Source organism: Cydia splendana, chromosome 26, assembly GCF_910591565.1.
Source record: "Cydia splendana chromosome 26, ilCydSple1.2, whole genome shotgun sequence".
Classification (NCBI taxonomy): domain Eukaryota; kingdom Metazoa; phylum Arthropoda; class Insecta; order Lepidoptera; family Tortricidae; genus Cydia; species Cydia splendana.
This window is the reverse complement of record NC_085985.1, coordinates 3,412,456-3,700,813: the sequence shown is the minus strand read 5'-3', so window position 1 is coordinate 3,700,813 and position 288,358 is coordinate 3,412,456. Positions and strand designations below refer to the sequence as shown.

The 288,358-nt window shown below is 39.4% G+C and overlaps 13 protein-coding genes and 2 long non-coding RNA genes across 17 annotated transcripts in view; 7 read left to right on the top strand and 8 right to left on the bottom strand.

The window, feature by feature from the left end:
- Window positions 1-23,472, top strand: part of LOC134803448 (pantothenate kinase 3) — a 25,230-nt gene extending 1,758 nt beyond the window's left edge. The window contains exons 2-11 of the mRNA XM_063776266.1: window positions 13,124-13,209; window positions 13,638-13,750; window positions 13,857-14,035; window positions 14,421-14,594; window positions 18,253-18,396; window positions 19,575-19,726; window positions 20,003-20,179; window positions 20,967-21,102; window positions 21,844-21,959; window positions 23,243-23,472. Coding sequence (XP_063632336.1) covers window positions 13,124-13,209; window positions 13,638-13,750; window positions 13,857-14,035; window positions 14,421-14,594; window positions 18,253-18,396; window positions 19,575-19,726; window positions 20,003-20,179; window positions 20,967-21,102; window positions 21,844-21,959; window positions 23,243-23,333 — 1,368 coding nt within the window. The 3' untranslated portion in view covers window positions 23,334-23,472. The remainder of the gene's footprint in view (window positions 1-13,123; window positions 13,210-13,637; window positions 13,751-13,856; window positions 14,036-14,420; window positions 14,595-18,252; window positions 18,397-19,574; window positions 19,727-20,002; window positions 20,180-20,966; window positions 21,103-21,843; window positions 21,960-23,242) is intronic.
- A 10,966-nt stretch (window positions 23,473-34,438) lies between these two features.
- LOC134803531 (2Fe-2S ferredoxin) lies at window positions 34,439-40,605 on the bottom strand. Its single transcript, XM_063776331.1, has 4 exons — window positions 40,287-40,605; window positions 36,597-36,776; window positions 35,118-35,217; window positions 34,439-34,738 (listed from the first exon to the last, which is right to left on the bottom strand). The coding sequence occupies exons 1-4, from the start codon at window positions 40,421-40,423 to the stop codon at window positions 34,682-34,684; spliced, it is 474 nt and encodes a 157-aa protein (XP_063632401.1). The 5' UTR covers window positions 40,424-40,605; the 3' UTR covers window positions 34,439-34,681.
- Window positions 40,606-41,099: 494 nt separating this feature from the next.
- Window positions 41,100-45,747, top strand: LOC134803375 (tetratricopeptide repeat protein 1-like). Its single transcript, XM_063776188.1, has 4 exons — window positions 41,100-41,410; window positions 42,556-42,777; window positions 43,592-43,748; window positions 45,452-45,747. The coding sequence occupies exons 1-4, from the start codon at window positions 41,233-41,235 to the stop codon at window positions 45,729-45,731; spliced, it is 837 nt and encodes a 278-aa protein (XP_063632258.1). The 5' UTR covers window positions 41,100-41,232; the 3' UTR covers window positions 45,732-45,747.
- Window positions 45,748-47,935: 2,188 nt separating this feature from the next.
- On the top strand, window positions 47,936-56,146 carry LOC134803246 (syndetin). Its single transcript, XM_063775943.1, has 4 exons — window positions 47,936-48,070; window positions 49,954-50,034; window positions 52,025-52,165; window positions 53,041-56,146. Exons 2-4 carry the CDS (start codon window positions 49,963-49,965, stop codon window positions 55,492-55,494), a joined length of 2,667 nt encoding a protein of 888 aa, XP_063632013.1. The 5' UTR covers window positions 47,936-48,070; window positions 49,954-49,962; the 3' UTR covers window positions 55,495-56,146.
- Window positions 56,147-62,472: 6,326 nt separating this feature from the next.
- On the bottom strand, window positions 62,473-73,334 carry LOC134803296 (zinc finger imprinted 3-like). Its single transcript, XM_063776070.1, has 7 exons — window positions 73,061-73,334; window positions 72,688-72,805; window positions 71,236-71,754; window positions 69,434-69,657; window positions 68,364-68,556; window positions 64,411-64,621; window positions 62,473-62,739 (listed from the first exon to the last, which is right to left on the bottom strand). Exons 1-7 carry the CDS (start codon window positions 73,196-73,198, stop codon window positions 62,556-62,558), a joined length of 1,587 nt encoding a protein of 528 aa, XP_063632140.1. The 5' UTR covers window positions 73,199-73,334; the 3' UTR covers window positions 62,473-62,555.
- A 333-nt stretch (window positions 73,335-73,667) lies between these two features.
- Window positions 73,668-102,359, top strand: LOC134803133 (zinc finger protein 26-like). Its single transcript, XM_063775841.1, has 12 exons — window positions 73,668-73,878; window positions 74,048-74,159; window positions 74,439-74,555; window positions 75,278-75,363; window positions 78,633-78,748; window positions 83,592-83,701; window positions 84,257-84,384; window positions 88,552-88,687; window positions 89,628-89,761; window positions 90,580-90,712; window positions 96,841-97,064; window positions 102,215-102,359. Exons 1-12 carry the CDS (start codon window positions 73,750-73,752, stop codon window positions 102,278-102,280), a joined length of 1,491 nt encoding a protein of 496 aa, XP_063631911.1. The 5' UTR covers window positions 73,668-73,749; the 3' UTR covers window positions 102,281-102,359.
- Window positions 102,360-104,653: 2,294 nt separating this feature from the next.
- On the bottom strand, window positions 104,654-106,714 carry LOC134803524 (uncharacterized). The gene is made up of 2 exons (XR_010145999.1): window positions 105,982-106,714; window positions 104,654-105,941 (listed from the first exon to the last, which is right to left on the bottom strand). It is a non-coding gene; the product is annotated as an uncharacterized LOC134803524 (long non-coding RNA).
- A 151-nt stretch (window positions 106,715-106,865) lies between these two features.
- Window positions 106,866-123,540, bottom strand: LOC134803523 (E3 ubiquitin-protein ligase RLIM-like). Of its 2 annotated transcripts, XM_063776322.1 has the most exons (6): window positions 123,251-123,540; window positions 120,247-120,534; window positions 117,217-117,255; window positions 116,446-116,487; window positions 112,169-112,339; window positions 106,866-108,670 (listed from the first exon to the last, which is right to left on the bottom strand). In XM_063776322.1, exons 1-5 carry the CDS (start codon window positions 123,433-123,435, stop codon window positions 112,171-112,173), a joined length of 723 nt encoding a protein of 240 aa, XP_063632392.1. In that variant the 5' UTR covers window positions 123,436-123,540; the 3' UTR covers window positions 106,866-108,670; window positions 112,169-112,170. The 2 variants fall into 2 exon arrangements, with proteins under 2 accessions (XP_063632392.1, XP_063632391.1); XM_063776321.1 differs by lacking the exon at window positions 120,247-120,534 and having other exon boundaries at window positions 123,251-123,538.
- A 3,721-nt stretch (window positions 123,541-127,261) lies between these two features.
- LOC134803153 (uncharacterized) lies at window positions 127,262-129,754 on the top strand. Its single transcript, XR_010145947.1, has 4 exons — window positions 127,262-127,685; window positions 127,719-127,975; window positions 128,690-128,829; window positions 129,612-129,754. It is a non-coding gene; the product is annotated as an uncharacterized LOC134803153 (long non-coding RNA).
- A 5,726-nt stretch (window positions 129,755-135,480) lies between these two features.
- LOC134803447 (programmed cell death protein 4) lies at window positions 135,481-159,112 on the bottom strand. Its single transcript, XM_063776264.1, has 9 exons — window positions 158,621-159,112; window positions 153,985-154,145; window positions 144,377-144,596; window positions 143,196-143,355; window positions 142,377-142,466; window positions 141,927-142,059; window positions 141,541-141,651; window positions 137,886-138,025; window positions 135,481-135,695 (listed from the first exon to the last, which is right to left on the bottom strand). Exons 1-9 carry the CDS (start codon window positions 158,880-158,882, stop codon window positions 135,623-135,625), a joined length of 1,350 nt encoding a protein of 449 aa, XP_063632334.1. The 5' UTR covers window positions 158,883-159,112; the 3' UTR covers window positions 135,481-135,622.
- A 506-nt stretch (window positions 159,113-159,618) lies between these two features.
- LOC134803331 (uncharacterized) lies at window positions 159,619-161,021 on the top strand. Its single transcript, XM_063776125.1, has one exon. It carries the CDS (start codon window positions 159,682-159,684, stop codon window positions 160,945-160,947), a length of 1,266 nt encoding a protein of 421 aa, XP_063632195.1. The 5' UTR covers window positions 159,619-159,681; the 3' UTR covers window positions 160,948-161,021.
- A 527-nt stretch (window positions 161,022-161,548) lies between these two features.
- On the bottom strand, window positions 161,549-164,215 carry LOC134803529 (zinc finger protein 84-like). The gene is made up of 3 exons (XM_063776329.1): window positions 164,171-164,215; window positions 162,638-163,855; window positions 161,549-161,765 (listed from the first exon to the last, which is right to left on the bottom strand). The coding sequence occupies exons 2-3, from the start codon at window positions 163,840-163,842 to the stop codon at window positions 161,585-161,587; spliced, it is 1,386 nt and encodes a 461-aa protein (XP_063632399.1). The 5' UTR covers window positions 163,843-163,855; window positions 164,171-164,215; the 3' UTR covers window positions 161,549-161,584.
- Window positions 164,216-164,705: 490 nt separating this feature from the next.
- LOC134803400 (uncharacterized) lies at window positions 164,706-178,414 on the top strand. Its single transcript, XM_063776219.1, has 5 exons — window positions 164,706-164,898; window positions 168,341-168,411; window positions 174,185-174,361; window positions 175,275-175,389; window positions 176,167-178,414. Exons 2-5 carry the CDS (start codon window positions 168,348-168,350, stop codon window positions 176,288-176,290), a joined length of 480 nt encoding a protein of 159 aa, XP_063632289.1. The 5' UTR covers window positions 164,706-164,898; window positions 168,341-168,347; the 3' UTR covers window positions 176,291-178,414.
- A 3,976-nt stretch (window positions 178,415-182,390) lies between these two features.
- On the bottom strand, window positions 182,391-247,273 carry LOC134803429 (cilia- and flagella-associated protein 91-like). Its single transcript, XM_063776248.1, has 24 exons — window positions 247,146-247,273; window positions 246,143-246,219; window positions 245,461-245,524; window positions 231,107-231,239; window positions 225,735-225,848; window positions 224,955-225,055; window positions 222,986-223,052; window positions 221,169-221,289; window positions 219,877-220,045; window positions 217,790-217,984; window positions 217,457-217,630; window positions 214,494-214,681; window positions 213,794-213,940; window positions 211,549-211,678; window positions 211,103-211,194; window positions 209,803-209,951; window positions 209,015-209,184; window positions 206,383-206,502; window positions 204,496-204,585; window positions 203,929-204,045; window positions 200,280-200,399; window positions 186,852-186,971; window positions 184,952-185,077; window positions 182,391-183,462 (listed from the first exon to the last, which is right to left on the bottom strand). The coding sequence occupies exons 1-24, from the start codon at window positions 247,213-247,215 to the stop codon at window positions 183,395-183,397; spliced, it is 2,922 nt and encodes a 973-aa protein (XP_063632318.1). The 5' UTR covers window positions 247,216-247,273; the 3' UTR covers window positions 182,391-183,394.
- Window positions 247,274-256,886: 9,613 nt separating this feature from the next.
- On the bottom strand, window positions 256,887-278,690 carry LOC134803319 (nucleolar protein dao-5-like). Of its 2 annotated transcripts, XM_063776109.1 has the most exons (12): window positions 278,541-278,690; window positions 277,792-277,896; window positions 276,272-276,421; window positions 272,802-272,924; window positions 269,331-269,426; window positions 268,493-268,600; window positions 267,860-267,961; window positions 262,172-262,274; window positions 261,613-261,749; window positions 260,173-260,310; window positions 257,826-257,916; window positions 256,887-257,098 (listed from the first exon to the last, which is right to left on the bottom strand). In XM_063776109.1, exons 1-12 carry the CDS (start codon window positions 278,583-278,585, stop codon window positions 256,926-256,928), a joined length of 1,371 nt encoding a protein of 456 aa, XP_063632179.1. In that variant the 5' UTR covers window positions 278,586-278,690; the 3' UTR covers window positions 256,887-256,925. The 2 variants fall into 2 exon arrangements, with proteins under 2 accessions (XP_063632179.1, XP_063632180.1); XM_063776110.1 differs by lacking the exon at window positions 276,272-276,421.
- Window positions 278,691-288,358: the final 9,668 nt, after the last annotated feature.

Below are 288,358 nucleotides of genomic sequence, written 5' to 3'. Positions count from 1 at the left end.
CGATGTAAACGCCGGAGGCTCCGGCCCGGACACGGCCCGGTCTAACGTGAATCATTCTTAAGTTTAATACGTTAGTTTGAATTGTTAGTGGTATTTTATAAAATTGTTGATGTATTGTTATTATTTTTGCTTGTAATATGTAAATTCAATGTTGACGTGTAAAAGTGCCCTTGTGGCCTATTTGCTGAATAAATGTTGAAGTTTGAAGTTTTTTCGGGTGTTTATATTTATAACCGTCATTGTCAGCCCGCTGAAATGTAATTATAATAACATATGAAGTGTTCTGGTTCTCGTAAACTCGTAAGGGACAGTCAGTTGTGGTGATGCGATTTAGAGCTATACTTCATTAGGGTTCCGTACCCAAAGGGTAAAACGGGACCCTATTACTAAGACTTCGCTGTCCGTCCGTCCGTCCGTCCGTCCGTCCGTCCGTCCGTCCGTCTGTCACCAGGCTGTATCTCACGAACCGTGATAGCTAGACAGTTGAAATTTTCACAGATGATGTATTTCTGTTGCCGCTATAACAACAAATACTAAAAACAGAATAAAATAAAGATTTAAATGGGGCTCCCATACAACAAACGTGATTTTTGACCAAAGTTAAGCAACGTCGGGAGTGGTCAGTACTTGGATGGGTGACCGTTTTTTTTTGCTTTTTTTTTTGTTTTTTTTTTTTTTGCATTATGGTACGGAACCCTTCGTGCGCGAGTCCGACTCGCACTTGCCCGGTTTTTTTAGATAACATTTGACTCTAGAATATCACAGAATCCGAGATTCTAAACCTTTTCTGTGCAGCAAGCAACTTCGATTTCAATACAACGTGAACGATTACAACAGCAAATTGTAGACAGTGACAGTAACGACTCCTGACCTGACACCGAGCGATGTTGACCTCTGCCTCTTTACGTGTTTTATGCGGAAACCTTAGAAGGTTGACAGTAAATAAAGATATTTACCTACTGTCAACTATATTTAGAATATATGTAGTATAAAAAAACGGCCAAGTGCGCGTCGGACATAAAAATAAAGATCTCATGTAAGTCAGTAAAAGCACACCTATTAATGTTTTATTATTATTATTGAAATTGTGTTATTAATTATTTATATTTTATTAGTTTAGTTAGTTATTAAGCTGTAATACTGAATACTGACTCGCGCACGAAGGGTTCCGTACCATTACGCAAAAACGGCAAATAATCACGTTTGTTGTATGGGAGCCCCAATTAAATATTAATTTTATTCTGATTTTAGTATTTGTTGTTATAGCGGCAATAGAAATACATCATCAGTGAAAATTTCAACTGCCTAGCTATCACGGTTCATGAGATACAGCCTGGGGGCTGTCCATAAATTACGTCATCGATTTTTGACCCCCCGCCCCCTAAAATCACCCAAAAATCATGCTTCGAATGACCCCGTTTCCTCCTACGTCATGCTACCATCATCCGATGTCCAGACCCCCTCCCTAATTTGAAATGACGTAATTTATGAATAGCCCCCTGGTGATCTGTCTGCAGACGGACGGACAGACGGACAGCGGAGTCTTAGTAATAGGGTCCCGTTTTTCCCCTTTGGCTACGGAACCCTAAAAACCATTTTTCCTTCTGTCTATAAAATAGAATATAGATGATAAAAGAGGAAACAAAAGGACATTAATTCCAATTAATATAATGCTGTGATTTCAATAATTATACAGCAGAAGTGGCTAGGCGGGCGAGGTGTTCAAAATGATCTTGACGCGACTTTATTGTTAAGAGAATAAGAGCGTTGTCAAGGTGATTTTGAACACCTCGCACGCTTAGCAACTTCTGCTGCGGACTGTATGTATGTAGGTCTGTGGAAAATGATTGTTGGCATCGTAGGTATCAATTACTGAAGTATTGGTTTCCAAACCATAGGTCGTGGTTCAAAGTACGTATTTATGAGTTTCTCGAAACTTTTATACGATATATCATTTCGCTGGCCCAATATTACAGGGTTCTATGTTTCACTTTTATCGAACTGAAATTTGAACATTGTCATAGTGACATTAAGTCGGATTTCAACTATCTTGAAAATGTAACATATAACCCTGTAATATTGGGACAGCGATTTGTTAACTTATTTATTTAAATTACCAGTTGATTTCGGTGAAGGAAAAACCCGCATAGAAGATATTCCAATATAAGTGTGTGTACTTATTTAATCTTGGTTGTACCAGGCTTGCTGCCTAGAATCTTATGAGGCCCTTGCCCGGCAGTAATAGGACTTAACCTTTATAGGGTCAGTTTGTTGTCCGCTGGTGGCCTAGCGGTAAGAGCGTGCGACTTGCAATCCGGGGGTCGCTGGTTCGAACCCCGACTCATACCAATGAGTTTTTCGGAACTTATTTGCGAAATATCATTTGATATTTACCAGTCGCTTTTCGGTGAAGGAAAACATCGTGAGGAAACCGGACTAATCACAGTAACTCCTAGTTTCCCATCTGGGTTGCAAGGTCAGATGGCAGTCGCTTTCGTAAAAACTAGTGCCTACGTCAATTCTTGGGATTAGTTGTCAAGCGGACCCCAGGCTCCCATGAGCAGTGGCAAAATGCCGGGATAACGCGAGGAAGAAGAAGGGTCAGTTTGTTGTCCGTCCGTCTGTCTGTCGAGCCCGTTTATCTCGGGAAGGCGGGAATGCGTGGAGGTATCGAGTTGAAATTAAGACCATATACTCAGGTCTACGGTCCCTTGAAGCTGAGAAAAAATCAAACTTCTAAGTTAACGTAATAAAAAGTTACGGCTGGTTATGCCGTAAAAAACAACGGGTTGCACTCCGGGAGTGCCGGCAGAAGTGAAAACTCAATGACATTGTAACAGTTTTTCGATCAGGTCACGTGTCCGTCTTACGAATGTTACGGTCATGTGACCTGTCGCGAGTTTAACATTTTTCCCCATCACAAAAAGTGCACAGCGCCGCTAAAGAGTCTTACGACACTCTCAAGGGAATCAAAATTGATAGGGTACTTCCCGTTGACCTAGAACTATAAAATTTCGCAAGTAATATCGTCATATACATATACATATAAGTTGAATCATCGAGAGCGTGGAATTGCATATGTAGTAGTATTGTTTGTTTACAGGCATTCTATATTTGAATTTTCTATTTTCTTGTACTATCAGCATACAACCACTACAAATGCAATTCCATCTTCTCGATAATTCAACTTATACTGCAAGTACAGGGAAAATATGAAACTATAAATTTGTATAAAACAAAAAATAAAAAATATCGGCACATTATAAATTATTAGATTTTTTAAAACTATGAATGGCAACGACCGGAATATAAATGTCTTAATAGCAACGTCACTTGTCACTTTATTAAAAACACCGGTCAAGTGCGAGTCGGACTCGCGCACGAAGGGTTCCGTACCATTACGCAAAAAACGGCAAAAAAAATCGCGTTTGTTGTATGGGAGCCCCACTTAAATATTTATTTTATTTTGTTTTTAGTATTTGTTGTTATAGCGGCAACAGAAATACATCATCTGTGAAAATTTTAACTGTCTAACTATCACGGTTCATGAGATACAGCCTGGTGACAGACAAACGGACGGACAGCGGAGTTAAGACTCCGCTAAGGAGGAGTTAAGAGCGTAGTTACTAAGGTAATAGGGTCCCGTTTTTACCCTTTGGGTACGGAACCTTAAAAAAAACCGGGCAAGTGCGAGTCGGACTCGCGCACGAAGGGTTCCGTACCATAATGCAAAAAAAAAAACGAAAAAAATGCAAAAAAAAAACGGTCACCCATCCAAGTACTGACCACTCCCGACGTTGCTTAACTTTGGTCAAAAATCATGTTTGTTGTATGGGAGCCCCATTTAAATCTTTAATTTATTCTGTTTTTAGTATTTGTTGTTATAGCGGCAACATATCTATCACGGTTCGTGAGATACAGCCTGGTGACAGACAGACGGACGGACGGACGGACGGACGGACAGCGAAGTCTTAGTAATAGGGTCCCGTTTTACCATTTAGGTACAGAACCTTAAAAAACAATTATATGTATACTGTAGTCGCATTGTGCGCAATGCAAAAGAGGTCACCGGTTCAAACCCGGGTAACAATGTAATTTGTATATTTATCAACTTATGTACGTAACTGAGGGCAGAGTCCAAAGCCTCCTGTCTCTTTCTTTTACTGGTATCGTAGTTGAGGTGTGAATGGGAAGAATATATTGCATTGACGTTTGAAATGTTAGTTAACCTGGGAAATTGAGAGATATTTTAGGCCTCTTTCTTCCACAGTTCTAGAGTTGGAGTTTCAATTAATATCAGGACCATTTCGTACCTTGTCACAGTGACAATAGTATGAGGTCCCTAGCGACTTTCATATTGATTGTCACTGTGACAATTAAGAGCCCATCAACGTGCACACTAGCGCCACTGCTAAATAATCGTGATCATTTAAATTTAACGACAGGTATTTAATAAAGGAGGCCGCCTCGTACTGTATTTTGTATTTAAGTAATACCTTTTGAATACATCAAACTAGTTTTTATGTTGATGGATTCGTCAATCTATGAACTCAAAACAAAAACGGCCGTTTCAACTTTGGACGCATAGATTGACGAATCCATCAACATAAAACTAGTTTGATGTATTCAAAAGGTACTTAAATACACAATACAGTACGTAGCGGCCCCCTTTTTTCAATATCTTTCGTTAAATTTAAATGATCACGATTATTTAGCAGTGGCGCTAGTGTGCACGTTGATGGGCTCTTAAGTACGAAATGGTACTGAAATTAAATTCTTTGACTGGTACCTAGAGTTTTTAGAACACCTAACGATGGAGAATCTCGAGGAGAGAGTATTTTAGTCTTTACTTTCCGAACTCGACAAGGTTTTTTAAAGACTTTAGTAGAAGCTTGAATTTCAGTCTTAATAGAGACTTGAGTCTTCTATAGACTCGAGTCCTCTCTACACGGATGTTCCGATACAGATACAGATTGTGCGGTGTCGAAAGTTTCGAAAATTGAGAAATTTTCCACGTCCAGAATCTTTGAAACTTTTCATATTATCCCATGCAGAGCGAAATGTCCTATTTCCAAAATGTAAACTTCCTTCCTTTATGTCCTAATATAATTTCCATACATTTTCGATTAATTTTGCATCTTTTGGAATTTTTTCACAACTGTACAGAAAATGTAAAAAAAATTATGTTACATTTTACTAGAATTTAAATATATCTTTACAGACAATAATAGCAAAAATGACGGAATTTGTCACCTTGAGCTATTAATACAATACAATACCAATTTTATGGAAATGTAAATTAACACATTCCTATACATATACTTGAAGGTTATACATACGGATATACCAAGATAACATATAAATCATATAATATTACACTAGTTACAGGATGGCACAAAAATACGATTACAAATAATTTAAAGAATGTAATTCTCACTTGTGACACGTCTTTTACAAAATGTAATTAAAAAATAATACTAGGTGAAACCATTAAACTTAAAAAAGACGTAAATAATCTTCAAAATGTATCTTTTAGCTTTACACAAACGCAAACGTTTCCTAAACTAAAAATTTACTACAAAATGCCAAAGTAAAAAAATCGTCAACGTCTTTTTGAGCCATCATATACATACGGATATAATAAGATAACTTATAATGTACCTATAATATATCACTAGTTAATGTGATAACATTTACAACCCAGATATCACTTAATTATGTTATATTATATGTATAATATAATAATAAATTGAGCAGTGTCAACACTTTGGTAAACAAGTTTTAAGTAAGTGGAAATTGCAAATTGAAAGTTTGAAAAGGAATTAAATACTTGTTTTTGTACTTATGTAAACATAACATTATCGTTAAGTAGAGTCTATGCGGAACGAGAAGAGTCGTGAAATGTATGGGATCCAATACATTCTACGACTCTTCTCTTTCTAAACTTTCCGCACAGACTCTAAACATTGATATCGAAAACACTATAATAATATAAACCACAAAAAACACCGTGAAGATTTTACATACTTTTTTATACAGAGTGTTTACTATAATAATCTATTTTATATTTCTTTTTTCTTTTATTGACATTCCAAAAATGTGTCTATAATTGACTTATATTTGCATGTAATTTTTTAAGATCGGAATAACCTATTTGTTTCTATTGAAAGTAATTTGTGTGACCTACATTTTTTTCTATACAAAATAAAAAAATGTAATTGTAAAAGAAATTGTAATCCCACTGGGACAAATCAAGAAGGGTTAGAAACTGAATTCGCCTGTTGTTTGAGCTACATATTTTGAAGGCGTCTTGCCACGTCATGCCTTAAAAAAAGTAAAAAAACCGTCCAAGTGCGAGTCGGACTCGCGCACGATGGGTTCCGTACCATTACGCAAAAACGGCAAAAAAATCACGTTTTTTGTATGGGAGCCCCAAAATATTATATTATTAAATATTATTTTATTCTGTTTTTAGTATTTGTTGTTATCGCGGCAACATAAATACATCATCTGTGAAAATTTCAACTGCCTAGCTATCACGGTTCATGAGATACAGCCTGGTGGTGGTGGCCTGACAGACAGACGAACAGCGGAGTCTTAGTAATAGGGTCCCGTTTTTACCCTTTGGGTACGGAACCCTAAAAATGACCACAATATACCTACAATAATGTGTGTTTTCAAACAAAAGTACATAACACAATACAAACACACTGTCACAATTTCACAAACTAGCTCCGCAAAGCAAATAATCCGATATCTACGTTACATAACAATCGCAAATCGCACTTTTTGCAATAACTGCACTTATCCAACTAATCATCATATGCGCCAAAGCTCTACATTTAAAAATAGACTCTATCCCTGTGAATTAAAGCTCAAAATTCAATACAGGGAATGCATGACTTTGGCGAAGTCAATGAACTTTGATCTACTTTCCAAATGTTTACAGGCCAATTCGAGTGTTAGTTACTCGATCTGTTTGCGAAATTATACTGTCAAAATAGACATTTCTTCAAACAAAAACGTCACTCTAGACTCTGGCAGATCAGTATCAATCATATCGAATATAACTAAAACTCGAATTGGCCTATTAGTGTCGTGCGCGAAGGGTTATCGAGTCATACGTATATTTGATTGACGTGAACCTTATGTCGACGTGTTAAGATCGATTTTGCGGTGGCTAGGGAATCACGAAGTAGGTATAATGTTGATAAGTTCAAAATAAGTGCTTCTGGTAATCATGGGAGCCTAGTACCTAAATAGCAGGTATCTTTGACCTATATTTTGTACCTATTTGGATTAATTATTTTAATGTATATTTTATTTTATGAGATACTTAATAATAATAAAAATTCTCATAGCAAAGAGTCTAGACCAACACCTAGAGAGACTCTCGCTGGGTGGTTGGATCAAGGGTCAGATGCAGAAGGCGGTAATTTAGGACACGGCGCGTATAGTACGTCGGTTCCTCACTCTGCGACCCTGACCACCGGCAGCTTGGGCCAAGCCCCGCTGCCGGCGGCACCCTAGGTTAGGTTTTTTATAATGTGTTTATATGTATTTTTTATTGTTTTGTAAGTGTTTTTATATTTTACTTTTTATTCATATTATAACAAACCTAACATAAGACGAAAAATAAATAAATAGAATAAAAATGTAGCCAATAAGCCTGATATTGTGATAATAGATCGACCGCAACGCCGGGCCGTGCTCGTTGACATCACCATCCCCCATGATGAGAATCTCATGAAGGCCGAGAAGGACAAGTCCAGTAAGTACCTAGACTTGGCTCACGAGATAACCGCCATGTGGGATGTTGATTCGACGATCATTGTCCCAATAGTCGTTTCAGTGAACGGTCTAATAGCGAAGAGTCTCGACCAACATCTTGAGAGACTCTCGCTAAGTGGTTGGATCAAGGGTCAGATGCAGAAGGCGGTGATCTTGGACACGGCGCGGATAGTACGTCGGTTCCTCTCTCTGCGGCCCTGACCACCGGTAGCTTGGGCCTTGCCCCGCTGCTGGCGGCACCCTAGGTCAGGTTTTTTATAATGTGTTTATATGTATTTTTTACTGTTTTGTAAGTGTTTTTATATTTTACTTTTATATTCATATTATAAAAACCCTAGCCTAAGAAGGATGATGAATAAAGAAAAATAATACAAAAATACGCTCCAATTAACTCAAGAATAGTTACATGAAATCTGTGACGTTTCACGGCAAAAGGTACCTTATGGCGGCTGGCGCTTACGTCACATAGCGCCGCAATAATATTGGAGCGGCGTTGATACTAGCGTAAGCGCCAACCGCCATAAGGTACCTTTATCCGTGGGACGTCACAATTATTGCGACTAATGGTTATCGGATTATTAGCAATTTATCGGATTATTAAACGTACGTAACCTAAAAGATCATGGTCATGGCTACCCTATCGTTTTTGACACAAACAGTATGGAGTATGGAAGTGGCATAACATCCATCATTGTAGTAAAGAGTGACCAAATTGTATGAAATATTTATATTGCACAAATCTCTGTTTTGACATTTTGCTGGGACATCACTTGACATCAGTTACCCGCGACCACGACCAGTGAAACCTGTGTCGGAACGTAGGTAAATAAAGGTAATAAAATAAATTCGCGATAGACCCGTCTATAAATGTGAGTTAATATGTATTTATATTGACTTAACTAACTAATCGTCACCTAATCCGTCCTAATCCTACCTAATCGTCACCTAATCCTATACCTAATCGTCACCTAATACGTCCTATTCCTACCTAATCGTCACCTAATCCTACCTTACCGTTACCTAATCGTCATCGATTCTAATTACCTATTATTATTAGCATAATCACATTAATGTAGTAAGTATTAAAAATCATATATACAAATCTATATATACATCCGTTTAGGGTTTCCTCATTCTTATGTAATGATACATCTGCCAAAATTGCGTGACAGTTAGTGACAGTTCAACAATTGTATGAATGCCATGTATCTTGGCATAGTTAATTTGGCATGTAACACGGTAAAACTCTGTCAAATTAGTCATGCATGTCATGATACCCACATCTAATAATTATGTAACTGTGGAAATTCTGTTCACGTAAGGTGTTTTAGGAAGGTTTTAGGGATTGGTTTAATAAATAAATAAATAAATACTATATGACAATTTAATTTTACACATTTCGACCTCTTAGAGCATTTAGAAAGGAGATGTCATCGCTGTCATTTTCTTTACGAAACATTCTGCCGATTTTTGCGGGGGAGGGGACGTCAAATGTATTGTTATTTCTACATGATTTGTACGTAACGTACAAATAGCCATGTCAGTCCATACAAAAGTTTGCACAATTGTGCATGTTTTTTGGCAGAGGGGTAAGCTCTTAATGGCCACTCCAGTTATTAAATGCTCTAAGATCGACCTAGTCCCACAGTAAGCTCAAAAAGCCTGTGTTGGGCTATACGAATTAATATAAATAAATACATTAAATACTATACGTACATAGGACACATCCATAACTCAGGTCAGGAATGCATAGGCGCCCTTACCAGGATTCGAACCCGGGATCTCTTGCTTCGTACCCTTAAACTCGCAGCTTTGTAAACTGAGACCAAGTGAGGGCCTACCGCGAACATCGAAGCTCGCAAATTTCGAGTATGTTTCTCTTTTACTCTAATTAAGATTAAGATTTAGAGTGACAGAGATAGTTGCTCGACATTTACAAACTTCGACTTACGCGGTTATGTTATAGCTACCAATGGCACATTCACGAGTTGGATCTACCATGTTTAATTGCGACTAAGTATAAAAAATTAACCTTTTATTTGTCTTCAAGACTGATTTAATAATACATACAAAGTACTGTAGCCTTAGCGATTTTCTTGCCCAAGACTTATGCATAGGCATTCCATTTCTTTCATCACCGTTAGGCAAGAAGGAACGCATCCTTGGCTGTCAACTCAACCTCAACACTACATAATGTAGGTATTTTGTATTATAACTGGAGATTTCAATGAAAAAGGGTGTATAACTAATCATGCTAATAAGTTTGAAAAAACTAATTGGTTTTGGAAAAAAAATCATTCGGACTAACGAAATTTCGACATAACGATTCTATCGGAGAAAAATCGAGAATAAACTTATTAGATCTCTCGAGTGTAAATAACGAATATTTGTACAGTTATTACTGTAGTACCTTTCTATGTATGTGACGTTCCACGGAAAAAGGTACCTTATGGCGGCTGGCGCTTACGTCGCATAGCGCCGCAATAAGATTGGGGCGGCGTTAATAATAGCGTAAGGCGTAAGCGCCAACCGCCATAAGGAACCTTTACTCGTGGGCCGTCCGTCACATATGTATATATTATTTAAATAAAAAAAAATACATCATAAAAAAAATAAGGGTCAGATGCAGAAGGCGGTGATCTTGGACACGGCGCGGATAGTCCGCCGGTTCCTCTCTCTGCGGCCCTGACCACCGGTAGCTTGGGCCTTGCCCCGCTGCTGGCGGCACCCTAGGTTAGGTTTTTTATAAATTATAATGTGTTTATATTAATTTTTATTGTTTGGTAAGTGTTTTTATATTTTACTTTTATATTCATATTATAAAATAACCTAACTTAAGATGAGAAATAAACAAAGAGAATAATAATAACAATATTTTAATTAATACGGATATATTTGTTATTGCAAAATATAATCTCGGAGATAGTATGTTATCGCTTATCTTTGCCTTGGTTGCTATATCAGTCTTGAATCATATTCCGTTTCCAAAAGACGTGTATACCTAGCACGTGTATAAATATTAATAATTAATAATATTTGTTTGTTATCGATTTTATTTTTGTGTAATCACTTTTTTACTCGCAATAAATATAAAAACGAAACTGAAGTCTAATTTCAATTATAAAAAGATATTACTGAAAGTGAATTATTATTTTCTAAGTGTACCTATCCAGTTACTATTTTTCTTGAAGTATGACTTACAAACATATGACTATTGTAGTGTTAAAGTTGAGTGACAGGAGTTAGAAGTGTAAATTAAATGTATGTGTTAGTTTCAAGTGTTTTATAATTTGTATTATAATGAAAACGAAAAAGGAAGAACAACAAAAGGTAACTATGTACTTATTTAAATTTTCTTGCGCATTTATTCTAAAAAAAAAAAAAAATATTGTAGCCACTTTTGCTGTCGAGTGTATATTTATATTAGAATTATTGCCAAATAATCTGAATATTATTCTTATTATTTTTTACGAATTTACATTAGGTATAATTATAATTACACATTTTTTTCGTGTTTCATAAATCTTTACTAAATACGAGTAATTATTAATTAACCTTGAATTTAATCTTATTGAATATTCAAACAATTTACATACAGAGATTAACTCAAAATTCAAACAAATAAACTAAATCTTTTGTTTTTATTTTCTTTTTGATTTTTACGAATTGCTGAACCTCAAAAAATATTTACGAGTAGGTATGTACAACGTTTTACAGTACCTACATAATTATGGCCCTTTTATTCGACATATTATACGTAATGTGCTAATTTTTCGCACTAGTATATATAGTAGTGTACTATTATTGGTAATTATACTCTTTTACGTAACTCTACAAATTATGAATTAATACATATCTACTTGCTTGCTTGCTGCTTGTGAAGCTGTAGAACTAGAATGTAACTAATGTTTACATTCGCATATCAATAAACGCTGACATATGAGTCGCTTAACTTCAAACTCGGGTAAATCTATCTGATTATGCGATTTTGGTACCTATTAGGAAAAGGTAATAGGGTCGATATTTGCTGAGAGGGTCGAATATAAAATTATTTGATTTTTTAATTCAAGCCGTGACGTCAGAGTGGTGCGATGCCTACGTTATTTCTAATCAGGTTTTACCTTTTGCGTATTATTTGAGGTTATTTAAGCAGGCCAGCTGATCAAGGTCGCTGCCTCGACTTTGTACTGTGTTACGTCAAAACAAGTTTAGTTATCTTTGCGAAAAGAGTTAGACATTCATTGTCATGTTCATTTAGTGGCAGATCATTAAAAAAGGCACCTTAGGACAATTACGATTATTTTAAGGGCAAATAATTAATAATAACGCTAGAGCAAATAAATAATTATTCAGGGGTCTTTCTTATAGGCCAGTCAAATTAGATAAAAAAAAGCGTTTAGAGGAATTAATTCCCAGCTGGAAATCATTTTAATACCTTCATTTGGCCCTATAGTTCGTTTTTTTTAGCATTAGAAAGAACTTGAAAGAAGGTAAGCGATCTTGACATGTCTTTTAATTGAAAAACGCTTTTTAAAAATCAGTAACTATTACTTATGAAAGCAGAAGAATATCAATGATCGTATTAGTTTCATAATTGTTACATATTTGCCGTAACTTATTTTTAAACTGTGTTTTTCAATTGAAAGACACATCAAGATTGTTTACCTTATTTCTAATGCTAAAAAAAACGAACTATAAATGCGTATCCGAGTTTGCTCCATCCCAGGAAGTGTGGATAAATTTTGGGAGCCTTGAGAGATACATTTTACCTTGGATTGACAAAACCACATGATGTAGAAGGAACCCACCATCAATTACAATGTCCACTCCGCCACCGTCACATTTTTTGGGAACAAAAAAACAAGACAATAAAAAGAATTTTGATCCAAGTTGCGTACCTGAGCGTTTTCCAAAAAATAATTACATTTCATTCATGTCTTCAAAATATTGACTTCTTGGGCTCATTTTACTCAGAATCATTTGTACATTCACGCCTCATACATGAAAAAATGTGTCCCAAGATTTCCTTTCCAGATCGTCACATTTTTGTATGAATATTATTTAATTTGTATGAACGTGACGCACTGGAAAAAAAATTATTCATACAAAATTTTGGGACACATTTTTTTATGTATGAGGCGTGAATGTACAAATGATTCTGAGTAAAATGAGCCCAAGCAGTGAATATTTTGAAGACATGAATGAAATGTACACATTTTTTGGAAAACGATCACCTACCTATTCGAAGAGAGGGCTCTGCTTACCAAAGGATAATAAGTGGCTGAAATGATGATGTCAATGACGCTATGACTTATAAAGGTTTTTTTTTCAGATGCGCCTGCATCGCTGTGAGGGCTGCCTCGCGGCGTGCCCGCCGCGCCGGGCGCCACTCGCGGACTATCCCCGCTCTATCTTCAAGTAAGTCCTGACAGCCTGGTACCTACACTCTGTAAACAAAGATCCAAGTGGAGCTTCGCCTACCCCTCTCAACCCCCATTTCCACAAGTCGAAATTGGAAATTAGAGGGACCGTGCATTAACTGTAGGGGGCAGCACAGGAGCCCCCTATTTAATGGCGCGAAGTGTAAATGCCAACTTGTCGAGTTTATGCTACCAATGGAGCCCACAAGATGGCAGAATCTACAATACACAAGAAAACGTACGTCAACTGTAGAGGGCAACACTTGCTTTGGCGTGAATAGTTTATGTTTTCGATTCAGGCCACAAGATGGCAGACCAACGCGCACGGTCCCTATTGGGCACGCAATTTTAAAGGCGTTTAAAGATGCGCTCGAACCCTTAGTTTTTTTAATCTCTTTTTTAACGCCATCTCTCGTGTACCGACAGAACCACGTTGTGCAAGCGACGCCGCTCGCCCTACCCGATGAGCAACAGCAAATCGAACTGCACCAAAATGGCGGACCCCACGCCGCCCACGCCGCCTGACAATAATGCGCCTCGTAAGTATATACATTTACACGACCTTATTGTCAGTGTCTTAGGGTAGTAAGTCAGTGAATTTTTAAAGTTTTCCTTTGTTTTCAAACATAATCCATCATTTTTCAGCCATGCCTTGGTTCGGCATGGATATCGGCGGCACCCTGACCAAACTCGTCTACTTCGAGCCAAGAGAGACCAACCGGCGAGAGCTGGACAAAGAAACAGAGGTGCTCAAAAACATTAGGCGGTACCTTACGAGGAATTCTGCATATGGCAACACTGGCCGAAGGGACGTCCATTTACAGGTTATATTCTAATACTTTCTTCTTCTTCTTCTTCCTCGCGTTGTCCCGGCATTTTGCCACGGCTCATGGGACCTGGGGTCCGTTTGGCGTTTGGTCCGTTTTGTAATCCCAAGAATTGGAGTAGGCACTAGTTTTTACGAAAGCGACTGCCATCTAACCTTCAAACCCAGAGGGTAAACTAGGCCTTATTGGGATTAGTTCGGTTTCCTCACGATGTTTTCCTTCACCGAAAAGCGACTGGTAAATATCAAATGATATTTCGTACATAAGTTCCGTAAAACTCATTGGTACGAGCCGGGGTTTGAACCTGCGACCTCCGGATTGAAAGTCGCATGCTCTTATCGCTAGGCTACCTAAATCTAAAATCTAAGCTAAATCGTTTCAGATGGACAACGTGACGATCCGCGGCCGCCGCGGCACCCTCCACTTCATCCGTTTCCCCACCACAGAAGTGGGGGCGTTCCTGCAACTGGCCCGGTCTAAAGGCATGGCCGCGCTCGTCACCACTATATACGCCACGGGCGGCGGCGCCTACAAGTTCGAGGAGAACTTCATCAAGGTTAGTCACGAGACACAACCCATCCCGAGTACACACGCTCAACTGGCCCGGTCTAAAATCATGGCTGCGCTAATCAATTTAATAGACTAATACATTCAAAAACTCCCACGGGGTCATTCCACCGTTTCGGGTGTTACACTTGAACTCTTAAAATAAGGTTTTATTCGATATTGTAACAGGAACTAGGAGGTTATAACTATTGATTCATCTACTACTTTGATAATATTTTCTTTTCCTGTACACACATAATTAAAGTATAAGAGCAATAACGAGAGAATCACTAAAAAGTAGCTGTTTCGGGCGTTACGGGAATTGGCCTATACCTTCTGACCATCAGTACCAAAATGCATAATTTAGCGAATTTTGTCAAGTAACCTCCAGTTTTATTTATGTCAAGTAATAATAGTTAGTATAGTCTACTGAAACACTGAAGTAACACTTAGTATCACTTTTCAATTAATTTTAATAAAATAAATTACCTGTTTCGTGTGTTACTCATGGTTCGTTTCGGGTGTTACGAGTACGAAATTAAGACAGATTTATACGAAATTATGGCTCATTTTATTGAAATAATTGTCTTTTTAATAAATTCGATTAAAAACATAAGTAATAAATGCTGAATTATTATAAAATACATTAATCTTAACAATAAAAACTGTTTCTCGAAGATATCATAATTATTTTTCTTTCGATGCGAATATTACCGAAAATATTCACTTAATCAAAAAATGGTTGATGGTGACACCTATTCATTTTGAAAGATCTATCCAACGACACCCCACATCACAGGATTAAAGTCGCAAAAAAATTAAAAATATTTTGTACAGGAGCAAACCTAAAAAAAATTGTTTTTGTAGTTTTTGTGTTACTACTTTGTCGCCATGATTGATTTATGTATCCATGCCAAATTGCAGCTTTCTAGCACTAACCATCACGGAGAAAAGCCGGGGACTGACAGGCGGACGTACAACACGTTTCGGGTGTTACACAACTTCAAACTTTAAAACATACGACTAAAGCAGACGCTAAAACAACAACTATTACACATTTGCATAGGTTCACATCATAGCCTTTCTTTGGCAAAACATGTTTGGCTTATAGTTAATTACGGGAAAAGTTACACATACTTTTATCTCTTTTTCGTTTCGGGTGTTACTTTGAGACCACAGTCTAGAATACTCTTCTAAAAACCGATTAATCCATGCTTTTTAATATTTTTAAAGACAAATTATAAAATTACGATATTTTACCTGAAATAACTGCGGGAAATTTGTAACAGTTTACAGTTATTTTCTTTTTAATTAGTCTTGCCAATATCGCTGTATAAAATTAGTTTTACGCCTATCATTTAAACGTTGCGATCAAGTACATGAAAAACATGTAAAAATTGATTTTTTTCGGTTTTTTTTTCTGACATGATGGTTTGGTATGTTTTCTATGGAAATAGGTTAGTGTTGACTTCTTAAACTAATTTTCATTTTTGAACCCTTGGTAGCGTTTATTATGGAATGACCCCACGCTAGATGCCAACAAAATCCATTTTATGCCAAAAATTCCTAACATAATCATGGAAAAGAGCTGATACTCTTACAAACTGCTGAATCGATTTCGAAAACTAACTTTCACATAAAAAAACTGCATCGAAATCGGCCCATCCGTTTGAGAGCTACGATGCCACAGACAGGCATTGCTGGTGTCAACATATAACACCCCTCTTTTTGCAAATGTAAACCCCCATTTATCCCAGGAAAATGTAGGCTAACTCTGCCGGTTGATTGACTAAATATTTTTGTCCACTGACTACAAAAAGTGGTATGACGTCTTAATGTGGAATGGAATGATGTCACTATAATTCATGTGTAGTACGAATTTTCTCAAGTGATTTTTACTCCTAAGACAAACAACAATGCCGTTTAAAAAGCAACTGTATCGCTGTAGTACTAAAGTTCAAATACGAGCGCTGTGTATTCTCGCCTGTATTGGGGTGGTCGACCGTAGGTAGGTACTACATTCCCAAAACATGTTATCTCTAATTAGCTGTTACACAGATTTGAACTTGAATACTATCACGATACAGTTGATTTTTAAACGGCATTGTTGCTTTGCCTCGCGCCGAAGTTGGAAGCTTGGGCTCGTCATAAAAGAAACAATGGCTTTTGTTTGACAGATTAGAGTCTTAGGCGTAAAAATCGTTAGAGAAAATGCATACGGTTACATATCAGAATACCGAAAACTGATTTACCTAATGTTGAATCACCTATGCTTGATTCACCTATTTTTAAATTACCTATCGATCATTTTACCTAAACATTGACTGACCTAAGTTTATAATACTTAAGCTCAAATAACCTAATGGACGAAACACCTAATGCACGATATACCTAATGCACGTTTTACCTACTGCACGTTTCACCTAAAGCTATTATACCTAATGCACGAAACACCTATAGCTGATATACCTAATGGACGATACACCTAAAGCTGATATACCTAATGAACGATGTACCTAAACTTGATTTACCTAATGGACGAAATACCTAAAACTGTTAAACCTATCGCACGAAATACCTAAAGTTGATATACTTCCTGAACGAATTACCTAATGTCGATATGCCTAATGCACGGAATACCTAAAGTCTATATACCTAGTACAACGTTCATATAATTTTGCCGAATGATCAAGTGGCAACTTCACCCAACAAATCGTATAATTTCCCAACCTTACAGTAGATACTGTTTGTTTGGATAACAACTTAAAAATACACTTTTTGAAACGCTACTTTTTAGGTAGTAAAATGATTTCGTAAGTCTAATACCAAATTAGGTATCTTATCATATCTTATCAAAAACTTAATTTTTGTAAGTTAACATCATGACGATGAAATAAAAGTCGGTTTTGGCACTGTTTGGTCGCAGTTAACCTAACACGCTCCTCCTCGCTTTGCTCGTCGTCGCACCTATCTCGACTCTGGCAAATGACTAGACCTTATATTATAATAAAAAATAGTAAGCCAATTGAATGATTTGGCTAAAAAAAATATACCAAATGTTGTATGTCCTAATAGTTATAGTTTTGATTTTAGGTGTTTCGTTCATTAAATGCATCGACTTCAGGTATTTCGTGCATTAGGTGTATCGAATTTAGGTATTTCGTTCATTAGGTATGTTACCTTTAGGTAATTCGATCATTAGGTATACCGACTTTAGGTAATTCGTGCAGTAGGTATGTTAGCTTTAGGCAATTCGATCATTAGGTATACCGAGTTTAGGTATTTCCTGCATGAGGTATATCAACATTAGGTGTTTCGTGTATTATGTATATTAGCTTTAGGTATTTCGAGTATTAGGTGTTTCAACTTTAGGTAAATCGGGCATAGGTATTCTGAGCATAGGTAAACCAATTGTAGGTGAAACGTGCAATATGTAATTCGTTCATTAGGTGTCATGAGCTTAGGTTAATTGATCATTAGGTATTTAAAAAAATAGGTGAAACGAGCATAGGTGATTCAACATTAGGTAAATCGATTTTCGGTATTCTGATATGTAACCATGCATACTATATGTAGTTACTGTAGGTAGTATCAGTCTGTCACTCAGTTATACAAACACTAGGATTGCTAGGTTAAAAAAAGTGATAATTAAATTCATTCTGTTTCAGGAAGTGAACATGCACCTTCAAAAACTGGACGAGCTGGACGCGCTGATCGCCGGGCTGCTGTTCGTGGACGCGTGGCATTCGGCCGAGTGCTACTACTGGGCGCCGCCGGACTCGGAACTACTGCACCACAATACTAGTAACACGGTCAGTCATATTTGAACATGCACCTTCAGAAACTGAACGAGCTGGACGCGCTGATCGCCGGGCTGCTGTTCGTGGACGCGTGGCATTCGGCCGAGTGCTACTACTGGGCGCCGCCGGACTCGGAACTACTGAACCACAATACTAGTAACACGGTCAGTCATATTTGAACATGCGCCTTCAGAAACTGGACGAGCTGGACGCGCTGATCGCCGGGCTGCTGTTCGTGGAGGCGTGGCATTCGGCCGAGTGCTACTACTGGGCGCCGCCGGACTCGGAACTACTGAACCACAATACTAGTAACACGGTCAGTCATATTTGAACATGCGCCTTCAGAAACTGGACGAGCTGGACGCGCTGATCGCCGGGCTGCTGTTCGTGGACGCGTGGCATTCGGCCGAGTGCTACTACTGGGCGCCGCCGGACTCGGAACTACTGCACCACAATACTAGTAACACGGTCAGTCATATTTGAACATGCACCTTCGGTAGGTCCGGTCGGTTATTCATTTTAGTTCACTGAAGTGTAGTATAATGAACTCATTGCAGTTCACTAAAGTGTTGGTTTGATAAATTCATTATAGTTCACTTAAGTGTTTTATAACGAAACGTCAGCAAACAATACCACAATGCTTATAAATATCGCTATCATCGAGTGAAGTCTCGGAAGGTCAGTCGGCAGAGCGATGGGCTAGAGATCGAGGGTCACAAGTTCGAGTCTCGCCCGAGGCGATGAATTTTTCCACTTTGCATTCATTTCTAAGCTTTATTTTGTAACGTATTCATTATAGTCGAGTTGGGTGCTCTATAGGCGTCAAATTTTTAAATGTGTGTTTATGCTTCCGATGTAGCCCACAAGATGGCAGAACCTACTATGCACAAGGAAACGTACCGACGAGAACGGTAGATGGTAGCACTTGCTTTGGCAATGTACATGTGCACATATGTTTCTGATTCAGGCCACTAGATGACAGACCAACGCGCACGGTCCCTATAGAGAAAAGTATGCCGTAATGGCATATTTTAGTGTTGTTTAATAAAGTAATTATAGTTCACTAAAGTTTTTCATAATGTATTCATTATAATCGAGTCGAGAGCTCTATAAAGAAAGGTTTAATGCCATTATAGTTTTATTTACTAAATCTTAATTCAATAATTGAAGTCTACTGTTTTTTTTTTCAGCCGCCATACTTGGAGGCAGCCCTGAGTCTTTACGAGCGGCAGCCGTTCGACTTCTCCAATCCGTACCCGTTCCTACTTGTGAACATCGGGAGTGGCGTGTCCATACTCGTGGTGAACGGCCCTAACGACTTCTACCGAGTCAGCGGCACCAGGTATGTTAACTTGCGTTAACAGCGCCATCTAACTCACCCTTTTTATACTTTATCGAACCCTTAGCTTATCGATAATCGATATGTTACGCATCCAAAACGTACGTAGTTCCAGAGACATTCCATAGGTGGCGCTGTAATTAATACTAATTAATTTACCAGATTAGATATTGGACAGATGGAATACCACCCTTAGAAACACAGGTCGCATGGTGTTGAAAATAATACCACTTTGTTTTATTTATCGCACGATTCTTACAAAACTGTCCCATATTCCAGTCTTGGCGGCGGCACATTCCTCGGCCTCTGTTGCCTGCTAACCGGCTGCAGCAGTTACGAGGAGGCCATAACGCTGGCGGCCTCCGGTGACAACACTACGGTCGACAAGCTCATCAGAGACATTTACGGCGGGGATTACGCGCGGTTCGGCCTCTCCGGAGACCTTGTTGCTAGCAGGTGAGGCCTAAAGTAATTTTTACATGATTTCCCATATAAAGTAGTCCTATAAGGTCTCTATAGCCATCTACAAGGGACCTTGTTACTTAAGGGAAAGTTAAGGGAAAGGCCTATAGTTATTTCTAGGCCTCTGTTGCCTGATATCTCTTATGAAGAGACCACACTAGACGACGGGAACTATGAGCGTTTCGGCCTCGCCTGGGACCTTGTAGCTATCATGTTAGACCTACAGTAATTATTAGGCCTTTGTTGCATGATATAACAGTCATGAAGCGCCATTTTCTATGGAGTTACGAGGATGATTTATTTATGCTCGATGACTCTTAAAGTAAAAAGATAGAAGAAGATACTGTAGATTTATATTCACATTTATAGACGGGTCTATCGCGAATTTATTTTATCACCTTTATTAACATTTTGTAGTGGGTGGTTTGAAAATGTGATGTCTACCCCAAACTTTTTCGTACACTTTTCGTCAGGTAGTTACACAAATCTCTGTTTTGACATTTTGCTGGGACATCAGTTAGCCGCGACCACGACCAGTGAAACCTGTGTCGAAACGTCGGTAAATATAGGTAATAAAATAAATTCGCGATAGACCCGTCTATAAATGTGAGTTAATATGTGTTCAAAACGCGAAAGTTTTAAATATTGTATTTTAATTCGTTACTACAGTAGCACTCAGACCCTACCAGAGGGCCAGCGGTCATTCTCATAAAGATTTTAATTTTATTCATACGTCATATACAATTTGCTGATTATTAATATGGTAATGTTTGGTTTCCAGTTTCGGTCAGATGTGCACAGCGGACCGGAGAGCCAAGGTGTCTCGGGAGGACCTCGCGCGGGCCACGCTGGTCACCATCACCAACAACATCGGCTCCATCGCGAGGCTGTGTGCCAGCAATCAAAATGTTGAACGGGTAAGTCATTAAGAATCATCTCTGTTGACGGCCTCGCAGCAAAATCGGCCGCCAAGGATTACTCCTTACTACTTCAAAGACTGTAGAATCCTCCAACGACATCGGCTCCATCGCGAGGCTGTGTGCCCGCAATCAAAATGTTGAACGGGTAAGTCATGAGAACCATCTCTGTTGACGGCCTCGCAGCATGATCGGCCGCCAAGGATTACTCGTTATTACTTCAAAGACTGCAGACTCCAATCGTGTCCTTAAATGTACGACGTGTAGGTTCATAGTTCTAAGTATAAAATTTAAATATATAATGTTATTTTACATATATATACTGAGAGTGTTGCTGGTCTTCTCATATGTTGTGCAACTTGTAGAACTACCTACACTAAGATTTTTTTTTATTCAAACTGTAAACTATAAAAATAAAATGTTTGAGCTAAACCGACAAATTCATTAACATTCTATTTGTATGTAATGTTAGCGATTTGTAAATTTCAAATGTCAAATCTGGACTCACTTTTCTTAAGTAGTGAAGTATCCCCTCTCGTTTTTTAGAGCTCCGCACAAAACTGTCCGCGGAGGTCATATGGGATCACTTCGGTCTAGCGAATCGGTTAGGTAAATGAGTTCTTCTCAAAGACCGTTTGATGTAGGTACCTAAAATTTGGAACAGTTATAGCAAGTACCATCACTAACACTGTGAATAAGGCAAAACCGCTTATTTTTAGTAAAATTAACATTTGTTTACAGGTGGTATTCTGCGGCAATTTCCTACGAGTCAACCCTTTATCAATGAAGCTCCTATCATACGCCATGTCATACTGGTCCCGTGGAGCTCTTAAAGCGCTCTTCTTAGAGCATGAGGGGTAAGTTATACCACAGAATAAATAATAGTACTAGGTACAGAAGACTCACTCTCTAACAAAACGCGTCTGTTGCGATCAGGACAGATATGGCCGCTAGGTGGCGACAGCGCCACGCGCGGCTTATGGCTAGCCACCAAAATTGGTGTGGAACGGATGTTATTTCACTACCTGTAGCAAAGCGACGAAATCGCGGAGTGAGCCACGCCTGTTTATACCTTCATTATTTATTTATAGACTGACCGCCTTATTCATAAACGCGCTACAAAATCTAAGACAAGCTAATCGTTTGTCTTTATCTGTCATTTTGACTTATCTATCTGTAAGAAAGGGATATAACATAATTAAAGCTTTATGAATAAGGGGGTGATTTCTTATGAACAAGGGAGATGTATCATGAACCCTCGTGAGCGTCAGCTGCCGGTGGATTAAGGGACGGCACCTAAACACGAAGAAAAATTACGGAATACAACATTTTTAGGGTTCCGTACCCAAACGATAAAAACGGGACCCTATTACTAAGACTTCGCTGTCCGTCCGTCTGTCACCAGGCTATTTCTCATGAACCGTGATGGCTAAGCAGTTGAAAATTTCACTGATGATGTATTTCTGTTGCCGCTATAACAACAAATACTAAAAACGGAATAAAATAAATATTTAAGTGGGGCTCCTATACAACAAACGTGATTTTTTTGCGTAATGGTGCGGAACTCTACGTGCGCGAGTCCGACTCGCACTTGGCCGGTTGTTTTTATAACAAACCCTGCTTTTATTGTCGCTAACAACGGTGTTTGGGTGTTAAATAAATAAATATTATAGGACAACTTTACACAAATCGACCTAGTCCCACGGTAAGCTCAATAAGGCTTGTGTTGTGGGTGCTAGGCGACGATATATATAATATATAATTATATATAAATACTTAGAAAACATCCATTAGTCAGGAACAAACATTTGTGATAAACACACAAATAAATGCCCTTACCGGGATTCGAACCCGGGACCTCCTGCTTCGTAGGCAGGGTCACTAATACTGACTAGGCCAGGAGGCCGTTTGTTAGAATTGTTTTGATAAGTATTAGTTATCTTTCGAAAGAAAAGTAGTCAGTGGTATAAACTTGTATGAGAAATGAAATTTTTGACTTAACCTTCTCCGTCCCTATGTACAATTTTTTGTACATATTCCAAAATCTATTTTGAACTTTTATTGTGTAACTAAGGGTTCCAATTTCAAAAACAAAACAATTGCTTCTGGGTCTCAGGAGGATACTGGTTTTTTTTTCTAGATATTTCGGCGCCGTGGGCTGCCTCCTGCAGCTGGACGACCACTACCACCGCAAGGAGAAGCCCGCGCCGGCCCCGCACGCCGGCCGGTGATCGCGCCCCGCGAGGAGGCCGAGGAGGGCTCAGGAGGTGTAGTCTAGCCGGGGGGCACACAATTGATATTTATTAACTTGCCATTAACCTTTTGGACGCCAATGACCGATATATCCGCACCTCAGGTTCAACGCCAAAGACTGATTAATCGGTCGCAGACCACAGAGCAACATAGACCTACGTGCATATGCATAAAGTTCAATTTCAGTTATGACACTTCGGTGACGTGGCGTCCGCGTGACAGCTTTTGTGTTTGACACGGCGTCGAAACGGTTAAAAATGGTGCAACTAAAATGTGCTTTACGGTGTACAGTGTGGCCCTTGGTGTGACTTACATTCTTCACATCGGTTAACCTTTTGAACGCTAAACGGCGCATCCATTTGGGGGTAAAGTTTAGCTTTGTGAATAAATAATGCCAAGTGTGGTGTGTTTTTCAAAAGTGGGGTGTTTTTCAGTAGATTTTCATCAAAAAACGATCGACCTCAAATGCCGTCTTTGGCGTCGTTGTCACGATTTTGCGTTGACGTCAGTTGCCGTCTGTGGCGTTCAAAAGGTTAACTTTTGACTTTGAAATAAAATATATCAATTACAGAAAAAAAAAATAAGTATCGAGAAGACACTTATAAATAAATTACAGAATAATATGAGTTGAAAATGTCGAAATGTTAATGTTGCATTACTTGAAAATTAAATTCATTTCCTTTGACAAAATTATTATGAACAACTCAAAAAAAGGACATTTAACACTTTCGCAACCGGGCAAAAAACGGCGCACTACCCCAGAAACCGGTCGTCTATATCTGCGTACAAAACAACCCGCTGGGCGGGTTGTCCGGCATCTGAGCAAACATTACGAGTGCCTACCAGGCGGGTTCTCGGTAGTCAAAGTGTTAATAATTGGAACTTGACATTTATTCATTATATGAGTATTATATTATTTTTTACATGATTTGAAGAAATACTTGTATTTCATGAAGGTGTAAGTATAATCAGCTATTATAGCTGATTATACTTATAATACACATATTGACATTGCTAGGACATTTAGCCACAAAATAAATAATAGTACTAGGTACAGAAGATTCACTCTCTAACAAAACGCGTCTGTTACGATCAGGACAGATACGGCTGCTAGGTGGCGACAGCGCCACGCGCGGCCTATGGCTGGCCACCAAAATTGGTGTGGAACGGATGTACTTGTTGCGACGCGACGAAATCGCGGAGTGAACCACGCCTGATTTAACATATATATTTTTGTAGCTACTATACCCATGGTTGACATGTTTTATTCGAAAATCGTGAAACAATTAGAATTTCTTTGAGAAATATCAAATGTTGTAAATATAATGAATACAAAGATCATACAAAAAATTATAGTTGCATTAACTGTCATACTGGGTCAAACAGATCACTGTGTTATGTCTTTCCTGTAGACATACACAAGAGTTAAGGGCTATAAAGGTTAATTTTCTTATTTAACCCTTATCCACGTGAAAAGGTCCTCCTTTTATTTAAAGAACTATGATAAAATCATTACTTACATGCCCACAAGCTGTTAACTATTGCCCACAGGAGAGAAAAATGTGCTGTTCGCGATAACACGCTAGTTTTCTCTCCTGTGGGCAATAGTTAACAGCTTGTGGGCATCTAAGTAATGATTTTATCATAGTTCTTTAAATAAAAGGAGGACCTTTTCACGTGGATAAGGGTTAAATAAGAAAATTAACCTTTATAGCCCTTAACTCTTGTGTATGTCTACAGGAAAGACATAACACAGTGATCTGTTTGACCCTACTATGTGTTATGCTAAAATGCCTGTAAAATAATGAATTAATAGCATAATATTGTTACAAAAATACAGATGTAGTGCATAATCTTAATAATCTTTTTCCATCGTATTTTCACGGAAACGTACGAACGTGTCTTGCTATTCCAGTCAGTCTCAGTACAAAAAGTACTGACGTTGACTGAAGTAGCATGACAAATACGAACGTTTCCGAGAAAATACGATGGAAAACAATGATGCACTACTTACATCTGTAGCTAAATTAATGCGTCAACGAGTTTATATAATAAAATTGTAAATCAGTTTATAAAATATTTATATTTCATTGTCAGCAATAATAGATATTATAGGTAGGAAAGAATAGTACGCGCCGTCTCTTTCTCTCGCATTGGCCAGAAAGAGATGAGCTATGTATTGTCAGAAGCAAAAGTAGCTAAACGGGCCAAAACTCCAAAATTATCTGTACACATATTTGAGAATAAGAGAGTGTATAGCTAATTTTGAACGCTTGGCCCACTTACCTAAATCTCCTGCTGTCTATAATTCTATGAATGGGAATGTTTCAGACATATGTGACGTTTTCAGGTAAAAAGTACCACATAGTCGCTTACCATAAGAACTAAATTTGCTTGTATCTTTATATTACGAATAAGCTGTCAGCGCGTCCTTATGGCAAGCGACAATGTGGTACCTTTTGCTTCAAAACGACACATAAACTATTAAATTATGTGAAGAATCATTGTAAAAATCATATAAAAGAAGAACAGATGCGTCGTTATACGAATTTAATCCTTATGTCAACGCACGTAAGTCGCTATTGCATTGAACCCACTGACGGTAATATCCGTCGAGGGGGAACGGTTATATACGGGGATAGTCCTTATTCATGTTTTTATAGTAGTCATTCCTGAAGGCACAAATATGATTTCCATTTTTAGATGTATTTTTGATATTATTGTGATTTTTTTATGCGTTAAACGCACGAGAGTGGGCGAAAAAGTTATTGAAATCGATTTTAAAACTTATTTTATACCAAAATTCTTAGTTGCATGTTATAATAAATAATGTTAGGGTAATTCGCCAGTAACTGGCCACCGGCCAATAACTGGCCACCCTACACTAAAAATTAATTCTATTCACCTATAAACAGAATTCATTTTAGTGTAAGGTTTCAATAACTAGCCACATTATACTAAAATTAATTCTGTTTATAGGTGAATATAATTCATTTTTAGTTTAGTTACTTTAACGTTACATAATTACCATATGTGTGGTGTGACTTATTAATAACGACCAAATGAATGTATAAAAAAATCATAAATTGTATTCAAGTATTGAGCTGTTCGGTATAAAACATTTGAATTAGGTTACAGATGTATAGCATGATTATATTCCATCGTATTTTTTCGGAAACGTACGAACGTGTCTTGCTATTTCAGTCAGTCTCGGTACAAAAAATACTGAGGTTGGCTGAAGCAGCATGACAAATACGAACATTTCCGAGAAAATACGATGGAAAACAATTATGCCACTACATCTGTATATCTATTTTGATTATTATTTGCTTGGATATAGCCCACTCTCGACAATGTTTATTTCCAAAACTACACTAAGCTATGTAGTAAAATAATTTAGTTTATGATGGTGGGTAAGATTTTATACGTATTTTTAATTTATATTTTTATGGTTAAACTTGGATTATGTTGTGATACTAACAAGCGCAAAGCAGGGTGACAAACTTAACGTTTTATTTATTTTATTAAATGACGAAAACTGGTTAGACTGTTTTTTAAACTCTTATGCTTTATTTCTTTAAAGATTCTCTGTTTTTATATCTTAGATATTAATATGGCTATTTAATTGCCCTAAGTCTGGTACTTAAATAAAAGTAAACAAATAATTTGTACGTAGTTATAACATTTGGATGCTGATACGCAATAATGAGTCATCCCACATCCATTTTTCAATAAAATGTCAACTTTAAGCGTCAATTTTTTGAGTTGACATCTTATTGTAAAATTAATGTGGGTTGACACATTATTGCTTAACAGCATCCATTTATTGATTAACCAACCAAATATAAAACCACCTGGATCTGTCACTGAACGACCTGACTTTACGTCCTACATTATTTTAATCATGTAATGTTTTCATCTGCCCTCAACTGGCTTAAGAAGCCATTTGAGGGTAGATTTTGTTAAAATACCTAAAGATACAGACTATACTGAATACCTATAAATGTCAGTTGTATTGGTAAGAATGGGTAGTAGATTGGGCAATTGAAATATCATTTTAGTATCTAGATTCTAGCATATAAAAACAGTTGGTGCCTAGACTAGACGTTCGACCGGATCAGCTGTCAAACATGGATTTGTGTCGCTTAACTTCAAACTCGGGTAAATCCATTCGACCCTCACCGGTATTACTTTTTGTTAATACCAAAATCGCATAATCTGACAGATGGATTTACCCGAGTTTGAAAATAAGCGACTCGTTTGTGTACCTACGTATTTTAGTTCTTAGTGTATAGTTGACGAAATACAATTTGCATCGATTCGACATCAATACATATATATATTCGATTATATTTCGTCAACAATACCTTTCTGGTACTATTTGTGGTGTCAAAATCAAAACTTAAAATTGTGCCAGAATGACTCTCACAGGCACGATATATGAAAATTGCAAATAATATAGATGTATGGGCATTTTGTGTCCAAATGAAATACGAATTCTTAAATTCAAAAACAGTTATGGTACCAGGATCACATGTAGATGAAGTGGTACTTTATCATAGTTTAATCGTAAATTGAACTTTATGACAAGGTGCCTAAGTTGTTTTTCGCCTGCTTCTGGCGCTTATTGTTGAAAATGGACGAGGTGTGGGCGTTCGTGTGGAGCGATTTTAAATATTTTGTATGAATAGAAATAAAATAATCTATTACACGGTGTTGTTTTATTTAGGAACCTTACAATTAAAAAAAAAGTAGTTTAACTACGCGAAGGCTAGCGTGATACCGCTCTGGACCGAGCAAAGTGGCGTGCTCTTGTGTTGGAGGCCAAGACTCATTTTGGGGTCATCGCGCCAGCCAAGTAAGTAAATAAGTAAGTTTTAATTAGGAAACTCCCGTTAGATAGTCATAGTATATATTCTTCTTCCAAATTTTGGAAGGTGAATATATAAAGTCATACTGAGCAACTTTCATTAATGAGACCAACCCCAAAATCGCGAAAACAATTTGACTTCCATAAAAAAACATCTGCATAAAAACGCATACATATCCCTATAAGCTCTATACATGACAGCACTTGGCATTAAAACAGCGTGGTCCGAATCTATCAGCCAATATATTAAAACCACAGTAAAACTTGCTCAGTAGGGCGACCTATAGGTACATTCACCTTGCAAAGTATGGATAAGGCGGTGGTACTGGTGCTCGACGCGGTCCCAGTACGTCATCTTGAAACTTCGTCATTATCAATAGATGAATAGAGGTGACAGCAGGGTGTCATCTATTGGGCATTAGCATGTCAGGGCATTGGTAACGGTCACTCACGTAATTTAGGTCGAATTTCGCTCGACAAGTTTCGATCTACAAGGAAAGTCGATAATAGTAGCGTTTGCATCAAAAACTCTGCGGCGATGACTGCTCGCATTCGCTCTGTGTCTGCCTGGCTGACTGCCCGGCGCAGGCGGCGGGTTTCTGCAGTATCAGAGATTTTTGCATTATTTTAAAACTATACTCTGTATCTTTAGGTATTTAAATAAAAGTAACTGATTTGTTCTCTAGCGACGAGTAATACTTAATGTTATTTTTTTTTGCGAGAATTCTTAGTAGAAAATACACACGTTTTTTTCTCTTTTTAATATATTTACCAAAACACAATCAACTTATCTAATTAACCAATTCATTGAAGTCGTAAACCAATTTAGGCGGGAGTCCCCCTTGCCGTCTAAGCCCTCTCTTTAATCCTAAAGAAACCTCCATCACACCCCGGCCATCCTGATCGCTCGGCGCGTCCTCGTCCTCAACTAACTGCTCAACGATGTTCAACAAATTATGCTTCTTCTTTTTAACTTTCGTCAAATGTATAGCATCGTTTTTCCCAAATATCGACCTTATATTATTATAATTATCATCAATTTCATTATCATTCTCAAATAATGATCTTAATTTATCACCTTTAACTAGTTCGTTTTTCCCAAACGATCTAACATTATCCTGTAATCTTATGTTATTAATTATCCCATCTTCTTTAATATCTCGTTCGTTATCAAATGATTTTCTAGTGTTTAAATCTGGCTCTTCAAAGTGTACGATGGTGTCGAATCTTCTGGATTCCGGGATATTGAACGCCTCTTGTGATGTTTGTAGTATCTTGATGGGGTGCAGTCTGGGTTTGACCCATCTGGGGCGGTGGCGTAGTTTGGGGAGGGGGCCGGCTTGTATAGTAGCTGATACTAAAAGGAGAGATGAATTTAATACAAGTATGATGGTGATGAGGGGACATATGTAGTAGACAGGCGGCATTAATCTAGATTTTCCCAAAGAATCGAAATATAATATCCCAAATAGTAGTCACATTTAGCGAAAGTCCAATTTGAACCTTAAATCGGAACCCTTGAAATTCTACGACAAGTATACGAACGATAAATCGTACTATGCCTGAAAAAGGGATAATGTGCCCTGTCTGTACTTGTTCCTATCGTTAAGTACTTTCCCAGGTTTCCCAGTATAAATTGTAAGTTCCTCTATGAAAAAAAACGTAAAACTTACTTGCAAATAAGCAAAATATGGCGAAATGCATATCTATAGAAGTAGTGCCCCTATATGTGCATCATAAGTACGACTATTCAATCGTCGAGGAAAATAAAGTGCCTACTAAGCGTGACAATACTCGCAACTGTGAGGGTTCTGCGTTACATCTATTCCATTTACCTTGGACTAGCGACCCGCCCCGGCTTTGCACGGGTAGTTCAACCGATTAACACAAAACCTTAACAAATTATACACCTAAATCTTCCTCAAGAATCACTCTATTGATTGGTGAAATAGTATGAAAATCCGTTCAGCAGTTTTTGAGTTTATCGCGAACATACAGACAGACGCGGCGGGGGTCTGTTTTGTAATATGTATTGCATAGCCAACAACAACAACCAAGCGATCATCGTAATTAATCGCTAATCAATAACTTGATTATGAAAGTGTGTAAATGATTAAGATATAAATAATTTTATACAGTTTAGGTCACTCATTTTTATGAGTCCCTCGCGCGACCTGTTTGGACGCCGCAGCTATGGTGACTGCTACTCATTCAGTTATAGTATGTATCTTCAGGTATTTAAATAAACGTAAACAAACAATTTGTCCATTTTCGGGTAGTTCTAACATTTATTGGTACCAACCAAATACAAAACCGCCTGGATCTGTCACTGAACGGTCTGACTTTAACCTACACTATTTGATCATGTAATGTTTTCATCTACCCTCAAAACTGTCTTAAGGAGCCATTTAGGGTAGATTTTGTTTACTTTTATTTAAATACGTAAAGATACAGAGTATAGTGCATGAAAATGGAGACCTATAGGCTCTCCAAAACATTGCACGAGTTACTTTGCCACTTTTGTGGATACAATGAGAAATTCTCATCAGTCTTTACGAGCTGGTATGGTGAAAATAAATAAACCGTTTGATACAGTTTGAACGAACCCTAATTTAATAATTACTGTAGCGGTAAAATCAAAGCGTGAAATGATTGATTAAATTAGTAGCCGGTACCAAAGAGAATTTGAAATAGAGAGTAGTAAATTATGTATCTACAGTACATTTACTGCCAACTTTCGAGAGACGATTAAAACTGTTAGAACGCCATTTGACATTGATCATTATTCTTTCACTGATATGTGTTAACTTGTTAAATATTAATATTAACGCCATCTACTCGAGAGTAGGCTGAAGGTTATGGCGCCATCGCTCGAAAAGATTGCACCTTACCTTTGGCCTATAGTCGAGTAGATGGCGTTAATATTAATATGTATTTACTAAATTATCACATATCAGTGAAAGAATAAGGATCAAAGTCAAATATTTCTAACAGTTTTATGTTCTGTCGAAAGATGTCAGTAATATACAGTGCCTACATAATCTACTTTGACAATCCGTCTATACACTCTCTCTTTGCAGGTAACTACTTGCACACATCACGTAGTCAGTCACCTGCAATGCAGTTACTCTTCGAAGGCCGCAATAATACGTGACTCGCTCTTATGGCTCTACAAATAAGATTGGTCAGATATTTTTGCGGCCTTCGTTGTGTAACATATTATTGCAGGTGACTGTATACCGACAATTTGTATGCGAAAACAATATTAAAGTTTTGTTTGGTGATGAAATTATACCGATCTACGTATTCATTTAGATGATCTAATGAAACTTTCCACCATAATATCGTTTACAAGCACTCCTTATTCTGAAATGCCAAGAAATATAACATTAGACTAAGCCCCACTTGCACCATCCTTCTAACCCGGGGTTAAGCGGTTAAACCGTTAACGCAGTTTCAAATTGTACTGGTAAACATGGTAACTCCATGCTTAACCGGTTAACCCCGGGTTAGTGGAATGGTGCAAGTGGCCCTTAGAGAATTAAGAAATATTAAATAAACTTTCGTTCTAATTATAGGTACTCCACGTCTTTCTTTAGCCTTACCAGTCTCGATTTTTAAAGATTAACTTTAACTTACAATTATGATGAACAAAAAAAAATCTGCTGTAGATGAACAACTTTAATGTAAAATCAGTTTCAAAAATCTATAATAATTATGAACAAACATAATAAAACTGGAGCTTAAATATACATTAATTACAACTAATACACGTATAACATCGTATACCTATTTAAAATAACTTTTAAAATATGCCACAGTTAGTTTACTGATAGACATAACTATACATATAGGTATTTGATGGAAATGTTTTTTCATAAACAAAATTTGTTAATCGCGTTCTTGAAGTTTTGTGAATTTTATTAATATAAATTTAATAAAAATTTTGAGCAGTTCATTCAGCTGCCTGCCAGTCATACAAATAATACCGATATATATAATAAATATGCAAATTTTTCTAAGAGGAATGGAATCATTTTAGGTAATTAGGCACATTTTTAGTAACAGTTCCAAAAATATTATATCTATTATGGTTCCTATATACAGTATATTATGCAAAACAGTTTGTGTTCTCACAAGGTCTTTCAATTATTATTTCAATAAACTTTCAAATTTACCAATGTTTTAGAATACTATGTTCTGGCAATGAAATTTCAATTTCAGTGAATTTCAATAAGTTATGTGTAATAAATTCATTGGAATTAATTAAATGATAAGTTACTAAATTCGTATAAAATCTAACAACATAATTATATATGAAAGACGTATAAATCCTAATATACATATGAGGCATTATCTATGAAAAGGGACCTTGTTGTCGAATGCGATTACGCCGCACAGCGTCGCGCGGCATTGTATTTATATCGGAGCATCGTTAATAATGGCGTAAGCGCCATCGACAATAAGGTCCCTTTTCATACATAACGTCACATATATGAACATCAAAACAATATTTATGGTATGGGCGCTATTTATTTGGAACATGATGTAAAAACATGCTCATGTGATTCTATTATTATAAATAAAATTACCTATTACGAGTATAGTAACAATCAACCTGAATTATCCCAGTACTATACTCTGTATCTTTAGGTATTTAAATAAAAGTAAACAAATAATTTGTACGGTAGTTATAACATTTATTGGTTAACCAACCAAATACAAAACCGCCTGGATCTGTCACTGAACAACCTGACTTTAACCTATATTATTTGACCATGTAATATTCTCAATTTTTCATCTACCTTTAACTGGCTTAAGGAGTCATTTGAGGGTAGATTTTGTTTACCTTTATTTAAATGCCTAAAGTTACAGCCTATAGGGGTATCTCACTCCGCATTTTACAACGGGAGCAGTGGAAATGGGTGGATCAACTTTTTTGTGCTGTTATATTCTGCCCGTAATCCAAGGGACAAGTCTTTTAGAAGAAATGTATCACGTTCTACTAACATGTTTATAAGACATATTTAATTACACAAACGGGTCTACCGCGATATAATTTCATTATTTTTACTTTTAATTCCGACGTTTCAGCTGAGTTGCACCAGCTGTGGTCACGGAAAGACTGACGTCCCAACAAATGTCAACGGAGATATTAAAGGTAAAAATAATGAAATTATATCGCGGTAGACCCGTTTGTGTAATTAAATATGTGTACAAAACGCGAGAGTTTAAAGTGTTATATGTTTATAAGACCCATTTTGAAAATGGTCTAGGGGGACCTGTGGACACCATTGATATCTTGTTAAATAAAATCCTGAACACGACGAATTAATTGTAACCGATAAATCTGGTAGCAAGTAGGGTGTCGCCTCGCATCAAATTGTCGTTGGTGGCGCCCTCAAAAAATATACAATAGGGTATTTGACTATTTAAAATCATTTTTTACCATGCATGAAATAAAGCACCAGAAGATTAATACAGAAACGTAGACAGCTGTTATTTTTAGACACAATTTCTATTTTAAAACCCGTATAAAACTATAAAGAGTAGGTAATTTGATTGTGACGTCACATGCTAGTGTTTCATATAAATTACATAGTAGCAAAATCGTTTTGACAGTTCGAAAAAGAAACTGATTTGACTAGTAGTCAAATACCCTATTGTATGTACTACTCTTGAACACTTTCCACTATAAATACCACAAAGTTATATACGTTTGAAAAATTGAAATACTATAAAATCAGGATTTAAAAAGTTGTCCAGGGTAACGTTACCATGACGAGTTAAAGTAAAAAGTTGATTCACCCAGCTACTAGTTGTACAGTCAACGTCAAAGATATGTTTACACTTTTCGCCTTATTACAAAGAAGTAAGGTGCAAAAGTGTAAACATATCTTTGACGTCGAATGTACTAATATTGGGATAAATTCAGCCAAACGTCCTGTTGTCATTAATGTCATTACTATGAACCTTTACCATAGCTTGGACGCCATTTTATAAAATTACAGTTACAACTTTACTGGTTTACAATTTAGAATTCATCGTCATTATATCAGCCGAAAATCTCCACAACGACCGGTCGTGCGCTGCCATCATTCGTCAGCTTCCTTAACTAGATCGTAAAACCATCTCTTTTCCTGCTGCGTCTTCCGGTTCTTACGCACAGGATACCGATTGGTGCACCCTTTCCTTAGACGTACAGTGGGGTATTGGCCGGCCAAAGTATTTAGCAGATGGCGCCAGCATAGCTTGCCCTGTCAATCCCTAGAATTGTGTCAATTTTTTTAAATGTAATTTTATGCCCCGGATGCCATCCTTTTAAGCCAAATCTCATAGAAAAAGGGGCAAGCTATGATGGCGCCATCTATGCAAACCTTTGCCAGTTGCCGACTCCATTGTAACTGTATTTTTATAAAAGGCGTCCCTGGTATTAAGAGTAAACCCTCTGCCGCATCAGCTGCGCGCGTCATTGATGGTTTCTGGAACCTTCACCTCCAGCCCGTCCAGCTCCTTAAAAGAGAATAGATCTGTATTGTATAGGTATCTGCACCAGACTAGAGCTACACAAACATTTCAATGATAGAGGGATTTTGAAACATCACATTTACTTATTCGGGATATGTTTTTGGTGCCGCAGTAGAGAAGATTACTTACTACGGTGACGCCTCTCATGCCTCTCGGTCTTGCTATAGGTCTCGCCAGTTGCTATGGCATAGGTCGAGCAGGTCGTGAGCTACTACGTCTTTCCAGCGGTGGCAGCGGACGTCCAACCAGGTGGCTCCCATATGGTTGTCCCAAGTATGCTCTCTTCACAGCACGATCCTCTCCCATTCTCTCTAGGTGTCCGAACCACTGAAGTTAATTAATGTAAAATAATACTTTATCTAACCTTAGTCATGATGATTTGGCAGCCGAGCCGCGAGGTGTCCGTGAGGCCGTACGCCAAGTCCAGCATGTCACGCTCCTCATCGCAAGCTTCTTCTGGTAACCTGGGGACAATCGTTTTTATTAAAATAAAAACCATGAGAAATGGCGGGACGGCCTCGACGCATTTTTTAGTGTCTGTCAGGAACAAGCAAACAAACCGTAACGAGAGGCGGAAGAAAATGTAAGGTCTTTGCGCAGCAGTGGGATCCAATAGGCTATAGAAAAAAAGGTTGTTTACTAGGGGAAGTAATAGGGTGGTTCAAAAAACATTTTTATTTATTTTCCTACGGGGCACCCCCTTATTTTGTTACACTTATTATGTTGATAAAATACACCAAGTTTCGTAATTTTATCTCAACTACAAGGGGGTGCTCAACCACTTTAAAATTTTGTACGTTGTATGAAACCAAAAAAAAAAAAGTTATTATTATTCAGAATTTTATTTAAGTATCTGGTTCCACACTATTTGCACATGAGATTTATAAGTTTTGAAGTAGAAAAACATTTTTATTTCTATTTTTTATAATTTTTCAAAAGTAAGAGGTTATGAATTTCACCTAAAAAAATCATAAAAAATAGAAACAAACAACACAAACACTTTAAAATAATGTGAAAACGAATACTTACATAAAAATCTCAAAAATAATAACTTGATTTTTTTGGATTACATACAACTTTGAAAAATTTCAAAGTGTTTGAGCACCCCCTTGTAGTTGAGATAAGATTACAAAACTTGGCGTATTTTGTTAACATCACAAGTGTAACAAAATGAGGGGGTGCCGCTTCTTCTAGCTAGAGTTTGAATTTTTCCCATACAAACGTGAACCACCCTAGGAAGTAAGTGCAAAAATGTATGGAGACTTGGACCCCTGCACTTCTTTCTCAGGCGATCACGCTTGCGCACGCAATTAATTTCTCGTCTCAAAATCATACGAAAATGATATATAACTTGCCCTAGTTGCTAAGAGCAGACAGAAATTTAGCACAGATTGGACCTGGGGAAACAACCCTTTTCCCCCTTGGGGGGGTTTGCACGGTACGATCTCATGGCTACCGGGCCAAATTTTTTGACCTAAGGAACAATCGTGCCAAGCGGCATCGCCTGAGAAAGAAATGCATACTTTTTGCACTTACTTCCCCCAGTATGTTGTGTTGGGGATTTTTCAAATCATAATTTTATGTCCATTCTTGGCGGGTTACGGCATTATAGTAACATTAAATTACAAAAAATTTCATTGAAGCCCAAGGAATGGTTGTTGTACCAGCCGGCCTAGCCAAGGTTACAATCGCTATCGCTTCGACAATGAAAAGCATTAGTATGTCTCTCTTCCATATTAGCGCGACAGTGACAGTTGCGTTTCGATCGCTACGGAGCGTAAGCGATTGGCATCTTGGCTACGCGGCCTGGCCTACCAGGGTATCATAGAGTATTAGGAGTTACCTGTCATAGTCTTCCTGCTTGAGTATAACGTGACAAGTGGAGCATGTGAGTGTCCCCTCACATGCGCCGTAACCCTCAATGTTCAGGTCGTTGTTGACTATGACGTCGAGCAAGGAGTCTCCGACGTTCGCCTCGGCTTGCAGCCGCTTTCCGTCATGGAGCACGAATGTCACTTTCACCCTGGGGATGGATAAGGGTTACAGTGAAATATACAATGTAATAGGGTATTTGACAATTTTTAGGGTTCCGTACCCAAAGGGTAAAACGGGACCCTATTACTAAGACTTCGCTGTCCGTCCGTCCGTCCGTCCGTCCGTCCGTCCGTCTGTCACCAGGCTGTATCTCACGAACCGTGATAGCTAGACAGTTGAAATTTTCACAGATGATGTATTTCTGTTGCCGCTATAACAACAAATACTAAAAACAGAATAAAATAAAGATTTAAATGGGGCTCCCATACAACAAACGTGATTTTTGACCAAAGTTAAGCAACGTCGGGAGTGGTCAGTATTTGGATGGGTGACCGTTTTTTTTTTTGCTTTTTTTTTGTTTTTTTTTTTGCATTATGGTACGGAACCCTTCGTGCGCGAGTCCGACTCGCACTTGCCCGGTTTTTATTTATGAGTGGTATCAATCGATCAGGTTTGTTTTGAGGATCAAATGTCTGTGTGGGACCCATTGTCTTAAAGCAATACAAAAGTCACAAATGATGGTCAAAGTCTGGCACCCGCACTTTACTGACGAAACGCTTCTAACAAAATGGCAATACATCGTGACGTCACCATGTAACGTTAGAGTCGTTAGAGACCGTTTCGATGTATGGAAAACAAGGAAATTGCGATTTTGTCGGTGAAATATTGCGTTTATGTATATTGTTGGCGTACAATATTTTTTTTAATAAAATGTCAGGAATCGAATGGTACTATAATTTTTTTCCTATTTGGAAGTTAAAAAAAAATTTAAACTTTGAGGTCTTGTATTTTTTTATTATTCCTATACTTATATTTTTTAAGTTTCCAATTTATTGACATAGATAGCTCATTTTCTATCTATTTTATTAGATTTAGTTATACAATTCAACTCAACAACCCTATTATAGAGTAAGATAAGTAAGATTTCAGACGAAAGAAGTGCCCTCGTTGGGTGGACGACATTCGCAAGATTGCGGGTCACTTATGGATGTGATTGGCTCAGGACCGGGATAAGTGGCGTACCCGAAGAGAGGCCTATGCTCAGCAGTGGGCAATAAAAGGCTGATATGATGAAACTTAATATTGCGGGCGCGCAATTGTCCTATAGCTAGTAATAATCAGGGATGTTGCGGATGCAGATTTTTTTCATCCGCGGATGCGGATATTTAAAGGCTCACATCCGTGGATGCGGATGTCAAGATTAGGTACTTAAAAAACGTCAAACATTACATTTTTAGTATTTTTATTGAAAAAAAAAACGAAATGTTTAGTATTTGAGCAAGAATATTAGGTGCGTTATATTTAATAAACAGTACGAGTAACTTGGCCGACTTTTCTGGATCTAGACGATTTCGTTATAGGTAATGACGAAATTACCTAACACTTACGCCGCCGCTAAGACGTTCCTATACCAACTTGGTCGACATCCGCATCCGCATAAGCTCCGCATCGATTTTATGCGGATGCGGATGTTGAAAATAATGCGGAAGTTCCGAGGTTGCGGATGCGGATGCGAATATTCGCATCATCCCTGGTAATAATGCTGCCGAAATTAAAAAGATGGGAAGATCAAATTACAAATATGTCTGGCAGGATGAGGACTAGAGTGGCCACAGACAAGGAGGAGTTGAGAAGACTGGGGGAGAGAGCCTTAGCCATTAAAATGCTTGACATGCTGCAGCAACGTGGCTGTAAATTAGGATATTCGTAATAGTATTACAGTGTCAACTCTTTATAACGTTATTATTTATAATATAAGATAAACTCCCTATAACAGTAAAAGTGAGCACAATTTGGTTGGTTTACCTTGAAAAAATTGATAAACTCTTTACAGCGCAGCAGCCATTCTAGTAGACAATTGCCCTGCTCACCATCATATATCCAATATTCAAAACATACTGCTGCTACAACCAGCTTGCAGCCAATGGATCGAGTGATTAAAAGCCTAAATCTTCACTACAGAAGGATAATGTTGATGGATCTATTCGAAACTGACGGCAAGACCTCGATTAACATGTTACAAGCAGTGAACATCATAACTAAAGCCTAGAATGAAGTAATGGCAGGTACTATACAGCATTCTTTTCGCACGGGACTATGTAATAGTCAAACAGTAGAAACGGATCAGTTTGACCATAGAGAAAAAAGTACATAGAGTGCTCACTCCATACATCAGTTTTGGTACCAAAAATATTAGTATTTTTATAGTCGCCATCTAGCATCGAGTAGCGGAATTAGCAGAACCGCTACTCGATACTAGATGTCTCTCGAGTGGCAACCCACGAAAATTTTATTGAACAACAATTTACAACTAATATTAGAAGCAGAAGGAGTTGAAAATAGAGTTCCGGTCAATCCGTTTATAATATTAGCTGCAAATTGTTGAGCATTAGACTTTTCGGACGCCGCTACATCTATTGTCAAGTAGCAGTACTGATAATTCCGCTACTCGATGCTAGATGTCGACTATGAAAATACTAATATATGTATGGATTGAGCACTCTTGTCTTACTATATTTCTCTATGGTTTGACAATGAAGGCAATCTACCGCTCAGTGATTAGATGAAACAGTTCAATATACCAGAGAAATTTAACGGAGATCTGCAAACATATGAAAATATAGATGATATGACCACAACCGGTTTACTTACAGATGAACAAATTATTGATTCAGTGTCGAAAAGTAAGGAAAACCATGAAGATGAAGACAATCAAGTGGTAGATTCTGAACCACCACCAAAACTGTTCAGCAAGCACTCAATGCCGTAACTTAGCAGCATAGAATATTTTTTGTTCTTCAATGATGACGATTCCACCACATATCAAGAGATGTGCAAAATACATAAGATAATACAAAACAAGTACTGAAATAGTAAAAAACATTAGGCAAAAACAGACGATATATATTAAGAATAATGCTAATTACCTATTTTATCGAGTACATATTAACAAACCATTGAGAATTTGGTTGTTTTTCTTTCTTCACTCCATAATAACAATAAACCGGAATTTATTTACTCAACATTCTGTTGTTAGGTTAAACCAACAGTTCTGTCTTACACCTTAGACCACAAGTTTTTATTTTATTATTTTTAGATACATGAAAAGCCCACTGTTTTCCTATTCCTATTCAAACTTATTTTAAGTATAAATACCATATTTTGAGGAAATGTTGGTGGAAATCCTTTCTAGAATGGCAGTTCGACCATGCACCGGCACAATAAGCATGCTGTATGTTTATACCCTTCCTTGCTTATTGAAATAAGACATTCTAAAAGTAAAAATGATATAATTGAACTTTGTAACTACCTATATATAATTATATTATTTGATGCAAACAATCTCTACAGATAGGTTATCCTGTTTTGTTTTAACAGTTAAGTACCTAGTTGTTCAAGTGTAATCTTGAGTTTATCAATAATATATTGTGTAATCAATGTCAAATTGATTTAACTAGGAAATGAAAGAAATTGCTTTAAATACAAAATTACAACTTACTTTTCATCCTTTAACGCCTTTATAGATGTGGAGAGCGATGCAGGACTGCCGAAATTACTATATTTATTCCTAAAACAGTTATTTAGGCATCGTATTCGTGGATTGGTGAAAGTTCTTAAAATATGTCTGTAAAACATTCTGATGCTTGTACACGACGGAAACTGTTGAGTCACTACACGTAAGAATGCTCTCGCCGGATGCAAACGCCCTAGAGACAATCGTATGCTAATATTTAGACAAAATATTAGAAATTACAATTGACCCTGAATTGATTTACAAAATTTTAGGTTAAATTACGTTTCGTTATACAAAACAGAGGAGCCTTGTGTCAACTGTTTATACTGTATGACTTTAAGCTTTTAATCTAGAAGTAAACACATGTCCATCTAAGTTGTAAAAACTTTGAATAAATATTTTGTATAGATTTATTTACTTTTACTGAAATAACATTAAATGATATGAATGCGCGTAAAGATGAGTCGTTTTATGCAGCTCAAATATTTTACGTATGCAATAATTAAACGCAATAGCTCGATGAGTGTTGCCAAGTGTAGGTTTCTAACCATTTTAGAGGAAAGTTGAGCTTCTACTTTGATCATTTTTACATTCAACAGTGACGATTATTACTTTCAAATTCAAATAGAACTCAAGGCACTTGTTGAAGTTACTTGTTTTGTGTTACTTAATATAATAACTATCAATTTGGTGACACGCACTAAAAATATGATTTTTACTGATGTGGAAATATTTTATTTATAATTTGGCAACATAGGCTATGACATTGACAACTATGATTAGAACAAAACGATCTGTCATAAGCATACAGATACACCTCGAATCACTCGAAAGATCACTAAATGCGCTAAAAAATACTGTTTTGTCATTTATTGCCTGAATTCTTTACACATGAAATAGTTAGCCTTTCCCTATATTATTCGTGAACATCATGTCCGAGCGGCTAAAGAGCACACAGCAGGTATCCAACGAGGAAGTAATCGAAGATTTGACGAGAGACCTTAAATCTTCTTTAAGTACAGAAAGCAGTCCGGAAGAGTTCGTGATTGACCCTGCAACTAGTGCAGAGGACATACCGCCTCCCGCAGATGGCCCAGGACAGACGTCAGGTGGGTAAATGGCTAATATAAAGCAGTAATACAAGATCACCAACCGAATGTTGCAATGTCTACACGAAGACCGCACCCGAATATTTTTCTGGACTTGGCAAGCTTTACAGTAATTTATATTGTGTGTATATAAGTCAGTATGCTTTAACTCTATTGTAAGGTAATTTAGGAGAAATGATTGGTGGCTAAACTGAGAAAACAATAGGATATTAGAGGAGATCATGGAAACACGTTTTGAAAACCTTTGTTTAGCTATTTTGTTTTTATTCTATTCCTAGACATAAATAAAAGGGATGAACGTTGGTAACTCCACCAACGAGAGCTGAGTTCTTAAATGTATACTATAATTATGATGATGAGGATACTAGTTAGTGTTAGTGCTTCTGGGCATTTTCCGCAAATCGACAACCATTGTGCCTATTTTGCGTGAAACAAGGTAGCGCTACTCTAACCACCCCTGCTCCACCGTGAAGCCTAGCAATGTTTTCAGGTTGCTGAGTGCCTCTTTTAGCGTGCTCATAGTCCTTAGGTATTTGCTCCTGTATGCTTCTACTTGTTTGCAGTCTAGGAGTATGTGTTTTGTTATGATGAGAATACTTTTACAGGATATATTATATATATTTTATCTCTGACACTTAGAGAGAGATCTAAAGAATTTTTGTATTTGTCTGTTGTTTCTATATTTTTTATTACAACTATTTTTGTGTAATTCGACATTTAGAGACTGTATACATCTCTAATAAAGTATGTAATATTTTATTGGTTCCATATATGTAATTGTATTTTGTAATTTTTGGTTATTTTTATTGAATGTTTGATGTTTTACATAAATCAACTACATGTGAAATAGAAGAATCCCTTTGTTTGACATAATTATTGAAAGTCATAATGTAATGATTGTCAGATTATCATTACTCATAATTCTGAAACCATTAACTTTTCAGGATTTTTGTAAAGTTATCCTATAGATATGTTAGGTTTGGTTAGGTTTGTTTTATGGCAATTCTGAAAACTTACGCATTTCTGAGAAAAACCAAATTATGACTAACGAAAATGCGGACAAACAATACATTATAACTTAAAATTTTATGGGAAACAATAGAGACCCGTGAAATAGATCCTTATGACCAAACTTACCGTTTCAGATCCTTTAAACTATGTACACCTAGAGAAAGACCCAGACCAGAAGGATGAGCCAGACAGTGACTCCGACTCTATAGACGAGGAGTCCCTCAAGGACGCTGAGGTGGCCCTCACGGATGATGAGAAGGCGGAGAGGCAGCTCATTGCCGAGGAGTTGAAGACCGTTGGCAACGAGGCGTTTAAAGATGGGCAGTTTGAGAGGAGCATTGAGAAGTACACAGAAGGTAGGAAACTTACTATAGCTGGCAGTGGTGGCGCGTCCATAAAAGCCGATTCCCACCGGCTTGCCTGTTATTGGACGTTTGAGCAGAGTTGTAAAGGAAATATGTAAGCCAAATTAGCCCGGCTTGCCTATGGATATGTTTGACGCGCCGCCACTCGTACACAGCCGCCGAGTCTCGGCACCGGTCCAATAGCTGCTTTTTGTACAGTCAAACAAATCATACTCAAAAATATGTCCCATAGCTCTTATGGCAGCGAATTAAGAACATATTTTAGAGTAAGTTGTCCACACCCATATTTTTACACTTCACTGTACCAGACTACCTACTATTTTTTAGCAGTGACTTTTGAATTAGAGTTTGATTCATGTTTAACTTACTTAAAATTGGGGATATTTTTTATGAAAAAATACACAAAGTACTTAAACATTTTTCATAAGTGTGAGATTTGTTTAGTCTTCATTTATTCGATTCGATCCGTAAATTCATACCAAATGTATGAATTTACATATTGACCCTGCCTATGAAGCCGATGGTCCCGGGTTCTAATCCTGGTAAGGGCATTTATTTGTATGATGAAGATGATACAGATATTTGTTCCTGAGTCATGGTTGTTTTCTATGTATTTAAGTATTTATATATATCGTTGTCTGAGTACCCATAACACAAGCTTTCTTGAGCTTACCGTGGGGTAAGCCCCACGGTAAATTTGCGCAAAAATGTCCTATAATATTTATAGTACTCCCCAGTCAATTTGCGTTAAAATGTCCTATAATATTTATTTATTTTATTTATTTATTTTGCTTTCATATTCCAGGTTTAAAAATCTGCCCGCTGCAGTTTACCCAGCAGCGCTCAGTGCTGTACTGCAACCGTAGCGCCGCCAAGATGAAGCTCCTCAAGTACGAACAGGCTATCAAGGACTGCAGCAAGGCTATAGAGCTAGACGAGAAGTATCTTAAGGCTTACATCAGGTATGCACGTTCGTATACCACGTGTGTAGTTACAGATGTAATACTTGATTATGCTCAAGTATTTTCCATCGTATTTTCATAGGCGTTTTACATTCTCTTGTGAGCCACGAGCCGAGCCACGAGACGCGAGTGTAAGCGGTGGGCTTGTGGCTCGTCTCGCGGCTCGGCTCGCGCTCGCCTGGCTCGCGTGGAGGAGCGGTTTTTTTGGGCGCGAGTCAAAGGGTCTCGCGCGGGACGCGCGCTTGCGTTTACACTCGCGTTCGGCTTGTCATTCGGTTACAAACCTTATACCGTGCCGTTAGTGTTTAAAATCGATTAGCTCGAGGAGCTAACGAGCCACGAGGCGAGAGTGTAATCAATAATCATTAGCTCTACGTGCTTACGCGCTCGAGGCGAGCCACGAGACGAGCCGCGAATGTAAACCGCCTATCACGGAAACGTAGGAAGTTACGAACGTGTCTTGTTATTTCAGTCAGTCTCGGTACAAAAAGTACTGAGGTTGACTGAAGTGGCATGACAAATACGAACGTTTCTGAGAAAATACGATGCGATGCAAAACAATTATGCACTACATCTGTATTGGGAGATTTGGGAGTAGAGCCTCCTAATAACAAAGTAGTTAAAATTTCATCAAACAGGTGAAAACAAGTGAAGTCTGTATCATTAGGTAATTAAATATATGTAAACAAGCAATTTGTACTTTTTCGGGTAGTTATGAGTTTATAACATTTATTAGTTAACCAACCAAATACAAAACCGCCTGGATCAGTCACTGAACGACTTGACTTTAACCTACATTATTTGATCATGTAATGTTTCCATCTACTCTCAACTGGCTTAAGGAGTCATTTGAGGGTAGATTTTGTTTACTTTTATTTAAATACCTAGAGTTGTCATTATTCACTATGTCCAAACACTCACTTCACTTAAACAGTAGAAATTTTACACGGATATTCTACAAAAAAACCGGGCAAGTGCGAGTCAGACTCGCGCACGAAGGGTTCCGTACCATAATGCAAAAAAAAAAAAACAAAAAAAAAAGCAAAAAAAAAAAACGGTCACCCATCCAAATACTGACCACTCCCGACGTTGCTTAACTTTGGTCAAAAATCACGTTTGTTGTATGGGAGCCCCATTTAAATCTTTATTTTATTCTGTTTTTAGTATTTGTTGTTATAGCGGCAACAGAAATACATCATCTGTGAAAATTTCAACTGTCTAGCTATCACGGTTCGTGAGATACAGCCTGGTGACAGACGGACGGACGGACGGACGGACGGACGGACGGACGGACGGACGGACGGACGGACAGCGAAGTCTTAGTAATAGGGTCCCGTTTTACCCTTTGGGTACGGAACCCTAAAAATACAAAATGTGTTAAAGAACATGGGTGAAAATATTTTTTTTGTGCTCCATCCACATGCCACAGACACACGGTCGTCATACCAGTTGGGCCGCTCACCATACAACATTTATGCTGAGGAAGTTTTAATCTAATTGTAATGTTAATTGGATCGAATTTCGAATTTGTTCGCAAATTTTACGAGACAAGAAATGCTACTTTGTATTTGTTTGTATGTTTTAAGAAAGATTGAAATTCTTTTGAAACGATTGTACACTGTAATACACATTGGGCGGCATGAGGACTATGAGTTTTATCAGAATTAACAAATTAAATAAAAACTTCATTTTTATCTTTTCAGGCGAGCGCAATCCTACGAAGCCACAGAAAAGCTGGACGAATGTCTCGCAGACTACAAAAAGATACTAGAACTAGACCCCTCCCACAAAGAGGCTCAAAAAGCTACCATCCGGCTCCCGCCTCTCATAGAAGAAAAAAACGAAAAGCTAAAAGCGGAAATGCTCGGCAAACTGAAGGATTTGGGAAATATGATTTTGAAACCGTTCGGACTTTCCACAGACAACTTCAAATTGGAACAAGATGGCGAATCAAAGGGATATAAGATTAATTTTAAACAATAAATTTTTATAAAACTGTGTTGTTTTGGTTTTTTGTAATTTTATTCTAATTAGACTCCAACTTAATATACTTTGAAATAATTTATTTACAGTCAATATATAATATATACAGTGGTACTACTAAACGAAATTAATAACTAGCTTAAATCTAAAATAGGCCCTTGAGGCATTGTACCAAGGATGCTGGCGGCATTTCCTCGCTGTATCGCAATGCTGATACGTTGTGCGAGGTAGCCGCCAGCTCTTCGGTCACCAGTTACGTCAACCAGACGCTTCGCGATTTCTGCGAACAACTTATGCGCGCTGGGACCCCATGGACCTAGAGTTTCAACACCAAATGGTACAAAATGGTACTCTTTACCGAGGCTCTTATATTTGTTACGTTTTAGAATTTCGGCGCTTTCCGCCGCTCCGCCCGCTTTTACAGTAGTCCGTTGGAGGTGGGACGGTGCCAGTGTGTCTACGCAGGTAGCATCCCACACCAACATCCGTCCCAAGCTCCAAGGAACTAAGGACACTCCATCGGGCCTCTTGCCATCATCTCTGATAATGCCAGTCGGCTCAAGAAGAGCAGGCACATTGATGGTGGCAAGAGACCGACGGACTATGTCATTAAGCGACGCATGTCTCGAAAAACGGCCTGCACTTTTTTGACAAGATAATCCGTGGTGTCCCAGTCGGTCCACGTCCGTGCCAAAAGAGCATATGTGTGGCGTACACACCGAAACCCCGAGTCGCAAACCAGTCGCCAGTCTAACGGAGGCCGGATCCAAGAAAGTACCAGTATTGGGCGAAGGATGGGCATGTAGCCAGTAACCGGCTTCCCGGGCTCCGACCGCCAAAAGCCTCGCGCGGTCTGGACCTGTACAGTTGTTTAGGAGAGTATTGTAAGTTAAATCACAGTAAACATTATCCCAACTCCTTTGTGAATTTGGGTTGTCTGGAAATTGTTTGCCTGGGCAAGCAATTTTAAAAGCATTTTTGGCGTCCTCAAAGCCCGCAATATCACAGTTTGTGGGCAAAGCCCTTAAGATATTTCCTATGAGACCAGACGTGCTATGAGTGGACGCCAAAAAGGCTGGGGAAGCCACACTGGAAATTTTGCGAATTCCTAAACCTCCAAACCGAATTGGGAGGGACGCTTGAGACCAGGAAGGCTCACTCAGCTGAATGTTTAGAATCGTCTCTAAACTAATTTTGATCAAATCATCTATGGGCGACAATAAATTTTGATGTTTCCAGAAAGGACAACAGCGGAGCACATACGTAAATTTAGGGACAAAAAGGCAGAATTTAAGAATCACAAGAGCATAATGAGGGCTAATTTCGAGTAAGCGATCCGTGTGACTTTTGAATTTAGTTATGGAGTTAGAAATATAATCGGGAAAAGATTCTTCGAATATAGGAGAACCCAGGAGGCAAAGAGAATACTTGTCTACTGATTTGATATTGGGAGTCAGATCGTCAAATTTGGGTTGTAAGTTGGTCAAAGTACAAGAAGATTTTTGAATAAAGAGTTCGCATTTGCTGAAATTCAGTTCTAAACCAATATTTTCGAAACTACTCTTAATAAAAGACAAATCAGAGAGTACAGTATTCACGTCACCTCCTAGGGTTCCGTCATCTAAGTACCACACATTGAATTTTGATTTTAAATTTTTGATAATTGGATTTATAGCCAAACTAAAAATTGCTGGCCCGAGAGGGTCATCCTGCTGACAGCCAACCTCGGAAGATAATTCATGTGACTTGTACATTAATTTAGATGAGTTTGAATAGCAAAAGAAAAGGTAATTGTATAGTTCCGGAATTTTGTCCTTAACTTCTGTCAGCAAGGTGTCTCTACTAACCGAATTAAAAGCATTTTTAACGTCAATTTTGACAACAATTTCGCAATCATCGAGTGAAAGGTAGGTCCTTAGGGCATGGACGGCTGCCTCGCACCCACCTTTCGTGCCGAAACCTAGCTGTATTGGTTCAATATTAGACTCCTAATATTTCTAACATATAATATGTTAAGTATGTACTATACATACTTATTATACTCTTTGATTTCTAATTTAATGAACTTACGTGGACAGAACCGAGTAATTGTCTACTCTCTAATAGATGGCGTTGTAATTAAACTTTTTCAGTAAATTCTACTCGCTAATAGATGGCGCTGTAATTTAATTATCCGGTTGAACATTGTATGGCTGTCTATTAAGTTTGACGTAGACGAAAATACGCCCACACGAACTGTCAATATGACAGTTAGAATTGTGTTAAGTTTGGTTTGGTCGATGTGATTTATTTTACCACTCAGCACAAGTTTTGCATCACTTATGGCGTTAAATAATAAGGTAAACGAGTGCTTATAATATTATTTACATGGTAACTTGTCAGGTAGTGCAGGATAAGTATATTTGGTGATTTGAGTTGTGTTACTTTTGCCCTTTGCAAGTTTGTATATGTTATGCAAATATTTATATGTTAGTGTTTCTTCCCTATGACGTTGGCCATTCAGTACATTTCCCTATTGTTTTCAAAGATATTCTGAATATTTCCTTGTAAAACACTCTAGCTATTTAATTTTAGAAGTAGAAACAGTGTATGTTGTGGTTTTCACGTATTTTCATAAACATAAGTAAATACTGAATCTAATTGATGTCTCAGCCTATAGGCATTTGTAATCTAGTCAAACACTAATCTTTGAACCATGCATGAAACCATACTTGCTTATTTAAATTACATAATTAATATAATTACTATGGTTATCCTTATTTCCAAACAGGTTAAGTATTGTGGCTTCTTTTTCCTTATTCCTTAATTGTATCACTCATAACTCTCATAAGTATGTGTGATAAACTTTTATTTTGTATTTGTAACAGAATCTCATACCAATCTTTATTCTATGAATCTTATAGTATTTTCCAGTTGAAATTACATTATTTTATTTTTATTATTTTATTCATTTGGAGATCCAAGAGCTATGACATTAACATATAAATTATATAGTAGATACAGGAAGCCAATTATAGGAACTCACAGGTAGTGACATAATACTAAACTAACAGGTACTACTCATACTAAGGTTACACACTAGCGCAACATAATTTATAGAAGTTTTTGTGGTGACTGGAAAGCAAAATTTAATGAAAGGAAGTTTTTTTATGTGTACTTATAGCCTCCTGAGACCTTGCATAAAATTTTTGTACATATTCCACAAACAATTCATTAGCCGAGTCCACATAGCGAGCATACGCCCGAGGCAATTTCCTGGCACAGAAAAAGGCCAGTGTAGATGTGCATACTCAGGCGAAAAAAAAATTGTTTTTTTTTTAAAGTGAAAGCTATAAACCTAGAATATATTATGCTGAAGCGATCAACATCAAAATCAAAGTGATATGTTAAGATTTAGTTAGAGCAATCTGTTTTGTCCCGAAATGGAAATTAATTGTAATGTGTAATTGAAATTGTATGATGTATTGTAATGTATTTAATTGTAGATTGTATGCCTTTGCTGCCAATGTACAGATATAAAATACAACAATCTTTGTTTATGTACCTTAGGTTGATACTTAATCTAAACATCATGCCACTAGTTGATTCCATAGTCATGAAGAATTAACAGTATTATTTGCTAAGAAACTTATCACCATATGTGTTTATGCTTGCAATATAAAGAGCCAGTTGTACTGATATTTCCATGCCACAGTGCTGATCCATTACCTTTATCATACAGTATAGCTTGTAGAATTTTATCCAATAGGGATCAGTGAAATTAATTAATAAATAATAAAACAACACATAAAATAAACTAAAATTATAATCTACCAAAAAACACTACATTGTAAATTGTATAACATTTAGCTGAAATAAATAAAGCTGTAATAAAAAAATAATAGCTGGTAGAATAAAATACAAGACTTAATTATTGTAGATAAAGTTATTTCTCTACCAATAAAGCATCAGGCGAAATAGAGAACAGTTTTGGTCTTGCCTACTGGTTCTTTAATACCACTTGGAAAAACAATATTTTCGCCAAAGAACACCAGATATTTGGAACCTATGATAATTAATAAAGTCAACAGAGGGATGTCCTGTTCATACATAATTTCACAGACCACTTCAGGTGTTTCCAGAGATCATTAGTGGTTGCGGACCAACAGTTACGAACCACTGGTTGGTAACTGTAAAACTATTGTGAAAGTTGAGAGTACTCTTTAATTGCGACTGGTTGCAGATGTGAAGCATGGAGCGCCATGGACCGCCTGGCGTCAACTCGCGCGCGCTCAGCGCCGCGCACTCCGCTGCTGATCTTGAGGTAACTGCTAAGTATAAATGCTTTTCCAGGCATGGCACATATAACGGTAACATAACCATAGACCACAGGAGAGTTTTAATTAAGATCTTGGACACGGCGCGGATAGTCCGCCGGTTCCTCTCTGCAGCCCTGACCACCGGTAACTTGGGCCTTGTCCCGCTGCTGGCGGCACCCTAGGTTAGGTTTTTTATAATGTGTTTATATATATTTTTTATTGTTTTATAAGTGTTTTTATATTTTACTTTTATATTCATACTAGACGGGCCCGCAGCTCCGCTCGCGTAAATGAAATAAAGAGTTCGTCTAATGTTTAGTTAAATACCGACATTATTATGTATTCAACCCTGCCATGGTTTAAAACTGTGATAGGGATTTCTTATTTGTAGCCGTTATTTGGATAACTCAATTCGCAAATTTGTCAAAAAATGATGTGATTTGATAAAAGGCAAGATTGTATTTTTTCATCTACACGTATTTATTTAAAACTTGTTTCATGATAAAATTATTATTTGTTCTTATAAGCCTAGTTGCAAAAACGTTCATTAGATTAATTTTCGCCTTAAGACGAATATGGACGACCACCGCCCTTAAATCGCCTTTTCATACAAACATAGGTAGTCTAGTCCTCTCGGTCTTGCGATAGCTCTCGCCAGTCGCCATGGCCGAGGTTGAGCAGGTCTTGAGCAACTACGTCGTTTCAGCGGTACCTAGGACGTCCACTCGGGCGTCTCCCATTTTGTTGTCCCAAGTACCTGCGCTCTCTTCACGGCACGATCCTCTCCCATTCTCTCCAAGTGTCCGAGCCACCACTGAATTTAGCCGCTTTTGTCTCTCAATATTTCGCCACTATATCGGACCACATCCTCATTTCTATGGCAACAAAATTATATTACGATATTTGGCTGACTGCTGACTGTACATTTGCTTATTTTTATCAGGTCGCTCAATAATATCTGAACATGCACTTTAATCTACCTACATAACTTACTATCAACTTTGTATTTTAGGCCCATCTCAGCATTCTTAGCCCGTTCCCCGGACGAATGGCAATGTTTGCCGAAGCCGTGAAAGTCAATCTGAATAATATAACTCAAAAATAAATTTAAAACAACAAAATACAAATTGATAATAATAATATAGTAATTACTTTGATTGATAAGAATGATAAGTCATATATGACATAAATCACTTGTATGGGCTCGATAGACTAAGGTTGAGGTTGACGGCACTTTTTATTTTACTTCGTGTAAAAAAACGACGAAAGAATTGTATACCAACGTGACTAACATAATTTAGTTTACTTTAACTTACGGATTATTTGGTCTAATCTGTAGCACCGCCAAACGAAAGCAACCGAGAGTTGCTGAGAAATGGCCGATGTCGTAAAATGAAGATTGTTATGAAATTTTCTTTTCCTTATTGTAAATTAAATACGCATCGGAAGCGATAGTTTTTATGCCCTAGTTCTATTCCCATATGTAGATAATTGTTTTGAACAGGTTTTTCTTAGCATACGTGCGTCGTATTCGAGAAACGTGTCAAAAACTTTTTTAGAAATTTGTAAGGCGCCATCTCGCTCTTCCCTCGTTTTTTATCCCGTTCTGGTTTTTCAATTTTATATATATGATATATATGATGATGATTATAATTAACCTAACTTAAGACGAAAAATAAATAAAGAGGGACAAAATGTAGAAATGTAACCAAGACTTATTTATTGTTTAGTTTTACTATTTATTGAATTGACTCAATTTAATCAGCTTGTACATAAATCCCACAAAAAACAATCTGTATCAACCTCGTTAGACCCAATGTGCATTACAATTCCATTCTATTTCAATTTTTCAAACAAAATAAATTCATCCCAATTTGCTATACAACAAGGTTCAGATTAAAAATAGGGAAATTGATGTCAAATAAATATCAAATATAATATGTGAATTTTTGGTTTGCTATCAAACTGTATACAATACATCGTCTTTCCCAACAGGTGCTGAGAGAGATAGAAAACGTGTACTTCTCACCCCCGAGCGAGTTCGACGCGGCCCGACATGCTCTCGAGAGCGCGCCCGACCCGCCCACCTGCGATGCCATTGAGCAGATGTTCACCAAGCTCAAGAGGCAACAGCAGGTACGAGTAACTTTGCTTGTTCTGCGCTCCTTGTATGCGGGCTGTACACACTCGTCGAGAGACCCCGAGACAGGCCGAGAACGAGCACATACATACATGTGTACATGCTGCTCACTTCTTGTCTCGCTCTTCCTTGTCTCGTCTCGCGCTTCGTGCGTGCGTGCGTGCGTGCGTGCGTGCGTGCGTACGTGCGTGTGTGTGTGTGTGTGTGTGTGTGTGACTGCCAACCTTGATACAACTGTTAACATTGTTATACATAGGTGGCGCTTTTACTACCTATTTTTACTTGACCATGGGAAAGGTTATGATTTCAGCGGTCTAAAGTGTCATTCTATGGAACTTGCTAACTATGTAAACAAAAGTCACTAGTAAATTCATCATTCAGAGACAATTTCAATATGGCGGTTTGTTTACATAGTTAGCAAATTCCATAGAATGACACTTTATGTATGTATGTGGTTATGTTCGTGTCGTGTGTACCAACCTAAAATTGAAACTTTATTGTGATATTATGAGTTAAAATAATCTTAAAATTACATATGTTGGGGCAGAGTCGTCATAATCAACCGCGATGCGGAGTACAATCTATTTATTATTATGTCGCGTTTGACAACGGTGACATTTTTTTACGTAGACGAAAAAGTAGTGCGACCAAAAGTTTTTTAAACGTTTTTATTCTTGCATTTTAGGTCTATGCGTATGAAAACATTGAAAACTATCACCTCTGTTACTGATATTTATAATTTAGAATCGTATCGAATAGTAAAATTGGACTGTCCTACGTTAGGACTCCTAACTTTGTCATTACCTCCACCCAAACCAATCCAAGTTTTTCTTTAGAGTGGTTAGTAAAGACTCTTCTATTTATTTCCCAGGTGGTATCCGGCAAAGCGTTGCACCTCATATCCCAACAACGCGACAACTGCGATCGCGAATTCGCAGAAATCCAGACCATTCGCGAACAACTCTCCACCACCCTCCACACCTGTCAAACCGCCCGTAACAACCTGCGAACCGCGTCCAACCATCTAACCATATCCACCTTCGTAATCCTGGCTAATTTCAGGAAAAGGCAGATCATCAGGTCAGTCCTCAAGTCTTTAGAATTACTCAGAAGTTTGAGAAGTGTGGAGAAAGATGTTCAGGAGTTGCTGCTTAAGAAAGAGTATTGTGAGGCGATTGAGCTCATTTTGAAGAGTCGGAAGGCCGCTGCAAATCATAAGGAGTATACTTGCATAGCGGATTTAGCTACAAGGTTACAGGATACTTTAGACATGACTGAAGAGAAGTTGGATTCAGTTTTAGCTAGTATATGTTATAACTTCGATGGGGAAACTTTTAGTAAGTTGAGGAAAGCGCATGCGTTGCTTGGGAAAAGCCAAGCGGCTATGGAACAGTTACACATGCATTACTCATCTGCAGTCAATGAGACGTCTTTAAAATCGGTTAAAGATTGCATTGGGGAAGTCTCTATCGAAGTAAAGTTTCAAGAGATGTGTCAATCAGTACCTAAGGATAAAGCCGCTATTTGCTTTTTGAATCTATGCGAGAATTTGTTTCTAATCATGAGAAGTTACTATTTATTAGTGAAATGGCATTCGAAACATGAGAATGAGGATCTGCCAAGTTCAAGTGTGTTTGAAATAGAAAGGAATGTCAGTAGGGAGTATATAAAACAGAAACTGAAAGGTGGTTTAGTGAGGATCTGGCACGATGTACAAGCGAAGGTGTCGACGTTTTTAAAGAGTGCCTATATAGAGGATTTCGCTTTTGAGAAGTTTATTCAGATACTAGGTATTTTGAGGCGGCTAATGCAAGTAGCGGAAGTTTTTTGCGGTGATAAGTCAGATATTTTAGAGGATTTTATAAAGAGTCATAGTATGTCTTATATCAAGAATTATCATAGAGGTCGTATGGAAGAACTGAAACTGTTTCTTGAGAATGAAGGATGGGAGCAATGTCCCGTCAAATCAAGTTTCACGTTGCTAAATCTGCAAGAGTTTAAAAAGTTTAAAAAATACTTGAACCCGAACTTTGACACGTCTATATCCAAAGTCAGTACATTATCTGATGGAACGTCTTCAGTACATTCACAAGATGACAGTGTATATATAGCAAAATACTTCAACCAAAAGACTACTCATACTCCTTTCGAGATTTTCCGAAGCGACAATGTAACCAATGATGATATATTTGGTTTAGAACCTGAGATAGATGGCAGTGATACCTCCGATGACGAACCAGAGGAATTAAAGAGAGATTTCGTGGATGACGACGCTAAAAGTCCGTCGAAAGTGAAACATTCCGTCATAGTAACTAACACAACTTTATCAGTCTTAAGAAACTGCGGACAGTATTTGCAAATATGCAGGTATCTCCCGCAAATATCTTTAGAAGTCGTCATGCTTATGAACCAGCTGTTCGACTTCTATTTCTACACTGTACATCTATTCTTTACTTCCGATCTTGATGTAGCTTCAACTACTTTATATACATCAAAGTTAACAGCCGCTTTAAAAAGAATATCCAACTCTATCGATACTTCTAATTCAGGAGACTCGAAAACCTTCCTCTGTCCAGAAATACCTCAGCATTTAGACTTATCTTCTGAAGAGTATCTACACGGCTTAAGCGAGAGAATAGTAGCCGTGGAAAGCGTCATCTTCCTCGCAAAGCAATTTGAGTTCTTACAGCCGTATTTAGAGTCCATAGTCGCTCAGCATCAGAGACTTGTTTTAGAGCATTTTAGGGATAACACTCTAGCCAGCGCGGTGGATTTAAGGATGCCTGTGTATATGTGTTCTGCTTCCAAAGCTGTGGACGCTCGGACAACTTTATTAGCAATGTCTCAAGTGAGATGGGATGTTAAGAATGTCGAAGTAGAAAACAGTCCTTACGTAGACGTGATAACCAGAAAAATTCAAGTGTTTGCATTAAGATTGGAAAATATATCGAAGAAGGTTACTCTTAATTTGGAAGTAATAAACTCAGTTTGGGCGATGGTCTCTAAATTCATCGTACATTTGCTGGTTGAAGGCTTTTCTAATGCCACGAAATGTTCAAACGGAGGCCGGGGGCTTATGCAGCTCGATTACAGGCAATTATTTGTTAAAATTGAGAAAAATTCCGGTCTTAAACCTGTTCCGTACCAAGAGTATGTCGACAGGTATGTTAAAGCGTACTATTTGCCTCGAAACGAGTTGGAAGTATTCATCAGAGAGAGATTTGAGTACTCTAACAAACATTTGCTGGCTTTAGTAAGCTGCGCGTGCGAGAATAAGAGAGATAGACAAGAATTGACAGCTGTTATAGAGAGGAGAGATAATTAAGAGTATCAAAGACGCTTTAAAGTGATTTTTCCTGTCCCGGGATGTGTCACCTTTAACTTTTTGACCACTAAAGACGTCAACTGACGCGCGCGGCTACAACCCAATAGCAACCTTCGTGGATCCCGAAAAGGTTCACGATGACGCCACAGAATAAATAATAGTACTGCCGTACAGAAAGGAAACTTCCTACAAAACCGAAGTTTGACAGCGGTTCAGGGTCGAATCATGCTGTCCCTTTCTAATATAGCACTATCCGGTTATTTAGGGTTGTCAAAATTCAAGCCATTATCTGTGGTCGTGCACGCAAAGGGACGTCAAGTTGTGTCAACCTTAATAATTGCTCGGAGCAATGCTGAGCCGAACGGAGCCGAGTTTGGTCGGCCGATCGGAGCCGATGACGCGTCGCATAGACGTGGCGTTCAAAGGGTGACAGAATAGTGGAAAAAAATAAAACGATACGGCTATGTTACTTAAATGGAATATGAGACTAGATTTATATTACAAAAAATATATTATAAAGTCGACAGCAGATCTAGCTCAGCGGGCGGAGTGTCCAAAATGATCTGAACACAATGCTTAGAAACAAAGGAAAAGTGGAAAAACACTGTGTGAGACTTGAACTCGCGACTCTAGGACACCAGCCCGCCGCCTACCAACTTAGTTGCCGAGACCAAAGAGAATAGAGCGTATCGAGGCGGATTGTCAAAGTAAATTATGTAGCCACTGTAAATTTACTGCCATCTTTCGACAAAAGATTAAAATTGTTAGAACGCCATTTGACTTTGATCCTTATTCTTTCACTGAGTTAAATATTAATATTAACGCCATCTACTCGACTATAGGCCAAAGGTATGGTGCAATCTTTTCGAGCGATGGCGCCATAACCTTCAGCCTACTCTCGAGTAGATGGCGTTAATATTAATATTTAACACATATCCGTGAAACAATATGGATCAAAGTCAAATTGCGTTCTAACAGTTTTAATCGTCTGTCGAAAGATGGCAGTAAATGTGCTGTAGCTACATAATTTACCATGACAGTAACTCTCTATTTCAAATTCTCTTTGTTTCTACCATATCTTTTCCATAAGATGTGTAAAATTCTTACGGTAGATGTCGCTAGGCGCCTCCCTAAGGCGTATAATGGTATATTTCTAAGAATTGTGGTATCGCTGGCAGACGTTTCTGCTTAATACAAAATTTATCTGATGACTACTTTATTGTTAAGAGAATAAGAGCGTTTGTAGATCATTTTGAACATCTCGTCCGCTTAGCTACTTATACTCCTGACTATGCATCTATGATAGGTACCTAATGAAATTGGGATCAGCTGGTTCATATTCATATTTCATATAATGTGTTACGTAATGTACAAAGTAATAGCGAATTTAAACAATGCGGCTCAGGAATGTTTTTTTCATTTGCTGCATATAACTATATATATTATGTTTACACATATAATAGGTTAAAAAAAGTAAAGTCCCTTTCGTGTAGTATTGAAGTGTTTCGTATTTGAAATTTGTAATTTGACGAAGGTTTGCATATTCGTTATAGTCTGTCCAGTCATTTCCGTCAGTAAAAAAAAGGCAGCAAATTTAAAAAAATTAGGCACGAAGGGTAATCGTAGTCCCATAGAAAATTTGAATTTTGCCCTTTTTCTACTGACAAAGTTGTTTGATCGGCTATATTTACTTACCTACCTAAAACATATGAATAAATCTTGTTCACTTATATTTAATTACATGAAAATTCAACGGAAATTGTGATCAATGTTGAGTAATATGTATTAACCTTTTGGACGCAAATGACCGATATATCCGCACCGCAGGTTCAACGCCAAAGACCGATTAATCGGTCACAGACCACAGAGCAACATAGACCTACGTGCATAAGCATAAAGTTCAATTTCAGTTTTGACACTTCGGTGACGTGGCGTCCAAGTGACAGCTTTTGTGTCAAAAAGGTTAAATCTATTTTTGCAAACTGTATTACAACAACATGCAAGTGGGGCTTTACTTACATATTTTAACTATATATAATTATTATTTTGTTTATGCTTGTCATGACAGAATAAGGAATACTGCGTAGGGGGCGCTACTAGCACAAACTGTAAACAAACCGCCTTGATGCATCCATGTCATATAATTCGTAACAAATAATCCGTGAAAACTTGTCAAAAAACTGTTAAGTATACATATAAGTTACTCTATGGTTTACGGTTTGTGCGGCAGAACATTGCAGTGTTACTCCCTATTGTTATAAGAATGGCGGTAAAATTGTTCAAATGATTTCAAGTAGTTCTGTTTATGTAATGAGAGAACAATGAAATTAATAATTAAAATGATGACATTATCCCGCCCCGGCTTCGCACGGGTTAACAAATTATACACCTAAACCTTCCTCAAGAATCACTTTATCGATGGGTGAAAACCGCATGAAAATCCGTTCAGTAGTTTTTGAGTTTATCGCGAACAAACATAAAAACAGACAGACGCGGCGGGGGACTTTGTTTTATAAGATGTAGTGATACTGTATTTTGTATATTAATTTATCTTCTACGTTAATTTAAGAAAAACGTCAAAGACAGACATAATCACGCAATCTCAAGAAAAAAGACATTAATTATAGGCGACATATTTATATTGTTTTATTTGTATGCTGTAACTGTATTTTTTAAAGCTTGATAGTAAATAAATATTTGTTGGTCACATTTGTTAGTTTGATTTGATAATAAATACCCATCTCGGTCCACCCCTTGTATAATGTAAGTTTCATAAAGGACCTCTACGTGTTGACACCATCGTTCCGTGCACAGAATAAAACCAGACAGTGCGAGTAACCAATAAAATTCAATAAATATTATAAATAACCGAAAGTGTACAAATTATTTGTTTAGTTTTATTTAAGTACCTACCTAAAGATACAAACTATAGTTTGGTTCACGCTACGCCACTGCAGCCCGGTGACAGACAGACGTACAGTAGAGTCTTGGGCCTTAATTGCCTGATAATAAATGATATTTAATTTAATTTAATTTTTTACCTTTTGGGTACGGATACGGAACCGTAAAATACATCTAAACTTTGCTTAAATCCATAATATATGTGAGGGTAACAAAAAAACAACATTTTAATACGATTTTTTATTTAAGAAATGCACTGCAAATCTAATTATACCTAATTATTCACAATATGTATAGTAGAAGCCAGCGCTGCCTTGACATCATTCAGACAATTTCATTTACTTTGAACGCTATACATCATAGTCTAATAAAACATGGTCTTCTCTTCCCAAAGTGACACAAGCCTACGTCACAATAACATTGCCACTTTGTATAGCGCTATCGCATATTATCATATAGCGCTGTCGCATGATGACGTAGGCTTGTGTCAGTCAGGTGACCTAGAAAAGACGGGAAGAGAGTACCAGGCGGAGTATATTATTATACCATGAACTTAATTATCTATACCATGAATGAATAAAGATGGAACCATTGACGTTTTATATCTAAGGACTGGCCTTACGGACACTAAAATTGGTGCTAGTTCAGCGGTGTCACTCACGAATTCGAGCCAATCCTGCAGTCTAACGCAACTAGTTGCGACCAACCGCGCGCGTGATGTGAACTCATCAACCAATCGCGTAGCGGTGTCACACCGCTGTACTGGCCCCATTCATATTGCCCGTAAGGTAAGGTAATATATACGTCAATAGATGGAACTGAGACCTGACTGCATTAGTGGTGCCATCTGGCAATAATCTGAATATCGTCGTCCGTCTTTCTTGTCTTAAATTTGTCCATGTGCCATGAAACAGGGTAAATACAATAAATATTACATCATGGGACAAAAAACATACCTAAAAGGTGTAATAAATATAGGTACAGTCAACAGCAGAAGTTGTTAAGCGGGCGAGGTGTTCAAAATTAATTTGACACGCTCTTATTCTCTTAACAATAAAGTCGTGTCAAGATCATTTTGAACACCTCGCCCGCTTAGCAACTTCTGCTGCTGACTGTACTAAATGCTACGTTGAAGATGGTTGAAGGGAATTATTGGCATACAATTCTGATGGAAAAAAAGTAGTTTGCTTGACATTTAAACATATTTTTTTTATTTTATGTTACATATATTATTGTATTTGTCCGGTATTATCCTATTCGAGAATATCTAAATCGTGAATTAATAAGATCAACTAAGGTAAACGCCACTGGCGGCATATTCGCATATTTAAAAATTACCTACACTACATACATTATACAAGTTACAAATACAATTTAAACTATTCATACAAATTCTGACATACTTATAAATACTACTTAGCGTCACTTGTACCCTTAACCCGGGTTAACCGGTTAAATCTGAAGCTGCCATGGTTACCAGTACAATTTGACACTGGGTTAACGGGTTAACTGCTTAACCCCGGGTTAGTGGGATGGTGCAAATGGCTCTTAATATACTTATCTTAGAACTTCAACTTCTAAAACTGCCAAGGTTAAAGAACTACTCATCTGTTTTAGTTATTTTAGATTCTTTTACATTGACAGTCTATTCGATTTACTAGTCCCTTAAAATGACTTTCATCATAATAAAACTGAGATTCATTAAAAAAAAGGAACAAAAAGGAAATACACTTGAACTTTATCACAGAGGGTTCAAATCCAAATCACAACTTTGTAAGAATGAAGTTTTTTTTTCCACTCTAACATACAGCCGCGTCTCTTTCGTTCGACAATTTTACAAAATTTACAAGTGACAGAACATTACGTACAATAGTCACAACAAGGTTTAATGATAAAAAAAAGAATATACATACAAATGTACATGTTAAATGTTTGTTACATTCAAATTTTATTGCTAATATATTGCTTACCTTTTTATTAACACATTCATTGCCACTATGTGCTACGAGCGCTCGTAGCGCGTAGCCACGTCTTTGCCGTATGGTGCGCGTAGTCGCTACGAACAGTGTACCCGACTGTCGGGTTCTTGGCCCTTAATGTGTTAAGTTCCAATCATGTTGGCTTGAACAGTCGCCGTCAGATATATCGGACCGGCCGAGGCGTTCACAAATATCTGTACACGCCTCTATTGTCAAGGCGTTAGAGTGCGTGTTCAGATATTTTTGATCACCTCGGCCGCCCCGATATATCTGATGGCAACTGTACCAAGCGAAGCGAGAGAGATGCAGAGTTTTTAACTGATACATAAAAAAAAACAAAATGTCATTGATAGTAAAATAGTTATTTATTTTACAAGGGGGCAAAGTTGTTGTGTAAACAGAATTTGCCCCCGAGTGAAACACAAAATTTTTCACCACACCAAACCGAAGCAAATATTAAATAGAAAATATCAAACAAAATCAAATCCAAATAAATGTTATTAAATATTTATCATCCAAAATCATCATCTAAAAGTCAATTCTACCAGCAAACATATGAAAACAACTCAAAATTTGCATTTGATTACTTTGCCTCACATGTGAATAAAATGCAACTTTGCTATCAGTTTTTGAAGTGCAAAGTAAGCCTTTCCGAGCTGGTGTGGTGAAAATGTTATTGATAGTGTATAGTTTTTTTTTTAACACAAAAGGATGTATTGTATCTTAGGTTGGTATTCCACCTGTCCAATGAGGTTCGCCGGTCGAAGTATTTAGCAGATGGCTCGAGCGTAACTTGCTCTGTCAATCCCTAGAATTGTGTTTTTTTTTAAGGAATTGTATGCCCTGGATGCCAGCCCTATAAGCAAAATCTCATAGAAAAAGGGGCAAGCTATGATGGCGCCATCTATGCGAACCTTTGACAGTTGCCAACCCCATTTATTGACAAAGAAATCACCCTTAGTCCCTGTTGCTTTTATTTGCTTTCTATTCAGCTTCAGTTTTGCTTATCTTCTTCCTCGCGTTATCCCGGCATTTTGCCACGGCTCATGGGAGCCTGTGGTCCGCTTGACAACTAATCCCATGATTTGACGTAGGCACCAGTTTTTACGAAAGCGACTGCCATCTGACCTTCCAACCCAGAGGGTAAACTAGGCCTTATTGGGATTAGTCCGGTTTCCTCACGATGTTTTCCTTCACCGAAAAGCGACTGGTAAATATCAAATGATATTTCGTACATAAGTTCCGAAAAACTCATTGGTACGAGCCAGGGTTTGAACCCGCGACCTCCAGATTGCAAGTCGCACGCTCTTACCGCTAGGCCACCAGCGCTTCTTCAGTTTTGCTTATATTAATATGTATAGTTAGCAGCGATAGTTGCTAAGCGGGCGAGGTGTTCACAATGATCTTGCCGCGAATTGTTAAGAGAATAAGAGCGCGTCAAGGTAATTTTGAACACCTCGCCCGCTTAGCAACTATTGCTGCCGACTGTACTTACCTAACCTAATGTTTCCGTTCAAATCTTGAAGGTTATATTTATCGTATTCTACGTACATTAATAGGGGTGACAACTATGGCCAGTCCAGACGGTAACAATTTTTCGCCAATCTGATTAAATTGTCTGATCAAATCAGGTGGTGTGGACGTATACGCCAATTTGACCGCCGATTATGACCGATATTGCCGATAAAATGGAGGCGCGGACGCAAGATTACCAATTTGTGACGCTAGTATTCGCGGTTGGGCCATTTTATTTTAAATTTAGAGCGCTCATATATCACCATAAATCTAAAATTGGTGATTAAATTGGAGATTGGCGCCAATTTAATTTCTGATTAAATCGGTGGATTTGATCATGTCGTCTGGACTGACTTTTATTTAACGTCTAGAGATTTGTTTACTCGACCCAAAAGTTCACTGGTCATATGCTCTCTAGCCAGAGACACTGAATAGTTTATTTCTAAGACTAATTCGCATTAACAGGACTTTGGACTAATTAATTTCATATTTAAAAGTATTCTCAGAATCTACAACTCCGTTCCCTAGGATACAGAAGACCAGATGTATCCAGGATAGGCAAGGCGTCTAGACTGGTCTAGGGGTTCGTAGGTCTACAGGTGGACCTCCAGGTTTTGTCAACCCCTGGCCCAAGTACGTAACCATGGCAACGAATGTTACACCCATCTATAACTCGTTCCCCAGGACCCAGAAGGCCGAGTCCAGCGCATAGTCGGCGAAGTCGTTAAATTCTAACGTGTCCAGGATAGGCAGGGCGTCTAGAGACTGGTCTAATGGCTCGTGGGTCTTCAGGTGGGCATCCAGGTTCGCCTCGTTGGCGAACTTGGCGTCGCATTGGGTGCATGTGTGTCTGTGAAAAATTACAATATTCATTTGAAAATATATACAGGGTGTCCCAAACTTATGGGATATGAAGGGGAAGTACCTTAAATATCGTAGATAGTGTATTTTGCTCAAAGAAGACTTTATGTTATTTTTAAAAGTTAGTAATTCTTCATTCATAGATTTTCTAAAAATTACTTGCTTCGTCTGGGAATCGAACCGACTTAAATGTCAAAAAAAAAATCACCCTACTTTTATGATGCCAATCGAAAGAATAGCTAAAAACTAATAACTCTGCTTAAGTAACATTGTATTTTAAAAGAAAGGAACAACGTGAAATTAATCATTTTAATCAAATTAAAAACTTACATGAAACTGCCGTAGTCAATTAAGTGGGTATTTTTTTGTAAATTAATTAATTAATTGCTCAAAATGTGATCCCTCTTGTCTCACGCAAATCGCCAATCTTTTAATGAGTCCGGTGCCTGTTGATTTTCTTATCATATGGTGCAACTCAAAGAATAGTATAATCATTTTACGTTGTTCCTTTCTTTTAAAATACAATGTTACTTAAGCAGAGTTATTATTTTTTAGCTATTCTTTCGGTTGGCATCATAAAAGTAGGTTGATTTTTTTTTACATTTAAGTCGGTTCGATTCCCAGACGAAGCAAGTAATTTTTAGAAAATCTATGAATGCAGAATTACTAACTTTTAAAAATAACATTAAAGTCTTCTTTGAACAAAATACACTATCTACGATATTTAAGGTACTTCCCCTTCATGTCCCATAAGTTTGGGACACCCTGTATATCAATATATACTTTTTTTACGAGATGATTTTACTTATAATTTAAATATGGTCCCTAAAATAGTGTCTCTAATAGGTTGCAACCAGGCATGGTTTCTGGTCCTAATTTATTGAATTTATCAGGTAGAACTACTCATGTATAGTTCGTTTTTTTGGCATTAGAAAGAAGGTAAGCGATCTCATGTCTTTTAATTGAAAAACGCTTTTAAAAAATCAATAACTATTACTTATGAAAGCAAAATAATAAAAATGATCGTATTCAATTAGATTTATAATTGTTACATAATAAAATATTTGCCGTGACTTAAATTTAAAACTTGTTTTTCAATTAAAACACCCAACAAGATTGTTTACCTTTTTTCTAATGCGAAAAAAACGAACTATAAAGGGTACCTAAGTTTCTTTTTGTATAAGAAGATTTAACTTACTATATAAATATGCATCTTAAAATAAGGATTTATTAGTTGCAGCTCGAATAGTTCGAAGCGAGGGATGCCAAAAGTCTTGAACGGAACTAATTGAACCAATACCAAAATACAAAAGCATAAATATGAGAAACTCACCTGTTCTATACTCTGTATCTTTAGGTATTTAAATAAAAGTAAACAAACAATATGTACATTTTCGGGTAGTTATAACATTTATTGGTTAACCAACCAAATACAAAACCGCCTGGACGGTCACTGAACGACCTGACATAAACCTACATTATTTGATCGTGTAATGTCTTCACCTGTTACCCTCAACTGGCTTAAGGAGCCATTTGAGGGTAGATTTTGTTTACTTTCATTTAAATACCTAAAGATACAAACTATAGATTTAGAACGAACCTAAACAACAATATTTGCCGTAAATTAGATTGTAAGGCCACTTAACTACTAGAAACTCACCTATTATGTACATTGAGATGGAACTTGAGGGCCGTATTAAAGAAGAACTTCTTATTGCACACGGTGCACTGGTACTTCATCTCGCCGTCCCCGTGCTTGCTGGCGCGGTGCGCGTCCAGGTCGCGACGGCGCGCGAAGCTGTACGTGCAGTCCTGACACTTGTGCGGGCGGGACTCGAGGTGGATGGTGCGGATGTGCTTCGTTCTGTAGGCTGGAAAATAAAGATACATTAGGGGTTATCCATTTATTACGTCACACAAAATATCGATCCCCCCCCAGCCTTGTCATTTTTGATAGGAAAAATATACTGTTTATTGTATGGGACACGTGAATACGTTTGTTGTATGGACCCCCACTTAAATATTGATTTTTTTAATTCTGTTTTTAGTATCTGTTGGTATAGCGGCAACAGAAATACATCATCTGTGAAAATGTCAACTGTCTAGCTATCACGGATCATGAGATACAGCCTGGTGACAGACAGACGGACAGTCTTAATAAAAGGGTCCCGTTTTTACTCTTTGGGTACGAAGCCCCAAAAACTAAAGTTACTACTACCAATCTTCCCAATGAGTACCAGGATCACATAAATCAAAGGAGCTTACCAGCGAGCTTATAAGCGAATTTCTTGGCACAATACTGGCACTGGCACGGGTACTCCGTGACGGAGTCCCCGTGCGCGGCCTGCATGTGCCGCAGCCGTTTGAGGTAAGTTTTGAAACTCTACGGCTTCTAATATGACCAGGAAGGTATATATTAATCGGGAGCGAACTGTCACTTTTTTTGTCATACTAAATTGAACCTTATCACCGAGCCAGAAAGTTGTTCGTACCAGACTAGAGAAAACGGTCCACATGAGGTCCACACGGGAAAACCAGAGCCCCGTGTCTCACTCGCACATGTTGCCAATGTAAAAAAGATACCATTGTGGCAGTATTTATATCAATATACTACTGAAAGTAATTACCTTCATATACTATTTTAGTGCTATATTCCGATTACAGTTCTGATATCTTTTAAATAATTTGTTAATCATTATGATGTCAATATTATTAACTGATTAAACCAAGCATGTGCATAACAAAAAAAACATTAAATTGAATATGGTAGAAATTGTAGTAACTTCGGATATTAATTGGTATCCCCAACTTGATGACATATTTTTCGTGTACACACACACACACACGTGTACAATCAAGAAAATATTGTCAAACTCATTAGGGTGACTATAATATCGGTGCGATTTGGATCGGTCTTACAGAATTGTTATTACGTACTTAATGTAAAAATAAGTTTACCTAAATAGTATACTAATAAATAAATAAAGATATACTTATTCCGGCATGTTTAATTATTCGATTCATGTAATGAGAGCTATATAATTTCCAAAAATTAAATCCAAAGTCCTTAGACATTACAGACTCATATTTATACTTACTTACATAATATTTAATTACTGAAACGTTAATTCTAACTATTTATATATATGTAATCGATTCTACATAGGTTGGACACACATTTCCGTCAGTATACAAAGGCGGCAAATTTGAAAATTTTGTTGCAATCACAGATCTACGATGACGCTTACGCTTAAAGAATAGCTTAAGTATGCAAAAGGGAAGTCATCACGTATATGAACACACCATGAGTATGATATTGATAGTGATAGGTATTTTGTTAAGCATAAATAGTGTAAGATGCCGGTTTACACAGTTAAATGTAAGTTTTTATTTCGTTGTGTGCTAATATTTTATTATTTTAGTCAATACTTAAGATAATTTCGTGTATAAACATAAATTGTTATGCTACGCTAGGGCTTGACAAAATGACTGGTATCGATAACTAGTCGGTATAGTATTAATTGACCGAAGCGAAGCGAAGGTCTACGTTTTGACTCGGGCATTTTGCTTTCGTATGTCCGGATGTTCTCCTCTACAGGTCGCAATTCTTAACCGATTCTCGTGAAATTTTGTGACCGAATTTTATGACTAAATAAAATTTTTTTGTCAATCCGGTTTTTGGAATTTTTTAAAAATGGCGGAGTCGTGATACCTGGCGCCTAAACAAATAGTCGTATCGATATCATAAGACTTTTTTCTTTTTGAAACATGTTTACAGAGTTAATAGCAAAAAATGCAGAAAAAAATTATCGCTGGTTTAGGCGGTATTTAGATATTTAATTTTAACTAATTTTAATTTGAGAAGGAGTAGCTAAATTTCGTCAACCCATCTAAGAACTATTTGGCTCAGTTTGTAAACGTTCGCTTTTTCTGTTTGCACAGAGGGTCTGGGTTCGATCCCCAGTAATTGTATGCTGGGATATTATAACTTTTTGTATTTTTTTACACATAAATTTCGTATTGTTTTTCTTTAATTTACTATACACCGTGTTTTTATTGAATTCCGTTAACTTCGGGGTATAGTTAAGTACGTTTATAAGAACTAAATGGCATAGTAAATTTTCAAAAAAAAAAATTTTTTTTTGTTTTCTTTTTTGTTTTTTTTTTTTTGTTTAAAAAGTAATTAAATGTAGCATATAGCGTTGTTGTAACACGGGCATTACATTTAACTCAACCAAACAATTGAAATCTGTGACATATCAATGTCATTTCGTACATCAATCGACCGAGATTGTACTTAAGTTTAGTAGCAAATGTATGAACTCATTCTAAACACTAATCAATATGTAAGCCGGCCCTAAGGCAAGTGTACACGCTTGTAGAGGCCTTATAGTAAAAAAATAAATTATGGATTAAGTATCTCCGAAATGGACTTAATTAGAACATCGGTGTCTTTGAGAAAGTTACTTGATTTAAGCTCAGGAATGCACCCTTGAAATTAACGGAAATCAAAAAAAACACGGTGTATTTAAAGCTCTTAGCACCATGTTATTTCAAGCTCTGCTCGCGAGGTCTACAGCTCACAGAGCCACTAGTATTAAGTAATTTGCGATACAAGTGTTGAAAGTAGGAATCAAATTCGTAACGAGTGGTGATAAATTAAAATACTACCGAAGGTAGTGTTTTTAATCGACACGATTTGCGAATTACCTAGTTACGTAGTACAACGTTTTACCCCATCCTGGATATCTGTCTCGCTCTCTCTTATAGCTGTGTTTTTGATGTACGTACGGCGGACCACACCTTCCTCACAATCGACCATGATCGCGATTCAATACGCCCATCCCATCTGTAACAGCTTTTATAACGACTAGAAGCTGTTATAACGACTAAATTAAGTAAGGTTGTGTGAAGCGTTTTACAGGAGAGAAAAAAACTATATCCATCTCTTTTCTGGGACAATTATACTAGCATAGGGAAAATACAGTATGATTCTCTCTGATTATGTACGAATGAGAAAAGATCCTGGCCAAACTATACATTCCATCTTATGCTAATATCCCACATACATATGCCTTATGGTCACCCTAATTAGAAAGAGATGGAGGGCTCAGGTTTGATGTCTCATGTGGACACACTTTTTGGCCAGTGTACACTATCCCGTTTACTCTCTACGTCCGTGAATATGACCAATATGGCCATATATAACTTAAAAATATTGTATGAGAGCCTATAAGAACAACAACAAAACAAAACGGAAAATGGCCACAACGCAAAATGGCTTAAAAACTAAAGTTACTACTAACAATCTTTCCCATGAGTACCAGGATCACATAAATCAAAGAAGCTTACCGGCATAAGCGAACTTCTTGTCGTAATACTGGCACGGGTACTCCGTGACGGAGTTCCCGTGCGCGGCCTGCATGTGCCGCAGCCGTTTGAGGTACGTTTTGAAACGCTATGGCTTCAAATATGACCATACATAACTTCAAAATATTGTATGAAAGCCTATAAGAATGACTCCACAACGCACAATAGCTTAAAAAAAAACTAAAGTTACTACTACCAATCTTCCCAATGAGTACCAGGGTCACATAAATCAAAGGAGCTTACCGGCATAAGCGAACTTCTTGTCGCAATACTGGCAGGGGTACTCCGTGACGGAGTCCCCGTGCGCGGCCTGCATGTGCCGGAGCCGTTTGAGGTAAGTTTTGAAGCGCTCGCCGCACTGCGCGCACTTGTACGGGTCGACTTTGGTATGTACGCGCCACATGTGCGCGTTGCGGGTATTTACGTTGGTGAAAGTCTGAAAATTTAGAATTATGGTACTTACAAGTCGATTTAATAGTTAGGAGGGATTACGAGCCCCTATGCATATGTTTTCGTCTAGTCAGACCAGTTTTTGAGGTTCTCGTGTTTGTACAAAAATAATGTTTTAGTTTAAAAATCACTAATATTTAATGCTTATACTAATGTAGTTTAATTTTATGTGGTCATATTCTACAATAACTAAATCCAAATACAAGAAATACCGTATGTACTGATAGAAAAAATATAACGTTTTTTTTTTATTTGACAGGTAGGAATATAACAGATGTGAAAAGGGCTATTACTAGGGAAAGCAACAGGGCTCTGACAATGTACTGACAATTTTGTTTCGAGCCCATGCATGCAGCAGTGCTGTAGGAGAGGACAATATGATTTGGACAACGTTTTTTGAAAAGTACATTTTTTAAGCAATTAAAGTCTCATGCAATTTTATTATACGATCAAAATAAACTAGATTAAACATTACTATTATAGTTCCCATTACTGGGTCATTTTATAACACTTTAAACTCTCGCGTTTTGTACACATATTTATTCACACAAACGGGTGTACCGCGATATAATTTCATTGTATTTACCTTATATTCTGACGTTTCAGGTGAGTTGCACCAGTTGTGGTCACGGAAAGACAAAGACCATCGCTGGTGCAACTCAGCTGAAACGTCGGAATTTAAGGTAAATACAATGAAATTATATCGCGGTAGACCCGTTTGTGTAATGAAATATGGGTCATTTTATGTTCATGTGTAAAATTTATTAGAATAAACAAAATTTTTGTGTGGAATTAGACGAACTAATTTGCATCGGGGCTCGTATTATACATGGTGAACTGTCGTATAGTAGAGAAACACCAACCTTATCACAGTACTTGCAAGTGGGCGACTCCTCTTGGTTATGAGTCTGGTACACATGAGACCGCAGTCTCTGGTGACTGGCGAAGGCCATACCGCAGTCCCCACACTCGTGGTCTGGGTAGTGCGCATTCATGTGCACCCGTAGAGCCTTGTTCGTTTCAAACTGGGTGCTGCAGAGGGAGCACTTCGTTTGGCCTGGCTCGAGGGTGAATTTGGGCTTTTTGGCTGTAAGTATAATAAATAACTCTAAGGCATCAAGGGCTCTCAAGTCACAAGTCAATACAACAACAATAACTGGCCACTGTTTAGTAATTGGCCACCAAATGAATTCTATTCACCTATAAACAGAGTTCATTTTAGTATAAGGTTTCAATAACTGGCCAGCCTTCAATAACTAGCCGCCTTATACTAAAATGAATTCTGTTTATAGGTGAATAGAATTCATTTTTAGTTTAGGGTGGCCAATTACTGACAGTGGCCAGTTACTGGCGGATTACCCTAGTGCATAATCGTTTTCCATCGTATTCTCTCGGAAACGTTCGTATTTGTCACGCTACTTCAGTCAACCTCAGTACTTTTTGTGCCGAGACTGACTGAAATAGCAAGACACGTTCGTCCGTTTCCGTGAAAAAACGATGGAAAATAATGATTCACTACATCTGTACAGTAATATCCTTAGAGACTGGAGACGTCTTGTATGTCATTATCTGTACAAAACAGTCTGCCGATTTTTGCGGGGGAAGAGCACGGCAAATGGGTCAAATGTACGTAACGTATAAATAGCCATGTCAGATACACGTCAGTCCATACAAAAGTTTGCACAATTGTGCAAGTTCGGCAGAGGGGTAAGCTCTTAAAGGCGACTCCAGTTATTACAGGTAAATGCTCTAATGTAACATCAAATAGTGGTACGAATTAAAATATGTATAAACCCAGAAAAATGCCTTACTTCATTTTGAAAAAAAAAGCTGATTCGTTTCAAGCTGAATCGATTTTTATTAAACATAGCTAAGAACAATCGCAAGGAAATTCGCTTTCACGTAAAAAATATTTTTCCCTTTGACAACTTTTATCATGGCCACTAAAAAGCAAGCATGGCAAGAGACAAAAAGTTGATTCACCTTTATAACATAGCCAATTTCTTAATTTGGCAACACTACAGTTACTGTAGTACGGCAACACTGGGCAGCTACTGTAGCTGCCCAGTGTTGCCCTATTAGGAAATCGGTTCCCTACCCTTATTTTCTTGAATAAAAAATAGAATTGTCGGGTACTGGTTCCCTGTCGGTCGCTGATGCCACTACGTTATATTAGGGCTGATTTAGACGATGCAAGAACTCGCATGCGAGTTTCATACCATTGCGGATTTTGATCGGTCGGTTGAATTGGACGTAACCAACAGTCCGCAAAGTAACTAAAATCGCATGCGAGTTCGCGCGCCGTCTAAATCGGCCCAAGAACATGTTGAAATTCAACAATAGCATTTGCAAGCAGGGGCTAGTAGTACAGAGGTGCAAGTACCGGAGAGTCTCCAAAAGGTTGGGAAATTTCACGAAATGTAAAATTTTCCCAAAAGGAATTTCGTATTTTGGAAACTTTCTGACGGCACATCAGTAGTAATACTAAACGGTCGCAGTTGCAAGCAGAGGCTAGTACAGTCAGCAGCAGAAGTTGCTAAGCGGGCGAGGTGTTCAAAATTACCTTGACACGCTCTTATTTTCTTGACAATAAAGTCGCGTCAAGGTCATTTTGAGCACCTCGCCCGCTTAGCAACTTCTGCTACTGACTGTACATAAACCTTACCATTTTTAACTTTCTTTGGCTTTTTATTTTTCTCCTCTTGAACTTGATGAGTACCTGGTGCATTGATCACATTCCCTTCTATGGTTATTATTTTCTTGCAAGCCTTCTCTACATCTTTGACAATATTTTCTAAGTTATTAGGTTTCTCAGGATCATCTTTGACAATATTATCTAAGTTAGGTTTCTCAGCATCAGTTTCTACAGTTTCTTTCTTTTTCTTAGACTTACTTGGCTTCTTGCTTTCAATATTATTAGGTAAGTTTTCTTTAACGACTTCATTTTTCCGTTTAGTTTTTTTCACTTTCTTCTCCGCCACACTCTTAGTGATTATGACGTCATTCTCTAAATCAATCATATAAGTGTCCGGTTGGTTTGTTTCTTTATTCTCGTTGATTTTGTCTAAAGTGTAAGATATCTGGCCAGTTTCGGGGTTGAGAACTGACTTGATGTCGTAGTCATTTTCAAATGTATGTGCTAAATATTCAACCTTGGAATATTCCGGTTCTTCTGCAACAGCATCTAGAACAACATTTATAAAAAATGTAGAGTTGAAGTTAATGTTATAAAGTGTTACTATAGTTCGTTTTTTTATCATTAGAAAAAGACTACACGATCTTGACATCACTTTTAAAATTTTTGGCAAAAATTTCATTTTTGGTACAAACTTTTATCGCTGACTGTACTTTTTTTACGACAGACAACTAATACTCATCAAGACAATTCTAAAAACCCCTAACACAATTAGATTGCGTTGTTTCATCACAGAGTTCCTATGGCCACCTCCTGTCTCCATCATCAGATCAGCTCGATGCGATGGTACCATAATATTGCATTGTCATCCGATTTATACATGCATGCAAAATTTCAGCTCAATCGGGAACCAGGAAGTGGATCAAATTTAACTTGCAAGATTTGATTACAGACAGACAGACAACGGTCAGCTGAAACTAAATAAAAGCTTGTAATTAATTACGCTTTTTTTTAATCTAGAAAGTAACTAGTACTTATGAAAGCAAAAGAATGTAAATAATCATATATGATTCATAATTGATACATATTTGCCGTGACTTATTTTTCAAAAGTGTTTTTCAATAAAAAGACATGTCAAGATTGTTTACCTTTTTTCTAATGCTAAAAAAATGAACTATACTACTGGCACTATAGTTGTTCAAACAATATATAGTGCCATTTTTACTATCAATTAAAGGCATTGTCACACCTTACTTCATTCAGTTGTCCTAATAGGATACTTAATTTCTAAACATAATACACTAAGATCCACTTGCACCATTTACTAACCCGGGGTTAACTGGTTAAACCTGGGGTTACCATGGTTAACAGTTCAACCCCGGGTTAGTGGGATGGCGCTTAGTCATTTAGGATACAGAATTAAGTAGGGGGTATCAGGCCTTCAGCACAACTGAGAATTTATTGAAAAAAATATACACTCACGTTGTAAAACAACCAACTTGTTCACTGCTTGTATTATATCATTTTTGAATGTATATGCCCTTCTTAATTTAATGCTGCAATCAGTGCACATTGAATAGAGACCTGAGTCCTGCCCAATCTGAAAAAAAAAAATCATACCAATAAAACATGAGGTCATTGTCCATTCATTAAAAAAAACATGATAAACTTATGGTTTATGGAACAGGCAGACTCTGACTACAACTTACAATATAGTAAAAACATTTTTTTTAACCTAACAGCAGAAACATTTTGGGATATGGATATGAGTGTGAATTGCAAAAAGCTGACACACCTACAACCCTAACGCTGTAATAACAAAAGAGATACAATTTGTAGTGAAATTTTCAATTACCTCAACGCTGAAACAGTTTTTAATGACTTCAACGTACAATTCCTCTTTGTCATTGCAGATGTTATAAGTGGTGAAGATGTTCAAGTTGCCGCCGGTTTTTGAGCAAACAAAACAATTTTCTTCCGCTTCAGAAGACATTATTGCTATAAGAAATATATTACAAACACCTCCTTATTCGCCTCTCACTTATTGTACAAATAAGACTGTATTTTCCATTATTTTATATCGTACACCGCTTCAACCCTTTTTTTATTTATTGTATCGCGGATACGGATAGCGTTCCATCGGGAAGAAATGTCAATGTCACGGCTGTCAATTTTTTTTTTATAGCATAGACTATCTAAATGCTCTATAAAGTATGGTATACATAACATTTTTGCAGTAAAAAAGAAATTATAATGTTAAATGTTTTAAACTTATATTAATGCTGTTATAAACACTAGTTACATTAAAACACCATTACATAGTGTCCAAGCTATAGCTCATAATTTAATTCATGAGTTCAAGAGTTGTGCAGATAAAGCATTTATAATTTTGTGAATGTGTAATGAGCCTAAATTCTCAAAGAACTCGCATCCAGGCCATAGTTGCTACATTAAAAAAGAAAAACCGACCGTCTTTTGTCAAAACAAATTCAAATCAATTTTCAGACATGGCCTTTTTTGTTTGCTGATAAATTATTACAAAACATGGAGGAGCCCGACTTTGTAGGTTGCGTTAGTTGCATGAGCACTACCGATTTATACGACCTATTTGCTGCTTATTCCGATAATGTGGAAACTTATGCAAAAATGTTAGAAACCTGCTTCGACTTGAAGGTAACAATTTATTTTTAAATCTTTATTTCAAGTTTATTTTGATCTCAAGTCATACAACATGTATACATGTTGCTGTTTTAAACATAAACATAATATTTCACGATTAATACTATAGTCATTCCAGAATAGGACTTAAGTTTAAAGTTGTAAGATATCAATTTGTTTTTAGGTGTTGAATATATCTAAATATATTTGTGCAGTATGTTCTCAAAAGTTGGAAGAAGCAGTAGTTTTCAAAGAACAGACTTTAAAGAACATTTCCATGTTGCAGACTATAAAAGGTAAAAAAAAAATTAATATTTTAAATAAAAACTAGTAACTCTTTGCAAAGGTTTTGGTACTAAGTTCCAAGTTTTATAGTTTAAATATGACTGTATCAGCCACAAGTATAATGGTTGATCAACATAATTACTTGGATTAGGTATCAATTTTTAAAAGCCAAAAATACTTTAATTTTCACCAAGACTTTGCTTGTAATAGGTATTTTCGGTTTTAATAAAATATTAATAAAGTCCAGAACAAGTCTTAGAATACCATTAGCAAAATGTATATTTTCTCAGATGAGGAATACCTAGATGAGTCGATACTAGAAGAGGCAGACGCGCCCGAGGAGGCGGAGTCTCAGGAAACAGCCTCTGGGAAAAACTTGGAGGCCGGCGATGAAAATGAAATGGATGGTAAAATAATAGAGATAGACCAATAAAAGTCTGTCAACTATTTTGATAGCACACGCAGTGCAAGTGTTATTTTAAATGCCAATCTTCTATGAAGTTATGATGTATAAATAACACTTGCACTGCATGTGCTATCAAAATAGTTGCAGACTTTTATTGGTCTATCTCTATTCGTATTGACAATTATGTAAACTGAAAAGCAATTTAGTAAAATGTGTTTTTTATTTTATATTTTGTCTAATACAACTGAACAATCAAGTATTTTATTTTTGTGAAATTTGACTTTATCGAGTCCTGTGGAATATTAGTTCTTAGATAATTAAAAGTCGCCATTCACCTGAAAAACCCCTGTTAGTAACAGTACTCGTCAGTCAAAAACATACCAGGCATAGGTACAAGAAAAGGTCTCTGACAAGTTGGACTACAAATCGATCTGTTGGATTCGGCCAAACACACACATTGTCTGTATGACGAGTTATATAGATCTTTGGAGGAGCCTTAGTTCCAGCAGTGAGCGTCTTTTAACTGATAAGATATTAATGATAATTTTTCTTGAGAAATAATTTATCAACCACAGAAAATTTAAATTATGCTACCTATGAGTAATTGGAATTTCCCACTGGTGTGCATAAATAAGTATTTGTTAAATATATTTTTCTCTTATCCCTGCTCGTCCATTCCCACTCTACCCAGTCCTCCCCCCCTCACCCCCTTTTACCCCGCAGGAGAGCTAGACGAGCAATACGCCATCCAAGCCCTGGACGAGACCACGTGCATCTACTGCGATCTGACGCTGGCTGATGCTGCCGAGGTAACTGTTGCACCACTACCCAGTCCTTCCCCTAACCCCTCTACCCCCGCAGGAGAGCTAGACAAGCAGTACGTCATCCAAGCCCTGGACGAGACCACGTGCATCTACTGCGATCTGACGCTGTCTGATGCCGCCGAGGTAACTGTTGCACCACTCTACCCAGTCCTCCCCCTTCACCCCTTCGCCCCCCGCAAGAGAGCTAGACGAGCAATACGCCATCCAAGCCCTGGACGAGACCACGTGCATCTACTGCGATCTGACGCTGTCTGATGCTGCCGAGGTAACTGTTGTACCACTCTACCCAGTCCTCCCCCTCACCTACCTGCCCCCCCGCAGGAAAGCTAGACGAGCAATACGCCATCCAAGCCCTGGACGAGACCACGTGCATCTACTGCGATCTGACGCTGGCTGATGCTGCCGAGGTAACTGTTGCACCACTACCCAGTCCTCCCCCTCACCCCTCTACCCCCGCAGGAGAGCTAGACAAGCAGTACGCCATCCAAGCCCTGGACGAGACCACGTGCATCTACTGCGATCTGACGCTGTCTGATGCCGCCGAGGTAACTGTTGCACCACTCTACCCAGTCCTCCCCCTTCACCCCTTCGCCCCCCGCAAGAGAGCTAGACGAGCAATACGCCATCCAAGCCCTGGACGAGACCACGTGCATCTACTGCGATCTGACGCTGTCTGATGCTGCCGAGGTAACTGTTGTACCACTCTACCCAGTCCTCCCCCTCACCTACCTGCCCCCCCGCAGGAAAGCTAGACGAGCAATAATCCATCCAAGCCCTGGACGAGACCACGTGCATCTACTGCGATCTGACGCTGGCTGATGCTGCCGAGGTAACTGTTCCATCCTCACTCTACCTAGTCCTCCCCCCTTCCCCCCTCGCCCCCCGCAGGAGAGCTAGACGAGCAGGACGCCATCCAAGCCCTGGACGAGACCACGTGCATCTACTGCGACCTGACGCTGTCTGATGCTGCCGAGGTAACTGTTCCATCCCCACTCTACCCAGTCATCCCCCCTCACCACCCCGCCCCCCGCAGGAGAGCTAGACGAGCAGTACGCCATCCAAGCCCTGGACGAGACCACGTGCATCTACTGCGACCTGACGCTGTCTGATGCTGCCGAGGTAACTGTTCCATCCCCACTCTACCCAGTCATCCCCCCTCACCTCCCCGCCCCCCGCAGGAGAGCTAGACGAGCAGTACGCCATCCAAGCCCTGGACGAGACCACGTGCATCTACTGCGACCTGACGCTGTCTGATGCTGCCGAGGTAACTGTTCCATCCCCACTCTACCCAGTCATCCCCCCTCACCTCCCCGCCCCCCGCAGGAGAGCTAGACGAGCAGTACGCCATCCAAGCCCTGGACGAGACCACGTGCATCTACTGCGACCTGACGCTGTCTGATGCTGCCGAGGTAACTGTTCCATCCCCACTCTACCCAGTCATCCCCCCTCACCTCCCCGCCCCCCACAGGAGAGCTAGACGAGCAGTACGCCATCCAAGCCCTGGACGAGACCACGTGCATCTACTGCGACCTGACGCTGTCTGATGCTGCCGAGGTAACTGTTCCATCCCCACTCTACCCAGTCATCCCCCCTCACCTCCCCGCCCCCCACAGGAGAGCTAGACGAGCAGTACGCCATCCAAGCCCTGGACGAGACCACGTGCATCTACTGCGACCTGACGCTGTCTGATGCTGCCGAGGTAACTGTTCCATCCCCACTCTACCCAGTCATCCCCCCTCACCTCCCCGCCCCCCGCAGCTAGACGAGCAGTACGCCATCCAAGCCCTGGACGAGACCACGTGCATCTACTGCGACCTGACGCTGTCTGATGCTGCCGAGGTAACTGTTCCATCCCCATTCTACCCAGTCATCCCCCCTCACCTCCCCGCCCCCCGCAGGAGAGCTAGACGAGCAGTACGCCATCCAAGCCCTGCGATCTGACGCTTTCTGTAGTACGTGATATGTAGGTACTTAAAAAAATTATAAGTAAATCTAAATTCGTAAATTATTTTTACACCACACTATAGTTCGTTTTGTTAGCATTAGGAAAGAACTTTAAAGAAGGTAAGCGATCTTGACATGTCTTTTAATTGATAAACGCTTTTTAATAATCAGTAACTATTACTTATGAAAGCAGAAGAATATAAATGATCATATTAGATTCATAATTGTTACATATTTGCCGTAACTTATTTTTAAAATGTGTTTTTCAATTAAAAGACACATCAAGATTGTTTACCTTATTTCTAATGCTAAAAAAACGAACTATAGCTCGTAAAGGCTCTCTTTACTCTTCAGAAATTGATGAGAAAATATTATTTATTCTCAAGAGTGGCAAAACAATTAGATGCGAATTTTTAGTTGTACCTATCCTTGTGTTTTCTGATAGAATTGACTTTATAACTGATGATTATGAATGGGAAATATTGAATTACGTTCATCTTGAATTCATTACAGTTACAGTTAATATTTTCATCGCGTTGGTGGAATGAAAAATTCTGTCTGCCTGGCCACGACATTGCGCGACTGGCTTCGGCTAAGGCGAAAACCATAGGTGGGAACGAAAGGCCCGATCACTGTGTCTCGCTCCAATCTATGGTTGTCGCCTTAGCCGAAGCAAAGACATATGTAACTTCGTATAAGATGAATAAACTCTAAGGAAAAAACGTGCCTTGGAAATCAAGAAAAAGTCATTCTCGGATAGATGGCGCACACACCTTTGGCCTATGCTCGGCTAGATGGCGTGACCACACCGTTTCATATTTAACAATTTTAACACATAGATATCAGTGAATGAACATGGGTCAAAATGATATAAAAATAATAAAATCATTTATCCATATATATACATTTTTTGATAATTTTATACGTTTTCATTTTGAGTTTTAGTCGTGTGTCGATAGATGGCAGTAAATTTACTGGGACTACAAAATTTACTATGCCAGGACCCCTCTATACTATCTATTCTCTTTGGCCGAAGCCAGTCGCGCAATGTGGTGTGTATCATTCGGTAGCAAAGTTTGTTGAACCCTCGTGCCATGAAACCCGTCGCAACGCTCATGAGTACACTTTATTAACCACTTGACGAGCTTAGCCGCTTCGATCGTTCAATTTATAATTTATTTAGCTTACTCGGGTATATTAGCACGAGGAGTTAACAAGTTTGCTTCTTTGTATTTTAACAAATAAGGTAACTATTGTTACGCTTGTTCTTCTAAAATATCATCGCTCTAAGTTCTGTCTTTCCTGGGCAGGTGGAAGAGCACGTTCGCTTGGTACACGGGCTGGAGCCCCGCACGGGGCTCCGACTACAAGAGTGCAACATGTGCGGCGCCACGCTCACACACGACGTGCTCGACCACATCAACAGGTGTTGTATTCTGTACACCACCAGGCGTGGCTCACTCCGCGATTTCGTCGCGTCGCTACAAGTACATGCGGCCCACACCAATTTTGATGTCTAACAGTAATAGTTGCCGCGCACCGCTACGGAACGGACGCCTGCTTGCGCTCGCGCCACCTTGCGGTCATATCTGTTGTAATAGACGCGTTTTGTTAGAGAGTGCAGAAGCACCTAGTACTATTATTTATTTTGTACACCTAACAGCTATCGGGGCCGCTCAGCATTAAGTTCGTCACGGCGAAGTAATCCTCCACATTCGCAGGACTTCGCGGTAGTTTCACGTATGTTCGCGCTGTTCGGGAAGGTTTAGCCACAGTGTAAAAAGTAACAGTGGACCGACGCCTTTGATGTTTGCGTAAATGCCGACACCGCACAAGAACACAGTAGGGTTGTCACAGACTTTTATATATACAACTGCCCAAAAACGGAGGGTAAATAAATAAGACACGCTAGCCCGGTAAGTAGTACCAAAGACATATGTAACTTCGTATAAGACGAATAAAGTCTAAGGAAAAAACGTGCCTCGCAATTCAAGTAAAAGTCATTCTCGAATAGATGCCGCACACACCTTTAGCCTATCCTCGGCTAGATGGCGTGACGACACCGTTTCATATTTAACAATTTTAACACATAGATATCAGTGAATGAACATGGATCACAATGATATAAAAATAATAAAATCATTTATCCATATATACCTATAAATTTTTTGATAACTTTATACGTTTTCATTTTGAGTTTTAGTCGTGTGTCGATAGATGGCAGTAAATTTACAGTGACTACAAAATTTACAATGACAGGACCCCTCTATACTATCTATTATTTTTGGTAGTACTAACAATGGCGATGTATGCAGCTCGGGTGCGCGCGACCCACCTTCGCCCCTCGCACCCCGCACGAATGCCCTGTCTAGACGGCTTCGTCGAATGATTGTATTGTTTTATAGACTGTTGTTTAGCCGTGTTAATAAGTAGTGTCTCTTTGTAATTTGCTTTTTGAATGTTTAATAAAGGACAAAACAAACCTAGTATAGTGTGTAGCTTTCAAATAGAGCTCGACGGCTAATCCTATTGTCTATTGTTAACTAAAACCGCTCGTGCCACGTGCCACAACCACCTGCATAAAAAATACGTACTTCGGTTACTGAGTGCCGGCGAGTCGAACGCTACAAAACCAGTCTAAAATGTGTCATCGAGATGCGTAACAAAGGCGCGTTATCGGAGAGCGCACCTACACTGGTTTTATGAGCGTTGGACTAGCCCGCGCTCAGGTGCCAAATAGAATAATTAAGACCCTTTTTTGCAGGTAAGTAGCACGTGCGGTTTTACTTAACAATAGACAATAGGATTAGCCGTCGAGCTCTATTTGAAAGCTACACACTATACCACAGAATAAATAATAGTACAAAAACACAGTACTCTGGTACAAAAAGGAAACTTCCTACAAAACCGAAGTTTGACAGCGGTTCAGGGTCGAATCATGTTGTCCCTTTCTAATATATGGCACTATCCATTTCGGCTATTTAGGGTTGTCAAAATTCAAGCCATTATCTTTGTGGTCGTTCACGCAAAGGGACGTCAAGTTGTGCCATCCCTAATAATTGCTCGGAGCAATGCTGAGCCGAACGGAGCCGAGTTTGCCCGAAGTGAGGAGTTTCGCAGCCCTGCTAGTACACGTATTACTAGTTGTAGATTATTAGATCGATAGACAGGATAGCAAGCTGAAGTGGCAATGGGCAGGCCACATTGCACGCAGAGAAGATGGCCGATGGGGTCGAAAAGTGCTCGAGCAGGCGTGGCTCACTCCGCGATTTCGTCGCTTTGCTACAGGTAACTAAAAGTACATCCGTTCGGCCCCAATTTTGGGGTTTGCCATAAGCCGCGCGTGGCGCTGTTGCCACCTAGCGGCCATATCTGTGCTGATCGTAACAGACGCGTTTTGTTAGAGAGTTAGTCTTCTGTACAGCTTGGCAAAAAAGAGTAGAAATTAAAAAGTGGCAACACTGTAGTGTCGTCCCGTTTTCTTATATGGATTGGTTTGAAAGGGACGACACTACAGTGTTGCCACTTTTTAATTTCTACTCTTTTTTGCCAAGCTGTACCTAGTACTATTATTTATTCTGTGGCTCGAGTGGAGACCACGGACTAGCGAGCGCAGCGTAGGACGTCCACCCACAATATGGACAGACGACCTTGTTAAGGCCGCCGGAGGACGCTGGATGCGGGTCGCTTGCAACCGGTACGAATGGAGGTCCAAGGGGGAGGCCTATGTTCAGCAGTGGACGTCTTATGGCTGAGATGATGATGAGACAGGATAGACTGATAGCCTCCTAAGGCCCAATGTCCTACCTAAAGTACTTATTCAGTTCGATTAAATTTAAATCATATTTAATTGGAACAGAGTCGCGTTTGTTTTGTTTCGTTCAATTTACAAACAAAACTAAAATCAACTCTGTTGTTTAGTTATACGCACTGCCGCGTTGCGACGGAGAGTCGTATGTTAGTGCTAGCCCTTCTGCCTCGTTTAGACTGATGCGAACGAACTAGCTGTTTGTTACTTCCAACAGTTTTATTTCTATTGTGTTTAACTTACCCACATATCTAACTATAAGAAAAGTCATGTTATAATATAATAATTAGATAATTAATGTAAACAACGACAAGGGGAATCATGTTCCACCGTGATACAGTTTTTACTAGTACGGGGATCAGATGACGCTCACTCAATGTTTCATTGCATTTACCTTAAAAACTTATGTGTAAGTACAAGTTATTTACAATGTTAACTTTACCTTGTATCATTCATTACTTGTAAGCAGTTGTGAGCTATCATTTAGCTAAATAAAGTTTTTGTTTTTTACTAAAGGTTCACATATCTGTGGCAAATTATGGTAGTAGAAGAGCCGGCCGCAAATTTTCTAACCGACTTGATACCACGATGAAATGCACAATGGTTTCCCATAAAAGTGATGCTAAGACCGAATTCGATAGTCTGCCACGGCGGAACTTGCCGAAAGTACGAAAAAGAAGGCCACTTCCGGTGCGAAAAAAGGGGGCTGATTTAACCCATCTGATACCGAAATAATAGTTATGGCAGCAGTTAGAAATTTACATGTAGACACAGAAAAGCGAAGTCTGCCAGTATTTTTTTTTGCCGGAAGTGCTTGGCAGACGCTCTCAAAGGTGGCCACCAGGATCCCTAATTTAACCCATCTGATACCACCATGAAACCAATTCCAGTCGGTAGGTATGAACCCTCATGTCAGGAATATATAAGTCTGCCAAGGCTTTTCCTGCCGAAACACCTTGGCAGACGAGATTATGTGAGCAAGGTAACCATTGGTTACCCTACACTAACCCATCTGATACCACCATGAAACCAATTCCAGTCGGTAGGTATGAACCCCCATTTTAGGAATATATAAATCTGCCATGGTTTTTCCTGCCGAAACACCTTGGCAGACGAGATTATAAGCAAGATGACCATCGGTTACCGTACACTAACCCATCTGATACCACGATGAAACCAATTCCAGTCGGTAGGTATGAACCCTCATTTCAGGAATATATAAGTCTGCCAGGGCTTTTCCTACCGAAACACCTTGGCAGACGAGATTATGTTAGCAAGGTGTACATCAGTTACCCTACATCAACCCATCTGATACCACCATGAAACCAATTCCAGTCGGTAGGTATGAACCCTCATTTCAGGAATATATAAGTCTGCCAAGGCAAGGTCTTACCCATCTGATACCTTGTTTGACAAGTCCAGTCTGCCAAGTCAAGTCTGCCAAGGCCTTGGCAGACTTATATATTTCTGAAATGTGGGTTCATATTGGGCTGGAATTGGTTTCATGTAACTGATGTACATCTTGGTAACATAATCTCGTCTTCCAAGGTGTTTCGGCAGGAAAGGCTTTGGCAGACTTATATATTCCTGAAATGAGGGTTCATACCTGCCGACTGGAATTGGTTTCATGGTGGTATCAGATGGGTTAGTGTACGGTAACTGATGTACACCTTGCTAACATAATCTCGTCTGCCAAGGTGTTTCGGCAGGAAAACCCCTGGCAGACTTCTATATTCCTGAAATGAGTGTTCATACCTACCGACTGGAATTGGTTTCATCGTGGTATCAGATGGGTTAGTGTACGGTAACCGATGGTCATCTTGCTTATAATCTCGTCTGCCAAGGTGTTTCGGCAGGAAAAACCATGGCAGACTTATATATTCCTAAAATGGGGGTTTATACCTACCGACTGGAATTGGTTTCATGGTGGTATCAGATGGGTTAGTGTAGGGTAACCGATGGTTACCTTGCTCACATAATCTCATCTGCCAAGGTGTTTCGGCAGGAAAAGCCTTGGCAGACTTATATATTCCTGACATGAGGGTTCATACCTACCGACTGGAATTGGTTTCATGGTGGTATCAGATGGGTTAAATTAGGGGTCCCGGTGGCCACCTTTGAGAGCGTCTGCCAAGCACTTCCGGCAAACAAAATACTGGCAGATTTCGCTTTTCTGTGCCTACATGTAAATTTCTAACTGCTGCCATAACTATTATTTCGGTATCAGATGGGTTAAACCAGCCCCCTTTTTTCGCACCGGAAGTGGCCTTCTTTTTCGTACTTTCGGCAAGTTCCGCCGTGGCAGACTATCGAATTCGGACTTAGCATCACTTTTATGGGAAACCATTGTGCATTTCATCGTGGTATCAAGTCGGTTAGAAAATTTGCGGCCGGCTCTTCTACTATGGGTTTTTTCCTTGGACTGGGCCTTAGGAGGATAGTGATATTTTTTTTCTTGCAGATGCCACGGAGCTAGTTCGGGAGACAGTCGCCGCTACCCGTGCCACTTTTGCGATAACGTGTATACTAGTAGGAAAGCCTGCTACACACACCTTCGGATGAAACACGGTTGTGAGTGTTCGATAGTTTACAGCTATAAGATTGCCTTTCCACTGATGGAGGATTGGGAGGAAGACGTGCGGTAATCCACCATTAGCATTGGCTGTAAATGTTGTAATCCACATCTCTTCTCCGCTCCGCTGGATACACAAACCGGGCGTTAACGCTCCGTAGCGTATCGTAGTCATCTCTATCACTCTTCCCCATTAGTGCGACAGTGACAGTTGCGTTTCGTTCGCTACGGAGCGTTAACGATTGCACGTTTTCTACGCAACCTGGAAAAGACAGCCTTAAGGCCTCCTACTAACGAGCGCTTTTTCAACGCGCGTTAAAAAAAGCGCTAGAATCTGTCCGCACTCTAAATTCGATTTAACGACCAAGGCTTAAAGTCGAAAATCCAACAACGCTTGATAAGTCATTCAAACGCTTTTTTAACGCGCGTTGTAAAAGCGCCCGTGGGAATGAGACCTTGATGCTTTGTTTCTCGACGTTAAAGTACAAATACTTAAATAGCAAATTGACAATAAGCCAACATTCTAAAGGATATAATTTTGATTGTTTATTCAGTAAAACTGAGCAACGACCAAACACCTAAGTACACGCCCCGCGAACGCAAGAAATGCCACATCTGCGATCGCGACTTCAGCCAGAAGCAGATCCTGAATAAGCATCTGTGGAAGGTGCATGGCTACGAGGTAAGAGCGGGAGGCAGCTATCTGTTAGAGTGAGATGTAATACCTAAAACTCAGCAACATTGCCCAAGAAATGCCACATCTGCGATCGCGACTTCAGCCAGAAGCAGTTCCTGAATAAGCATCTGTGGAAGGTGCATGGCTACGAGGTAAGAGCGGGAGGCAGCTACCTGTTAGAGTGAGACGTAATAAAACTGAGCAACGACCAAACACCTAAGTACACGCCTCGCGAACGCAAGAAAATGCCACATCTGCGATCGCGACTTCAGTCAGAAGCAGATCTTGAATAAGCATCTGTGGAAGGTGCATGGCTACGAGGTAAGAGCGGGAGGCAGCTATCTGTTAGAGTGAGATGTAATACCTAAAACTCAGCAACATTCCCCAAGAAATGCCACATCTGCGATAGCGACTTCAGTCAGAAGCAGATCCTGAATAAGCATCTGTGGAAGGTGCATGGCTACGAGGTAAGAGCGGGAGGCAGCTACCTGTTAGAGTGAGACGTAATAAAACTGAGCAACGACCAAACACCTAAGTACACGCCTCGCGAACGCAAGAAAATGCCACATCTGCGATCGCGACTTCAGTCAGAAGCAGATCTTGAATAAGCATCTGTGGAAGGTGCATGGCTACGAGGTAAGAGCGGGAGGCAGCTATCTGTTAGAGTGAGATGTAATACCTAAAACTCAGCAACATTCCCCAAGAAATGCCACATCTGCGATAGCGACTTCAGTCAGAAGCAGATCCTGAATAAGCATCTGTGGAAGGTGCATGGCTACGAGGTAAGAGTGGGAGGCGGCTACCTGTTAGAGTGAGACATAATAAAACTGAGCAACCACCAAACACCTAAGTACACGCCTCGCGAACGCAAGAAAATGCCACATCTGCGATCGCGACTTCAGCCAGAAGCAGATCCTGAATAAGCATGTAATATGGCGATTGTCCACTTTTAGTGTTTAGCAGTAACGCTTTGGTTTACTGCGACATAAACGCGTATTGCTTGTGTCAGCGCAACCTAACGTGTATATATAGGCAGGCATTTAGAGAATATACGTTCTTATACTATCACACATAAGGTGTTTGACTTCTACTCCCATCACCCGCTCGAAACCATAAACAACAAGTACTATATCTTGTTATTTGATGGCGACCCAGACCAGCGAACCAACGAACTAATACTCAAGAAAGAAGAAAGAAGAAAGAATCTACCAAGACTACAACCCAGATAACCAATCACACTTTCAACGCAAGAATCCACGCAGTCAGAACCAACCACCATTAAGAACCAAGAAAAAAGAAGAACCACCCAACATCAAAAAACGGAAACCAAGTTAAGAAGAGAAATCAAGAAGAGCGAAGATCGAAGAGCGTTGTCCAGGGTTTCCCGGCTCGCAAACCAAGAGGTGTCCAGGGTAATCCCGGCCCACCATAATCATCGGAAGCAGAGCCAGCCAGCCATATGAAGCGTCAAGCGAGTGCCACGTGGAGGTGCCAGCTCGCCAGGCCGCGCCAACAGCTGCCAAGAATGCCGGTCGCGAACTCGCACCGGACCGGACGAAGACGAAGCCGAGGACGGCCAGCCACGCAGCAATAGGATGTAAATCCTACGTGTAATTTAGTATTTTATTTAATTTTCTCTAAAAGCCAGCATTTTTTTCCAATTCAGTAGCAGTCATATTTAAATCATTCATAATTATTAAAGGTTGTCGCTAAACTCAATTTCGTTTCGAGCATAAATAATTTTCATAAGAAGTCATAATATAATATAAAAATTAAAAGTGTCGAATAGTGTCCTCAATTATGTATGTTGCACTTTGCAGCGCGTGCCACACGTTGTGCGCACGTCGACAGAAAACTTAACTAGGCCGCGAGACTTTGCCGCGAGTTAGAATATTTTAATAAGCGATGAATGAAATTTGATACATCGCATAACGATTAAGTAATAAACAACTCAATTCAATAAAATTATTTAATTGTTTTTGAGTAATGATTAATACTTTAGCTACGTGTCGGACTGATCACCTGATATACAGCGAAAGTTTGATTTATTAAATTTTTTTTTTTTAATTTTGGAAGTTAAATAAGTGTTTATTTTATAAAAAAACCTTACAGTACGGTACAAGTTTGAGAAGTTTTAAGGAGTTTAATAGGCACATTCGTACAATGTGACCTTATAGCTAGAGCACTAGTCCTTCTTGATCATAGTGTGATATACAGTATCCTCCGTGAAAGTTGTAGGAGACTTTTAAGTCTTAATGTATTTGTGTCTCTAGGTACAGGCAGAGCCGTACAGCCTCGCCTGATATGCCGCTATTATTGTGTTTTAGGGTGACCATGCCCTCGGGTAGCCAATCCCGCGTGTAGTTATAAAGTTCGGGTACGCCCGGGAGCGTAGCCCATGATGTATTGATTATAGGGTGACCATGCCCTGGGTAACCATTCCCATTAATTATGTTAGGAGCTTAGGACTCCGTCTTAATACGGCATTAGTTATTTTTATTACGAGATTTATAGGGTACCGTAACTATAAACAGCGAGAGTGAATATTTTAAAGTCAAATACCAAATGTTTTTAAATGTTTTAAAGTTGAATAGTAAATGTTTTAAAGATGAAGAGTAGGTAAATGTTTTTAAAGAACGAGATTTATATTTTATGAGAAAAGGAAGTAAATTAATATTTTAACGTTTGAGAGATGACAACATTTTAAGTGAAGATAATATTTTCTTATTAAAAGATAACGATATTTTTTTACAAGGACTACGACATTAATACGACACATAAAGTCAAGCTAAATAAAGATTGTTTGCATTATACCTATATAATTTATTAACATTTTTTTTTATTGATTTCAGAAAAAATTGTAAACAAGTAACATGCGTTTAAATTTTTTCTTCTGCCACCCCGGCGGTGAGAGGAACTTTCGGGGGAGGTGTAATATGGCGATTGTCCACTTTTAGTGTTTAGCAGTAACGCTTTGGTTTACTGCGACATAAACGCGTATTGCTTGTGTCAGCGCAACCTAACGTGTATATATAGGCAGGCATTTAGAGAATATACGTTCTTATATTATCACACATAAGGTGTTTCAATACATACTCCCTGCTACTGCTCGAAACAACATAACAAGATCTCTCCTGTTATTTGAAGCATCTGTGGAAGGTGCATGGCTACGAGGTAAGAGCGGGAGGCAGCTATCTGTTAGAGTGAGACGTAATACATAAAACTCAGCGATCAGACTCCCAAGAAATGCCACATCTGCGATCGCGACTTCAGGCAGAAGCAGATCCTGAATAAGCATCTGTGGAAGGTGCATGGCTACGAGGTAAGAGCAGGAGGCAGCTATCTGTCTAGAGTGAGATGTAGGTAATATATAAAACCCATCGATCAGACTCCCAAGAAATGCCACATCTGCGATCGCGACTTCAGGCAGAAGCAGATCCTGAATAAGCATCTGTGGAAGGTGCATGGCTACGAGGTAAGAGCGGGAGGCAGCTATCTGTTAGAGTGAGATGTAATACCTAAAACTCAGCAACATTCCCCAAGAAATGCCACATCTGCGATCGCGACTTAAGCCAGAAGCAGATCCTGAATAAGCATCTGCGGAAGGTGCATGGCTACGAGGTAAGAGCAGGAGGCAGCTATCAGTTTAGAGTGAGATGTAGGTAATATATAAAACTCATCGATCAGACTCCCAAGAAATGCCACATCTGCGATCGCGACTTCAGGCAGAAGCAGATCCTGAATAAGCCACAGATGCTTATATACGCTTACTTGGTGAATGGCTACGAGGTTGGTCACTCTGACTCTTAAATTCAATGATATTATAACTACGAGTAGGATAGGTTATAGGCCTCCAAAATTAAAGTGCTTAATTGTCTTAATTTCTTTTTGGGCACATTTCTGACGAAGCAGTAGTCAGGGATCTCTACTAGACGACCAAAAATATTATCAAGATGTAACCAAAAATGTGTCCAAATAAATTACGGTGACATAACGCCCTAATATTTACTGGGATACAATATTTGGAACTATCTTACGAGTACGAGACTTTGTACATGTATTGTTTCGTCTATGCTCACAAAACTATCATTGTATTCGGTAAAAGTGCAGCCACAAAGTGCAAAGTGGCTACAAATGAACCGTTTGATAAAATCGGACTTTTAATTGATACAGGTGGAAAAACGCAAAGCCTTCCTATGCCCTCTATGTCCGAACCGAGTGAGCTACGGCGCTCAGTTCAGCCGACACCTACTCACCGAGCACCGAGTGAGAGAACACGTGGAGAGGCTACATCTACACTCCATGGACGGTAAGTACTCTAAGGGCCACTTGCACCATGTTACCAGCTACCATGCCATGCCATGCCAGCTTGCTTGGAGTTACCATGGTTACCAGTACAATTTGACACTGGGTTTAACCGCTTAACCCCGGGTTAGTAAGATGGTGCAAGTGACCCTAAGCAGATAATAAAAAAACCGGACAAGTGCGAGTCGGACTCGCGCACCGAGGGTTCCGTACTTTTTAGTACTTATTTGTTGCTATAGCGGCAACAGAAATACATCATCTGTGAAAATTTCAACTGTCTTGCTATCACGGTTCATGAGATACAGCCTGGTTACAGACAGACAAGAAGTCTTAGTAAAAGGGTCCCGTTTTTACCCTTTGGGTATACGGAACCCTAACTAGTGCCAGAACAAAATAAACAAAGAAGCCATGAGAAATTTAATTTTTTAGAATAGAATATCATTTATTTCAGTATAAGTACACAGTTATACAATACATACACAGAAAGAAAGAAAAAAAAAAGACTTATAACTAACTTGTACACTGAAAAAGGTAGGTAAGTAAATTTCATCGCAGTATCTCAAGCATTACGTAACTAGTCAAGTAAATATCTAGTAATTACTGTATTTAAGTATACATGTTTCGCAATTCACCTACGGAGCGGCAGCTGTCATTGACGGGGCTTCATTATACATCTTCCCAAATACTATGTAATGAAATGCAGTTAAGGTCACTCGCCAACTGGCTCCTACCAATCTAATAAATTATTATGATGTCATTAAATTTTTTACTAATCCTACAACTCTTTAAGTCCACTGCCAAGTGGCTTGGGTTCGACGACGGTGGTGCCCTTCCACACATCGACTGAAACCCCTTTTCTACCCTACCTATGTATTATTTACGCCTTGTATTATGTTTTTTATTACTATATTAAATGGTTTGCTCTATCCTACAACCCTTTCCAGAGTTCATGTTATTCAAAAGTGCCATTCAAGAGGAGACCAAGTACCGTTTCCGCAAAACAACCGCCAGCAAACAGACGATAGAGGGCGTGCGGTCGCATTATATGTGCAGCCAATCCGGAGTCTATGTATGTCAGGTAAATAACTTTTTAATTTACTCAAATAAGAAAAAAAAAACATTTTCAATCACAGAGCGTTATTATGTAATCTGTCATTCTATGGAACTTGCTAACTATGTAAACAAACCGCCATATTGAAATTGTCGCCGAATGATGAATTAACTAGTGACTTTTGTTTACATAGTTAGCACTGTAGATTCGGCGAATACCCACTGGGCCATTTTGTAAAAACCAAAGAAAAAAAAGGGAGCAAAATAAATGTTGAAACGAGCAGCGACGCCACAATAAACGACGCTGCTCATTTCAACAATAAACGCCACAAAAGTCTGCGCAGAGTTAGCTGGGTCCGTCATTTTGCAAAAACTTCCGATTACTTACTTACATACTTCAGATTGAAAAATTCCGATTTTTACTCGTTATTATATTCACAACGACGGGACTTGATCGCGTAGTTAAGTTTTAAATTTACCTCCGACGTTTCGAGGACGGCGTTGCCCCCGTGGTCTCGGAGAAGACTGGCTAAAGTTGACATCAACATCTTCTATACTCTGTATCATTAGGTATTTAAATAAAAGTAAACAAATAATTAGTACATTTTCGGGTAGTTATAACATTTATTGGCTAACCAACCAAATACAAAACCGCCTGGATCCGTCACTGAAACGACCTGACTTTAACCTACATTATTTGATCGTGTAATATGTTTTCATCTACCCTTCACATGCTTAAGGACCCATTTGAGGGTAGATTTTGTTTACTTTTATTTAAATACCTAAAGATACAGACTATAGGCGCCTGAAAGGCGTTCCTCCAACTTTGAAAACACTTGGTTACAGGGTAAAGGCAAGCGTCCGGCGCCGGAGCGGCAAATCTACAAGACGGGCAAGGCGTGCCCCGCGCACATGATCGTGACTGAAACCACCGAGGGCGTGCTCGTCACCTTCCACAAGACACACGTCGGCCATGGCCGTGAGTTACACACACACACACACACACACATACTTACATACAAGTTGTACACTATAATTATTTTCAAACTTGAAGGGTAGGACGACACCTGTCATCTCCATACAATTTATAACCTATAAACGTCAAATAGGACTTCCGGTTCGAGCGCCATCTTGATAGCCACGTGATTAATTCCTTTATTTTTTGCTCATTAATATTGTTTAAAGTGTAATATCGATAGCTTATTATACAGTAAACTAATGTGGTAGTGTGCAGTGAATGGAGAATTAACCTTGAAGCGTGTTTAACCACCATTTTGGAGTCAACGGCCGGTCCACGTGCTACTTGTAAAGTCCAGCTATCGCTTTACAGGAGCTAATAAAATCACCGTACACTGTCTTGTATTAACCGTACAAGTAGCATTGCAAGCTGTATATAAGCTGTATTAAAGTTTATTTGTATACTATAAGCTGTACAGTTAGGCTGTACAAAGGCTGTATAAGCGCTTATACAGCCCTTATAAGTAATAAAAGGGCCCAAATTATACAGCCTTTGGCGTTATTAGAGCTGTACAGTAGCTGTATAAGCAATACATAAGCTGCATAATAGCTGCATTACAGCTATATTTCGGTGTAACAGGAAACCTTAACACTACAGATAATCTCGTATAAGTACGATATAAGAATATAAGTTTTAAATGAGTTATAAGAAAGAATTACAAGAGAATAATAATCATTTAAGAAACTAAAATGTCTTAATCTTGTTCATTCGTAATATAGTAATGGCGACAATAAAGTGTTATAGTGGATGGTAAAAGTAAAAGTAAATATTATACAGGACTTGAATGGAATATTACATTATTGGTAAGTGCGGATTATTATTTATTGTGAACCTGTGTATCTTTTCTGGCAAAATATTTACGCGCCTGCAAAATAACAAAGAGAAACCATATGGAAAATATCAAAAATCGGTAAAGTTACTGTTTGTTTTTAAGGTTAGAGTATCAAAAATATTTATAAATATTAATTCTAAGACTAAACAATTTATTTTAGCTGGTAATCATAACACGGCGTTAGTCTGCTAAATATTTGCAAGTATTTCTTTAATTATATTTACAAATACGTTTTTTTCTTATTGTAAAATGGCGACAATTTTTAAACAGCCCACAGGATAGTTGGAGAGCATTATAATCTTAGTAAAGTCTGGGGTTGGAGTCGGAACCTACCAATCTGAGAAACCATATGGAAAATATCAAAAATCGGTAAAGTTACTGTTTGTTTTTAAGGTTAGAGTATCAAAAATATTTATAAATATTAATTCTAAGACTAAACAATTTATTTTAGCTGGTAATCATAACACGGCGTTAGTCTGCTAAATATTTGCAAGTATTTCTTTAATTATATTTACAAATACGTTTTTTTCTTATTGTAAAATGGCGACAATTTTTAAACAGCCCACAGGATAGTTGGAGAGCATTATAATCTTAGTAAAGTCTGGGGTTGGAGTCGGAACCTACCAATCTGAATTCGCATGCTCCGCTTCGTTCCGGAAGGTTCCCGTGCTGGATCCGGAATCCCTTTTTTGAAGACGGCCACCTCCAAGTTCAACGTTCTGCGACGTAGTGCAGGGAAGTGACCCCTATCAAGGACTCGTTTCACCACTGTTAATTGCCAGCTCAGAAAAGATCCACGACCTTGTCTTTCCTTTAGTTTTTCTTATTTTTTTAAAATTATATTTCGTAAAATTTACTCTGGTTAGTTTTCTTTCGTCTCATTTTGCAATCTACCTACTTCATGCGACGCTAAACGTCACATTGGCTGTGTAATAAATGGAGTGTCTTTTACAGCTTTTGTAATTAAAACAGCTTTATAATAGAATATTTGTATTCGTTTGGCTGTATTTCGGTTCTCCGTACATAAGTTATAATTGTCTTTAGAGATCCGTATAACAAATAAAAAACCTGTACTGTAACTGTCATATATTCCTTTAGTTTTATAATACACTTATTTTTAGAAATCATTACACTACTATACTTATACGAGTGTAAAATTACGCCAAAATATTGTTATAAGCGACTCTATCAGTAATACAGTAAAAAGCTGTACTATAGCTGCCATTTATTCATTTGGTTTTATAATACCCTTACAGACAGAAGTTATACAACTACTATTCTTATAGGAGAGTAAGATTACGCCATAAGAAATAGCTTTAAAACGGGGTTGACAGATACATTTGTACAGCTACAAGTGCCAAGTGATACTACAATACAGCCTGTATACAGCTTTTACGATAAAATTAGCTTGTAGTGTTTCACAACACTTAATGTTTTAAAACGGAGTTGACAGATACTTTTGTACAGCTAAAAGTGCCAAGTGTTACTACAATACAGCCTGTATACAGCTTTTACGATAGAATTAGCTTGTAGTCTCTCACAACTCTTTTAGTTTTATAGTAGATTTTTTATATTCTGATAAAGCACCCCATGCTTCCGCAGAATCCTTTATAATGATTTTATACAGCTTGAGCTGTACTAGCAAAAAGCAGAGCTTTGTAAGGGCTCGCGGAATTTTTCTACCTATATAGTTATAATTACTAAGGTAGTTTTTAATAAGAGATTCATCTTAAAAAACCGGACAAGTGCGAGTCGGACTCGCCCGCCGAGGGTCCCGTACAAATTTAACGTATTTATTAATTTATTTACAAAAAAAATAGCTTTCAAATATTTTCCCAGTACTTGTAGTGACGATATTACTTGCCAAATTTCATAGTTCTAGAAATTCTAGATCAACGGGAATTACCATACTTAAGGGGGCCCACAGATTACCAGTTCGCCGGACGATATCAACCTGTCAGTTGTTCGGAACTGTCAAATTTTGCGTTTAACTGACCGGCTGATATCGTCCGGCGAAGTCAGTCAGTGGGCCCCTTTATAGGTACATTTTGATTCCTTTGAGAGTTTCGAAATATAATTTTTTTGCGGCATAAACGGCCGTGTTTTTTTTTCCGATCACTTACAACTCTTAGAAGTTTAAATTTTTCACAGCTTTTAGGACCTAAGTTATGCTTTTAATTTCAACTCGATACATCCACGCGTTCCCGAGATAAAAGGTCTTTTAGTAGACAGACGGACGGACAACAAAAGTGATCCTATAAGGGTTCCGTATTTTTCCTTTTGAGGTACGGAACTCTAAAAATGATATGATATGATATAAGGGCTTCTATAAATAATTAATACCCCAAATCATTTTGTATTATATTATATCAAGAGTGTTTGTATTATATTATATCAATAGGTACTTATATTTAATAGTTTAACTTCGAGCAAGCCTCACAAATGTCCGGAGCACCTATAGCTTCTTGACCGGTAGACATGAATATGGGCGTAGCGATGTGACAACCCCATCGCGTGCTGATGGACCAGTACAATCAGTCAACGCAGGGCAGCTTGTGGAGAGCTGTTGGGAAGAAACATTCCCACGGCTCCTGGGAAGTGGGAAGTTCTGCCACCCGATAGAAGGGTGGATAAAAAGGGCCCTCTGCCTCTGTCTTGCTTTAGCCGGTCGCCCAGAGTGGAAAGCGACATCGATTTTGACATTTGAAACGATAAGGCAGTAATATCACGCTGTAATACTGCTGCCGACTGCGATATTAGTGCCGACTATATTACTGCAAATGTCAATAATACTGGCAGCGACATCAATTTTCGTCATCGTTAAATGTAAGGTAGTAATGTCGCGCTGCAATACTGCTGCCGATTGCAATATTACTGCAGACTACATTACTGTCGCAAATGTCATAAACCCTGGCAGTGACATCGATTCTGTCTTCTGAAACAGTAAGGCAGTAATATCGCGATGCAATACTGCTGCCGACTGCGATATTACTGTCGACTGCATTACTACCGCAAATGTCAAAAACCCTGGCAGCGACATCGATTTTGGCATTTGAAACAGTAAGGCAGTACTATCGCCCTGCAATACTGCTGCCAACAGCGATATTACTGCCGACTGCATTACTACCGCAAATATCAAAAATCCTGGCAGCGCCTGTCATTTGCGCGCTGCAATACTGCTACCGTTTGCAATATTACTGCAGACTACATTACTGTCGCAAATGTCATAAACCCTGGCAGTGACATTGATTTTGTCTTTTGAAACAGTAAGGCAGTAATATCGCGCTACAATACTGCTGCCGACTGCGACATTACTGCCGACTGCATTACTACTGCAAATGTCAAAAACCCTGGCAGCGACATCGATTTTGGCATTTGAAACAGTAAGGCAGTACTATCGCCCTGCAATACTGCTGCCAACAGCGATATTACTGCCGACTGCATTACTAGGTACCGCAAATATAAAAAATCCTGGCAGCGATATTGATTTCGACATTTGCGCGCTACAATACTGCTGCCGACTGCGATATTACTGCCAACTGCATTACTGCCGCAATTTCGAAATCAATCACGTGTGATTTTAACCGCCATAGTAGTAAAAACGATTATCGATTCAATCAAAAAATATATAGTCACGTATTAAATTTCACCCATAATTAATTATGATTACCTACTAATAGGGTATGTATTTGACTGTACTTAAGATAAATTATTTTACACCATGCAAGAAATAAAGCATCAGAAGTTTAATAGAGAAAGGTAGATAGCAGTTATTTTTAGTCACAATTTCTATTTTAAAACCCGATAACAACTATAAAGAGTAGGTACATAATTTGCTTGTGACGTCACATGCTAGTGTTTCATATAAATTCCATAGTAGCAAATCGTTTTGACAGTTCGAAAAAAGAAACTCATTTGACTAGTATAGGTAGTCAAATACCCAATTATATTGAGCCACAAAAACCCAGCGCATTTTAACGGAACAACCTTTAACCTTGTCACTACTAACGCCATCTGTTAGAAAAAGAAATAACTAACATTAGTCCAACAGATGGCGTTAGTAGTAATACACATTATTTACCCTTTTATTTATTTTTTATGTTTATATAATGATATTTTTATGATTGATAACACATATAGACATGAATATAAATTACTATGTTAAATCTCAAACCTAACAGTGCGATAGTTTTTCCGTAAAGTGTACCACAAGAATGCATAGATTGTCGAATAGTGATAGGGCTCGCTTCGCTCGCCCTAATAATGTCTGTAAAGTACCTTTTATACAGCTTAAATCTTTTCTGACACTCTTATACGTCCCTTAAATCACTCTAAGTTCTTAATTGGCTGCTATATTGATGTTGCCGACACTTCCATGCTACTTGGGCGTACAAGTTTAGTCGTATTACCTTGCTCCTAATACCTTGATACTGGCGAAATGGTAACGTCTTGGGTCGCCCCATTCGTTTTTCGTCAAGTTCTTAAATTAGTCCTATTCTGCTTTCGTCACCCATTCTACATTCGTCGGTGGCTTTCAATGTAGAATGCGTGACGAAAGCAGAATAGGACTAATTTAAGAACTTGACGAAAAACGAATGGGACGACCCAAGACGATACCGGCGAAATAGTCCCACTGGACTGAAGGCATAATTTTAAAAGAATGAATGAACGCCACATCTCGCAATATTGTGTTGAAATGACAGGTGTCATCCTACCCTTTGAGGTTGAAAAATATTATACATGGCACTATGCCTTCCCCCCTCGTGTAAATTTCATCCGATAGCGTGACGAGCGTTCGCGTTTGCGTTATGTCTATTTTTGTATGGCATTTTGAACAGCGCGCCAAGCGGGACGTTTTGGAAACTCGGAAATTCCATATAAAATGACACTTCAAACGCGTACGTCACGTCACGCCATCGAATGAAAATTACACTAGGGGGCGGTACTGGTAAGTGTGTAAAAATAAAGCGGTATCCAGACGGGACTGATCAAATCGGTCGATTTGATCAGAAATGAAATTGGCGTCAATCTCCAATTTTAGATTTATGGTGTATTAGAGCCCTCTAAATTGAAAAAATGCCCCAGAACGAAAATACTGGCGTCACAAATTGGTATTCTTGCGTCCGCACCTCATTTCGGCGGTAGAATTCGGCGAGCCAAAATGGCGTTTGCGTCCGTCCGCACGTCCTGATTCGATCGGGCAATTTAATCAGATTGGCGAAAAAATGGCGATACGCTTTAACTCAACCCTTTCCAGCTTGCCCGTACTACCAGCCCCGCGAAACCAAGAAACCCAAAACGGAGACCATCTCCACCCTCCAGCCGGAGCCGGACCCGGAACCGGAGCCCGAGGAGGCGGCCGGGTTCGACGCCGCGTGGATCTGCGACTCGTGCGGCATGGCGTTCATGGACGCCGGCGAGTTCAGGGAGCATGTCGCCACGCACGGGCTGGTGCTGTTCCCGTGCCAGTACTGCGAGAGTGTGAGTGTCTTTATAACTTATGCTGGCCTGGTACCAAAGACGTATGAAAACAGTCGGAACGGGCGTTTTTGTGACAAATTGTGAGTATTTCTGATAACTATTGGGTTGCTTGACCTTTTAACCTTTTGGACGCCAATGACCGATATATCCGCACCGCAAGTCCAACGCCAAAGAAGGATTAATCGGTCACATACCACAGAGCAACATAGACCTACGTGCATAATGCATAAAGTTCAATTTCAGTTTTGACACTTCGGTGACGTGGCGTCCGAGTGACAGCTTTTGTGTTTGACACGGCGTCGAAAAGGTTAAAGTGAATTTTGAGACCTACTTTACAGTCATGTTTACTTGAACTTGAATACAGAAATTAAACTTAGGTAACTGTCTCAAAATGTACTTCTTAGAGGAGACTCAAGCCCAGCAGTTGACGTCTTTTGGGTGATATGATGATGATAAGGTAGATAGACATCCGGATCGGGGGCCCGAGGAGTCGGCCGGGTTCGACGCCGCGTGGATCTGCGCCTCGTGCGGCATGGCGTTCATGGACGCCGGCGAGTTCAGGGAGCATGTCGCCACGCACGGGCTGGTGCTGTTCCCGTGCCAGTACTGCGAGAGTGTGAGTGTCTTTATAACTTATGGTTGCCTGGTACTATAAAGACGTATGAAAACAGTTGGAGCAGACGTTTCTGTGACAAATTGTGAGTATGTTTGATAACTAATTGGGTTGAATGACCTTTTAAAGTGAATTTTGAGACCTACTTAACAGTCACGTTTACTTGAACTTGAAACAGAAATTAAACTTAGGTAACTGTCTCAAAATGTACTTCTTAGAGGAGACTTAAGTCCAGCAGTAGTCTTTTGGGTGATATGATGATGATAAGGTAGATAGACAACCGGAACCGGAGCCCGAGGAGACGGCCGGGTTCGACGCCGCGTGGACCTGCGACTCGTGCGGCATGGCGTTCATGGACGCCGGCGAGTTCAGGGAGCATGTCGCCACGCACGGGCTAGTGCTGTTCCCGTGCCAGTACTGCGAGAGTGTGAGTGTCTTTATAACTTATGCTGGCCTGGTACCAAAGACGTATGAAAACAGTTGGAGTAGACGTTTTTGTGACAAATTGTGAGTATTTCTGATAACTATTGGGTTGCTTGCCCTTTTAAAGTGAATTTTGAGACCTACTTAACAGTCACGTTTACTGGAACTTGAAACAGAAATTAAACTTAGGTAACTGTCTCAAAATTTACTTCTTAGAGGAGACTCAAGTCCAGCAGTTGTCTTTTGGGTGATATGATGATGATAAGGTAGATAGACAACCGGAACCGGAGCCCGAGGAGACGGCCGGGTTCGACGCCGCGTGGACCTGCGACTCGTACGGCATGGCGTTCATGGACGCCGGCGAGTTCAGGGAGCATGTCGCCACGCACGGGCTAGTGCTGTTCCCGTGCCAGTACTGCGAGAGTGTGAGTGTCTTTATAACTTATGCTGGCCTGGTACCAAAGACGTATGAAAACAGTTGGAGTAGACGTTTTTGTGACAAATTGTGAGTATTTCTGATAACTATTGGGTTGCTTGCCCTTTTAAAGTGAATTTTGAGACCTACTTAACAGTCACGTTTACTGGAACTTGAAACAGAAATTAAACTTAGGTAACTGTCTCAAAATTTACTTCTTAGAGGAGACTCAAGTCCAGCAGTTGTCTTTTGGGTGATATGATGATGATAAGGTAGATAGACAACCGGAACCGGAGCCCGAGGAGACGGCCGGGTTCGACGCCGCGTGGACCTGCGACTCGTGCGGCATGGCGTTCATGGACGCCGGCGAGTTCAGGGAGCATGTCGCCACGCACGGGCTAGTGCTGTTCCCGTGTCAGTACTGCGAGAGTGTGAGTGTCTTTATAACTTATGCTGGCCTGGTACCAAAGACGTATGAAAACAGTTGGAGCAGACGTTGTTGTGACAAATTGTGAGTATTTCTGATAACTATTGGGTTGCTTGCCCTTTTAAAGTGAATTTTGAGACATACTTTACAGTCATGTTATACTCGAACTTGAAATACAGAAATTAAACTTAGGTAACTGTCTCAAAATGTAATTCTTAGAGGTGACTCAAGCCCAGCAGTTGACGTCTTTTGGGTGATATGATGATGATAAGGTAGATAGACATCCGGAGCCGGAGCCCGAGGAGGCGGCCGGGTTCGACGCCGCGTGGATCTGCGACTCGTGCGGCATGGCGTTCATGGACGCCGGCGAGTTCAGGGAGCATGTCGCCACGCACGGGCTAGTGCTGTTCCCGTGCCAGTACTGCGAGAGTGTGAGTGTCTTTATAACTTATGCTGGCCTGGTACCAAAGACGTATGAAAACAGTTGGAGCAGACGTTGTTGTGACAAATTGTGAGTATTTCTGATAACTATTGGGTTGCTTGATCTTTCAAAGTGAATTTTGAGACCTACTTTACAGTCATATTAGGTAACTGTCTCAAAATTTACACTTCTTTGAGGAGACTCAAGTCCAGCAGTTGTCTTTTGGGTGATATGATGATGATAAGGTAGATAGACAACCGGAACCGGAGCCCGAGGAGACGGCCGGGTTCGACGCCGCGTGGACCTGCGACTCGTGCGGCATGGCGTTCATGGACGCCGGCGAGTTCAGGGAGCATGTCGCCACGCACGGGCTGGTGCTGTTCCCGTGCCAGTACTGCGAGAGTGTGAGTGTCTTTATAACTTATGGTTGCCTGGTACTATAAAGACGTATGAAAACAGTTGGAGCAGACGTTTCTGTGACAAATTGTGAGTATTTTTGATAACTAATTGGGTTGAATGACCTTTTAAAGTGAATTTTGAGACCTACTTAACAGTCACGTTTACTTGAACTTGAAACAGAAATTAAACTTAGGTAACTGTCTCAAAATGTACTTCTTAGAGGAGACTCAAGTCCAGCAGTTGTCTTTTGGGTGATATGATGATGATAAGGTAGATAGACAACCGGAACCGGAGCCCGAGGAGACGGCCGGGTTCGACGCCGCGTGGACCTGCGACTCGTGCGGCATGGCGTTCATGGACGCCGGCGAGTTCAGGGAGCATGTCGCCACGCACGGGCTAGTGCTGTTCCCGTGCCAGTACTGCGAGAGTGTGAGTGTCTTTATAACTTATGGTTGCCTGGTACTATAAAGACGTATGAAAACAGTTGGAGCAGACGTTTCTGTGACAAATTGTAAGTATTTTTGATAACTAATTGGGTTGAATGACCTTTTAAAGTGAATTTTGAGACCTACTTAACAGTCACGTTTACTTGAACTTGAAACAGAAATTAAACTTAGGTAACTGTCTCAAAATGTACTTCTTAGAGGAGACTCAAGTCCAGCAGTTGTCTTTTGGGTGATATGATGATGATAAGGTAGATAGACAACCGGAGCCGGGGCCCGAGGAGGCGGCCGGGTTCGACGCCGCGTGGACCTGCGACTCGTGCGGCATGGCGTTCATGGACGCCGGCGAGTTCAGGGAGCATGTCGCCACGCACGGGCTGGTGCTGTTCCCGTGGGCAGTACTGCGAGAGTGTGAGTGTCTTTATAACATAACTTATGGTTGCCTGGTACTATAAAGACGTATTAACAGTTGGACAGACAGTTTCTGTGACAAATTGTGAGTATTTCTGATAACTAATTGGGTTGCTTGACCTTTTAAAGTGAATTTTGAGACATACTTTACAGTCATTGTTATACTTGAACTTGAAATACAGAAATTAAACTTAGGTAACTGTCTCGAAATGTATTTCTTAGAGGAGACTCAAGTCCAGCAGTTGTCTTTTGGGTGATATGATGATGATAAGGTAGATAGACTACCGTAACCGGAGCCCGAGGAGGTGGTCGGGTTCGACGCCGCGTGGACCTGCGACTCGTGCGGCATGGCGTTCATGGACGCCGGCGAGTTCAGGGAGCATGTCGCCACGCACGGGCTAGTGCTGTTCCCGTGCCAGTACTGCGAGAGTGTGAGTGTCTTTATAACTTATGCTGGCCTGGTACCAAAGACGTATGAAAACAGTTGGAGCAGACGTTGTTGTGACAAATTGTGAGTATTTCTGATAACTATTGGGTTGCTTGATCTTTCAAAGTGAATTTTGAGACCTACTTTACAGTCATATTAGGTAACTGTCTCAAAATTTACACTTCTTTGAGGAGACTCAAGTCCAGCAGTTGTCTTTTGGGTGATATGATGATGATAAGGTAGATAGACAACCGGAGCCGGGGCCCGAGGAGGCGGTCGGGTTCGACGCCGCGTGGATCTGCGACTCGAGCCTCGGAGTAATTAACAATGGAGCCGCCATTAACAGGCGTTCCCCTCTGTCGAAAAAAGGCGGCCAATGGTCAACCACATGTCAACCATATGTATGGACTGACGTTTATCTGACATGACGTACCTATACATTTGATGTGCCCCTCCCCCGCAAAAAACGGCAGACTATTTTGTACCGACAATTTTAGACATGGCGTCTCCGTTGGTTATATCCTCTAAGACTCGAGCGGAAATTTTGCGGTCGGCTCTTCTACCATTATTTTGAGGCTGGGGTTTCATACTCGGTATAATAGGTGCCAATCTGCCAATAGGGGATATTACTGCAATGTTCTGCCGCCAGAGTGCAGCACTACCGACTCTAGTAAATTCATAGACTAACTTATACATACTGTGCCTTAAACTGTTTTTTTGACAAGTTTTCACAGACAATAAAATATGACATTGATGCATCAAGGCGGTTTGTTAACAAGGGCCTACCGGTAAACGCGAAAATCGAAATTTAGTTATCTGCCTCTTTATCGCTCGAATATGCAAGAGTGATAGAGAGGCAGAAACCGAACTTTCGATTGTCGTGTTTCACGGTAGGCCCTGTGATTGACGTAGTGACGCATGATGTGACATTGATGTTTGTTTACTGTGCTAGTTGAGTCGCTTAACTTGAAACTCGGGTAAATCCATCTGTCAGATTATGCGATTTTGGTATTAAGAAAAGGTAATAGGGTATACATTTGCTGAGGGCCGAATGGATTTACCCGCGTTTGAAGTTAAGCAACACAGTTGTGCCACCTACGCAGAGCTTTGCCTAATATTCCCTATTACTTAAAATTATCGTATACATATATAACCGGTTTGTTTTTTACAGGTATTTCAAAATCTAGAAGCGTGGTCTCGCCACCTGAGGATCGAACACAACGTCTTGTTGTTCTGAGTTGAAAATTATGTTTAGAATAAGAGTATTGGTTTTATTTTGTTATACGCATGAGTTGTTTTCAGTTTTTATGTCATACTAAATAATAAATTTGTTATCAAATAAATTTAATTAATTAATTAAATATCGTGTTTGTTTTATAGATATAGCGACCCGGCCCGGCTTCGCATGGGTTAACAAATTATACACCTAAACCTTCCTCAAGAATCTCTATTGATAGGTGAAGACCGCATGAAAATCCATCCAGTGAGTTTATCGCGAACATGCAACAGACGGACGCGGCGGGGGACTTTGTTTTATAAGGTGTAGTGAAGATTGTGTGCTATTGTGAATGGCTGTCCCTCCCTAACGCATGGTGCCTATGACGCGATCCCTTTCTCTTTCTCGCTCACAAGACTGCCCAAATAATTGAGTCAAATACCACTGTCACCTGAGGGTTAAGGGTTACCTACGTCATTTAACCTTTTGGACGCCAATGACCGATATACAGGGTGTTTGGTACATCGTTTGCCAAATTAAAACGGCAGATAGGTTGAGGGTCATTCCATAATAAACGCTACCAAGGGTTCAAAAATGAAAAATAGTTTAAGAAGTCAACACTAACCTATTTCCATAGAAAACATACCAAACCTTCATGTCAGAAAAATAAAACCGGAAAAAAATCAATTTTTACATATTTTTCATGTACTTGATCACAACGTTTAAATGATAGGCGTAAAACTAATTTTATACAGCGATATTGGCAAGACTAATTAAAAAGAAAGTAACTGTAAACTGTTACAAATTTCCCGCAGTTATTTCAGGTAAAATATCGTAATTTTATAATTTGTCTTTAAAAATATTAAAAAGCATGGATTAATCGGTTTTTAGAAGAGTATTCTAGACTGTGGTCTCAAAGTAACACCCGAAACGAAAAAGAGATAAAAGTATGTGTAACTTTTCCCGTAATTAACTATAGCCAAACATGTTTTGCCAAAGAAAGGCTATGATGTGAACCTATGCAAATGTGTAATAGTTGTTGTTTTAGCGTCTGCTTTAGTCGTATGTTTTAAAGTTTGAAGTTGTGTAACACCCGAAACGTGTTGATCGTCCGCCTGTCATTCCCCGGCTTTTCTCCGTGATGGTTAGTGCTAGAAAGCTGCAATTTGGCATGGATACATAAATCAATCATGGCGACAAAGTAGTAACACAAAAACTACAAAAAGAATTTTTTTTTAGGTTTGCTCCTGTACAAAATATTTTTAATTTTTTTGCGACTTTAATCCTTTGATGTGGGGTGTCGTTGGATAGATCTTTCAAAATGAATAGGTGTCACCATCAACCATTTTTTGATTAAGTGAATATTTTCGGTAATATTCGCATCGAAAGAAAAATAATTATGATATCTTCAAGAAACAGTTTTTATTGTTAAGATTAATGTATTTTATAATAATTCAGCATTTATTACTTATGTTTTTCATCGAATTTATTAAAACGACAATAATTTCAATAAAATGAGCCATAATTTCGTATAAATCTGTCTTAATTTCGTACTCGTAACACCCGAAACGAACCATGAGTAACACCCGAAACAGGTAATTTATTTTATTAAAATTAATTGAAAAGTGATACTAAGTGTTACTTCAGTGTTTCAGTAGACTATACTAACTATTATGCCTTGACATAAATAAAACTGGAGGTTACTTGACAAAATTCGCTAAATTATGCATTTTGGTACTGATGGTCAGAAGGTATAGGCCAATTCCTGTAACGCCCGAAACAGCTACTTTTTAGTGATTCTCTCGTTATTGCTCTTATACTTTAATTATGTGTGGACAGGAAAAGAAAATATTATCAAAGTAGTAGATGAATCAATAGTTATAACCTCCTAGTTCCTGTTACAATATCGAATAAAACCTTATTTTAAGAGTTCAAGTGTAACACCCGAAACGGTGGAATGACCCTCGAGTCATTTGCTATCTACTCATGCCTAGAAAAAAAACTGGCCTTGGTTTTTTTTACTACTGCTCAAGTAAAAATTTGAAATTTACGAAAAACTGGCATAGAGCTGAAAAAAAAAGTGCGCAGAATTAAAAATTTCTAGACCTGGGAAGATAGCAAATGACTCAACCTATCTGCCATTTTAATTTGGCAAACGATGTACGAAACATCCTGTATACACACCGCAGGTCCAACGCCAAAGACGGATTAATCGGTCACAGACCACCGAGCAACATAGACCTACGTGCATATGCATAAAGTTCAATTTCAGTTTTGACATTTCGGTGACGTGGCGTCCGAGTGACAGCTTTTGTGATTGTCACGGCGTCGAAAAGGTTAATTCCCTCGAGACTAAGGCAGACTAAGAAAAACATACAAATAATAAGACGATAATTGTTAATTGAGCATTTATTAATCAATCTATATTTTTAGGCCTTAGTCAATAAAAACGCTATAAGTACACAAATAAAGCTCCTATCACATGAAATAATGGAAGAATACCTATCGCATTAAGGACCTTCTGACATTCAGTACTCAGAGTACTCTAAGATATTATTTCCAAAAATGTTAGAATGTAAGAAAACCCTCATTAAATACTACAATATAATATCTACAATTTCTTACTCGATCGAATAAAGTTTTGCTAATAAAAATGCCATTTTTAAAATTCCCCCCTTGACTCTGTTGTTTTTTAATAGCACGCAATTTCATTTTTTTTTATAATTGGTATACTACAAATCTACACTTTTTGTCATACGTATATCTACACAATTTACAATTTTAGCAAAACAAAATATATAATATATAGATGGTATTAGTAATTCATTTAAAACGGTCAACGTCGGTTAGTAAAATTAGAGCTTTTCGATTTAGTCAACTGTATACAAAACATCTATGAAAAATATACATTTTAAAAACCTTAACAGCGATATCTATGCTAATATTGGATGGACAATTTACAAGCAATTTTAATAATTATTGTCTACGGCAGAGTAGAAGCTAAAGACAACTACCATTTCAATTTTAATACCTTCAATCTTAAAGTGAAGCCACAGAATAAATAATGGTACTAGGTACAGAAGACTCCTTCTCTAACAAAGGGCGTCCGTTACGATCAGGACAGATATGGCCGCTAGGTGGCGACAGCGCCACGCGCGGCTTATGGCTAGGCACCAAAATTGGTGTGGAACGGATGTACTTTTAGCTACCTGTAGCAAAGCGACGAAATCGCGGAGTGAGCCACGCCTGGTGAAGCTTACAACGGTAAAGTATTACAAAATGTTAATGGACCCTTACCCGCACCGAACTAAGGACGCAATAATACAAATTAAAGAGTAGATATAATGTCATGAGGAAAGGAAGAGGCAGGGTCTGATAAATCGGGCCTCGTAGTGATAGATGTGATTGACTCCTACATTGCCGGAGACAATAATATTACTAAATAGTAACTACATTCCTACGTTACATTATACATCTTTTTTAAAATCACAATTTTCAAAATGTCTCAGATATTGTAACACTGTGGTAACATCGTCTGCCTTATAGATTGTGAGTTGTACCTAATTAGTTTCGTCATTTCTTAGTTTCAATGAAAGTATATACAGTCGACTCTCGTTAATTCAAACCTGCGATAATTCGAACCTCTCTATAATTCGAAGTTATCACGAGTTCCCTATAAAATCTCTTTATATTTCGAAATAATTCAATACAGTTTTAAGCACTTGGTAATTCGAACAAAAAAATCATCGCTACGTAACAAAACGACGCGTTAATTCGAACTCATAGGCGTCAAACACTCGACAATTCAAAGTTATCAGATTGCAGAGGTAAGTGTAAGTAAGTACCCTACATTTTGAGACAAGTTCAAGTTCATCGTTGCACGAGCATTTGTTATTGTAAAATAATTTCCGGCACTAGGTATTTCTGATAAAAAAAAGTTATTGATCAGTCTCAGCAATGTGCTTTGAAGCTGTTTGAAGCAAACTAATATTATAGACTTCTTCCCGAAGACTAATAATTAATTCACATTATGTATGTATGTATGTACATGTAAATATGTACCTCTAACCTTTGGATATTGTTATAAAATTAGCAGTTAATAAATCATAATTGATTATTACTCAATAATTCGAACTTTCATATTTTTCTCTCAAAAATTTCGAACTATTTGATATTTCAAACTCTCGATAATTCGTAATATTTTAAAAGTCCCTTGTGTTTCGAATTAACGAGAGTCGACTGTACCACCAAAAACATTTCATGTAGGTATAGTGTTGCCAAGACTAGCCTTATGGTCTGTTTTACATCGATTAGTGTTAAGCGCGATTTCATACATTTGTGTTCAGTAACAAATAATGTGTAAACAGACCCTTAGCAATATTACTTGGCCTTTTCATTGAGCGACGGAGATGGAGATACAATATAGTTTATTTGAGAAAATCACTAATATTTACTGGTTACATTACATTACATTACATATAGCCTTTATTTCGGAGTCTACAGTGAACATTTCTTATTCCATTATATGTATTCTATCATTTGGGCCTTGGCCACTTTCTGTAGATCCGTTTGTCTCTCGACAAAGGCCTTTTTTTTTACTGGTTACGAATGAACAATGTTACCACAGCAAATTGAACCTTAAAGTTAAGCGTTTGTGCATAAGCCTAGAATACAATTTCATAATTTGGTGCGACACTCTATCTAAAATTACTAAAATTTATTGAAGAGTAAAATCTTATAACATTTTATTTGATCCACAAATATTATCACTAAATGGTAAATAACATTATTAAGCTGTTCATTTAACATGAGAGATGAGTTTAAACACACCTTTCCCGAAAAAGAACCGGAATATGTAATTTATAAGAAACTAAAAAAAATTGCCATGTTGTCAGTTTGCCACGAATACAGAAAACTTTATAGGGCATTTTAGTGTGTTTTCCCACTGTTGCAATTATTTGGGCACCTATATAAAATAATATATGAAATAAAGTTATATGATATGTGAAATTATGTGTCTGTAATGAAAACTCACTTCTACTTAGTTGCGTAAAGCCCGCTCCACACTCGTGCGCGAAGCCGCGAACGCGAGTCTGAAGGGGGCTTAACTCATTCCCTCATGATAATCAAACCACATAATTATTAGTAATAAAATTCATTGCTCAACAAGACTTATTACCTTACTACTATTCTATTAACGCAAAAAAAAATAACACAATTAAATATAAAGCATATTCCGGTCTCATCTATTTTTACAAAAAGTGCCATTATGGTATTATTAATGGCAGTTTTCATTTCTTCTCGAAATATAAAGTCGAAAAGATTTAAATATATACAATTTTTACATAAGATATGGTATTTTAGTGGCGAGTATTCCTTGTTATTTTAAAAACAGTCAACTTCACAGTCGATGACTAGATTTTAGAAGACATTATTAAGAACATCAATTGCGTCTATAGTACTATTATCAGGACTGTCATAGTTAATATTAACAGGAAAATCACCAATTATGATACAATACATTAATCAGAACTATAAGAGGCGGTAATCTTATGTCATCGATTGGCTGACATCTGAAGAAAAAAAAACTTAGATACTATTTTCTTCGAGCTAATGAAATAACTATTTATTGATGCCGATTAGAAAAAAACTTCTAAAACATTAGTTGCTATTATACGAAAAACTATATCGCAGTTCAAACAAGCGCATCTAACCGTGGCTTTTAATCTACAAATGGGCCACTTAACTTTAAACTCGGGTAAATCCATCTGTCAAACTATGCGATATTGGTACTATGAAAAGGTAATAGCCTATTACTAATAGGTTACCCGAGTTTGAAGTTAAACGACACAAATGAAAGTCTGCTTAAACTTGCCCCATTGAAAGTTGTGCTTAACCACTGAACATTTTGTCTCGATTTTTATCAATTGGTCAGATTTTGTAGGATTTATTTTAATTTGTCTACTGTACTCAAGTTTTTAGGGCTCATTTAGACGGCGCGCGAACTCGCATGCGATTTTAGTTACATTGCGGGCCATTGAGGTAACAACAATTCAGCCGACCGATCAAATAACGCAATATAATGAAACTTGAATGCGAGTTCTCGCACCGCCTAAAGTGGAGTCCAGACGAGGTGATCAAATCGACCGATTTGATCAGAAATTAACGGCTTGATTCGATCGGACAATTTAATCAGATTGGCGAAAAATTGACTCGTCTGTCACGCCTTAAATGAGCCCTTAGACTGTTACAGTGAAGTTTTTAGACGCTTGAAGTGTTGGTTCATGATTATTATTTTGACTTGTCTTGGACGTATCTTCAGAGGTTCACCAACCTGGCAGATGCGGTGTTCGGCGCGGAGACCCGTCTCACGCTCGCCTCGTGACACGATGAGAAAACGCGAGGTAATAGCTGAAATAAATAAAAAATGTTAAAAAAATAACAGGACTCTTGGTGTTGGTTACTAAGTTCTGTTACTGTAATAATCTTTAACTACATAAAATATACTAACGAAAGTAGAATAAACTAGAAGTAGAATATACTAAAATGAAGTATATAAAATCAGGATTTACATTTGAGAATATCATTCAAAATGGCCTCCTCTGGCCTTGACACAGGCCTTCAAACGACGAGGCCAGTCATCAATAGCAGCACGCACGGTTGTCAAGTCTAATTCCGTCACTGTCTTAACTATGGCCCGCTTGAGGGAGTCCAGATTTGTGTGGGGTTTAGCACAGGCTTTCTCCTCAATAACCTGCCATATGGCATAATCCAGCGGGTTCAGGTCCAGACTGGAGGACGGAAAGTCTTCGTGGGCAATAAAGTCAATTTTGTTCCTTCGAAACCAGGCTTGAGTTGTTTTTGCCTTATGTGCAGGAGCTGAGTCCTGTTGAACCCTTTGACCGCCGTTGGCATGTATACAAGACAACGATAGAACGATACACTGGCGCCGCTGTCTTGTATACAAGACACAAATTCAACCGCTCGGTAAATGTGAAAAAAACATCAATTGTATTTTTTTTTTACACTCGTGTTAATGTTTTAGGTCTTTGATTTTTAAAATAATTGCATTTTAAGCAGCTATATAAATCCATTATTTTATAATAAGGCCATTAAAAAAATTGCTCCCGATTTCAACGTTTTTCATGTTCCTCGTCGCCGTTGTCTTGTATACAAGACAGCGAGGGATGGGAATGTTAACTCGATATGAGAATATATATCATCTTCCTCGCGTGATCCCGGCATTTTGCCATGGCTCATGGGAGCCTGGGGTCCGCTTGGCAACTAATCTCGAGAATTGGCGTAGGCACTAGTTTTTACGAAAGCGACTGCCATCTGACCTTCCAACCCAGAGGCTAAACTAGGCCTTATTGGGATTAGTCCGGTTTCCTCACGGTGTTTTCCTTCACCGAAAAGCGACTAGTAAATATCAAATGATATTTCGTACATAAGTTCCGAAAAACTTATTGATACGAGCCGGGGTTCGAACCAGCAACCTCCGGGTTGAAATTCGTACGCTCTTACCACCAGCCACCATGAGACATATGAGAATATTCAAAATAAATATCAAATCGCAAATCTGGTTTTATTTGAGCACTAAAACACCCGTTAAATGCCAATTGGTGGTAACTAGTATCTAGAATACGTTAAACGAGAAAGAGACAGGCATAACTATAGCTGAAGTTCAGGGAGCTTTTTCAGCTGTCGATAGTAGAGTCAGACAAATAAATCTGTCCTTGTCTATTTGCAGAACAAATTATTCATTTTGAGATGATAGTGTATTGCGGAGTAATACCCTGCAGTGACCGCTTCGCACAAGAATGGTACAGGCGGACGCTCGGACTAGTCAGTGTCGCCTAATTATGAGAATGTTATATACACCGTGTTTTTTTTGATTTCCGTTAATTTCAAGGGTGCATACCTGAGCTTAAATCAAGTAACTTTCCCAAAGACACCGATATTCTAATTAACTCCATTTCGAAGATAATCAATATTTTATTTTTTTCCTATAAGGCCTCTACAAGCTTGTACACTTGCCTTAAGGCCGGTTTACATATTGATTAGTGTTTAGAATGAGTTCATACATTTGCTACTAAACTTAAGTAAAATCTCGGTCGATCGATGTTCGAATTGACATTGATATGTCACAGATTTCAATTGTTTGGTTGAGTTAAATGTAATGCCCGTGTTACAACAACGCTTTATGCTACATTTAATTACTTTTTTATATTATTTTTTCTGAAAAAAAAAAGCAAAAAAAAATTTTTTTTTTCAAAATTAACTATGCCATTTAGTTTTCTTAAACGTACTTAACCATACCCCGAAGTTAACGGAATTCAATAAAAACACGGTGTATTTGAAATTGACGAAAAATTGACATGGTAGGGAGGATGTAATACGGGAACTGAGAAACTCATCTAAGGAACATGTCGAATGTGAAACATGCATTCCCGAACATTTCCGATCCCCACCCTTTTCCAATATCACTCATTGACAATTCAACCCACGTGTAGTTTTCCCCAATGCAGTTCCGGTACATTTATATTATCGACTGCTTTACCAAGGCGGCGAAGGCGACGAGTGGCATGCGAGGCACAAAGGTATATAGCATATATATCACCATTTATAGTTTTATAGTAACAAAACCTGGCCTATAATCGATTTTAGTTTTGCTAGCTCAACTCCGTCTGTCGTGGATGTTATCGCACGACCCGTACTCGTACCGCGCTCTGGTACCAAAATTGGATCGACACACGATGCGCGGCTCTAACCTTACGCTTATAAAGTTTACGTACCGTCAAGCGCTTACGCCGTTGACCTAGAGACTATTATTACTTAATCCGCGCGGAAACAGTCCTTGTCGGTCTGCACTGCGGGCAGTCCATGCGCGCCGTTGTCTTGTATACAAGACTTCTCGTACAGCCTAGTGCGGTGATATTACGTCATGAATCGATATTGTTTAGTGGTTGTTTTTAATGATAAAGACCTTTATTTTTAACATTGTCGTGTGTAAAAAATATATAAATTTTTGGCATTTTCGATATAAATTAAAGTTGGTTAAGAACAAAGCCAAATTGAGAAGATTTTTACCATAAAATGTAAATATCGATATCACTATTTGCAATCCCTAAACTTTTTATTACTTGTTTACTTAAAATTTACTGTGGCGCGTGAGTGAGCGTCGTCGCGGACTAGGTCCGGCGGCCAAAAGGTGAAAGACCCACGGCTGGTTTTGAAATAGGGTGTGGTTTAAAGGCTTCATGGTTCGAGAACGGTTTCCTGGTAAACTTTGGCCCCAGTTTTCACACCTTTTTCACAGAAATGAACCTGTGTTAGCCCTGAGTGTGACACTCCCAGCCAAATCATCACATAAGAAGGATGATGGCCTCGTTGCACTCTCGGAACAGCCGCAATCGCCTCTTGACTGTTTTTTTGCATATACTCTGTAATTCTGGCGGTTACAACATTCTCCGATGGTAAAATTTTTTCCATCTGTAAATAGTATTTTTCGGTGGCCATTTTGTGCGTATCGCTTCAGTAGCACGCGACTTCTCTCCAGCCTCATAGTCTTTAATCGTCCATTAAGCAAATGACCTTTTCGTCTGCGGTAAGCGTGTAGTCCAAGGTCTTCATTGGTAACTTTTTTAGGGAGCTTCTCTTCACAGACATCTGTATTGCCAACAACTTTTGCTTGCGGACGGGGTTTCTTGCAATTCTCGCCTTCACTGCCTTTATCAGAGCTGGGGTCTGAACGGTGCGTGGTCTTCCGGCTCTCTTGCGGTCATCGAAGCTCAGGGTACTATTGTATCTATTAATTGTACGATAAACAAATTGTTTGTTGATTTTCAGGTTTTCAAGCAACTTTAAGGCAGGCCGAGTGGCAGTTGTCGGCAGCTACACAACACTCACCTTCATTCGGCAGCCTTGCGGCAGTTGGGGCAAGTCTGCTGCTCCGCCAGCCAGGGCGCCAGGCAGGCCGAGTGGAAGTTGTGCGAGCACGGAAGGCTGGTCAGGTCCTGGTCCTTTAACATGATCTCGAAGCAGATGGAGCACTCCTCGAGGGACCACGAGCGCTCGCGGCTGGAGAGTAGAAGTTAGGTTTAGTATCGAAACAGCTGTTTGACCAAGGATTCATTGTTTTGTAGTAGATGTGTAATACAAATTAGTGCATCTATTGAAAACTAATACAGAGTTATTTTGTTGTGTCTAACCATACTCTGAGGGGAGAATATGAAGGTCATACCGAAAAACTTTTACTATAGGGCCAACCACTAAAACGCCAAAAAAAACGACTTTCATACTTTTCGGCGAATTATATGACCATATTTTCTATGAAACTGCAATTTTTTTCAAGATTTCGGGGTTGGGCCCATGGTAAATAGTTTCAGTATGACCTACATATTCACCTATCAGAGAATAGTCAAAAATAACAAAATTACCCTGCATAGATGGCGCTATGCGGTCCCGTACAGCTGCGAAATTGCATGGAAAAATAGGAATGAATTCATTGATTATGCGGTAACTTTGGATTTAAAAATTGACGTTTGACAGTACATACGTACTGCGCAGTACAGCGCCATCATTTCTAGATATCTCGGAGGCACGATTTTTTTCGTTGACTTTACACATCTCTTATACTGTCAGGATCAATGAATCTTTGATTCTTAGACAAATACGCTATAGTCTTATATTTCTAAGATGTCCGAATGGTAAGATAATCTTATCTTTGGTACAATGGCATTGTGCTCTTTAAATGTCAGAATGAAAGGAAAGATGTATTATCTAAATTAAAATAATAATGTTCAATGACATTATTACTTAGAGTCTGTGCGGAAACAGAAGAGTCGTGGAATGGCTCCCCACGACTCTTCTCTTTCCGCACAGACTCTACAAGTTATTGAAACAGAAATAGATATGCCATATACCTACTAAAGAAAAAGTGGTGGAGGCCGGATTAGAACGGGCGTCTTTAGCTTACGCAAGCTTACGCGACTAGTCATGAACCTCTAGGCCAGCGGTCGGCAACAAGCGGCCCGCGGGCCGCATGCGACCCGCAACCCCCCACTTGCGGCCCGAGAGCCTCCCTGGCTATTTTGTATGTAATATTGACAAACGACAATGTCTGATAAAGTCATAAATATTAACAAAGTGCGGCCCGCGTCAACTTCGTTAACTACTATGTGGCCCTTGACTGCTAAAAGGTTGCCGACCGCTGCTCTAGGCCAAAAGATCCCCAAAAAAACTTAAACTTTATAGAGTTATCTTGTTATGTCGTTTCTTTGATTCTGAGATGCTTAAGAGCACAATACAATTGTTCTAAAGATAAGTCCATAAGTACATTAAATTTACCATTTGGACATTTAGAAAAATATCACTATATAAGTTTTAATATTTCAGTTCAGTGCAAAAGCAACAGCAAAGCATGCAAAAAAAATACCTACCTATACTTACTGACACCTGTATACACTAAAATCTACATGAAAATGGTTACTCATAAATTCTGTTCACAAAACACACCGTTTTAAGTCTAAATACGACTCGTGTCCGTGTTATATTATACATAAACATAACATAGGTACAATCACATATCTGATTTATGAATGTTTGTATGGTGAAGTGAGTCCATGCAGATTAGGTAGGTTTGGAATTTAGGGATATAAATTATAAGTATTAGGTATCTATATTATGTAGGTATATGATAGTAAAAAAAAACCATTCGATTCATTAAAATTCAAACAAATTCAATACCATTTGCGTAAGTAAAACTAAATTAGAGAGAAAATCAGAAACTTAAAAGGTTACATATCAGAATACCGAAAATCGATTTACCTAATGTTGAATCACCTATGCTCGTTTCACCTATTTTTTTAAATGCGTAATGATCAATTAACCTAAGCTCATAACACCTAATGAACGAATTACCTATTGCACGTTTCACCTACAATTGGTTTACCTAAGCTCAGAATACCTATGCTCGATTTTCCTAAAGTTGAAACACCTAATACTCGAAATACCTAAAGCTAATATACCTAATACACGAAACACCTAATGTTGATATACCTAATGCACAAAATACCTAATAATCGAATTGCCTTAAGTTAACATACCTACTGCACGAATTACCTAAAGTCGATATACCTAATGATCGAATTACCTAAAGTTAACATACCTAATGAACGAAATACCTAAATTCGATACGCCTAATGCACGAAATACCTGAGGTCGATGCACTTAATGAACGAAATATGTACCTAAAATTAAAAATATAATTATTGTTTAGTAGAATATTATTAGGACATACATTTGGTATACATTTTTTAGCCAAATCATTCAATTGGCTTACAATTTTTTATTATAATATAAGGTCTAGTCATTTGCCAGAGTCGAGATAGGTGCGACGACGAGCAAAGCGAGGAGGAGCGTGTTAGGGTCACTGCGACCAAACAGTGCCAAAACCGACTTTTATTTCATCGTCATGATGTTAACTTACAAATATTACGTTTTTGGTAAGATAAGATAAGATAACTAATTTTGTATTAGACTTACGAAATCATTCTACTACCTAAATAGTAGCGTTTCAATAAGTGTAATATTAAGTTGTTATCCAAACAATCAGTTTCTACTGTATGGTTGGGAAATCATACGATTTATTGGGTGGAGTTGCCACTTGATCATTGGGCAAAATGATATGATATTTGTACTAGGTATATAAACTTTAGGTATTCCGTGTATTAGGCATATCGACATTAGGTAATTCGTTCAGGAAGTATATCAACTTTAGGTATTTCGTGCGATAGGTTTAACAGTTTTAGGTATTTCTTCCATTAGGTAAGTCAAGTTTAAGTACATCGTTCATTAGGTATATCAGCTTTAGGTGTATCGTCCATTAGGTATATCAGCTATAGGTGACTCGTGCATTAGGTATAATAGCTTTAGGTGAAACGTGCAGTAGGTAAAACGTGCATTAGGTATATCGTGCATTAGGTGTTTCGTCCATTAGGTTATTTGAGCTTAGGTATTATAAACTTAGGTCAGTCAATGTTTAGGTAAAATAATCGATAGGTAATTTAAAAATAGGTGAATCAAGCATAGGTGATTCAACATTAGGTAAATCAGTTTTCGGTATTCTGATATGTAACCACTTAAAAATATATACAATAGAGGTCATTCCATGAAATGTCTACCGTTGTCCCATATACACACGTGAAAACATCCAACACACGAACTATAATTCATACATCATGGTACGGGACACCCCGTGGAATGCGAATTACCTACCAGCTTAATAGTTTTTCTTCCGCAGATATATTTTAAGATAAAATTGTATCCGTGTTTTATCACAGATTTTACCTGCTTTTTGTTTTTTATCTCTTAAATACTTTATTCTGATTTTCTCTCACTGCCCCATTTGTATAAAAAAAACTTTGTATAACTCAGTATAACTAATGGGAACTACGAGTAACTATGACGATGCTGTACGCATAATTTAATGAGCATCTAACTTAGAGCATTTAATAACTGGAGTCGCCTTTAAAAGCTAACCGCTCTGCCGAAAACCTGGCACAATAGGGGATATTACTGCAATGTTCTGCCGCCAGAGTGCAGCACTACCGACTCAGTAAATTCATAGACTAAATTATACATACGGTGCCTTAAACTGTTTTTTGACAAGTTTTCACAGACAATAAAATATGACATTAATGCATCAAGGCGGTTTGTTAACAAGGGCCTACCGGTAAACGCGAAAATCGAAATTTAGTTATCTGCCTCTTTATCGCTCGAATATGCAAGAGTGATAGAGAGATTAGATAACGAAATTTCGATTTTCTTGTTTCGCGGTAGGCCATGTGTCAATGTGGTTTGTTTACTGTATGTGCCACAAAGGTGCCACCTACGCAGAGCTTTGCCTAATATTCCCTATTGTGCAAAATTTTGTATGGACTGACGTTTATCTGACATGGCTATTTGTACTTTACGTACAAATCTCGTACAAATAGCCATACATTTGACGTGCCCCTCCCCCGCAAAAATCGGCAGACTGTTTTGTACAGAAAAGGACAGATAAGGCGTCTCCAGTTTCTAAATGCTCTAAGGCATCTAATTATAATTACAAAACAATTGAACTTAGTCATATTACGTAGGTAGTTGAATTAACATAACATGCAATGCAAATGACACAGTCTTACAATTTCTGAGCGTTTAGGAACTTTATCTGTTCTTCTTCCGACCTGAAATAAATAAAATCCGTAATAGACACATCTTAAGGCCCATATAAATATTAAAAATATTATTTCTTTATTAGTAAATAATTCTCTTTACTAATTCTGCACGTGCCAACACCAAGAATTCAACTATTTTATTCGTATAGTAACTAGGTTTTATTAAGTACCTATGTTCATGCAACATTTAGTTTAATACTTCATACAGTCCATACAGAGTACCGACAGCAAAACTATTAACTTAGCACCCCTACAATCATATTTGTATGCAGTTGCAGGGTTACTAAGATAACAACCCTGCTAAAGCGGTTAGGGTTAGACCAAGACAAGTCTGCAACGATTTTGATAGCGTCAGGTGTTATTTAATACGTCATAAACGTTTGACGTTTTAAATAACACTTGCACTGGGTGTGCTATCAAAACCGTTGCAGACATATCTTGGTCTAACTTTATTTAGATCCACACGGCCTCCGGGCACTTACGAACGAGGGCCGGTCAACGGATGGTCCAACCTTCACCGACCCTTTCACAGGGCGTTTCAAGTCCGATATCGGTATTGCCTGATAATTACATTCTTTAAATTTTCAACCTTTACCCTTACTCCATAGCAATCGGTATGTAAGTGGGTATGCACTTATGCATTAGACACCCTATTTTAAACGGGAATGACCCAAGATCTAAACTATCCCTACCATTCAATACTAAAACTAACAGTCTAACTAAAACTAAAATGCTTACAACGCCTGCGCGCGCAATATGTCTCGCTCCTCTTGTGATCTGTAAATAATATAAGCATAGATACAATAGAGTTGTTAAAAAAACTTTCTTTAGAATTTCTGACTGACTGAATTTTTTACTACTTTTTAGGGTTCCGTACCCAAAGGGTAAAAACGGGACCCTATTAATAAGACTCCACTGTCCGTCTGTCGGTCAGTCACCAGGCTGTATCTCATGAACCGTGAGAGCTAGACAGTTGAAATTTTCACAGATGATGTATTTCTGTTGCCGCTACAACACCTAATACTAAAAAGTCCGACTCGCACTTGTCCGGTGTTTTTAGGGTTCCGTACCCAAAGGGTAAAACGGGACCCTATTACTAAGACTTCGCTGTCCGTCCGTCCGTCCGTCCGTCCGTCCGTCCGTCCGTCCGTCCGTCCGTCTGTCACCAGGCTGTATCTCACGAACCGTGATAGCTAGACAGTTGAAATTTTCACAGATGATGTATTTCTGTTGCCGCTATTATCAATACTAAAAACAGAATAAAATAAAGATTTAAATGGGGCTCCCATACAACAAACGTGATTTTTGACCAAAGTTAAGCAACGTCGGGAGTGGTCAGTACTTGGATGGGTGACCGTTTTTTTTTTGCTTTTTTTTTTGTTTTTGTTTTTTTGCATTATGGTACGGAACCCTTCGTGCGCGAGTCCGACTCGCACTTGCCCGGTTTTTTGCTGTATTGCGGGGGTAGCGGGTTTAGCGGCAGCCGTAAGACCCGAATTTCATAGACAAACTGCAAATCGATGTAGAGGTTAGCCATTTGGCACACGTACCTATACTAGAGGTCAAAACAAAATTTTTGACTCGCAGTTCCTAAAAAAATTTCCCTTAGGAGGGGAGTGCCGAGTCATTTTATTTTTTGTATGAGAAAATTTTTTTTTTTTTTTAGAAACCTATCGTGTGTGGTGTTATATGAAAGGGCTTTTTGAGGCGATTCTAAAAATATACCACATCATTACATTTAAGCCATTTTTTTTAATTAAACAAAAATAATTTTCAAAACATACCTTGTTTGGGCTCCTCCAGATACGATATAGCTGATTTTTTTTTTGTACAATATACCACAAATGATACGTGATATCCTCATATCTAACCCTAATAAAGCAATTTTAAAAAATTATTTCATTTAGTTTTTTTTAATTTTTCAATATTACATAGTGACACAGTACTACTTCAGTACCTATTTTACGAGACTTATGGAACTGTACTGCAGATACGGTCATTATGAATCATAAAATGATACGTAATATCCATATATCCAACGGGAAATACCTCTTTAACCCTTTTACTGCGCCTTTTCATCAGTTGGTATAGTTTGTTTAGTTTTTCATACAAAACTATACAAGAGGTATTCCCCGTTGGATATATGGATATTACGTATCATTTTATGAGTAATATACACCATATCTGCAGTACAGTTCCATTAAGTCTCGTAAAATAGGTACTGAAGTAGGACTGTATCCCTTAGTAAAAGGGAAAAATTAAAAAAAATACTTAATGAAATTATTTTCAAAATTGCTTTATTAGGGTTAGATATGAGGATATCACGTATCATTTGCGGTATATTGTACAAAAATAAATCAGCCATATCGTATCTGGAGGAGCCCAAACTTGGTATATAAATTAGGTTTAAAAATTATTTTTGTTAAACTAATTTATTCAATAACAAAACTTATACAAACTATTATTAAAATTATGTATAAACTAAATAAATGTTATAATAAAAAAAAATGGCTGAAATGTAATGATGTGGTATATTTTTAGAACCGCCAAAAAGCCCTTTCATATGATACCACACACGATAGGTTTCTGATTTTTTTTTTCTCATACAAAAAAAACAATGACTCAGCACTCCCCTCCTAAAGGGGCCCACAGATTAACAGTCCGCCGGACGGTATCGGCCTGTCAGTTAGAACAAAATTTTGACAGTTCCGAACAACTGACAGGCCGATACCGTCCGGCGGACTGTTAATCAGTGGGCCACTTAAGGGAAATTTTTTTAGGGACTGCGGGTCAAAAAAATTTTTTGACCTCTAGTATGCGTGTGCCAAACGGCTAACCTGTACCACAGAATAATTATTACTTATTAATAATTATTTATTATTATTATTGTACTACCGTACAGAAAGGAAACTTCCTACAAAACCGAAGTTTGACAGCGGTTCAGGGTCGAATCATGCTGTCCCTTTCTAATATATGGCACTATCCCTTTCGGCTATTTAGGGTTGTCAAAAATCAAGTGGTTATCTTATCTGTGGTCGTACACGCAAAAGGAAGTCAAGTGGTGCCAACCCTAATAATTGCTCGGAGCAATGCTGAGCCGAGCGGAGCCGAGTTTGACCGAAGTCAGGAGTTTCGCACCCCTGCCTGTACATCCATTTGCAGTTTTTTTAAAGTGAACAGCTTAGACTATTTATTACTGATGCTTTCTCAAAATTACTTAGGATTGGGACTTCGGTGCTGTGAAGTTGTAGTACTGTTACGGTAAATGTCGCTATGCGTAAAAACAAAGATAGGTGTTCCGAAAGGAAGCAAGTCTAATAAATACTTTTCCTATAATTTCGCTAGAAAATGTGTCTTTAAAAAGTGCAAAATTACTAGTTACTAATAAAAAATGTGCCAAACATATGCTAGATCTGATTAACTTACTTATCTATACTCTGTATCTTTAGGTATTTAAATAATTGTAAACGAAATCTACCCTCAAATGGCTCCTTAAGCCAGTTGAGGGTAGATGAAAACATTACATGATCAAATAATGTAGGTTAAAGTCAGGTCGTTCAGTGACAGATCCAGGCTTTGTATTTGGTTGGCAAACCAACAAATGTTATATAACTACCCGAAAAATTAGAAATTGTTTGTTTACTTTTATTTAAATACCTAAAGATACAGACTATAGTTATGACTTACTTATAGATAAATTATTTAAAAAAATTGCGGCTCGTGCACTCAAAGAAGAAACAAAAATAAAAAAACAAGCAAACTTACGACCCACGCCTCCTCCTTTCACTAGGTCTAGGGCTAAAAAACGCGCCCAAGCTCCCAAACATCATCCTAAACGGTGACACACTGCTCCTCTCTTCACTCGGAACATCTAACGACCCGCTCACATCCCATTCGTCGTCGGATAAGGAGAAGGACTCCTCTAAGTTGGGTATCACATCGATGAAGGAATCCTCAGAGTCGGAATGGATGCTTGTGTCAGTGGTGGTAGCTTCTGAGACGGTGGTGTAAGAGTCTTCGAAGGAAGTGGTGGAGTTGTTGCAGTTGTTCTCCATGCTTGTGTCCGTGTCGTCGAATCGAAAGTGCTCTAGTCTAGTGATAATAGTATGGGTGAGGTGAAAATGGGTGGTACAGGTGATTAGGTATTAGTGGCGGCGCGTCCATAAAAGCCGATTCCCACCGGCTTGCCTGTTTTTGGACGTTTGAGCAGAGTTGTAAAGGAAATATGTAAGCCAAATTACGGCTTGCCTATGGATATATTTGACGCGCCGCCACTGTTAGGTATGCTATTTTGTACAGGGTCATTTTACGAAAAAGTAATGTATAGCCAGTCAAACTATGTCAGTAGAAAAAGGCTCGAAATTCAAGTTTTCTATGGGCCGATAACCCTTGGCGCCTACATTTTTTAAATTTGCCGCTTTTTTCTACTGACGGAAATGGCTTGACGGACTTTAAGCGACAATTAGATAGTGCTTTTTATTAATAATACAAATTTAACTGTCAATATATTATGTACATCCAAGTATAAGTACAGAGATAAAATATACCTACAATACTAAATAACACAAAAAAAATTGTGTGATTAATAAAAAACACGCAATAAAATGGTGGCTTGTTCAACTCTTGTAGAATCATGAAAAAATATAGTCAGACCAAGAACAGTCTGCAGCGGATTTGATAGCCCACGCAGTGAAAGTGTTATTTTAAACGTCAAACTTCTATGAAATTATGACGTATAAATGACATTTGCACTGCGTGGGCTATCAAATCCGCTGCAGACTTTTTTTGGTCCGACTTTAATGACCTTCTACAAAACAAAACAACTGAATGTGACAATTGTAGAAAATATCACGTTATAATATATATGCAACAACATTTAATAACTGAATATTTCCAAATGCACAGGCAGTTTCTTTAACGTTTTATATCCTATTTTTTTAGCACCTCTTACGTCACATTTTACACTTTTTTTGGTGAAGTCAAACTTATACACACATTGTATTTAATTTATTTGTTAAGTGGATAGTTAACTTGACATGAAACATTACAATGAAATGAGAGTTTATCTAACTGTTTTTCCTTGTATGAAGTTATGTCATATTTAAAGGTAAAACACGCGAATATGAATCATCAGATGGACAAAGTTAATTAAGTTAATTTACCTTTTTCTTTTCCTGATATTATAACATGATAGCTTTAACACATTCACTGCCACATCTGCCACGGACCCGCTAGGCGGATTCATGGTTCGTAGGCGCTTTTCGCTACATACAGGTTTTCCCATGTTATCGGCTACAATTTAGTTATTTTATATTTACAATGATATAATTTTAATCTATAATTTAAAATATTATTTAGGATATCATTTTGTAAAGAAAATAATCCATATGGGGTGTTATAATAATAAATAAGTTATATTTTTTTATTTTATTAGGGGACATCTTACACAGATCAACCTAGCCCTAAACTAAGCAAAGCTTGTACTATATGGTGCTAGGCTTAAGAGGATATAACCAAACGGAGACGCCATGTCTATAATTTTCGGTACAAAATAGTCTGCCGTTTTTTGCGGGGGAGGGGCACATCAAATGTATACGTAACGTAAACATAGCCATGCCAGATAAACGTCATACATGTGGTTGACCATTGGCTGCCTATTTTCGACAGAGGGGAACGCCTGTTAATGACCACTCCGTTTGGTTATATTCTCTAAGTTGCTAGGTGACGATATACATACTTATATAGATAAATACATACTTATATACATAGAAAACACCCATGACTCAGGAACAAATATTTGTGTTCATCACACAAATAAATGCCCTTACCGAGATTCAAACCCAGGACCGTCAGCTTCACAGGCAGGGTCACTACCCTCTTGGCCAGACCGGTCGTCAATTTATATGAAGTATTCTTTGACAGGTTTAAGTTTAAAATTATCCATTATAATGGTTCAATAAAATAATTTTATGGTCTAAATGGAGTTTTCTAGTTAAAATGTCAGAAAAATACCTAGTTCCATAATTATTTGTAAAGTGAAACCAAAGTATCACTATCTTTTTCTCCTTCAATTATTTTAGTTGCCAAATAAGAATAGTTGTGTTGTGATGCCCTTAGGATTCATTAGTGAAGCTCTTTTAGCTCTTATTGCAAATATTAATGTAAAAATAAAAAAGGGAAAGAGATATACTGCAAAATACTGAAACTTTTTACAATTATTTTATCATATATCATAAATCTAGAACACAATTTTTACATAAGTATGATAAGTATGAGAAAAAGAAATCTAAAGAAACTGCCTGCAGACTTTGAGTAACCTGACGGTATACGAAAAGATAAATTCAAGAATCTGGTTATCAAGAAGGTTTTTCATGAAACAAATTGATACTATTTCCAGATACATAGGGAATGTAAAATATGTTCATAATATCATTAATATAATGTCAAATGTTGCAAAGAACAAGTAAGTGAAAAATTACACCTTTTTAAAAAATGAGAAGAAAAAAGAAGTACCTATATTTAATCATTATTTAATCATAATTAGTAAGATACTATGAGAAGCGGAAATGTAGGGTAGATGTGAAATTAACATTAACAAAACTATCATGTTTGTTCATTTTTATTAATTACATCTAACTTACTAATTAACATCAAGACAATGAACGTCAACACTATTAAAATTAGATAACGCAAATTACTAACGACTACGAAATCATGCTAAACAGCGAAAGCAAAGCGTGTGTTGTAAAATATGCCTTATGCTATAACTCACAAGGCATGAGGTTGCTCGCAGGACCAGCCTGTGGTGGAGCCTTCTCCATCTGGGTTTTCTGGCTTCTTGCTGAGGAAGTAGTACAGCGCAGCCCCAACACCAACGCCTAGAGCCGCGGCTGCCAAGCCGAGGCCGCGGCTTGGACAGTTGTTGTTCTTCTGCCGATCTTCCTCGCGCATACTCATCTTTGTTTCGTTATTACGTTCTTTGATCACCTTGTGAAATAATTTATTTTCGTTTCGTTTGAGCGTTGACGTTGACAGATAGTGTTGTGATGTTGCTAGATTGTGATTATGCCATAGACTTATAATATATAGAGACGGTGTCTCAGCGAGCTGTCACTGTTGCCACTTTTGTTTAGTGTACGATTAACAATGAGGCCCACGTTGCTGTAGCCATGTCGATAAAGTCATATCGATAAACTATCGAGATTTCTTGCAATTTTAATTTTACTTCAAAGGCTTAACGATACCTAAAATTACCAAAAACGCTTTTATTCTTTATTGTGGTTATCAGATCACAATTTTATAGTCACGCCCCAGCAGGGAACCAAGGGAAAGTTTAGATATTTAATTAAAATACATGAATACGTCCTAAAATAGGTGTTCCGCAATAATTGAATTATATTATTATATTATAATATATTCATTATCCATTAGCATTTCAATTATTTGTATGTTTAACGAAGATATTGAAGCTTCAATTAATCGCTATTTCGTTCCGCTGTGTAGCGTTTATCGATATATAACATGATTAAAATCGACTTTTCACATCCCTAAAAGAGCACACATATACGCTTTTACGCACACATACACAGCCTGGGCGCATCAAGAAAGGCAACACTTGATTTGAAGTCCACCTTGTCAACAGTATGGTTGTCCTTTTTTGGCAAACGGCATTTTTAAAAGAGCGAGGAGAGAGAAATGATACTAGTTGCTGCGACGTGAAAGAGAACAGAAAGCGTTGGGCCCTTGGATTATGCAAAATAAATGTAATCGATGATTGTTATTTCAGAAAGTAGGAAAATGTATATAATACGGTTTTATTATTTCTATTTCTAATGCTTTTTTTTTTAATTATTGTAATATATTTTTTTTTATTGAGCCCAATTCAAACTTTAGGCCCCGTTCGCACGGCAGCTTTTTCAACGCGCGTTAAAAAAGCGTTTGAATGACACCAATGGATAACCATGTATGTATTCACACGAAGGCGGTTTTTAAGCGCGGCGCTTTTTTATCGAGCACTGTTCGATTTTCGGCGTTGAGCGTTGGCGTCAAATTGAATAGAGCATACGGAACTCCGTGTATGAAGCTGTCGTGCGAATGGGGCCTTAGGCCCCATTCGCACGACAGCTTAAAAATCGTTGCGTTATAACCCGACGTTGGCGCTTTTTTACCGTTTCCAATATTTGTGTTCATATGAACGCTTAAAAATCACTTATGAGTCGTACTGCCACGTACGCATCTCAGCAAAGCCATACTTTATTTGCTATTACGACGTATTTTGATATAGCTTGAATATTTCAGGAATTTGTAAGCATAAGTTGACGTTTTTAAGGTGAAACTAATAATAATCTTGACGATTGACCCCAAAAATTGATACTTGACAGCCAACTGACAGCAGCGCCGGCGCTTTTTCAACGCTTGTGAGAACAGATACACGGATTTCCGTATGGTCTATTCAATTTGACGCCAACGCTCAACGCCGAAAATCGAACAGTGCTCGATAGAAAAGCGCCGCGCTTAAAAACCGCCTTCGTGTGAATACATACATGGTTATCCATTTGTGTCATTCAAACGCTTTTTTAACGCGCGTTGAAAAAGCTGCCGTGCGAACGGGGCCTTCTTTGATTCATCGTAATAGCCGTAACACACTACCGCACCGCACCGCGACCTTGGTGCCCCGCACCCATAAGAGAGAGGGAGAAAGAGATATTTCTTACTCGCTCACACTTATGGGTGCGGCGCACCGTGACCTTGGTGCGGTGCGGTAGTGTGTTACGGCCTTAATGATCATAAACTTCTTGTTCAATATACTTTTTGACATAATGAAAAATAATGAATTGGTAAACTAAAGAAATCTAAAATTGTAAACGTAATTTGAACGTAATATACTTCAAAACGACTGAAAGAGGCCTCCCCGCGCAACCCCCGGCGCAAAGGTGCCTATCACACTCACTGCGTTACCGCATTGAATTGCGATGGACCATTGCACCAGGAAAGACCCGGAGCGCGGGTCAAGGCCCCTTTCTTGCAGTCGGCGCCCCACTTCCCAAAGGAATGTTTCTGCTTCTTCTGCGCACCAACAACCGGAAATGTCTACGGCTACTGGGACGAACAGGTAATTTGCTTTTGTGAGTACTTTTGTCATTTGTAGGACCGCCACCTCAGCCACAGAATAAATAATAGTACTACCGTACAGAAAGGACACTTCCTACAAACCCAAACTTTGACAGCGGTTCAGGGTCGAATCATGCTATCCCTTTCTAATATATGGCACTATCCCTTTCGGCAATTTAGGGTTGTCAAAATTCAAGTGATTATCTTATCTGTGGTCGTGCAAGCAAAAGGAAGTCAAGTGGTGCCAACCCTAATAATTGCTCGGAGCAATGCTGAGCCGAACGGAGCCGAGTTCGACCGAAGTCAGGAGTGTCTCCCCACTGTCTCTAACAAAACGCGTCTGTTACGATTAGGACAGATATGGCCGCTAGGTGGCGACAGCGCCACGCGCGGCTTATGGCTAGCCACCAAAATTGGTGTGGAACGGATGTACTTTTAGCTACCTGTGGCAAAGTGACGAAATCGCGGAGTGAGCCACGCCTGCCTCAGCGGCTGCTCCCGCCGTCCGGTGCGACAAAGGTTTGAGGAGGCAAAAGTGCTTACACACGTAGCGCCCCATAGCAAACACTTACCTTTTTCCATCCTCTTTCCCATGGCGCCAGTGTCAAGCCGTCAGGCCTTTTGCCATCCGACTGAGGCCTGGCGTCATCAATCTAGTATTTCTGGCGGTTACTAGTGTTTAGGGCACAGAACCTATTAAAGAGGTTTCTGGTTGTGGACTCTGTGGTTGAGGGAAACATCCCGACAATGCCCTGCGGATAATATCGTTTAGGGCAGCGGTCGGCAACAAGCGGCCCGCGTGCCGCCGAACCTCTCACTTGCGGCCCGCGAGCCTTCCCGGCTATTTTGTATGTAATATTGTCAAACAACAATGTCTGTTAAAGTCACACATATTAACAAAAGTGCGGCCCGCGCCCGCGTCAACTTCCTTAACTACTATGTGGCCCTTGGCTGCTAAAAGGTTGCCGACCGCTGGTTTAGGGCGTGGTGCCGTGGGAACCTACCGGCACATCGACAACAGCTCAATACGTGATGACCGTTGCTCTCCACCATCGAGCCGCAGATGCACAAATGAGGTTGACATACATCGCAGCCCAGTCGTTGTCGAGTAGAGTGCCAAGGCATGGACTGGGAGATCGTGAAGACAAGCACCACTTTCTTTTCGGGTATGGCCGCACCCGGGTTTAGAAGCCACCTAGGCCTGGGCATCAGCGGCATAGGGTATAGAAGCCTTGTCTCCATCCAAGGATAAAATTTTAGAGACAAGTTCTAAAACCCCAGCCGCCGACGCCAAGAAGGCCGGAAGACACGTCCCGAGCACGGCGTAGACCTAGACCACCGTTCCGAAGGCAAATTCAATTGTTCTGGGGAGCAAGCGCTCAGCCGACTCTTTCAATACGGTCGAAAGAGTCCGTATGTTCTGGGTGAAGCCAGGTCAGTACGGTGCGGAGAAAATATGTAAGTCTGGGAACGGCGCGAAAAGTAAGCGCCTGATGCGCTGATAGCTTCTTTGGCGAAAAGAAGTTGTTCCCTAAACTTAAAGGTTTCGGGAACAGCTTCGGGAAAAATAGGAGATCCTAGTAGCTTCAAGTTTTGAGTGGAAAGTTCTTTAAGTCCGGGAAGTAAGGCACTAAACGAAGGAAAAGACGCACTAGAGTTTGCACTGCACGGGTAGAACTCACATTTGCTCGACTTCACCTCGGGACCCAATTCCTCAATTCCAGTGGAAGGAGAGTTCGTTGTGGACTTCTTCCGGCTTGCCTCCAAGCTCCAAGTGTGCCGTCGTCTAAGTACCAGACGTTTACTGGGGATTGGGGGTTTGAGATTGCTTTCTGGATAGCTAGGCTGAAGATAAAGAGGCTAAGGGGATCTCCCTGCTGTGCACCGACCTGTTAAAATATGAGGGATTCGCAGCCGCAGCTTCGGATCTGTACATAATTGATAAATAATAAATCTTTGAGGAGAACGGAACGGAACCATGCGCAATGTGCGCAATAATTTTCAGAGGGCCTACCGCGTACCACGTTCTACTTGTTGCATCCCTGTCACACTTACGTAGGAATTTACAAGTGCGACAGAGAGGCAATACTATGAACGTGGTTCGCGGTTGGCTCTCAGTTTTATTTCAGTGTTTTAGTTGTGGTTCTGTCATTTGCGTATTCTTATTCTTCGGGGTGTTTACAATTTACATAGAAATCAAAGCGGAGATAAGAAGATGACTTCCGACTGTTAGTTTAGTTTTATTTAATAATAGCCTCCAGTGAAGCAATCCAAGTTTACTTTTGAGACTTGTAAATAGTACAATGTAAGTTACATTCAGTGCGTTGTTTTTCGTGGCATCAATGTTTGATCAATAGGTACGCTCGAATTCAGTATCGCTAAGTAGGTAAGTTAAAAAGCGTGAAAGAAACAATGCTAGTTTGCCATCATAATAATTTCGGCCTTCTATGGGTTAAGTAGCACAGCGTTACAATATGTTTGTAAATTATATATTTATTTATACACACTTCTAGTAGGTTTTTCGTACGCGTTTCAGTCTATTTATAGCATGCATTGCGTGTTTTATCTCTAGCTGTCAAACTTCCAAGTTCTGCTACTTTAACCCCTGGAACGCCGAACCGACAAACGTACTTGTACCCGTCAGATGCCTAGTGCCGGATCCGTCCCATCCCCCTCAACTGCCGGAGGGTCTTCAATTTTTGTACCCGTCAACTGCCGCGATCAAAAAAAAGTGATATTGTGCAAATGATATAAAACTCTATTTGTAAGTGTTTAGATCTCAAAATTGTAAAAATATAATACAATAAATTTGGTGACTGATAAGGCACAAGGCAGTTGAGACACTTTGTACAGATCTGGGACTAGGCAGTTGACGGGTACAAAAATTGAAGACCCTCCGGCAGTTGACAGGACTGGTACGGATATGGCACTAGGCGTCCCAAGGGTTAAATTAAATCAACCTATATATTCTAAATAAGTTTTCACAACCATGTTTCTTAGAGCTAAACATTGTGTAGAAATTAAAAAGTAAAAATAATCTAAATGCAAAAATATACCTAACCTAATGTTCCTTTGTATACGTTTTTGTATATGATTCCAGAATGGAGACGCTAGCCAAGGGTATTTTGATAAGCGCAGCGGTGGTGGTGGCGGCGGTGTCAGCAGTGGTGAACTGGTGGCAGTACAGACAGGTGCCGGCACGGTACTCCACTCATGGCGAGCGGCCGAGACGGGACTGAGGTTATCTCAACTATACCCTCCTGAGACCCAGAATCAGTTGTTTTTGAATTTGGAACCCTTACCTACAGAATAAAGGTTCAAAATAGATTGTGGAATATGTACCAAACTATATAACTTGAATTGAAAATTTTAACATGACATTAATACTTTCCACTTATAATCTGAGCTTCCCCTATGGTTCACATTCCCTTACTATATTTAACCAAATTGTCATTAGTGCGGAATGATGATTGTTAAAAACTACCTTATGTCCTTCTCCTTTCCCTGATTTCAAACTATCTCCATACCAAATGTCATCTATAACAGGGGTCTCCAAACTTTTTTACCTGGGGGCCATATTGCACCTCAGAATTTTCGCGCGGGCCACCGTCGGCGCCGAGGGGGGGTGGGTGTATCTGGGGTTGCTGCTGTTAGGGCTGAACACCTGGAGCCTGGCTCCTGCGGGCCGGATTGGACCGCTGTTGGCGGGCCGGATTTGAATGCTTCGCGGGCCGGGGTTTGGAGAGTCCTGATCTATAAGGTAAACTTACTGGTTCTTGACGCGGTCCCAGTACATCTCATCTCTTGAAACTTAATTCATTGTCAATAGAGGTGACAGCAAGGTGTCATCTATTGGGCATTAGAATGTCAAGCACTAGTACGTTTACCTTATTGATGCCGCGGTTGATGTATGAAGAGGTAACAGACAGCGTTACTTTCACATATATAATTTTGATTTTAGGTAATTACGGTAATAAGTTTACCTAAAATTTAGTTTCAATTAATTTTCTGTTTTGTTTCAGATGAGCTTCCACCTGCACATAGTATTGAATCAAGCAATAATGCGATATTATTAGCTTTAATAGAAATTAATAATATTTATCACAAGTTGTCAAGTTATGTTATTTTAAGATTGGTTATTTTAATTAAATGTTTGAATTAATAATTTTTCAATACTTTATAACATTACATAATTATTACCTATCTAATATTGGTACCTACCCTGCAACTCGAGGGGTGTCTCATGCACGTTTCCGGCCATTTAAAAACCAGTACCACAAAATAAATAATAGTACTAGGTACAGAAGGTTCACTCTAACAAAACGCGTCTATTACGACAGATATGACCGCAAGGTGGCGCAAACGCGAGCAGGCGTCCGTTTCGTAGCTGTGCGCGGCAACTACTACTGTTAGACACCAAAATTGGTGTGGTCCGCATGTACTTGTAGCGACGCGACGGAATCGCGGAGTGAGCCATGCCTGCCAGTACACCTTTTTAGGGTTCCGTACCCAAAGGGTAAAACGGGACCCTATTACTAAGACTCCGCTGTCCGTCCGTCTGTCACCAGGCTGTATCTCACGAACCGTGATAGCTAGACAGTTGAAATTTTCACAGATGATGTATTTCTGTTGCCGCTATAACAACAAATACTAAAAAGTACGGAACCCTCGGTGGGCGAGTCCGACTCGCGCTTGTCCGGTTTTTTGAAGAACCGCTTACTGCAGCCTCTCGAGAAACCCTCGGCAGGGAGCTCATTCCACAGGCGGAGCGTCCGCGGGAGGATGTATATGTAGGATACAAAAATAATACAACAATATATGAAATATCCTCTATTTATTTTTATGTATTAACAAACTAGCCAATCACTGACTCAAAACATTCACCAGTCAAAATAAATCACAATACATCCTCGGCAGGACCACAGGCACCTAAATGACTGACAGGCCACACGACCAAATGCAAATATGGGTATAAATGTCGAACATGCACGTCTGTGAGCAGGTGGATTCTCACATTGATTCAAATTTCAAACTGTCGCTTAAGCTTGCACCAACCTTTCATCAATGTTTATTTAGGATTATGACTTATGACCACAGTTACCGGTCACTACTCTGTATCTTTAGGTATTTAAATAAAAGTAAACAAAATCTACCCTCAAATGGCTCCTTAAGCCAGTTGAGGGTAGATGAAAACATTACATGACCAAATAATGTAGGTTAAAGTCAGGTCGATCAGCGACTGATCCAGGCCGTTTTGTATTTGGTTAACCAATAAATGTTATAACTACCCGAAAATGTACAAATTGTATGTTTACTTTCTTTTAAATACCTAAAGATACAGAGTATAAGTTGCATACTACCAAATGCTGTGACCAAATGCAAACATGGTGGGGTAAATGCATGTCTGTTGACAGCCTCATGATTGGTGGATTACCTTATTGAATTAGTCTGTGAACCTATATGTGGCTTTCCATTAGAGAAGGGTTCTTATGCTTCATCTGCGATAAGGACGTTTCTATCAGAATTTCCTGAACCTGAAGTATAAGGACCCTTCTGTCATGGAATGCCACACATGTTACGGAGCATCGCTCTCTCTCCGTTTTCTTCAATCTGCTAAAACATTACAATTATGATGCAATTTACCAAAATAACTGTTTATCGGCAGTTACGGGCATGAAACTCAAGTTAATATCGTCAACTTGAACTCATTAATTAGTAATTACTACCACAAGATCAGAGTAATATTGAACCGTACTAGTAATATAAGTAGAGGTTGATTTTTGTTTAAATATTACATCTTTTGGAATGATAAAAATGCCTCAAGGACATTCAAAATGCTTTGACCGTGCTGAGACTGCTCAACCTGACGTTTAACAATAATTTTATATTTAATAATGTACGTCTGTGACTAATACACAAATATATTTGACACATAGTAAATTAGCAGTATTCATAATAATAATTATAGACCCGTCAAAAATGGGACAAAAAATGAATTGTCGTGTGACCTGAAAATAATCAGAAAGAATCAAGCTCTCTCTCGCTTCTAAATAACCGGGTGTTGCAGGGATCTGAGCAAACTATATTTTATTGTTATTAACATTGACATATATATCTTTCGGACTTACTTTTGTAATGTATATGTGACGTTATCTATGAAAAAATACCTTATTGTCGATGGCGCTTACGCCATTATTAACGATGCTCCGCTACAAATACAATGCCGCGCAATGCCATGCGGAGTAAGCGCCATCGCCAATAAGGTCCCTTTTCATAGATAATGCCCCATATTTTTACGATATTTTATGTACCTTTGGAACAAGTAAAATTGTATTCCATGTATTTCCTAATTGTTGTTTTAGTCCGATACCCTAATGAAGAACGTTTGATCAATCCAATTGTTCGGTTTTAACTCCACATATATTTCAGTACGTACGTACGTGACCGCAAACTATAATCGTTGTAGCCTAGTGTTTTGAATTTTGGATCATTACTAAATCTAAAAAGATACAGCCGATAGGGGCTATTCATAAATTACGTCATTTCAAATTAGGGGGGGGGGGGTCTGGACATCGGATGACGGTAGCATGAAGTAGGAGGAAATGGGGTCATTTGAAGCATGATTTTTGGATGATTATAAGGGGGGGGGGGGGGGTGTCAAAAATCGATGACGTAATTTATGGACAGCCCCATACAGGATTAAATAAATTGTCCAACAATTTGCTATTTTCTTATACAATTTTAGAGCAGTCAAAATGTTGGTAAAATCATATTTGCTCCGTTAAAAATAGGTGCAAAGCGTCCCCACAACACACCCAGTATGGACTTTATAAAAATTTAAAACACCTATTCTATACGTCTCTAGACGCTATAAAAAATATCAACGCGTGACAAGAACGCGTGAAGTAACATAAAAACTCTTATTTTGTAATGCGGGTAAAAGACAAGTATAAAAGCTGTAATAGACGGGCGTACCGGACTGCGACCTTGGTCCGGTCAGCATATCTATTTCTCGCTCTCACTTATAGCTGCGTCTTTAACGGACATACAGCGGACCACATTCCACTCGATCGAACAGGCCTCGGACCGGATTAAGGTCGCAGTCCGGTCCGCTCGTCTGTTACAGCTTTAAGGCAGCAAGATATTAAGCACCACCATTTGTGATCTATAACAGTATTGATACAGGGAATTGAGGTCTTCTAAAAGACAGATTGAAGTTGTCAAACTTTAAAATGATCTCGATTTATCTTTAGGATGCTAGTAGGTTCTTCATAAACTTGTGACTACGTTAATCATTAGAAATTATTGCGAAATTCAACTATAAGACTTTTCGAAATTATAAAAGCTGCTTTCGACAGTAAAATTGATAGTTACTTTTTTGTTTCTTGTGAATATAAAAAATAAATGCGTACGTTTGATTTGTGCACAACCCCTAAATTGTGGGAATTGTGCCTTGTTAAGCCCCCTCCAGACTATGTGCGTGAATCGCGGCGCGAAGCCGCGAACGCGTGTGTGGATCCGATTTCGCTGTTTGCGAAAATCGATTCCACACTCGCGTTCGCGGCTTCGCGCACGATTGTGGAGGGGGCTTTAGAGCCATTCCACTCTAGTCTTATGAGCGTCGGCGTCTAGTCAGCGCTATGGAAAATGGCGTCGCCGCGCAGTTGCGCCGACGAGTTGGCTAGACGCCGACGCTCGGAAGACGCTAGTGTGGGGTGGCTCTTACACTTTTTATTTTGGTTAGATTTTCAATAGGAGTGGTGGTGCAAACGGCCAACAATTTTTTTATGTTACCCCACGCGCCTCATGTGAAATAGTAGAATTGATTACATACAACTTAGAACATATTATCTTTTATAAAATTAATATCCAAAAAAGTAGCTGGTTCCTTAATTTGCATTAAACTAGATGTACAGTAAAAATGTACATGTTTCAATTTATATCACTTCACGTTTTCGTTTTTTTTTTCAATTTATTTGTATGTTATTATGGCAACCCAATAAAAAGCAAATTAAAAAACCCGCTACTCTTAAAATACAAGTCTGGCATCACCGCGCCGTCGCACGCATAATAAAAACGGTTTGTACTAAACATGAAACATACGATTTTAAGCACTAACCTTTACATAAGCTGTATTAAAATTTTTATTTTGCCATTTTTCTGACAATTATTATTTTTACAAAGTATAAAAGCGGTGGCAAGTCAATGTTCGTCAAAAATATGACTCAAGTCCAAAAATTAATTGCTTGAAAACCACCATAGGCTGGTGATTGTTATATTATTATATTTATTATCAATACTTTACAATATACTGCGTTACTAAATTTATTAAACATTAAATTTTCTTGGGTGGATCAACTTTGTGTTGTTTAAATCTCGTTGACCAAGGGACAATAGATGTACAGTTTGTTTTTGTTACAGCATAATTATTTTCCATCGTTTTTTCACGGAAACATACGAACGTGTCTTGCTATTTCAGTCAGTCTCGGTACAAAAAGTACTGACGTTGACTGAAGTAGCATGACACATACGAACATTTCCGAGAAAATACGATGGAAAACAATTATGCACTACATCTGTAGAAGAAATGTTGTAACAAGTTCTTATAGATACCTCAAATATGTATGTTTAACTTACCCCTTGCTGCAGGCCATAATAAATTATTTGTTTAAATTTGAACTTGAATAACTGTCAATAGAGTTGAATATTATAACTGACATGGCTACGTAACCGGTAAAGGGTTAAATACCATATATAGTTTCTCAAAGGACTGTCTCATTTAAATCATAGACTGAGAGAATCATACTATCTTTGTCTTACACTAGTACCTACTAGAACCCAAAAAAAAGGATGAGTATATTTTCCTGGTTCTTACTGACTGACAAATTGGTTTGACCAACTATAATCACTATTTTACTCCCCTGGACAACCGTAACCATGACAACGAGTAACACTAATAAGTTGACACACCCACTCACAAAAAGCCATACAATATCTTACATTCACTACGCAACGAAATAGTAATATTATATATTATTAAATTTTATGTCTTTAGACTTTACAGTTAGGCTTTTATTAAATATTACCGCTATCCATATTGCTTGTCATGTATGTTGTGTGGATTGTACTTCTTAGTTAGGGTGGCATTCTACTTGTCCACCATTGCGTCTCAGTCTCTCATTAAGCAAAATGTGAGACGCAATACACATTGGACCAGGCATGGGTCACTCCGCGATTTCGTCGCGTCGCTACAAGTACATGCGGCCCACACCAATTTTGGTGTCTAGTAGTAGTGGTTGCCGCGCACCGCTACAGAACGGGCGCCTGCTCGCGCTTGCGCCACCTTGCGGTCATATCTGTTGTAATAGACGCGTTTTGTTAGAGAGTGAACCTTCTGTACCAAGTACTATTATTTATTCTGTGCATTGGTTGTCCAATGCACAGAATAAATAATAGTACTAATTAATAATAGTAGAAATAGGACAGGTGGAATACCATCCTTAGCTGATGAAAGTATTACAGAAACCTCAAGTTTTTCAAGTTTTGGACAGGTCAATATCAGAGCCCTTATTAGGTACCTCTAATTGACCGAGCGTTGGCGAAGGTAGATAACAGGTGGCCACCTTCACGTCACACGGAGAGATACATTTGTATGTATGTCAAAATTAGACATTTTGATGATATTTTTGGTTTTCTCGTGGAGGTACCTGACTACTTCGTCACTACGGATGTCTGCACCAAAAAAACGAAGTAGTCACTACGGATTTCTGAAAAGAACTTTCATCTGCCAACATTTAGGTGCTATTTATACGTTTGTGTAGTACTATAGAACAATTAATGTCTATAAAAAGCGGTACAAAATTTGATTTCGCCACATCGCTTCGTACAGGAACTATGTATGTGTGGGTCATATATATTTACTTCATGGAACAGTAGACAATTTTATCAGCATCTCTTCAGTATGACCCATGTATGTATATGCGTGTGTACGTGTTGTGTGTGTGTGTGTGTGTGTGCGACGGCGGAACGCAGTTTACTCGCGCAGTTTGAGCGCGTGGTCCTTGATGGCGCCACCGTCGCCCTCCGACACGTAGCGCTTGCGGCCTCTGTCAATAAAATATAAATATTTAATATTTTGAATTATACGATCTCGAAATAACATATCAGTTTCCAATATTAGTGCACTATAATAGGGATGTTGCATGTATTTAAAATAAATTATTTCACATCTTGCACGAAATAAAGCACCAAAAAAATATTAGAAAAACCTAGACCGCAGTTATTTTCAGATACAATTTCTATTTAATAAATCCGAAAGAACTTTAAAGAGTAGGTAACTTGACCGAGACGTAATTTTTTTTATATGATATAAATTCCATAGTGACTAATCGTTTTGACAGTTCGAAAAAAGAAACTGATTTGACTATAGTTCGTTTTTTTTAGCATTAGAAAGAAGGTAAACAATCTTGACGTGTCTATTTACTAAAAAATATTGAAAACGCTTTAAAAAATTAGTTTATATTACTTATGAAAGTAAAAGAATGTAAAAGATCGTATATGATTTATAATTCTAACATATTTATTTATTTATATTATATATTATATTTTAGTAATATCTTAAATTAAGCCAGTTCGTATTTTAATTTTTAAATTTGTATGTTTCACAGCCCTATGAGCCATGTTGCTTGAATTAAATGTATTAATAATAATATTTGCTGTGACTTATTTTTCAATGGTGATTTTTAATAAAAAGACATATCAAGAACGCTTACCTTCTTTCTAATGCTAAAAATGAACTATAGTCAGTCAACAACCCTATTGCAAATGCGATCTCCACCGAGCAGCTTATGAGCCAACGGGAGTGGTCATTTCTCCATACAAACGTACTCCTCGTTTTCCTCCGTGGTTTTTGAAGCTAGAGCAATGATTTTTTCAACACCGATTAACATTGTCAATATCTGTGTCGGACCGTTTTGCTTTTTTTGATATTTTTGTTATTTAAGGCGCTAGAGCCCTTCAAAAATGGCCAAAATGGCCTAATTGACTATGCCGCAATGAGAGGCGTGGCATTCAAAACTGATATCAATTAGCCAAAAAAGCAAAACGGTCCGACACAGATAATTTCATAATCATTTAGATTTCCAAATTTGGTTACGATTGGTTAAGTTTTGGAGTAGGAAACAGAGGAGTACGAAACCTCTATTTTTGAGATTTTTACGCAGGATTTTTCGCCTTGTCCTTATCGCACTACTTTTAGGTGCCGCTTCCGTTAGCGAGACGGGTATATTTACCTAAAATATTTAAAACTCAGCTCCTGTTTCGTCTTATGTGCTATAATTAACCTAAGGGCCATTTACAGTAAGGGGTATGACAAGCGACAGGTTCATTCATTCATTCATTCTTTTAAAATTATGGCTTCAGCCCATTGGGGCTATTTCGCCAGTGTCAAGGTCGTAGTAGCAGGGTAAAACGATTGAAATTGTACGGTTAGTACAAGACAGTGTACGGTGACTTAGCTCTTGTAAAGCGATAGCGGACTTTACAAGAAACACGTGGACAACCGGCCGTCGACTCCAAAATGATGGTTAAACGTGCTTCAAGATAAATTCTCCATTCACTGCACACTACCACATTAGTTTACTGTATAATAGGCTATCGATATTACACTTTAAACAATATTAATGAGCAAAAAACGAATCAATTAATCTCGCCGCGTGCCATCAAGATGGCGCTCGAACCGGAAGTCCAAGCGACAGGTTCGAATGGATAAAAATAGTTCTCTTTGGGATGATAGACGTCGCCGTCAATAATACTTAGTTGGTCAATTCGTTGATTGTGTATTGGATGTGCAATATTAACGAAATAATTGCAACACAAATATTTGTACAAACTCGTCCAGCACAGGCAAAAAACCCTACACCTGCAACAGCTGTAACGCACCTGTAGGGTTGAAAAAAACCCGGAAAATTCCCGTTTTTTTTCTAAAAAAACATGTTTTTTTAAAGTTTTATTCGAAAAAAAAAAAACAATGTCACTTAGTTTATACAATTTTCCGAAAAAACAAAAAAACTAAATCGGAAATAAACGAAAAATAAAACGCACTTTGAAAAGAACTACCTGCTTAGTCGTGTGTTTTGTTATTTAATTGCTGGCTGGCGATCGTTTGTGAAAATGTCTATTGACTTTGACGCTGTCGTTAGTTTAAATAAGTTTCATTTCTTTACCGAAAAAACTGAAAAATACGTCCTGAAAAAAAAAAAAGATTTGAGTTTTCGAGAATTTTTAACCCTACGCACCTGCTCGGCATGCGCTTGATCACCACGTCGCCCAGCTTGAACTTCTGCTGGCAGCGCTCGAGGAAGCGGTCCAGCATGATGTAGGCCAGCGGCACGTCCAGCACGATGTCCGACATGTCCTCCAGCACGCGGAGGAAGCCCTGTAACGAGTATTAGTTTAGTACTCGAGACTGCAAAGGTCGACATGAAAACTTATTACAGAGATATAGTCCGTTTTTTAGCATTAGATAGAAGGTAAGCGAGCATTTCTTTTAATTGAAAAACGCTTTTACAGTACATATGATCCTATTTTCCCGCACTAGTGCGTAAAATAGCACTTTTCGTGCGATGTCAAAAGTTTAAAGGGCCATATGTACTGTAAAACGTTGTACGATACACTTGCGAATAGGTAATTCGCAACTCGTGTCGATTTAAAACACTCCCTTCGGTCGTGTTTTAATTTATCGCCACTCGTTTCGAATTTCCTCTTTTTCGCACTTGTATCGTAAATAACTATTTTAAAATGAGTGACTATTACTTATGAAAGCAGAAGAATATAAATGATCGTATTAGATTCATAATTGTTACATATTTGCCGTGACTTATTTTTAAAACGTGTTTTTCAATTAAAATACACATCAAAACTGTTTTCTAATAATTAATTATTTTCCATGTTCATGGAAACGTACGAACGTGTCTTGCTATTTCAGCCAGTCTCGGTACAAAAAGTACTGAGGTTGACTGAAGTAGCGTGACAAATACGAACGTTTCCGAGAAAATACGATGGAAAACAATTATGCACTACATCTGTACCCATATTCCAAAACTTCTAAACCGATGCTTAACTATGGGTATTTTTCCACCGTCCACCAATAGGGTGGTTCACGTTTGTATGGGAAAAATTCAAACACTAGCTAGAAGAAGCGGCACCCCCTCATTTTGTTACACTTATTATATTGACAAAACACGCCAAGTTTTATAATCTTATCTCAACTACAAGGAGGTGCTCAAACACTATGAAATTTTTCAAAATTGTATGAAATCCAAAAAAAATAATTAAGTATATTTTATTTTTATGTAAGTAGTAGTTTTGACATAATTAAAAAGTGTGATTTAAAAGTTATTAAGTAAATAAACATTTTTATTTCTATGTATTATTATTTTTTTAGGTGAATAAATCTTATTTTTGATAAATAATAAAAAATAGAAATAAAAATGTTTTCCTACTTTAAAACTTATAAATAACTTGTGCAAACAGTGTGAAAACAGATACTTAAATCAAATTCTGAATAGTAAATACTTTTTTTTTGGGTTTCATACAACATACAAAATTTCAAAGTGGTTGAGCACCCCCTTGTAGTTGAGATAAAATTACGAAACTTGGTGTATTTTAACAACATAATAAGATTAATAAGTGTAACAAAATAAGGGGGTGCCCCGCAGGTAAATAAAAAAAAATGTTTTTTGAACCACCGTAATGACCAATGCAGGCAAGGAATTTTAAAATATAAAAAAAAACGGACAAGTGCGAGTCGGACTCGCCCACCGAGGGTTCCGTACTTTTTAGTATTTGTTGTTATAGCGGCAACAGAAATACATCATCTGTGAAAATGTCAACTGTCTAGCTATCACGGTTCGTGAGATACAGCCTGGTGACGGACGGACGGACGGGCAGCGGAGTCTTAGTAATAGGGTCCCGTTTTGGGTCCCTTTGGGTACGAAACCCTAAACACAGTTACAGCGAAGCCTTCTGTGAAGGAAAACATCGTGAAGATACCGGACTATGCACAGTGATAACTTGTGTCTGTGTCAGATAGCAGCGGCTTTCATAAAAAAAAACTTTAGGTTGCAAAATACAGACTGGGATCTTTTATGCTGCAATGCTCATTTTATTTATTTGTTTAATCTTAAGACTATCGGGTATTTTATGATTTCGTTCCCAGGCCGGATGAGCCGATAGTCGGGATCGTGGTACTACTGCTTTATATGACGATATTGTTGTGGCCTGGCGCGGACGTCTTGTTTGGCTGGGTGGCAATGAATGTGTTACTGCCTTAAGGCATTCTCTACCAGTCAACCAATTTTAGGGCTAAGGAGTTCTTTCCAAAATATTAAGGAGTGTAGAATATTGTGGTTGCAGCTAAGTGGCTGCAAACACAGCACCGCAACGGCACATCAGTATAATTCCAAAATTGTAAAATTTCCACATAGAAAAAATTAGGAATCAGCTCATATAAAGTCGTAATTTTCCACTTCCAAAATGAAAGATTTTCGAGAACTTTTCTCCGGATCCCTTTGTTTGACATAATTATTGAAAGTCATAATTAATGCCTGCATTACTCCGCCGGGGCCGACGAGGTGGTGGAGTACGTCCGCCGGAAGACTGGCTACATGCTGAGGGTGCACCAGCTACAGTCGCGTCACTATGTGCACTTCAGTTCAATTGTGGTGCGCGTGCCGCGGCCTCTGCAGGACACCATCGCAAGCGCGGACTTCTGGCCGAAGGGTGTGGTGTTTCGGCGGTTCCGGGGCAACCTGCCGAATCCTACGCCGAGTCAGACGACGCTACGGAGCCACGCTGTCACGTCGTCGCCCAAATCCAATGTTTAAAACTTATATTTTGTTCTCATGTATTGTTTCTTTGTATTGTATTTTATTTTGTAGTTTCAGTGCCTTATTTGACTAATATATAAATAAAAAAATAATGGTCACATTTTCATTAGTCATAATTTTGAAACCGTTAAGTTTGCAGGATTTTCATAAGGTTATCCTATAGATAGGTTACATAAGGTTTGTTTCATTGCAATCTTGAAAAGTTACGCGTCTCTAAGAAAAAACACATTATGACTAACGAAAATGCGGACAAACAATACATTATGACTTAAAACTATTTGGGAAACAATAGACCCCTTTTTTCACTATTTGAAAAAATGCCCGCTACTTGCACATTAGTCGTTGCAGCAACTTACCCGGTCCATCTGGTCGGGGGTGACGATGACGCAGCGCCTCAGTTCAGCCAGGAAGGTACACAGCTGCTCCTCCACCGAGGAGTTGACTGTCTCCAACTTACCCGGTCCATCTGGTCGGGGGTGACGATGACGCAGCGCCTCAGTTCAGCCAGGAAGGTACACAGCTGCTCCTCCACCGAGGAGTTGACTGTCTCCAACTTACCCGGTCCATCTGGTCGGGGGTGACGATGACGCAGCGCCTCAGTTCAGCCAGGAAGGTACACAGCTGCTCCTCCACCGAGGAGTTGACTGTCTCCAACTTACCCGGTCCATCTGGTCGGGAGTGACGATGACGCAGCGCCTCAGTTCAGCCAGGAAGGTACACAGCTGGTCCTCCACCGAGGAGTTGACTGTCTCCAACTTACCCGGTCCATCTGGTCGGGGGTGACGATGACGCAGCGCCTCAGTTCAGCCAGGAAGGTACACAGCTGCTCCTCCACCGAGGAGTTGACTGTCTCCAACTTACCCGGTCCATCTGGTCGGGGGTGACGATGACGCAGCGCCTCAGTTCAGCCAGGAAGGTACACAGCTGCTCCTCCACCGAGGAGTTGACTGTCTCCAACTTACCCGGTCCATCTGGTCGGGCGTGACTATGACGCAGCGCCTCAGTTCAGCCAGGAAGGTACACAGCTGCTCCTCCACCGAGGAGTTGACTGTCTCCAACTTACCCGGTCCATCTGGTCGGGGGTGACGATGACGCAGCGCCTCAGTTCAGCCAGGAAGGTACACAGCTGCTCCTCCACCGAAGAGTTGACTGTCTCCAACGCGAGCAGGATTGTCTGAAAAAAAATAACATGAATTTTTATTGCCGTCATTAGGGTTACCAGATGTCAGGATTTTTTTGACATGTCAGGAATTTTGGCCGTTTGTCAGGAATGCGGCCGGAATACGAAAATGTCAGGAATTTTAGTGAATGAATAGACTTTTCTATTATGTACCTAAAAAGGTACATTATTCAAATTTACTTACATAAATCCAAAACACATCATTCAAATCAAATTTAAGCCATGTACCAAGCATACATATCGCTTCCGGTTGTCTACTTCCAACTAACCTCATAGACGAGCTCGTGGTGGAAATGCGGCACCTCTAGCTCACGGACGCAGCGCATGGCCTCAGCCAGGTCCCCGCACGTGAGGTACTCCTTGAGGAGGAGCTGGATCTGCCGGATCAGGGACTTCACTGGCCTGGGAAAAGGTGGGGTTAGAAAAATAAACCTTGTGACAGATCTCACGAGAAAAGAAACGTTAACAGTGCGCTTATTAGTTAAAATTGAGGCGATGTGAATACACACTAACGGTTTTTATGTTTGACTTATGTGTGTAATATTATTTCTGAACACTGTATTGTTGTGATTACTGTGTTTAAAAATGGAAGGCATTTCTGTCTAGGTCTGTCTACGGTTCATGAGATATAACGAGGTGACAGACTGACGGACAGCGGAGTCTTAGTAGTAGGGTCCTATTTTTACACTTTGGGTACGGAACCCTAACAACGCAGGTACCTGATGCCGCCGCCGACGCCCCAAATGTTATCCAGTCGCACGAGACCTTGCTTCATGGAGAGCAGCGTTTCGGCTCGGTGGATGGCTTGCCTGCACCAACAAAGACAGATTATTTAAAAAAAAAACAACATGTTGCACTCCGGGAGTGTAGGCAGAAGTGAAAACTCAATGACATTTTAACAGTTTTTCGATCACGTCACGTGTCCGTCTTACGTCTTACGCTCTCGCGAGTTTAACATTTTTTTCCCCATAACAAAAAGTGCACAGCGCCGCTAAAGTTTTCACTTCAAAAAACTTACAGGACTTAAAGTTCTCATGTAATATTCTTTTTGAAGATATTTGTTCCGCGTTAGTTCGTCGGCTGACTAAATTAGTAGACTAATTTAACAAATAACGAGTTTAGATATAACTGCTACCTATATAAAAGCCATCGTTAAGAAAAAACATCAATGGAGCAATCACCATTGTGACATAATTTAGTTGGTAGGTAAAGGTCTCCAATAAATAACGTCCATTGGAGCCTAAAAGTTATTTCAGGGTGTCTAGCATGTTACTTGAAGTAACAAGTAACTTGAAGAAAATATTAGCACAGCCGCATGGGCGTAGTCTCATTTAGAATTGTCTCTTATTTCATCTCAATCTTTAGCAGGTAAGCAGGTACTCAAGTCGCAAGTCATTTGAATCGGTCCAGTCCAGAGCGAACCCATTAACAGGTGTAGTCTCCGATTATTTGCTCAGTTCCCATAAGCATGTGGGAGGAACTTCACAAAGGCCACCGGGAACAAATGGAAATAAAAAGTATTGGCTACAACGTGTTACCTGGCGGCGGCGTTGAGCGGCGCGTCGCGCTGCTGCGACACGAAGCGCGGCGGCAGGCAGTCGTCGGCGACGCAGCGCGCGATGAAGTTGGAGAGTAGGACGGCGGCGTCGGGAGTGTCCAGCACTAGGTCTGGCAGCTTCTCCAGGAGGTGCTCGAACGCTGCAAGAGAACGCTGGTGTTGTACGCTTTACGCTACTTTTGCAATGTCTTTGTATATGACCTGTTACATTTTTGGTGCCGTGACCAGGATCTTAAACCAATAGTAGATTGTTAACCAAGGGATGAAATGATGCCGTTCACCTGAATTGTTTACACTCTACTTTTCAATTCGAATACGAGGAAAGTAAAATGCATGTGTTTTTTTTAAAACATGACTAAGTAGAAACTTATATAGTATTTTATTAGGGTGCTTTCAATTAACAATTTAGGCAAAAGTATCGTTATTTATGGAATGGGGAGTCAAATATCAAAATGGAAATTGTATTTAATTAGTAAGTAATTGTTCATGTTTTTTTTTAAATCAATGTAAATAATTTATTTGTGTGTCGTTGGCGTAATACGTGTCGCCATTCAATTTTAGATTAAGTCAGGTCCCCACAGAAAACCAGCGCCACGGTCTGCCGCGGCATCATGCTGAGTGGGGATCCTATTTTTGCGTCCTAATCTGTTTTATGTCTGCATACTTTTCTTTTTTTTCATGTACTATGTTGTGACGTTAAAATAAATGTATTTCTTCTTCTTCTTCTTCTTCTTCTATTACAAATCCATTTATATCCAAATTTAAATTGCTTATCTTAAAAAAAAAACGTACTTGGAACCTAAAATGCTCTAGAAACGTATCATTTTCTGCACACCTTTTAGAACAATGACCCTCTTTCAGAGCATGAGAAATGAAAAATATTATTTCGTCTTGTTTTTCTTTCCAAAAGCGGAATTATCTAATAGGGCAATATCCTGGGCAGAGAACACCCTCCCATACAAGTCCGACACTAACATAGAGGCCATTTTCAAGTAGCTTAGCGTGTGCTCTTAAGCAGTTTCATGATGGTCTCGCAGACCAAGAGGCACTGCTTAGCGATAACAAACTGAAAAATGGCGTTATGTATTATATCGCTGTTAATGAGACCTGTTTAATTTTTGGAGAGGAGGATGATGGTCTCGCAGACCAGGTGGGACTTACCTACGGCTATATCCTTGGCAGAGAACACCCTTCCATAGAGATCCGAGACCAGCACAGAAGCCATCTCGCAGTGGCTGGGCTTGTGCTCTAAAGCGGTCTCTATGATGGTCTCGCAGACCAGGTGGCTCCGCTTGGCGGTGACGAACTCGAGGAAGTCCTCGGCCGCCGCGTTGGTGTCGCCGTGCTCGAAGTACTCGAGGATTACTGGCTCAGACTTGCGCTGGGGAAGGAAATGGTAATAAGGATATTGATACATTACATTATACATGTCCCCCGTCTGTCTGTTTGTGTGTATCTATGTTCGCGAAATACTGAAAGGATTTTCATGCGGTTCGTTCACCTATCAATAGAGTGATTCTTGAGGAAGGTTTAGGTGTATAATTTTTTAAGGTTTTGTGTAACCCGTGACCCGTGCCAAGCCGGGGCGGGTCGCTAGTACGGTATAATCTAGTATTATTAGCATATAAAGTGGAAAACAAAGAAATTATAAAAACTTAATTTAACGCAGTAGATATGTACGGGTCCTCATGAAAAATAGGAAACATTGATACCAGGCTTGGCTCACTCCACGATTTCGTCGCGTCGCTACAAGTACATGCCGCCACACCAGTTCTGGTGTCTAGCAGTAGTAGTTGCCGCGCACCGCTATGGAACGGACGCCTGCTTGCGCTTGCGCCACCTAGCGGTCGTATCCGTCGTAATAGACGCGTTTTGTTAGAGAGTAAACCTTCTGTACCTAGTACTATTATTTATTCTGCGTCGATACTAACAAACATTAGTCGACAATCCGAATTTACTTCGCATGGAAGTAAGTAAGGTAGTAAATGTGAAACCAAAAACAATAACATCTTATTCAATTCAAGTCTAGTGACTTAAGATCTTTAATTTACATTTTGTCACTGTGTTCTCTTAATTACTCATTTGCGACCGCAGTGCTAGTTTAGAGATAGTTAACAGTACTAATTATTAACACTATTAACAATACTAATTAGATCCAAATGGGGTAACTCATAAACCGAGGAAAGGTTTTGTACTCGAGGTAGCTAATGAAACAGATATTTTATTAATACGATCGTACGAGTATAGATACCTACTAACAAAACGTGAATGTGCTTTTTTTCTACACGTATTTTAATTGTTCATAATGTTTCTGGCGAGAAACGGCACAGGACCGGGATCAGTGGCGAGCAGTCGTGTTGGTGGCCAAGACACACTTTGGGTCGCTGCGCCAGAGGAGTAAGTAAGTAAGCATAATGTTTAATGGGCAGTAATTATTAATTTTAAATAAAAAAGGGGAAATGTTCATTTGCCGGGATAAAACAGTTCTCATTTCTGCCGAATGCCTTTCACCCGAGTTAAACACTACTCTACTTTTCATTTCGAATACGATGAAAGTAAAATACATGTGTTTTTTTTAAAACATGACTAAGTATAAATTTTATAGTATTTTTTTAGGGTACTTTCAATTAACAATTTAGGCAAAAGTATCGTTATTTATGGAATGGGGAGTCAAATATCAGAATGGAAATGGTATAAAAAATCCGTTTATACCCAAATTTCAATTTCTTATCATAAAAAAAATTATAAAATCGTACTTGGAACCTAAAATGCAGAAACGTATCATTTTCTGCACACGTTTTAGAACAACAATGACCCTCTTTCAAAGCATGAGAAATTAAAATACTTAAGACGTGTCGCTCGCGCGCCAAGTGTGAAGCGTCTCAAATCCAAAGATAACAGATATCGACCGCGTCAGACCCAGTTACGGGCACACGTGCATATTTTATACGGAGGAGTGTACGACAGAATAGGCTGCACGGTAAACAAGCAAGCGAATAGAAAATCATGTGCTGTGTGTGTGTGTGTGTGTGTGTGAAAAACAGGACGTCACTTAAACTAACCCAATAATATGTATCACCTCTATAACTGGTTTCTTCTTCTTTTTCTTCCTCTTATCCCGGCATTTTGCCACGGCTCATGGGAGCCTGGGGTCCGCTTGACAACTAATCCCAAGAATTGACGTAGGCACTAGTTTTTACGAAAGCGACTACCATCTGACCTTCCAACCCAGAGGGTAAACTAGGCCTTATTGGAATTAGTCCGGTTTCCTCACGATGTTTTCGTTCACCGAAAAGCGACTGGTAAATATCAAATGACATTTCGTACATAAGTTCCGAAAAACTCATTGGTACTAGCCGGGGTTTAAACCCGCGACCTCCGGATTGAAAGTCGCACGCTCTTACCGCTAGGCCACCAGCCACCTTTATAACTGGTTTGTGATATGCAATAAATGATTCTATTCTATTAATCATATTCATGTATTTCTGTATTCTATAGCAAAATGATGTGTGGGCTGTACACATCATTTTGCTATAGAATACAGTATGTATATAGTACAGAGGTTTTAAAACTGTGTTTCTTGGCGTTGTTTTAGAACGTATGACGACGGGTATCACTTGACTGCCCCTAGAATCTAGATTCATAATTTACTAATTTCAAAGTCGTCTTTTCCGAGTCGACGCAATTTTTAAGACTAGATAATACATCTTATACAAAAGGAAGATGAATGAAGAGGTCCTGAGTATAGGAGAAAAGCGATGCTTGTTAAATGCAATAAGGAATAGGAGAGGCATGATGTTAGGCCACCTTACACGGCATGATAACTTTTTCCTAAACATCCTGGAAGGTAGGACTGAAAAGACAAGAGAAGAATAGCCTAGAATTACTTATCTCAGCCAAATAAAAAATAATGCGTCGTATGAGGAAATTAAGACTGGCACAAGAAAGAAATGATTGGCGATTACTCCACCGACAAGAGCAAACCTCTTAAGTTATGATGATGATGACATTGAATGAATCTTTGGTATACATAAGGCCGGTCAATACCTTCGGTTCGCAACCAAGGCCCTGTACGGTTACCATCAGTTTGTCACTGACATAAACGCCGTCGAGAACGTAATTAACTTTCTATACATCCCGTTTGCACTAATATGCGAGTGCGAGCGAGATGTATAGAAAGTAAATTACGTTCTCGACGGCGTTTATGTCAGTGACAAACTGATGGTAACCGTACTGGTTGCGAAAGGCCTAAGCATGTTCCTTACGCGAGTCAAACGCCAGCGAATTGTTCGCTCGACCAGCGTTCGGTCCCGAACTGGACGCAAATCGCCAGTGATAACTCGCCTAAGGGTGGCATTCCACGGATTCCACCTGTCCAATACGAGTTTGAGACGCAATACACATTGGACAAAGAAATTGGATAGGTGGAATACCACCATAAAACGCAACCAGTGGGGAGACACACACTCCTGACTTCGGGCAAACTCGGCTCCGTTCGGCTGAGCATTGCTCCGAGCATTTATTAGGATTGGCACAACTTGACGTCCCTTTGCATGCACAACCACAGATAAGATAATGACTTGAATTTTGACAACCCTAAATAGCCGAAAGGGATAGGAAGTTAGAAAGGGATATCATGATTCGACCCTGAATCGCTGTCAAACTTCGGTTTTGTAGGAAGTGTCCTTTCTGTACGGTAGTACTATTACTTAGGGCTGATGTACACGATGTGAGAACTCGCATGCGAGTTTCATTATATTACGGGTTTTGATCGGTCGGTTGAATTGGACGTAACCAACATTCCGCAATGTAACTAAAATCGCATGCGAGTTCGCGCGCCGTCTAAATCAGCCGTTATTCTGTGACGTAACACAGCTCATGTTACGCTGGTGCGTCTACTTGCCTCGCGCAACCTTCACGAACGCTAGCCCGTAGCGGGTTCAACGACCCCCGCTGTAGGGCAGGCGGCCGCGCAAACATAGCTATTATTAGTCGAGAAAAACATCAGCGGTGACAACTCGACGCCCATTCATTGCAGTTCAATTGATGCAAGATGCAATTATATATATGTCGCAGGCCGATCGTAAGATCAGGCAGATCGTAATGTTCCTGTGTAATGTTTTGACGATAGTCACATTAAACCAATACATAGGTAGGATAGGTTCGTTAGGTTGCTTCAGATGCCCGAAGGGCAAACTGCCCAGAAATAGGAGCCCCGCGTAGCTCAGGGAACTCAGGGAACGAGTCAAAGATTTTCACGTTTCACGATATGCCTAGGAATTTCACGATATGCCTGATCTTACGATCGGCCGCCGACATATACCTCGCGTCTAATAATGATAGTACCTATAGTCTGTATCTTTAGGTATTTAAATAAAAGTAAACAAACAATTTGTAAATTTTCGGGTAGTTATAACATTTATTGGTTAACCAACCAAATACAAAACCACCTGGATCTGTCACTGAACGACCTGGCTTTAACCTACATTATTTGATCGTGTAATGTTTTCAACTTTTCACTTTTCATCGACCCTCAACTGGCTTAAGAAGCCATTTGAGGGTAGATTTTGTTTACTCTTTTTTAAATACCGAAAGATACGGACTATAGTTAAGGTGATCTGTGGCACTGGCACCATCAGAGTGGCTTGCATTGAAAACTCCAATCACGCATTCATGCACCGACGTTACGACGCCTTGCGAAGGCAGAGGCAAAGAGAATTTGAACTCGTTAGAGAGTTACTGTCATGGTAAATTTATGTAGCTACAGTACATTTAATGCCATAACGAACCTAACCTACCCTAGTGATATAAAAAAACCGGGCAAGTGCGAGTCGGACTCGCGCACGAAGGGTTCCGTACCATAATGCAAAAAAAAACAATAAAAAGAAAAAAAAAAACGGTCAACCATCCAAATACTGACCACTCCCGACGTTGCTTAACTTTGGTCAAAAATCACGTTTGTTGTATGGGAGCCCCATTAAAATCTTTATTTTATTCTGTTTTTAGTATTTGTTGTTATAGCGGCAACAGAAATACATCATCTGTGAAAATTTCAACTGTCTAGCTATCACGGTTCGTGAGATACAGCCTGTACGGTTACCATCAGTTTGTCACTGACATAAACGCCGTCGAGAACGTAATTTACTTTCTATACATCCCGTTTGCACTAATATGCGAGTGCGAGCGAGATGTATAGAAAGTAAATTACGTTCTCGACGGCGTTTATGTCAGTGACAAACTGATGGTAACCGTACTGGTGACAGACGGACGGACGGACGGACGGACGGACAGCGAAGTCTTAGTAATAGGGTCCCGTTTTACCCTTTGGGTACGGAACCCTAAAAAGTGGTCATTTTGCGTTCTAGACTGTTCGCGATGTAGACTAAAAGGGCTCGTAATTCAACAGACGATTAAAACTGTTGGAACGCCATTTGACTTTGATCATTATTCTTTCATTAAATATTAATATTAACGCCATCTACTCGAGAGTAGGCTGAAGGTTATGGCGCCATCGCTCGAAAAGATTTCATCATACCTTTGGCCTATAATCGAGTAGACGGTGTTAATATTAATATTTAATAAGTTAACACATATCAATGAAAGAATAAGGATCAAAGTCAAATGGCGTTCTAACAGTTTTATGTTCTGTCGAAAGATGGCAGTAATACAGTGGCTACATAATTTACTTTGACAATCCGTCTCTATACACTCTATTCTCTTTGGCAGAGGTAACAACACTTTGGTCATAGTTGATCTTTATGTGTTTAGAATAAGGTTTACAATTGTAAGTTGTGAATGGTACAGTAGACGTCAAAGATATGTTTACACTTCTAGCCTTATTACAAAGGAGTAAGGTGCAAAAGTGTAAACATATTTTTGACGTCGAAGGTACCTAATGTCATCGACCGTCATTGACCCGCGTTGGTACGCGTCGCACGCGCACATCACATTGCAAGGGCTGCCAAAAGGGACAGTACAGTCAGCAGTGTAAAAATATTTAAAATGGCAATTAAATTAATCAAATTAAATATTTTTAAACATAAACAAAACTATTAAACTATACATGTCAGTATTCTAAAGGTCTCATCAAGACCTTTACTTTATACAAGTATTTTACTTATCATCATCATCATCTCAGCCGAAAGACGTCCACTGCTGGACAAAGGCCTCCCCCAAGGATCTCCACAGCGAACGAACCTACCGACCGAGCGGATGGACCGACGATCTGGTTAAAGTCGCGGGAAACCGTTGGTTGAGGGCAGCGAATGACCGTTCGCTGTGGAGATTTTACTTATAACATAACCTATTTGGTTCGTACGAATTAGTGATATATGTAATTTAAAAAAAAGCTATCACTCCCTACGTCAGTGGTTCCCAAAGTTGACTGGGCTCCGACCCAAACAAAAACTGCCAAATTCGAGACCCACCTCTTAGCCGTCTTAAAAAGGGCGTAAAATGTAATTGGTAACGCTCAGCTTCCCTAGTAGCTCAGGTTCCACAAAATATTGGGTTATTCCCACTAGTTACCACCAAGTTGTTCATCATCATCATCATCATCTCAGCCATAAGACGTCCACTGCTGAACATAGGCCTCCCCCTTACCAAGTTGTTACCAGTCGTAAAATATTTATACTGCTTTTATTAGTATTGAGCTCTAACAAAATGTTGGTGGTAACTACTGGAAATAAAATGGGTACTGGAAATAAAATGGGTAAAAGGTGGGTACCTTTTACCAGTGGTAACTACTGGGAAACATTTTTTAACCACTGTAAAAGGTGGAAAAAAATTCCCAGTAGTTATCACTGGTAACAACTTGCTGGTAACTAGTGGGAATAACCCAAAATATTCGCTCGCGACCCACCAATGTACTTTGTAGTTAGTTTGGGAAATATTGGCCTACTCCCGTCAAGATTGTATACCCTATTTCTAATGCTACAAAAACGAAGTACCTATAGTTAACTTTCAAATTCATCGTTAAAGCATAAAATTGTACGAATGTATTTTTCAGCGCGCGTTCTCAGTTCTGGCGTTCTGTTCTAAATATATCTTATATCAGCTATATCTCGCATGTGGGGCGTTTACGAGCCAAATGAAACGACAATAACAAAAACAAACTGAAATGAGATAATAAACCGCGACACCCAGTCTGAGATACCTATTGCACAGAATCAATAATAGTACTAGGTACAGAAGATTCACTCTCTACCAAAACGCGTCTGTTACGATTAGGACAGATATGACCGCTAGGTGGCGACAGCGCCACGCGTGGCTTATGGCGAGCCACCAAAATTGGTGTGAGACGGATGTACTTGTAGCTACCTGTTGCAAAGCGACGAAATCGCGGAGTGAGCCACGCCTGCCTATTGACCGTCCGAAGTTGAAAGAAGAGCGTATACATACTCGTAGTACATTCCAAACCATACCGGGTGGAGGAGGAGGTAGACCGTTTTCACATTGTCTGATCCGATATCGGATGTCGGATCCTACATCCGCGTAGTCAGGCCGCGGCGGCGCGCCCGGGCGCCGTCTTTAGCGGTCACGCACACTACAAAAAGCATTATGCCTACACATACGCACACAAACAAATATTATCGGTCCGACAGCTAACAGGGGGCTCCGACATGGCTGAATTTATCGGAAGCGCCTTTCCGATATCGGATGTCGAAAGGCGCCTATGACAAAAACAGCTGTAGGAGAGTGTCATTGGCATTAAGTCAGCCTTTTTTGCGTTATTTATCGTTTTTAGTAATACTGATTTATTAAATGCATAAATAAATACAGAGAAACACATACATCTTATATTTTACTTCCTTCCGACATCCGATATCGGATCGGACAATGTGTAAACGCTCTTTTACGATATTTTGCTTGAAAACCCCACAAAATAAATGTTGAATTTAAACTGCATTCAACCGTGCTTCGTCCAACAGTTGTAAAATACTAGTAAGTATTGCAACAATGGCCCGTCGTGCCGCGGTCTCCACCCACGACCGCTACTCAATAAATATAATGTAATGAAGGTATTGTTTTAAGTTTATCAGTAGCGGTTAACTTTAGGGCTCGGTAAGTTCGATTGCTGTCGACTTTCGGGCTGCTCCAAGCATTCCAGAGTTCGAACCTACTGATTCTACCATTCTTACGATATTGTGCTCAAATTATATGTACTTTTTAGCCGTGAATTAGGTCGTTTTTAATATTTGATGAGTGAAAAATCTCTTTCATTTGGAAAAAAAATACTAAATAGTTTACTTGCAATCAGGAGAATAAAATCATTTCAAAAACTATGCTTACAAACATATTTGATAAAACACCTCGCCTGTCTAAACGTCAGGTTTTACCTTTAGCCACAGAATAAATAATAGTACTACCGTACAGAAACGACACTTCCTACAAAACCGAAGTTTGACAGCGATTCAGGGACGAATCCGGCTGCCCCTTTCTATGTATGGCACTATCCCTTTTTGCTATTTAGGGTTGTCAAAATTCAAGTTTATCATCTGTGGTCGTGCACGCAAAGGGTCGAGTTGTGCCAACCCTAATAGTTGCTCTGAGCAATGCTGAGCCGAACGGAGCCGAGAATGGCCGAAAGGAGGAGTGTCGCCCCACTGCTTTAGCCTACTATCTTATACCTTTAAACGAGCAATTATTGTATATGTTTTTATTTATATGTATATATATTTCGGGGATCTCGGAAACGGGTCTAACGATTTCGATGAAATTTGCTATATGGGTGTTTTCGGGGGCGATAAATCGATCTAGCTAGGTCTTATCTCTGGGAAAACGCGCATTTTTGAGTTTTAATGTTTTCTAGATATTAAACATTTAAAACGCAAAACATTGACTCAAGTGTGTCGAACGTCGATAACACTGTTTGGTCGCCAAGGTCGATAATATCCGATTAAAAGATAATCGAACCGTGTTTCTTTACCTTTTTATGTCATTGATTATATTTCTCAGATTATTAAATGTGAATTTTATTTGCATCGTTTGATGGGTCAAATGGATTATCTAGGTAAATACTAATTATACTGATAGAAATATCCATCGGCTACGCCACGGCCTCCCGAGTCGTAGTTGCAATAATACAGTCACCTGCAATAATATGTTACACAAAGAAGCCCACAAAAATATCTGCCAGGATCTTATTTGTAGAGCCATAAGAGCGTGTCACATATTTTTGCGGCCTTCGAAGAGTAACATATTATTGCTGGTGATTGTACTCCAGCAGCGCTCCCCATACAAAACACTTTAACTACTCACAATGATCTCGGGGTCCGCCTCCACGATGACCTGCTTGTACGTCGAAGTCTCCATTGGCTACGGACATTTCGTACACCAAACTATATCCGCATAATATGGGCTACCAGCTTAACTATATTATTCATTATAGGTCAGAAACGCGCATGGGACGCCCTTAAAATAGCAATATCCATAGACTACGAAGACCGCTTTGCGTTGCTTGTTAGTCTCCATAGGCTACTGTGTGCCAAAATCGAGGAAAAAACTGTCCAAAAAGTGAATTTAGCAAGGAGCAAGTACCAGGGCCTCATGAGTTACGAGACGATGTCGTTGACTGCAGCGTATGAAGACGAAGTTGGCGCGGCTGCTCGCGTATCTCGGTTACTTTTTGCCTTATTCCATCTGTCGAATGTATATTGCGTCTCACATTTTGCTTAATGAGAGAGTGAGACACACTGACATTGGACATAGAAATTGGACAGGCAGAATACCACCCTTAGGTATGTATTTTGTATGAAACTACTACTCACAATGATCTCCTCAGGGTCAGCCTCCACTATGACCTGCTTGAACTCGATGTCTCCATTGGCTACGGCCTCCGAGTCGTAGTTGGGGTCGTTCTCGTCTTCCATGTACTCCTCCAGCAGCTCGGAGCCCGGGGCTCCCCATACGCCCTTGCCGCCGGCGCCTCCTGTACAAAATAAGATAAAAATGAATATAGTATGGAGTCCATACTATGGACTATGGATCATGTATTGATCATGTACCGGACGAGTTAAAGTATCTCGAGATCAAAAAGATCCTGCAGCTATTTGGAGTTGCAGGTTTGGATCGAGAGTTGTAGCAGGTGGCGGTCACAATAGATCAGGAATGGTCGCAGTGAGACATAGGCTATGGAGCCTTATATAGCCCCTAACAAGAAGAAGATGGATCATGTATGGGGCTGCAGGGTACCTGCTAAACTTCCTGCTTCCCATCTGTGGAATGAACTGTCGCCTCCGAATAAAAATTTATAGCCTTAGAAGCGCTGGTGGCCTAGCAGAAGCGCAGGTGGCCTAGCGGTAAGAGCCTGCGACTTTCAATCCGGAGGTCGCGGGTTCAAACCCCAGCTCGTACACAAATGAGTTTTCGGAACCTATGTACGAAATATCATTTGATATTTACCAGTTGCTTTTCGGTGAAGGAAAACATCGTGAGGAAACCGGACTAATCCCAATAAGGCCTAGTTTCCCCTCTGGGTTGGAAGTTCAGATGGCAGTTGCTTTCGTAAAAACTAGTCCCTACGTCAATGCTTGGGATTAGTTGTCAAGCGGACCCCAAATTTTAGCATGTTGTTTTAAAATTAGAGAGTAATATCGATTGTATGGGAGCGGCCTTTTAGCGGCGCGTTTGTGTGACTCTTAAGCCCAGGAACTGCTTCCTTTTTCCCTGGTAAAGAGGCCTGGCACAGACCTATCAGAACAATAAGAATGCATTTCCTAGAAATAGTAAATGGGTAACCTAAATTCTTAGAAAATAGAAAGACATCCAACACCACAATATTCTGGCATTTGCCCAGGCAAATTGCATTTCACGTGCTGCTGTTATGATAATTTATATTCATGCACACAAACAATTCGGCCTATATGCATCCCACTGCTGGGCACTGGCCTCTCAGACGCGAGAGGGCTTGGGCTAGACCCCCCACTGGTTGGGGACTTCACATACATATTTGAATTTCTTCATGGATGTATGGTGTATGCAGCAGGGATGTTGCGGTGCAGATTTTTTGACATCCGCGGATGCGGATATTTAAAGGCTTACATCCGCGGATGCGGATGTCAAGATTAGGTAGGTACTTAATAAAAAACGTCAAATAAAACGTCACGTAAACGAAACGTCAAATTTTTAGTAACTTTTATTTAAAAAAACGAAAGGTTTAGTATTTGAGCAAGAATATAGGTGCGTTATATTTAATAAACAGTACCTTGGCCGGCTTTTCTGGGTTATTCCCACTAGTTACCACCAAGTTTTTACCAGTGGTAACTACTGGGATTTTTTTTCCCACTGGTAACTACTGGGAAAAATAATTCCCAGTCGTTACCACCAACACGGTTTGGTGGCGGGCGGGAAAAAAATTCCCAGTAGTTACTACTGGTAAGAACTTGGTGGTAACTAGTGGGAATAACCCGCTTTTCTGGATCTAGACTTTCGTCGTTGTAGGTAATGACGAAATTACCTAGCACTTACGCTGGCGATAAGACGTTCCTGTACCGACTTGTTTGACATCCGCATCCGCATAAGCTCCGCCAGGGATGCGAAACTCCTGACTTCGGCCAAACTCGGCTCAGCATTGCTCCGAGCAATTATTAGGGTTGGCGCCACTTGACTTCCTTTTGCGTGCACGACCACAGATAAGATAATCACTTGAATTTTGACAACCCTATATAGCCGAAAGGGATAGTGCCATATATTAGAAAGGGATAGCATGATTCGACCCTGAACCGCTGTCAAACTTCGGTTTTGTAGGAAGTGTCCTTTCTGTATGGTAGTACTATTATTTATTCTGTGGCTCCGCATCGATTTTATGCGGATGCGGATATTGAAAATAATGCGGAAGTTCCGCGGATGCGGATGCGAATATTCGCAACATCCCTGGTATGCAGGTTTCCTTCACCAAAAAGCTAGTTAGTAAATATCAAATTATATTCGTACATAAGTATATTCATGCATAATGCATAAATGTCATAATGTTTGTGAGTAATATTATTTAATCAGTTGTTTACCATTTTAAAGTTATTTTCAACCAAATATAGCTCTTAAAAGTTTAACAATATTAGTAATTCTTGTATGTTGTGTGTTTTAGGTATTTAAGATAAGTGAAGGTATTATTAGTGAGTATATTAGTAAACATTGTTTTTGTTGGACTATCAGGGATTTGGTTATCATTTCAACGGTTTATAAATGTTGTAATTATCAGGTTAGAGGTAATCTGTTATAACATTACGAAATTAAGAGTGGAGTAGGCTTGTGTCGGTCATGAACGAAGAACTGTTAAGAATGAAATCCCATAAAGGACCGAAAGGAACTAAACCTTTTTACACGCTCTTAATCAGTCTTTCGGTCCTTAAGTTCAGTGGGATTGGTGAGCGCTTGACTTGAGTGAAACAGAGAATAGACTGAACTATATGGTTCACAATGACGCTGGCACGAGTGCGAACGAGATAACAGAGTATATTGGGTGTCCCTAAAACCATCACCAGGACTTAAATAGCTTATAGAACATCTGATGGGCTACAGGATTAAGCACATTTACCCAGCCCGTCAGCTGTTCTATAAGCCCTTTAAGTCTTGGCATTGGTTTTAGTGACATCCCGTATAATAGGGTATTTGACTGTATTTAAAATAAATTATTTTACACCATGCATGAAATAAAGCACCAGATTATTACTAATTACTAAAAACACGGATAGGAGTTATTTTTCAACACAAGTTTGATAAATCGGATGGAAGTATAAAAAGTAAGTGAGTTGACTGTGACGTCACTACACATTTTCATATAAATTCCATATTAGCAAATCGTTTTGACAGTTCTAAAAAAGTAACTGATTTGACTAGTAGGAAAATACCCTATTGTATAAATCTAAGTAAGGGGGCCCGAAAGACAGACAGTAACATTATATTTGATTACCCATAACAAATAGAAGAACATTGTAGCAGAATGTTAACTTAATTAGCTTTATTTACTTTCCAAAAGGGCCCCAAATTCTTATGTGCCCAAGGGCCCCAGCATAGTTTAAGACAGCCCTGCCTCTTGGTGAGGTATCCAAAAAAATTAATAAGAAATTTAATAATTAACTTTGTTTTTCAGAGTAGCATGGCGGTCTTTGGTGTCATAGGCCAAGCAAGATCCACTTCGGGTTGTTGCGCCACAGCAGTAAGTAAATAACAGTGTTGGCCGAAAGTTAATGCGAATTGAAAATGTTGGCCATTAACCATTATAAATTGAACCTTAAACCGTAACGGACGATTACGTAACCGTAACCATTATAAATTGAACCTTAAACCGTAACGGACGATTACGGTTTAAAGTTCAATTTATAATGGTTAATGGCCAAGATTTTCAATTCGCATTAACTTTCGGCCAACACTGGTAAGTAAGTAATAAGAAATTTGGTTTAGGGTTCCGTTTAACTAAAATGTAACTTACGTACATTATTTGTTACTAGACTAGTTTCATTTTAGTTGGTATTTTAGTTTTAACTTTATTAAAGTGAATTAGAAAATAATATTACGTATGAATGTCTTATTACTTAAGTATATATTGCATATTTACCATAGTAAAAATCAAACTAGCATAAGTTTTATTGAATAAATATTATCTTATCTTATCTTATTTGGTCTGGTTATAGGTATACGAGACTACTTGTACACTCAAGTGTAAAAATATGGGTGCATACAACTTACTTAAAAATATGTCCCGTTCTTAATTCACTGACTTAAGAGCTATGGGACATATTTTTGAGTATGTTGAGTGCACCCATATTTTTACATTTGAATGTACCTAATTAAGTTCAAGAAAAACGAATACTTAGTAATATCCAACTGCATTATTTCAAAGAAAATCGTCATCTAAGAATTGTCCTCTCAACAAGTTGTTAAACGTATCAGAAATGAGAAAGTTGTTCGAGAATATTAATTAAAACAGAAAACCTGTTTGTCTGGTACAAAAATAAAACAAGCACACCCTTTTGTTGTGTTTATGGACAACATAAATGACCTTGGCCCATTGCGAATAATTAAAAAAAAGTTTTATTCACTCAGCCGACCGGCTAAGCGCTATTCTTAAACCGGCGGGATTGTCGATGTTGCCCTAAAATAGCCTTGAGCGATCGAAAGTTGTTTACAAGCTTAGTTTCGTAATAAGACGTCGACTTCTATTAGTGACCTACGCCAATCGATAAGAAGAACCCTAAGCGTACGACGTAACTGCGCAGAGCCGGGCCCGCGTGACCTTGAAAAATGCGGCAATACGAACTCAAAATAATTACGTGACCGGTGCGTAGTAAACAAAATATTATGTAAATAGCCGTTTGCGGCTCAATTCACGCCGTAGGGGTTCTAGAAAAATCTACCTCGTTGCCGGCAGGTTAAATCGCGTACTTTGAAGGTAGATAAGTAATTTACCTTTTTTAGGCAGCCCGCGTCCGTGGCCATTGCGCGGTCTGCGACTATTTTTCCAGCTTCTATATCTAGGGAGCGGCGTCGGCGTGGTAACGCCGCCCTCCTTGCTATTGGTTCTTGCGAGCTTCTTATTCCTATGACGGCGTTTCAGACGCTCAGAGTGGGACGTCGCGGCGTCCCCGGCGCCCTCGTCAGCCGGTTTCGCGTTATCAGTATCACTCGCCGCCACGTTTTCTAGCTCGGAAGCGATGGGCTCGACTTCCATTGTGGCGAGATATAACTGACGCGGGTTAAACGAGGGTTCTTATTAGCTACAATCAGCACTAGTGGGAGTTTATTTGGATTTATTTTAAAGAAACGCTAAGATAAAACGTGTTTTTAACGCACTGATAAACAATAGGTTCCAGCGAGCACGTATTTGTTTTGAGAGCGCACACCGGTGTGAAGTTTGGTAAATAACAAGCGGTAGTTGTGCAGTGCTGCCAACATGACATCTTGCTGGGCTACCATGAGTACTCATTTAATTTTAAAATGATCGTATTATTTTATAATGATTTTTTTATATCATATGCTCACTCGCTCAGTTCTCTATTTGCAACTTTTTATTTGAAAATGATAATCATTAATAAAACAAAGTAATTTATACTTTGAATACGTTCAGTATTGGTGATTTAATTTAAAAACCACGACGATTTTATGCTACAACTTGCCACACAAAGTCACTTCAAACTCGAATCTGTGAATAACATTCGAGTTGACCTGCTCAATTGCAGAAGCTCGAAACATTAGTAACACCATATGTCGTCAATGTAGACAACATAACAAAAATGAAAGTGTTGTCATAATAAACTCTAGCAAATATTTGGGTAAATAATGTGGAAAAAAAAACATTGTTATCTCTGTGTCAGGGAGCTCAGGCTATGAGATTATGGTAACATTAATTAGGTCGATTATATTGCATCACAATCGACACTGGGTGCATCACTACAAAAAAAAAGAAAACCCTTAAAAAATATAAATGTCAGTCGTCAACGCTATTGTTATTGTTTTGTACATTAGTTAAAATGAAAAAACATAAAGAAAACCTATTTTCTACGAAGTTTCGCTTATTGAATTCGCAAGATTATTCAGAAGAGATAATCTGGTCATCAAGTGACTCCAGCGAGTTCGAAGATGTCGACAACAAAGCGAATTTCAATAACATAACCAACAAGAAACTAAATCGTAAAAGAAAACGCAAAACGAAGGTTCCCAGCAACGCTTCTAACTTAGATATTACTATAATTGACGTGACTAAAGACCCTGAAGGTGATAAGTCGCCAGTTTTAACTTGTAAAACTAAGCCGATTGAAATTGTTTTAGATAAGACGTACTCGATACCAAAATCAGCTGAATATAACAACAGTAAAGCTAATCTGACGTCGCCTGTGCTGTGTACTGGTACACAGAGAGCTAATATTAGCATGAAGAGTCCTGTAATAGCTCAGAAGTTTGCATCACCTGTTCACAGTCCTAAGATGAGAAAAACATTGTTTAGTGAAAGTAAGAATGATAATAAAATCCAAACAGAGAAACGAAGTATTTCTCCTGTACTTAGTCACTATTTTCCACGTGACCGAAGAAAAATGCAAGATAACATTAAGATAGAAATTGAAGATACTTCAATATTAGAAACACAGAATTCTATACAACTAGAAGACAGACTTAGTAACGAAAGCTCAAAAAGTTCTAGTAATGTGGATATAATAAAAAAAATTAAATCATTCTTTGATAATCAGTTTAGTTCTGAAAATTGTTCTCAAGTTTCAATTGCCGATACTCCTACACCACAGAATACTTCTAATGATGATGTAGAAATAATATCCATAACTCAGATGACTTCCAATGAAAGTAGCGTAAAAACAGTAAAACACACAAACTCCACAGACAATTCGACAATAGAAGCAGAAAAATTAAAGAAAATAAGGTATAAGAAAGATGGCCTCGCATACAGACTTTGTTCACTTTTAAAAAAACATAATGCTAACATTTCTCTATGGCAACACGAAAGGTTCCTGGCTGATAATTCCAATTTCAAAATACCCAAAGGTGAGCACTTGGTGTTCCGAATTCAAAAAGTCGAATATAAGTATGGAAGCTATTTACTGGACACTATTGATATAAATGATGAGGTGTTTTTAATTTTGATTAACAATAGTTATGTAAATAATTGTGTTTTTAATGTAGATAGTGTTCTCAAGTTGTATGAGCCTTATCAAACATTTAATTGTGGTGAAAAAAGTTTGATTGTTAATGTTTGTAAATTTGAATGTATTACTTTAGATTTATAATTTAAGTTTATAGCTATGTTACTTTACTGTACCTACCTGACAGCCAAAGTTACAACTTGTATACTAGGGTCCATTTTGTTACTACATATGTGATGTGATTGAATGTTATTAGCTTTCCTTGATGTGTAAATATTTATGAATGCATTTGTATATAATTATGTACATAAAACCAGTTGAATTGAGAATAGAGTAATTTTATTGAATATAATAGGGTCATTGCGCTAGTTTTAGTCTGGCTCTAGTTTTCGTCCACTTGACGAAATTTGAATATGGACTTATTGCAATCCTTAATATCTAAACAATTTATCTATCTACAAAAAATATAATTCGCAAGTAGCAAATTACAAATCAAATGTATTATTTGCTAATCCATCAAGTGGACGGAAACTGACACTGGGCGGTAAACTGACGCAATTACCCTATGCTGCCTTCGTGATGTGATGATGTATGTAAATAAAATCAAGACTCCTTTTTCATACATTTAATTTCATACTAGTATGTACACAAATCTCACTTAAGGGCTGATTTAGACGGCGGGCGAACTCGCATGCGATTTTAGTTACATTGCGTACTGTTGGTTACGTCCAAATTAACCGACCGATCAAAACCCGCAATGGTATGAGACTCGCATGCGAGTTCACGCATCGTCTAAATCAGCCCTAAGACAAGTCCTCATATGAACACCGAGCGCGTCCCTCCTACGGAACCGGCGGCCGCACGCGGCGCACAGCAGCTCGCGGGGCGGCCGGGGCGCGCGCGGCGGCCTGTGCGGTCGGTGTGCCCGCGAATGACGGGTGAGGGAGCTTTGCTTTGTGAACCTGGGGCAAAGGGATACATGATAATTCGTTGTAAGCAAAATAAACCAGCTATATACGGAGCGCAATCAAGGTCACCCCACAAAATACTTCTCTATTCTTCTCTTTCACTCTTTCTATTTCTGCCTCTAAGGAGCTATAATATGAGGCATACAAATGTAATCTATTTTAGAGGCTGTCTAAGCTAACTGCACCGACTTGAACAGAATTATAACTTTGTTATTTAATGATAACTTTGTTTTCCGCTTACTGCTCCTACACCAGCTACTTTAGATTAGAAATTATTTTATTAAGGTAGGGCACTCAAGGTCTATTAAAACAGCTTATTATTACATTATTTTTGTATAAGACTGTATATTGCCTAAATAAATAAAAACCGGGCAAGTGCGAGTCGGACTCGCGCACGAAGGGTTCCGTACCATAATACAAAAAAAAAACGAAAAAAAAGAACGGTCACCCATCCAAGTACTGACCACTCCCGACGTTGCTTAACTTTGGTCAAAAATCACGTTTGTTGTATGGGAGCCCCATTTAAATCTTTATTTTATTGTTTTTAGTATTTGTTGTTATAGCGGCAACAGAAATTTATTTTATTTAATTAAATTTATATATTTACTATCACGGTTCGTGAGATACAGCCTGGTGACAGACAGACGGACGGACGGACGGACGGACGGACGGACAGCGAAGTCTTAGTAATAGGGTCCCGTTTTACCCTTTGGGTACGGAACCCTAAAAAAAAAGTTCTGGGGTGCCATTACATTATAAAGGGGGTTGCACTGTAGGCCTTGGCCACTTTTTCTTTCGTATATGACATCTATTTCAGTTTAAAATGTATATAGTAGTATTTTGAATAGTTTCCTAGTAATAGGTACCTCATCCCACACTCCGCACACTGCACCGGCTTATCCCCATTATGAGCCCTGTAGTGCGCCTCCAAAGAGTGCCTCGCTGTAAACCTCTTCTCGCACAACTCACATCCAAACAGCTTTACTCCCATATGAGACAGCTTGTGTGCTTCATACTTGCTAAACACAGCAAACACTTTTGAACATATCTCGCATACTATTGCGTCTAATGTGTGTAATCTTGTGTGTAGTTTCAATGATTTTTCATGCTTGTAACTCTTATTGCATATTGTGCATTTATATTTTGTGTCTTCTAATTTTGAAGTCATATTTAGAATCACATCATTTGTTTTTATATTTTCTTTACTTATATCATTTGTGGTTTCATCATAAGAAGTGATACTTGTGTTTATAAAATCTTTACCATCTATGATATTACTATTTTGAAATCCAAAATCTTGGTTGTTGTCAATTTCATAATTATTTATTGTTATATTGTCATTTCTCTTATTACAATGTTTGTAAATCCTTTGTATTAAAATATTATCATCAATATCATCTCTATTAGCATCTAGCATCTCTATATTATTGTCCATATACTTTAAAGTATGCATTTTACCATGTTTCATCAAACTGTCTTTTCTACTAAAACGTTTGCCACAAACGGGGCATAGGAATCTCTTCTCCCCACTATGAACAACTACATGCTTCAGCAAATGTACCTTTTGGTAGAATTTTTTTAAACATACATTACATTCAAACGTTTTTAAACATTTGTGCGTCAATAAATGTCTTTCTACATTTGCTTTGTTCCTGTACACTTTGCCACAACATTCACAAGTGTGTATAAGACCTTTATGTAAAAGCAAATGTGATACAAGGCTATGCTTATGTGTATAACTTTGATTACATATATGGCAGGCAAAAGCTTTTACATTCCCGTGACTTCTTATATGATTACGCAGTTTTGCTTTAACTGTGTAATATTTATCACACAGTTCACATTGGAAGATATTTAATTTAGTATGTTTTCTGATGTGTTGTTCTAAAATAGACTTTCTCGTGTAGGACTTAAGGCAGTAATCACATTGATACATGTCAGATTTTGTATGTAGCTTGAAATGTGATGTTAAGCTGCTTTTTTGATAAAATTCTTTGCTGCAAACGAGGCATTTATGTTTGCATGAGAGATTTGTATCTGTTTTGCTCAGTGAGTGTAGTGCAACGTCCATATTTGTGGTTATTCTGGAATAAATAAATTGAAACAAGTTGATTTCAGTGATATAACACTTCATTAAATAGGTATTTAAAAAGCCAAACCATGTTGAAACAAATGTTGTCATTAGGTGTATTAATTTGAAAGTACTAGACCGTTTTAGCTTCTAGTATAGCTTTTATTAAGTGAATATTTATGTGCACCAAAGCATACTATTTATTATACTGTGCAAAGTTAGTTAGTTAGTTAAGGTGCAAAGTATGAAGCTTTGCATTTTATTAAACTTACAGTAAAATGGCAACATATTACATGTATAGCAAAACAAAGCCTCGTTTCTAAATTACCTTAAATTGCTGCAAATAGTACACACTACAGTCAGAAATATTAATAAAATCGGAATACAATTATGACACGAAAGATTACCAAAACCATACCAAAACACAATGTTTTGTCATAATTAAAATGCTAGTTTACTTACTTTCTTTAGAGATATCTATAATACTTTACACAAAATTGAACTGTATCTTATGGATTTACAGTTTAATTTGGCTTGCTGTAATGTTTTGAAATGAATCAAAAGAAAACAAATGAAACACTACGAACAAAACGCAAATGACGTTCCAGTACACGAAGAAAGTGTTCTAATAAAATGGATAAATACTAAAAATTCAAACTTTTTAAATGTAAATTATTATCAAACTAGATTTTTACACCCCAAAAGACGAATTGTTAAAATCATTACTGTATTATTTCAGGAAAATAAAAACGTTGTAAAAGTTTTAAATTTTCCCCACTATTAGGGTAAAACGAAAGCTCTCCCTGCTAGCAACACCGATGAATTTCAGTTCAGTCGATATTTTCAGCAGTAGCTAATGCAAGACTCCCATGTTACTTTCCACTGCATAGCTTTCTTTATGTATTTTTAGTTAAGTACATACTAATATTCAGACATTTATGGACTTCAGTACAGTGCTAAGTTGTGCAAAGTTTTAATCATTCAGTTATAATCGTGTACAGTTGTGAACGTAAAATGTTATTGATTGATAATTTGTGATACGAATCTAAAGCTCAGGTGAGTAAAACGAGGCCACACATTGAACGTGCTTTTTGATTGGCCTATAAATAACCCGACTATAATCATAGGAATACATAATTTATTACATTAATTCAGTGTAGGTAGGTACTTAATTATATTTTCTTGTGTTCTCTTTTTTGTCCGTAGGATTTCTGTAATATTCGATATGGATAGTCTTAGGCCTTTTTAAATTTACAGATGTGTATTCGCTTTATAACTTTCTACGAATTGATAAATAGGTGCATTGAAACATCTATTATAAGTATTATAACTTATACAATAGATCATTCAGGGGTCATTTAAATAAAAACTTATTTATGTTTTGATTTTGAAATAACTGTAAAAGTACCTACCTAATTCGTACGTTGGCCATATTCGATCCGGTTCCAAGGACCAACTCACTTAATTCAGTTTTTGACCGATCAAATAGAGACGGGACGCAAGAATGCCAATTTTGAACGCTAGTGCGCGTTTGGGGGCATTTTTATATTTCGAGCGCTCGAATTTGACCATAAATTTAAAATTGGTGATTAAACTGTGTATTATTAAATCAAAATAAGTCTACAACGATATTGACAGCCCACGCAATGCAAGTGTTATTTAATACGTCATATTTTCATAGAAGTGTGACGTTTAAAATAACACTTGCACTGCGTGTGCTATCAAAATCGTTACACTTATCTTGTACTAACTCTTCTATATGTATACGATGTAGGTATACCTAAAGTAAACATTGACTAATCTCGTAATCTCGCATCCAGAATTAGAAATAGTACATAAACAACAGTTGCGGGCTGCGGGCTGGTACAGGCAGGGACACTTTATTCCACGTACCAACGTATGCATGCATTATGACAATCTGAACCCTGAGCCCCCATTCGCAACCAAATACATTTTTACAACGCGCGTTAAAAAAGCGCTTGAATTTGTCCGCACTCTAAATTCGATTTAACGACCAAGGCTTAAAGTCGAAAATCCAACAACGCTTGATAAAAAGCGCCACCGGTGTCGTGTGAATACATACATGGCTATCCATTTCTGTCATTCAAACGCTTTTTTAACGCGCGTTGAAAAAGCTGCCGTGCGAATGGGGCCTGAAGGTCCCATCGCACGAGCGCTTTTTCAACGCGCATTATAAAAGCGCTTGAATTCCTCCGCACACAAAATTCGATTTAACGACCAAGGCTTAAAGTCGAAAATCCAACAACGCTTGATAAAAAGAGCCACCGCTGTCGTGTGAATACATACATGGCTATCCATTTGTGTCATTCAGACGCTTTTTTAACGCGCGTTGAAAAAGCTGCCGTGCGAATGGGGCCTGAAGGTCCCATCGCACGAGCGCTTTTTCAACATGAGCATGTGCTCTGTTGATATTTTTGACAAGCACTCCACAACTTACAAAAAAATGTAGAGTAAACGAGCAAAATTCATAAACAATTGTGACGGGGTACGTTAAGTTCGTCCGATTTTTCCGCACAGAGCTTTTATCGTCAGCTAAAGCCGGCACAATAGCACTGCCTAAATAACATGAATCTAAGGTCAAAAAGATTACTCAAAACAAAGTAGGTAATCCACACGGATCAATCTTTCAATCTCGTTCGAGATCTCGAAAATATTAACCGAGATCTCGACCGAGATTGCTAAAATCGAGATTTCCTGTCAGCGAGATTGAATCTCGAAAATTCGTGCGAGATCTCGCGAGATCGAGATTGCATTCCCTACTCACTCTCTAACAAAGCGCGTCTGTTACGATCTGGACAGATATGGCCGCTAGATGGCGACAGCGCCACGCGCGGCTTATGGCTAGCCACCAAAATTGGTGTGGAACGGACGATGTACTTTTACTACTTTTAGCTACCTGTAAATTAGCACTCAGTAGCACTTTACATCGCGTTAGTAATAAACATATGATGGGTTTAAAACGAATATGATTGACGGATGACTTCACTTCGAGTGCTCGTAAACTGTTATGAAGTTATTTAGCTCTCTGCCTATAAATAGGGAGCACTAAATTATTCTAGTTATTACTGAATTTATTGCAATTACTCGTAGTTATGTACAATATAGACGTCAGACGTCGCTGATAGTGATAGGTACCTATGTATATATTTAATGAGACTTTGCTAATCTCATTGTCAGAGGCCAAGACTCATTTTGGGTCGCTGCGCCATTAAGTAGTAGTAGTAGTAGTAAAGCGGAAAGATCCTAATCACTATTTGAATGCTTTTTTAACATCTTAAAGGATGACTCGTCACGCTAGACCGGGTCGTGCCCGAGCCGGAGCGTCCAATATCATTTTCTATGACGGCTGATCGGTGATTAGGGGAGATGTGGACATAATGATCCCTCGGAGTAAAATGATTCCCCATCGTATCTGAGCAACTACTGGTGCCATCTATCTAAATATGCAATAAACGTATGCCCTGTGACCCCGCCAGTTGCCTCTTAAAGTGTCATGACGGTACGAGCATGCAGCGAGATTTTATTAGGAAATAATTAAAAAATATATGTCTAATCTACGGTATGCCTATTTTCCGAATTCCATTACTTTTAGCATGTTGCGTTTTATTCAAATTATGTTTCACTGTCGGATCTTAATGATGTTTATCTATACTTTAAGGATGTTTATACTGAACCAAGTTGAATTTGAAAGTTATATTTTTGTCGATATTTCAAATTTGGTGTTTGAGGTCAAATGATCCCTTTTCGTAGGCGTAAAATGATCCCTGGAATCATTTTACCCCCTAAGTAATTTACTATGAGCATTTCCTGTGCAGGTCATAACATACCACGTCGCGAATTTATGTGCGCAAACCCACTTACTTCCTAAAAAAATACCTTAGGAAGAAATGCTAAGGGCTCTTAATGCGATTAAATTATTGATTGCCTTTTAAAATAGCAAGCAGAATCTGTGCCTCTGATGGCGTTAAAAAGAAGGCCAAAAGAGAAAAAAAATCAGCATTTATATCTTCTGAAAATAAAAAAACACTGTGGAATCGACCGGCCTAAATGATTTAGAGTGTTTAGACAAAGAAATCCTGATATCACAAAGGCATCATCTGTGATCATTTTAATCCTACCCTAGGGATCGTTTTACCCATGCATATATGTATAAAATGATCCTTTACTAGACTTTTAGAAAACATACATACATACAAATAATAAACTACATGCAAAATTGCAAAATATGAGAAATGAGTATGCAGTTACTTAGATAAGTAAATGGACTTTTCATAAATATCTAAATCTTGTGTTTATCTCTTCAACTTTGAACACAGTAAAGTTTCTCCCTTAAGGGGATCATTATACCCACATCTCCCCTACGTGGTGCTTTCCATAGAAAACGAAGCTCAGGAAGCTCCGACCCGGCCGCAGTCCGGTCTAACGTGAGTCATCCTTATATCGAGCAATGACTTACCAGATCTTGTTATTGTTACAGCTGTAACATGAAGCTGCCGGGGCCCAGCAGCGTGGTCTGTCTCGCCGCGCTTCTTTCTTACATATCACTTGGTAAGTCCATATATTGGTCCACATCCCGAGGGAAGCCCTCGACTGGAATCCCCAATGGTCTAAGAGCTAGCCACGGTAATAGGTATGCAATTTATAGAGCAACGAAATCCCTCTAGTTAGTATGCCATACTATCATTATTAATCAATCCGGGCGCCTGGCAGCTGTCTAGCGGTGGGTGTGGGAGTGGATGGGCAACAAAGTGGTTGTAAAATCAATTGAAGGTGTGCAATTTATAGAGCTCTGTGTTTGGTGTGATATAATAGCTAATTATGTATTTAATTCAAATATAATAATGCCAGGCGTTTTATTTGGGGGAAAAGTAGTGCCAGGTGATGAAAATACACAATCACTTGTGCGCCTGCAGGAAGTACTCACAATTGCTTTACGCATAGATTGTGAGTAAGGTGCAATTTGCTCGTGATCTTCCTGCAGGCGCACATGTGATTGTGACGAAAATGTTGAATTCAAGGATTTAAGATTTCTAATTTTAGGAGTGATTTTTTTAGATGAATTGAAGAGCCGCAATCGTACCTTCAAAGAGCCGTATGCGGCTCGCGAGCCGCGGTTTGCCGACCCCTGCTCTATCGCATCATCGCATCGCACCTTTTCGAGCGAGCGATTATATAGGGACGACCATTGACGTATATCTCAGGACTGGCCTTACGGGCAATAAGAATGGGGCATGAATGGGGCCAATACCACAGAAGAAATAATAGTACTACCGTACAGAAAGGACACTTCCTACAAACCCGAAGTTTGACAGCGATTCAGGGTCGAATCATGCTATCCCTTTCTAATATATAGCACTATCCCTTTCGGCTATTTAGGGTTGTCAAAATTCAAGTGATTATCTTATCTGTGGTCGTGCACGCACATGGAAGTCAAGTGGTGCCAACCCTAATAATTGCTCGGAGCAATGCTGAGCCGAACGGAGCCGAGTTCGACCGAAGTCAGGAGTGTGTCCCCACTGCCAGTACAGCGGTGTGAGGGCCACCCCACATCTGGCGTCTTTCGAGCGTCGGCGTCGGTCAGCGCTATGGAAAATGACGTCGCTGCGCAGTGGCGTCGACGTTGGGCCATAGAGTTGTAGACGCCGACGCTCGAAAGACGCTAGATGTGGGGTGGCCCTGACACCGCTACAACGCGATTGGTTGATGAGTTCGCATCACGCGAGCGATTGATCGCGACTAGTTGCGTTAGACTGCACGATTGGCTCGAATTCGTGAGTGACACCGCTGAACTAGTACCATTTTTAGTGCCCATACGTCCTGAGATATGGGCCACCCCACATCTGGCGTCTTTCGAGCGTCGGCGTCGGTCAGCGCTATGGAAAATGACGTCGCTGCGCAGTTGCGTCGACGTCGCGTCGACGTTGGGCCATAGAGTTGTAGACGCCGACGAGACGCCGACGCTCGAAAGACGCTAGATGTGGGGTGGCCCTATACGTCAATGGGGACGCCGAAATTCCGATTTTCTGTGTTCGTGGTCCTCTGAACGCAGCTTGGCAGGCGGTCGACGAACAGACGGAGGGCTGGCTTCGGCAAATGGTTAACGATTTCTAGAGCAACACATCTTCTCTAGTTACCTAATATAGTTTGTTATACTATACTATACTGACAAACAGGCGCTAGATATAATAATTACCTATATCAATTTATCTGTCTAGTTTCATTGCTCTTGAAATCGTTGACGTAGCTCTTCTTCCAACAGTTTGTGCTTGACCACCATTATGACATCCATTTTTAGGGTTCCGTACCCAAAGGGTAAAACGGGACCCTATTACTAAGACTCCGCTGTCCGTCCGTCTGTCACCAGGGCTATAACCGCGAAAATCAGCAAGCGGGTAGTGAAGCCGATGGTCCTAGGTTCGAGTCGGTAAGGGCATTTATTTGTGTGATGAGCACAGATATTTGTTTCTGAGTCATGGATGCTGTCTATGTATATATATATCATGTCTGAGTACCCACATCACAAGCTTTCTTGAGCTTACCGTGGGATATAGTCAATTTGTGTAAAAATGTCCCTATAATATTTATTTATTACTTATCTAGTAAAATCTTTATAGACATTTGATCCGAGAAACAAACTTTAATCGATTTAGCCTATTTTTTCATGTAGCAAATAAAAACACAAAATAACAATAATTATTTTTTATTACCATAAAGATAAAAAAATTGCTCTACTTTCATAGTGAGTCTTAAATTGAATTGAATATACCATAAGTGGCCCATCATCAAGCCTTTCTCTATCCACTCTGCACTAACCATCACCATTTAAAGTATTACCTTGCTGATTTTACTTACAACATTATCAGGAGTTCTCAAAACTAATCCTTTTATCAATTCAGGTATGTTGTTTTGAAAAGCAAAATCAACCAGTGCATCTAATGTCTCCGGCTTGACGGTTGCAATCAGTTTCTCAATGCAACCAGCTGCCAGCTTATCCATCAAGCAGCGTCGAGCTAGCAGTAAAAGTGGCTTTAATTCTAACTCTGCATTCGGAATGGTCCCCAAGTACATGTATGCCTTTAAACACTGAAGGACCTGCACCGTCACCCCTACCATGTTGATGCTGCCTTGCCCTGTCTCTTTCCATTGCCCTCCCAGCATTGCCCTGAACATCTCACTGTGAATGTATAGTACACTCTTGTGCACCGGCACAATACCATCTTCTGCCTCAAGTTTAAAGTCTGTGAACTCTGTTTCTTCATAAAGTTCTTTATAATGTTCATTGCATACAACCACATGCGTTGCATCTTGTACTACAAAGTTTATTGTAATTGTATATAAAAAAATGTTATTATTCTTGAGTAGAAAACAGTCATATTTTTTTGTTGGTATTTGAAATTGTAGCCATTCATCCTGGCAAAGAATTTGCTTATTGAAGCCTTCCGTGGTTATGTTTAGTGAAAATGTTTTGTTCTTTGCATTCAAATTCTTCTTCAATTGAATATTGACTAGAAGATGAAATTCAGGCGTTTTGAGTGGCTTCATGGTTACAACAACAACAGCCATTCCATTTACATCTAAGTTGTTGATGACGATATCACCGACATCATCCTCAAATCTCATAACTGATAATACTGTCTTCATCATTGCCCCACGCTGTTGTGTCTCCATTATGCTGCAAAGAGAATAGATAAGTAGATAATAATTCAATAGCTAAGCCGTTTTTTTCTTTTTTGACAAAGTTTGTGGGGTGTGGGAAGTATACATTATTGCAATTTGTTTCAAAGAAGTTACTATAGATGGTCAAGCAAATCTTGTCAGTAGAAAAAGGCGCGAAATTCAAATTTTCTATGGGACGATATCCTTTCGCGCCTACATTTTTCAAATTTGCCGCCTTTTTCTACTGACAAGATCTGCTTGACCCAGTATACCTTCCAAACGTGACGAAAAAGAATCGACAGAAAATAAATATTTGCGGTATCATTTGAGAAGAATGACAATAAACTTTTCTCAAAAATGGACGGCAAAGTCGACTTTGCCGTTTAAAAAATTGGTCGCGAAGCGCGGAGTTTATGGTCAGTCGAAAATTAAAAAGTTAAAAACATTGCAGTCTCGATTTTGGGACTGCAATGTTGCATACAAATTCCATTATTTGTCGTGTTCCAAACTTTTTAAAAGTTAAAATGGCCATATCAAATGAAGGCACAGGCCCATTAAACAGCCAAACAGATGATTAGTACTTATAATTATAATGTTGGTACCGCGACTATTTAGCTGTCTCAAATAGGTTGGCGTATTTTCGGCAGTAAAATACACTTTTATTTTTTAATTAAAAAAATAAAAGGCGGCAAAGCTAACTATTTCAATTGATTCTACTTTTTTCTGTGAAAATATATACGTGAGAACGTTGCTTCTGTGAAATATTTCTATTATATTTATATTTCTTGCACCATTTTTGAGAAAAGCACTATATATGACTCGGCTGGAAGGCTACTTGCTGGCTTCGGATTCATTTAAACGGACTCCCAAGGTCGTCCGTTTAATACGAATCCTCAGCCTGCAAGTAGCTACTTCCGAGCCTCGACAATAATGTACTATTATCCTCCCAGGTAGGTACACCCTATTCAGGGTCCATTTGACACCATAAGTAATATGTAAATACTGGCCAAAAATGTACCATGGAAGATGATGGAAGCAAGAAATAAATGAATACTGAATACTTATAAAATGGCCTACCTAGTGGTCGTATTTTTGAATCTTTATTTTGTCAAATAACAAGTGTTTTAGAAATGGAACTTTACTTACCACCTTCTCGTAATAGGAGTGGGAGGCATAATTGTTACTTAGGTAATTTTAATATTTGTAAGAATAGTAAAATGTGATTATATTCGATATAAATGATGGAAAGCAGAAGCACGCACGGATCGCACGGATGACGGATGAGAGATTAGGGTTGCCAGGTAAGTGCAAGTCGATTTAGCATACAAAGTCATAATGGGGTTGGGGTGGGGTAGACTATTTTTACTTATTTCCGCTACTGGTATACCATACGGTGGCATTGGCATAGTCTGAAGGCCGAAATGATCGCACTTTTACGTACGATAATGACCATTGTATTCCTCGTAAATCGTACCTGGGCTATAACCGCCTACCCCGATATTCACCAATTGCGGATATCTTTCTCTGTCACTTTATTTACGCCTTAATTGGTGTAAAGTTTAAAAGAGAAAAGGCTGCAGTCTAATGTATACGAAAATTTATATGATACACCTGGCAACTCTGTATGACTTGGGAATGACACATAAAGCGTTTCGTTCTACGCAAATGCTACTATTTGTCTTAAGTACGCCTCAAAGGCCAGCCAGGGGCCCATTTCTCGAACGGTATTAGACTAATATTATTAGTCTACGTACCGTCAAATCGTATGGGTTACCATGACAACACACTAATAATATTAGACTAATACCGTTCGAGAAATGGGCCCCAGCCAATAGGGAGTATTACTGCAATGTTCTGCCGCCAGAGTGCAGCACTAATTTGTTTAGTAAACCATAGAGTAACTTATACATACTAGGCCATAAACATGCAGTTTTTTGACATGTTTCACTATGACATTGATGCATCAAAGCGGTTTGTTTACAGGTGGCCTACCGCGAAATGCGAAATTTCATTATCTGCCTCTCTATCGATCGAATAGGCAAGAGTGATAGAGAGGCAGAAACCGAACTTTGTCGTGTTTCATGGTAGGCCATGTGATTGCGCAAGTGACGCCCTCTACAGGCAGAGTTTTGCGTAATATTCCCTATTTATTTTCTGATCAAATCGTGATCCGAAAAGAAATTGGCGTCAATCTCCAATTTACTCAATAATCACCAATCATGTAGTATTTACAATTATTACTTATTTGTGTTATATAAACTGAAAATCATAACAATGGCTCCTCTACACGAATGGCCAACGCCGGCCAATCCAAGGGACGCAGCCATGCGGTAGACTGAGATAGCAATATCACTTGCTCCCTCTAATGCATAAATGCGTCCCTTGGATTGGCCGGCGTTGGCCATTCGTGTAGAGGAGCCATTAGATTCCAAAAAAAGTAAGACAATGTTGCCACTTTTTTCAAGCGCGTCTTGTATTTATGTAAAAATAAGTAAATAAAAGTACTTTTTTAAATCGTAGTAGTAAAATTACCAATAAATAAATTATCTTAGCGTGTTTATTTATACAAAGGAATTTACTATTTAACAAACAAATTATTGCAGTGGCAACATTGTCTTACTTTTTTTTGAATCTAATTACGATTTCTTATTTTCCGTTGTTCCAGCGCAAGCCATCGACTGCTTCAAGTGCGTCTCCATGAACGGCAAGTTCGCGGCCTGTGATGACCCTTTCCACAACAACCATTCTCTCCAAATGCTGGAGTCACCGTGTATGGGGGGGCGGAAGGGCCGCGATGGACTATTTCCGGCTACTTCCTGTATAAAGATCGCTGGGGTGTTTGGTAAGTCTTCCTTCTCCCTATCTCTTTCTTTATCTCTCTCTCACACATTTTAAAATTTGGCGCCCCAGGCCAATATGTTTCGCCGCCCCAGAAGTGGCGGCATATGCCGCCCCTGGGGGTTGGCGCCCCGGGCCATGGCCCGGATGGCCCTAGAGTAAATACGCCCCTGTCTCACACAGTCTCATCTATATAACAACCATCTCTCTAAATGATGGAGTCAACGTGGAGTGAGCGGCTTCTTTGACGGTCAAAGGGTTAAAACAAGTGCGAGTCGGACTCGCCCACCGAGGGTTCCGTACTTTTTAGTATTTGTTGTTGTAGCGGCAACAGAAATATATCATCTGTGAAAATTTCAACTGTCTAGCCTCTAGCTATCACGGTTCATGAGATACAGCCTGGTGACAGACGGACATTTTAATCTTTAAAAAGCGGCCAAGTGCGAGTCGGACTCGCCCATGAAGGGTTCCGTAGCAGCAAGTAACATAATAAAATAGCGGTTTACGATTTATGACGTATTAAAAAAACTACTTACTAGATCTCGTTTAAACCAATTTTCGGTGGAAGTTTTACCACTTTGGAAGTGTCTCTAGCGCAAACTATATTCAGTTTAGAAAAAAAATTATATTAGAAACCTCAATATCATTTTTGAAGACCTATCCCACGATGCCCTCACGTATATGGGTTTTATGAAAAAAAAATTTTGAGTTTCAGTTCTAAGTATGGGGACCCATTGTTTTTTTTCTCTATTTTTGTGTGAAAATCTTAATGCGGTTCACAGAATACTATATAGTTTCGGAAAAAAGTGGCTGTGACATACGGACGGACAGACAGACAGACATGACGAATCCATAAGGGTTCCGTTTTTTGCCATTTGGCTACGGAACCCTAAAAATGCATGTTTATCTGTTTGCAGATGACACGGGCGAGAGCATCACGGTGCGGGGCTGCGGGCTGGACTCGGGGACTGCGACGACGGACACGGAAATCATTCGCATGTCGCACTGCGGCCGCTTCTACTACAACGATAGGTAAAACTTCCCTAAGACACAGACTGACATATTAAATACTAGCTATTGCCCGCGACTTCGTCTGCGTGGAATTAGTATCAGCAGCTAGAGTAAGTACAGCGCCTGGATAAAATCTAATAGCAATTCGAGCATAATATGCTTAATTGTTAACACCAATTAACAGGCACTTCATTTTCTCATTTCCACCCTCTTTAGGGATGACTTTTGACATAAAAACTATCCTATGTCCTTCCCCGGGTTCTATGCCAAATTTAAACTAAATCCGTTCAGCGGTTTAAGCGTGAAGAGGTAACAGACAGACAGACACACTTCGGAGTTGGTCCCATAAATTTGTTCAGTATGGCCTACCTAATCACCTCGCACAATATGGCTAACGGTCCAAAAATGACTCTATATATAAGTATGGAATGGATATAACTTTCGCGCCATAACGGGGAGCTTCTGCAGGAGCACGTCGTAAACTATAGTCTGTATCTTTAGGTATTTAAATAAAAGTAAACAAACAATTTGTAAATTTTCGGGTAGTTATAACATTTATTGGTTAACCAAATACAAAGCCGCCTGGGTCAGTCACTGAACGACCTGACTTTAACCTACATTATTTGATCATGTAATGTTTTCATCTACCCTCAACTGGCTTAAGGAGCCATTTGAGGGTAGATTTTGTTTACTTTTATTGAAATACCTACAGATACAGAGTTATAGGGCGTACAATCGCATACTCCGAGGGTCAACCCGAAGTGTTTGGAATATAAAATAATCAAACTCTGTTCCCAGATACGTGCACGGCTGCCTGCAGAGCTGCAACGACGCGGACGCCTGCAACGGCGCGCCTCGCACGCAACACGTCGCTCTTAACCCGCTATTATACACCACCATCTTTCTCTTGATACAGAGCTAACAGAGACCGGGCTAAGAGGGGGAGGATTCGTTTTGATTTTGTTTCAGTATCTGCAAGTATAAGATATAGATGGAAGGAGTGTGCAGTACGGATGTATTACATATAGAACTGGAAGAAAGCCATTGGGGTAACTTTGAAAGCGGGATAACTTTGTAAATCGCTAATATCTATTAAGCCAGTAGCACTTCGTATTTCGGCAATACTTATGTTATTACAACGCTCACCCCACCCAGGCATCTTTTGATTCCTGTTGCTACAAGAAAATGCATCTAATTTAGTATTATTTTGAGTTTAAGCACTAATCTCCCGCAGCTCAGCCTTCGGCCTCGCGTGTAGGCGTGCCTCTCCCGGAGGCTTCGGGCCTTGGGCCCTCGCATTTAAGATACTTGCGAACATTGACGTATATCTCAGGACGGGCCTTACGGGCACTAAAAATGGTACTAGTTCAGCGGTGTCACTCACGAATTCGAGCCAATCGTGCAGCCTAACGCAACTAGTTGCGATCAATCGCGCGTGTGATGCGAACTCATCAACCAATCGCGTTGTACCGCTGTCACACCGCTATAGTGCCCCATTATCAAACCTGGGATAACTCGGGGCACTTATACTAAAGTGACGTAGCAAAATATATTATCGAGAATTAAATATATCGATGTTACTGTCATTACTGTCAACATCTAAATGTTCTACGACATAAATATATTTATACAAAGTCGCTTGGCATACTGCTTCTTAAATTCTAAAAAGGTGTATTTACGAAGAACTTATTTTATTTTTAAACCAGGTACGTATTGCCAAATTGGCACTAAATGTTTTATTCTAATAATTTTATATCGTTATTTATTATTTCTTAAACATTCATCATTTATTGCTAAAAGTACATAAAAAGTAAAATTTACCTTAATTCATAAAGTCTTATAGATCGAATTTTTTTTATCGATATCAAATCCCTAGAATGTGCCCCGAGTTATCACAGGTTTGCCCATTATTAATGCCCGTAAGGCCAGTCCTGAGATATACGTCAATGCTTGTGAAATTTTGAGTAAGCATGCACAGGTCGGATACTTGCAATTCCCAAAATTACTCCACATTCGAACTTATCCCAATGCACCTTCCTGTGACTTTCTTGTTAATCAAAAACGGACCTTGTTACCGAGCTACACAGTTGATCATAGGAGATTAGAGAAAACGGTACCAAAGATACCTATAAAGGCCTATGCGAGTAACGGTACTGAAACTTCCTGCATATTATAATTTTAATAACTAAATGTGAAGTAGAATAACAGTGAAACAATCCTGATACGTTTGTTACATCTAAACAGTCGCTGGGTACTTTTTGTATTGTAGGGAGGCCGACCAGGGGGGCTACCGCGAAAACCGAAATTCGCAAATTGCGGGGATCTTTCTCTTTTACTCCAATGAAGGAGTATATAAGTGTGACAGAGAAAAATGTCCGAACTTCGATTTTCGCGGTTATAGCCCTGCTTTCGTACAAAATATGCCCGGCGACCGTGTGAATGTGATAAACGCTTAACCCAAAGTTTTTTAAAGGGCACAATCAGCAGGGAATTTGTCCATTAAAATATCTATTTAAATGTAATATTAATATAGTTAGTTTAGTCGCATATTACGCTATACACATCACACAAATATTCTATACAAAACTACCTATATATTTATTGGCTTGTAATATTTGAACATGAATTCCACTTTGATGTTGTTCAAACGACTTTGAGGTTAAGATAAACGTCACTTTGATTTTGAGGTAATAATGTTTACCCAGTTTACAAGAATAACTGAAAATGGTGAAAGCATGAACTTTACAAACTACCTACTTACGGGTATATAATGTGGATATATCTCTTATAATAATAAAACTCGACTCGATAATTGTGTACAAATATTTCAAGCCATAGTAATATGTACTTCACTCGCGTAAGTAGATAACGTACGTAGATTTTATATGTTAAATTAAGTTGCAAACATCCTACTATTGCTATAAGATTGTATGTCCACGTGTCGGGTTGTTTCTCTCGCGGGCGACATACTGTCGCGGCGCCCCTGTGCTAAGCTTGCTGGTCGAGAAACTTTTGTATAAGTATCACTTTACACTAAAATATGATTACTACGATATCAAATTTGGATTTAAGCTTTCAAATGCCCACTTTAAAAATGATAGACTTGGCGCGTGGACCCTACCAAAGAGTTACTATTTCAAGTTTCTTTCCCTTGGCTGTGATAAGTTTTCTACCATATACAAAATGCTTTTTAATGGCTGCGTTCATAGATAGTACTTTCAATTTTAAATTGTAATAGTCAGACCATTAATCTACGCTGCTACGAAATAAAACAGCGTATTTTATTACATGTTTCCTGTTTTGCCATTCCAGGGCAAGAATATGTTGAGCATCAAAACCTGGTAGTTTTAAAATGAAGAAATCTGATGACCTTAAAGCATTTAATAACTGGAGTGGCCATTAAGAGCTTACCCCTCTGCCGAAAACCTTGCACAATTGTGCAAACTTTTGTATGGACTGACGTTACGTACAAATCATGTAGAAATAGAAATACATTTGACGTCCCCTCACCCGCAAAAATCGGCTGACTGTTTCGTAAAGTAAATGACAGCGATGACATCTCCAGTTACTAAATGCTCTAAGCTGACGACTACAATTCAGTGAAACATTTGAAAAATTAAAGGCTCAACATTTTTATTGGAGATTTATTTCGCAGAAAATTGTGAGTTCGAGATAGATTTTATACATAACTAAATAAATCTAGGACCAGTGTAAATGAAATTCAAAAATCACCACGAAAAAATCTTTTCTGACATACGACTTATTGGAATTGATAATTTGATTGACAGCTATTAATAATTAGTTTATAGTAATTTTGTATTTTTCGGTATGAGATGCATTTTCATAATAAAAGCTAGAATCATATGTATATTATGTACCTAAACAAAAGGGTTAACTTCAAAGATTTTTAGCAGTTCGTCAGAAATGAATGAGCGGCCTAGGTGCTCACAAATATCTGAACACGCTCCTATTGCCAAGGCGTTAGAGTTCATACTGAGTTGTTTTTTAACACCTTAATCGCTCACATATGTCTGATACCGACTGCAAATACAATAAAACAAGATATAAAAGCGTTAACATATCTCTGACGTTAACTGTATTCGAATCAACATCACACGAGAACAAATCGAGATTACTTTCACTTTGAGGTTAAAGTTGAGGTAATCCCAATTTAACCTCAAAATTATAATTTAAGTAAGTGTTGCACCTTTATACTAATTGTAAATTAAGCTTTATGAAGTGAGTACGCAACTTTTGCCTAATATTGCGAATTTTTATAGACATGTATGGATATTTATTTTATACCGATTGTCGATACTGCCCATGATTTCGAGCAATAAAATAGATATAAATAATAATGTTTATATTCTTGACCTGTCCGATATAATTATAACCCTTTACCGCAGTGTAAAAAGTAACAGTGGACCGACGCCTTTGATGTTTGCGTAAACTCCGACACCACACGTGAGCACAGTAGGGTTGTCATTGTCACAGACTTTTACACACCAACACACACATAACAAATAAGACACGTTAGCCCTGTAAGTAGTACCGAGCTACTAACAATGGCGATGTATGCAGCTCGGGTTCGCGACCCACCCCGCACGATTGCCCTGTCTAGACGGCTTCGTCGAATGACTATTGTTTTATAGACTGTGCCTTTACACCCTGTCTGATACGATCGTGTAGGTTTATCATCATCATCTTCCTCGCGTTATCCCGGCATATTGCCACGGCTCATGGGAGCCTGGGGTCCGCTTGACAACTAATCCCAAGAATAGGCGTAGGCACTAGCTAGTTTTTACGAAAGCGACTGCCATCTGACCTTCCAACCCAGAGGGTAAACTAGGCCTTATTGGGATTAGTCCGGTTTCCTCATGATGTTTTCCTTCACCGAAAAGCGACTGGTAAATATCAAATGATATTTCGTACCTAAGTTGCGATAAACTCATTGATACGAACCGGGGTTCGAACCCGCGACCTCCAGATTGAAAGTCGCACGCTCTTACCGCTAGGCCACCAGCGCTCTATCGTGTAGGTTTATGATAGGGTTATTTAAATATTTAAGGAGAGAAAATGGCGGAAGTTTTAATAAATAATGTACGGTATTTCGGTATGGCATCTTTATAGACTCATTAATTTAATTCTCGTAATTTTTGACATTGTTTTAAAAGACGTATGACATGCAAATACAATGGATATTGACTAGAAAACTGTAAAAATAAATGATCAATAAAATATAAACTAACTAGGTACTATATTACCAAAAATATGAAAAATTAAAAAATTGCTTAACCCGTTGAATGCCACGCCTATCGTGCGCGGCGCGTCATAGTGTCTTGTCGGAATGCACGAATGTTGATATTGGCAAAGAGAAAAAAATACATAGAGTGCTCACTCCATACATCGGGTTTAGTACCAAAACGACTATTATTTTCGTAGTCGACATCTAGCATCGAGTAGCGGAATTATCAGTACTGCTACTTGACAATAGATGTTGCGACGGCCGAAAAGTCTAATGTTCAACAATTTTCAGCTAATATTATAACTAGGGCTTCCAAAATTACGGATATGTCAATTACGTAATTAGTTACGAAATTCAACATTTTAATTACGTAATTACGTAATTCCGTAACTGACTGAATGTTTTAAAATAAAACAAAAGTTTCAAATAATTGGTGATCCTTAATAAGAAAAGAATGATACATTGAATGAATGATACTTTTTTATTAACCGACTTTAAGATCTCAATAGAATGAGGACCTCAATTCGGTTGTACTAATATTTAATGTGATGTTTGTAGTACACACAGATTGGTCGCATTTATAGTTCGTTTTTTTTAGCATTAGCAAGAACTTGAAAGAAGGTAAGCGATTTTGACATGTCTTTTAATTGAAAAACGCTTTTTAAAAATCAAAAACGATTACTTATGAAAGCAGAAGAATATAAATGATCGTATTAGATTCATAATTGTTACATATTTGCCGTAACTTAATTTTAAAATGTGTTTTTCAATTAAAAGACACATCAAGATTGTTTACCTTATTTCTAATGCTAAAAAAAACGAACTATATGTCAAATCCATGGAATCCATATGGAATCGAGGGAGCTCCTCAAATCTTAAAGGCATACATACTTATAGTACAGTTACATAAATGTATTTTCATCAACAAACAAAACAACGACATTAGATGAAGTGGATCTGCGGATTATGATCAGAACGGAACTCTTCAATGACGCATAGTTCAAGTTCGGCTATTTATCTTCTTAGTTATGTTTGTTAAGCAAGTTCGGTTTTTAAGCTACATTTTTGTCAAGCCCGGGGTTCTGATGATGGGATCTAGGAGGCATCGAGGGAATTCCTCAAATCTTAAAAGCACACTTAAGGTAGTGATTTATATATTTTCATCAACAAATCAAGCATGTACCTACATTAAAAAAAGTGACATTTGATGAAGTGGAGTTGCTGATGATGATTAGAACTGAAACACAAGTTAGGTATTCAAGTCATATTTTTGTCAAGCTTGATTTCTGATTATGGATTCTATTAGGAATTGAAGGAACTCCTCAGCTTATTAGCACACTCTAGCGGATTTTTTATTTACGTTTAAATAGTGCTATTCGGTGAAATGGAACTACTCATGAAGACCAGAATGGAACTCCTCTACGACAAAATGTTTATTAAAGTCTTTAGGGTTAACTGGCAGAAGAAAAGAGCCTCTCGGCTTCAATACTTGCGGGTTGCAGGTACAGATAATAAATAATTGTATGCAGCTGTCAAGTAGACTTCTCTCTCACCACCAGTAGTAATATCACCAAATAATAATGCGCTAATTTAAAATGTTGTTTTATGCAAGTCTAGGCTAAAATATCGCACATATCTGATTATATTATTTTATTGTTAATAATTCCGTAATTACGGGATTGTTCGTTTTAATTACGTAATTATTTAAAGTTCAATAGTTATTCGGAATTACGTTATTACGGAATTACGTAATTACGGAATGGAAGCCCTAATTATAACCGGATTAACCGGAACTCTATTTTCAACTCCTTCTGCTTTTAATATTAGTTGTAAATTGTTGTTCAATACAATTTTCGCGAGTCGCGACACTAGAGAATTCTAGTATCAAGTAGCGGTACTGATAATTCCGCTACTCGATGCTAGATGTCGACTGAGAAAATAATAGTCGTTTTGTTATCAAGACTGATGTATGAAGTGAGCACTCTATTCTTACTATACAGTATGTATCAGAACGAAAGGCCAAGAAAGAGACCCATTAAGGTAAGTAAGGTAAGGTAAGTGTCCCTGTGAATGACACTATTAGGAGGAAATTAAGACATTTACTCGGAAAACTACTTAACTATGACCTATACAGACTATTGGTGTATGCAGATTTATGAACCAGTCCTTCCTTAATATCAGCGGAACAATACATTATTGTATAATAGTAATAACATTTATTAATTATTTCAGTTTTCCTCGACATCTGAAATTGTACCAGTGGATAACTGGCGAAATGGAAGCACCTCCTAGCAAAAACTACCTCACAAAGTGAAAAATATTTAACGTATTAATGACAGCTTCGGAACAAAATTCATAGATAACACATACAATCGATTAAGTCCTGTTTTTTGTTTATATTAAAAACCGTTTTCTTATTTTTCAAAATAAACTGCGTAAAAGTCATACATTAGGTCAGTGTCATCCATACGGACATTTACCTTAATGTATAGGTCATACTGAGCAACTTTTACTATGGGACCAAACCCGAAATCGCAAAAAAAAAAAATTGACTCTCCCTTAGGAAATTTCAACATCAGACCAGCAAAATGTATGAAACATCAATTTTTTTTCCGCGTTTTCGGGGTTGGTCCCATAGTAAAAGTTGCTCAGTATGACCTAAACATTAATGGGTCTCTTTCTTTGCCTTTCGTTCTGATACATATTGTATTTCTCCATGGTTGTAGCCGCGCGCGTCAGTTGACGTCTCAGCGGTGAAAGGGTTAACCATTCTGACGTCCATCAGTCTAACTTGGTGTCGATGACCTCAGAACTGATATCGGAGGTGCCATCATCATCAACCACGTCATCTGCAACAAGTAAAAGGGGCACACTGAAAGTTTTTAGAATAGAGAAACTGCAGTAATTAGGTTGTAAATTTATATTAGGGCTGCCTGCATGTCCACTGAGGCGGAGTGGAGGGGGGCTGTCCATAAATTACGTCATCGATTTTTGACGATTTTTGACCCCCCCCCCCCTATAATCATCCAAAAATCATGCTTCAAATGACCCCATTTCCTCCTACTTCATGCTACCGTCATCCGATGTCCAGACCCCCCCCCCCCTAATTTGAAATGACGTAATTTATGAATAGCCCCAGGGGAGATTTGTGGAATCGACCAATAGCACAGAATACGTAATGGTACTTATTTTTTGGCCAGCCTGTATACGGTATAACGACATCCATGCCATATTGCGCCTCAACAAAATACCTTAAAACGGATATCTAGCCTTGGGTCATTTTCATCGATAAATGCAACCAAACCAATTAATAATCATTTGACAATGCCGTGCGCTCCCCCCTTCCCCGCGCGCCTACCCCCCTCAGACGACCGCAGTCTCTAACGCTCCCGTTGAAGCTTCTATCATTATGAATCGAAATATCGAATTGAAAATATTTATTTCAGATTTACATATTTGTTAGTATAACTTTTGTACATAATATAATATTACAACTATATGTATATTAAACTATATCCTAAACTATTTTCTATTAATTCTATCTTGGCGAATCCAATACGCTAGTATAGGATTCTCAGGCCTCTCTGCAATGACTTCTAGAATGCTGTTGGTACTGCCCTTAAGCCCTAAGCATCATCGAGACGATTCTCTTTCGCACAACCGCATGTAAATCGTATGTATATATATCTTTGACCATAGAGAAATATAGTGAGACCTAAGACGAGATTGCTCACTCCATACATCAGTGTTGGTACCAAAAAAAATAGTATTTTCATAGTCGACGAATTATCAGTACTTTAAGTAGGAGTACTGTCAAATGACAATAGATGTAGCACCGACCGGAAAGTCTAATACATAAGACTTTCCGGTACTAAAACTGATATATGGAGTGAGCACTCTTGTCTTACTATACAGTGTGTTTTCTGTAACAGGAGCAATAAATTAAACTGTAGGCTGTACTGTGTACTCCTCAAACTGACCAACATTTGTTCAGCAACTTTTGATAATAACTCATGGTTTGATTTTTATTACACTTTAAAGTTTATTCAAAGACGCAATGTATTGCAAATTTTGTTATGTTAAAAGCGTGACAAGTAACGTCAAACACACTGATGTCAGCGTACATTGAAAGCAATATTTATTTTGTATGAAAAAGAGGAAGTCTAAAGGATTCATAATTTTTAAAAGTTGCTGAACAAATGTTAGTCAGTTTGAGGAGTACAGCCTTTAGTTTAATTTATTGCTCCTGTTACAGGAAGCACCCTGTATATTTCTCTATGCTTCGACTTGAAATACGTGAGTGACCCGTATAATTAGTATAACCAGTGAGTGACCAACCTGGCGAGCTTACGGCACTGGGTGGGTTGAGTGAAGGGGTCGGTACATCGCACTTGCAGCGCAGCATCTCTTCTAACTTCCTCACCTCTGAGGGTAGCATCTGTTTTTCTGTCTCCGATATGTCACCTGAAAATTTAATACGCGCTTGAATAGGCTACATTCCTACTAGTCAAATCAGCTTCTTTTTTAGAACTGTCAAAACGATCGGCTTATATGGAATTTATATGAAAACAAATGTAGTGACGTCACGGTAAACTCACCTACTTTTTGTATTTCAATCCGATTTATTAAATACAAATTGTGTTTAAAAATAGCTGCTATGTTTGTTTTTCTAATAATTATCTGATGCTTTTTTTCGTGCACGGTTTGAATAATTTATAATTATTATAATTTATTTTAAGTACAGGAAACATCCCTATTCTGAGTATCTGATCAATAGGGATGTTTTTCCTGTATTTAAAATAAATCATTCCAGTTTCACACCATGCACGAAATAAAGCACCAAAAATATAAGAAAAACTTAGACAGCGACTATTTTCAGACACAATTTCTATTTAATAAAAACGAAATATTTAACAATTAGCCCAAAATAAATAGATTTAACATCAGTCTAAAAAGGTATCTCCTGAATACTCTATAGGGGATGTGTTATCCTATAGTGCAGCCATACTCTAAGTGTGTTCCGCGGAACCCTAGGGTTCCGCGACACCCCTGCAGGGGTTCCGCAAGAATTTAGAACACTATGCTTTAGTCGCCTCGAAAAATTTTACTATGCAAAAAACACACTTCTAAAAACTATTGTTTTAATTGTAGGGTTCCATCAAGTATTTCGCTTTCCAAAAGGGTTCCGTCAAAAAAAAAGATTGAGAACCGCTGCTATAGTGTATTCATGATATACCTACCTATTTCAACTACGAATGTAAACCTATTCTAATTTTTAAATTTAATTAAGTATAGTATTATAGTATACTGAGACTCCGCAGTCAAACTAAATGTAGTTTTGTGGAGCATTGTATGTAACAAAAAAGTTGTAACTTCTAGTATAATAAATAACTAAATAATAAATCTTACATATACGAAATCTACATTTATTTGGGTCCGTTTTTGACGTCTCGTAAAAACGTGTTTCACGTTTAGTTTAGTTTGTTAGAGCTTTAATGTTTAACTAATTAACACAAAAGTTATGGCCAAAAAAACAGTTTTTTTTTTGCCTAAAATTGTCCAACTTTAACGCCAAATATCTCGAAGACAGAACTTTGAAGTAACTAAGTACTATCAAAAAATTAAAGTAACAATGCACTTTATTACACTTGTAACACGGTCTATTGTCCAATAATTTCAATGGTGTTAGTTAGTGACTTTTGCTTGTCACCCGACGATTTAGTAACTTGAGATGTCATCGCTGTCATTATGTTTACGAAACAGACTGCCGATTTTTTCGGGGGAGGGGACGTCAAATGTATTGCTATTTCTACATGATTTCTACGTAACGTACAAACGTATTTAGTCGTCCCAAATATCTGGTACAAATAAACAAGTGACTTAAGCCGACCACTGACTAACAGTCCGCCGGACGATATCGGCCAGTCAGTTGTTCGGAACTGTCTAATTTTTGTTCTAACTGACAGGCCGATATCGTCTGGCGGCCTGTAAGTCAGTGGTCGGCTTTAAGTAATGGGATGGGAGGGATATTTTTTCCATTAGGTAAGTAAATTAAATTTGAATTTTGATGAGGTCGTGAGTTGCTGCGCATCGCCAAATATCTTTCCAAAGAGACATTTTGTCAGTCCATACAAAGTTTTTCGGCAGATGGGTAAGCCCTTAAAGGCGACTCCAGTCATTAAATGCTTTAAGGCTTGAGTATCGTTTATGACAAAAAAGATGATAGTATTGTAGTTACTTGTAGTAAAGTTGATCGTCCTTGTGTCCACCGTCTGCTCCTCGCAGCGGCAGCGCGGGTCGCGGCGCAGCGCCTCGGCCAGCTCGCGCGCGCGCGCCTCCGACGGCAGCTCGGGCCGCGCTGACAACCATTACATCATTTATTACCACACATACAAGCGGTGGCGGATTTGCAGTGTTTGCCGCCCCAGGTCCTGTGGCCACCCCTTACTCAGCACCACACATCGGTAACTCGCGGCACTTAGGTAGCACTTGACAGTTTCTAACAGACTAGTGATGTGACAATGTTCTTCCTATACGAGTCGAGAAAAAGAAACCACTAAAAAAAGGAATTTTAAGCATTTAATATATGACATTCGTGATAATGATAAACAATTAATATTTGTTCTAAATTTTCATAAGTCAGCCTACGTCTTCTAGGTACTTGAGAAAATCCACTTTGTGTAAGAAAACGATCTTTCAACCTCCACTGACGTAATGGGTAAAAAAAGCATTTTATTGTAAAGTTGTAGCGTATTTTTAACCGACTTCAATTTCATAGAAGGAGGAGGTTCTGTATTCGGTTGTGGCTATTTTTTTTTTCTATGTACGTTCACTAGTGTCCGACCGAAGGTTCGGTTTCGGTTTCGGTTTCGGCCAGTTTCGGCCAAAAAATCATGTTTCGGCTGTAGTTTCGGTTTCGGCCAAAAAACGGCCGAACCTTTCGGCCGGGCCGAAACTTGCGAAATGGTACTTCGGACAAAGACCAAAAGTTGGAGAATAAGTAGCACAACAATATTAATACATACACCGTGTTTTTTTTGATTTCCGTTAATTTCAAGGGTGCATTCCTGAGCTTAAATCAAGTAACTTTCTCAAAGACACCGATGTTCTAATTAAGTCCATTTCGGAGATAATCCATAATTTATTTTTTTCCTATAAGGCCTCTACAAGCGTGTACACTTGCCTTAGGGCCGGCTTACATATTGATTAGTGTTTAGAATGAGTTCATACATTTGCTACTAAACTTAAGTACAATCTCGGTCGATTGATGTACGAAATGACATTGATATGTCACAGATTTCAATTGTTTGGTTGAGTTAAATGTAATGCCCGTGTTACAACAACGCTATATGCTACATTTAATTACTTTTTAAACAAAAAAAAAAACAAAAAAGAAAACAAAAAAAAATTTTTTTTTGAAAATTAACTATGCCATTTAGTTCTTATAAACGTACTTAAGAGCGCTATTACATTTCGGCGTTGAGCGAGTTTAGGTATTTTACGCGCTGCGGCAGGCCGTGCGAGCTCAGTACGCCGATCCCTTCTACCACACTCGCACTACAATGATGGATTAAACATTCTTGATCCTTCGCGAAGCATATTGAAATCAACCATAACAACACTAATTGTACTTAACTTTTAAAGTTCTAAAACTGTTATTTAGTAAGTACGAAAATACTAAATGCAGTGCAAATGTACATAGGGGCTGTTCATAAATTACGTCATCTATTTTTGACGATTTTTGACCCCCCCCCCCCCCCCCACCCCACCCCTCAAATCATCCAAAAATCAAGCTTCGGATGAATCTGTTTCCTCCTACGTTATGTTACCATCATCCGATGTCCAGACCCCCCCCCCCCCCCCCACTCCTCCCATTTGAAACGACGTAATTTATGAATAGCCCCATACTTGTACTTATGAAGGTATATTACTCGAAAGAAATTATAGGTACCTACTCGCTTATTTACATGTTTCGTCATTGCATTTGGTACCTATAGGTTGTAAAGTTTGTATCAACGAGGGTTTAAAAACGAACTGGTACTGAGGATCTGATGATGATTAAGGTAGTCACGGATACCAATCAACCATGTAGTAACATGATTAGGTTCGTTTGATTCGTCTCAACAAGATCTTTGGGGCTATTCATAAATTACGTCATTTCTAATTAGGGGGGGGGGTCTGGACATCGGATGACGGTAGCATAAAGTAGGAGGAAATGGGGTCATTTGAAGCATGATTTTTGGATGATTATAGGGGGGGGGGGTCAAAAATCGACAAAAATCGATGACGCAATTTATGGACAGCCCCTTTGACGAAGATACACAGGGTCTGATGATGGAGCTGGAAGGTGGCCACGGGTACCAGTCTATCATGTAACTAAACAACTTCGTGTTTGGGCTCGTTTGATTCGTCTCAACAAGATCTTTGACACAAGATAGTACTCAGGGTCTGATGATGGAGCTGGAAGGTACCATTACCAATCAACCATGCAACTAAACCACATCGTGTTTAGGATCGTTTGATTCGTCTCAACAAGATCTTTGACACTAGGTGATACTCAGAGTCTGATGATGGAGCTGGAAGGTGGTCACCGGTACCAATCAACCATGCAACTAAACCACTTCGTGTTTAGGCTCGTTTTATTCGTTTCAACAAGATCTTTGACACAAGATAGTACTCAAGGTCTGATGTTGGAGCCGGAAGGTGTTCACCGGTACCAATCAACCATGCAACTAAACCATTTCGTGTTTAGGCACGTTTTATTCATCTCAACAAGATCTTTGACACAAGGTAGTACTCAGGGTCTGATGATGGAGCGCGAAGGTGGCGACGGGTACCTGTCTATCATCATCAGCTCCATCATCAGACCCTGAGTAGTATCTTGTGTCAAACATCTTATTGCGACGAATCAAACGAGCCCAAACACGAAGTGGTTCAGTTACATGGTAGACTGGTACCCGTGGCCACAGTCCAGCTCCATCATCAGACCCTGAGTACTAACTTGTGTCAAAGATCTTGTTGCGACCAATCGAACGAAGCCAAACACGAAGTGGTTTAGTTGCATGGTTGATTGGTACCGGTGACCACCTTCCGGATCCATCATCAGACCCTCAGTACTACCTTGTGTCAAAGATCTTGTTGCGACAAATCAAACGAGCCCAAACACGAAGTGGTTCAGTTACATGGTAGACTGGTACCCGTGGCCACAGTCCAGCTCCATCATCAGACCCTGAGTACTAACTTGTGTCAAAGATCTTGTTGCGACCAATCGAACGAAGCCAAACACGAAGTGGTTTAGTTGCATGGTTGATTGGTACCGGTGACCACCTTCCGGATCCATCATCAGACCCTCAGTACTACCTTGTGTCAAAGATCTTGTTGCGACAAATCAAACGAGCCCAAACACGAAGTGGTTCAGTTACATGGTAGACTGGTACCCGTGGCCACAGTCCAGCTCCATCATCAGACCCTGAGTACTAACTTGTGTCAAAGATCTTGTTGAGACGAATCAAACGAGCCTAAACACGAAGTGGTTTAGTTGCATGGTTGATTGGTACCCGTGACCACCTTCCGGCTCCAACATCAGACCCTGAGTACTATCTTGTGTCAAAGATCTTATAGAAACGAATAAAACGAGCCTAAACACGAAGTGGTTTAGTGGCATGGTTGATTGGTACCGGTGACCACCTGCCGGCTCCATCATCAGACCCTGAGTACTATCTTGTGTTAAAGATCTTGTTGCGACAAATCAAACGAGCCCAAACACGAAGTGGTTCAGTTACATGGTAGACTGGTACCCGTGGCCACAGTCCAGCTCCATCATCAGACCCTGAGTACTAACTTGTGTCAAAGATCTTGTTGAGACGAATCAAACGAGCCTAAACACGAAGTGGTTTAGTTGCATGGTTGATTGGTACCCGTGACCACCTTCCGGCTCCAACATCAGACCCTGAGTACTATCTTGTGTCAAAGATCTTATAGAAACGAATAAAACGAGCCTAAACACGAAGTGGTTTAGTGGCATGGTTGATTGGTACCGGTGACCACCTGCCGGCTCCATCATCAGACCCTGAGTACTATCTTGTGTTAAAGATCTTGTTGAGACGAATCAAACGAGCCTAAACACGAAGTGGTTTAGTTGCATGGTTGATTGATACCGGTGACCACCTTCCGGCTCCATCATCAGACCCTGAGTCAAACTATCTTGAGTCAAATAAATACATATAGAATGTCAGGTCGTTTCAAATATTTTTAATCCTGTCCGGTAGTTTATTAAACTGTACCATTATAAATTATAATACTATAAAAACGGTGCTAGGATCAAAGTCTCTCGTTGCGGTTTACACGCACACAGTATAGCGTTTTACACGGCGCCCGCCGCACACAATGATAAAAAACCTCGTCGTCGCCGTTGAAAATGTGCGGAGCCGACCGACACACGTCCTGCCTCTACAAGCTCTGCCGCGGCACTGAGCTGGCGCAGCGCGCGTCATCGGTAATATAGAGTAGTTTTCAAAAAATTGCCAAAAAATTATAGTAGAATTTCATAAACACTAATGTATACCAACAGTATAAGCAAACGTTGCAGATTGCTTGAGTATGAAAATGACTTCGATATTAAGTAGATTTTCGTAGGAATTGACACTTGTTTCGGAGAGAAAATCGAGTTCGTTTTACTTTGATTTTCTCTTTCTCAAAGGTATGTAGGAAAAATATAGTTTGATATGCCTAAAGTACAGGGTATTAGTAATACAAAATAGCCAGGTTTAGCAGAGTAAAATTCTCAACATTTCCAAATAAGAGCTCGCCATTCAGTGCTTCACGGGGTTTTTCGGAAACGACCATCAGAAAAAAAATCATTACTAATTTAATAAGTCCTTTTTCTAATATTTACAACGATATTTATAAAGATAAGAAGACGCTTTTACTGGAACACGTACTCATTGTTTCTAATAATGAGCGCAAAGTCCTGAATTTCGTCGACTAGTATCATCAATTTTGCATTATTTCGACTTTTCTTGTAAGAGCGCTCTTAACTATACCCCGAAGTTAACGGAATTCAATAAAAACACGGTGTAGAGTCTGGCTACTGAAATATTACACAAATGTTTGGCGGGAAATTAAAAAAATCTTGGGCTGGTCACACTTTGTGTAGTAGGAATTATAGTTTTGATACTAGACAATATTTTTGATTTTCTATGCACACGTAAGGTACCTAAGGATATAAGTTAAATATACGTTGACGTGCTCTCAAAGTCAGCTCACATAATTTCTACCACTATGTAAAGTACAGTCAACGATAAACACATATGTTAACACTTTCTCACCATATACCATTGTAACAAGGCGAAAAATGAAATGTAGTGTAAATAAGACCTATCTCGATAATATCGTAATATTAATCTATCACCAAAAAAGTGACAAATATGCTAAATGCTAAGTATCAAAATATTTATAGAGCACGAACCTCCTAATTTGTTTACATTTGTTTAGGACTTGTAAACATTGCAGTTTTTCGTTATACAACGCTACACTTCCACATTTAGTTTTAGTTTCGCACATTGTCGTAATTATTTACGAGCTTAAATAATAGTTTGCGAACCTCACTCAGTATAGACATTATTAATATTAATTAAAATAAACCCCTTATAAACCGCAAACAATTTGAATGAATGACATACATTGACAACTGACTTTTAGCTTTTTTTTAAATCATAGACATTTGGTGATACAACAACGAAATATCTGTCAACAATTTTTGGCTAGCCAGACTCTATCTACATATACTGATTCATGTATAGGTACAGAAATTAATTGGTTTATTATAAAACACAATTCCACTAATGAGAGCGCCACTGGACGGTCGACGCAGTCTTAAGAGGCTGTCAATACCTATAACGCGCACACTGTCTAATTGTATCGGCGTGAATGAGATAGCACTGTCGCACGTAGCCGTTGGCCGAGTATCCGTAGGTAGCAGGTTCCGTACCTCAAAAGGAAAAAAACGGAACCCTTATAGGATCACTCGTACGTGTCTGTCTGTCCGTCTGTCACAGGCTATTTTCTCGGAAACTACTGGACCAATTAAGTTGAAATTTGGCACACATATGTAAATTAGTGACCCAAAGATGGACATATTATATAATTTTTTTATAATTTTAAAATACATACGTTCGAAGTTATTTAAGAAAATAGCCACAAAATGACCATTCCCCCCCCCCCCCCCTTTATCTCCGTAACTACTGGGTCCAAAATTTTGAAAAAAATACACTAAATAGTTCTTTACCTATAGATGACAGGAAAACCTATTAGAAATGTGCAGTCAAGCGTGAGTCGGACTTATGTACGGAACCCTAGAAACGCGAGTCCGACTCGCACTTGGCCGGTTTTTCTATCTACCTCTAATGGCAAATTTTAAGCGAGGCTTAAGGCTACGCTCAACTAGGGCCGCAATGTTGATTTTCTCAATAGTTAATATTTTGCGAAGCTGAACAGCTGACTATTGATTAAAACGAAGAAAAAACCCTTAAAAGTGTCCCCAGTACAGTTTTTCATACGAATGCTCGACCTTAGCCTCACTTTTTACCTCAATTTACCATTGGTTTGTGTTCCACATGTCCTCTACTTCAGCTTAGCCTTTGGCCTCGTTGCGCCATGCTCGGCCTGCGGTCTCGCTTTTTAATACAATGGACATTGGTTGGAGTCTGTGCTTAACTACTTATCCTGAAGCCTGAAGCACGGCTTTGACTTCGCATGAAAGTTCGCCTCACTGGGGCACTTCGGACTTTTAGGCCCAGGTGTAGATCGGTACCCGGCCTTGCGATATTGTTAACAAAAAATTTCGCGCTCGCTGCGCTCGCGTTTTTGGTTGGTTTTTTGGTTGACCCTGTATCTACATGTTAGCTTGACTGGTGAATGAATAGAGTTAGACCAAGAAAATTCTGCAATGATTTTGATAGCATACGCAGTGCTACTAGTGCAAATGTTATTTTATACGTCATAATTTCATAGAAGTTTTGACGTTTAAAGTAACACTTGCACTGCATGTGTTATCAAAATCGTTGCAGAATTATCTTGATCTCACTCTAGTAATTTTCTTAAAAAACTGCTTAAGTAACATCAATTTCAAGGACATTGGGTGTTGACAGCCCCATAATATGTGTGTAAACGCGGTTTTATGACATTTTTTCAACGATTTTAACAAGTCTACAAAAGTTTCGGTTTCGGTTTCGGTTTCGGCCGAAACTAGAGCCAAAGCCGAACATTCGGTTTCGGTTTCGGTTTCGGCAAAAAAACATGTTTCGGTCGGACACTAACGTTCACCGATTACTCCGACATCCGTAGTCCGATTTGAGTAATGTTTTTTTTTGTTTGAAAGGAGCTACCTCCAAGATGGTCCCATTTTAATTTGGTTCTGTTCTGATGATGCGATCCATGAGGAATTGAGGGAACTCCTCAATTTTTAAAGGCATGGTGCTTTGGGCGTTTTTTTAAGCAACTCGAGCATTTTCTCCCGAAAACCATCAATTTGATGAAGTAGACCTGATGATGATGATTATTTTGATGATAATGATGATGATTTCTTTAAATGTAAGTATGTTCAGCGATTACTCCGGCACCTGTGATCCGATTTGAGTAATTATTTTTTTGTTTGGAAGAAGTTACCTCCAATCCAAGGTGTTTCCGTATTATTTTTGGTTCTGGTCTGATGATGGAATCCATGAGGAATTGAGGGAACTCCTCAATTTTTAAAGGCACGTGTTAAGTGATTTCGGGGTTTTCTAAAGTAACTCGAGCATTTGCTTCCGAAAACCACCAATTTGATGTACTGCAACTGTAGCCTTACCACGAGTTTGACATTGACATATTCGCTAACGTCTTATGCATCTAAATGTAACTTTTTATGCATCTCGCTCACACTAAGGTTAGTACGAGCGAGATGCATAGGAAGTAAGTTACACACATGCTAGCGAATATATCAATGTCAACCCTAATAGCATTTTCTTGTAGGGATTTTGTTGGGCCTTTGTTTACGTATTAGTTGGGCAACGGTTATATTTGGCCGTACGATTTGCTGGAGGGCCCTCGACAAAGGCCCTCCCGAAGATTCCCAACCGAGGGCCATAAGGGTAATTTTTTCGTTGGGCCTATTTAAATAAATCATACAATTATTCAACGGTGGTGGTTTTGGTTGGGCCGTGGTTGGGCCTATACACATTTGTTTGATGGTTGGTTAATTGTTACATTTGGCCGTACGATTTGCTGGAGGGCCCTCGACAAAGGCCCTCCCGAAGATTCCCAACAGAGGGCCATTAGAGTAATTTTATCGTTGGGCCTAGTTAAATAAATCATACAATTATTCAACGGTGGTGGTTTTGGTTGGGCCGTGGTTGGGCCTATACACATTTGTTTGATGGTTGGTTAATTGTTACATTTGGCCGTATGGCTTGCTGTAGGGCCAACTGCAAAAAAATAAAAAACCGGGCAAGTGCGAGTCGGACTCGCGCACGAAGGGTTCCGCACCATAATGCAAAAAAAAAAAACAAAAAAAAAGCAAAAAAAAACGGTCACCCATCCAAATACTGACCACTCCCGACGTTGCTTAACTTTGGTCAAAAATCACGTTTGTTGTATGGGAGCCCCATTTAAATCTTTATTTTATTCTGTTTTTTGTATTTGTTGTTATAGCGGCAACAGAAATACATCATCTGTGAAAATTTCAACTGTCTAGCTATCACGGTTCGTGAGATACAGCCTGGTGACAGACGGACGGACGGACGGACGGACGGACGGACGGACGGACGGACGGACAGCGAAGTCTTAGTAATAGGGTCCCGTTTTACCCTTTGGGTACGGAACCCTAAAAAGGGCAATTTTTTCGTTGTGCTTCTGTTTGCAAATTCAACAATTACCCAACGGCAAGTCAGGTAGGTCGGTAGGTAGTCGTGCACCAGGTTGAAGGCCCAACACAGCTTGTCCCACAAAGGGCCAACATTGTAACTTTAACGTTGGGCCTTGTGTAGGATTCTTACAATACTACCGTAGGTAAATAGTTGTGTAATTTATAGTGTGCCTACAGTCTAATTATGTAATGGGCTTTTGTTTACGAGTCCTACAGTTACCCTACGTTAAGTAAGTGGTTGTGTAATACGACGTTGGGCCTTTGCTGATAAATATTACAATTACACTACGGTAGGCAACTAGGCATTGGTTGTATCCACATGAAGGCCCTAGGCTAGACAGCAGTTGTTGTTAATCTTCTCTGTATCGTTCCAATTTTAGTATATGTACTGCCGAAGCAAGTACACTTACTATACACTCTAATTTGTATATATACTAACCGCACTTCGAAACTTCGTAAGCGAGATTTATGTTTTTTGAGATTTAAATTGAGAAAATGTTGGTAAAATACAATTTTTTAAATTTATGTATAAATTTTATAGTTATAGCTATTAGATTTATAAGTTACTTTTAAAAAATATTATGATTATATCCGGAATAATCGAGAAAATAACTATAACTTCGATGTTTGGAGACAGTAACGCCATCTAGTGACGCCACAAGCAAACTCAACTGGTATTGTTGGGCATCAGTACCACAGCCAATGTTGGTAAATGCGATATTTGTGCTCACTGAGCCAACGAATGTTATCGTTGTTTAGCCACCGGTACCAAAATACACAAAGGCCCATTGTTAGGCGTCAGTGCCACAGCCAATGTTGGTAAATACGATATTTGTTATCATTGGGCCAACGAATGTTATCGTTGTTTAGCGAACGGTAGCAAAATACACAAAGGCCCATTGTTGGGCCTCAATGCTACAGCCAATGTTGGTAAATGCGATATTTGTCGTCATTGGGCCATCGGATGATATCTTTGACTAGCCAATGTTACCAAAATACACAAAGGCCCATTGTTGGGCATCCGTGCCACAACCAATGTTGGTAAATGCGGTATTCGTCACCATTGGGCCAACGAATGTTATCGTTGTTTAGCGAACGGTAGCAAAATACACAAAGGCCCATTGTTGGGCCTCAATGCTACAGCCAATGTTGGTAAATGCGATATTTGTCGTAATTGGGCCATCGGATGATATCGTTGATTAGCCAACGTTACCAAAATAAACAAAGGCCCATTGTTGGGCATCAGTGCCACAGTCAATGTTGGTAAATGCGATATTTGTCATCATTGGGCCATCGGATGATATCGTTGATTAGCCAACGTTACCAAAATACACAAAGGCCCATTGTTGGGCATCAATGCTACAGTCAATGTTGGTAAATGCGATATTTGTCGTCATTGGGCCATCGGATGATATCCTTGATTAGCCAACGTTACCAAAATAAACAAAGGCCCGTTGTTGGGCATCAATGCTACAGCCAATGGTGGTAAATGTGATATTTGTCGTCATTGGGCCATCGGATGATATCGTTGATTAGCCAACGTTACCAAAATAAACAAAGGCCCATTGTTGGGCATCAGTGCCACAGCCAATGTTGGTAAATGCAATTTTTGTCATCATTGGGCCATCGGATGATATCGTTGATTAGCCAACGTTACCAAAATACACAAAGGCCCATTGTTGGGCATCAATGCTACAGCCAATGTTGGTAAAAGCGATATTTGTCGTCATTGGGCCATCGGATGATATCGTCGATTAGCCAACGTTACCAAAATAAACAAAGGCCCATTGTTGGGTATCAGTGCCACAGCCAATGTTGGTAAATGCGATATTTGTCATCATTGGGCCATCGGATGATATCCTTGACTAGCCAACGTTACCAAAATACACAAAGGCCCATTGTTGGGCATCCGTGCCACAGCCAATGTTGGTAAATGAGGTATTCGTCACCATTGGGCCAACGAATGTTATCGTTGTTTAGCGAACGGTAGCAAAATACACAAAGGCCCATTGTTGGGCATCACTGCCACTGCCAATGTTGGTAAATGCGATATATGTCATCATTGGGCCAACGAATATTATCGTTGTTTAGCCAACGGTACCAAAATACACAAAGGCCCATTGTTGGGCATCTGTGCCACAGCGAATGTTGGTAAATGCGATGGTGGGCCAATACAAAATTAATGTTGGCTACGGAACGAACCTCATCCCAACGTTTTCCCTACCGTTGGCACCGTAGGCCCCAACGAAAATGCTACTAGGGAAACTCGTGGAAAGCTGGTAAGGCTACTGATCGGGGGTTAGGGTTAGGAGTTAAGGGGTCAGGGATTAAGGGGTCGGGGAATGGCGGTTGAAGGGTTGCTGGTTCAGGGTCGAGGGGTTCCTGGATTAGGGGTTGATGCGCTGTGAGGTTGAGTGATCGGGGAGCTGAGGGATTGAGTCAGTGGCGGGGCGGGCGGATGGATTTAGTTGACAGGAATTATAATTTCCCGGACGAACTCGAGAAAATTCCTGATTACATATTTACTAAAGTACTAGGTACACGAATTAAGTGTTAAACATGATCTTGTTTTTCATTCATGCGTCGCGCTCTTAACAATGCGTTAAAACTAAAAAAGGTAAAATAAACACTTTTTACAAAAAAAATGAAACCGACTTCAAAAAGGATGAAATAAAATATTATCCTTTTTTATGTCTATGCGTTACCAACTGATATGTTTGAAGTCGGTGCCAAGCCAAGTAGTAACAATACCAGTCAAAAATAATCAGCTTTATGGCTATAAATCCCATTAGAACTGTACTAATAACTATTATAAATGTGTAAAGAATTCTGTCTGCCTCTTTGTCGCCTTTTCATGGCTAAACAACTGAACCGCTTTAGGTGAAATTTGACAAGGTAAATTCCTTGAATTGTTTTATATTTTGAAATGTAGTCCTCTGCATAATGGACGGGAAATAACGCAGTCCCAATCCCACACTTGCGTGCTATAGACTGTTCGAGCATTAGTAAGAAATGCTCTTTAAAAAATACGACGGCAAAAAAATGCATTTATATTTACACTAATGTGCCGACAAACATGGTACGGACTGCGCCAAGAAGGTTTGATCGTGTGTTCTGAGGTGTGTTCTTAGGTCCAGTCGACGTCAATGATATGTTTACACTTTTGCACCTTACTCCTTTGTAATTAGGGATTGCTCCCGGTACTGGTTTTCTATACAAATACAGTACCGGAACCGGGAATTCCCGGTTCTCGCCATACAAACTCAGTACCGGGAGCATTCCCTATTTGTAATAAGGCGAAAAGTGTAAACATATTTTTAACGTCGACTGTACCTACAGAAAGTACGTTCATTGTCGTCGTGTAAGGCAATCCAACGTAGGTAAATACTTATCGAATCGCACCAAAGTCAAATGGTATGCTTCAAAATTTGGCTTGGCACCGACTTCAAACATATCAGTTGGTAACGCATAGACATAAAAAAGGATAATATTTAATTTCATCCTTTTTGAAGTCGGTTTAATTTTTTTGTAAAAAGTTTTTATTATTTATTTATTTGTATATTCTCTTTGATATCAACATTTTGTAATAAGTTATTGATATTTTTTTTTGTAAGATATCCTGGATTTTTTGATAACACTATTTTCAGCTTTTGATAAACAAGTTTACCTTTGTGGTGCAGTCTCAGTAATGAAAGTGACTTTTCAATTTTAAATACGATCTCCATAGACTCTTTTAGAAAACGTGTCTCATCACTAATCTTTTAAGTGCTACCTAAATGCCACGAGTTACCGATGTGGGGCTGTCCATAAATTACGTCATCGATTTTTGACCCCCCCCCCCCCTATAATCATCCAAAACTCATGCTTCAAAAGCCCCCATTTCCTCCTACTTCATGCTACCGTCATCCGATGTCCAGACCCCCCCCCCCCTAATTTGAAATGACGTAATTTATGAATAGCCCCTGTGTGCTCAGCACCCATCATATAGTCTAAACAATTATGCACTACATCTGTATTTATATATTATAAGTAGGGTAATTCACCAGTAACTGGCCACTGTCAGTAATTGGCCACCCTAAACTAAAAATGAATTCTATTCACCTATAAACAGAATTCATTTTAGTATAAGGTGGCTTAGTTATTGAAGGCTGACCAGTTATTGAAATCTTATACTAAAATGAATTTTGTTTATAGGTGAATAGAATTAATTTTTAGTTTAGAGTGACCAATTAGTAAGTAAAATATTTTGCTTTCTGTACCAATTCGCGCCTATGTATTTGTAACTCGGATGTAAGCTGGTTTCCTACAGGTCAGGCATCGCCTAGTGTAGGAATCAGGCCAACTACAGGAAAGGCACTCCTAAGGCCCACTTGCACCATTCCACTAACCCGGGCTTAACCGGTTAAACCGTCAACCCAGTGTCAAATTGTACTGGTAACCATGGTGACTCCAGGTTTAACCGGTTAACCCCGGGTTAACGAATGGTGCAAGTGGCCCTTATTCTTTCAAATTATATACCAGTACAATGCATTAACATAAGTTTTGTGTATAACTAACCTGAATTTATAAAGATGAATAAATATGTTTTATGTTTTTTTATATTTTATGTTGTTTTATGCAGATGCTGCACTTAATCGGGAGGATTGGAGGTCTAGGGGGGAGGCCTTTGCCCAGCAGTGGGACACCTTATAGGCTTTAAAAAAAATGTTTTATGTTAATTACTAACAGTGGCCAGTTACTGGCAAATTAGCCTATTACTCATACCGTGTACCGTCGGGGGTTCCGTACGCTCCAAAGCGTCCTCGTGTATACGCCTCATCACATATCCGTAGTCGCGCCGCGGGCGAGCGGGCGCCATAGTCACGCCGGTGGCTAGATCCAGCACTGAAAAAACGTTTTGTTTTTATAAATAGAGTCAAAATCTCTTCATTTGCAAGTATTCAAGCAATGCAAGCTTCGTAAGCAGTAAAGACTCTCTTGATTGTTCAAAAACTAATAAGAAAGTTGCATTTTATTCACAAGTGAGGCAAAGTAACCCCGAAATCGCGAAAAACAAAATTGGCTGTTACATACAAATCGTTTATTTACAAAATATTTTTTACAAATTGACATCACACAGCATCGGCCCGAAATTATAGGCCAAGCAATAAGAAGTTATAGAGGGAAATGCTAGGAACACAATTTTTGACTCCGTAACTTTGTTTAGAGTAGTTAGGAGGTGAACATATCAAAAGTCCCCGCCCTTAGCCCTGGTGCTGGGGGGGAGGGAGGGGTTTGAACGTCCCGTTTTTCGGTTTTTTACTTATATCTCAGAAACTATGCGTTCTAGAGACATGATGTTTTCTACAAAATTAAAGCTTATTAAATTTGCTACAAGTTCTACTCATCAAGTTTTTCGATATCTTGTGTAGTTTTCGAGATATCCGCTCTTGAATGTTTGTAATAGGCCGTGGCAGGAAGAGGGACCATCTTGTGACTTAATAGCTTTTCGGCCTGATTTTTTTTGTGATGATGTGCCACATCATTAGTAAGGTCTATACTAAATTTCAGCTTTCACCTATTCTTATTTTTGAAGAAAAAAAAAAATATATATTCATGAATATTTTCGTTTCCATGGAACGAATTCTTTCGTGCTTTACACGTATGGTACACTTAATTAAGACCTACAATATGTCATTATAAACAAGTTAACACTTCATACAAAAAAAGAAAAAAATACATGTGTCAATATTTTTAGATATTTTTTTTATAACTTATTAAACAGACACACCTCCAATTTTTTTTTACGAATAATAGCCCTTTTAATAAACTATAACATATATTTAATTCAAGCTTTTAATAATGGTGCATCATGACGAAAATATTTTAAAAACTTGGTGAGTCCCCTTGATGTAATTAAAATGTAATTAAATCCGTCATATTTAACTTTCTTGCATATGTGTATCAATAATGGACGGGTTCATAATATCGTTTCTCGAAATCATAATTTGTGGCTTTTATCAGAAAAGGGTATTTATGCTCCATGTACATAAGGATCCTACTCTGATGGAACCGTCCCTTATTCAAATAGAGCATGCATTTACCCTTCTCTGATGGAAATGTTTCTTCTGTACCAGTACCTACATGAAGCATAAGGACCCGTCTCGATGGAAAGCCACATTTTGACACATGCATGGCAGGCGTGCAGGCTTTAGGATAGTTTCATAAATCACAACCATGAAATGAAAACAAAGTATATTGGCATAGAAAAATTAAATTTTTCTATGTCAATATAATTTAAATTTAATCATTACAAAAGTATGGTATGCACCATTGAGTTAAGTTATTGATCTCTTGGGGTGAGAATGACCTTCATCATCGTCCTCGTTTTCTATCTCTTCTCCATCGAACCCCTGTAACGAAACGGTCAGAGGATCCTCCTGTACTTCTTCATGTTCGTAGTCAACTTGAGGGACCCATTCAAGTAGTTCCCTGGCAATTTTGGCATGCTGGAGAACATTTAAGGTTTGCTTTTTTGCAGCCACACTTTGCGATGGCACAGTCTTTCTTTCTTGCATCGGCAGAAAATCATTTTCAGAATGTCCTCCAGTGCAGCTACTAACTCAATGTGCATTGGAACCAGGCAGTTGTTCTCAATTTTCCACCCATACATCTGAGGAGGCAGGTCATTTCCTAACCACAGCTGAACTTGGTGGAATGTTCGGAGGGAATGCTGTTTTACTGCTCCCTCGGTGGGAGGAAGACAAGAGATATCAGGCTTCATGATGATTGAAGAATGACTTGTACCTGTAGGCATTGAGAGAGACTTCTTTCGCTGGAGCCCTATACCACCTCAAGATGCAATATATGTTATAGTTCATTAAAAGGGCTATTATTCGTAAAAAAATTGGAGGTGTGTCTGTTTAATAAGTTATAAAAAAATATTTAAAAATATTGACACATGTATTTTTTTCTTTTTTGTATGAAGTGTTAACTTGTTTATAATGACATATTGTAGGTCTTGATTAAGTGTACCATACGTGTAAAGCACGAAAGAATTCGTTCCATGGAAACGAAAATATTCATGAATAAATTTTTATTTTATTTTATTTTTTTCTTCAAAAATAAGAATAGCTGAAAGCTAAAATTTAGTACAGACCTTACTAATAATGTAGCACATCATCACAAAAAAAATCAGGCTGTTAAGCTATTAAGCCACAAGATGGCCCCTCTTCCTGCCACGGCCTATTACAAACATTCAAGAGCGGATATCTCGAAAACTATACAAGATATCGAAAAACTTGATGAGTAAAACTTGTAGCAAATTTAATAAGCTTTAATTTTGTAGAAAATATCATGTCGCTAGGACGCATAGTTTCCGAGATATAAGTAAAAAACCGAAAAACGGGACCTTCAAACCCCTCCCTCCCCCCCAGCACCAGGGCTAAGGGCGGGGACTTTTGATATGTTCACCTCCTAACTACTCCAAACAAAGTTACGGAGTCAAAAATTGTGTTCCTAGCATTTCCATCTACAACCTTTTTTGGGCATTCATTTCCTGACCTATTAGGCGCAGCCATCTCGTACATTTTGGCTGGTCCATTTTCTATGGGAGGATAAAAGTTTTTTTTGCGATTTCGGGGTTGATCCCATAGTAAAAATTGCTCAGTATAATCCCAAAACCTTCCTGGCAACGGGAATGCAATTATTTTTAGCCAACCTGTATATTTTTATGATTAATCTTAAATTATGTAAATAAATATGTATTTTTTCATAACAAAAATAACACATATACTATATAAACATAAAACTAATTATCAAACTAAACTTAAATAGAAATATAAACTAAATAAGTATACAATAAATTGCCCACTGAAGCCCTTCCCGCGCTGCCCCCGACGCAAAGGTGCCCATCACGCTCGCTGCGTTGCCGCGTTATATTGCGATAGACAACCTTTGCATCAGGATAAACCCGGAGCGGTAGATAAACTATACCATCGAGAAATATAGTAAGACTATATAATAAGACTAAATGTTGACTATAAAAATACTAATCTTTTTAGTACTAAAACTGATGTATGGAGTGAGCACTCTTGTGTTACTATATTTTCTCTATGACTATACTGAGCGGTGGTGGCCGACTGGATATGACGCCCGACTTTCAATCCGGAGGTCGCGGGTTCAAATCCTGGCTCGTACCAATGAGTTTTCCGGAACTTATGTACGAAATATCATTTGATATTTACCACTAGCTTTTCGGTGAAGGAAACATCGCGAGGAAACCTGCATACATCTGCGAAGAAATTCATAGGTGTATGTGAAGTCCCCAATCCGCATTGGGCTAGCGTGGGGACTATAGCCCAAATCCTCTCGTGCTTGAGAGGAGGCCTGTGCCCAGCAGTGGGACGTATATAGGCTAAATTATTATACTGACCGTGTTCGAGCAGGTCCCTAGCCTCTAGTTCTCCTTCCAGTCTCTCTCGCAGGGCTCCGGCGTACTCTCGCCGGATGAACTGGCGGTCGCCGTACCGACGACGAGCCTCCAAGACAGCTGCAATAGCATCAATAAATTATTATTCGTCAGATCTTGGAATTGATCATTTGGGCTTGTGGGGGTCAAAAAGTAGCCGAAAACACCCTGTGATTTGTGCACAACCCCTTTCATGATGTGCCAACCATTTCGTGAAATGATCGGTTGGCCATCATGAAAAATTATGTTATTATTAATGTTAAACCTAATCTATGATCTGGCCGGGCCTGGCCTAATTATACCTTTAAACGAGCTATTCTTGTATATTTATATATTTCGGGGATCTCAGAAACGGCTCTAACGATTTCGATAAAGTTTACTATATGGGGGTTTTCGGGGGCGAAGAATCGATCTAGCTAGGCCTTATCTCTGGGAAAACACGCATTTTTGAGTTTTTATATGTTTTCCAAGCGGACCTCTGATTCCCATGAGCCGTAGCAAAATGCCGGGACAACGCGAGGAATAAGTTACCGTCATCCACGATGGCGTTGAGCAGACGCCTCGTCTCGTGCGCGGGCGGGAAACGTTCCTCTGTGGTCTTCGCACGCTTGATGGGAGCACCTGTGATCAATGAAATGGTTAAATATGTATAACATATTACGTGTATAGATAGCTTAGAGCATTTAGTAACTGGAGACGTCATGGCTGTCACTTTCTGTACGAAACTGTCTGCCGATTTTTGCGGGGGAGGGGACGTCAAATGTATTGCTATTTCTACATGATTTGTACAGTCTGGCCAAATTTTGTTGACAGATATTTCCTTGTTGTATCACCAATTGTCTATGCTTTTAAAAAAGTTAAAAGTCTGTTGTCAATTTATGTCATTCATTCAAATTGTTCGCGATTTATAAGGCGTTAATTTTAAATAATACTTAAATAATATTAATAATGACTATACCGAGTGTGGTCCGCAAACTATTATTTAAGCTCTTAAATAATTACGACAATGTGCGAAGTCGACGTGAAGCGTTTTATAACGAAAAACTGCAATGTTTACTTTGATACTTTAAGCACTAGTTCTAACATTTCCCTATAAGTTTGATTAGCTTAGTTTGAAGCTCATAAACAGGAAAAGTGTGTAAAAAATGGATAAATTAGAAGTTCTGGAAAATATCAATATAATCAAAACATTGGAACGTAAACTTACGTGTTTGTCGTTGACTGTACTTTAAATAGTGGTAGAAATTATGTGAGCTGAGTTTGAGTGCACGTCAACGTATATTTAACTTATTTCCTTAGGTACCTTACGTGTGCACAGAAAATCAAAAATATTTTCTAGTATCAAAATTAGAATTCCTACTACACGAAGTGTGACCAGCCCAACATTTTTTGAATTTCCTGCCAAACATTTGTGTAATATTTCAGTAGCCAGACTCTACGTAACGTACAAATGGCCATGTCAGTCCATACAAAAGTTTGCACAATTGTGCATGTTTTTCGGCAGAGGGGTAAGCTCTTAATGGCCACTCCAGTTATTAAATGGTCTAAGATATATAGCATAGAGAAATATAAGTAAGGGAAGAGTGGTAACTCCATACATCAGTTTTCTTAACAAAACGCGAGTTTCTTAGTCGACATCAGGGGCCGATTGCATAACAAACTACAACTAATATTACAAGCGGAACTCCTTTTCTAATTTCACTTATTAAATAAGGAGTTCCGCTTGTAATATTAGTTGTAGTTTGTTATGCAATCGGCCCCAGATCTAGCGTCAAGTAGCAAAATTTATCAGTACTGCTAGTCGACAATAGATGACGCGACGTTCGAAAACTAATGCTCAACAATTTTCAGCTAATATTATAACCGGTTTAACCGGAACTCTATTTCCAACTCCTTCTGCTTGTAATATTATTAGTAAATTATTATAGTATTACATTTTTCGTCAGTCGCGATACTCTTGACACGTGGTGTCAAGTAGCGGTACTGATAATTCCGTTACTTGACGCTAGATGTCGATTACAATATAACTCTCGTTTTGGTAAGATAACTGATGTATGGAGTTACCACTCTTTCCTTACTTATATTTCTCTATGATAGATAGATAGATTTCTTTTTTAATTGGCACACCTCAGTAAAAGATAAGATATAAGTTAATTTGCCAGTAACTGGCCACTTTTAGTAACTGGCCGCCCTAAACTAAAAATGAATTCTATTCACCTATAAATAGAATTCATTTTAGTATAAGGTTTCAATAACTGGCCACCTTGTACTAAAATGAATAATATTTACAGGTGAATAGAATTCATTTTTGGTTTGGGGTGGCCGTTACTAAAAGTGGCCAGTTAGGGGCGAATTACCCTAGTTTTTTAATACGCTACATTGCTGCTGACTGTACATAGTTGGAAAATTAAAAGGTACCTCTGGTGTACTTCCAGCGCGGGTCTTGTCGATGCTCCGTCTCTTTCGGTTCCATGGTGATTTTGCAGGACAGACAGCGGCATTCCTCGTCCAAAGGCTGACCGCAGCGGACGCATAGTGCTGTGACATAAGAAAAGAATTATGTATCAAGTTTTTCAATTCAATTTAAGTGTTTAGGTGACTAATAGGGGATATTACTGCAATGTTCTGCCGCCAGAGTGCAGCACTACCGCCTCTAGTAAACTCATAGAGTAATTTAACATGTTTTCACTATGACATTGATGCACCAAGGCGGTTTGTTTACAGGTGGCCTACCGCGAAACGCGAAAATCGAAATTGCTTTATCTGCCTCTCTATCGATCGAATAAGCAAGAGTGATAGAGAGGCAGAAACCAAACTTTCGATTGTCGTGTTTCACGGTAGGCCATGTGATTGACCTAGTGACGCATGATGTGTCACTGATGATGTCAAAATTGTCAATGAGGTTTGTTTACTATATGTGCTAGTGGTGCCACAGAGCTTTGCCTAATATTCCCGATTACGCCCATAAAATTCCAGAAAGAAGAGAGCTCAGATGCCTTAGCTGGTTCTACCCCTTCCTATGTTCCTAATCAGTCATGAAGCAGTTTCCTTCGCAGTCGGGTAGATGACGCCTTCGAGCCATCGATTGGTGTGTTGACAGTCGTTGAAGTTTCGCACACCCCCGCAAGGTGGCGCCGGTGCCGCACTCGATTGCCAACACAGCATTGACGGACTATCTCCAGGAGCGTATTTACCCTAGGGCCATCCGGGCCATGGCCCGGGGCGCCAACCTCCAGGGGCGGCATATGCCAACCCCCAGGGGCGGCATGCCGGATTGCATTTTGTTTTTCTTCCTTGACTTCTGGGGCGGCAAAACGTATTGGCCCGGGGCGCCAAATTTCAAAATACGCCCCTGACTATCTCCCTACAGTTGGGGCCGTCTTAAACTATACTGGGGCCCTTGGGCACATAAGAATTTAGGGCCCTTTTGGAAAGTAAAGAAAGCTAATTAAACTAACCTTTTTCTACTATGATCTTCTATTTATCTTATATCTTTAAACGAGCAATTCTTGTTTATTTATTTATATGTATATATATTTCGGGGATCTCGGAAACGGCTCTAATGATTTCGATGAAATTTGCTATATGGGGGTTTTCGGGCGCGATAAATCGATCTAGCTAGGTCTTATCTCTGGAAAAACGGACATTTTTGAGTTTTATGTTTTCCGAGCAAAGCTGTTACTGTTTGATGGGGATCCCCCCTGAGGATGGGGGCCCTGGGCACGGGCCCCGTGTGCCCTTATGGTTCTTCGTCAGTTCGGTTGGTTCGGTACTGCCTACAGTCTTCAATTCTATAAGTATATAAGTGTCATTCTATGGAACTTGCTAACTATGTAAACAAAAGTCACTAGTAAATTCATCATTCAGAGACAATTTCAATATGGCGGTTTGTTTACATAGTTAGCAAGTTCCATAGAATGACACTTTAAGGTCAATAAGGAGAAGAGAAGACCGTCGATAAGGGGAGACAAGCCGTTTACAAGTTCTTTCGTCGCTTTCAACTTTTGAATTAGTACAGATACTCCGTTTACAGAATAATAATAAATAAATATATACTATTATAGGACAATTTTACACAGATCGACCTAGTCCCACGGTAAGCGCAATAAGGCTTGTGTTGTGGGTACTAGACGACGATATATTATAATATACACACATGAATAAATACTTATATATATAGAAAAAGAAAACATCCATAACTCAGGAACAAATATTTGTGATAAACACACAAATAAATGCCCTTACCAGGATTCGAACCCGGGACCTCCTGCTTCGTAGGCAGGGTCACTACAGACTAGGCTAGGAGGCCGTTAAAGGAAGATTTTGGCGACCGGTCTGGCCTAGTGGGTAGTGACCTGCCTATGAATCTGATGGTCCTGGGTTCAAATCCCGGTAAGGGCATTTATTTGTGTGATGAGCACAGATATTTGTCCCTGAGTCATGGGTCTTTTCTATGTATTCATATATTATATATATCGTTGTCTGAGTACCCACAACACAAGCCTCCTTGGGCCTTGGGGTACCGTGGGACTTTATATAGAGGTGAATCTACTTTTTCTGGTCACTAGTTGCCATGGTTACGGTCTCCTGGGTCACTCTTAAAGTTGTTTCGTATTTAAATAAACCAAACTTGAATTTTTTGGTAGTTATAAGGCCTTTCCATAATGGGACATCTACTAAGCACGTTTGTAAAACATGGTACAGCAGCTCTTCTAAGAAACTATGCTACTATTGTCTCCTGGCTGATACTGCTGGCTGGACAGAATAACAACGAGAAATAGTTGATCGACCCATAGTCCATCTGTATAAGAAGGTCGGTAGAGCAGAAGGAGTGTAGCTCTTCCTTTCAGACTGTCTGTTCGGCGTACAGTTAGCAGCAGAAGTTGCTAAGCGGGCCAGGTGTTAAAATGATGACGCGACTTTATTGTTAAGAGAATAAGAGCGTGTCAAGGTAATTTTGAACACCTCGACCGCTTAGCAACTTCTGCTGCTGACTGTACGTATACAAATACGGTCTTCCCAGCAATTATTTTTTTTATGCCGATTCTACCTTCTTTAATTTCCGCATCGTCGATGAGTCCGAATATGGTCTTCCTGGCGGACTCGGTCCTGGCGCTCTGCAGCGCGGACACGCGGTGTCTGGACGCGCACTTGTGGGCTTCAGGAAGTAGGAACTGCTGGACCAGCTCGGCTACCAGCTCGTTCTGTTCTGCTGTTGACCTGGTACAGAAGATAGGCGAATCAATTTTTTGACCGATTGTTTTGAGTGTCTCTTGTGTTACTCAGAATTTCTCTGGAGTTACCAAGACACGAGATACACAAGTTGCTAACATCATACCATATAGATGAACTAAAAAAACATATCTATAAAGACACCGCATAATGTTCGAAGTTTAGAGATTACTAGAGACCCGCCCCGGCTTCGCACGGGTTACACAAAACCTTAACAATTTATAAACCTAAGCCTTCCTCAAATCACTTTATTAATAGGTGAAAACCGCATGCAAATCCGTTCAGTAGTTTTTGAGTTTATCGCGAACATACATACACACAAACAGACGTGGCGGGGGACTTTGTTTTATAAGCTGTAGTGATAATATTTTGTAAATTTTCTACCCGTCTCAAGGACTAGGAGAGCCGACCCCAAATAGAAATGAGAATAAGGCCTGAAGAAGAAGACTAGCCCCTGGGTTACAAACTCACAAAGCCTCATTCTCCTGATCCTCTCTCTCAATCTCCTCCGCCCTCAGTTTAGCGCGACGCACCGCCTCCTCCACGCCGTTCTATCCCCTTTGCGACCATGTGTCTACTGTCTCCTGGGTTACTTGTCAAACTCACATAGCCTCATTCTCCTGCATCTCCCTCTCAATCTCATCCGCCCTCCGTTCCGCGCGACGCACCGCCTCCTCCTCCACGCCTAGCTCTATCCCCTCGGTGATCACGTCGTGCAAGTATGCGTCTACTGTCTCCTGGGTTACGCCTATGATCTGCCAACGAGAGGTTAAAATAGATTAACGTGTATTTTTCAAAGTTTCAATGCAATTTTGCGACATTTGGCTGTAAATAATATACAGATTACACATGTCACCTTATCCATCGAGATCGAAAAATACTATAAGCGCTAACATTTGATAATCGTAGAATTATGTACGTTTGCTGTAACAATCATTTCCAGTAGTTTGGGGCCCTAGAATCAAATAGACGATTATGAATTTCGATTTCCACAATACAGACTAGTTCATAAATGATTTATGTATACATTTTCTCATCTTATTGCAAATGTAGGTGAAAAAATGTCAAAATCAAATAAAAAATCATTTATTTTCAGGCAACTAGGGCTCATACTGGGAAAGTGAGGCTGAAGATCGCGACCACTGGAGGAAAACCCTGGGTGAAGGGGTTGCATACGATGAAGCGTGGTTTAGCCTTCTTCACACTAGGCGAGAACTGAGACACCAGCGCGCCGCTCTCCCACCTTCGTCACCGCGCACGGCATTCTCCTGCCAGCTATGCGGTCGCGGCTGCCGCTCCCGCATTGATCTTAATAGTCATTTGCGGAATTGCTGCACTCTTATGGACGCTATATAAACCATCATATTACTGATGTTACAGGCCAATGATGATGAAGGCTCATAATTTATGAACTCAACTGTACCCCTACTGAATTCGTAACCAGAAAGAGTCAAACCTGTCTGAACATGTGGTCGTGCTCGCGCCGGCGGTGCTCCTCCTTCTGTCTCCTGCCGGCCTCGGCCGCTTCTCGCATCATTTTCTCACGGACTACAACAGACAGTGACAACTGTACCCCTACTGTATTCGTAACCAGGAAGAGTCAAACCTGTCTGAACATGTGGTCGTGCTCGCGCCGGCGGTGCTCCTCCTTCTGTCTCCTGCCGGCCTCGGCCGCTTCTCGCATCATTTCCTCACGGACTACAACAGACAGTGACAACTGTACCCCTACTGTATTCGTAACCAGGAAGAGTCAAACCTGTCTGAACATGTGGTCGTGCTCGCGCCGGCGGTGCTCCTCCTTCTGTCTCCTGCCGGCCTCGGCCGCTTCTCGCATCATTTCCTCACGGACTACAACAGACAGTGACAACTGTACCCCTACTGTATTCGTAACCAGGAAGAGTCAAACCTGTCTGAACATGTGGTCGTGCTCGCGCCGGCGGTGCTCCTCCTTCTGTCTCCTGCCGGCCTCGGCCGCTTCTCGCATCATTTTCTCACGGACTACAACAGACATACAAAAAATCAATACCCATACCAAAGACAATAGAGTGTATAGAGGCGGACTGTCAAAGTAAATTATGTAGCCACTGTCAATATACTGCCATCTTTCGACAGAAAATAAAACTTTTAGAACGCCATTTGACTTTGATCATTATTCTTTCACTGATATGTGTTAACTTGTTAAATATTAATATTAACGCCATCTACTCGACACTAGGCCAAAGGTATGGCCATGTTTTCGAGCGATGGCGCCATAACCTTCAGCTTCATGCTAGTGTTTCATATAAATTCCATAGTAGCAAAATCGCCAAAATAAATGTAATTATGTAAAGAAGATGTAGAGAAGCTACGAACCTGCAATCAGTAAGAAGGCATGCTGTCTCCTTTCCTCCTTCAGTCTTCTGAGCTCCTTCTCCAAAAAGTCGAGCGCGGCCGACACCGTGCTGCCACATAGTTCATCCACTAGGGCCGCAATGGCGGTTTCCTATACACACAAAATAGTAATAGCCTCCTAAGTAGTGTTGTGAATAACGCTTCATTTCGAGGCTTAAAGACTCGAACCCTTAAGACTCTCGAGGCTTAACGCCTCAAAGGCGGCAAAGGCGATTTATTACTTAAAACGCATAAAATCAATAAATACAATTCTCAAATATAGTCGAGTCTTCAATACTTACGAGTCTTGAGGGCTCGAGTCTTTAAGCCTAAAAATAAGCGTTATTCACAACACTGCTCCTAAGGCCCAGCTATGGCTGGACATATATAAAATACAAAATCCAGAATTTGCCACTGAAAACCTTTAGTGCAGGGAATAGAGTTGATTTTGGTTTTGTTTGAAAATTGAACGAAACAAAACAAATGCGACTCTGTTCCAATTGAATATGATTTAAATTTCCTCGAACTGAATAAGAATACTATAGGTAGGACCTTGGGCCTTAGGGAATGTTACGCGAAAGTCTGCGTAGGGGACGCCACTACGACAATCCATCACAATTAGTGATGTACCGACTATTAATTTGGCCGACTAGCCGACTAATCGGCGCTCGGATGGCCGATTAGTCGGCCGACTAGTCGGCCAGATCATTAGTTTCGTATAAGTGCGGTTCAGATGCACTTAAAAAAATCGTTTTACCCCTATTGTCACGCTATTCATCTACCTAAAGGCAAAAAACCGGGCAAGTGCGAGTCGGACTCGCGCACGAAGGGTTCCGTACCATAATGCAAAAAAAAAAAAACAAACAAAAAGCAAAAAAAAAAACGGTCACCCATCCAAATACTGACCAGTCCCGACGTTGCTTAACTTTGGTCAAAAATCACGTTTGTTGTATGGGAGCCCCATTTAAATCTTTATTTTATTCTGTTTTTAGTATTTGTTGTTATAGCGGCAACAGAAATACATCATTTGTGAAAATTTCAACTGTCTAGCTATCACGGTTCGTGAGATACAGCCTGGTGACAGACGGACGGACGGACGGACGGACGGACAGCGAAGTCTTAGTAATAGGGTCCCGTTTTACCCTTTGGGTACGGAACCCTAAAAAGGTGGTAAAGCTAAAAAATAAAAAAAACCTACGGCTATATTTCATATGTACGACAACCGGACAATCGCACATGAAAGCGACCACACTGTCAATAATTCGAACAAAAGTTTTCGTAGGCACCCTAAATAGGAATTTGGGTAAAATAGGTGAAAAGCTTAGGTAAATATTTGCTGTTTATTTATTTTTGCCCTGTTTTTCTGTCACTCTTAAAATGCCGACTAATCGTCCATTTTTGCCGACTAGTCGCCGACTACGAATGAGGCCGGATAGTCGGCTTTCCCGAATCACAATCTGAGGGTCTACCGTGAAACAAGAAAATCGAATTTTCGATATCTAACCTCTCTATCTCTTGCATATTCGAGCGATAAAGAGGCAAATAACTAAATTTTTCGATTTTCGCGTTTCCTGGTAGGCATAGGCACTTTGTAAACAAACTGCCTTGATACATCGATGTCATATTTTACTGTCTGTGAAAACTTGTCAAAAAACAGTTTATGGCACAGTATGTATAAGTTACTCTATGGTTCACGATGGGTGCTAGTGCTGCACTCTGGCGGCAGAACATGGCATTATTACCCCCTATTTAAATGTGGTTGATCTTATTTTGCTGCTAGAAAAGAGTGAATAGTATTTCTATTTGTATAGTATTCAAAAGTAAACTGTCACATTAAATGCTACTCTTTGTAAATTTACTAGTGTTCAACGTCAAAAGTTGTATGGATATTGGCAAAAACTGCAAAAAACTACATTTTAAGCCTAGCCAGTTTTTTCTTTTTTAGCTAGAGCCTGTCATTATCATTTTTGACCTGGTTCAACTTGCACCAGGGTGCCTAGCCTAGGTGACAATCGCTTGCGCTACGACAACGAAACGCTTAGTGTATCTCTATTACTCTTCCATATTAATGCGACAGTGATAGTTGCGTTTCGTTCGCTACGGAGCGTAAACGATTGGTATGTTGGCTACGCAGCCAGGGCAATCCCCTTCTCTTTCCTTATTTTCTTTGTGTAGACCGTGTGTAGTCTTTCTAGCACTAAAAGATAAGTTAGAAGAACACCATTACCTCCCTATCCGCCTGCGTCTGCACCACGTGGTGGTCGCGAGCTCGAGCTTCCTCCTTAGCGATGTGGATCTTATCTTCCTTCTGTAGACCGTGTGTGGTCTTCAGCTCTTCAGTCAGTTCGGCAGCGCGAGTACGGCCTTCGTACATCTGTGAGCAAAAAACAGCAGTTTCAAAGTTGGCGTTTATTATCTTGAAATGCTTAAAGGTGGTGGTTCATATTGCATTAGTATGGTTTCTCCCCTGTGTGTATGCATTATTTTCTAGAAATTTGCGTTTAATTTATTTTTACAGCAACATTTTTGTCTATGAAGCGGTCAGTTCCGGCTTTTGTTTCATAGAAACTTCATCGTCAGGTAAGACTCTTTTTAAAACAACAGCGGAAACGCTTGTAAAAATAATGTTTAACCTTTTGAACGCCGCGCGTCATCGTGAACCTTGCTGAAATGCACGAAGGTTGATATTGGGCTGTAGGCTGGCGGTCAAAAGGTTAAATGTGAATAGGACAGATGTTCTATGTTGACGTAGTAAAACGCTACTAAAATCTAAAGCTCACCAAACATTGCACAACGCGTCTTCTAATGATCCTCTGTAGAGTGAACGCCGCCTGGTAGCAAGTCTCATCGCATGAGTATGGTTTCTCTCCAATGTGTACGCGTTATTTCCTTGAAATTCGGATTAATCATTTATTGAAAAAGCTTACCAGGCATTGTACGGCGCGCCCTCTTATGATCCTCTGCAGCGTGAGCGCCGCCTGGTGGCAGGTCTCGTCGCTGTCCTGCACGGCGTCCACCTCGGGGGTGGCGGGGCGCGGGGTGTCGCCGACGCGGCGCGGCTTCAGCACGTGCAGCGGCCCGGCCGAATGTTTCTCGCCAGCGCCGAGACGCGCCTCTGAAAGTGTCTATAGTGTATAATACAGGGTGATTTTGTTATCTAAGATCAACTCTGAGGCGTGAGTAATATGTAGGTCATACTTAACAACTTACTATGGGGTTAATTCAGAAATCGCGAATAAAAATCAGCCGTCTCATACATTTGAATCCGATAATGTTTACTATGGACTATAGAACATCAGATATTTTATACCACCTTCACACTCTACAATATGAAATATATGCGAGTGCCACTTACATTGCTCATTGCTAGTTGTATAAAAAAAAGAAAATTGAATTTATTACTTAGATTAAAACTAAAAACTAATACTAAATAAAATTAAATTAAATTAAAATACGTCCAAGAAATTGGGCCCCTTTGGCATGGTGCCGAGGACGCTGGCAGCATTTCCCCGCTGTATTGCGAAGCTAATACGTTGAGCGAGAAAGCTGCCAGCTCTTCGGTCACCAGTGAAGTCGATAAGCCTTTTAGAAAGTTCTTTGAAAAGATGTAGGGCATTAGGACCCCACGGGCCAAGGGTCTCAACCCCAAATGGCATAAAAATATAGTCGGGGCCGAGACCCCTGTACTTCTGTAATTTGAGCTTTTCGGCCGCTTTAGCCGCCGCACCTGCTTGGTTACTGGTTCCCGTGAGGTGGGAAAGGGCCAGAGTGTCTACGCAGGTAGCGTCCCAAACTAGCATCCTTCCCAAACCCCAAGGAACCAGGGACATACCGTCCGGTCTCTTGCCGTCGTCTCTAGCTATGCCAGTTGGCTCCAGTAGAGCTGGCACGTTGACGGATGCAAGAGACCGGCGGATTATGTCATTCAGTGCGGCGTGTCTTGAAAAGCGACCAGCACTTTTTTGACAGGATAGCCCGTGGTGTCCTAATTCATCGACCTCACTGCCGCAGGGGCACCTGTGTGGAGCACAGACACGGACGAAGACAGGTCGCGATGCAGAGTGTCCGGCGTGAGGAAGGTTCCGGTGTTCGGTGAAGGATAAGCCCGGAGCCAATCACCGGACTCCCTCGACGCCGAAGCCAGTAGTCTGGCCCGTTCGCGGCCTGTACTACGGCTTAGGAGGGAATTCACTGAAATTTGGCACATGATGTCATCCCAGCTCCTTTGACAATTTGGATGAGTTGGGAAATCCTTGTTCGGGCAAGCACTTGACCAAGCTTTCTTAGCTTCGTCCAAGCCCGCGGTCTCATAGTTTGAGGGAAGTCCCCGTAGGATTTTACCTATGAGATTTGCGGAGCTGTGGACTGAAGACAAAAAAGCTGGCAAGGATACACTAGAAATTTTTCTGATCCCTAGCCCACCATGACGGATGGGTAGGGATGCTTGGGTCCAGGAATGGTCGCTGAGCTGAATGTTGAGAATAGATTCCAAAGTTGACTTAATAAGGTCATCTAAAGGTAAAAATAATATTTTCGAATTTCCAAATAGGGCTGCAGAGAATGGCGTATGTCAATTTAGGGACAAAAAGGCAGAATTTAAGAATTGTAATTGCGTAGTGAGGACTTATTTCAAGAAGGCGGGTTGAAAAGGTTTTGAATTTGGAAATTGAATTTTGTATATAATTTTGAAAAGACTCTTCGAAAATAGGAGACCCTAGGAGGCAAAGTGACTCGTTGTTAACTGTTTTTATGTTTGGAGTTAGGGTGTTGAAGTTTTGTTCAATATTGTTGTGATTAGGGATGGAATTTGGAATGTACAGTTCGCATTTGCTAAAATTTATTTCAAGGCCGATGTTCCTAAATTCGGTCTTGATTGTGGACAGGTCGGAAGTGACAATATGTACGTCTCCTCCTAGGGTTCCATCATCTAGGTACCACACGTTAAATTTAGAATTTTGTTTTTTGATGATAGGGTTAATTGCCAAAGAGAATATTGCCGGCCCGAGTGGGTCACCCTGCTGACAGCCAACTTCTGAAAAAAGCACGTTTTGGCGATATAATAATTTTGTAGGATCTGCGTAGGATAGAAGGAGATAGTTGTAAATTTCGGGTATGTTATGTTTTGTTTCTGTCAGCAGGGTGTCTCTGTTTACTGAATTGAAGGCATTTTTAACATCAATTTTGATCAACACCTCGGACGTCGTGTTAGAGAGGTAAGTGCGCAGGGAGTGTACGGCTGCTTCGCACCCCCCTTTGGTGCCAAATCCTAGTTGTATTGGTTCGAAATGAGGTTTTAATTTGATATTATGTGCCGGACTGCTAATTTGGATGCGAGACGCCGAAGTGTTGTACCAACGGCGTTTGGTCTCACCCCTCCGTTTTTCTTGTTTAGGGCGATAAGGTTGGCGCCGAAAAGAATGGGGACTATATCAGGGTAAAACAAACTAAGATCCTTAGATCCAGGTAAAAATCCTTGAAGGTACGGTTCATATTTGCATGAGTATGGTTTCTCTCCAGTGTGTAAGCGTTATTTTCTAGAAATTTATGTTTAACAATTTAGTCTATGTGTGTGCAACATTTTAGTCTATTAAACGGTCAGTTGCTGCCATTTCGCTTCATAACTTCTTTTTTGCCAGGTAAGGCTATTCTGAAACAGCATTTCAGCAAACAAGTTTCAAAAAAAAAAACTAAAAGCCAGCGCCATGGCTAAGGACACTAGTCATCGGCATATGCTGAGTGGCATCCATTTTGGTGTCTTGTATTAGAATAAGATATTTGTATTATAGGTTAAGCTTGTATTCAACACCAAATAAACCATTACTATTCTACTATTCATTTTGTTTTGTGACACTAATAGTCGCTGGCCAGTCTAAATTTAAAATTCTCTTACTTTTCAGATCATTATGTAATTGCTCCAAAAAGTCCTCGCTCCACTTAGTTTCGCGTTCACAGAGCTGCATAGGATCCCTGGGCAGGTGGTGTCCCGAGCAGGATTTCTTCAAGTCCTGCCCGCACTGGTCAAGCCACGCTGGCGGCTTGGAGAGCTGTTCGTGGTCTTCAAACGCTGCAACAGAAATGTATTTGTGTGATGCTGTGTTTTGACCAGTTTTCTTTTAAATCTAGATAATTCGTAGTTGATTAATTTCATATGCAAGCAATAAGGCAAGAAAGTTGACCTTTTGCCAAAATTTTTATTTGTAGGATAGATTGAACAAAGTCTCACCCAACAACGAAGGATCGTAGTATATGACCGCATGTTTCCTGCGCGCCTGGTACCCGTGGCGCGCCAACGGCGCGTGCAGGTCCGACGTGGGGTCCGCCGCCGTGTACGTCACGGAGCCCCCGCCGCGCGCGCCCCGTATGCGCCCCACTAGGCCTTCGCGGCCGTATGAGTGCGCCATGGTCAGTTTGCGGATCTCTGAAAACAAGATAAGATTTGAAGAAGTGCTTAGCGAATAACATTTTCACTTCTCATGCTCAAAAAGTGCACCTTTATGTCGTGCGTAGACGACATAAAATCGCATTTTATGCTCTAGAGCATAAAGTAAAATCATCTATTACGACCCTTATTGACTTAGCAATAAAGTCCAAATTCTGCCATACAAACTGCCAGCCCTGCCGGCGCGCCCCCGACCGGCGCTCTCCCGATCGGCGTGCCCCGCGCCTCCGACCGGCCCAAGAACAATTTTCTTTAGTCTTGAATAAATACGTTAAAATAACCTAAAATATTTGATTTTTTGTATATTTTCCTCGCAATCGAAGTGAAAAGCAGAGTGTACAACCAGGGCATAAATGTCCATTTTTACCCTCGTCTACTATTTTGGTCTTCGCTTCGCTCAGACCAAAAAATTGCCTCGGGTAAAAAGGGGTCACTTTATGCCCTTGTTGTACAATCTACTATTAAAGAGTATGAGTAGGTAGTATCCATCGTAATATATTAATATGTATGTGAGAATTATGTAGTAGTATATTCATTGTATATATTTTATTATTTTTATCTGTGTATGTATATGTAGTTTATTATGTTTTACAGTTGTTTGGAATAGTTCCTAATTCAATTCTCTTACTTTTCTTCTTGCACCATTTTTATTACATCTCTGTTTAGCCCTATGGTTGACTGGTAGAGAATGCCTTTAGGCATTAAGGCCGCCATTTGTACATTTTATTCGTATTTTGTGCAATAAATAAACATTTATCAAAATAAGTTTGTGTTAAAAAAAACATTAAGTACAAGCTTTTAACGCTGTACTTTTTTTTCAACAGGCAACTAATAATCATAGAGACAATTCTAACAAACTCAAACACAGCTGCAAAAGTGAAATGAAAAACAACCATGACTCAGGAACAAATATCTGTGTCATCACACAAATAAATGCCCTTACTGGGATTCGAACCCAGGACCATCAGCTTCACAGGCAGGGTCACTACCCACTAGGCCAGACCGGACGTCAAAGACCGAGAGAGAGAGGGTATTCATAGAGTAGGTATATTTAATTACTTATGCCGTTTTGCAACTCGCTGTAATTCGACTTGTATTCCGTATTTTATGGACACGCCGCTCTATTTCCTGTTAATCTCCACCCAGAGATTCTCTACCTTCCTCTTGGAGGGCGATGTCTGCTTGCTGCGTTCCAACTTTTGTGAAAGACAGAGCAGAAACTATAGAGAAGCGCTGGTAAGAGCGTGCGACTTTCAATCCGGAGGTCGCGGGTTCAAACCCGGCTCGCACCAATGACTTATTCGGAACTTATGTACGAAATACCATTTGATATTTACCATTCGCTTTTCGGTGAAGGAAAACATCGTGAGGAAACCGGACTAATCCCAATAAGGCTTAGTTTACCCTCTGAGTTGGAAGGTCAGATGGTAGTCGCTTTAAAAACTAGTGCGCCAATTCTTGGGATTAGTTGTCAAGCGGACCCCAGGCTCCCATGAGCTGTGGCAAAAATGCCGAGATAACGCAAGGAAAAAGAAAGAGAGTAGAAACGATAGTCCGTCATACGTACCTCTGTCTCTAGTCTTCCGTATCGGTCAACACGCCGTTCCATCTCCTGTTTCTTCTCCACCCAGAGATTCTCTACCTTCCTCTTAGTCCGTGATTACTGCTTGCAGCGTTCCAACGTTTGTGAAAGAAACAGAAACAATCCGTCATCCGTACCTCTGTCTCTAGTCTTCCGTATCGGTCAACACGCCGTTCCATCTCCTGTTTCTTCTCCACCCAGAGATTCTCTACCTTCCTCTTAGTCCGTGATTACTGCTTGCTGCGTTCCAACGTTTGTGAAAGAAACAGATACAATCCGTCATCCGTACCTCTGTCTCTAGTCTTCCGTATACGGTCAACACGCCGTTCCATCTCCTGTTTCTTCTCGACCCAGAGGTTCTGAAGCTTCCTCTTAGTCCGTGACGTCTGCTTGCTGCGTTGCTGCTTCTGCAGCTGGTGCAGCAGCTCGAGCCGGATGTCCTGCAGCTCGTCGATCTCCTGGGAAGACGGGGCTTGTTCATTATTTGAACCATAACGTTATAAAGTAAGTTATTTTTTGTAATAGGATTAGTTGTACATATTGATGTTGGTTTATGTAATATTTGAAGTAAGTATTAACGCAATGAATAAATGATTTGGACATTATTATCTAATAGATTATAAAACATTACATATTAGTAGTTAATTGGGGTAATGATCCCCGCTCTGGATCTTGGCTGGTCCAACAAGTTTCCATAGGGAGCTCCGGAGATTTGGTACTGGAAAACAATGCTTTGAATTTGCTTGGACTCAATCTCGAACCGACGAGTGTATACTTCAAGAACTTGGCATTTTTTTTATACTACGTCAGTGCCAAACAAGCCTACAACCCGCCTGATTTAAAGCAGTCTCCGTAGCCTATTGACGCCTGCAACTCCAGCGGTGTTACATGGTTAGGGGCATCAAGGATCTACGTACAGCCTCTCTGAAGATCCAGTCCCTGGTCTCGACGTCGTTGATAATGTCTTTCCGCCGCTTCATCCAGCGCGGGAACTGCGCGCTCTCCACCACCGAGGTCCACGCACCTAGACCTCTGGGGTGGAGAACCAGTGGTTACATGATTAGGTCGCAAGGATCTACGTACAGCCTCTCTGAAGATCCAGTCCCTTGTCTCGACGTCGTTGATAATGTCGTTGCGCCGTTTCATCCAGCGCGGGAACTGCGCGCTCTCCACCACCGAGGTCCACGCACCTAGACCTCTGGGGTGGAGAACCAGTGGTTACATGATTAGGTCGCAAGGATCTACGTACAGCCTCTCTGAAGATCCAGTCCCTGGTCTCGACGTCGTTGATAATGTCGTTCCGCCGTTTCATCCAGCGCGGGAACTGCGCGCTCTCCACCACCGAGGTCCACGCACCTAGACCTCTGGGGTGGAGAACCAGTGGTTACATGATTAGGTCGCAAGGATCTACGTACAGCCTCTCTGAAGATCCAGTCCCTTGTCTCGACGTCGTTGATAATGTCGTTGCGCCGTTTCATCCAGCGCGGGAACTGCGCGCTCTCCACCACCGAGGTCCACGCACCTAGACCTCTGGGGTGGAGAACCAGTGGTTACATGATTAGGTCGCAAGGATCTACGTACAGCCTCTCTGAAGATCCAGTCCCTGGTCTCGACGTCGTTAATAATGTCGTTCCGCCGTTTCATCCAGCGCGGGAACTGCGCGCTCTCCACCACCGAGGTCCACATACGGGCGTGACGCATTCTGATCAACAATAATACACCTTACGTACCTAATTCAGTTCAGTAATAGACGACAGGGGCAAAGCTATACGTTATAGTCTGCATCTTTAGGTATTTAAATAAAAGTAAACAATAGGGAATATTACGCGAAACTCTGCATAGGTAGCGCCACTACCACTATCTGTCACAATCTGGGGGTCTACCGCGAAACAAGAAAATCGAAATTTCGTTATCTAACCTCTCTATCACTCTTGCATATTCGAGCGATAAAAAGGCAGGTAACTAAATTTCGATTTTCGCGTTTACCGGTAGGCCCTTGTTAACAAACCGCCTTGATGCATCAATGTCATATTTTATTGTCTGTGAAAACTTGTCAAAAACGACCTGACTTTAACCTACATTATTTGACCATGTAATGTTTTCATCTACCCTCAACTGGCTTAAGGAGCTATTTGAGGGTAGATTTTGTTTACTTTTATTTAAATACCTGAAGATACAGAGTATAGACACGGTAAAGATATCTGCATCTCAGGGTTTGTTTGACATAAAGTTTAAAGTCATAATGTATTGTTTGTCATATTATCATTAGTCCTAAAACTGAAACCGTTAACTTTTCAGGATTTTCGTATCCTATCCTATAGATAGGTTAGGTTTGTTTTATGGCAATCTTGAAAAGTTACGTGTTTCTGAACCAAACAAATTATGACTAAAGCCCGCTCCACACTCGTGCGCGAATCGCGGCGCGAAGCCGCGAACGCAAGTGTGGAGTCGAGATCGCAGAACTGCGAAATCGACTCCAAGCTCCCTCCACACTCGTGCGCGAATCTGCGAAATCGACTCCACTCTCGCGTTCGCGACTTCGCGGCGCGATTCGCGCACAAGTGTGGAGGGGGCTCCAAACTCGGGTTCGCGGATTCGCGCCGCGATTCGCAACAATACATTGTGACTTAAAACTTTTTGGGAAACAATATAGACTCCTGCATCTCCGTCCGTATCAGTAACTGAATTATAAGTAAGAACCTGAATGTCTTATGATTTGAACATTAAGGAATTAACTAAACTGCATATATGATATTATCGGAATAAATTCAGATATTGGTTTTTTCATGCAAAATAACAGGTGGCATAGACAATATATGAATTGATTCCGTGACCAAAGACTTCGGTGCTAAAAAACTGATCATTTCAACCCATGTATGATGCGCCTAATAATTACTTTAAGGCAGCTTTAAGGATAGAGTCTGTGCGGAAAGAGAAGAGTCATAGAACGTACTGATTCCCTTATATTCCACGACTCTTCGCTTTCCGCACAGACCCTATATTACGCGTAATGGTGATGTTCCTTGGGTTGTGGGTTGTGGCACTGGTACAGTTAGCAGCAGAAGTTGCTAAGCGGGCGAGGTGAGGAGGCAAAATTACCTTGACACGCTCTTATTCTCTTAACAATAAAATCGAGTCGAGATCATTTTGAACACCTCACCCCTTTAGCAACTTCTGCTGCTAACTGTACTTAACTTTTTAGACGCCGTGTCAAACACAAAAGCTGTCACTCGGACGCCACGTCACCGAAGTGTCAAAACTGAAATTGAACTTTATGCATATGCACGTAGGTCTATGTTGTTCTGTGGTCTGTGACCGATTAATCAGTCTTTGGCGTTGGACCTGCGGTGCGGATATATCGGTCATTGGCGTCCAAAAGGTTAAGAATATATACATACTTGTTTATAATCTCCGTGGTGTGAAAATCGGCTGGCAAGTCTCCGATTCGGAACGGCTTCCCCGGACCTTCAATAAAATAAACCAATACATTGTTAAACTCAAGACCTAGCGACATAGGGTCATTGCGTCAGTTTATCGTCCAGTGCCTGTTTCCGTCCACTTGGCGTAGTTGCTACAGAATTGCGTATAATTTGAATATACGCCTATATTCGAATTTAAACTGTTGTGAGACATACTAACATTGATTGTCGCGCGAGTGACTAAAAACAAGTGAGTCTAAACCGTAAAATTATTCAATACGCCTATATATTCAAGAAATGCGTATAATTTGAATATACACCTGTAGATTCAAATGATACGCCATTCTTTGTAGCAACTACGCCAAGTGGACGGAAACAGGCACTGGACGGTAAACTGACGTAATGACCCTATTTATAAAAATATTTGTTGAGTTGAGTACATATAAATATACCAGTTTAAAGTACAAACAGCAACACAACTGTCCTTCGGTGGAACTTATGGCTTTTATAATAAGGTTTACCGATGGACAGTTGAATGATGGAGTTGGAAAAGCGCTGGTGGCCTAGCGGTAAGAGCGTGCGACTTTCAATCCGGAGGTCGCGGGTTCAAACCCCGACTCGTACCAATGAGTTTTTCGGAACTTATATACGAAATATCATTTGATATTTACCAGTTGCTTTTCGGTGAAGGAAAACATCGTGAGGAAACCGGACTAATCCCAATAAGGCCTAGTTTAAGTTTAAGGGCCTCTGGGTTGGAAGGTCAGATGGCAGTCGCTTTCGTAAGAACTAGTGCCTACGCCAATTCTCGGGATTAGTTGCCAAGCGGACCCCAGGCTCCCATGAGCCGTGGCAAAATGCCGGGATAACGCGAGGAAGAAGAAGAGAGTTTACCGATGGACAGTTAACAGTACGCAACTACTAGAATCTAAAAGTTCCCTGGATTAATAGTCACACGAATCTAGCCGTCGCCATATAATATAATCGATGTTACGTCATAAGTGAACGCGAATACGCCCGTTTAAAAAGCAATTTTACCATCCTATTTATATGGTTCAAATTCGTAAAACAGCTCATACGGAGATAACACGTTTTATTATCTTCAAAATTACCTGCATGCGGGCGACTGATCGTTATCCGAATGAGCTGTTATATAAATTTGAACCTTAATACTATCACGATATAGTTGCTTTTTAAACAACATTGTTGCTTCGGACACGTGCCGAAGACAGGAGCTGACCACTGCATAAAAGAAACAATGCCTTTTGTTTAACCGATTAGAGTTTGAGCCAAAAAAATCATTACAGAAAATTTCAATTATACCCACAACATAAACACAAGCCGTTTATTGAGCTCACTATGGGGCTGGGTCGATCTCTGTATAATTTAATTATCCTACAAAAAACACCTCACCCCACTCCAGCTTGGCCAGATAAAGCACTTCAGGTGTGTTCTCGCAATCCTCCGCCTGCTTGCCATCCGGCTGCCACGGACTGTCTGCACTGACTCCCTGGTACAAACAACAAGTTATAAACACCTCACTCACCCCACTCCAGCTTATCCAGATAAAGCACCTCAGGTGTGTTCTCGCAATCCTCCGCCTGCTTGCCGTCCGGCTGCCACGGGACTGTCTGCACTGACTCCCTGGTACAAACAACAAGTTATAAACACCTCACTCACCCCACTCCAGCTTATCCAGATAAAGCACCTCAGGTGTGTTCTCGCAATCCTCCGCCTGCTTGCCGTCCGGCTGCCACGGGACTGTCTGCACTGACTCCCTGGTACAAACAACAAGTTATAAACACCTCACTCACCCCACTCCAGCTTGTCCAGATAAAGTACCTCAGGTGTGTTCTCGCAATCCTCCGCCTGCCTGCCGTCCGGCTGCCACGGGACTGTCTGCACTGACTCCCTGGTACAAACAATAAGTTATAAACACCTCACTCACCCCACTCCAGCTTGTCCAGATAAAGCACCTCAGGTGTGTTCTCGCAATCCTCAGCCTGCCTGCCGTCCGGCTGCCACGGGACTGTCTGCGCTGATGACTCCCTAGTACAAACAATGAATGACTGAGTAAATTTAATGTGGGATTGTCACGAAAATGGAGGCGTAGGAAGAATAGGGAGCTAGTCAAATCAAAGCTACACGACTCCGCTGGCTCGGTCACCAGCTGGAGAGAATTGGAGAGGATCGCGCTGTGACGTCCGTCCGGGTGTTCAAGATACCGCTAAAGTGGCGAAGCCCTAAAAGACCTGACCGCCCCGGAGTACCCATCATCTTTGCCTCGTAAACCAATGTAGGTGATACCTATATGAATTTAAAAAATAGGGTAAATAGAACCTCACTTCCAAGATATATGATATATGATATGAAAAAATGGCCAAGTGCGAGTCGGACTCGCGTTCCAAGGGTTCCGTACATTAAGTCCGCCTCACGCTTGATTGCTCATTTCTAATAGGTTTTCCTGTCATCTATAGGTAAAGAACTATATTGTGTATTTATTTCAAAAATTTTTTTACGTTACATGTCCGCCTTTGGGTCACTAACGTACATACGTGTACCAAATTTCAACTTAATAGGTCCAGTAGTTTTCGAGAATATGGGCTGTGACAGACGGACAGACAGAAGCACGAATGATCCTATAAGGGTTCCGTTTTTTCCTTTTGAGGTACGGAACCCTAAAAATGCTCAAATATTGAAATTGCAACGTTGTTCCACGATTTATTACCTGTATTTGCTCTGTGTCCCTTTATTCTTAGGCCGGCCATCACCAGGGACCATAACTGGCGTGGGAGGGTGGAATTGCGGCGTCACGCTGGCCATGTCCAGAAGCTTCTTCGGTCTGGAAAAGAAACACAGTATTGAGGAGTTGGCCATCGAGTTTTCAAATTGCCAACCAAAGTTAAGTCGTATCAAATCATATATGTAAATAAAATCATATATTAAACATGTTGTGGATGTCAAATAATAATAAAAAAAACAACGGGTTGCACTCCGGGAGTGCCGGCAGAAGTGAAAACTCAACGACATTGTAACTCAAAATATTAATAACAGCGCCATCTAATGCAAAATGTCTGCAGCACTATGTTTATTATTGAGGTTAACGCCATCTAGCGTTATTTCGTCGCATTACTTGAAACCCCTAAGCACATCACTGTGAGTACTAGAGTTATATTAACCGGTTCGTTGCTTTTGGCTGTGGCAGCGAACAATTATTTCATGTCACGCCAGGCGTGCCTTACGCCATAGAGTATGATGGCACGCCAGTCGTGTCATACGCAAGGACCGGAAAACCCCTCTTTACGCTTAATCCTATCAATTCGGTAACCCAATCGATTCGGTTACCGTATCATTCGGTAACCCTATCATACTGTTACCTGATTGTAATGGTAACCTTATTGAAACGGTAACCCTAACCTTTAACCGAGTTAATCTCAAAACCCCATCGCGATAGGGTTATTGTTAAACCTTTATTATCGGTTGCTTACTGGTTTGCTACATTAAAGTAGTTTTAGTGATGTGCCGTCAGAACTAAAAAAAATACTAAAAAAAATGTTTATTTTATTTACTTTATTTATATTTTGTTGATTTTATGATTTTACTTATTAAATTAATCTAATTTATTTATTTAATTGATTTAATTTATTGAATTTGTTGAATTTATTTATTTTTTTTAATTTATTTAATTAGTTTAATTTGTTATATTTGTTTAATAATTTAATTAATTTAATTTAATTATTTTATTTTTTTTATTTTATTTATTTTATTAATTTTATTTATTTTATTATTTTATTATTTTATTATTTTATTAATTTTATTAATTTTATTAATTTTATTAATTTTATTAATTTTATTAATTTTATTAATTTTATTAATTTTATTAATTTTATTAATTTTATTAATTTTATTAATTTTATAATTTTATTAATTTTATTAATTTTATTAATTTTATTTATTTTATTATTTTATTAATTTTATTAATTTTATTAATTTTATTAATTTTATTAATTTTATTAATTTTATTAATTTTATTAATTTTATTAATTTTATTAATTTTATTAATTTTATTAATTTTATTAATTTTATTAATTTTATTAATTTTATTAATTTTATTAATTTTATTAATTTTATTAATTTTATTAATTTTATTAATTTTATTAATTTTATTTATTTTATTAATTTTATTAATTTTATTAATTTTATTAATTTTATTAATTTTATTAATTTTATTAATTTTATTAATTTTATTAATTTTATTAATTTTATTAATTTTATTAATTTTATTAATTTTATTAATTTTATTAATTTTATTAATTTTATTAATTTTATTAATTTTATTTATTTTATTTATTTTATTTATTTTATTTATTTTATTTATTTTATTTATTTTATTTATTTTATTTATTTTATTTATTTTATTTATTTTATTTATTTTATTTATTTTATTTATTTTATTTATTTTATTTATTTTATTTATTTTATTTATTTTATTTATTTTATTTATTTTATTTATTTTATTTATTTTATTTATTTTATTTATTTTATTTATTTTATTTATTTTATTTATTTTATTTATTTTATTTATTTTATTTATTTTATTTATTTTATTTATTTTATTTATTTTATTTATTTTATTTATTTTATTTATTTTATTTATTTTATTTATTTTATTTATTTTATTTATTTTATTTATTTTATTTATTTTATTTATTTTATTTATTTTATTTATTTTATTTATTTTATTTATTTAATTTATTTAATTTATTTAATTTATTTAATTTATTTAATTTATTTAATTTATTTAATTTATTTAATTTATTTAATTTATTTAATTTATTTAATTAAATTAATTTATTTAATTTATTTAATTTATTTAATTTATTTAATTTATTTAATTTCTTTAATTTATTTAATTAAATTAATTTATTTATTTTAATTATTTTAGTTATAATAGAATAATATTTATAATAAGATAGATTGTACATCCCACGGAAGTGTGGAGGCCGAGGCTTCCTAAACGCCAAGGATCTCCACAACCGCGAGGTGTACAATCTCAGGAATTATTTCCTTAACAACGAGTGTGGGATGCATCGTGATGTGGTGGCAGTAGACAGGAACCTCACGCCGCTCTCCTTGGCAAACGAGAACTGGCGCAAACCTGTGGTACTAAGTACTGCGGATCGCAAGGCGGCATGGGAGAATAAGGTGCTACACGGGCGGTTCTACAAGGCCCTCACGGGACCCGATGTGGACCTGCTCGCGTCGGTGAACTGGTTACGATTCGGGGACCTCTTCGGAGAAACCGAGGGTTTTGCCTGTGCAATTGCGGACGAAGTGATGATGACGAACAACTATCGGAAATATATCCTGAAGGACGGTACGGTCGACATTTGTCGGGCATGCCGCCGTCCCGGAGAGTCACTCAGGCATATCATTTCCGGTTGTTCTCATCTTGCTAACGGTGAGTACTTGCACAGACATAATCTCGTAGCCAGGATTATTCACCAGCAACTTGCTCTTCTATACGACCTTGTGGACCGCGAAGTACCGTACTACAAGTACTTACCTGCACCTGTTCTCGAGAATGGTCGTGCCACGCTCTATTGGGATCGATCTATCATCACTGACAGGACTATTGTCGCCAATAAGCCTGACATCGTGCTGATAGACCGATCGCAGCGCCGGGCCGTGCTCGCCGACGTCACCATCCCCCATGATGAGAATCTCGTGAAGGCCGAGAAGGACAAGTCCAGCAAGTACCTAGACTTAGCTCATGAGATTACCGCCATGTGGGATGTTGACTCGACGATCATTGTTCCGATAGTTGTGTCAGCGAACGGTCTCATAGCGAAGAGTCTCGACCAACACCTAGAGAGACTCTCGCTGGGTGGTTGGATCAAGGGTCAGATGCAGAAGGCGGTGATCTTGGACACGGCGCGGATAGTCCGCCGGTTCCTCTCTCTGCAGCCCTGACCACCGGTAGCTTGGGCCTTGCCCCGCTGCTGGCGGCACCCTAGGTTAGGTTTTTTATAATGTGTTTATATATTTTTGTTATGTTTTGTAAGTGTTTTTATATTTTACTTTTATACTCACATTGTAAAATCCTAACCTAAGACCCTAATTGAATAAAGGAATTATAATAAGAACACACCACACAAGTAGGTATAAAGATAAACAAAGGAAAGGCAAAAAAACTTGTTTGTGCTGGAGGCTTCATAGACCGCCCATGCCAACCTCGGTTATTCAATAATAAGTTGAATTTAAGTGTGCGTAAAGATTACAATCGTTTGAACTGGTCAAAAACCTCATAATGAGGTAACTGAATAGACTGGGTTTTTATTTCGGTTACCGGTAACAGAGGTTAACTCGATCTGATACGGTTACCGAATCAAAGTGTTACCTTATTAAGCGGTTACCGTTATGGTAGGGGTTTTTATAAACACCTCTAAAATAACCCTATGAAAAACCCCGGTTAAGGTAACCGGTTCCTGTCCCTGGTCATACGCCACACGTTAAAAACATTGATGACACGCCTGTCGTGCCATCCGCACCGAAACGGTTAATACCAGTTTGAGGGAAACTCACTAGATGGCATTTAAATCAAAAAAGAAAAACACAATGGCATTGTTCAGTGTCCGTCACACGCCCTGCGCCGCCTAAACGAAACAGCAGGCTCAGGCATACATTTTCGCCGCGCGGTAGAAAGAGAGGGTTACGTCTTACCTACGTCTTACGGTCACGTGACACCTGTTACGAGTTTAACATTTTTTCCCCATCACAAAAAGTGCACAGCGCCGCTAAAGAAGTTTTCACAATAAAGGTCCTATAGTTAGGTTCATGCACCACACCATTTATGTTAGTCAATGAGTCTCTAGGTGAGTATCGAGCCAAGTTTCATCTTAATTAGTTCAGAGGTAACAAACAAACAGACAGACAGAGAAACATACATTCGGTTAAAGTTATTATTAGCTGCTGATTGAAGAAATGCTGTAGTGGTCCTTGCCGGTCAGTTCTGGAATCGGTGCGCTGCGGTCTATCTCCACTCTGGCCACGTAGGCCGCGTACGAGCGAGGCAGCTGTTAGAGTGAGACAGCTAGCACGAGGGAGAGAGACAGTCTTACTTGGCGGCGAAGCGGTAGCGGTCCTTGCCGGTCAGCTCCGGAGGGGGGGGCGCTACGGTCTATCTCCACTCTGGCCACGTAGGCCGCGTACGAGCGAGGTGGCTGTTAGAGTGAGACAGCTAGCACGAGGGAGAGAGACAGTCTTACTTGGCGGCGAAGCGGTAGCGGTCCTTGCCGGTCAGCTCCGGAGTGGGGGCGCTGCGGTCGAGCTCCACTCTGGCCGCGTAGGCCGCGTACGAGCGAGGTGGCTATTAGAGTGAGACAGCTAGCACGAGGGAGGGAGACAGTCTTACTTGGCGGCGAAGCAGTAGCGGTTCTTGCCGGTCAGCTCCGGAGTGGGGGCGCTGCGGTCGAGCTCCACTCTGGCCACGTAGGCCGCGTACGAGCGAGGTGGCTGTTAGAGTGAGACAGTCTTACTTGGCGGCGAAGCGGTAGCGGTCCTTGCCGGTCAGCTCCGGAGTGGGGGCGCTGCGGTCGAGCTCCACTCTGGCCACGTAGGCCGCGTACCAGCGAGGTGGCTGTTAGAGTGAGACAGCTAGCACGAGGGAGAGAGACAGTCTTACTTGGCGGCGAAGCGGTAGCGGTCCTTGCCGGTCAGCTCCGGAGTGGGGGCGCTGCGGTCGAGCTCCACTCTGGCCACGTAGGCCGCGTACGAGCGAGGTGGCTATTAGAGTGAGACAGCTAGCACGAGGGAGGGAGACAGTCTTACTTGGCGGCGAAGCAGTAGCGGTTCTTGCCGGTCAGCTCCGGAGTGGGGGCGCTGCGGTCGAGCTCCACTCTGGCCACGTAGGCCGCGTACGAGCGAGGTGGCTGTTAGAGTGAGACAGTCTTACTTGGCGGCGAAGCGGTAGCGGTCCTTGCCGGTCAGCTCCGGAGTGGGGGCGCTGCGGTCGATCTCCACTCTGGCCACGTAGGCCGCGTACGAGCGAGGTGGCTGTTAGAGTGAGACAGCTAGCACGAGGGAGAGAGACAGTCTTACTTGGCGGCGAAGCGATAGCGGTCCTTGCCGGTCAGCTCCGGAGTGGGGGCGCTGCGGTCGAGCTCCACTCTGGCCACGTAAGCCGCGTACGAGCGGTCCAGGTGCCTGGGCAGGCGGCAGTTCGGGTGGTATACTGGACAAAATTGACAAAAATATTTATGATTTACTCTGTATAACCAATTTGTCATTACAGCCAGGGCCGGATTAACCCTAAGTCAAAGTAGGCAACTGCCTAGGGGCCCCGCCTCGGCTAGGGGGCCCCGGATTCTCAGCGCGCACCAAATTTTTTTTTCCATATGGTAAAAATTCATGAGTAAATTTTTTATTCTTATAATAATGAGTATGCTTTGTTATTGTTTTTTTTCGATCCATTCTTTAAATTAATGAAATACTGTAATAAGTTTGAAGCAATACGTTACAGTTTACGGGGCGTATTCTGCGTACCTGTTGTAATAATAGGGGTTTTCAGGAAAAATGGTTCACTTTTGTTCGAGCAACCAACAACTTTTGCATTATTTCGACTCAGAATCACGAGGACTATTTATTAAAACAAAGAAAAAGAAAGAAGACGAACGTGTCCCCAGGTTTACATAGGAATGCTCGACCTTCAGCCTCCCTTTTTACCTCAATTTACCATTGGTTTGTGTTCCACATCTCCTCTACTTCAGCTTAGCCTTTGGCCTCGCTGCGCTAAGCTCGGCCTGCGGTCTCGCTTTTTAATACAATGGACATTGGTTCGTGTCTGTGCTCAACTATTTATCCTGAAGCCTGATGAAGCAAGACTTTGATTTCGCATGAAAGCTCGCCGCACTGGGGCACTTCGGACTTTTAGGCCCAGATGAAGATCGATACCCGGCCTTTTAACACGCTTTCACAATTTGCGTTATTGTTAACGAAAAATTTCGCGCTCGCTACGCTCGCGTATATTTTTAGTTTCTTAGTTGATCCTGTATCATCTACATGTTAGCTTGACTGGTGAATGAATAGAGTTAGACCAAGAAAAGTCTGCAATGATTTTGACAGCATACGCAGTGCAAGTGTTATTTATACGTCATAATTTCATAGAAGTTTTTAAGTTTAAAATAACACTTGCACTGCAAGTGCTATCAAAATTGTTGCAGGCTTATCTTGGTCTAACTCTAGTAATTTAAGTAGTTTTAACATATGGAAATTCTTTAGTATTAGGTTGATTCGGCGTTTGGTCTCATGATCGGACAATCGCTGTTCAGCCTCGCAAAATATTAACTATTGAGAAAATCAACTTTGCGGCACTAGTTGAACTTAGCCTCGCTTAAAATTTGCCATTAGAGGTAGATAGGAAAGTGACGCTGAAGCTCACATCTTTGGTATTCCACTGGGAATTGGCCTTAAGCCTAAAGGGCTCTCCCCACACTTGACGCGAGACGGAATCGGCAAAAACCGATAGAATAAAGCTTTATGTCCACGCAATAAGAGCGCAAATGACATCGTACGATTTGGATCGGCTCGGCCGACGCCTGAAGATTAAAATTAAAAACGCAAACTTATTTCCCTGTACTGAATATGCTGTGTGCAGAATTGACTGTAGGGGGCCCCGAGCGTCGCACTGCCTAGGGGCCCCGACATGCTTAATCCGGCCCTGATTACAGCCTGGCAAAAAAGAGTAGACTTTAAAAAGTGACAGCACTGTAGTGTCGTCCCTTTCAAATCAATGTACCTATATAAGAGAACGGGACGACACTACAGTGTTGTCACTTTTTAATTTCTACTCTTTTGCCAGGCTGTACTTACGTCATTAGGAAAAAATCATGATGACAATATAATTCCCAGTAGTTACCAACAAGTAGGTAACTAGTAGATTTTTTTATTGTCAGTTGTTCCCTGTTGTAAAAGGTGAGAAAAAGAATCTGTTTTTGCTGCTGGTAACAACTTGGTGGTAACTAGTGGGAATAACCCGCTAACCCAGTCAAAGTATCTTTTCTATTTTACCTAACAAGGATTCTTTACACGAAAATACATGTGTTGGATAACTGAGTTATCCAAGAAGGAATATATCTCCATAAACTGAAATAAATGTCATATACTTACTAAGAAACTGAATTAAATTATTTTTCTGAAAAATAATTTAATTTGTTCAAATAACTTCTAATAATATATCTCCATGATAGAAAACCATGATTATGGGTACTTAAACTTACCACTTTTCCATATGGATAATTGATTAATTATCTTGTGTATCATAACCAAATTTTTTAGTATTAATATACTAAAATAGTAATTTGTTAACCAAGGGATGAAAGGCACTTATTTCTGTACTTAATTGTATTGAAATGGGATTGTCAAAGGTTTTTGAAGATGGCGCCAGCGTATGTTTTACCTGTCTCTAGTTTTGCTATATTTCTATGAAGTTTTAATTAACATTTTCAATGCCAAGCGCCCCATTTCTAATGTGATACAATATGAACACACCTAGCGTTCTTGGCAGTGAATGTGTAAAGGGAATTACTACCTAGCCCATAAAATAAAAAAAACATGAACTTGGCATTATCATAGGATTGAAAAGTAAAGCCTGTCTGTAAATACTTCGACGACCAACCCCACTACATGATACCACAATAAATCTCATGGAAGGGCTAGCACTACCTAGCAGTGTGATAAGGTTGAACCAAGAAAAGTCTGCAACGATTTGATAGTACACGCAGTGCAATTGTTATTTTAAACGTCAAACTTCTCTAAGACATTATGATACGATACGTATAACACTTGCACTGCGTGTAATATCAAAGTCGTTGCAGTCTTATCTTGGTCTAACTTTAGAAAATGAACATATACATGCAGAAGATAAATAAAATATATTTTTGTGAGTATTTATGTTTATTAATAATCAAGAAATAAGCCACAAAATTAAAAGAAAGTAATTTTAAGTAATTAATGAAGTCTAATTATTATTTAAAGGTACATGCAGGATGCATTAGGGTAATTTATGATGGAATAATGAAATAAAAAAATTAACATTCTAATAACACTAATGAATGAAGTACTGGAAGTACTATGTTGTTTATTGAGATACCTGCACCAAGGATGGCCCATCCTGATTTTATTTTTTATGTTTAATATGAACTTGTAGTTTTATCTATGATACTATCAAACATGGACACAAAATTTGAACCCATTCACACTTATATAAGTATGAAATTTTGGAAGTTATCAAGCTTAAAAACCTACTTTGGTGCAGGTATCCTAGTATGATCAATAAAACTTAACTTAGTATGTACCCTATTTTCGATAAACCTAAATGTTCCCTAACAAACTAATATGCATAACATGTGATAATATTGACAAATATAGTAGACAGAAGTTTTTTTTTATTCATAAGCCATAAATGATAAGTTTGCTCCAGAGACACATAATGAAGCTGAATAATCTCATTTATCTTGTAAAGTTTTTACGGAAGTTTTGCTTTGTGCTATGCCATTTACCACATCATCTGTCGTTCTTAATAAAAGCCCTCTTATTAATTCTGGTATGTTGTTTTCACAAGCCAATTTAATAAGAGCATCTAAAGTCTCCGGCTTGACTGTTTTGATTAGCTTGTCAATGCAAGCAGCCACCAGCTTATCCATCAAAGAACGTCTGGCCAGAAGTAGAAGGGGCTCCAGCCCTTCTTCCGGAAGAACACCCAAGTACATGTAGTCTTTTAGATGCTGAAGAGTCTGTACCGTCTCTCCGGGCATCTTGATGCTGTCTTGCTCAGTTTCCTTCCACTGTCCTTTGAGCATGGTCCTGAACATCTCGCTATGAACAAATAGTACGCTCTTGTGCACCGGCACAGCGCCATCTGTTGCGTGCAGACTAAAGTCCATTGACTCTGTATCTTTGTATAATTCATCACATATAGTCAATGAGGCTGGCTTAATCTCTTGCACAGTAATGTTTATTTCTGCAGTAAAAATTCGCAAATTGCAGTTTTTAATGGAAATATTCTTATAATTTGTTACGTTGGTAGGAATTTCTACCCAATCATCTGGACAAAATAACAGTTTCTCCCTGAATCCCGTATAAGTTACATTGACTAGAATTGTTAAGTTCTTTGCATTGTCAGTCTTTTTCAATCTCACAATAAAATCAGTATTAATAGTATTAATAATCCTAACTTTTACTTGAACTAAAGCCAAGTCAGCAACAGTAATACCTTCAGAGCACCTTTCAGGCCCAATATCATCGGGACACATTAAAATAGAACACATTATCTTCAAAGCTTGACCACGTTTTTGTGTCGTCCATATACTGTGTAAGATAAAGAAAATAATTACTTAATTTTTTCTATTAAGCAGGTTTAAAAGCAATACTTACTATACTCTTTCATTAATAGTAATTAAATCTATTGTTATTTTAGCTCATAAGTTAGGATTAATTAAATCTTTAATTTACAAATAGTCAGGGGGATAAATAAACAAAAATGTAGGTACTTACAAATGTGACAATGACATGATGAGTCACAAATATTTGTAATTAACAATTGAAAATAATCTGCGTAGCTCTGATGTAAAGTAAGGTAGAGTGGAGTCAGTGGAGGCACGAAGTACGAAAGAAATCACAAATCAGTGGAACCCGTGGAAGCAAATAATTTAAAGATATAAAGATGAGATTGAGATGTGATCTATGATCTCTGGTCTATTATAAGCTGTATCCAGACGGGATGATCAAATGGACCGATTTGATCAGAAATGAAATAGGCGTCAATCTCCAATTTAATCACCAATTTTAGATTTATGGTGATATTAGAGGCCTCTAAATTAAAAAATGCCCCAGAACGAAAATACTGGAGTCACAAATTGGTATGCTTGCATCCGCACTACATTTTATCGGTAATATCGGTCATTATCGGCGGTTGAATTCGGCGAGTCAAATTGGCGTTTGCGTCCGCACGGCCTGATTTGATCGGACAATTTAATCAGATTGGTGAAAATTTTTGTCTGGATACGCCTATATTCTCTTTGGTCTGGATGTCGGTGCTTCTGGTTATGCCGTTTACATTCGCGGCTCGTGGCTCGGCTCGCGGCTCGTCTCGTGGCTCGCACGCGAATGTAAGCCGTGGGGTTCCCAAATAATTAGGCCCCAAAACACGGCAGCTTTTTCAACGCGCGTTAAAAAAGCGTTAGAATGACACAAATGGATAACCATGTATGTATTCACACGACAGCGGTGACGCTTTTTATCAAGCGTTGTTGGATTTTCGACTTTAAGCCTTGGTCGTTAAATCGAATTTAGAGTGCGGATAGATTCAAGCGCTTTTTTAACGCGCGTTGAAAAAGCTGTCGTGCGAATGGGGGCTTAAGCCTGGCCACACACTTTCGGAATTTTCCGTACGGAATGACATGTGCATGCGAGACAGCGCTATGCATTTGTAGAGTGACGTCCCGTTCCCACCTGACATTCCGTACGGAAACCGAATGAAAATTCCGAACGGCCAGGGTAACCACCCGAACGCACGGCTGCGCATCGGAACGAACGTCAAGCCCCCTCCAGACTATGCGCGTGAATCGCGGGCGAAGCCACGAACGTGAGTGTGGAGTCGATTTCGCTGTCTGCGAAAATCGACGCCACACTCGCGTTCGCGGCTTCGCGCCGCGATTCGCGCACGAGTGAGGAGGGGGCTTCAGAGGGCCTACCGCGAACCACGTTTGGCGTGTTGCCTCCCTGTCACACTTACGTACGAATTTACAAGTGCGACAGAGAGGCAACACGTCGTTCAGTCAGCAGCAGAAGTTGCTAAGCGGGACAGGAGTTCAAAATTATCTTCACGCGACTTTATTGTTAAGAGAATAAGAGCATGTCAAGGTAATTTAGAACACCTCGCCCGCTTAGCAATTTCTGCTGCTGACTGTACGTGGTTCGCGGTAGGCCCTCAGGTATTTTTCCCGTTCGGAACGCCTGATCCATGAATCTAGTATTTAACTAAATCAGGCATGAGGCGTGGGGGAAAATGACCGAACGGGATAGTCTTACGTATCTTTCAGTAGGAGTAGCAGCGAAAGCGCTATTATTGTTTGTCCTTGTCACAGTCTCACATTTTTTTATTCCCCACCGTAAATTTAGTATGGATTGGGCAACAAATAAATTCGACCAATCATAGTATCGCACTGTGTATGTTTTGTCCCTCACGGAGGCACGCGTATAGCTTATCTATAGGATCCTACCATCTATGGCCTGATCGAACATTTTGTATCAGAAAAGAAATTGGCATAAATCTCATCTAGCGTTGTCCAGTTATACTTAATAGATTCATGAAAAGGAGAAATATACATATTATACTAAGCATTTTAGTCAAAATGACAATTTAATGAGGTTGTGCGAAAAATTGTCCCGTCTAGACTCGCCTTAATAAATAACTGTGCTGCCAGATGAACGGGAGTTCCTGCACTTCCTGTGGCCTATTTTATAAAGCTACAAGTTACAATTTACAAGCGGAAGTCTCGTTCTAACACATAGGGTTAGAAAGAGACTTCCGCTTGTAAATTGTAACTTGTAGCTTTATAAAATAGGCCACTGCGGTTGAAACTCGAAACCGAAAGTCCGAAACCTGTCAAAACGTGGCTGACTGACGACATCACAAGAAATAAATAAAGTAAACCGTGAAATTTGAATTATTTAACTAATTCATGTTGACAAATAATAGTGTAGTTGCAATCCCAAGATAGCGAGAAAATGTCAAAACTGTAAGTTATAAGTTTTATTGTAGTAAACACGTAGACTTAGGTATATCCTGTCCAATTTCTAAGATCAAGTTCGCCATAGATCTCCTGACCTCCTGAGTTCAGCACAAGTGAGTTAATCCTCCAGTATAATATATGTACTAGACATATTGCTACATAAAAACCAATATGTAATAGTTTGTCAAAGGACTGTCTCATTCCAATCATAGACAGAGAGAATCATACTACCTTTGTCTTACACTAGTACTAGCACCCTAAAGAAAAGGATGAGTATAGTTTTCCTGGTTTTTACTGACTGACAATAGTTATTTGTACAACAAGAGATCAAAGTTTGATATTTCTTCGAGTGCTTATTTTGAGTCCCGTGCAAGCGAAAGATAATTTAGAATCTTGAGCGTAGTAAGGGATTCAAAAGCGCACGAGATGTAAATAACTTTGATCTCGTGTAGTACACAAAATTTTTCACCCTAAGGGGCTATTCATAAATTACGTCATTTCAAATTAGGGGGGGGGGTCTGGACATCGGATGACGGTAGCGTGAAGTAGGAGGAAATGGGGTCATTTGAAGCATGATTTTTGGATGTTTATAGGGGGGGGGGGGGGGTCCAAAATCGTCAAAAATCGATGACGTAATTTATGGACAGCCCCTAAGCAGTGAGAACATACCTAGAGGGAGAGAGATAATAGAACCCAAGTATATCAAACTTGTATTAGACCCCGCATGTTGAAATGACATTTGACTATAAAGGTCACTTGAATGTCATTTTGTCTCACTCAGTGAGCAAAATCGCATTTTGCTCACTGTTTTTAAGTAGCATAGTACCCTTGTTCGAGCTGCTGAGGTGAAAATTGGTTTGACTAACTATATATATTGGAATTGGACTTTGGAATTTATATAGCAATTGGAATTTATTCAGCAAATAGGCCACAAGGGCACTTTTACACATATGTAGTAATATAATTTGTGTAACATAATGTTGTTAATGTCCAAAATTGCTTAGGAATAGTTGTTATGTTTTCCAAATTATTTTTCTCACTGTACCCACATTCGAGAATTTCTCTACCAAAAGAATACCTTAAGGCATTAATTCCGCCATTTGTACTTATTTTTTTATTGTGCAATAAAGTTTAAATAAATAAATAGATTTACTATGGCATACTTGTTCTTAGAAAAGCAGACAGACACATTAAATGGCAGTGTCTCCATGTATTTCCTTCTTCGAAGCTAGAATAGGATTTCTTTCTTTTTTTAAGGGAGGTCAATTTGTTTGCATGTATACCTATGTATTATGATGACAAAGGGAAAAAACTATTTACTAATCATACCTTTTGAAAATAATTTCTTTTTGTACCAACCTAATGAAGTAATTGGTAAAAATACATTTAAAATAATAAGAGCATACAGATGGATTGAGAACCTTCTGAGAGCTGTAACTTATGCTGGAGTTTTTATTTTATAGTTTATTATAAATATAATGTATTTTTATTACAGTGCAGTGAAGACACACCATCGTGGGACATTTGTAAAAATCACACTTTCAGTCATGAGGTTCCATAATGATTACAGCGAAATGACCACTGGATCTATTAATATTAATGATATGGCTGAGATCATTTTAAAATTAAAAGGTCTTACAGAACCTCAATATTTCATTGGGCAGAATATTCAGCTTAAGAAAACTGACAATGCAAAGAACTTAGTAGTATCAGTAGAAATCACTTCAGGCGATTTCAAAAAACAATTATTCTGTCTAGATGAATGGGTTGAAGTCCCAATGAGTTCAAAAAAATATGATTCATGTGTAGGCTCATCCCCCTACTCAATGTTGTATGTTATTGAGCTAAACGTTACTGTACATGCCGCCATGCCTGCAGCCTCAAGTATATGTAAAGAAATTTATGAAGAAACAGAATTTACAGATTTTGAGCTTCAGGCAGATGACGGCAAAGTGCCACTGCACAAGAGCGTACTATTTGTTAACAGTGAAATGTTCAGGGGAATGTTGAGAGGACCGTGGAAGGAAACTGAAGCAGACAGCATGGAGATGCCTGGGGTTACGATGCAAACCCTTCAACACCTAAAACAGTACATGTACTTGGGCACTATTCCCGATGAAGGGCTGGAGCCGCTTCTTGTGGTGGCTAAGTATTGTTTGATGGATAAGCTTGTGGCTGGTTGCATTGAAAAGCTGGTCTCAACAGTCAAGGTAGAAACATTTGATGCTCTCGTACAACTGGCTTGCCAAAAGGAGATTCCTGAATTGGTCAGAGCTCTGGTGTTAAGAATTCCTGATGATGGGATTACTAATATGTTGCATAAAATTTATTGTCATATTTTACTTCCGCATAGCAACCTTTGGCAGAATCATCATTTCGCAGAATTACTTTTTGCATAAGTTTCCTGGCATACTGTTGTTTCGCACAATTTTGTAAAGCTGAATAATGCAATTGCATAATGTCAATTTGAAGAATAATCCTATAACCGAATAATTGTTTTGCCAAAAATTGCGTCGCATAATATTTACTTGGCATACTGTCTTTTCGCAGGATTTCCTTAGGCAGAATAATTCATTGGCATAGTGTTGATGAGATTAATATTTTCCGTACCCTACTCCACCAATGAACACCTACTCCAACAGTTCCTATTGAGCAGGGGTCGCAGTTCTAACCTAACCTAACCTACACTTCTGGCAGCAATTCCTTTTGTGTAGGGGTCGCAGTTCTAACCTAACCTAACCTACAGTTCTGGAAGCAGTTTCTGTTGTGTAGGGGTCGCAGTTCTAACCTAACCAACAGTTTTGGAAGCAGTTCCTTTTGTGCAGGAGTCGCAGTTCTAACCTAACCTAACCTACAGTTCTGGAAGCAGTTTTTTGTGAGTAGGGGTCGCAGTTCTAACCTAACCTAACCTACAGTTCTGCAAGCAGTTCCTTTTGTGTAGGGGTCGCAGTTCTAACCTAACCTAATCTACACTTCTGGAAGCAGTTCCTTTTGTGTAGGGGTCGCAGTTTTAACCTAACCTAACCTATAGTTCTGGCAGCAATTCCTTTTATGTAGGGGTTGCAGTTCTAACCTAACCTAACCTGTTGTTCTGGCAGAAATTCCTTTTATGTATGGGTCACAGTTCTAACCTAACCTACAGTTCTGGAAGCAGTTACTTTTGAGTAGGGGTCGCAGTTCTAACCTAACCTACAGTTCTCGAAGCAGTTCCTTTTATGTAGGGGTTGCAGCTCTAACCTAACCTAACCTACAGTTCTGGAAGCAGTTCCTTTTATGTAGGGGAACCTACACTTCTGGAAGCAGTTCGTTTTGTGTAAGGGTCGCAGTTCCAAGTTTCCAACCTAACCTAACTTACAGTTCTGGCAACAATTTCTTTTGTGTAGGGGTCGCAGTTCTAACCTAACCTAACCTACAGTTCTGGCAGCAATTCCTTTTATGTAGGGGTCGCAGTTCTAACCTAACCTAACCTGTAGTTCTGGCAGCAATCCTTTTGTGTAGGTTCAGTCAGCGACATGAGTATCATGCGGTAACAATTTCGGCAGAACTTTTATTCTGCTGCATAACATTCTGCGAAATTCAAGTCTGCAATATGAGCAATATGCCATAAGAAATTCGGTGAAATGTAATTTATGCTACATACAATTCTGCGTATGTAAAATCGACGATATTAGTATTCTGCTATTCAAAATTCTGCCAAATGAATGTTATGCGACATGAAAGTTATGCTAATTATAAAATTATGCAAAAGTATCATTCGGTTAAAAATGTTTCTGCGAAACCTGCTATGTGAAGTGTATTTCGGACAAACAATATTATGCAAGATAAAGGGAAGCCCTGATGATGTTGTTAATGGTATTACCAAGAAGGACATTAATGGGGAAAATGCTAACGATAAAAAATAAATAAGCTATATTCATTATCCTTACTATATACCTAATATTTGTATTCCTCTATATTCCTTAAATAAATACATAAATAAATATTTATTATAGGACATTATTTATTACACTTACATTATTGGCCATGTCCCACAGTAGGGTTCCCCTCTTCTGGCATAATATTGTTTGTCAGAAATACACTTCGCATAACATGTATCGCAGAAACACTTTTAGTAGAATGATAATTAGGCATAAATATTACTTTGCATTATTATTACTAAGCATACAATACATTTCGCAGCATATTATTTAGCAGAAGATTACTTTTGCAGACTTTGGTTTAGCATAATTTTATGTACCATATCATCCTCCAGCATACTTTCATTATGGCATAATGTTTTTCTACTTGCAGAAAAGTGGATTACGTTAAGTAAGAACTGTGACCCCCAAACAAAATTGAACCTGTGCCAGATAAGAAGATTATGTTAGGTTGTATAACTGCGGCCTCCTGTATAAAACGAACGGCTCCCAGAAAAGTGGGTTAGGTTAGGTTAGAACTGCGACCTCATACAAAACGAACGGCTACCAGAAAAGTGGGTTAGGTTAGGTTAGGTTATCTGATTAACTTTAATAGTCATAGTCATAGTCATAGTATTTATTTGCTAGAATTATGGTACATTGTAGATGGTGGACATTGATTTGGTAGTTCAACATAATTCACCACTATATAGGCATGCAAAACTTTACACTATACATACATCTAGAACATTTTAATTCACATACCACATGAAAATGTTAACTCAAGACATATTTTATACTTAAGTTAAAATTGGTAAATATTTACATTTATACACGAACATATTGACATAAAACCGTCAAAGAAATATAATATAACATGTCAAGCTTAAAACTATTAAAATTAAAATAATTAAATATAAACAGTATAAAATAGTAACATACAATTATAATTATCAAAAAAAAATAAAAAAAACCGGAGGCAAAATACCAGTATTATAAAATAAAAACAATATCAATTTGCCTTTCTTTTGTCCATTTCATTATTTAATGCAATTAGAAGCATATATCAAAATATTCTTTTATATTGTAAAAACATTTTTCCCTTAGCCAACACCGAAGCTTCACTAAAAACAACTTGTAAGGCAGAACTCTGATTTGTTGAGGTATATGATTATAGATTTTAATGGACATTATGTAGCAATTTTTACTATTTAAGGCTGTTTTTGATATAGGTTTCGTAACACGAAATAAATCACGTGCACGCAAGTTTGGATTTTGAACTGGTTTGGAGAACATGTCAGGATTATTTCTAACAAACTTTGCATGCTCCAGTATATAAATGCTCGTGAGGGTCAATATATTAAGCCTTTTAAATAGTGGTTTACATGGGGCTAAGGGGTCTTCCCCACAAATCGCGCGTACACATCTCTTCTGAACTAAAAAAGCTCTATCTATATTTGTCGAGTTGCCCCTATATGATGATTCCGTAACGGAGAAGCGACGAAACGTAACCATGATACGCTGTTATGGCGGTTGGTTCCCCTGCTACACTTCTTAACCTTTTGAGAGCGAAGACAAACCTGTTTAGTTTATTACATACATTGTCAATTTGTTCCTTCCAATTACAAAATATGTCAAGTGTTATACCCAAAAAGTTAACGGCGTCGTTGTTATTTATGGTTTGTCCCTTATAATTTACTTTCAATGGGACACGCTCTGCTTTATAAGTTGAAAATTGAACACAACTTGTTTTTTCAATATTAATTTTTAAATCATTTGCTTCTATCCAATTACTTATATCCCTGATTGCATTATTGATTACTGTTTCATGTGCCTCTGATTTATTTGTATTTGTAACGATAATGCATCTTGATAACTTTATGCTACCTAAATATTATGCAATACATTTATCTGCGAAATTAATACTCGTTTAAAAGACTATTATGATCATCAACAGTATGCCAAAATATGGTTGTGGATTTTAAAACTCTGCGAAATGATTGTATGATAAATGATATATGAGAAAGGTAATTCTGCCAAACGACATTTCTGCCAAGTAACATTATGCAATACAAAAATATGTCAAAAATCTTTCTGCAACACATTAGTAAACCGACGGTCAAGCAAATCTTGTCAGTAGAAAAAGGCGCGAAATTCAAATTTTCTATGAGACATTTTCTACATTTTTCAAATATGCCGCCTTTTTCTACTGACAAGATCTGCTTGACCAACTTATATTTAACATTTTAATCACAGAATAAATAATAGTACTACCGTACAGAAAGGAAACTTCCTACAAAACCGAAGTTTGACAGCGGTTCAGGGTCGAATCATGCTATCCCTTTCTAATATATAGCCCTATCCCTTTCGGCAATTTAGGGTTGTCAAAAATCAAGTGATTATCTTATCTGTGGTCGTGTACGCAAAAAGGAAGTCAAGTGGTGCCAACCCTAATAATTGCTCGGAGCAATGCTGAGCCGAGCGGAGCCGAGTTTGGCCGAAGTCAGGAGTTTCGCACCCCTGTTTTAATATAGATTTACCATTAATTTGGGTTTCACCGATCTGTCCAGTTTTGAATGTGTAATTCTGAAAGAACTTGCCAACACTTATAGTTTTATCTATAAATTTAATTAGTATAACAACACTAGGTTTAGGTACTGAGCTTACTGTGGGGGTTTACTAATGTGTTGCAGAAAGATTTTTGACATATTTATAAGAATATTTTTTTATTTTTTAAGAATATGACTTTATTGAACAATATGCTTGTTGGCAAACCAAGAAAGACCAAGTTTAGTTTTTATTTTTATGTAGTTATGATACTTATGATTACATGTAAAGGATAGAAGATTCTTTTTTTTTATGTAAGTAATAGTCAGCAAACGAGCAGACGAGCCGCCTGATGGGAAGCTGTCATCGTCGCCCATGGACATAAGCAACATCACAGGAGCCACTTAAGCGTTACCGACCCTTGAGAACCCTAAATACCCGCTTCTTGAAGAATCCCATGTCGTAGCGCAAAGAAAATACCTCAGGAGGCAAGTCATTCCACATTCTGCACGTTCTGGGAAGAAACGAGCGAGATGCCCGCTTATTCTTGGTGTGCCATGTATCTGTCGGCGGCCGATCGTAAGATCAGGCATATCGTGAAAATCCTAAGCATATCGTGAAACGTGAAAATCTTTGAATCGTTCCCTGAGTCGACGGAGCCCCGCTGCGAGGGGCTCCTATTTCTGGGCAGTTTGCCCTTCGGGCATCTGAAGCAACCTAACGAACCTATCCTACCTATGTATCGGTTTAATGTGACTATCGTCAAAACATTACACAGGAACATTACGATCTGCCTGATCTTACGATCGGCCTACGACATATCTAAGAAGTGGGGATGAACTTTGCTCCTCTGGGATTCTAATGTGATGTGCTCCTCTGGGATTCTAATGTGATGTGATTAAGTCAGCGGCAATGATGTTATATAAAAGACTATAGAGGAATAAGTAAGCATAGCACTAGATGTCACGAGTGTCGCGACTGACAAAAAGTGTATTGCCACAGAATAAATAATAGTACTAGGTACAGAAGACTCACTCTCTAACAAAACGACGTCACGACGATGTGCTCGTGTCGCCGGCGGTACAAAGATACACGAAGTTTTTATTCTATCAGACCGCGCCGCGAAAAATGAGCCCGATTTTGTGTGTCTGATATTCTTATATATCAGTCTACGGCGGTTAAAAGGTTAAGCGGGTATTTAATTGATTTCTGTACTCACCGACTTGAGCACTGGGCGCTGTTTTCAGCTCCGAAAACATCGTCTTATACAGTGGCTGTATATTCTGTGAAAAATAAATAAGTATTATAGGACAATTTTACACAAATCGGCCTAGTCCCACTGTAAGTACCTAAGGTAAATCTGTGTTATCAATGTTATCATAGGCCTTTTCGTCTATTGCAGACGATGTATGGTATAACAAGGGAGAAACACCGTTTTTGGTGGCTGAATAGACCGATGCGAGACCGACATGGCCTACCACAGGTCTGACAAGATAAGTCTGCGGAAACCGGTACTGAGACACCTTGTCGTCGTTTTTGCCTCTTGTCAGCGAGTGCGGCGAACCAGGTCTTATCACAAAACTTGCGACCCTCCACAACACGTTTGCGCCATTCCGTCCGCTGTTCTGCGAGCCTCTCATCATACATCACTGGCTCAGTGACCCAAAGAGGATCTTGGCCTCTGACACAAGAGAGCGCCATTCTGCCCTATTCTGCGCCACTTCACGCCAGTTGGCTATTCCGAGGGCGGACAGGTCTTTTTGGGCTTCGTCACTCCAGCGGTACCTGGGACGCCCAGACTGACGTTTTCCCCCCGGGTGCCCCACATACGCTCTTCTCACAGCACGATCCTCCCCCATCCTCTCCTGCAGGTGACCTAGTCTGTGTTTATAGGTACTTACAATTTGTGCAGACGCCATGGCAGCTTTGAAGGCGGCCCGCGCGTAGTCACGGGCGCCCGACACGATGAAGGCCGAGTCTGCAACAAGCATTATACAGGTGCACTGTGCCTCTCGCTCTTCGCTTCTCTATATTATTAATGCCCGAGTCTCGGCATTGCATCGATCCAATCGGAGAACGGCGAGACGAAACAAGGAAGAGCGAGACGAGAAGGGAGCAGTGTACACACTCGTTCTCGGCCTGTCTCGGGGTGCCTCGACGAGTGTGTACAGCCGGCATTATGACCTGGATTCTAGTTAGCCTTAAGGGTCTTAAATAAATGAACCAGTCTGTCTGAGTTACGCAGGGGTTAAAGTGGCTCCAAATGGTTCGTGTAATCAATGTAATATAATAACATTAATATAACACACGGCCGCTGCGTCGCCAGTTCTTTTTTCTTTTGAACTTGGCTTGACACGCTGCCGCGTGTCTAGATATAAGTTTTCTCCGATTGAGTACCTACCGTTTTACTAAATAGAAATAGGTAAATAAATATAACAGGACATTCTTACACAAATTGACTAAGCCCCACATTAAGCTCAAGAAGGCATGTGTTGTGGGTACTCAGACAACGATATATAGGTATAATATACAAATACTTAAATGCATAGAAAACACTCATGACTCAGGAACTCTGTGCTCATCACACAAATAAATGCCCTTACCGGGCTTCGAACCCAGGACCATCGGCTTCATAGGGTCACTACCCACTATGTACTTAATTGTTTATTTATATATATTTTTCGGGGATCTCGGAAACGAAATTGATGAAATTTGCTATATGGAGGTTTTCGGGGGCGATAAATCGATCTGGCTAGGTTTTATCTCTGGGAAAACGCGCATTTTTGAGTTTTTATAAGTTTTCCGAGCAAAGCTCGGTCTCCCAGATATTAATAGGTAATACGTAAAAATCGTGAACATTTAAATCGGTGAAGATGTGGATGTTATTTATAAGTTAAGACTCACCGTACAAGTAATCGTGTACTCTCATGCTGTCTCCGGCCGCGCCTCGCCGCTCGAACACCGTTTCACTCATGTTCCTACGTTATCTATTGTTATACTCCTGTTCTTATCTCCTGGTATTCTGTTCAGTAGAGCGTTCACGAATCAATAACATGGTAAATAAACATGGTGATCTGTCAGCATTGTCAGGTTGATTGTTACGTCAATTTGGTTGCTAGGTTACCGCAGAAAGAGGCCATATTATAAAGAGTTAAGTACTTGGTCAAGCAGATCTTGTCAGTAGAAAAAGGCGGCAAATTTGAAAAATGTAGGCGCAAAGGTAGAAAATTTGAATTTCGCGCCTTTTTCTACTGACAAGATTTACTTGACCAGCTATAGATGGCACCATCATAGCTTGCCCCTTTTTCTATGAGATTTGGCTTAAAAGGGCTGGCAGCCAGGGCATTAAAAAACAAAAATTTCACACAATTCTAGGGAATGACAGGGCAAGCTATGCTGGCGCCATCTGCTAAATACTTCGACCGGCCAACCCCATTCTTCGTGCTTATTCTAGCTTCCTTCCTTTATTAGGGAGCGTGCATGATCTATAGGGGGCACCACAGAAGCCGTCAGATTGTTGGCGCGAGGCGTAAATGTGAAGTTTACGAAGTTTATGCTTCCGATGTAGCCCACAAGATGGCAGAACCTACTGGGAATGCACTATTAAGGTTGATATTTGGTTGTAGATTCGCACCAAGAAAAGTCTGCAGCGAATTTGATAGCCCACGCAGTGCAAGTGTTATTTATACGTCATTTTTTCATAGAAGTTTGACGTTTAAAATAACACGTGCACTGCGTGGGGCCATCAAATCCGCTGCAGACTTTTCTTGGTCTGACTCTAGCCGCGCGCGTCAGTTGAGGTCTTTGGCGGCCACACAGCCCACACAGGGCCTACCGACGTGTTGCCTCCCTGTCACACTTACTTACGAATTTATAAGTGCGAGATGGCAAATCACCCTATACGATCCCCGCCTTGTTTTTTCGACACCCTCCGAATTCTTCCGAACCGCTCCGAAACCTATTCGCATCGTCTCACTCGCTGGTCACACTCGGCCGGATCATTCGAATATGAGTGGGAAATAGCGCGCAAGGAAAACTGAGCTAGATGAGCGACTGAGCGAGTTAAATCATCAGTGAGTTGAAGAGTGAGTGAGTTCAATCAAAAGATATAAGTTCATTTAAATGACTCACTCGTGAACGTATGTTCAGTATGAACATAAAATATGAACTCTATGAACCCTAGTATGAACATAAAACTAGTGGCTCTGTGAGCTGTAGACCTCGCGAGCAGAGCTTGAAATAACATGGTGCTAAGAGCTTTAAATACACCGTGTTTTTTTTGATTTCCGTTAATTTCAAGGGTGCATTCCTGAGCTTAAATCAAGTAACTTTCTCAAAGACACCGATGTTCTAATTAAGTCCATTTCGGAGATAATCCATAATTTATTTTTTTACTATAAGGCCTCTACAAGCGTGTACACTTGCCTTAGGGCCGGCTTACATATTGATTAGTGTTTAGAATGAGTTCATAGATTTGCTACTAAACTTAAGTACAATCTCGGTCGATTGATGTACGAAATGACATTGATATGTCACAGATTTCAATTGTTTGGTTGAGTTAAATGTAATGCCCGTGTTACAACAACGCTATATGCTACATTTAATTACTTTTTAAACAAAAAAAAAACAAAAAAGAAAACAAAAAAAATTTTTTTTTTTAAATTAACTATGCCATTTAGTTCTTATAAACGTACTTAACTATACCCCGAAGTTAACGGAATTCAATAAAAACACGGTGTATAGTAAATTAAAGAAAAACAATACGAAATTTATGTGTAAAAAAATACAAAAAGTTATAATATCCCAGCATACAATTACTGGGGATCGAACCCAGACCCTCTGTGCAAACAGAAAAAGCGAACGTTTACAAACTGAGCCAAATAGTTCTTAGATGGGTTGACGAAATTTAGCTACTCCTTCTCAAATTAAAATTAGTTAAAATTAAATATCTAAATACCGCCTAAACCAGCGATAATTTTTTTCTGCATTTTTTGCTATTAACTCTGTAAACATGTTTCAAAAAGAAAAAAGTCTTATGATATCGATACGACTATTTGTTTAGGCGCCAGGTATCACGACTCCGCCATTTTTAAAAATTTCCAAAAACCGGATTGACAAAAAAATTTTATTTAGTCATAAAATTCGGTCACAAAATTTCACGAGAATCGGTTAAGAATTGCGACCTGTAGAGGAGAACATCCGGACATACGAAAGCAAAATGCCCGAGTCAAAACGTAGACCTTCGCTTCGCTTCGGTCAATAACATTTCATAGTATGAAATGTCATTTTAGTCTTCCGAATAAAAATATAGACTTTAGGGGAAAGGCATGCTGGAAGAAAAACGAATAAAACAAACCATTGAATGGAATCAAAAATATAATTATCCATAACATTTCATCTTACACAATACAGGCGCACATCTACCGAACAAGCTTACTACACAGACAAAACTTCTGATCACAAGCAAACATGCTCATTTACATCATAAAATACAGATGGACTTAGTGCTTAATTATTTTCCATCGTTGTTTCACGGAAACTTATGAACCTCTTGCTATTTCAGTCAGTCTCGGCAAAAAGTACTGACGTTGACTGAAGTAGCATGACAAATACGAACGTTTCCGAGAAAATACGATGGAAAACAATTATGCACTACATCTGTATGCAATCATTTTTGTTTTGGCGAGTTCAGAGTTGTTTTGGCGAGACATATCGGAAACGCAGCAAAACACCCCATTCTCAAAATAATTTATAATATTCTGATCATATTTTGCCACCAACATCTACTACCGAACACCTACAACTCTTTCTAACAGTCGTAACGTGTCAAAAGTACACAAAATTGCACCCTAATAGCCTTGAAATAAAGGCGGGAAATATATTTCCCTTCATATCCATTCACAATCCTTACATTTTATTAGTAACAATAGAAAAAAGTTATTGCTGTTTACACGCGGAATATCACTAAACAAACTTTAAACTATAGTCTGTCAAGCTGGATATGTCAGTAGCAATGTAAATCAAACTAAAGTATGGTATCCCTAGGAAGCGATCAAAAAGCAGCAATGTACATCGAACAACGAAGACATAAACAAAACAATTCCACAAACAAGATATATAGATGGTCAAGCAAATCTTGTCAGTAGAAAAAGGCGCGAAATTAAAATTTTCTATGAGACGATGTCCCTTCGCGCCTACATTTTTCAAATTTGCCGCCTTTTTCTACTGACAGGATCTGCTTGACGAACTATAAATGATACGCAATTTTCGAACAATACAACGAAGTGGTGCTAGCCCACGATTTTTCAAATTTGCCGCCTTTTTCTACTGACAAGATCTGCTTGACGAACTATAAATGATACGCAATTTTCAAAAAATACAAACGAAGTGGTGCTAGCCCACGATTTTTCAAATTTGCCGCCTTTTTCTACTGACAAGATCTGCTTGACGAACTATAAATGATACGCAATTTTCAAAAAATACAAACGAAGTGGTGCTAGCCCACGATTTTTCAAATTTGCCGCCTTTTTCTACTGACAAGATCTGCTTGACCAACTATTAGTGTAACCTGCCCTAACATTAGTATTTTAATGTTTTAAAATAAGTTGTCATAAGTATATAATATCTGACAAATATCTAAAAACCTTTAGTGTTTATTTATAAGTTCATGTACAGTTATTAAAATTTAATAATATACGTGCATACAATTTACTTAAACAAAAGTATGTCCCATTTTTGATTCGCCAACATAAGAGCTACAGGACATATATTTGAGTAAGTTGTGTGCACCCATATTTTTACACTTTACGGTAACACATTATAGTTCGTTTGTTTTAGCATTAGAAATAAGGTAAACAATCTTGATGTGTCTTTTTATGCAAAACACGTTTTAAAAATAAATCACGGCAAATATGTAACAATTATGAATCTAATACGATCATTTGTATTCTTTCTGTTTTCATAAGTAATAGTTATTGATTTTTAAAAAGCGTTTTTCAATTAAAAGACATGTCAAGATCGCTTACCTTCTTTCTAATGCAAAAAAAAAAACTAACTATAGAATTTTGATATTCCATATCAGTTCTACAATATAGCCTATAATAGCCATAAAAGAGGCGTTTTGGAAGTGTTTATATAGGTATTGTGTAATTCCGAACACTTAAGAATATCGGCTGACTTCATAATGGAATAGGGTTGTCAACTGTCAAAGGTTTTTATAGATGGCGCCAGCATAGGTTTTACCTCTCTAGTTTTGTTCGGTGACGCTTAAAGGGAGTATTACTGCAATGTCCTGCCGCCAGAGTGCAGCACTAATTTGTTTAGTAAACCATGGAGTAACTTATATATACTAGGCCTTAAACATTTTTTTAACAATTTTTTACTATGACATTGATACATTTCAAGGCGGTTTGTTTACAGGTGGCCTACCGCGAAACACGAAAATCTAAATGTCTTTATCTGCCTCTCTATCGATCGAATAAGCAAGAATGATAGAGGCAGACACCGAACTTTCGACTGTCGTGTTTCACGGTAGGCCATGTGGTTGAGTTAGTGACGCCCTCTACGCAGAGTTTTGCGTAATATTCCCTATCTGTACGTCATCTGTAGGTAAAACACTTCGACCGGCCAACCTCATTATGGGTGATCTTCGGGGGTTTAAGGGTTAAGCTTTGTGTTTATCCTAATTACCCGAAATTCTGAACTGTTCGTAATCACCCGAATACACCTTATTATATTTTAGACTAGGTTATAAAACTTAGACTAGCTTTGTACATATTTTGAGGAAACCTGTACCCATTTAGTGTGATGGCAGTATTTGACGTTACATAGTGCACTTATATAAAATTTTATGTCTAAGATTCAACCAATAAATCGATTGAGTAATGATGTATTTCGAAGCAAGGTCATTTTATATTGAAATTCCGATGAAACTTGACCGATTTTCATTGCTGTTGAGCGTATTTTGACTGTTTAACGGTGTCGAAGTACTAGGCTGACATAAGTCAAGCGGCATTATTCTGGTCGCGTTTTGAAATACTTTAGTAGCTGAGAGGAATCACTACACCTTATAAAACAAAGTTTCCCGCCGCGTCTGTCTGTTTGTGTGTATGTTATGTTCGCGATAGACTCAAACACTACTGAACGGATTTTCATGCGATTTTCACCTTTCAACAGAGTGATTCTTGAGCAAGGTTTAGGTGTATAATTTGTTAAGGTTTTGTGTAACCCGTGCGAAGTCGGGGCGGGTCACTAGTTAGATACATATGTAGTAGTAAATATTCAGCCGATATCATATTGAACAAGAGAACAAGAGTCAACAAGAGATATTTTACTATAGTATCTAAGATTTCATTTAAAGTCAACCAATAAATCGATTGAGTGACGATGTACTTCGAAGCAGGGTCATTTTATAAGGAAATTTCGATGAAACTTGACCGATTTTCATTGCTCTTAATTGTATGTTGACTGTTTAACGGTGTCGAAGTACCAGGCTCAGATAAATCAGGCGGCAGCTAACATAGCGTCGAGCTCATGTGCCTTGGTGGGGACCTTGATTTTGTCACGTTTTGAAGTACTTGAGTTAAAAAAATAGGTGAGCGGAATTAAATATTTATCTAGTTACACACGTAGTACATAATTATTTTTCCATCGTTTTTTTACGGAAATGTACGAACTATTTCAGTCAGTCTCGGTACAAAAAGTACTGAGGTTGACTGAAGTAGCATGACAAATACGAACGTACGATGGAAAACTATGCACTACATTTGTAGTAAATATTCAGCCGATATCGTATTGAACAAAGTATTTTTCTCAAAAATGGACGGCAAAGTCGACTTTGCCGTTTAAAAAATAGGTTGCGAAGCGCGTAGTTTATGGTCAGTCAAAAATTAAAAAGTTAAAAACATTGCAGTCTCGATTTTGGGACTGCAATGTTGCATACAAATTCCATTATTTGTCGAGTTCCAAACTTTTTAAAAGTTGAAATGGCCATATCAAATGAAGGCACAGGCCCATTAAACAGCCAAACAGATGATTAGTACCGCGACTATTTAGCTGTCTCAAATAGGTTGGCGTATTTTCGGCAGAAAAATACACTTCTATTTTTTATTAAAAAAATAAAAAGGCGGCAAAGCTAATTTTTTCAATTGTTTCTACTTTTTTCTGTGAAAATATATACGTAAGAAAGTTGCTTTTGTAAAATATTTCTATGATATTTATATTTGTTGCACCATTTTTGAGAAAAGCACTATATATGACTCGGCTGGAAGGCTACTTGCTGGCTTCGGATTCAATTAAACGGACTCCCAAGGTCGTCCGTTTAAAACGAATCCTCAGCCTGCAAGTAGCTACTTCCGAGCCTCGACAATAATGTACTAGGCGACGGTAGCGGTGGGTAAAATTTCAGATTCTGTCAATTTACCCCATTTCACACACAAGCTCACTTCACGCACACTACCTCACTTTACTGGGACAGGTCAGTGACCCATCATGTTTTTTTAAGATTGGACTTTTAGTTTAGTATTGACCACTAGCCTCCTTTGAGGGTAAAAGCGTTCCATTGAAAGATGAAAGAGAAACAATGCATTTAATCTTGCTTTCCTTGTCTGTTCATGTCACACGTGACGTACCTATTTAATTCATTTGATTGTTGACTGTTTTACTACCTAATATTGCTTTGTCGAGATACGCGTTTTGTACAATTAAAGCGAATAAAACAAGATGTCATTAAGTCAGATGTAAAATGTTATTTACTACTCTATACGGTTTTTCATAAGGTGCAAAATCCATTCAATAGGAATTTAAATAAATAAAGTTTCAGCAGGGTGGCAATTCCATTTTGGCGGATAAAGCGAAACAGAATAGTTCTATCGAACCTGCTTACAAATTTTCACGAGAATCAGTTGAGAAATGTGATCTGCAAAGGAGAACATACAAAAGCATTTTTGCCCAAGCTGAAACGGAGACCTTTGCTAACGCTCGGCCAATGATGGTTTAGGTACACCTATAAAAAATGGTTGTCCCTGCTGTAATTTTAATATCTTTATATTTCAACCGGTATAGTTTTACCTTCAAAAATAATCGGTATCGCTAAACAATAGCGGTACCTTACTACTTATACGTTCACGAAATCGGTATCTGCATAACTTGATTGTTAGTAAACTAACCTGAAAAATAATCTCACAATCACCGAAACATTTATGTACAGTCACCTGCAATAATATGTTACGTCATTAGCGCCAACTTTGCCTCCAGGGAAACTTTGCCCAAAACGACAATTTTAAACAAATTCGTTAATGTAGAAAAAATATAATAGTTATGGCCACCCTGCTATTTTTAGTAGAATATAGGTTATATTTCTGACAAAACTATATACCAAACTTGTGCATAACTTGACTTGGGAATTTTGATTTGAGCGAGTTGTCTAATATAGGGTATATTTCGGCGGGCAAAAAATTTATAAATAATAAATGCAAGTAGAAAAAATTGAGAACCCTTTGACAAATATTTCCGGGTTTGAGTTATAACACATGAAGCATAGATTATGTCTATTGAGATTTAAACTAAAAAGGCCTAAATACACAAAAGTTTTAGCGGTGGGCAAAGTAATCCGGTAATTTGGCATCCATACCAACATTTCCCACCACCAAAAACGGATTAGGGTTGTCACTTTCATCTAATTTACCCAACTTCGCAAGTAAAAGAAGGTTATGTTTGTACACTAAAATAAGTTTATAAATATATACTGTATTTAATTTGTCTTATTATCCTTTATTTAGATGTTTTATCCCGTTAACGAATGAAAAACACAACAAAAAACATATTTTTGGCCATTAAACTATTGTAACAGATTTTCTCAAAAGTGACAACCCTAGCCTTTGTAAAATGCTTAGGCGAGCCTTATTTGGAAATGGGCAAAAACGGGTAGGCAACATTGACCAGCAAATTTATTTAAAAGTTTTTACTCTTATCGCTAAGTTATTAACAGGGAATGGTAGGATTGCCCAAAACCTTTAAGTGATCCTTAGACATCATCATCATACGAGCTGTATTTGAATACCAAATTGACGTGGGCAATGTTGGCGAAAACCCCGGATATCTTTGCCCGCCCTCTAAAACGCAAAAAAATGGGTAAAAAATATTTTTTTCAAATAAACTGATGCGTTTGATCACAATGGACGTGCTGAGCAAAAAAAGTCATATGTGATGTTTTCTGAGAAATTCGTTTTTAAAAAAAAGCGGGCAAAGTTGGTGATAATGACGGTACCTACTCTTCGAACGCCGCAAAAATATGTGACATGTTCTTATGGTTCTACAAATAAGATCGTGTCAGATATTTTTGCGGCCTTCGTTGTGTAACATAAATTGCAGGCGACTGTACATTTGGAATAATTATTTTATTTAGTTTCAACGAAAATTTCAAGTTTAGTACGAAAATACTTCAGATATGCAATATGCACAAAATGTAGACCTAATCGAAATAAAACATTGCTTTTTATAGGTAATTTATAAAACATTCGATACATAGGTATACATAACAATAACTAGAGCGCCATTGGCCTGTAAGCTTCATCTCGGTCTCCAAAGCCGCAAAAACTCGCTAGTACTTTCAGAGAACAGCACGTACACGCATTATACATATAGACGGAACGAACGGCATAATCATTATCATTTATTCGTCGCAATCCATGGTATTACAGATCTAGGTACAAGACTTTCAGGTATTACTTATACGAATTACATAACTCTTCCTGTTAATAGGCAATATTTTAAGATAAAACTTGTATAATATAATACAAGATTACAATTGTCATCAAAATTCATTGACGTACAGAAGTCAAATACGTTTTTAAACTGACGCAAAATGATACCAGCATAATAAAAATTTATCCCAATCAGTAAAGATGAGTCTTTAAACTTTTTTCATTTTAAGCGAGTTTTGAAGGAACATAATACTTAAATTCGACTGTAATCGTATTGTTTTAAGATAGTTTACTGCGGTTTTCAACCATTATAACAGCAAATCAAATTTAAATGAGACGAAGGCAGATATTTATGTACCCTATTTTTTGAAATACAATTTATCTACTGGTATACTTTCTCGTGTGCGTATATGATTTAATGTCAATATAATTGTCAAAAGCAAGAAAATCAAGCTGTCATTTTCATTTGAAGAAGTACACGTGTGCTCCGGTGTAGCCCCAACGGGCATCTGACTTGAAGAAGAATTTTGAGTGATGTCGTCAATGTATGGAAATTGTTCGAAAGTTTACATTTGAGATTGAATTTCTGTGTTGTCTTTGTGAGTAAAAATATAAATCGATAATAAATTGGTAGCTGAATTATCTAGCTTTCAGAATCATACAATAATTCAATTACTGTCAAAGACAAAATTGTTTTGCTTCTGTCTCAAACGGAACTCCATATTTTGATTTTTTGATACTTTTAGTGTCGATTTGTAGAGAATAACAGCAAATTAAAAATATAATGGCACAAAGAGTCGGTACACGGTTTCTTCGTGAACAAATTTACGTGTAATTTAATGCAATTATTAAACACTTATTGAACAAATTATGGTTACAAAGTGAGGTCTAAATCGAAAACGTCATATACCGGCCCCTTAAACAGGAAATTAAGTCACTTAACAAGAGATATTTTACTATCGAAGTACCAGGCTGACATAAATCAGGAGGCAGCTAACATAGCGTCGAGCTCGTGCAGCGCCTCGGTGGCGACCTTGATCTGGTCGGTTTGCACGCGGCCGCTGCTCTGTAGTGCTGTCACGCTCTGGCGCAGGGCGGCGAGGCGGGACGACACGCGGTGCTTCTCCTCGGTTAGGAGTTTGTGCGCTTTGTCACCTGTGGGGCAAAGTAACAGTTATTTAACCCATTTTAGTTATGCTAGCAAAGTTAGTTTAACCCCTCGTACTAATATTGATACCCGAGAAAGCGAAACATTCTAAAATTGAACCGCGAACATAGCGAGACAGCTGTCCCTTCTTGGTAAAACCAAAGAGATTTTGAAATAGAAGAGTTACTGACGTTACTCTCATGGTCTGTCAAAATAAATTATGTAGCCACTGTAAATTTACTGCCATCTTTCGACAGACGATTAAAACTGTTAGAACGCCATTTGACTTTGATCCTTATTCTTTCACTGATATGTGTTAAATATTAATATTAACGCAATCTACTCGAGAGTAGGCTGAAGGTTATGGCGCCATCGCTCAAAAAGATTGCACCATACCTTTGGCCTAATTATGTAGCTACTATACTGCAAAACGTAATTCAAGACCAAAAAAAGTAAGACAATGTTGCCACTGCAATAACTTGTTTGTAAAATAGTAAATTCCTTTTGATAAATATCACGCTAAGATAATTTATTTTTTAGTAATTTTACTCCTACGATTTAAAAAAAGTACTTTTATTTACTTATTTTTACATAAATACAAGACGCGCTAGTAAAAAGTTGCAACATTGTCTTACTTTTTTTGGCCTTGAATTACGTTTTGCAGTATAGCTACATAATTTACCATGATAGTAACTCCCTATTTCAAATTCTGTTTGGTGAAACTGAAATACGCACCCAGCCAAGGTAAATAGTCGCCCGCGCGCTCGGCTCGGATGTCCAGCGAAAACCAATCGTCCATGTCCTCGGAATCTGAAGATGGCATCACCTACAAAAAACGTACAATTGTCTTATAATGTGTCATCTTCAGACATAAAAGTTGTTGTGGCATAAACGAGTGTTTGAAAAAATTAAACATCGATAAATCTGTTATCGATAAGTCATAGAATAATATTTAAAATATATAACTTCTCTGCAGGTAAGTTACCTAGAAATTTTAATAATGCAAATCATTTACAAAGCGCTACATTATTTCTTGATTGTACATATATTTAGTACTTAAAAATTAAAACGTAAACTGTAGTATACAAGTGCCAAAAGAATAGAAAACTACCAATACCTATATCAAAAAAGAAGAAGATATCGACTGTGTTGTGTATTTCGCGGTAGCTATCTTCTTATAAAATGTAACAAATCGCCGCTATACTTACTCAACCTCGTATCTGCAACACTCATTTGATGACAAAAACACCCGTATTCCGAATGAAAGAAAAGCGACATTTCCATCAAATGATTGTTGCAGATATGAGGTTGAGTAAGTATAGTTAAGAAATATCTAACTATAACGTTAAGGTAATACCGATAACAGACATGTCGATATTTCATTTTGTTAATTACTTTATTTGGCAACAAAAACTTCTGTGTCTGCTCATCATCATCTTCCTCGCGTTTGTCCCGGCCTTTGCCACGGCTCATGGCAGCCTGGGGTCCGCTTGGCAACTATTCCCGGCCAACTAATTGGCGTACGCCCTAGTTTTTACGAAAGCGACTGCCATCTGACCTTCCAACCCAGAGGGTAAACTAGACCTTATTGGGATTAGTCCGGTTTCCTCACGATGTTTTCCTTCACCGAAGCGGCTAGTAAATATCAAATGATATTTCGTACATAAGTTCCGACATAGGTTAACTTATAAACTTATAATATAATGTCTAATAATGGTATAATGGTGGTGGTAGTGGTAATGGTAGTTATAATGTATAATGGTACTAACTAGCTTTAAGGCTCATTTAGATATTAATCTTTTGTCATAAGCGCTTATTACATCTATAATAATAGTCGCCGAGCACATTTTTTTATGAGTGCGGCTTTTCTCCAAAAGTCACAGTGGCTCCTCGTGTCGTCCCAGTGTCGTACTCACGTCGTACAAGCTGTCGTCCTCAGAGTGGCTGTCGTCGTCGCTCGGTATCTCCTCGTCCATCCGCTCGGCTCCTCCCCGTGTCGCTGTCGTGTCGTACTCACGTCGTATATACAAGCTGTCGTCCTCAGAGTGGCTGTCGTCGTCGCTCAGTATCTCCTCGTCCATCCGCTCGGCTCCTCCCCGTGTCGCTTCCGTGTCGCCCCCTTGTCGTACTCACGTCGTACAAGCTGTCGTTCTCAGAGTGGCTGTCGTCGTCGCTCGGTATCTCCTCGTCCATCCGCTCGGCTCCTGCTCGTGTCGCTGGCGTGTCGCTCCCGTGTCGTACTCACGTCGTGCAAGCTGTCGTGCTAGAGTTGCTGTCGTCATCGCTCGGTTCTGCTCGGCTCCTCCCCGTGTCGCTCCCGTGTCGCCCCCTTGTCGTACTCACGTCGTACAAGCTGTCGTCCTGAGAGTGGCTGTCGTCGTCGCTCGGTATCTCCTCGTCCATCCGCTCGGCTCCTCCCCGTGTCGCTGTCGTGTCGCCCCCGTGTCCTACTCACGTCGTACAAGCTGTCGTCCTCAGAGTGGCTGTCGTCGTCGCTCGGTATCTCCTCGTCCATCCGCTCGGCTCCTGCTCGTGTCGCTGTCGTGTCGCTCCCGTGTCGTACTCACGTCGTGCAAGCTGTCGTCCTCAGAGTGGCTGTCGTCGTCGCTCGGTATCTCCTCGTCCATCCGCTCGGCTCCTGCTCGTGTCGCTGTCGTGTCGCTCCCGTGTCGTACTCACGTCGTGCAAGCTGTCGTCCTCAGAGTGGCTGTCGTCGTCACTCGGTATCTCCTCGTCCATCCGCTCGGCACCTCCCCGTGTCGTTGTCATGTCGCTCCCGTGTCGTACTCACGTCGTATAAGCTGTCGTCCTCAGAGTGGCTGTCGTCGTCGCTCGGTATCTGCTCGTCCATCCGCTCGGCTCCTCCCCGTGCCGCTCCCGTGTCGCCCCCGTGTCGTACAAACTGTCGTCCTCAGAGTTGCTGTCGTCATCGCTCGGTATCTGCTCGGCTCCTGCCAGTGTCGCTGTCGTGTCGTACTCACGTTGTACAAGCTGTCGTCCTCAGAGTGGCTGTCGTCGTCGCTCGGTATCTCCTCGTCCATCCGCTCGGCTCCTCCCCGTGTCGTTGTCGTGTCCTACTCACGTCGTACAAGCTGTCGTCCTCAGAGTGGCTGTCGTCGTCGCTCGGTATCTCCTCGTCCATCCGCTCGGGCCGACGGATCGGCTGCGACTTCGTTGCCGTCACGTCCTCGTCGTCGTGTCGCCATTCTTCGCCGACATCCTGTAATGACGGTTTAAAATTAGAAATTTCCAATTAGAAAGAGTCACAGGAGCTCACTGCCGGCCCTCACATACAATTGAAATTTATTAAATTTGGTGCTTTGATAAAGGATTTGTTTTGGTGCATACTGTATACTACAGGAGGTCACTCAAGTAAGTAAATATTCTTTATTGCACCAATAATTGAATTCAAGGTGGGTCACTAACGACCGGTCACTCACCTCGTCAAGGTCAAAATCGTCGTCCTCCAGGAACTCTTCCTCGTTGATGACCTCCGGGTGCTCCGTTTCTGGTTTGAGAAGGGATTTGTTCTTGCTGCATGCTGTACACTACAAGAAGTCACTCACTGTGGGTCACTCACGGCGGGTCAGTCACCTCGTCAAGGTCAAAGTCGTCGTCCTCCAGGAACTCTTCCTCGTTGATGATCTCCGGGTGCTCCGTTTTCGGTTTGAGAAGGGACTTGTTCTTGCTGTATACTATAAGACTACATACATACATAGGTATATGCTACAAGAGGTCACTCACGGCGGTTCACTCGCGGCCGGTCACTCACGGCGTGTCACTCACCTCGTCAAGGTCAAAGTCGTCGTCCTCCAGGAACTCTTCCTCGTTGATGATCTCCGGGTGCTCCGCTTTCGGTTTGAGAAGGATTTGTTCTCGATGTATACTACAAGAGGATACTCACTGCGGATCACTCACGGCCGGTCACTCACCTCGTCAAGGTCAAAGTCGTCGTCGTACAGGAACTCTTCCTCGTTGATGATCTCCGGGTGCTCCGTTTTCGGTTTGAGAAGGGATTTGTTCTTACTGCATACTGTACACAACAAGAGGTCACTCATGGCGGGTCACTCATCTCGTCAAGGTGAAAGTTGTCGTTCTCCAGGAACTCTTCCTCGGTGATCTCCGGGTGCTCCGTTTTCGGTTTGAGAAGGGACTTGTTCTTGCTGTATACTACAGGTCACTCAAGGTGGGTCACTCACGGCGTGTCACTCACCTCGTCAAGGTCAAAGTCGTCGTCCTCCAGGAACTCTTCCTCGTTGATGATCTCCGGGTGCTCCGCTTTCGGTTTGAGAAGGGACTTGTTCTTGCTGTATAATGTATACCTACTACTTACAAGAGGTCACTCAAGGTGGGTCACTCACGGTCGGTCACTCACCTCGTCAAGGTCAAAGTCGTCGTCCTCCAGGAACTCTTCCTCGTTAATGATCTCCGGGTGCTCCGTTTTCGGTTTGAGAAGGGATTTGTTCTTGCTGTATACTACAAGAGGTCACTCACTGCAGGTCACTCACGGCCGATCACTCACCTCGTCAAGGTCAAAGTCGTCGTCCTCCAGGAACTCTTCCTCGTTGATGATCTCCGGGTGCTCCGCTTTCGGTTTGAGAAGGGATTTGTTCTTGCTCGTGTTGGTGTACTGCTTCACTGGGGTGGGTTTAGGTTTCTCTGTAAATAATATTTATATACAGTAAGCAGCAGAAGTTGCTAAGCGGGCCAGGTGTTCTAAATGATCTTGACGCGACTTTATTGATAAGAGAATAAGAGCGTGCCAACGTAATTTTGAACACCTCGCCCGCTTAGCAACTTCTGCTGCTAAACATTATAAATAAAATAAAAATAAGTACTGATTTCGGTAGCATATACGACTCGTTTTACGTTACCTAGAGAAGAGATCGCTCATAAGCGTACAAACGTGATTTTTTTAGGGTAAAATCTCCAATTTGTTTGTGTAAGTTTTCACTGAAGGTGCATGGAAGTGTGAGCCAAGTTCTGACCAGTCGATCTCAGCGAGTCGGTCGACGGTCGCGCGGGGTTCGGAAGAAAACATTGCCACTAAAGGTGCACGGAAGTGCGCGCCAAGTCCTTACCAGTCTTAACTCTAGTGAATGACGACGATTTCAGCGCTCGTCCTGCGATCGGGCGGGGCTTGGAAGTAAACATTCTCTTCACTGTGCTTTCTTCGTCGTCGGACTGAAATATAAACAGTATAGTTACACATACATTTTATTATGGAACTTGTGTATATGAGTAAATCAACTTTTTAGTGTAAGTAGCTCGTTGCCATGGTTACGTTCCCCTGGACAACTCTTACAACTTACCTCACATGCATTATTGTGGTAGTCAAAGTCATAATGGGCCCTTAAGTATGTTAGTAGAATATCATACATTTCTTCTAGTTAACCGTAACACTATTGTCCCTTGGACAACGAGATAGGATAACTACACAAAAAAGTTGATCTACCCATAAAAAGAGTTCAGGTAGTAATTTTCCTTTTTTATCAATTTAGTAGACTTATTCAGAAAATGTACTAAATTTTAAAAGCATTACGTTAAAAGGTACTTAATTTTAGACTAAAAAAAAGTCAAAATCTGTATCAATTTTCCCCTGAACTCTTCATATTACCACCGCATATAATTATAACACGTCTTAATTTAGTTCATCACCAAAAAGCTACATTTAATGGAAAAATCTAGTCTACAAGATCATTTATAGAGATAACTGAAAATGTGTTTGCCATCAGATATATCAGAATGGGCAAACTGCTCACTAATATCTGAACATTCCAATATGTTAGGTGTTAGGCACGGTCACATACTAATAATACATAGCGGCTATAATCAAGTAAAGAAATAAAGTGTAACAATTTACAACTAAAATTACAAGCGGAATGAGTTGAAAATGGAGGCTTTTCGTTTGTCGCGACACTAGCGTCATCTAGTGTCAAGTATCGGTACTGATAAATCCACTACTTGACACTAGATGTCGACTACGAATAGATGCTTCTATTTTAGTTACAGACAAGTCAAGCGGATTACCCGTGTATGTATTATTAGTATATGGCACGGTGTATGTTTAAATATTTTTGAGAACTTCATACGCTCCGACATATATGACGTTGGCTGTAGGGCCAGCAGTAAAATTTTCAGGTAACTCCCAATGCAATCGCAGAGAAAAATTAGCCATTAAAATAAATATACTTTTTACTATACAGGTCGTTTAAGGCATGATTATGTACATCCCCTTGAGGCTTCGTTACACAGGCGCGTTTTCCGGTCAGCGCGTGACCGGAGCGCGCCGCTTTTACATATAAAACGCTCACGCTTCGCTCACGCCCCGCCCGGAAAACGCGACTGTATGACGTAACCTTTAAATATTGCCTCGTTAGTATTTAACAGTTTAAACATCCTATATAATATGGTATATAAATAATAAAATGTTAAATATGAGGTTTTTATTTTTTTATTAATAATTAGAAAAAGCGGACATAAAGAGTATTAATTTCGTGCTCAGTTCAAGCTATGTAGGTATTTACACTACGCTATACACAGTGTGGAAAAATGCCTTCAAATCAGATATCTTCCACAAATGGCCCAATGAATAGCTGTAAAGGTATTGAATAAAAGTACGAAAAGCGCAATTGTAATTTTTAAGTTATGTACTACCTTTTTTGACAAAAAGTATAATATTTATCAATTTCTATAATCAGTTTAGAAAGCAAATTATTTGCTATAGGTACGAGTAGGTAGCTAGAAAATTTCGAAGGATAAACTTTAAACTGTAATTTCTGATAACTATAGGGGTTTCGTGCTTTTATTTAATACCTTTGAATGAATGAATAAATGAATGGGATTTGCGGTTATTCATCAAGCCATATTTTGGGAGATGCCCGATTCAAAACCAATAGGGAATATTAGGCAAAGCTCTGCGTAGGTGGCGCCACTAGCACATACATAAAACAATTTGACATCATCAATGGCACATCATGCGTCTCTAGGTCAATCACATGGCCTACCGTGAAACACGACAGTCGAAAGTTCGATTTCTGCCTCTCTATCAGTCTTGCTTATTCGATCGATAGAGAGGCAGATAAAGAAATTTCGATTTTCGCGTTTCTCGGTAGGCCACCTGTAAACAAACCGCCTTGATGCATCAATGTCATAGTGAAAACTTGTCAAAAACTGTTTAAGGCCTATAGTATGTATGAGTTACTCTATGGTTTACTAAACAAATTAGTGCTGCACTCTGGCGGCAGAACATTGCAGTAGTACTCCCTATTTTGCACACTGTGCCACGCTATACCCCTCGCGTCGTATGATGGGCCCTATGACAGTTCCTTCTAGCTCTTATGATTTTGCTTAATTCAAAAAAAATAATTGAAGAAGTATGTTTTTACTGTATTTTTATAACTTAAATGGGTCGATTAACTATTTCTTGTTGTTATTCTGTCCAGCCAGCAGTATCAGCCAGGAGACAATAGTAGCATAACACTGATTTAAACTTTCACGATTATTAAATATTATCAAACTACACAACGGCACTTAATCGCGTATTTAAGTTTTAATATTTACCTCCGACGTTTCGAGGACGGCGTTGTCCCCGTGGTCTCGGAGAAGACTGGCTCAAGTTGACATCAACATCTTCTAAGCCGCGCGAGTTTTTCGAACTACCCGCACTTGGTCTTGTTTATCAGTTTGAACGTTTTGCGCACTAGGGATGTTACTTGAGCCAGTCTTCTCCGAGACCACGGGGACAACGCCGTCCTCGAAACGTCGGAGGTAAATCTTAAAACTTAAATACGCGATTAAGTCCCGTTGTGTAGTTTGATAATAGTAGCATAGTTTCTTAAAAGAGCTGCTATACCATGTTCTACAAACGTGCTTAGTAGATGTCCCATTATGGAAAGGCCTTATAACTACCAAAAAATTCAAGTTTGGTTCATTTAAATACGAAATAACTAGTATTTTAAGAGTGACCCAGGAGACCGTAACCATGGCAACTAGTGACAAAAAAAAGTAGATTGACCCAAATGTTACATTTCTAAATAACTTAATGTGCTAAACTTCCAAAATATGTCAACAATAATTTTACGTAGCAGGAAATCCGTATAAAAATGAACTGTCATAGGGAGCATTGCGACGAGAGAGGTATAGAAAACTTGGCTGTACTTTTAGCGGCCGCGTAGCTCGGAGACTCGCCCGTCTCCTCTGCCGCTGCGCGCGGGAGCTGTTTTATATAATTCTTATAAAATATAACATGGGTTCTGCGTTTTTATGCTAGCCTGGTAGCGAAGTGCTATTACGGCCGCTCTTTTTTTCTTTTCACATCACCTATTCGGAATAAAGCTTTTTCTTCCCCGCTAGGAGGAATCAAAGTGGCACTTTTCCTCCCTGCTAGGGGGGATCAAAGTGGCACTTTTCTGTTCTAGGACACTGTTTTTGAGATATTTTGCATTCTTTTTTTAGCTTGAATAATAATTTGTGTCAACACTAAGATTTTTTTATTTTCGTCATAGTTGATGTGAAAAGCAGTATGTGTCACACGGTATCAAAATTATTTCGTCTTGGGCATTAACACTTGAATCCCTCATTACGCTCAGGATTCTACTTTAGAATCCCGAACGTATCGGGATTCTATTGTAGAATCCATCGCTTCATTTAGGATTCAATGTACACCCTTGACGGAAATATATCATTCTAATCCCTTGTAACACAAACTACTATTAGATTTTGATAAAATTTGGTAAGTTTGACAAGCTCCTCATTCTGGTCGGAATAAATAAACACTAAATCCCAATTTGCGACAAAAAATATAATTTTCCGTTGAATTACGAAAATTCCATACGTTTTTGTAACACAGGGGAAGATTTTGTGAGACATACGGTAAATTGCGCTTAAATTGTACAGAATAGGGAACTATATCTATTCACCAAAGGACTATGCGTCAAAATAGTCCCAAAACCGACGGAGTTGAGAGCATTAGATAGGTATTTCTCTGTACTTCATTTCGTTCTATGAGCACCAACCGGAATTCCATTGCAGAACTCAGATATTGGTATTTTAGTCAAAATGTCGTCGCCCTTATTACCTAGGCAATAGAGTCCACCGCCGGGCGAGCGCGGCAAATCATTCGGTGTGCTCGTCCGGCGGTGCGCGAACAATCGAACATCTACCCTGCAGCAATTAATTTACTTACTCGGACTCTATTGCCTAGGTAATAAGGGTGACGACATTTTGGCTAAAATACCAATATCTCAGTTCTGCAATGGAATTCCGCTTGGTGCCCATAGAACAAAATGAAGTACATAGAAATATCTATCTAATGACCTTACTCTCATTTCTGTTGGCGTTGGGTCCAGGTTCCATACAAAGTTGCCCATGGTCCTTTTATCGAAAACTTACGAAAAAAAACGGCAATAGAACTCGGCTAACAGTAGCAGTAGTAAATAGATGATTGAACCCATAATTATTAACACTTTATATAGGAATCCACTAATTATATAAGGTTGAAGGTTGACGACCTTACGGCTCGGCCACGACAACGAGCGACTTGCGACGGCGGGAGCGATAACCATAGGTTGGAGCGAAAGGTCCGATCGCTGTGTCACGCTCCAACCTATGGTTATCGCTCCCGCCGTCGCAAGTCGCTCGATGTCGTGGCCGAGCCGTTAGAGCATTTAGTAACTGGAGACGTCATGGCTGTCATTTTCTGTACGAAACAGTCTGCCGATTTTTTCGGGGGAGGGGACGTCAAATGTATTGCTATTTCTACATGATTTGTACGTAACGTACAAATAGCCATGTCAGCCCACACAAAAGTTTGCACAATTGTGCAAGTTTTTCGGCAGAGGGGTAGGCTCTTAAAGGCGACTCCAGTTAAATGCTCTAAGGTGACGACCAAAGGTTCAAAATGAAATATTTGTATGAAATTCTCAAAAAAACATGTAGCTACTATACCTCTCGCGTCCAATGATGGTCCCTATACTCTGTATCTTTAGGTATTTAAATAAAAGTAAACAAAATCTACCCTCAAATGTCTCCTTAAGCCAGTTGAGGGTAGATGAAAACATTACATGATCAAATAATGTAGGTTAAAGTCAGGTCGTTCAGCGACAGATCCAGGTGGTTTTCTATTTGGTTGGTTAACATACCAAAAACAACATACGTAATTTGGTTGGGTTCATTATTACCCACCAGGAAACGGTGGTCAACTATATGTCTATTTGACGTGGCACTTAGGACTTTTTAGAGAAAGGCTGATGTGAAAAGTGAGACCAAAGAGAATAGAGTGTATAGAGGCGGATTGTCAAAGTAAATTACGAGCCACTGTAAAATTACTACCATCTTTTGACAGAAGATTAAAACTGTTAGAACGCCATTTGACTTTGATCCTTATTATTTCACTGATATGTGTTAACTTATTAAATATTAATATTAACGCCATCTATTCGACTGTAGGCCAAAGGTATGGTGCAATGTTTTCGAGCGATGGCGCCATAACCTTTAGCCTACGCTCGAGTAGATGGCGTTAATATTAATATTTGTGAAAGAATAATGATCAAAGTCAAATGGCGTTCTAACAGTTTTAATCGTCTGTCAAGATGGCAGAAAATGTACTGTAGCTGCATAATTTACCATGACAGTAGCTCTCTATTTCATATTCTCTTTGGTGAGACTATGGCAAGGAAAAATAGCGCTTTCTCTGCTACGTGTACACACAATGAAACAAAAATGAAACCGTAGACGTACAGCCGTCTCACTCTAACACTAGTCCTTACCATATCGCTGTCCCTGTCGCTGAAGTCCTCGGGCTCGGCCTTCATCGGCTGTGTCCGTATGATGGCGTTCTTGGCCACTTTCAACTTGGTCACTTTCGCACCCTGAAACGTTATTTTTGTGTTACAGTACATTGTGTATAAAGGAGTGTGGATTGAAGCCCGAAGCCGAAGATGAGGGCTTAATTAACACGAATTCGTAATTCCTGTACCGCCCGTGTGGCACACACAATGTTTTTCATCACACTTGTAAGGAAACAAAAGGGAATAGAAATATTCTTCTGCTTAATTTCGGACGTAGATTACCAGCAAATTATTTGGGCTATGCTATGCTACATGGGGCAAAATTTAATGACAATGCAAAGTTGAAGAATCAACTCTATAACCTTTGATAGAAGGTTCAATTTGCCTCTAGAAAGTAGTCGTCTTCGCTAGAGCGGGCGGCGCGGCGCGCGTTCTTTTCACGAATGGTTGTCTGTTGAAGTATCAACTCTATATTCTGTGACAGAAGGTTAAATTTACCTCTAGAAAGTAGTCGTCTTCGCTAGAGCGTGCGGCGCGGCGCGCGTTGTTTTCACGAAATGGTTGTCTGTTGAAGTATCAACTCTATATTCTGTGACAGAAGGTTAAATTTACCTCTAGAAAGTAGTCGTCTTCGCTAGAGCGTGCGGCGCGGCGCGCGTTCTTTTCGCGAATGGTTGTCAACACTTTTTTCTTCTTCCCGTCGTCTTCGCCCAGCATGCGCTGTTGAAAAACTCAATATTTTATTCCGATACCCAAAGGTTGTCGGGAAGAGATCGCTTTTAAGCGATAAGACCGCCTGTTGTTACCTCTATTGTTTATGCTACTGTACATTTATTGTAAACTACGAGTATGTGAGGTGTGCAATAAAGAGTATTGTATTGTATTTACATAATTATTGTGTAAAATGCTTAGAGGATATAACCAAACGGAGTGGCCATGCATTAACAGGCGTTCCCCTCTGTCGAAAATAGGCAACTGACGTTTATCTGACATGGATAAATTGTTCATTTGCTAACTATTTTACTAGATTTTGTTATAAAATTCAACATGTGTCATCATCCCTATAGACCAGCGGTCGGCAACCTTTTAGCAGCCAAGGGCCACATAGCAGTTAACAAAGTGGACGCGGGCCGCACTTTGTTAATATTTATGACTTTATCAGACATTATCATTTGTCAATATTACATACTAAATAGCCAGGGAGGCTCGCGGGCCGCAAGTGAGAGGTTCGCGGGCCGCTGGTTGCCGACCGCTGCTATAGACAATGAGTTCGCCGTAAGGGTCAGCTTGAAAAAAGACTATATGTGACTTTCCACGGAAAAAGGTACCTTATGGCGGCTGGCGCTTACGTCGCATAGCGCCGCAATAATATTGGAGCGGCGTTAATAATAGCGTAAGCGCCAACCGCCATAAGGTACCTTTACACGTGGGACGTCACATATATGCTCACCAACAGCTCATCTGTGTTGTGGCCGTCATCGCTGTGCTCCGAGTGCGAGGGCTCGCTCTCTTTGGGGTCCTTCTTCAGCAGATCGTTGAACTCATCCTGAGATCAAATTTAATTAATTTTATTATAATGCACTGCGACAAACTTAGAGGATATAACCAAACGGAGTAGCCATTAACAGGCGTTTCCCACTGTCGAAGGCGGCCAATGGTCATACACAATGTATGGGCTGACGTTTATCTGACATGGCTATTTTTACGTTACGTATACATTTGACGTGCCCCTCCCCCGCAAAAATAGGAGACTGTTTTGTACAGAAAATTACAGACACAGCCGTATTCGAACAATGAGATACGTCAAATACTAGATATTGAAACGATATGGATCGGATATGTCAGTGTCAAACAAGTGTCAAAAGTGACGTTTTTGTTTGAAGAAACGTCAATTTTGACACTTGTTTGACACTGACATATCCGATCCATATCGTTTCAATATCTAGTATGTGACGTATCTCATTGTTCGAATACGGCTGACAGTCTCCGTTTGGTTATATCCTCCAAGGCAACAACTGGCCAAGTCAATGGGTACCCGAAACCGATCAAGCGTGAATTTAGGAGTCCCTTTGTTTGCCATAAAGTTTTAAGTCATAATGTGTTGTTTGTCATATCAGGGGGGTGTCACTACGCAGTTTAGGTACATTTGGCCGGCGGGCCTCCCGGGCAGGGCAGGCGTATGGCAGTGGGCTGCCGCTCGACCGCACGATAGTCGTGTCACGTGGCGCTCGCGCAAAGAAGATTCACCGTTCGTGCGCGGTTATAAGTTTCAATTTTGTTGCAGGGGGCGAGTATAGGTATAATTTTATACCTAAATCTGACTTTTGTGAAGGAGTGAATTTTCTGTACGGTAGTACTATTAGTTATTCTGTGGTCATATTATCATTAGTCATAAAACCGAAATCGTTTGTTACTTTCAGGGTTTTCGTAAAGTTATCCTATAGCTAGGTTAGGTTAGGTTTGTTTTATGGCAATCCTGAAAAGTGACGCGTTTTTGAACCAAATAAAATGATTCGGTTAAGTTGTGTTCTAATGTATGGGGAAGACAAACAAATTATAGCCAGCCTTTTATGAATGTAGTATGATACCTTTGGGTATGGTGCTTTACCCACGCTAGCGTCCCCTTCCCTCCCCCTGCCGCAACCGCCCCTTTTTGCTTGAAATATGTCCCGGTTGACGGTTTTTATTAATTTTTGAGAAAAGTATTAGAATTAGGAATAAAGTGTCAATTATTTCTTAATCCTTAATAAATTCTGAACAAAAAAGGTTATATGCAACTTTTTGGTAAGACTCACCATATTCATGTATTAACTTGTTGAAGTTCAATATAACATAGTACGTGATAGTACTGAAAGAAATCTTATACGGAGAATAAGCTTGCAAGGTTATTCTCCGTGTAGGATTTCTTTCAGTACTATTACGTACTATGTTATATTGAACTTCAACAAGTTTTTCAACGGTTAAATTTTGTCGAAGTTCATCTAGCCATAACATGAATATGGTGCGTCATATCAAAAAATGAATATAACCTTTTTTGTTAAGAATTTAATAGGGATTATTTCTTTCATTGACACTTTTTTCCTATATTGTAAACTTTCCCCAAAAAATAAAAAAAAACTGTGAACCGAGACACATTTCATCCAAAAAGGGGGGGTTGCGGCAGGGGGAGGGAAGGGGACGCTAGCGTGCGTAAAGCACCATACCCAAAGGTATCATACTACATTCATAAAAGGCTGGCTATAATTAGTTTTTCAAAAAACACAATTTGACCGAATCAAAATTATGACTAACGAAAATGCGGGCAAACAATACATTATTAAATTTTAAAATTAAAATTTCTTTATTAAAGACAACATACATTTGTTAGTTATATAGTTTCGCGAGTCGCCGCTGGCGCTAGGCATCTAGGAGCTGCACAAGCTTGACACATGGTATGGTCGCGTTCATAATTTGACCTTCTCTGTAAATCTTTGTCTATGTTTATGTTTTTCTTATTTTTTTATTTTTTGTTTGTTTTCTTAATTATTTTTCTTGTATATATTGTTCTTTTTTTTTGTATTCTCTGTTGTTATCTTAATTATTCCTTTTGTGTATCTTTGCAATATTTTAATATGTATTTTTATGTGTTATCTGTCGTGGCATCACCGAATGGGCTCTACGGAAGACCAGTGCTGGCTTTATAGCTAGCATCATGCTGAGTTGGGTCCATTTCGTGATGCACACTTATTGATGTCTTATTCCCTTGCTGTTGTTGTCTGTACATGTTCGTACATGTTTTGTGAACGTCACAAATAAATATCTTTTATCTTTTATCTTTTTTAGTTATTGCTTATAATTTATGTTAGTAACAACAGTAACCTAATAAAATATTTAATAATTTATAAACAAAAGTGACTTTGCCCGCTGACCCATTGCCCATAACAGAGGACAATCTAGCTTATTAGCTATCATGTTTAGAATGCTGTTGGTACTCCCGCGCACTCTGTCAAGCAGTGAGGCCGTTTTCTTGCGCCACACGGCATTGAAACCGTCTGTGCGCGCCTCGGCGAACATGGACGATGCGCTGCAGAAACGCGGCAGTCTCAACAGCATCCTAAACGCATTATTGTATTGAATGCGCAAGGCATTGTAAGCTCGCTGTATAATCTAACCCACAGACTTGACGTGTACAATGATGTACACACATACATTATGACTTGAAACTTTTTGGGAAACAATAGAGACCCGTGTATTTATTATAAAATTAAATGAACGCTCCAGTGGGGGCATTAGCGGGGGATACCGCTAATTATGTGGCGGCCTAGTCAAGATGCCAACGAAACGCTTTCTGTCTCTCTATCACACTTACATATTAGTGCGATAGAGAGACAGATAGCGTTTCGTTGTCGTAGCGCAAACGATTGGCATCTTGACTAGACCCGTGAACAGAAATGGTACAGGCCAAGGGGTGCGAAACTCCTCCCTTCGGGTAAACTCGGCTCCGTTCGGCTCAGCATTGCTCCGAGCAATTACTAGGGTTGACACAGCTTGACGTCCCTTTGCGCGCACAACCACAGACAATTGCTTGAATTTTGACAACCCTAAATAGCGGAAAGGGATAGTGACATATATTAGAAAGGAACAGCATGATTCGACCCTGAATCGCTGACAAACTTCGGTTTTGTGGGAAGTTTCCTTTCTGTACGGTAGTACTAATATTTATTCTGTACTCCTCCTACCTAAATTAAGTACTTACACTTACATTGTTTATGATGAATACATAAATGCTGCCCATAGCCGTCAGGCGACGCCACAGTCGTGCACATAGCCATCGAATGCTGACATAGCCAATAAGCAGATGACATGTATTAATATTAATGCAATGTTTGTTAAGATGATTTTTTGTAACATTTCGAAATGAGTTTAAATTTTCAAAAATTACCTTAGAAGTAGCGACTCTTTCAAAATTGTTCAATGTGTCTTCTATGTCTTGCTGCATGGCAGTTTCCAGCTCTTCATGCGGCTCTTGGCTCTCTGGCTCTTTAGCGTCGGGCTCTTGACTTGGCTGAGAAGTTATTATAGCACAGAAGTGCTTTGTTAGCAGTAACGAAGCGTATATAGGTACAATTTTTATGAAACTTCAATATTTTCATATGTTCCAGATGTAAACTTATTGTTATATTCTTATATTATTAACGCGCCGCCACTGTAAGAGCGTTTTCACATTAGGGGCTGTTCATAAATTACGTCATCGTTTTTTGACGACTTTTGACCCCCCCCTAAAATCATCCAAAAATCATGCTTCGAATGACCCCGTTTCCTCCTACGTCATGCTACCATCATCCGATGTCCAGACCCCCCCCCCCCCCCTAATTTGAAATGACGTAATTTGTGAATGGCCCCTTATCCGGTACGATATCGAATGTAGGTACTTCGACTAAAATGAAGTAAAAAGTGCCTTTTTATACAATTAATTTGCGCCACCTACCGTATATTCTAATTCTATTACCCATACCCAAAGGTTGTCTGGAAGAGATCGCTCTTAAGGGATAAAACCGCCTGTTGTTACCTCTGTTGTCTTTGTTTATGTTACTGTACTTACTGTACATTTATTGTAAGCTACGAGTATGTGAAGTGTGCATTAAAGAGTATTGTATTGTATTGTAATTATTGTTAGTTGTTCAAAAAAGGGTATTAATACAAAAAGGAATTGATTCCACATGGCATTTTCTAGCAAATGTTATTCTCCAAAGGTCATCCGATATCCGATATCGGATCGGACAATGTGGAAACACTCTTAGTTATCCCAACCACTCACAGCAAAACCGCCCACCGACGTTGCTTTCGCTCTTGAGTTTGAGATTGTGAAACTGACCACCAATTGGACCAACTATTTACTAATACCAAAGACATATGTAACTTCGTATAAGATGAATAAAGTCTAAGGAAAAAACGTGCCTCGGAAATCAAGAAAAAGTCATTCTCGGATAGATGGCGCACACACCTTTGGCCTATGCTCGGCTAGATGGCGTGACGACACCGTTTCATATTTAACAATTTTAACACATAGATATCAGTGAATGAACAAGGATCAAAATGATATAAAAATAATAAAATCATTTATCCATATTTATACATTTTTTTGATAATTTTATACGTTTTCATTTTGAGTTTTAGTCGTGTCGATAGATGGCAGTAAATTTACTGTGACTACAAAATTTACTATGACAGGAGCCCTCTATACTATCTAATCTATTTGCTAATACAGTAGAATAATTAATACACTCTTACGCCGGCTGTACACACTCGTCTCGTCTCGAGCCTCTCGCCGAGAGACTCGGCACCAGGGATGTTGCGGATGCAGATTTTTTGACATCCGCGGATGCGGATATTTAAAGGCTCACATGCGGATGTCAAGATTAGGTACTTAAAAAAACCGGCCAAGTGCGAGTCGGACTCGGAAACGAAGGGTTCCGTACCATTATCTATAAAAACGGTCACCCATCCAAGTACTGACCCCGCCCGACGTTGCTTAACTTCGGTCAAAAATCACGTTTGTAGTATGGGAGCCCCACTTACATCTTTATTTTATTCTGTTTTTAGTATTTGTTGTTATAGCGGCAACAGAAATACATCATCTGTGAAAATTTCAGCTGTCTAGCTGTCACAGATCACGAGATACAGCCTGGTGACGGACGGACGACAGACGGACGGACGGACGGACGGACGGACGGACGGACGGACGGACGGACGGACGGACGGACGGACGGACGGACGGACGGACGGACGGACGGACGGACGGACAGCGGAGTCTTAGTAATAGGGTCCCGTTTTTACCCTTTGGGTACGGAACCCTAAAAACGACAAATATTACATTTTTAGTAATTTTTATTTTAAAAAACGAAAGGTTTAGTATTTGAGCAAGAATATAGGTTGCGTTATATTTAATAAACAGTACCTTGGCCGACTCTTCTGGATCTAGACGATTTCGTTGTAGGTAATGACGATATTACCTAGCACTTACGCCGCCGATAAGACGTTCCTGTACCGACTTGTTTGACATCCGCATCCGCATAAGCTCCGCATCATTGTTATGCGGATGCGGATGTTGAAAATAATGCGGAAGTTCCGCGGATGCGGATGCGAATATTCGCAACATCCCTGCTCGGCACCGCTCCGATCCAATAGAAGAATGGCGAGACGAGACGAGTAAGAGGGAGACGAGAAGGGAGCAGCATACTGTACTCACTCGTTTTCGGCCTGTCTCGGGATCTCTCGACGAGTGTGTACAGCCCACATTATACATAAACATACCCAGTATACCCTGAAACTTGTTTTATTTTTTCGCGGTTATTACGCTTTCCCGTATAAAACGCATTTCTGTCGTGTTCTTACTGTGCTCCTTTTTACTCTATGCCCTCTATGGAATAGTGACAACTGTTTATTTATCAGTGGTTGGTGCAAATGGCCTTTTGGTATTAGTAATAAAATTACCGCTGCAGGATAGTTTCAATCGGCTGACTCACAGGTTCTTGTGCTGGCAAACTCTCTATAGCGTTGGGATCTGGATCGTGACTCGACTGAGAATGATGTAACGGATGACTTTCATTTATACTCTGTATCTTTAGGTATTTAAATAAAAGTAAACAAACAATTTGTACATTTTCGGGTAGTTATAACATTTATTGGTTAACCGACCAATTACAAAACCGCCTGGATCTGTCACTGTACGACCTGATTTTAACCTACCTACTATGATCGTGTAATGTTTTCATCTACCCTCAACTGGCTTAAGGAGCCATTTGAGGGTAGATTTTGTTTACTTTTTTTAAATACCTAAAGATACAGGCTATAGTAAACTCACAGCACTGCCGACCTCCACCGTTGCTTCGCAGACCGGAACTGGTGACTTTTACCGAGCTTATTTATTTATAGCCTTATATCAGAAATACATTTTTTATACTACAGGGTCATTTTTGGACCGTTAGCCATATTGTGCGAGATGATTAGGTAGGTCATACTCATACTGAACAACTTTTTCTATGGGACCAACCCTGAAATCCCAAAAAAAAATTTGGCCTTCCCATAGAAAACATCGACATCCACTCGACCAAAATCTATGAAACGGCCCAAAAAATTTTTGTGATTTCAGAGTTGGTCCCATAGAAAAAGTTGTTCAGTATGTCTTCTCCACTCTTCCTTATTTTGCACTAATCTGGTCCATGTTTCAGTCCTTCCAGCCATGTCTTCGATTTCATCGGACCATCTTTTAAATTGCCTACCTCTGCTTCTTTTAGGGCGCCACAGTGTTACAATTTTGCTCCATTTATCTCCTCCTCAAATAGTATATCCAGCCCACTTCCATTTCAGTTGTTTTGTTTTGTTTGAAGCGTAAAGGAATGAATGATATACCTTACTAGTCTCCATGTTGTTAAGTGTTTCTTCAATGTTCTGTTCCATAGTAATGTTTGCTTCATGTGACTCCGGCTGTACGGATTCTGGATCCAGGTTTTGAGACGACTCAGCAGTGGTGTTGACATCCGGTTGTTGCTCTTGGCTTGACTGAGAAATAAAATAGCCAATTTCAGCTGAATATTTCAATAATCGAATTTAAACCATTATGTGACATAATGTTAGCTTAATGAATATTTTCAATGTTTCACACCCTAATTCAGATAATAAAATGAAAACATTTATTTACATACAATATATATACAGTGGTACTACTAAACGAAATTAATAACTAGCTTAAATCTAAAATAGGCCCCTGAGGCATTGTACCAAGGATGCTGGCGGCATTTCCTCGCTGTATCGCAATGCTGATACGTTGTGCGAGGTAGCCGCCAGCTCTTCGGTCACCAGTTACGTCAACCAGACGCTTCGCGATGGATAATTGAAATTTGTTTTTAATTTTTAGATATGAATAGGATAAATTAAATAAAAACAAAAATCAAATATCTTTATTAAAGACAACATATGGTATGGTATACATTCGTTAGTCATTATTATTATAGCCTTTTCTTCCATATCCATTTTAGTTTAGCTATGTATTTTTGAACTAGTTGTTTTATTTATTTATATGGATCCCTCTCTGGGTGAAGGCCTCCTCCATTTGTTAGTTATTGCTTATAATTAACCCGTGGAGCGCCCTACACAGACACGTGTGCTGGTAACTAGTATAGGAGTTCCATACTACGGTAATTCTGGGGCGGGTTAAGGTTGAAGGTGTTAAATAATGGGTTGATAATATTTTCTTTGGTTACCATGGTAGCTATACTTGGTCAAGCAGATCTTGTCAGTAGAAAAAGGCGGCAAATTTGAAAAATGTAGGCGCGAAAGGATATAGTCTCATAGAAAATTTGAATTTCGCGCCTTTTTTTACTGACAAGATTTGCTTGACCATCTATATCTATGAAACAAAAGAATTTAACCTCTTGTGTCCAAATTATTAGTCATTTTTTAGGGTTCCGTACCCAAAGGGTAAAAACGGGACCCTATTACTAAGACTCTGCTGTCCATCTGTCTGTCACCAGGCAGTATCTAATGAACCGTGATAGCTAGATATTTTAAATTTTCAGTATATAAGTGGTGGTGGCCAAGTAAGCAGTGGTGACCAAGTGGATATGACGCCAGACTTTCAATCCGGAGGTCACTGGTTCAAATCCTGGCTTGTACCAATGAGTTTTCCGGAACTTATGTACGAAATATCATTTGATATTTACCACTAGCTTTTCGGTGAAGGAAACATCGTGAGGAAACCTACAGAAGAAATTCTAAGTTTTATGTGAAGTCCCCAATCCATATTGGGCTAGCGTGGGGACTATAGCCCAAGCTCTCTCGCGCGTGAGAGGAGGCCTGTGCCCAGCAGTGGGACCTATAGACTGAATTATTATGTTATTATTATTATATTTGTGTGTATATTGTATACTCACATTAGCCGCCATATAATCATCATCCGTGAGGACCCCCTCACTCAGCCACTCCTCCTGCCCCTCCTCCTGACCCTCCATGGTCGAGTCCAGAGACGATGGTGCTACCTACAACATGATAAACACGCTGCTTCCAAATATCATTGTAAAAATCCCATGCATATCTCTTGTGAGAATCTTTACAATGGTGGATACCTAGAGCCCGTTTCTTAAAAGCTTGTAACTTGTAATACAAGCGGATGACAGTTTTTGACAGCTTTTGTTAAGGCGTGTCCAGACGGGGACAATTTTCGCCAATCTGATTAAATTGTCCGATCAAATCAGGCCGTGCGGACGCAAACGCCAATTTGGCTCGCCGAATTCAGCCGCCGATAATGCCCGATATTACCGATAAAATGAGGTGCAGACGCAAGAATACCAATTTGTGACACCAGTATTTTCGTTTTGGGGCATATTTTAATGTAGAGGGCTTTAATATCACCATAAATCTAAAATTGGTGTTTAAATTGGAAATTGACGCCAATTTCATTTCTGATCACTCCGCCTGGACTCCACATTAGAAAGGGACTTCCACTTGTATTACAACAAGCTTTTGAGAAACGGGCCCTTAGACACTATAACTCGTGTAAATCTTCATACTTGTACTAAAAGCAACTATTTAACACTAGGTTATGATATGTAGCTATGCTTGATGAAATAGAATAATGTAAAAATGTACTGTATGAAATGACGAGAAGAGTTATGGTACTCACATCCATTTTTAATACTTTCATTGGTGGTTCCTCCATATCTGACATATTAACTGTATTTAATATTGTCTGATGGATATAAATAGTTATTTCGTTAAAGATTTCAGATTTACAATTACAAAATTAAATCAATAACAAACATAACCTCAATGTTTTAGTGACATGAGCATAGATATAATAATATACAGAGATACCTTTACTAGTGTCCGACCGAAGGTTCGGTTTCGGTTTCGGTTTCGGCCAGTTTCGGCCAAAAAGTCATGTTTCGGCTGTAGTTTCGGTTTCGGCCAAAAAACGGCCGAACCTTTCGGCCGGGCGGAAACTTACGAAATGGTACTTCGGACAAAGACCAAAAGTTGGTGAATAAGTAGGACAACAATATTAATACCTACATATACTGATTCATGTAGAGATACAGAAATTAATTGGTTTATTATAAAACACAATTCCACTAATGAGGGCGCCACTGGACGGTCGACGCAGTCTTAAGAGGCTGTCAATACCTATAACGCGCACCTGTCTGATTGTATCGGAGTGAATGAGATAGTACTGTCGCATGTTACTGGGCCCTGGGCAAGAGAATAATAAGAAAACTCATCATCTTCCTCGCGTAATCTCGGAATTTTTGCCGAGCCGTGGCAATGGGAATGGGAGCCTGAGGTCCAATGACAACTTATCCCAAGAATTGGCGTAGGCACTAGTTTTTACGAAAACGACTGCCATCAGACTGACCTTCTAACCCAGAGAGTAAACTAGGTCTTATCTACCTCGTTTCTATCTACCTCTAATGGCACATTTTAAGCGAGGCTAAAGGCTACGCTCAACTCGTGCCGCAAAGTTGATTTTCTCAATAGTTAATATTTTGCGATGCTGAACAGCTGACTATTGATTAAAACGAATAAAAAACCCTTAAAAGTACAGTTTTTCATACGAATGCTCGACCTTAGCCTCACTTTTTACCTCAATTTACCATTGGTTTGTGTTACACATCTCCTCTACTTCAGCTTAGCCTTTGGCCTCGCTGCGCCATGCTCGGCCTGCGGTCTCGCTTTTTAATACAATGGACATTGGTTGGAGTCTGTGCACGCATGAAAGTTCTCATGAAGAGTTAGAGTTAGACCAAGAAAATTCCGCAATGATTTTGATAGCATACGAAGTGCAACTAGTGCAAATGTTATTTATACGTCATAATTTCATAGAAGTTTTGACGTTAAAATAACACTTGCACTGCGTGTGTTATCAAAACCGTTACAGAATTATCTTGGTCTAACTCTAACTCTAGTAACTTTCTTAAAAAACTGCTTAAGTAACATCAATTTCAAGGACATTGGGTGTTGGCAGCCCCATAATATGTGTGTAAAAGCGGTTTTATGAAATTTTTTCAACGATTTTAACAAGTCTACAAAAGTTTCTGTTTCGGTTTCGGCCGAAACTAGAGCCAAAGCCGAACATTCGGTTTCGGTTTCGGTTTCGGCAAAAAAACATGTTTCGGTCGGACACTAACCTTTACCTTCCAAGCGAGCTGTCAGTGGGACCACTTTTGTTTAGGCCCCGTTCGCACGGCAGCTTTTTCAACGCGCGTTAAAAAAGTGTTTGAATGACACAAATGGATAACCATGTATGTATTCACACGATAGCGGTGGCGCTTTTTATCAAGCGTTGTTGGATTTTCGACTTTAACCCTTGGTCGTTAAGTCGAATTTAGAGCTTGGACAGATTCAAGCGCTTTTTTAACGCGCGTTGAAAAAGCTGTCGTGCGAATGGGGGCTTAGTGTACGATTAAGGCCAAGCGCGCACCACGACTTTTTGTCGCGCGATAATTTAGTCGCAGAAATGTAACGTATGTGTTTATATGGCAGTGCGCGCATATGCGACAAAAAAATCGCAGCGATTTTAAAATTGTGATTTGTCACATTTTTCCGCGACTGCTCGCGACGCGATTGTCGCAAAGTGAATTGCGGCATAGGGAGTTGTATGGCCCCGCGCGCACTGCGATAATAAAATCGCACCCGGACCTCAGTCGGCATATCGCTCTCCAAGCGTCAACATGTCGGAACCTGCTGCTGAAGACGCTAGATGTTGACCATTTAATTATGGAAATAGAAGGAGATCACCTTTGTGGTATAAATACTCAAAGTCATACAGCGATCACATATTAAAGACAACGTTTCATGACAAACGACTGGTACGAAATCCATGTTGAGAATGAACAAACCGCGACTTTTTCATCGCAGTGCGCGCAGTGAATTTTCTGCGATATATTACAGCGCGATTCTAAAATCGTGTCGCAAAAACTAAAATCGTGGTGCGCGCTTAGCCTAACAATGTGGCCCACGTTGCTGCAGCCATGTCGATGATGTCGATAAAGTCATATCGATAAACTATCGACATTTCTTGCAATTTTAATTTTACTTCAAAGGTTTAACCACGGAAGAAAGAATGAGCGCGCCGCGCTCTGACGGGAAACGGCATGTGCCTGGATTAGTATGGAAACCTATGTCGCCAAAACGCTGTCACAAAAATTGGCCATATTTTTCTTATTTCGAAAAGGATTATGAGCCCTCGCCCATCTCAATAATTTGAACTTTACAGCAAAGAAAATTATGTCGAAAATGCACTACGATTTTTATTTTTGTAAATTGACATTTATGCTCTATTGCTTTTACACTTGCATGGCTTTTCCAAGAGTGAATGCGATAGGATAAAATATTCGACTATGAGGTTGACACATGCGATAGGGATGTGCATGATTCGGTGTGATATCGATAAACGCTTATTAAAGATTAGTGTACACGTAAACTACTCAGGTTTTTTATACATATGTATTACTATATTTTCTAGCGACGATTAGGTACCTACTTACTTTTTAATAAAAAAATGCTCGTATTGAAAGTAATCAAGCCACCAACCACGCATATAACTGTAAGCGAGTATATAATAAAAACTGTTACTCCTTAGCACACCCCGCGTGATGTCCGCGTCCTCAGTTACGTGCTACATGTCGCGCAACCATCATCTTCCTTCTTCCTAGCGTTGTTCCGGCTATTTGCCACGCCGGCCCGCGTCAGGCACGGAGCCTGGGGTCTGCTTGGAAACTTATCACAAGAATTGGCTTATGCACTCTTTTGTACAAAAGAGACTGTCATCTGGCCGTCCAACTCCGAGAGGAGACTTTACAGCCGTATTCGAACAATGAGATACGTCAAATACTAAATATTGAAACGATATGGGTCAAACAAGTGTCAAAAGTCTAGTCAAAGGTCGAATGTGAAGACCGCTTTAAGATTTGTCCAAGAGTGTGGAGCGAGCTTTAGACTGGCCAGCAAATACCCGGCAGTAAAATTATGTGACAGCTTAAAACTGACACCTTACCTACTCGTATTTAATATACAAAATTGACAAATATGTATCCATGGATGCAATACTATAAGAAAAACTTTAAATCAAATAATCCATTGAATAGCAATAAATAAGTAAGAACATATTTTGTACATAATATAAAATGTGCATAAGCGACGACTTTTTCGATATGATCATCCAGAGGCAAAACAAAAATAAATTATTAAGAACATGTATGAACATAAAAAAAATCGAACTGTGTATTTATACGAACATCGACATCGATAACATTTTTGATATGGTCCTCGCACTGTGGCTGAATAGCGCACCCGTACATGACTTTGACGCTAAGTAGATATCAACCTTATCTCATTTACATAAATTTGATTTTTGCACTAAACAATCCAAAAATCCATGCGGAAACCGAAAATGTAAAAAATATTGAAATATTACTTGAAATAATACTTACCGATGATATGAAATGCCTCCATATCTAACATTTATTGTTCGGCTAGCGTTTTTACACTCCAAAATGGAGCAGCGCGGCATATTTGTAATTATTTCTAATTTTTCCTGGAATCGTTTTCACATCTGACATCTCAAAAGCGCCATACTCAAGCCATACTGAATTGACACACGACTGACAATAGTCTGTGGTGAAACTGAGTACAATAAGGCTTAATCATGCCACACGCTATAGATGTACGTTTCACTTCTATTACTTCTTTGTTTTGTGGGTTTAACGATACCTAAAATGAACAAAAACGCTTTTATTCTTTATTGTGGTTATCAGATCACAATTTTATAGTCACGCCCCAGCAGGGAACCAAGGGAAAGTTCAGATATTTAATTAAAATACATAAATACCTACTAAAATAGGTGTTCCGCAATAATTGAATTATTTTATTATATTATAATATATTCATTATCCATTAGCATTTCAATTATGTTTATGTTTAACGAAGATATTGAAGCTTCAATTAATCGCTATTGCGTTCCGCTGTGTAGCGTTTATCGATATATAACATGATTAAAATCGACTTTTCACATCCCTAAAAGAGCACACATATACGTTTTTACGCACACATGCACAACGTGGGTCACCTAAAAAGGGGACACTTGGATTTGAAGTCCATCTTGTCAACAGTATGGTTGTCCTTTTTTGACAAACGGCATTTTTAAAAGAGCAAGGAGAGAGAAATGATACTAGTTGCTGCGCCGTGAAAGAGAACAGACAGCGTTGGGGCCTTGGACCATAGATATAAGAATATACAGATACCTTCCAAGCGAGCTGTCAGTGGGACCACTTTTTGTTTAGTGTACGATTAAAAAAGCGGCCCACTTTGCTGTAGCCATGTCGACAAAGTTATATCGATAAACTATCGACATTTCTTGCAATTTTAATTTTACTTCAAAGGTTTAACGATACCTAAAATGAATAAAAACGCTTTTATTCTTTATTGTGGTTATCAGATCACACTTTTATAGTCACGCCCCAGGAGAGAACCAAGGGAAAGTTCAGATATTTAATAAAAATACATAAATACCTACTAAAATAGGTGTTCCGCAATAATTGAATTATTTTATTACATTATAATATATTCATTATATATTAGCATTTCAATTATGTTTATGTTTAACGAAGATATTGAAGCTTCAATTAATCGCTATTTCGTTCCGCTGTGTAGCGTTTATCGATATATAACATGATTCAAATCGACTTTTCACATCCCTAAAAGAGCACACATATACGTTTTTACGCATACATGCACAACGTGGGTCACCTAAAAAGGGGACACTTGGATTTGAAGTCCATCTTGTCAACAGTATATATGGTTGTCCTTTTTTGACAAACGGCATTTTTAAAAGAGCGAGAAGAGAGAAATGATACTAGTTGCTGCGCCGTGAAAGAGAACAGAAAACATTGGGCCCTTGCCTTGGACATGAGTGACATTTAGTTTTTTTTCTGTGTGGTCTAAAGCCCCCCATTCACACTCCTACCTTGTAGTCCGCCTCATTGGGTAGGATTGTGTATGGGGGTCGCGGACTACGTGCCGTCCTACAAATCCTGCAAGCCCCGTCCACCGCTGTAGACCGCCGCGTAGGATTGTGTGTGGGTTGTCGTCCTACGTTGCGGACTACCACGTATGACACATATGACAACAGTGCGCGCCATTTTTTTGAAATTAATAAAGAAAATCGCTGTTTGTGGGACCAAAAATCACCCAATCACTCCAACAAACAATCAGGGCCGGATTAAGCATGTCGGGGCCCCTAGGCAGTGTGAGGCTCGGGGGCCCCCTACAGTCAATTCTGCACACAGCATATTCAGTACAGGGAAATAAGTTTGCGTTTTTAATTTCAATCTTCAGGCGTCGGCCGGGCCGATCCAAATCGAACGATGTCTTTTCGCTCTTATTGCGTTCATACACCAGTTAAGCTAACATGTAGATGGGTCAATTTTCAAATAGGCATTTTTTGCTGTCCCACGGCTAAAACTCGAAGTCCATAGGACTAAAAGACTGGGTATGTATATGTATATTTTCATTCAATGTATTATAAGCTTTAAAAATCATGTACAACTGTACCTAAAATATTATTTGTTTCTGACAAAATTGCATTTGAAGTTCCAAAAACGGCGAAATTTGCTAGTTTTTTCGCGTGTCCCAGTGGCGGCACAGCGCAATAAAAAAAATCATAACTTTGGATGTAGGCAACGTATTATAAACAACTTTGTATTTTTATGAAGAGCATTTTCTAGAGAATTGATTTAATCATATTGATAAATTAATGCGTTATTTAATACATCAAGGGAAGCCTTTTTATCGCTGTCCCGCGCGGCACCTGTTTTGTTATGACTTAAATATACCCCCTATAATCTTCTTTGTCTATTGAATAACGGTTAGATTAAATTTACGACGCAATAGTGCGGTTAGTTGGTCATCGATTGACATCGAGTGTGGACGCGGAAACAGTTTAATTTATTTAAAAACAGGTAAGAATCTCTTTCGATATATTTTGGTGCGACTACAATGACATTTGTATGGACGCTTAATACGTTGGTACATAGTTGAAATAAAAATGTTTATTTTAGTTGCAAATATAGTGTTAAAATATATAGTAAAATAAATAAGTGAATCGGTTGTATTGTGTAGGAAATATCGCTTAAAAAATATTATTGGCGACATGTCGCGACATTTGTATGGCGACATTTATACGGCTATTTTGACCGTAAAAATGTCGATTGTGGCATACAAATGTCGATATAGTGTCATACAGATGTCGAGAAGGTGCCATACATATGTCGTCAGGGTCTTATAAATGCAACAAAAATAATAAATAGTGGCATATACATGTTGATACTGCCATACAATGTCGAAAAAATGCAATACATGTCAAAAGCGCTGTAGGCATTCGGGCCGCCGATGACGAAAAAATACGCGAAAAGTTTAATATGTACAGTTTATTTTTACACAGTATTTACACAACACATAAAGTACACAGAATATATACAACTAGAGGCAATTTACACATTTAAAATATCAACTATGTGCAAAACACAAAACATTCGTTGCTACCATTCGCATAGAAAAACTCACAGTGAAAAATATTTACAAAAACAAAAGACGCGCGCTGGCCGCGGCATTCTTACCGGCCAGCACGCGCGCAGCACGGAGGTTGGTAGGTCCGTCGCCTACATTCTCCACCCCAGTGCTGGCTCAGCACTCATTTACTATTGGGATTCGTGCAACGCGTGTTGCCGAACGCCTCAAAGTTCCCGACTTAGTCTTCAGCTCAACCATGCACACCCGACCATCTACTCCCGGGAATACTTGACTTACCACACCTTTTAACCACACGTTCCGGCGAGCTTCAGGGTCCACTATCAGCACCAGGTCACCTACCTGCAGAGGCCTCTGTTCCTGGTTCCATTTTTGTCGTGGTATCAAAACCGGCAAGTACTCTCTGACCCAGCGCTGCCAAAACATATTTGCTAGAAGCTGTGACTTGCGCCATTGCTTCCGGAGATGTAAGTCGTTATCATTAAAACAACCTAATACAGGTAAGCTGAACGACGTACCGAGGAGGAAATGATTTGGCGTCAAAGCGTCATCACTTCCGGGTTCAACAGATACGTGAGTTAAGGGTCTACAGTTCACTATATTTTCTACCTCGGCTATAAGAGTGCTCAAAGTTTCATCTTTGGGCGCTCTTTCTTTTAAAATTACCTTTAATGAAGTCTTTATGCTGCCCACCAGTCGTTCCCATGCCCCACCCCAATGGGGACTAGCGCGTGGAATAAACGACCACTGGATTCCTTCGTTCGCAGCTTCTCTTTTCAAGACTTCATCATCTAGTTCGTGAACGGCTTTCGTCAATTCCGAATCAGCGCCCCGCAGGTTAGTACCGTTATCGGAATATAAATATCGCAGCCAGCCTCTTCGTGCCGCCATCCGTCTAAGTACCATTATTCCGAACAGAGACGAAAGCAAATCTGGCCCTTTTAGTAAGTGATCATTAAGAGACATACCTTTACATTTAGCGGCCGCGTCAAACACGTGCCTGAGCTTCTTTTCGTTTGGGTTATTCACCCCAAAATGAGGAAGGTACCAGGTCTTGAGCGTCGGTTGCGGCTCCGTCACTTCCATAGAAAAGCTTTCGGGTGACTTGCAATTGTCGTCCTTCCACGGTAATCCTACTTGCCACCTACCGTTAATGAGAGTCGCAGTTTCCTCAAGCTTTGTTTGGGCGGACAAGTCGTCACTGTTCTGCCTTGGCTTACATGTTACACCCATGGCCTCTATAGTAAAAGAGCGCCTCACCACCTCGTGCAACTCGCGGAGGCCGAGTTCAGATTCGACCACAGGTGTGCCGGACAAGAGCAGCGTCGTGTGTGCTTGCGTGGCTGAGCTTTCTACGTGCGGAACCTGCACTGGGCCATGCACGGACCAACCTAGGGGTGTTCGGGTAGCTAACGGCTCATAACGTTTACCTACACATACCTCTAAAGGAATAAACAAATGACAATTATCTTGCCCTATTAGCACTTCGGGCTTCATATCAATATTTTCTGACAACTTATTTTTTAGAGTTCTAAGGTGAGAATATTTTTCTAGGTTAATTTGGGAAACATTTTGTTCTGGCACATCCAAATCTATTACACCACGAGCCTTAATACTAAACACTTCATCATTTTCACTTGATATATCTACATTAAACACTGTAGTGTTATGCACTGAGTCGTCACCTTTCCACGCACCACGTACGAGCATAGATTGAGGGCGCCCGCGCAACCCAGCGCGGTCGGCGAGCTCGCGGCTAACCATCGTTACCGAAGATCCGTCGTCGATGAATGCGTTTACACTGAAAACGCCATTAGGACCGTGAACTTTAATTGGCACTACCTTCAAAAACACTTTAGTGTCCGTCGCTTTCACGTGGCTTACGGTCTCTACGGTAGGTGTAGTGGGCGGCGCCGACGTCGAAGTTTCGTCCGAGTCCGTGCTCGGTGGATCAGCGCTGTTGCGGCCAGTAAAATGAAGCAACCGATGATGTTCGCCGCCGCAGTTATCTGTATCACACACGGGAGCGGAGCAGGATTCGGCCTCGTGACGAGCTTGCAAACACTTAAAGCACACATTAGAGCGTTTAACATATCGCCAGCGATCCTTACGCAACGCCTTCTTAAACTTCTTACACTCGGTCAGTTCATGTGCAGACATCTTACAGTACTGACAGTTTACGTGAGCAATACTGCGGTTCATCTGGCTGTCCGCTTGCACTAGTACAGCTTGCGCCCGAGTGACATTTTTGTTGGTATAGTGTTGCGTATTCATAGTGCACATTAAACTTGCGTTCGCTGTGGCCGATATCTTTTCCGCCTCTAGGCTAAGAAATTCAGATAATATCTCCAATCGCGGTTTTATGCCTGCCTTTATCGGTACAAAACTATAATCGGACCACTTAGAAATCAACACTGGTGGAAGTTTGGACAGTACGATTGATGAAACAGTCACATCATGCATATATATACTTCGCGGCCAACTGCGCGTATCGCTTCAGTAAAGTTTTGTATTTTCACAGAAAATGCAACGATATCACTGTGGTACTCGGGCGATACTGGGCGAAGTTTCTTTATATCGTTCATCAATTTGAATAAAATAGTGTCAGCATTACCAAATTGTAGTTCCAATGTCGCGATGAGCTTGTCAGGCGAGGAAGCACTTATTAAAAGAGCTGACACAGCATCTTTTGCAGCACCACGTAGACACTTCCTTAGCCTCCACATGTTCTCAGCCGGGCTGAAACCGCACACCTCTGTTGACTGCATGTACGCCTGTTTAAACTGTAGCCACTCCATCGGGTCTCCGGAGAACTCAGGCAGGTCTCGCGAAGTACTAATTCTGCTAAGTAGGCTAGCATTCGGTTTATTATTAGCAGAGGCAACGGCTAAGTCTTTAATAGCGCTCGCTAGTATCGCG

What these genes read in the sequence shown, in the direction of transcription:
- LOC134803523 (XM_063776322.1), bottom strand. Translation starts at nt 123,435, where the DNA reads ATGAGTATGCGCGAGGAAGATCGGCAGAAGAACAACAACTGTCCAAGC. An exon ending in TGCGAGCAACCTCATGCCTT is followed by an intron (nt 120,535 to 123,250) that starts GTGAGTTATAGC and finishes CACGGACACAAG; the next exon opens with CATGGAGAACAACTGCAACA. An exon ending in ATATTGCGCGCGCAGGCGTT is followed by an intron (nt 116,488 to 117,216) that starts GTAAGCATTTTA and finishes TATTTATTTCAG; the next exon opens with GTCGGAAGAAGAACAGATAA.
- LOC134803531 (XM_063776331.1), bottom strand. Translation starts at nt 40,423, where the DNA reads ATGTTTTACAGACATATTTTAAGAACTTTCACCAATCCACGAATACGA. An exon ending in AAGGCGTTAAAGGATGAAAA is followed by an intron (nt 36,777 to 40,286) that starts GTAAGTTGTAAT and finishes ATCCATCCCCAG; the next exon opens with GGTGAAAGTGACATTCGTGC. An exon ending in AAGCAGGAAGACTATGACAG is followed by an intron (nt 35,218 to 36,596) that starts GTAACTCCTAAT and finishes GATTGTCCCCAG; the next exon opens with GTTACCAGAAGAAGCTTGCG.
- LOC134803319 (XM_063776109.1), bottom strand. Translation starts at nt 278,585, where the DNA reads ATGTCAGATATGGAGGAACCACCAATGAAAGTATTAAAAATGGAT. An exon ending in ATGATTATATGGCGGCTAAT is followed by an intron (nt 276,422 to 277,791) that starts GTGAGTATACAA and finishes TTTATTTCTCAG; the next exon opens with TCAAGCCAAGAGCAACAACC. An exon ending in AGGACGACAGCTTGTACGAC is followed by an intron (nt 257,917 to 260,172) that starts GTGAGTAGGACA and finishes CGTTTTTTGTAG; the next exon opens with GTGATGCCATCTTCAGATTC.
- LOC134803296 (XM_063776070.1), bottom strand. Translation starts at nt 73,198, where the DNA reads ATGTCTTCTGAAGCGGAAGAAAATTGTTTTGTTTGCTCAAAAACCGGC. An exon ending in CAAGTTGGTTGTTTTACAAC is followed by an intron (nt 71,755 to 72,687) that starts GTGAGTGTATAT and finishes ATGTTGTTCTAG; the next exon opens with ATGCTGTTGCAGAAGAACCG. An exon ending in CAAGAAGTTCGCTTATGCCG is followed by an intron (nt 64,622 to 68,363) that starts GTAAGCTCCTTT and finishes TTTATTTTCCAG; the next exon opens with CCTACAGAACGAAGCACATC.
- LOC134803447 (XM_063776264.1), bottom strand. Translation starts at nt 158,882, where the DNA reads ATGGAAGTCGAGCCCATCGCTTCCGAGCTAGAAAACGTGGCGGCGAGT. An exon ending in CTGACCCTGAGGAGATCATT is followed by an intron (nt 144,597 to 153,984) that starts GTGAGTAGTAGT and finishes TTCCTTCCCCAG; the next exon opens with CGCAAGTCTGAGCCAGTAAT. An exon ending in GGCGTCGGCGGCGGCATCAG is followed by an intron (nt 142,060 to 142,376) that starts GTACCTGCGTTG and finishes ACCTTTTCCCAG; the next exon opens with GCCAGTGAAGTCCCTGATCC.
- LOC134803133 (XM_063775841.1), top strand. Translation starts at nt 73,750, where the DNA reads ATGGAGGAGCCCGACTTTGTAGGTTGCGTTAGTTGCATGAGCACTACC. An exon ending in CATGTTGCAGACTATAAAAG is followed by an intron (nt 74,160 to 74,438) that starts GTAAAAAAAAAA and finishes ATATTTTCTCAG; the next exon opens with ATGAGGAATACCTAGATGAG. An exon ending in CGATGAAAATGAAATGGATG is followed by an intron (nt 74,556 to 75,277) that starts GTAAAATAATAG and finishes TTTACCCCGCAG; the next exon opens with GAGAGCTAGACGAGCAATAC.
- LOC134803400 (XM_063776219.1), top strand. Translation starts at nt 168,348, where the DNA reads ATGAAGCTGCCGGGGCCCAGCAGCGTGGTCTGTCTCGCCGCGCTTCTT. An exon ending in TCTTTCTTACATATCACTTG is followed by an intron (nt 168,412 to 174,184) that starts GTAAGTCCATAT and finishes CCGTTGTTCCAG; the next exon opens with CGCAAGCCATCGACTGCTTC. An exon ending in CGCTTCTACTACAACGATAG is followed by an intron (nt 175,390 to 176,166) that starts GTAAAACTTCCC and finishes CTCTGTTCCCAG; the next exon opens with ATACGTGCACGGCTGCCTGC.
- LOC134803375 (XM_063776188.1), top strand. Translation starts at nt 41,233, where the DNA reads ATGTCCGAGCGGCTAAAGAGCACACAGCAGGTATCCAACGAGGAAGTA. An exon ending in TGGCCCAGGACAGACGTCAG is followed by an intron (nt 41,411 to 42,555) that starts GTGGGTAAATGG and finishes TTACCGTTTCAG; the next exon opens with ATCCTTTAAACTATGTACAC. An exon ending in CATTGAGAAGTACACAGAAG is followed by an intron (nt 42,778 to 43,591) that starts GTAGGAAACTTA and finishes TTCATATTCCAG; the next exon opens with GTTTAAAAATCTGCCCGCTG.
- LOC134803331 (XM_063776125.1), top strand. Translation starts at nt 159,682, where the DNA reads ATGAAAAAACATAAAGAAAACCTATTTTCTACGAAGTTTCGCTTATTG.
- LOC134803529 (XM_063776329.1), bottom strand. Translation starts at nt 163,842, where the DNA reads ATGGACGTTGCACTACACTCACTGAGCAAAACAGATACAAATCTCTCA. An exon ending in TGTGCGGAGTGTGGGATGAG is followed by an intron (nt 161,766 to 162,637) that starts GTACCTATTACT and finishes CCTTTGCCCCAG; the next exon opens with GTTCACAAAGCAAAGCTCCC.
- LOC134803246 (XM_063775943.1), top strand. Translation starts at nt 49,963, where the DNA reads ATGGAGCGCCATGGACCGCCTGGCGTCAACTCGCGCGCGCTCAGCGCC. An exon ending in ACTCCGCTGCTGATCTTGAG is followed by an intron (nt 50,035 to 52,024) that starts GTAACTGCTAAG and finishes CTTTCCCAACAG; the next exon opens with GTGCTGAGAGAGATAGAAAA. An exon ending in AGCTCAAGAGGCAACAGCAG is followed by an intron (nt 52,166 to 53,040) that starts GTACGAGTAACT and finishes TTTATTTCCCAG; the next exon opens with GTGGTATCCGGCAAAGCGTT.
- LOC134803429 (XM_063776248.1), bottom strand. Translation starts at nt 247,215, where the DNA reads ATGAGTGAAACGGTGTTCGAGCGGCGAGGCGCGGCCGGAGACAGCATG. An exon ending in TGCCTTCTTACTGATTGCAG is followed by an intron (nt 211,195 to 211,548) that starts GTTCGTAGCTTC and finishes TGTCTGTTGTAG; the next exon opens with TCCGTGAGAAAATGATGCGA. An exon ending in GGAACCCCCGACGGTACACG is followed by an intron (nt 186,972 to 200,279) that starts GTATGAGTAATA and finishes AATGGTTGTCAG; the next exon opens with CGCGGCCCGAGCTGCCGTCG.